We start from the raw sequence: 288,358 nt of genomic DNA, 5'->3' as shown, positions 1-288,358 counted from the left end.
AGTCCACCGGGTCAGTCTGTGCTCCAGGGATGCGTTACCATCCCTGGCCAGCAGTTGGCACCAGTGGGGTTCTGGCAGAGTGAGTTTTTTCTCAGCAGCCAATTAGAGGAGTTTTTCCCTCGCAAGGCATGCTGGGGAGGAGTATATCTGGGACAGGTGTCATGTGTTCTAAAAATCTTTGCGGGGTCCCGATTCCAGTTGCGGCATCCACCTTCAGGGTGCGCGCATCCATGGACCCCGCCAGCGCGGCCCACCTGGCCAAAATTGCAGGCTATGCAAACCCTCATCCGGAGGTAAAAGGGGACCCCAGTGACTTACTGGGTTCCCGGTTCTATTGAGAAGATTCCAGGCTGGGAGCCATTCGATTTGGGGATCTAGTGACCCGAATGCTGACAGGTACGCTTTGCTGTCACCCGGTGACCTATGCTAAAAATCCACTGGGAGGATTCGCTCTGTTCATCCATTTAGCTCACCTAAAGTAATTGGCCTGTGGCAGAGGCCCTAGAGTCAGGTCTGTGGGAGAGACCTGTTCCTCCCAGAAAATCCTAAGTGACACTTCGGCTGCCAGGCTTGTGAGAGGGGTCTGTCCGGGGGCACTTTACCCACTCCAGCTGAGAGTGGCGACAAGTTATAACTTGGTACTCTATTGAGCAAGGGCTGCTCAACTAATATCCAGGCCTGATACTGCAAGGTTCTCTTCTTTCTTCATCAACCTGCTCTTCCCACTTATTGTTGATGTTGGCGTGTTGGCCTGAAAATAAAGCATTGGAAAAAACCTTTATTCACTGTCTGGACATTCGCTCACTGTTTAGGCTCACTGCTATCACCCCTAGACACATTGCAGGGTAGCTTAATACGCCGATCCCAAAACAATCAGCGGCTCCTTCGGGGGTAGCGCTACATGTGAGGGCTCGTCCGGGATTCGGCTGTTACCATTAGCAACCAGAAAAAGTGAGTGGCCATTTACTAAAGAGCGAAAAGTGTTCGGTGTTGTGTACTTGAACTGTCCGGCAACGAGGGAGTTAACCTTGCATCGTTAAGCTTGGGCGTACGTGCGGCCTAGCACACGCCTGCAATGTGTCCGGACAAGTTCTTCCAAGTGGGCTGAGCCACCCTCCCCTGCGTGAGACGTACAGTGTGTTTTCGCGCCAAATGGGGAGGAGAAACGCCCATTTTCGCGCCAAAGCAGCAGTACCACCATTTCCTTTGAACGTGACGGATACGAGCGTCCGCTTGTCCACCAAGAGATAATTTGTGTTGCTGTCCCACGTGGGGAAGGAGATGCTGGGCTTGGCTTGCCATACGTGCCAGGAGTTGGCTGTCCGTCTTCTGCCCTACGTCCGATGCCGGAAGTGCGGAACTTATTTTTTTCGATGTGGTATTGCCCGTGGGTCCCCTGAAGGAGTACCGGGTGTATCGTTGCTAGGGAGAGGTCCCTGCGGAGGTGGAGGCCCAGTGGCCGGAAGTTTTCCCCTCCGAGGAGAACACGGAGCCAGAGGCCCCGGATGATGGAAGTATCGCTGTCCCGTCCACTAAGTTTTCGCTTCCGGCTACCTTGATCTCCTACCCCCAGAAGGTAAGCCCGTTGGACGGGATGGAGGAATTGAGTGATTGCGTGGCCCGCGCGGCATGCATACAGGCCAAGACCACCTAAGAGGCTATCTCGGTTGGCGCGGCCTCCATTCAATGTGTGCCCACCGGAGGAAGGCCTCCCCTGCCAATCGATTGGGAAGCGTGGAGGAAATCTCATCGGCCTGATCTGGCCACTGCCCCAATCAAGGCCTTCAACTATCTCCCCGCTGGAGCGGAGGATTCTTCCGAGTGTGAATTCTGGTCAAGCGATTCCGCCATAGATGGTAATGACCTGCCTGACCATCTCTTCGAGCTGCGGTTCCCCGAACAGCAGGGTTTTGGGGGATTTTGGGCCTCTACAAAGAAGAGGAGGAAGAAGCGCCCTGCCCGGCGGAGTGCGCCTTGTGAGTCCGGCCCGTGTCTACCTTGAGGAGCTGGTGAGTTCGCTGTGTGATTTTTTTTGTTAATTCACCGCTCCTCCAACTCAGGACATGCCGTCCTCTGCGGGGTACCCGATGTTCCCGTTGCCGGGCCCTGTTTGTGTGATCGGGTGAGTTTTGCCTGGCTTGGGCGCTCACCCAAAAAGGGAAGTTACGGACAAGTATGCCCCCACTCTGTTTGAATTTTTCTACCCGGTTTCCCATTTCCCCCCTGCTCCTCCAGACCCACATAGACATTCATGTGAAGGACTCTTGGGAGGGGTTTTGGTTCAGTCAGTTAGAGTGGGGATCTTTGCCAGTCTTTTTTATTGCAGCAAGGAAAAATAACTATTTTTCCATCTCTTTTTTTGTGCCACTTCCCTTTTGCTGCTACTTCTGCACTTTTGAGTTTTGGACTGCCGCAGTACCAGTGCACTGACTGCTAGGGGCAGTGTTCTGCGCTGTTATTTTGCAGAGAAAAAAAAAAGAAATGTTAAAGTTTTATTGCTTTAAAATTTCTTGCATAGGAAAAGAGTATTTCTCTCACATCACTTACACCTTAGGACTCCTTGAGAGGGAAGGAGGTTTTGTGCTCAGGCACGAGTACACAGCCTCAATCCTGACCCTGGAGGTTGTAAATACATAAGGAACTATTTGATATTAGAGTATATATTTTAAATTTTGTATGCTCCTTTGTTTCTATACAGGTTTTTGGACCCACCTACTGTCAAATACTGCGGAGAATGGGCAGCTAGATAGGATTGTGTATGTTGTATGTCTTATGCTTTTTACAGAAATAATACTGTAATACATTGTGTGAACTCTGTCCTTTCTTCTTTTCTTTCTTTTCTGTTTGGTTAGCAGTTATCAGGTCAGCATTCAGGCTCGAATGCTTTAGGACACTGGGGACAGTGTCAATTCAAGTGGGGGGAGTATGTAGCGCCCCCTTACTTTCAGTATGGGCACTACGCTAAAGTTAGTGGGGAATGGGAGAGTTACTTTGCTCCCATTCACAATTTATTTAAATTGTGACTTCTGTCATTCCAGAAAAGTCCACCGGGTCAGTCTGTGCTCCAGGGATGCGTTACCATCCCTGGCCAGCAGTTGGCACCAGTGGGGTTCTGGCACAGTGAGTTTTCCTCAGCAGCCAATTAGAGGAGTTTTTCCCTCGCAAGACATGCTGGGGAGGAGTATATCTGGGACAGGTGTCATGTTTTCCAAAAATCTTCGCGGGGTCCCAGTTCCAGGTGCGGCATCCACCTTCAGGGTGCGCGCATCCATGGACCCCGCCAGCGCGACCCACCTGGCCAAAATTGCAGACTACACAAACCCTCATCCGGAGGTAAAAGGGGACCCCAGTGACTTACTGGGTTCCTGGTTCTATTGAGAAGATTCCAGGCTGGGAGCAATTCGATTCGGGGATCTAGTGACCGGAATGCTGACAGGTACGCTTTGCTGTCACCCGGTGACCTATGCTAAAAATTCACTGGGAGGATTCGCTCTGTTCATCCATTTAGCTCACCTAAAGTAATTGGCCTGTGGCAGAGGCCCTAGAGCCAGGTCTGTGAGAGAGACCTGTTCCTCCCAGAAAATCCTAAGTGACACTTCGGCTTCCAGGCTTGTGAGAGGGGTCTGTCCGGGGGCACTTTACCCACTCCAGCTGAGAGTGGCGACGAGTTATAACTTGCTACTCTATTGAGCAAGGGCTGCTCAACTAATATCCAGGCCTGATACTGCAAGGTTCTCTTCTTTCTTCATCAACCTGCTCTTCCCACTTATTGTTGATGTTGGCGTGTTGGCCTGGAAATAAAGCATTGGAAAAAACCTTTATTCACTGTCTGGACATTCTTTCACTGTTTTGGCTCACTGCTATCACCCCTAGACACACTGCAGGGTAACTTAATACGCCGATCCCAAAACAATCAGCAGCTCCTTCGGGGGTAGCGCTACATGAGTCATTCACTGTGAAAATGGAACCTGTAACGGAACGTCCCACACTCCGCTTGAGTGCTTCCGTCATATACCGCTTCCTATCAGTCTGGATATAGATATCAGATTTTCCAGCTGCGCTCAAGCACATAACGAGACAAGACTTGTTTGTCTGCTGAACATGGAGGGCCAGATTCACATAGGTTAGCGGATCTGTAGATCCGCGTAACCTATGTGATTTTAAAGGAGTTGTAAAGACAAAAATATTTTCCTCTTAAATTAAAGTCTGACAGTAGCTGATAAAGTAAAAAGTAATGTTTTGCATTATAACTAGTTTGATACTTGTTGAAATCGAGTTGTTTTATTCACCTCCAGCACTCCTGAATCGTTATTCTCACTGACTTCCTGGTTTGCGGTGCAGATTCATTCTTGCTACATCACGGCCTAATGGGAACTACAGTTCCCATTAGGCTTAGCCTCCATGCCTGTGAGGGATAAGAGAGCATCTTCACGCAGGGCTGTAGTCATAGGGAGGGGGTGAGCACATTCTGCTTTCCACCATGCAAAACAGCTCAGATGGAAAAATGTGAGGGAGGGGGCGCTATGTCTGATTAAATTGTGAACATATATAAACATGAAAAAACATAATAATAAATGAATAATAGTCCATATATGAAACCATCCAAGTATGTGCTTATGAAAAAATTATAAGTGAAAAAATAAAAAACGAATGATGAAAAATGAAAAATTGTGTAGACAACGAGTGTTTACAAAAGTCCTTTAAATGAAATTTTTCATAAAGTGAAATCTGTGTCTGAAGAAAAACAATTGAAGCCTCCACCAAAGGAATAACGTTCACCCGATGTGAATAAATAGATTGGCTCCTTACCAAATTGAGTGGACCCTTTAGTTAAAAAGAGGTCAAATCAGCTTTGTTACACAACTGTAACCATGGAATGAGCAGGTGAGGACATCTCAATCAGCAATAAGACAGGTGACAGATCTCACATCCCATCGAAAAATGCAAAAGAAAGGTCGCAATAGTATATTATCCTTTATTAAAAGCAATATAAAAAATGACAGGACAGCCAAATGGCCTCTTACTTGATAAAGTGCCAAAGTCCCGGCACTGAGGCTACTGCGCGTGTAATCCAATGCATCGAATGTTGCAAAGAGCGGGTCCGCGTGTATCTCTGTAGGTGGCGTGCGTTCCAGCTCTCCCACCAGGACCCGGAAGTAGCGTGCATCAGCGTGACCAGTGTGCGCCTCGACGTCACCTGAATTTGGGGAGCAGCTGTATATTTGTTTATTTTTATATTTGTAATTCTTTTTGATTTATTCTGGTCCTACCCCTTAGTAGGTCCAGCCGTGGCGCACAGATTTTCCATACCAATTCTTGAGTTATTTGATAGTTATTTTAATTATTTAATAGCTTTTATCTTGCTGACATGGATGTGTTTAATTTTATGCAAGAACGACAAATTAATCTAGAAGAAATCTTCCAAGAAAAATTAAGTCCTAATCTAGATTTAGAAAATAGCTTTAAGCAGCTTCAATATGATCTAGAAAAACAAATACGTTCCTGGTGGGACATTGCATTATTTGAGTTATATATTCAAAAAAATCTCACTCCCAGAAGTCTAAGATGGGATGTCCATCCTAATGATGGGATAGAGGACCTATCATTGCTAGATGATTGGTTCCAATTTTTTAACGCTTGTGAACAAAAGTTGATGCAACTAATGATCAGAAGGCGAAAATCCAAGAATGTGTTATTAGAAGCTAATATAGCAGATTTAAAAGAACTTATGAAGCCGCATATGGGCAGCCAAGAATATTTGGACAAATCCAAAACACTTCAGGTGCATTTGTCCAAATATGATGGTGAAATCAAACAAAAGAAACGAAAAAAATACCAGAGGGACATTTTAGACTATGAAGAACAAAAAGTTTATAAGTGGCAAATTAATTCTGAACAAATCCATCAAAAACCCCCATCCACTGAAAGAGAAAGAGAAGTGCGTAATGTGGTCACTCAAGCTAACAGTAAAATTACCACAAAAAATAATAGTACTCCCAAAAAAAGTAAAACACCATCTAAACCTAAGGCCTCATTTCCACTGGCGTTTTTACAGCCACGTTTCTGAGCGTTTTTTACAGCTTAAAAAAGCCTGTCCATGTTATTCTATGGCTTCATTCCCACATAGGCGTTTTTGAGCTGCAAGTGGCATAGACGTTTTTGAGCTGTAAAAAAAACGCGGGACCAGGGCGTTCTGAAGCTCCAGAGTAGAGCTGTAAAAACGCCAGACGTTAAAAAACGCTCAAAAACGCTCAAAAACTCGCAAAAACGCTCAAAAACGCGACCGCGGCATTTTTAAAGCTGCAGCTCACAAAAAAAATTTTTTTTTTTTTTTTTTTTTTTTTTTTACAAAATAAACATGGACAGGCGTTTTTAAGCTGTAAAAAAGCCTAACAACAGTGGCTGTAAAAACGCCAGTGGAAATGAAGCCTAAGGGTTCACAACAGGGAACTAAAAATCCACCTCCTTATAGTTGTGAGAATGATTATCCACCTTCTCAAAACTACTATTCAGCCCCCTACGGAGTACCTATGTATAACAGATTTGCTCCGCTAGATAATAGACCTATGGATGGCAATTACTATTATCAGAATCCAGGCCCCAATTACTACGCCCCCCGACCCCCAAGGGGACATTTTAGGGGTAACTATAGGGGTCGTTCAGTACAACATCAAAATACTTCCCAACCGGGGGGGGAATGGAGGGGATGGAAAGAACCGTACAAAATTCCCACCCCTATACCATACCTACCTCCAAACAAAGTAGAAAGAGAGGCAAAAGAGGGGGAACTGGAAAGAAAAAGACCACGGGACGACTAGCAGAGGGGATTTTTAACCTTGCTGGCATTGACTTCTCCAAAGAGGAATTAGAAGTCCTTTCCAGAGGTATGAAATATGCCCCGGACAAACATATGGACAAATTTGATTTATTTGTGGATATAGAAAAATATATAAGAAAATTAAATATTAAAAAACACTTCTCACAGCAAACTCCTTATACTCCTTCGGTGGATAATACAGGTTTTGTACATAGCAATCTGAAAAATAATTCTACATTTAATCCGAAAAAAGGAACCCACCACCATGTGGAAGTTTTTAAAAAAAATGGTGCAAGAAGAAGTTAAAACTCTAAAGCCACAATTTAAAAGGGCCAACAAATTGATTAGGGAAGGTATCAAGCAATTAGAAAAAAATAAGGATATAGTAGTCCGTTCTGCGGACAAAGGTGGGGGGGGTAGTCGTATTGACTAAAGATAGCTATTATAATGAAGTCCAACGGCTTCTAAATGATAGTGACACCTATTTACCACTACCTGGGGACCCTTTGTCAAAACTTAAGGAGGAATTATCCACCTGGGTTGAAAAAGGAGTCAGTCTATCTATACTCACCACCAAAGAGGCCCTTTACCTTATACCTTAAGCGCCACGGACACCAGTACTCTATATCCTGCCAAAGATACACAAAAACAGGACCCATCCTCCAGGCCGACCCATTGTAAGTGGGATCGGTGCCCTTTACTCCAGAGTGGGGGAGTATCTCGATTTATTCCTCCAGCCACTAGTAGTGAAGGGCCGATCCTACCTTAAAGATAGCAGAGAGCTTATTAACTCTTTATCTACCATAACAGTGAGTCAAGGAACATGGATGGTGACAGTTGACATTGAGTCACTGTACACCAACATCAAACAATCTGATGCCATTACAGCAGTATCCTTGGCTTTAGAAGGAAGCTCTATATTCCAAACCACCCAGGTACAATACCTGGTGGAAGGTTTACAGCTGGCCATGGGCAATAATTATTTTTTGGCCATGGAGAAATATTATAAGCAAATAAAAGGGGTCTCTATGGGCGCTCGTTATGCCCCCAGTGTGGCAAATTTATGAAATGGGAAGAATAAACCATATACAAGGATAACAACATATCACTATTGTACTATAAAAGATACATAGACAATATTATATTGTTATGGGAGGGTTCCAATGCATCACTTAATGGTTTTTTGCTTGATATGAATGACAATTCTTATGGTCTTAGATTTACAGCAGAGTCAAGCCTAACGAATGTCAACTACCTTGATCTTACACTAGTGAAAAAAGGAAATATTATTAGCACAAAAACGTACTTCAAAACCACCGACCGAGAATCTCATCTGCTTGGCATTCGGAGCGTATACATTAACTAAGGTGAACACAACATTGTTAATGGTACAAACAAGGATTATAAAGCGACCCTCCGGGTCAATGATTGACTGTTTCAGTTGGAATGCAATCGAGTCCTTGATTGCAATCAGCACACCTCTCTTCTTGGAGGTAAACGGTGCGGAGAAAACCTGGTTAAAATGTCTATGATTGCAGACCGGAGCCGCTGTGGATATGAAGTGAGTTTCCTGAACACACACAATATCACACTGTAGGTCCAGGGCCGTCTTCCATAAGGAGTGTCTCTTGGCCGGGTGGTTAAGCCCGTTGGCATTAATGGACAGTATGTTGAGTGGCATTATGAGGTGTGTGTGTCCAGGAGCTGGACTAGTCACTTACGGTTAGATGTGGGCTTCGGATAGCTGTATCTCGGAACTTGGCAGTGGATGACACCCAGCGAGTCCAGATGTGGCCGGGCGCTTGTGGGAAATCGACGCTGGTAGGTTGTATCTGTAAAAAGGCAAAGTTATTCTGAGGAAACGGTGTAAGGTCTAGGTCAATCGGATTCTGAACAGTAACGGAATCAGGTGGGACGTCCACCAACAGAGTCAAACGGTGGGATAGAGGGCAGAAACACCCAGCTAAGCCACTATGAGGGGATCAAAGTCAAATCAGAGTGAAGCAGTAACACTTAAGCAAAAACAGTGAGCAAAACAAATGGAGGAAAGGCTGGTAGCCGAGGGGCAATAACATGGTAGATATAGAGGCCCAATGATCTCAAAAAGCCAAACGGCTTATTAGGTAGCCTGCGTAGCAGGAGAGTGCCGTGGTTGGCGCGGTCCCCTTTGGGCCAGGGGAGCCTCCGGAGGGTGTGGCGGATCAGGAAGTATCCCCCAAGTATGGAGCAGTTGAAGCCCCTTTTCCAGGCTGTGAATCACATGAGTAGCTCCATTTTTGTTGATCAGCAGTGTGGCTGGGTATCGCCATTTGAATTGAATCTTGTGGTTATGTAACCCTTTGGTAACAGGATTGAGTTGCCTCCTCAGTTGCAGAGTGAATTTGGATAAATCAGCGTATAGGGAGATGCCTTCATATGGCCCAGGGAGCTGTGGGTTAAGTCTTGCTGTTATGAGGAGTCTTTCCTTTACGTGGAAAAAATGAACTCTCATGAGCACATCTCTGGGCACAGAGGCAGCAAGGTGCGATGGCTTTGCGATTCTGTGGATGCGGTCCACAATTAGATCTCTAGGTGCCGCATCTGGGAGGATTGCATGCATTAATTCTTTGGCGTATCTAGGTAGATCGATCGGAAGGATCGATTCAGGGATTCCTCTCAGTTTTACGTTGTTTCGTCTGGATCTGTCCTCCAAATCTGCGATTTTGCGTCTCATCCAGGACTGTTCGTCTTTCACTTCATGCATGGAGTCTATGAGGTCATTTACAGTTGAGGTGCATTCCTCCATGCTATCTTCCAGGTGGGTAACTCTATCATCCATTGCATGCATGTCAGCCGACATTTTAGTGAATAAGGAGGACAGATCAGACATTAAGGATCCCTGTAGTGAGAGCAGCATGTCTTTTAGAGTCGTGTCCATGACTGGCTGGCCTGAGGTGGGGAAAGACGCCATGGATGACTGTAAGGCCTGGTTGGATTTTAGGGGACTAAAAGCCTGGGGCTCGATTAGTGATGAGGCCGCCGGCTGGCTTTCCAGCCGCATTCGGGCTTTGGCCGGGCTTCCTGTGAGGGGATTATCGCCCGCTCTGGTAGTAGGGGACAGCGGAGGGCTGTGGGTGACATTTGTCTCCGGGATCTCGTCAGGGAGATCTGTGTAGGCCGCTGGAGCCGCCGCCGCGCCGCCGCCATGTTTGGTCTGACTGACCTTGTGCTGTGGCGTGGAGAAGAACGCCGTCAGCTTCTTGGGCTGCGGATCTGTCATCCGCTTTCTGGACATTGTTCCCCGTGTCCTCCGGTCGATGCTGAGTGAGGATGGCACTCGATGGTGAAGCTGGTAGGGCCTGTGTAGCTTCTCTTTTCCCCTCGGGCTGACGAGCTCTCAGTCTAGGCAGCCATCTCCGGCGCTGGCAGACCACGCCCCCACGACACCCCTCCTACTCTCCAGGAATCACAGATGAATTGCGGGAATACTTTAACGACAATGTCGGCTCTGTGTCGGATCAGGGTGTGGTGTGGAATGCACACAAAGCATTTATCAGGGGAGTGTTGATAAAGACCAGCTCCCAGTATAAGAAAAAACGACTGCAACAGATAGACTCCCTTACCTCCCAGATAGATGACCTAGAGACGCGAAACAAATCTCATACTCTACCATCACAATCGGCGCAAATATTATCCCTGAGGCAGGAACTAAGACTTCTTCTTCTGCACTCCTTTGAGAGCATGCAGAGAAAGCTGAAGGCCGTCTCGTACTCCACGTCCAATAAAGCGGGCAAGGCTCTTGCCCGGAGAATCAAAGGCCGCAGAATAAAAAGTAAAATAGACCATTTATTCCATCCTCACACAAAAGCAGAACTTAGAGACCCCCAAAAGATAGCGGACGCTTTCAGCGACTACTACAGTGACCTTTATAATTTAAACCGCGATTCTAACACACACCAACCTACTTCCGACGATATCAAAAGATTTCTTGACCATGTAGCTCTACCTGAACTGACGATAGAACAACTGTCCCGCTTAAATGATCCCTTCACTACCCAGGAGGTATTAGCCACGATAGCATCACTCCCAAAGGGGAAAGCACCGGGCCCAGATGGCCTCTCAGGGGAATACTACAAAAAATATGGCGACATACTAGCCCCCCATCTGACTTCCCTTTTCAATACTGCAGCCTCCTCCTCTAAATTCCCGAAAGAGTCCTTACAAGCAGTAATAGTCACTTTGCCCAAACCAGGGAAAGACCCCATACACCCGCAAAACTTCCGCCCCATCTCGCTTTTAAACCTTGACTTAAAGATTTATGCTAAGACACTAGCCACAAGACTGATTGACATAATGCCCACGTTAATTCACAGGGACCAATCCGGATTTACAACGGGTAGGCAAACTTCGGACGCCACCAGACGACTTGTTGACATACTTCACTATGCCGAGTCCACCGGAACGCCTTCTCTGCTCCTATCTCTGGACGCAGAGAAGGCGTTCGACCGGATACACTGGGGCTACCTTCAACAAGTCCTCGAAAAATTCGGATTTAAAGGCCAGATCCTGAATGCCCTCTTAGCTCTGTACACCACACCCTCAGCCAGGGTATTCTCAGAGGGCATGCTTTCCAGGCCGTTTGACATATCTAACGGTACGAGACAAGGGTGCCCCCTTTCCCCGTTGATTTTCAACCTACTAATCGAACCCCTGGCAGAGCACATACGATTGAATCCTAAAATAACTGGCTTCAGGATCGGCCCACATCACCACAAAATAAGTCTTTTTGCGGATGATGTTATCCTCATGTTGTCCAATCCCACGTCCTCCCTAGTAGAGACCCACAACACTCTGCAATGGTTTAGTAAAGTCTCTTACTATAAAGTGAATACCACTAAATCTTACGTATTGGACTTGGGCTTGGATGCCACCACAAAAAACCTACTACAAATTAACTGTCCCTTTGCATGGGCCGACAGTGACGTATCATACCTGGGGATCAAACTCACAAGAAAATCGAAAAATCTCTTTACAACCAACTTCAAGCCCTTCCTTGCCAAACTCCAAATCGACGTACAGACCCTTGCCAAACACGAACTGTCCTGGTCAGGAAGGTTAGCAGCTTTTAAAATGATATACCTGCCCCAGGTACTTTACCTATTTCGGGCTCTGCCTATACCCATTCCCAAATCTTATTTTAGATCCCTCCAAACACTACTCAACAGGCTATTGTGGCAGGGGAAAAAACCCCGTTGCGCACAGCACATGCTGACCAAACATAAACTAGCGGGTGGGGCCGGATCTATAGACTTCGAAGACTATTATTGGGCATCAGTTATGACTCAGCTTCGGGACTGGTTTCAGGCGCCTCCAGGTGCCCCCTGGAGCCGTCTGGAATCAGCTTTACTCCAACACCACGACCTAAAAAGTTGGGTACTGGGCATCCCACTAGGAATCCCCATCTCCAGCTCACTCCCACCAACTATGAAAACAGCCGCCATGGCATGGCGTAAACTTACAACCATGGGCAACACTTCTGAACATACCTTCTCCCCACCTCTCCCAATTGACATTTTACAACACTTCACGACAGACCTCTCCCTCACGAACTGGAAGTCTCAGGGAATAGCTCTCCTTGGAGATATCCTCCAAGACAGGTCACTGTTACCGTTTGCTCACTTGCAAGAGAAATTTGGCCTTCGCTGTACTGAACTCTTCAACTACCTTAGAGTAAAACTTTGCCTTGATCATATCGACAATACAAGTTACACCATACCTCTTGGGGTATGGACGTTCCTAATAGCAAAAAAAACACACACTAAGGGAATATCTTTTTTTTACAACCTCTCCCAACAAAAATGCATATTTTCCAAATCAAAACCACATCTCCACTGGGACGCGGATTTGGGTTGCACCTTCTCCGAGTCGCAGTGGCAGACAGCCTTAAGCTCCATATACAAGTCCACCAAGAACTCTGCCTTCTGGGAACTAGCACAAAAAATATCCCTACGGTGGTATTTAACCCCCACGAGGGTAGCGAAATTTAGCCCCTCCACGTCTGAAAACTGCTGGAGATGCGACTCCGGTAGAGGAGACATCCTCCACATCCTCTGGTCATGTCCTCTTATACAACCGTACTGGACAGAGATATTCCGTATTGTTACGGATATCGCTCAGACACAGATAGACCCAAACCCTGCTCTGGCACTGTTGAATTTGACAATTGACGTAGTACCCCCCAAATACTGGGTGGTACTGACCAACGTTCTTCTTGTAGCAAGACTGGCAATCACTAGACTATGGAAAACCACTCAAGTACCATCCATGGAACGTACCATAGACCAGATCAATATACATTACAACTACGAACTGATGTTGGCCTCCAGCGAGGGCCGCCTCCAAAAGATGCAACACAAGTGGGAACCCTGGTCACAATGGACTAGGTCAGAGGATTATCTGTGAATAGGCTATACGGCGCAGTATACCAAAATATCCTCGCCTGTACTATAGGCGGTGATCTGATGTTTGTAATAAGCATACTTACTCCTGAAAAGTAATACCTGTTTTCTTTTGTATCTGAGACGACGTAAATATTTGTTTGCCACATATGCATACTTGATCGGAATACTGACAATGTATACTTACCTTCCTTTTTTTTGTTCATTTTGTGCAAAAACTTTCAATAAAAACTATTGATTAAAAAAAAAAACCACCGACCGAAATGGTTATGTCCCATTATCTAGCTGCCACCATCCAAAGTGGTTGGGAGCCATCCCTAAGGGTCAGTTCATGCGCCTTCGGCGCAATTGTGATCAGCTTTCAGATTTTGAAATCCAGGCAGAACAACTAAGTGAGAAGTTCTCTGAAAAGGGGTATGATAAAAACCAATTATCAGTTGTTAAACACCTGGTATCTGAGATGGATAGAAAATCTTTATTGATTTCTAAACCTAAGAAAGCTTATCAGAGTGATCTTCCATTTATATCAGGGTTCCATCGTGATTATAAAAATGTAGAAAAAGTTTTTAAGAAATATTGGCCTATTTTATTAAAGGACAATGATTTGGCCAAAATGTTACCTGCCAACCCTAGATTTATTTATAGGAGAGCTCCAGGTCTTCGTAACATTATATCTCCCAACGTTCCAGACCCCCCCAAAAAGCCTCTCACTTTTCTTGATAGTCCGGGTTTTTACTACTGCACGAGGTGCAGATCATGTAAAACTACGAACAGACAGGGCAAGAAGAAATTAAAATTCAAGTGCAATGTAAGTCAACAAGAATTCACCATAAAACCTTTGATCACTTGTCACTCGAGATACGTGACATACGTTCTCGAGTGTCCCTGTTCATTACAATATGTTGGTAGAACCACCAGGGAATTAAAAATCAGGATCAATGAACATGTTGCAAATATTATCAAGGGATTTCCGAACCATAGCGTTTCTCGTCATTTTGATGAATACCATGGCAGAGATCCCAGTCTACTTACTTTTTATGGTATTGATAAGATTTCCACACATTGGAGAGGCACTAACCTTACCCAAGAAGTTTCTCAGAATGAGACCAAATGGCTGCATTGTTTACAAACAATGCAACCGTTGGGTCTAAACATTGAATTAGACCTCAATTGCTTTCTCAGTAATGAATAACAGCCATCTATCAGCATTGAGTTTCTATGTGTTTTTTTGTTGTATCATCACATGCGTAGTACCAGTATATACATTTTTAAATATACCATTTATCATTGTGATTGTCCCATTTGGCCTCAATTTGTATATTGAGACAAAATTTTATATTAATTTATTTCTTTTTATGATACACATAGGAAATTATTCCTATTTTTATTGGTTATATCATCGCTACCATTTACCACAGAGTATCCCAGCGATATATAGCTTTGTTCGTTTAATAAAGTTTTGTTGTTTGAGCTTGAGACCGGAACCGAGGCTACGATTGGTCCCATTCCAACCACTAAGATTCGTCACAGGGTTATTTAGACCCATTCGATGGCGCTACTTCCGGGTCCTGGTGGGAGAGCTGGAACGCACGCCACCTACAGAGATACACGCGGACCCGCTCTTTGCAACATTCGATGCATTGGATTACACGCGCAGTAGCGTCAGTGACGGGACTTTGGGACTTTATCAAGTAAGAGGCGATTTGGCTGTCCTGTCATTTTTTATATTGCTTTTAATAAAGGATAATATACTATTGCGACCTTTCTTTTGCATTTTTCGATGGGATGTGAGATCTGTCACCTGTCTTATTGCTGATTGAGATGTCCTCACCTGCTCATTCCATGGTTACAGTTGTATAACAAAGCTGATTTTACCTCTTTTTAACTAAAGGGTCCACTCAAGTTGGTAAGGAGCCAATCTATTTATTCACGTCGGGTGAACGTTATTCCTTTGGTGGAGGCTTCAATTGTTTTTCTTCAGACACAGATTTCACTTTATGAAAAATTTCATTTAAAGGACTTTTGTAAACACTCGTTGTCTACACAATTTTTCATTTTTCATCATTCATTTTTTATTTTTTCACTTATAATTTTTTCATAAGCACATACTTGGATGGTTTCATATATGGACTATTATTAATTTATTATTATGTTTATTCATGTTTATATATGTTCACAATTTAATCAGACATAGCGCCCCCTCCCTCACATTTTTCCATATTGCTTCAGTCACCTGAATTTGGGGAGCAGCTGTATATTTGTTTATTTTTATATTTGTAATTCTTTTTGATTTATTCTGGTCCTACCCCTTAGTAGGTCCAGCCGTGGCGCACAGATTTTCCATACCAAAACAGCTCAGATGCTGGTGGAAAGCAAGAAGAGGAAAGACAGGAAATGGCATTTTCAAACCTGGATTACTGTATTTTGGAGGTCAAAAGGAAAAACGAGGTAAGTGATATTTAAATGCTCTTGCTTACAGCAATCAATTGTTTTAATAAAAAACGAACCTTTAGTGTTCCTTTAAGATCCGCCGCCGCAAGTTTTTGAGGCAAGTGGGTAATTCACAAAACACTTACCTCAAAACTTGCGGTGGCGTATCGTAAATCCCCCGGCGGAATTCAAATTCCGCGGCTAGGGGGAGTGTACTATTCAAATCAGGCGCGTCCCCGCGCCGATCGAATAGCGCATGCGCCGTCCGGAAATTTTCCCAGCGTGCATTGCTCCAAATTACGTCCATCCGTATTAGCGATCGACTTACGCAAACGACGTAAAAAATTCAAATTTCGGCGCGGGAACGACGGCCATACTTGACATTGGCTGCGCCTCATAGAAGCAGGGGTAACTATACGCCGGGAAAACCCTTACGTAAACGGCGTAAAGTGACTGCGTCGGGCCCGCGTACGTTCGTGAATTTGCGTATCTCGCTGATTTACATATTCTCGTCGTAAATCAGCGAGAACGCCCCCAGTGGCCATTTTAAAATTGCAGTTAAGATCCGAAGGTGTAACACAGTTACACCTGTCGGATCTTAGGCATATCTATGCGTAACTGATTCTATGAATCAGTCGCATAGATACGACCGACGCAACTCAGAGATACGACGGTGTATCAGGAGATACACCGTCCTATCTCTATGTGAATCTGGCCCGGAGTGTTTAATAGAACCAAGAATACAACCTTATATACAGTTAAAGAGGAAGTAACCAGAACATAAATTAACATGAGCTAATTAACTAATCATTTACACAGACTAGGTGACTCATATATGTGTCCTTTCAGGGTAGACGTCACATCTCCTCGCTCACCTGCTATACAATACACATTATCATAAGTGTAAACACAGAACATCTTCACACAATAGCAGGGTTAATTAGCACAGAGAACAGACAGATGGCTGGAGGTGTGGGTATTAGCATCTCATTACACTGTATGTCCCAACAGTATGAATCAGTCACTATAATATGGCATATACAGGGTCCCCAGGCATACAGCTCACAAAGAGCACCTTTCCCCCAAATGCCAGGGCCCATGATCGCAAGGCTAGAGGCGAGCCTTCAGTCCCCTCCAAAAGCCTCTGTCCTGGGTGAGTCTGTCACAGAACCTAATAGCATGCAGCTTCCTCAGAAGAACCAGTTACTTCCCAGTTGTACTCCAGAGTACTCCATATTCAGTGGAATGACCTTGTCCTCAGGTCCTGAATCCCTTCAGCTGTTTGCCAATGTTTACAGTTATCCTGGACTTCATGAAAAGGATTTCTGTTCATAAGGGGAACAGCAAATAGCTTTGTATGTTCTGCATTGTTTTACTGAAGTCCTAAAAAATAGGTGTCCTAAAAAATATTTTAAAAATAAAACTGTAAAAAAATAAAAAATAAAAATTCTAAAAAAAAAAACTACTAACACCAGTGGCGGAACTACTAGGGCCGCAAAGGTCGCACTTGTCGGCAGGAAGGTGGCCCACTGCAGGACCGTAATAAAGTATCCCACGATGGGAGAAAAGGACCCCGGGATCAGTGGGGGCCACAGTCGGGGGCCAGGGGAGCCCTTTATGGTTTCTTGCACCAGGGCCCTGAAGATTCTAGTTAAGCCGCTATGCAGCCATATATTACCCATATATTATCCTGATTGAGCCACACAGACACTGCTGAGTTCATGTTTATGCAGCTTTCATTATCAGTTTTGTATTTTTCTGCATAGTATGCATGTTCTTTGCCATCCGGAACTAGTTTTGCATTATTGCTTCTAACTTTTCACCAGTTTTAAAAAAAAATGCAGTTTCTCCCTGTTTAATCATTTGAACCACTACCAATTCTGTAAAAATCTTCACAATCTAGCTGCCAACTGTAGATTTATGCCCCATACACACGATTGAATTTTCCGATGGCCTAAAATCCGATTCAATTTTTCGTCGGAATTCCGTTCAAGCTGTCTTGCATACACACTGTCAGACCAAATTCCGACCGTCCAAAAAGCGGTGACATAAAACACTACGACGAACCGAGAAAAAAAAAGTTCAATGCTTCCAAGCATGCGTCGACTTGATTCTGAGCATGCGTGGGTTTTTTCTCCGTCGGAGTTGCACACAGAAGATAGAAATTTCCTATCAGTTTTTTTCAGCCCTGGTTCACACTGGGTACGATTTGGAACGATTTGAGATGCGATTTGACATGTCAAATCGCATCTCAAATCGGCTGCAATTGTCGGCAATGGCACTGTCCTAATCAGTGCTACGCCGCATCTGCGATTTCAAAAAGTAGTTCCTGTACTACTTTTTGCGATTTCGGGCCGCGATTTACATTAAATTGCGGCCGAAATCGCGGCAAAATCGCGGCAAAATCGCAGCCGCGGAATCGCATTTTACCGCGATTTTGAATTCGCAGCAGTGTGAACCTAGGCTCAATCAGAAAAAAATAAAACATGTTCTATTTCTAAACACAGACGGAAAAAAGTCTGATGGGGCCCACACATGATCGGAATTTCCGATGAAAAAAGTCCATCTGACTTTTTTCATCGGAAATTCTGATCGTGTGTACGCGGCATTAGTCTCTATGGCCCAGTGGAAATTGTTACTTTGTGCAGGAATCGTTATTAAACAAAGCTAACACTTTTGAAGTCAGCTGCAGCAAAAATAGCAACATGGCTCTATCAGTTATCAATGGGAAAAAGAAAAAGATACCATTGATATGTAACTAGAAACAAGTCTGTGGGAATGTCAGACATGATCTCAACTGTGTAAAATCTATTATTTTGTAGGTACCAATTACAGTAAGTATAATGATAAATAATTACTTTAAATTATATGTTAAAGTGTTTTAAATGTAAAAATTAAATAAAAGAACTTTAGCTGCCTGCAAATCATGTCTGTTTGTTACAACATCCTTGTCCTTATACATATCTGGTTGCATTTGATAATATATATTGGGCTTTGTTGCGCAATAACCAGATAAGAATTCACTTGCACTGCGGGCTCATGCTGTATGTTGGGCTGAGCAGTAATTTCCTTCATGGCCCTGCTCCATGGCCCTGCTTTATGATGTAGTGGGTGATCAGGTAGGTAGTAGCAAGGGAAACTTGGCTAATTTTCAGCAAAAGGCCTTTTGTTTTGGACAACTTTAAAGCAGATGTAGTTTGAGGAGTGCCACCTGTGTGTGTCATTGACCCCTATGGGCCATGGCCTCTCTCTTCCATACCCAATGCCATTTACACTTACAACTTTTAGTTGGGGGTGCTTATATTCAGTGAGCTCCCTACAGTTGAGATCAGGTCTAAAATTCCCACAGATTTGTCCCCCATGCAGGGCTGTCTTTATCAAAGGGCAAAGGGGACAGCTGCCCTGGGCCCAGTCATTTTTGTGGGGCCCAAATCAGCTGCCCCTTGAGCCCACAACTAGTTTTTCCGGCCAGGGGCAGACTGCCCGAGGGCCGAGGTCAGTTGGTGGCTCCATGTCCTCCCCATGTGAAGAGCCCAGATAATGCCTGCTGCAGCTGAGCAGATCTCAGATCTCGTCTCCAGGATGGATGGTCTGTGATGGAGGACCTCCCTGAGCTGGCACTTGGCGTTAAGTGAGAATCCAGTCTGCCAGCGGCTCAGGGTACTGCATGACAGTCCTTATCTGCCCAACACTAACAGCATCCCATGACGTCACCCCTGGACCAAGAGCGCTCTGAAAATATCCACTGCTGGCCACCCGTGACCTCACACACACAGCTTTGATGATATGTATGCCACTCCACCGCAGATGATGCCACCTACTGATCCCCTTTCATTATCATTATCCTCATCATCATCATCCCCCTGTTCATGGCATCCCACCACCTTACCTCATGTCACCATACTCCTTATCATCATCCCCCCTGTAGCCCACTGTCAGCTTCCTAAAAACCTACCCCCTGTCATCGTCATCTCCATCCTCACCATAATCCCCCTGTACCTGGAACACTGCTACCCCATCCTCTGTTATCATCATCCCCCTGTACCCCACTGATATCATCCTACCCACTACTGGCATCCTACCACCCAACCACCTGTCATCCTCATATTCATATATCCTGGTACCCAACTACCAGCTTCCTACCACCCCACCCACTGTCATCGTTATCCCCACCTCTGACATCCTACCGTCCTGCCCCCTGTCATCAACATTCCCATCTTCCTACTGTACCCCACCCCTCGCATCCTACCACTCTAACATCCTACCACCCCACCCACTGTCGTCCCCATCATGCCTCTGTACTCCATCTCTGGCATCCTACTTCCTGTCATAATCATTTTCATCATCCTCCCTCCAGTACCCCACTGTTGGCATTCTATCACTCTACCCACTATCATTATTGGGGAGATATGATCTCAGCCTCTCACCCCAACGCTGCCACCATCACCCCAGACTGCATCCTGCCATCCAAAAAACTGTACCCCAACAGTTGCGTCCAGCACCACAATACTGCCCTGCCCCCCAGTGAACAGTAATGATGTGCTGTAACCTCTAGCAACCAATCAGTGAGTGATAATGATAAGCAGTAACCTATAGCAACCAATCAGTCCGCAGTAATAACGTGCAGTAACTTATAGCAACCTATTAGTGAGCGGTAATGATGTGCAGTGAACTCTAGCAGCCAATGAGTGAGCGGTAATGACATGCAGTAACCTCTAGCAACCAATCACTGAGCAGTAATAATTGTGCACTAACCTCTAGCAACAAATCAGTGAGTGGTAAGGTAGTGCAGCAACCTCTAGCAACCAATCAGTGAGCGGTAAGGATGTGCCGTAACCTCTAGAAACCAATCAGTGAGTGTGGACCAATCAGTGAGTGTGGACCAATCAGTGAGTGTGGAGCAGATCTTTATGTTTACATTATTAAAGCTTTTTTTTTTAGATAAGTCTATGTGCATATTTGTTTTTTGTTTTTTTGGATGTTGGGGTGTAGAGTGAAATTGCTTGGGGTGGGGGACCAAGGAAATGTTTGTCCAGGGTCCAATCGATATTAAAGATGGCCCTGCCCCCATGTTATGGAGAAAAGGAGATGGAAAGTGTTCCAAAGTGCAAAAGACTTCCTGTACTTCAGTGACAATGCTGCTTCTTATAGACACAGTACACTCTAGGACAGAAAGGGGTCCATTTATAAAACATTGAACATCATAAACATTTGCACATGCTCAATGAACTTTCTTATCATAAGTACTTGTAGGACCAACAATTTATGCAGTGCTTTACATACACATATATTGTACATTCAACATTAGTCCCTACCCCTCAAGGAGCTTACAATCTAAAGTCCCTAAACTCACATTCATACATACACATGCAAGGGCCAACTTAGAGAGGAGCCAATGAACCTACCAGCATACATGTCTTTGGAGTGTGGGAGGAAACCCCCATTGGCACAGGGAGAACATGAAAACTTCACAGAGGTAGTGCTTGTGGTTAGAATTCAAATAGATGGCCCTAGTGCTGCCAGGGAGAAGTGCCAACACTTAGCCACTGTGCGTGGCTGTCATTTCTGTAAGAGATTAATTCCTATATTTTTAGCTCCATCTAGTGGCCAAAATAGAGAATAGTATCCTGAAATACCTCAATGACAATATACTGTATACAGCATTTTGGCTATGAAACTGAGCTGATAATCATAGGAATTAATCTATTAGAGAAAAAAAAAGAGGGGAAGTTTGAAAAAAGAAAACTATTACAGCTACCACAATGCAATATATTACATATTTGCTCTTCAGTTTAAATACATAGGGGCAGATCCACAAAGAGAGTACGCCGGCGTACTTTCAAATTTCCCGCGTCGTATCTTTGTTTTGAATCCTCAAAACAAGATACGACGGCAACTGGGTTAGATCCGACAGGCGTACGTCTTCGTACGCCTTCGGATCTTAGATGCAATTCTTCGGCGTCCGCTGGGTGGTGTTCCCATCGTATTCCGCGTCGAGTATGCAAATTAGCTATTTCCGACGATCCACGAACGTACGAGCGGCCGTCGCATTCTTTGACGTCGTTTCCGTTTGGCTTTTTTCGGCGTATAGTTAAAGCTTCTATTTGGTGGCGTACGCAATGTTAAGTATGGCCGTCGTTCCCGCGTCGAATTTGAATTTTTTTTATTTTGTTTGCGTAAGTCGTCCGTGAATGGGGCTGGACGTAATTTACGTCCACGTCAAAACAATGACGTCCTTGCGACGTCATTTAGCGCAATGCACATCGGGAAATTGAGGAACGGAGCATGCGCAGTTCGTTCGGCGCGGGGACACGCTTCATTTAAATGAAACACGCCCCCTACTCGCCGATTAGAATTACGCGCCGTTACGCCGCGAGAGATACACTACGCCGCCGTAACTTACGGTGCAAATTATTTCTGGATTCGAAGATAAAAAAAGTAAGTTACAGCGGCGTAGCGTATCTCACATACGCTGCGCCCATGCAATTCTATGTGGATCTGCCCCATACACTCTTATAGACCCTATATCTCTCCTAAAGAGGACCTATTTATATTACAAGGAATGTTTACACGTAGGACTTACGCCGACGTATCTCCAGATACGCCACGTAAGTCTAAATGTGCACCGTCGTATCTCTGCGCCATACCCATATAACTAGATACGCCTGAAAATAGGCTTCTTCCGACCGACGTAACTTTCCTACGCCGTCGTGTCGTGGGCGCATATTTACGCTGGCCGCAAGGGGCGCTTCCATTGATTTACGCGTCGAATATGCAAATGCCCGAGATAAGCAGATTCACGAACGTACTTGCGCCCGTCGCAGTAGTATACGGCGTTTACGTAAGTTATTCCACCTAAAGCAGGGGTAAGTCATGTTAAGGTATGGACGTCGGAAACGTCGGAACAGCCGTCGTATTTTACGTCGTTTACGTAAGTCGTACGTGAATGGGGCTGGGCGTAGGTTATGTTCACGTCGTAGGCATTGAGCCGGCGTATCTTAGGGAGTAAATTCGATGTGATTCTAAGCATGCGTGCGCATGCGCCGTTCGTTCGGCCCTTCATTTACATGGGGTCACGCTTCATTTTAATAGATCACGCCCACTACCTCCCTACTTTGAATTAGGCAGGCTTACGCCGGCCAATTTACGTTACGCTGGCGCAACGTAGGGGGCTTGTGCTTTGTCATTGGACGTGATTGACAGCAGCGCCAGCCAATGGCTGCGCTGCTCTTAATCCATCCGCTCTAGCCAATCAGTGGCCAGGCTGAGCGGCGAAGAGGATCTCAGGACCGAGCGCGGGACTTTCGACGGGTCAGGTAAGTAAAATGGGGGCTTGGGGGGGGCCGCATCATCAGATGTTTTTTCACCTTAATGCATAGATTGCATTAAAGCGGAGGTTCACCCTAAAAAAATTATATACCATCCCATCCAGCATACTTGTGTCAGCTACAGTATGCTGTTTTTTTTTTTTTTTTCTGCTGTTTAATCGTTCATTTTCTTTTCTTCTTCCCGCGGGGAAAAGGCATTCCTAAAAAGGGGCGTAGATGATTGACGTGCAGGTAAAGCGCGTCACGCTTTCAGAAAATAGCCAGACTAGGACTCGGCTCTTCACGGCGCTATACGGCGCCTGCGCACAGAATAGGAGCTGACTGCGCAGGCGCCGTATATAGCCGAGTCCTAGTTTGGCTATTTTCGGAAAGCATGACGCGCCTTAGCCGCACGTCAATCATCTACGTCCCTTCATAGGAACGCCTATTCCCCGCGGGAAGAAGAAAAGAAAATGAACGATTAAACGGTAAGTACAGCGGGAAAAAAATTGCTGGATGGGATGGTATATCATTTTTTTATGGTGAACCTCCGCTTTAAGGTGAACAAAAAAATTGCCTTTACAACTCCTTTAACTAAAATAGGTACATATTTACAATTCACCAGTAGATGGCACCAACATCATATTGGATGTTATGTTATTATAAGTATGACAATAAACAGAGCTTTCTATTGATAAGGTGTGTATATGTAGAAATGTTTTATGAGAAATCATGACAATAAGCTGAAGAAGGCTATTGTGTGTGATGTCTCGGCTTCAGTTAACATTTGGTAAGGCTTATTAGTGCCCCCATTAGATGATTGTCAATTAATCCAGCCAATTGGCTCGGAAATAATTGTATGCCTATGAACGCACTGCCACCTCTACAGACACCTCCTGACCTACTGATCTTTAGGGGGGTGGCGACTATTCCGAATACATTTTGCCAAAAGATTGCTGTTTTCCTAAGAAAAGGTGGGTTTTTGGCACATTTGCCTAAAATAATTGTACATGTAGGCAGCGTTCTTAACAAAGATCTTTTAGTGTTCAGTCTTTTTTAAGTATACAGCTGGCATTAGGGCTTGCTCACACTGGCACTGGGTAACTAAAAGCTGCTTCGGCAACATTCCTCCCACACTCTCTGGATGGTCTCCACTAGGAGAAACAAATGTTGCATACCACATTCTGGCTCAGTTCAGTTTTCGGCACCTGGTATTTGGGATGAGCTCATTTAGGTCCAGAAATGTGAACCAAGTGTTCCCTTTGAAAGAGACCCAGGGATTCAAATAGATGGGAAATAACTATACCAGGGTACACACTATAAAGGAAAGTCAGACTAGGAGATGTGGAGTTGCCTTTTATGTCAAAAATAGCATAAGGCTAACATTAATAAAAATAAAATAAAAAAATCAACTACTTGAAGCCCTCCAAGTCTGCCTTCAAACTGGAGAGGGATTTGTAATGTGAACATGATGGCCCAGATTCAGAAAGCACGTACGCCGACGTATCTTCCGATACGCCGCGTAAGTGCACTGATGCGCTGTCGTATCTATGCGCCTGTTGCTTGAAATAAGATATGAAAATAAAGTGATGAGCGCAAATTGAAAATCTAAAAGTGAACAATAAGATAGTCAAAAACTGATATAATCACAATCTATAAAGTGGAGTGATCAAAGTGTGTAGGATCACTAACAAAAAAAGAAAAAATGTAAAAAGTTCTACAGTGAACTATAAATCAAGTCCAAAATGTGAATTAAGTGCAACTGTTTCAAAATCTCCTGCCCATGGACGACAATGCAACAATCTGGATGGATCTTCAAAGGGATTGAGCTCACAGAGCGCTTACCTCCAACCAGTAGATAATGCGTATAAACGAATTCCTCAAAGGCACTGGAGTAGAGTCTGGGGCGTTCACTGTGTATAGTAGCAATCCAGGTCCATGCACGATAGAGTCAGCTCACCACGATGACCATGAGTGTTACCATGAGTAGGGTAAAGAAATGAAAGCTCTCATCGTGAAATAGGTAAACACTCAAACGGTTTAATGAAGATAAAAACTTGCTTACAGAAAAAAACGAATAAAAAAACGCCAAACACAGGCACTTCCGGTTAGACGGTCAGGGTATCACGTCACTTCCGGTCACGTCTGGAACATCACGTCACGTGACTTCATCAGTTCATTAGAACCTCTGATGAAGTCACGTGACATGACGCAACGCGTAAGCAGGCCCAAAGAAGCTATTTATTTTGCTAATTGCTGTGGATGCTGTCAGTGTTGTATAAATTGTATATAGCATCAGCCATTGTATGTAAATTTCAGCCATTCACAGGAATCCTTGTATTTTTATCAATGAATACAAGGCTTCCTCTAAATGCCTGGCCCACAATTGGCAGGCCCTCTGTTGGAAGAAGTATTTCACACTGAAATCCCCTTTCCAATGGATAGAGTTGCATCACAGTTGTATCTCAACCCCTTTCATACCTATTGTCACAGTGCCAGGTAGTATTGCCTATCGAATGCAACATTCACAATTTTTTTGCTGTTACTGTATGTGATGCACAGCTTTGTTGCTGTGACAATGTATATGGGGCTGTCCGGTGGCCATTGCTTGGCTTGGACTAGCGGCTGAGGTGAGTTAAATATGAGGCTCAACTGAATTCGGATTTATCACACTGTGAAAGGGGCCATAGTAAATGATATATTTAACTCAGAAGCATGATCTGTATCAATATCACCTCTTTAAGCAGGACTGATGTTAAGCCCTGTACACACGATCGGTCAATCCGATGAGAATGGTCTGATGGACCGTTTTCATCGGTTAACCGATGAAGCTGACTGATGGTCAGTCGTGCCTACACACCATCAGTTAAAAAAACGATTGTGTCAGAATGCGGTGACGTAAAACACAACGACGTGCTGAAAAAAACGAAGTTCAATGCTTCCAAGCATGCGTCGACTTGATTCTGAGAATGCGTGGATTTTTAACCGATGGTTGTGCCTACTAACGATCGTTTTTTTTTCTATCGGTTAGGAATCCATCGGTTAAATTTAAAACAAGTTGGCTTTTTTTTAACCGATGGATAAATAACCGATGGCGCCCACACACGATCGGTTTGGACCGATGAAAACGGTCCATCAGACCGTTCTCATCGTTTTAACCGATCGTGTGTACGCGGCCTTAGACTATCTCCACTAATCACTCCTTGCGCTATGGACTTAGGGAGTGTACATCTGCAGCCAGAGTCAGACCATGGCTAGGCAGGACCAGGAGCACCATTGCGGTAGAGGCATTGGAGTGTCCTCTCACCTTCCTACAGACACCTCAAGTAGAGATAGAGCGCGGGGGCGCTCTTCTACAGCAAGAGCGCAGCTGTATTGTAGTGACCAGTTAGAGAGCTCATCGCTCATCATTTGCACTGTTAAGACATTGAGCACATCACATCCCATATTGCATGTATGTCTTACTTATTCTGCACTTATACCTCCCCCTTGAAAATTGCACCAGTGCCATTTCCACTGCACCAGTGCACCAGCAGTTCTTAAAGGGCCCCAACAATAGCCAGCAGAAGAACAATCTAAAGAACTACCCCCCCCCCCCATTAAATTATCCCACGCATCCTTTTGTTCCTCCTTGTTGATACAATTTTTTTCTGGTTCAAACTTATGCTTGTTTATTACCATTTAATTTAGTGACAATATATTAAGTTTGCTTTTAGTGACTTGCATAGTGCCTGTTTCTTTGACAAGGTATTACAGCTGAGTGGCAAGAGCTACTTTCAGTGATTTTCGGTGCCTGTCATGTACCTTGTGGCAGAGCCTGGCATGTAGAGGGAGGCCTCTCATACAGCTCTGGCTCTGAGATCACTGATGTTGCGACAGTGGCCGCTAAAATGCGGCAAGGTATGAGTGCCTGCTGTAAGATGTTCCATAGGACCGCAGCAATAGGTAGAAGGTGTGTCACCAGAGACAGGTGGGATCACTGTAACAGCATGACAGCAGAGACAGCAGATCCAGAACTGGGCAGACAGCAGGCAGTAGGTGCTTGACAGGCAGCTGGCAGGTAGCAGGTGTGGAAGAACAGTTAGCACTCAGCAGATGAAGAACCAGCAAGAACCAGTATGCCAAGTAGAACAGGCAGATAACTGGATGCAAGGTCAGATGAGCCAGGTCAGCAACAGACGGTCAGATACAAGCATGAACGGTAGGCAGAGAATGGTCAGCATACAAGCAAAGATCGGCAACATAGTGTCAGGCAGATAAACAGGAGTCAGAGCAAATCCAGAGACAGGACAAGGTCAAGGCAGGTAGTGTTCAAGCAAGGTCAGGGTATGCTGCAGTTTAAATAGTCCCATTGGCTCCAACATTAGCATTGGATGCGCTTAGGTGCACCTGTACATGATCTGCGCCTGTGAGTGTGTGTACTTCTAGAGGCTTCAGCTGTACTATGACTAGTGCCTTCCTGACAGCCCTCAGATGCTCAGTTGACTTTCTTTCTCTAGTTGGGCATGGAAGAAGGCACGAATAAGCCCCTTAGCATGGACATTCAGTTTGGGCTCCCAGAAATTCTCTTTTAGGACCATACCCTTGACATTTAATCAGGTACTGCAGCAGGTTCCCTCATTTTCTACAGTCCAGAATAGCTTCTACCTCATAGTCAAGTACAGGTTCAGGTGGACCAGACCCTCTGGAAAAGGATCTGGCGCTACAGGCTTTAAAAGTTAAGTGAGACGTGAAATACGGAGTGGATCTTAAATGAGTCTGGTAAAGATAATTCATGCGATACCTCAATACGTTTCTTCTTCACTGGGAACCGACCTACAAACTTAGGTGCAAGTTTCTTTAAAGGGCATACCAACTTGAGGCTTGCCGTAGATATCTATACTCGATCATCCAACTGGAGACCCAGTTTCCCCTTCTCCTTTTTGTCAAATGCTTTCTTGCTATCAGCCTGTGCTTTAGCCACTGCCTCTTGTAGTAATTTATTTTTGTGGTTGAGGAAATCCACTGTGTTCTGAACAGCTAGAACTGTAGATTCTAAAATAAAGTCAGGCAGAAATGACAGATGAAAGCCATAATTGTCAAAGAATTGGGACCTATAGATGAATGACTGGTATTATTGTGGGCAAATTCTGCCAATGGTAACAACAACACCAAGTCATCCTGGGCAAATTATGTAAAACCATGAATGTACTGTTCAAGTGTTTAGTCCTTTCTATTTTCCCATTGGTTTGAGGGTGGTAAGCCAAAAGTGTTATCCTCTCACCACAGCAATCTTTCTTTAGGCACCAATGTTACTCCAGGAAGGCAAGAGACACCCACAAAGGCTAGCTTAACCTAAGAAAGAATATCAGTTTGTAATAACAAAAAGTTACCTGCGGACAGGATGGTGTCCAGCACAGGTGGTTCTTTTGGGTCATCGTATATATGAGATTGTGCATCTGGCTTAATATTCTTTGATCCAGGTCGGTAGGTTATGTGGAATACAAATCTTGAGAAGAGCAAAATGTTTGTGTGAGAAGAAGGTCACTGGATGCATTAAATCCTTGAAACCCTGGTGTTGTGAGACAAATTCCCCTACTGCGATTTTGGATTCATCTACTTCCAATACGTATGGCAAAGTTGGATCAGGATGACAGAGAATAGAGGCTTAAGTGAAAAGTCTCTTTAAAGTTTCAAATGCAGTCTGTCCCTCAAGATTCCAGTGGAACTGAAGGTTCTGTTTAGTTAGTTGCATGATGGGAGTGATAATGGTGGAAAATCCTTTAATAAATCTTAGATAGAAGTTTGCAAACCCCAAAAACGTTGCACCCCCTATTTGTCTGTGGGTGTAGGTCAGTCCAGGATAGCAGAGACCTTTTGGGGGTCCATCTTAATTCCTGCTGTGGAAATCACCAAGCCCAAGAATTGGATGCACTGTTGCTCGAATTCACACTTCTCGTGCTTGGCATACAGTCCATGTTGGCGGACCCCTCACAGAACACAGAACACTTTTGTCATGTCCCTGGTGTAGATCAAGGGACACAAAAAAGGGACAAAAAATTCAGGATATTGCCCATGTAAACAATTATAAAAATATCCAGAAAGTCTCTGAATATATCATAAATAAAGTGCTAGAAGGTAGCAAGAGCTTAGGAGAGGCCGAAGGGCATGACCACATATTTAAAGTGTCCGAATCTGGTACGAAAAGCTGTCATCCCCTTCGCGAAGAAAGACCATGTTATAGGCCCCTCGCATATTCAACTTGGTGAAGACGGTTGCGGACCTCAACCTCTGTAACAGTTCAGGTACAAGAGGAAGGGGATAGCTGTTCTTAACCTTAATCCTATTAAGCTCCTGGTTATCCACACATGGCTGTAGAGAGTGGTCCATTTTCTCTACAAAGAATATTTCTGCCCCTGCTGGAGAAGTAGATGGACAGATGAAATCTTTCTCCAGATTTTCATCAACATATTCTTTTAGAGCTTCCTGCTCCTATTCTGAAACTGGAAAAATTTGCCCGAAGTCGGGCAGTCATATGGCTTATGTGGAGGTAGAGTGTCAGCCCCCGTTTGCTGAAAACATCAAGGTATTCGTGATATTCACTATTTGACACATCTCACGAACAGAGTCCATGCATAACATTGTCACAGAAGAATTAGGTGACTCTGGCAGACAATGTCCCTGACAATAGGTAGATTGGAAACTAACTTCTCCCGTCCAATCAATTCATGGATTGTGAGCCTGGAGCCAGGGTAGGCCCAAGATAACAGGAAACAACCGAGATGTGATAGCATTGAGGCTCTTAAACAATTCTCTATGTTTGGTAAGATAAACAGACAATGGAGGAGTCTCCTGAGTTACCATTCCTGATTTAATCCATGAGCCATCTGCCAGGTAAACTGGGAGTTCTTGAATCTTTGGTTGTAGAGGGATGCATTGCTGGACTGCAAAAGTCAAGTCAATAAAGTAGCTGCATGGCCCAACAATGGTGTTGACTGAAATTGCTCCTTCTGGCAGCTGGAATAAAAGTGAAAGAGCTAGGTGATTTGTACTGGCAGACAGTGGTGACAGGTTAGCCGGGGAAATGGACAGACACATATACATCTTTGCGGGGCACATGCGTACATAATGGCCAGGTTCTCCGCAATATAGACAAAGGTTGTTCTGCCGACAATGTAAACGTTCTTCGGATGACAAGGAAGGACGCATAAACCCAAGTTGCATGGGTTGTGGAGTTTCAGGTGCAGGAAGCGCAGGATTGGAGCTGACTGGAAAAGAATGGGCAGACGTGGAGTGAGCAGTAGGTAAAATCCAGGGCATCAGCCATACAGGATGAGACTGCTAAGTAGACCTCTCCAACCTGCGTTTGCAGAGCCGTCTGTTAATCTGGATGGTCAGAGAAATCAGGGCCTCTAAGATATTTGGTACTCTGACCTGAGCTAGTTAATCTTTCAACCCTTCAGAGAGCCCAAAGTAAAACTCTTGTCGCCTAGATGCGTCATTCCAATGAGTGGCTGAAATCCAGCGTCTGAAGTCTGTAACATAGTACTCGACCACTCTGTGGTCTTGCTGGAGCGCATGAAGAGCAGTGTACAGTCCGCTGCGGGTCGTCATACAACAGGACCATTGCATTAACCTCTTGACCACCGCCCCATGTCAAAAAGACGTCCTCCTTTTTAAAGTTGAATATCTCGATAACGGCAGCAGCTGCTGCCACAACCGAGATATTCATCTTTGCAGGGGGCGGTGGTGTACACGATAACGGCGGTCTCCGCGGCGGATTCGCCGCGAGATCGCCGTTATCGGTGGCGGGAGAGGGGCCCCCCCCCCTCCCGCCGCTCTCCCCGCGCTCTCCGCCGCTTACCGGAGCCGTCGGTAGCGGCGGAGGGGATCGGATGTGTCCGGCAGCTGAGCGGGGACGGGACTGAAGGAGAAATCTCCTTCACCCGTCCTCATAGCTCTGCTGGGCGGAAGTGACGTCAAAACGTCAGTCCCGCCCAGCCTCTTAAAGAAACATTTTTTTTTTTGTCATTTGAAAAAATGACATTTTTTTTTTTTTATTTTTTTTTTTGCATTTAAGTCTAATTATGAGATCTGAGGTCTTTTTGACCCCAGATCTCATATTTAAGAGGACCTGTCATGCTTTTTTCTATTACAAGGGATGTTTACATTCCTTGTAATAGGAATAAAAGTGATCAATTTTTTTTATTTTATTTTTTTCAGTGTAAAAAATTATAAAACTAAATAAAAATAAATAAGAAAACCAAAAAAAAATTTTTTAAAGCGCCCCGTCCCGACGAGCTCGCGCGCAGAAGTAAACGCATACGCGAGTAGCGCCCGCATATGAAAACGGTATTCAAACCACACAAGTGAGGTATCGCCGCGATCGTTAGAGCGAGAGCAATAATTCTAGCCCTAGACCTACTCTGCAACTCAAAAAATGCAACCTGTAGAATTTTTTAAACGTCGCCTATCGAGATTTTTAAGGGTAAAAGTTTGACGCCATGCCACGAGCGGGCGCAATTTTTAAGCGTGACATGTTGGGTATCATTTTACTCGGCGTAACATTATCTTTCACAATATATAAAAAAATTGGGCAAAATGTATTGTTGTCTTATTTTTTAATTCAAAAAAGTGATTTTTATCCAAAAAAAGTGCGCTTGTAAGACCGCTGCGCAAATACGGTGTGACAAAAAGTATTGCAATGACTGCCATTTTATTCCCTAGGATGTCTGCTAAAAAAAAATATATAATGTTTGGGGGTTCTGATAAATTTTCTAGCAAAAAAATTGTGATTTTCACATGAAGGAGAGAAGTGCCAGAATTTACCTGGTGGGCAAGTGGTTAAAGAAGGCAGACATGGTATGCAGCTGGGAGTTTCTTCAAGGAGTCAGTGGGCCCAGGTCTGAGATTCACCTTGAAGCAGTGAGATAATGAACCCCACCTTAGTGGATTCCAGGGAAAAAGTCCATGATTGCAGAGATAAGTATGATTGACATGCGTTATGGGAACACTCAGAATTGATTTATTCCCCTAAGAATCTTCCTGTTAACTGTTCCGTTGTGGGTACTCTGGGCGCGGTTATGTACAGAAAGGCGGGCACTTGCACAGCTGCGCCTATATACGTGAAGCTTCAGCTGTATTATGGCTGGTGCCTTCCTGACAGTGTCAGTGTATTATTATACATTCTATCAGAGGTTCTTGAGAAAGTCAAGACAAAGAACAAGAGACCCATTCTAACCAACGGCTCCAACCAGGGGTGTTGCTTCACCTACATAATTTTAAAAAAATCAGGATAGATTGGGCTTTAATTTGATACCATATTTAAAAAATATATTTATTCTAAATGTTGATAAGCAAAAAGTTTCTCAATTTCCTCTACCCAAGGCAATGGGTATGTATCCCGATGAGTACAAGCATCGAGTTTGCGATAGCCCTCACAGAGCTGCAAGCAACTGTCCTACTTTCACACTAAAATAACAGGGATTCCCCAGGAGCTGCAGCTCTCCTTGAATATCACTTTCTGCAGCATATTGCGAATTAAGTCCTTGATTTTTTTACACAGAGCAGGTGGTATGTGCCAGTATTGCTGCCAAATGGGATGGGTGGTCAATGGTTTTGGTACACTCATAATCCTCAGGACTCGCAGAGAAATGTTTTTCCACCAGCTGATGGAGTAAGTGCTGCTGGGACAGTGGATAGTTCGGAAAGGGGATGGCCAACTGCTTAAACAGCTGTTTGTATTGTTCAACTTCCATGGAATTCATGATGGCTTGTAGAGGGGCACAGAGGGCCTCGACCGCGAGTTGAGACACAGCAATGCAGTGAATGTGTACCACATAGATGTTTGGTCTGATTATCTGGTTGGGTAGCAGAATGGGGATGGTTCCTATGTTAATTAGCTGAACCACCACCCTAACCCAATGGACTTTGGAAAGAGTTCAGGCTGTGAACAATTCTCCTGGCACCTCAAGGTCTGTACGGGGTTCAACCATAACTGAAGCCCTTTGAAACTTCCTGTGGGCCACTATGGGCAGTGATCAGACAACTTCCTGGTGGGGGGCTAAAAGCAACCTTTACTTTGGCGGCATGCAGACGATGCCTACTCACTCTGTCTGGCATTGACTCTTTCTGCGGTAAGTCTCGTAGGCTTGGATCATATTTCCCAGACAGCCCTGAGGTCACACCTTCACCTATAACCACGGAGTCTCTCAATATCTGTCAGTAATAAGGATAAGTACAAGTCTTTCAGACATTCATACCCAGGACCATGGGCACAGAAGAGCCCACAGGACTGCGCCTGACCACAACCTCTACTCACTTCACCACCTGGTCGAGTACCTGCACAATCACCGAGGTGACCCTGATGAGTAAGATGTGGGCCGATTTTGCCAACAGTTATGATGGGATGGGTCTAGCTGGCTCCTCGCTCCGAACCACTGCACATAAAAGTCATACTTCATAGTGGTAAGTTCGGACCCCCGCCAACCCCTCTGGTATTCATCAGAATACCTAATTAAGAGATTCTCAGCTTTGGAAAACTGGGCTAACTCTTGCTGCACCATAGTCATCTCACACGGAGGTCATATTCTTCATCAGCTCCCATATGGCTGTCTGCAGAGTAGACAAGGGGGACAGAGCCAAAACCTCCACTCTGAAGTACATTGGCTGGCTCACTTTACTTTTCACAATAATGGCATCCACGTCCTCCTGTTCCCAGGTCACTGCTTCCACGACCACATAAATAAAGATAAGGGAAGGTTGGGACCTAACTTGTTCTTGCAGGGCCCTCCAGACGGGGCCAGCGTTCACTCCATTAACCCCATAATAGCCTATTCGGAGCACCTACATCAGCACACACCATGTAGAGCTTTTTTTCAGCCATTTGTATATTTTTGTAGGGCTACTGCAAAGTGACCCTAAAGAATCTGCATCTCAGCTCAGTCAGGGTAACGTTCTCCCTAAATAGGCCTTCTAGCCGTGCAACCATTTATTCCAAGCAAGCGTCCTCCAGCAGCACCATGATAGCTTGATAGGCATCATCCGCCAGGAAGTAATTGGCTAATTCTGGAATGCGCTTGGTGGGTGCCTGGTAGAGACATACTGCATTTTACAGTCTCTCTCAATCTCATTGGACCCATCAAACTTTGGGATTAGTGCTAAGACCAATCTCAAGGGTGCCATAGTGGTCCCCAGACCTCCATCTGTGCCGGCCAATGTGTGAGGCATATCCTGCTGAACTATGCCAAGTTGTAGGTGGAGCCAGTTGATTGGTACTGGAGATGGAGTAAAGGTACACAGACACCAAGGAAGGTGACACAATTAATATTTGGTAAAGTAATAATTAACACATGGGAGACAGCGGTAAGCTGCTCACTTACAGTTCCAAACATATTCCCAGAGAATTGGGCTATTAAGGTAACATTCGCAGGCAATTTATTGGCAGGAGGATTGTCATGGACCTTGGAATGCTGAAGGGTATCTCTTTGAAATCTGTTACACAGTGGGGGGTCTCCTGCTCTGTCTTAAGGCCAGACGGCTCCATTGTTCTGTGTCTGGCTATTGTGTACATTGATTGCCCCCTGGGGCTTCCGTCTCAATACACGTAACAGGAGGACCTGAAGGAGAACTCGATGTACTTTACAATTGACCAACAGGAAAGCGATTGTTGGGGGCGGGATGCTCCAAATTCTGTTACAAAAGAGTGTTGTGTACTTCCAATAGAGGTCTTCCTGTTTGAACTTACATACAGCCTGCCTGGTGTTTGTTCTAATGGATCCCGAACGGCACATAGCTGTAGTTCGGATCCCGGAGCCTTGGATGACCGAACCATCAGACGTTGCAGGCAGCGAGACAAGCTAATAGCATGAAGGTCTCAGAAAGGGGAGTTGAGACAGGCGCTGGAAGGCTGGGAAATGATGATCAGCAGCAAGTCCAGAGTATCTCATCAGGTGCCCCAGCAGAAGCACTGGCTACAGGGCAGGGTGCCCCTGGCATTTGCCCAGCATAAGAAAAAGAGCTGGATCCGGAGAGTCTGAGAGAGGATGTGCGTGAGCTGTTGCCCCAACAACAGATATCCCCACCGGGAGTAGAGTAAGCAATTCTCCCTCCCCAGCACTTGGACACTACCCCAATGTTTATCCCCCCAGCAGAAGCGTTGGCTACAGGGCAGAGTTCCGCTGGCCCCTGCCTAGCCCTCAGTATGTTTTTGGAAGGTTTGGGAGACAGCCCCTGTCAGAAGTCACCCCAGTGGCTGGTCACAGAACCGGCAGGGGAGAAAACCCTTCCCCCTCTCCAGCGGCTGTACCCAACTTTTGTATATGTCCCCCTGGCATAAGTGCTGGCTACAGGACAGAGCGCTGTTGGTCTCTGCCCAGCATCGGAAAAAGAGATAGAGAATCCGGAAATGAGTCCCTGCAAGATACCTTCTCAGCGGTTGGAAACTACACCAGGAGAAAAGCAAGTACCTTTTTATCCCCAACAGCATGATGAACTGAGCCCAGTCACCCTGTCTTCTCTCCAGAGGCTGAAAGGACTCCAGGGGGAAGGGCCAGTCCAGGCTTCTCCCCAGCGGCAGGCATGCTCTCTGAGAGAGGCAGAGGTTGGCTGGGTGAGTAATGCTCGGTTTGGGACAATTTATTTGGGGTACTGTGTGGGTACCGGCATTGGGGTCTCCTCCTGTGTTAGTCTCCTGCCAAAGGGGGAGATGTGTGACAGACCTAATCGGGACAGAGGCTTTTGGAGAGGACTGAATGCGAGCCTCTCGCCTTCCAATTATGGGCCAGGGCCTCAAAACAGGAAAGCGGATGGGTTATCCCAGCAGACAGACCTGGAACCTTAAGACTACTTTTCCAACATCCTCAAGTTGATCCGTTCGGGGTCCCACTGTGGCTGTTGGACTGTTTCCCAGGGGAAGTAATGTCATGGACCTTGGAATGCTGAAGGGTATCTCTTTGAAATCTGTTACACAGTGGGGGGTCTTCTGCTCTGTCTTAAGGCCAGACGGCTCCATTGTTCTGTGTCTGGCTATTGTGTACATTGATTGCCCCCTGGGGCATCCGTCTCTTCATCCGTCCCTTCATTCAAGCTATTGGACCAATCCCTGCTGACTCATGTTCAAGTCCTCATTTGCATGCCTAAGAGGACCTGAAGGAGAACTCGATGTACTTTACAATTGACCAATAGGAAAGCGATTGTTGGGGACGGGATGTTCCAAATTCTGTTTAAAAAGAGTGTTGTGTACTTCCAATAGAGGTCTTCCTGTTTGAACTTACATACAGCCTGCCTGGTGTTTGTTCTAATGGATCCCGAACGGCACATAGCTGTAGTTCGGATCCCGGAGCCTTGGATGACCGAACCATCAGACGTTGCAATCTGCAAGCTGACTCACTAGTAGCAGAGGAGTGTCGGGAGAGCGGAAGCGAGCAAGCCAGGGTCTTGTTACAAGGATGATATCACCTCTTTCACTACAGTAAGAGAAAGTCAATTGTCAAATTATCACCCCAAATGGTAATTTTATGCAGGGGAGGGAGGGAACTAAAGTGGAAGGTCTGCTTTAATATAAACACGTTTCTGTTTCAAACAGTTGGCAAATACTCATAAGTATTTCTGTGTGATTTATTTTTAGATAATGATAATGGATATATTTTTAGATAATGATTGGATTCGAAATTTGCTGTACACTCATATACCTAGAAACCACAATATGTGTCAGTGAGTATTCTCTGAAGACATACCACAATGCATCCTGTTTTCAGTGTAACCTTTTTCAAATAAAGGAAAAACTCCTAGCCTGTATGAAAATATAAAGATGTGCATATTAATGAAATCCTAAGAACACTTCTGCTCAAATATTTTTGGAGATTTATTCATTGTTAGGTTTGTGTATCTGTGGTGCTTTAATTATGTTCACATTCCTAGTCACAGTTCTAAATTCTTGGGGGGGGGAGATGACTGAAGAGATAATTTTATAGATATTAATGGATTAAGAGCTAGAAACATAGGGCCAGATCCACAACCAGCGGGCGCAACGTAACTTTTGTGATTTAAGTTACACCGCCGCAAATTGCCCAAGTAAGTGCCCGATCCACAAAGCACTTACCTGGAAATTTGCGGCGGTGTATCCTAAATCAGTCCAGCGCAAGGCGGGCCAATTCAAATGGGGCGAGTCCCATTTAAATTAGGCGCGCTCCCGCGCCGGACGTACTGTCCATGCTCCCGACGCTATTTTTCCGACGTGCTTTGCGTTACGTTACGTTGCGCCGAGTTTTGTGAATCGCGACGGGTAAAAAAGAGATACGACGGGAAAAAAAAAACTTAAAAAAAAATTTGACAGCGACGCGGGAAAGACGGGTATACTTTTACATGGTGTACTAACTTTACACTTTGTAAAAGTAGCCCTATCTTTGCGACGAACTAACACTTACGGCGACTTAACGAAGGGAAAAAGCTTCGTGGATCTCCGTAAGTGCTAATTTGCATACCCGCCGCTGGATTACGACGAGAAATGCCCCCAGCGGCGGCCGCGGTACTGCATCCTAAGATCCGACAGTGTAAGTCCATTACACCTGTCGGATCTTAGGACTAGCTATGCGTAACTGATTCTATGAATCAGCCGTATAGTTAGAAACAGGGATACGACGGCGTATCAGCAGATACGCCGTCTTATCCCTTTTGTGGATCTGGCCCATAGAAACAAGTAAAATATAGGACATTTGGCCCATTATTAGTTGCATGTCTGGCAATGTAAAACTCAAACAAGGATTGGACTGTTTAGAAGAGCACCTAGTAGGTGATAATGAGCAGTTTCTAAAAAAAAATTATATAATTTTTTTCCCTGGCAAAGTCCTCAGTATATATGGCCTCATTCACACTTGTGAATGGGGACATTTGGGATGAGATGCAGGAGACCTTGCAGGGGTTCCCTGCAATTATCTGTGGGCGGAAGCTCCATTGAAAACAATGGGAAGCTGACAGCTCCCACAGTTCTCTGTGGCCACTTACATTTAATCACTCATGGCTACAGACTGTCTGAATGGGGACTAAATATCTTGAGCAGGCCATATGCTGGATGGGGACGGCAGCATGTAGAGGAACCGATCCCCCATGTAGCTGGTGAATGCCCTCTTCTCCACCTCTCCCTTCCGTAGACATTCAGTGGCTGCAGGAGGGAAATGGAGGGCATTGGTTCTTCTACATGCTATCGCTGTCCTGCTGTGCCTGGCACCTGTGTGCTTCTCTGTCTCAAAAGTGAAACATCAGGGATCTATAGAGCCCCTGATATTTCACCAAAGCCCCCCAACAGGGGTCTTAAAAAATATGTAAAAAACATTGGGGGTATACCAGGATGGCAGGAAGGTGGCCCACTGCAGGGCCGTAATAAAGATTCCCACGATTGGAGTAAAGGGCCCCTGGGATCAGTAGGAAGGGTCACAGTCGGGGACCAGGGAGGCCCTTTATGGCTTATTGCACCAGGACCCTGAAGGTTTTAGTTACACCTCTGGGGGGCAAGCTCCTTGCTGAATGGTGGATGTGGCCAAATTGCACTTTAAAGTGCTAGGGGCTTTAAGTCAGAGTCTACAGTAAGTATTGATGTTTGTAAGTGGTGTGGTTTAACAATGACAGTAATATGGCATTATACAAGCCGTCTAGTGACAGATCAGTGATATAAGTTGATTGGTGAGCACAAGCAGATCAGTGTTATATGTGGGCAGTAATGTGTCATATTCAAGCTGATCAGTGGCATATAAGATCATATATGTTCCCAGGAGGTGTACAGGGAAAAATTTGGGAATTGCCCTTATTATATTAAAGCCCTGTACACACATAAAAGTGGACCTTTCCCCTCTTTCATTAGAAAATGGCAACGTAACGCATGCGCGTGAGAGCCATCACTCACGGCACTTGCTCCGTGCCGTTTCTTCATGGCTCGGTGTACAGCAAATATCTCCTAAACGGCACACGTGTAGTTGATATTTCCACTACCTATAAGTAATGCCTAGTACACACGATAGGATTTATCTGCGGATACGGTCCTCCGGACCGTTTCCGCGGATAAATCCTCTGAGGATTTTGATCCGATGGAGTGTACACACCATCGGATCGAAATCCGTGCCGAATTCCCATCGCGATGACGTGTCGCGCCGTCGCCGCGATGATGACGAGGCCCTGTACACACGAGAGGATCGATCCGCTGAAATTGATTCGCGGATCGGTTTCAGCGGATAGATCCGCTGGTGTGTACGATCCAGCGGATATTTATCCGCGGATATATTTCGGGCCGACCGATTTCCAGCGGATAAAAATTTCTTAGCATGCTAAGAAATGTATCCGCTGGAATCGGCTCCAGAGGATCGATCCGGTGGTCTGTACAGACTCACCGGATCGATCCGTCCGAAGCCATCCCTCGCATGCGTCGTAATGATTCGACGCATGCGTGGAATTCCTTATATGACAGCGTCGCGCACGTCGCCGCGTCATCATCGCGGCGACGGCGCGACACGTCATCGCGATGGGAATTCGGCGCGGATTTCGATCCGATGGTGTGTACACTCCATCGGATCAAAATCCTCAGAGGATTTATCCGCGGAAACGGTCCGGAGGACCTTATCCGCGGATAAATCCTATCGTGTGTACTAGGCATTAGCCTTATTCTTACCTATAGGTAAAAGTCACAATCAGAGATTTACAACCACTTTAATTTGCAGCCACAAACTAAAACATATTTACATTTATTGACTAGTTGCATTAATCTATTTGCATGTTGTCAAACCAATTATACTGTAGCAATTGTACTATAGTATGTATTTTGAAACAAAATATCATTTAAACATACTGTACATTGGTGTGTCTTTTACTTTCTCATGCAATTGAGGTGCCATATTAATTACCAGAAAAATCAAAGCTGACTAGTTTTCCATTTCTGGAGTTTCGAAGGTCATTTTTAGGTTTCAGTTGTATGTACCTTGTATTGTTCTGCTTTAAGACGTGGAAAGAAGAAAAGTTGCATGGGTGTAAAACGGCACTCTTCTCTTGATGTTCTTCATAACGACAGGCTGAGGCACGTTACTAAAGCTCTGCCATTACAAGCTTTAGAACAATCCAAGGAATACAAATGTTTTATTACCAAGATTAAAGTGGAACGATGAATGACCTAATCCTAGTATTTATAAATATGTATTTTATTTCTGAAAAGAACAACATAGATAACCATAAAAGTGGTATAAAAACACTTGTTGGCTATGGGCTTTAATATATGTAGCGCACCCTGCAAGTAGAGAGGGATCCCCCACCCTGCACAGCCAGGCACACTGAATTTCCATAGCACTCAGAGTAGAACAGTCCAGTGCTTTGCTTTGTTATTTCATTGAGGGATTAGAACTTGGATAAGGCTTGAGAAATTATGGGATGCCCACTTGAGTTCAAACTTTTCAGGGACAACTTCTCCTATATACGGTCTATATACACTCCTCACTTCCTCCAGCACACTTGCTTGCAGAGCTCTACAGTAGCTGGCACAATGTTTGTGGATCTGACAAAAAGCAGTCAGTCAGATTTAGAGTAGCAGCCTGTTATAAGCAGGAACCCGCGGTCCCTTTAAGTGTGTAGCAAAAAGTCAGTATCTAGCTTTACATCCCTGTGGCTACTGATCCTGGCACCAGCTCTTCAGGCACTGTCAGCCCACCTGGCTGCAGCTGCCCTTTTTACTAGCCCTCCTGGCTAGCTTCTGCACAGTCCTCCTAGACTGATTACTCCCCAGCCCACCCAACTGACTTCTCAGGAGATCTCCTGGACGTGCTGACCTGCTCCTGCTGTCTTCCCACTTGCTCCCTCCAGGAAAGGATTCCTCCATGTGTTGTAGAGGGTCCCTCCAGCACCTGAGCCCCATACCCTAGGTCACCCCCTACAAAGACATGGACAAGTGAGTTTGGGGTGAAGGAACTTGACTGGCCTGCACATAGTCTTGACCTCAACCCGATAGAACACCTTTGGCAGAGACAGTGAACCAGGTCTTCTCATCCAACATCAGTGCCTGACCTCACAAATGCGCTTCTGGAAGAATGGTCAAACATTCCCATAGACACACTTCTAAATCTTGTGGACAGTCTTCCCAGAAGAGTTGAAGCTGCAAAGGGTGGGCCAGCTCAATATTGAGGGCCCCCGGCTGTGACAGCTTGCGGCTTCACAGCCGGCTGTGCACTGCGCATGTATGAGTCACACTGCGTGGCCTAAATGGCCAAGCAATTTTCTGGGACCTGTGACGTGTCCCAGAAGATTGCAGGGAGGGACAAAAAGAGAAGAACTTCCGCTTGAGTTGCCTAGGCAGCGTGAGCAGAAGTGGGAGCTGAGTACCTGTCAAAACTAGGTACCCACTCCCCCCCCCCCCAACAAAAAGGCCTCCTGAACCGTACCAGGCCACATGCCCTCAACATGGGGAGGATGCTTTGGGGGTCTGTGACCCCCCAAAGCACCTTGTCCCCATGTTGATGGGGACAAGGGCCTCATCCCCACAACCCTTGCTCGGTGGTTGTGGGGGTCTGCGGGCGGGGGGCTTATCGTAATCTTGAAGCCCACTTTAACAAAGGGGACCCCCAGATTCCAGCCCCCCCAGGTGAATTGGTAACGGGGTACATTGTACCTCTACCATTTCACCAAAAAAAAAGCATAAAAAAAGGTAAAAAAACACACAGACAGCTTGGGAAAAGTCCTTTAATAAAAAATAAAAAAAATAATTCCAGCGATGTACATCCTTCCACATCCACAAGGTTTCCCGTGACGCGGGGGCAGGGTCAACTGTGACTAGGGATGAGCTTCGTGTTCGAGTCGAACGCACGCTCGATTTAAACCTCGTATCTTCGACCGTTTGTCGAAATACGAACGTTACGGGCCATTTGCGCCAAATTCGAGTGGCGTGCAACGGCCCATAATTCACTGCGGCATTACAGTGCATTGCTGGCTGATGATTGGCCAAGCATGCACTATGACCCGCATGCTTGGCCAATCACAGCTTGCAAAAAACGGAGAGCCATAATTGGCCAAAGCCAGGGTGGCTTTGGCCAATTATGGCTCAGGGGGTTTAGTACACGCCCCACACTATAAAAGGCCGCCTGCAGGTCGGCCTTGTGTAGTGTGTTGCGGCGGTGGTTAGAGACAGAGAGAGAGAGAGAGAGAGTGTCATTTTTTATAGGTAGATAGAGCAGGCAGACTAGTCAGTTAAAGTTACAGTGTGTAGAGGATATATATGCATCCCAGGTGTTGTGTGTATATATATATATATATATATATATATATATATATATATATACACTATAGTGTATAGATAGATCCGCTCTTCCTAATTTAGGGCAGGCAGGTGATTGTGCTAGCTGCAGTATTCTCACGTGGTGTACTGCCCATGTCCTCTGCAGTTTGCACCTAAAGCTATGTGGTGTGTACTGCCCGAGTCCTCTGCAGTTTGCACCTAAAGCTACGTTGTGTGTACTGCCCGTGCCCTCTGCAGTGTGCACCTAAAGCTACGTGGTGTGTACTGCCCGTGTCCTCTGCAGTTTTCACCTAAAGCTACGTGGTGTGTACTGCCCGTGTCCTCTGCAGTTTGCACCTAAAGTCACGTGGTTTGTACTGCCCGTGTCCTCTACAGTTTGCACCTAAAGCTACGTGGTGTGTTCTACCCGTGTCCTCTGCAGTTTGCACCTAAAGCTACGTGGTGTGTACTGCCTGTGTCCTCTGCAGTTTGCACCTAAAGCTACTTGGTGTGTACTGCCTGTGTCCTCTGCAGTTTGCACCTAAAGCTACGTGGTGTGTACTGCCTGTGTCCGCTGCAGTGTGCACCTAAAGATACGTAATGTGTACTGCCCGTGTCCTCTGCAGTTTGCACCTAAAGCTACGTGGTGTGTACTGCCCGTGTCCTCTGCAGTTTGCACCTAAAGCTACTTGGTGTGTACTGCCTGTGTCCTCTGCAGTTTGCACCTAAAGCTATGTGGTGTGTACTGCCTGTGTCTGCTGCAGTGTGCACCTAAAGCTACATGGTGTGGACTGCCCGTGTCCTCTGCAGTTTGCGCCTAAAGCTATGTGATGTGTACTGCCATGTCCTCTGCAGTTTGCACCTAAAGCTACGTGGTGTGTAATGCCCGTGTCCTCTGCAGTTTGCACCTAAAGCTACATGCTGTGTACTGCCTGTGTTCGCTGCAGTGTGCACCTAATGCTATGTGGTGTGTGGTGCCCGTGTCCTCTGTATTTTGCACTTAAAGCTACGTGGTGTGTACTGCCCGTGTCCTCTGCAGTTTGCACCTAAAGCTACGTGGTGTGTACTGCCCGTGTCCTCTGCAGTTTGCACCTAAAGCTATGTGGTGTGTACTGCCTGTGTCCTCTGCAGTTTGCACCTAAAGATACATGGTGTGTACTGCCCGTGTCCTCTGCAGTTTGCACCTAAAGATACGTGGTGTGTACTGCCCGTGTCCTCTGCAGTTTGCACCTAAAGCTACGTGCTGTGTACTGCCTGTGTCCGCTGCAGTGTGCACCTAAAGCTACGTGGTGTGTACTGCCTGTGTCCGCTGCAGTGTGCACCTAAAGCTACGTGGTGTGTACTGCCCGTGTTCTCTGCAGTTTGCACCTAAAGCTACGTGGTGTGTACTGCCCGTGTCCTCTACAGTTTGCACCTAAATCTATGTGGTGTGTATGGCCCGTGTCCTCTGCAGTTTGCACCTAAAGCTACGTGGTGTGTGTACTGCCTGTGTCCTCTGCAGTGAGCACCTAAAGCTACGTGGTGTGTACTGCCCGTGTCCTCTGCAGTTTGCACCTAAAGCTACATGGTGTGTACTGCCCGTGTCCTCTGCAGTTTGCACCTAAAGCTACGTGGTGTGTACTGCCCGTGTCCTCTGCCATGTGCACCTAAAGCTACGTGGTGTGTGGTGCCCGTGTCCTCTGCATTTTGCACTTAAAGCTACGTGGTGTGTACTGCCCGTGTCCTCTGCAGTTTGCACCTAAAGCTACATGGTGTGTACTGCCCGTGTCCTCTGCAGTTTGCACCTAAAGCTATGTGGTGTGTACTGCCTGTGTCCTCTGCAGTTTGCACCTAAAGATACGTGGTGTGTACTGCCCGTGTCCTCTGCAGTTTGCACCTAAAGCTACGTGGTGTGTATTGCCCGTGTCCTCTGCAGTTTGCAGCTAAAGCTACGTGGTGTGTACTGCCTGTGTCCGCTGCAGTGTGCACCTAAAGCTACGTGGTGTGTAATGCCCGTGTCCTCTGCAGTTTGCACCTAAAGCTACGTGGTGTGTGTACTGCCTGTGTCCTCTGCAGTGTGCACCTAAAGCTACGTGGTGTGTACTGCCCGTATCCTCTGCAGTTTGCACCTAAAGCTACGTGGTGTGTGTGCTGCCTGTGTCCTCAGCAGTGTGCACCTAAAGCAGTGTGCAGGCCATTAGTATGACTGGAAGGACAACAAGGAAAGGCAGAGAGTCACAAGCCGATAAAAGAGGGCAAGCAGGCTCTGCGTCTAGAGGCAACAGTGCTGGTCGTGGACACTGTGCATCCTCATCAGCACGTGGCCGTGGGACACGCTCGTCCTTTTTTTTCGGCAGCTGGCCGTGTTGAGCCGCAACATGCCAAAGACTTGGTAGAGTGGATGACCAAGCCGTCGTCATCCTCCTCATCCTCTCTCACCCAGGCTCAGGCTACTTTGTCTGGCAAAGCAGCTGCCAAGGCGGCCTCTTCCCTTTGCTCAATGGCATCAGTCACTCCTTCCCTAGCCCCACCATTTTCTCCTGAGGAGTCCCCCGAACTGTTTGACCACAGTGTTGGGTACATGCTGCATGAGGATGCGTAGCGTTTTGAAGACTCCGATGATGGTACACAGCTAGAGGAAGGCAGTAACGTGAGCCCAGAGAAAGGGGGTGCCCAAGAAGGACAGCAATCTGGCAGTCATGTTCCCCCAGATGCAGCATACTGCCAGGTTTTCTACAGTGATGAGGAGGGAGGGGATGATGAGGTCACTGACTCTATGTGGGTGCCTGATAGGAGAGAGGAGGAGGCACATCTCCAACAAGGCAGGATGCCCTCCAGGGGCCAGCTTAAGGGCAGCACACTGACTGCATTACTAGGCAGAGCTACGCATGTGCAGGGTGCTGCTGTTTCTCAGCATTATTCCAAAAGTTCTTTGGTGTGGGCCTTTTTTGAGATGAGTGCATCAGATCGCACCGCTGCTATTTGCAACATATGTCTCAAGCCTATCTCGCGTGGCCAAAACATCACCCGCTTGGGCACCACATGCTTGACCAGACATATGTCGACCTGCCATGCAGTTCGTTGGCAAGCGTACCTCAAAGACCCACACCAAAGAACAAAGCAGACATCCCCTTGCTCATCATCAGCTGGGATCTCCAACCCCACTATACCCTCAGTCCTCTCTGAAGCCTGCACTGATAGGACTGAAGGTGTAGGATTAGGTGTGTCACAGCCAAGTACTTGCGGGCAATCTACTATCGGTACACCGATGGCAGATTGTACCAGGCAAATTTCCCTGCCCCAGCTGCTGCAGTGCCAAAAGAAGTTCTCTCCCAGCCATCCACATGCCCAGCAGTTGAATGCTAGCTTAGCTAAATTGCTAGCACTTCAACTGCTGCCTTTTCAGTTGGTAGATTCTGCCCCCTTCCGTGAGTTTGTGGAATGTGCGGTACCTCAGTGGCAAGTTCCCAAACGCTACTTTTTCTCATGGAAGGCGATTCCGGCTCTCTACCGGCATGTGGGAAGCAATGTCCATGCCTCGCTGGACAGGGCGGTCAGTGGTAAGATGCATATTACCGCTGACCCATGGTCCAGCAGGCATGGACAGGGATGTTACCTATCTTTCACGGCACATTGGGTGACTCTGCTGGCAGCTGGGAAGGACGCAGGACAAGGTACAGTAGTGTTGGAGGTTGTTGGAGGTTGTTCCGCCACCACGCCTCCAAAATGCTACTACTGGTTGTGACACACCTCTCTCCTCCACCCCCTCCTCTTCTTATTCCTCTGTGGCCTCTTCCTGTGCTGATGTGTCCTCGTAACCAGCGGTGCTCCGTAGGCGTTCAAGGGGCTATGCAGAAATGCAGGCAAAGAGATGCCATGCGGTGCTTGAGCTGGTGTGCTTGGGGGACAGGAGCCACACTGGGCCAGAGGTTCTGTCAGCTCTGCAGGAGCAGGCTCAGAGGTGGTTGACGCCACGCCAGCTTAAGCCAGGAATAGTGGTTTGCGCCAACAATGGCACCAACCTCCTCTCCGATCTGCGACAGGGACAACTGACCCATGTGCCCTGTTTTGCTCATGTCCTTAACTTGGTGGTGCAGCGGTTCTTGGGCAGGTACCCAGGCTTACAGGATGTCCTGAAGCAGGCCAGGAAAGTCTGTGTGCATTTCTGACGGTCATATAATGCCAGTGCTCGGCTGGCAGAACTCCAAAAAGAAAATACAACCTGCCCAAGAACCGCCTAATCTGTGACATGCCCACCAGGTGGAACTCTACGTTGGCCATGCTGCAGCGGCTGCACACGCAGCAGAGGGCCATCAATCTGTGCCAATATGGCAGCAGGACAGGGTCAGGGGAGCTTGGGTTTTTTCCCCCACGCCAGTGGGCCATGATCAGGGATGCATGTACTGTCCTGTCACCATTTGAGGAGGTCACGAGGATGGTGAGCAGTGACAGTGCATGCATCAGTGAGACTGTCCCTCTTATTCACCTGTTGGAGCACACGCTGCGTGGAATAATGGACAGGGCCCCTGAGGCAGAGCAGAGGGAGAAAGAGGAGGACTTCCTTACCTCTCAAGGCCCCCTTTATCCAGACAGTGTTCCTGCTTGCCCGCCTATCACACAGGAAGAGGACGAGGAGGAGGAGGATTGTGTCAGCATGGAGGTGGAGCCTAGCACTCAGCATCAGCAGCAGTCTTCAAGGGATCAATTACAGTCCCAAGGAACCCATGGACTTGTACGTGGCTGGGACGAGGTGGCTGCTGATCATGTCGTCCTCAGTGACCCAGAGGACTCCGCACCGAATGCCTCAGCAAACCTACGTTGTATGGCCTCCCTGATCCTGTAAAGCCTGCGGAAGGATCCTCGTATTCGTGCTATCAAGGAGAGGGATCATTACTGGCTGGCAACCCTCCTTGATCCACGTTACAAGAGTAAGGTTGCAGACCTTATCTTGCCGGCACTGAGGGAGCAGAAGATGAGACATCTTCGGGAGGCTTTGCAGAAAGGTCTGTGCAACGCGTTCCCAGATACTGGGAGGTTACAAAATCCTGGTCCTGGACAACGTGTTGCTGAGGCTTCGGTCAGTCACAGAAGGAGCGGTGGAGAAGGTGGCCGTCTGAGCGATGCGTTCAGACAATTTTTTAGTCCGCAGCCCCATTTTTTTGTTATAGCCCAAAAAAAAAAAACTGCACAGGCGATCAAATACCACCAAAAGAAAGCTCTATTTGTGGGGAAAAAAGGACGTCAATTTTGTTTGGGAGCCACGTCGCACGACTGCGCAATTATCAGTTAAAGCGACGCAGTGCCAAAAGCTAAAATTTTGTCTGGGCAGGAAGGGGGTGTATGTGCACAGTAGGCAAGTGGTTAAAGGAATTTTTTTTCACTTTAAGCATCATTAAAATCACTGCTCCAGAAAAAACGACCGTTTTAAAAACTTTTTTTTCCATTGATACATGTTCCCTGGGGCAAGACCCGGGTTCTCAAACCCGTTTTCCGACAATAACTTGCATATTAGGCTTTAAAATGAGCACTTTTTAATTCGAACGTTCGAGTCCCATAGACGTCGATGGAGTTCTAAATGTTTGCGCGAACGTTCGGTCCGTTCGAAGGTTCTGGTGCGAACCGAACGGGGGGGTGTTCGGCTCATCCCTAACCGTGACACCAGGGGGAAGCCGCCGGAAACCCCCGTTACGTCAGAACGGGGCAGGGTCACTCGTCCACGTCACAGGTGGTTTAAAAGAAATGTCACACGGCTCACGCGTCATTTGAGCCTTCTATGGAGGAGGCTTATCGTTTGTAGTGGGTCCGGGTCATGGAAGGATGTACATCGCTGGAATTTTTTTTTATTAAAGGACTTTTCCCAAGCTGTCTGTGTGTTTTGTACCTTTTTTGATGCTTTTTTTGGTGAAATGGTAGACGTACAATGTACCCTGTTACCAATCATTTTTTTCAATGACAATTCATGAATAGCCACCAACTGTATCACGGGAGCGCACCCGTAATTGAACCCCCTTGGGAGAGCGCTTCCCAGAACGGGGGTTAGCTTTTGCGAGGAGGAGCTGAGACAGCTCCGAGGGACCCCAGAAGACGTGGATCGGGGCCACTCTGTGCAAAACAAGCTGCACAGTGGAGGTAAGTATGACATGTTTGTTATGTTTTATTTATTTTTAAAATTACTTTTACAACCCCTTTAGGATGCATAGGATGCATTAAAGTGAAAAAACATGAGGGTTTACAACTCTTTTAAGCACGTTAAATGTGTTTCTCTCAATCCCATCTCATTACTTTGGGTGATATATACTGTATGTGCTTAGAGTGTGTGCATTGCAAACAGCTTTGCTAATGTACTTTCATTTCTCTTCAGTGGATAAGACGAGCGGATATGTCCGATGAAAACGGTCCGCGGACCGTTTTCATCGGACATGTCTGCTAGCAGATTTTGGTCTGATGGTTGTACACACCATCAAACCAAAATCCCCACGGACAGACAGCGCGGTGACGACGCGGTGACGTGGCGGCGACGATGACGCGGCGACGTGCGCAAACCCGGAAGTTCAATGCTTCCACGCATGCGTCAAATCACTTTGACGCCATGCGCGGGTTCTTGGGCCAGCGGACATGTCCGATGAGTCGTACTGACCGTCGGACATGTCCGACGGACAGGCTTCTAGCGGACATGTTTCTTAGCATGCTAAGAAACATTTGTCCGCAGGAAACCTGTCCGGTCGGCCGGAAAATTGTCCGGTCGGCCCTACACACGATCAAACATGTCTGCGGAAACTGGTCCGCGGACCAGTTTCAGCAGACATGTTTGGTCGTGTGTACGAGGCCTAATAGGAAGTAATGTATATAGTTGCTGAGTTTACCTCAGGCTTTTTTGGAACATAACTTTAGCTGAGTAATTTCTGTGTCTGTTAATTCAGAATACCGTTATTCAGCTAACCTTAGTTTTTTCTGCTACTTCATGTTGATTCTTGTTACTTTATCAACAAAAGAATAACTACCACCCAGTCACAACCCACATGTCTGCAAAAACTGCACTGGATTACATAGTAATGGATTGTTATGCTTGCCGATGAGCTAATAGTCAGATAAAACACATTACAAGCCCACACTCTCTATTTGTAAAGTGTAATGTATGCTTCCCGTTGTCTGTCAGCTGTTATATACATAAGTCTTTTGCAAGCTGTATCATGAGTGTGTGTCCCAAGCTCTTCTTCAGCAGAGGTGGCAGCCTGTGGTATGATGGCACTTCTTAAACCCAACTGTGTGGGAAGATAAATATGAATAGCACCAGACACATTTTTTAGTTATGAAAATGCATATCCAAGTCTCTCCTACATGCTCGAGCAAATGGTCAAGCCATGGTTCTCATTTAATATTTCATATTGTAAATAGCCTGAAACTGGACCACTCTATGAAAGCCATTATGCAGTAATAAATACATAGAGAAAGACTGGTAAAGTATTTCCTTCTCTGTTCAACGCATTTTGATCTGCCCAAAATTTTACTCGGTTTCCCTCTAGTTTAAAAAAGTCTGAACTATGAAAGTTTTATTGTTGAAGCAAAAAAATATTGAGGCGTGTAAAAAGTCACATATTGGTGAAACAGGGGCAAGAGTTTTAGCCTGAGCTCACATCTTTTGGGGTTCCCTCAGTATGTAAAGTCATGAAGTAGACCTTTCAGTGATTCTTTCTGCTTAAAGCGGAGTTCCACCCAAAAATGAAACTTCTGCTTTTCGGAGCCCTCCCCCCCTCTGGTGTCACATTTGGCACCTTTCAGGGGGAGCAATACAGGTAATTTCTCCCACTTCCAGGCATAGATACCAGAGCCACCCGCGGCTATCTACGCTACTTCCGAAGCCTTCTCTGCCCCCCCGCTGTCTTCTGGGAGACACACAGGTCCCATGAGACAGCAGGCACCAGTGGGATAGCACAGTGTAAGTCGCGAATGTGCAATAGGGAACCAGGAAGTGAAGGCTTCACTTCTTGATTCCCTTATCGAAGCAGCACCCGAGAGCCGAGCGATAAATCGGCTTCAGGTGCCAACATCGTGGGCAACTGAGACAGGTAAGTGTCCTTATTTTAAAAGTCAGCAGCTACAGTAATTTTTTTTTTAACTGGCGGACCTCCGCTTAAAACTGATTGTAAACAATCATCTTGTAAAACAACCCATTCAGTTTAAAAGAAATGAAAGGCAAAACATTTTCGTATAGCTAAAAAAACCATTATAAATACCCTTTTTCTCATTTTTATAAGTGATCACAGTCACCCTGATCTTAGCTGCATAAGAGCTGGGGGAAAAGAAGCAGCAGCACACTAAGCTTCCCAGTGAATGGCTGTGCAGCGGGGGCATGTCAGGACAAGTATGGTCATTGGAGAAGAATACATGAGTTCCCAGCTAGAGAACTAACTTCTGTGTGCTCTCCTGCTTAGTGCGGTCAGTTTTTAATAGGAAAGAAGAGGGACTGGAAGGATCATCAGGGATTTCACACAAAGGAAGCAAAAAAAAGAGAACAGGATACTTTCTCATACAAGTACATGGTACAGCAGGCACATATCAGAATTATGAAGTGCTGGGGTTACAAACGCTTTAAGGGTTTCTCGAGTGGTGCAGTATACGAATGTTTAAAATAAACAGATGTGTAACAAACATGCCTAAGGTCGATTTACAACAAGAAAGTCATAATCAGAAACTACCCTAAACCGTTATAATGAGATTATAGAGAACTCTGTTCATGAACAGTCAAACACTTAAGCCTCGTACACACGATAGGTTAAACAGAGGACAATGGTCTGATGGACCGTTTTCATCGGTCAAAACCGATCGTGTGTGGGCCCCATAGGTTATTTAACCATTGGTTAAAAAAAAGCCAACTTGCTTTAAATTTAACCGATGGATTCCTAACTGATGGGAAAAAAACAATCGTTAGTAGGCACAACCATTGGTTAAAAATCCACGCATGCTCAGAATCAAGTCGACGCATGCTTGGAAGCATTGAACTTCGGTTTTTTCAGCACGTCGTGTTTTACGTCACCGCGTTCTGACACGATCGTTTTTTTAACCGATTGTGTGTAGGCACGACTGACCATCAGTCAGCTTCATCGTTTAACCATGTTGAAAACGGTCCATCGGTCCCTTCTCATCGGATGGACTGATCGTGTGTACGCGGCTTTAGGCCCCTTTCACACAGGTCCGCCTGTCAGTTTTTCAGGTGGACCTGATCTGATGCTCCATTCACCCCTATGGAGTGGTGGATGTCAGCAGTGACATGTCCGCTGACATCTGCCGATATTCGAGAATCGGATAGGATTGGATGAAAACAGACAGGTGGTACGTTTTTATCCAATCTCCGTAGAGGACAACAGGGCTTTGACAGGTCCATCTCTGCACAGTGAGCAGAGATGAACCTGTCATCCGTTTGCTCAGTGGGGATCAGCGAATTTATCCCTGCTGAGCAAAGTGTCCGTACATTGACAATTCAATTTATCATTTCAGTCACATCAAAACAGATAAAGTATTCATCCAATGTTCATCAATGTTCATCAGTTTTTCATCAGTTCTCATCACTTTTTCATCTGTACTCCTTTTTTTTACAGCCACTACCAATGCAAAAACTGACCATTTGTCAGTTTAATTTTGTTTTTTTGTCTGATCCGTTTTTTTTTAACGGAAGAAAAATAGGGCTTTGTTCAGTTTAAAAAAACAGATGATGACTGATGCGGATATAAAGGCTGCTTTCACACTGGGGCGGTGGTTCCGTTGGTGGTAAATCGCCACTAGTTTTGGCAGCCCATTACCATTGTTTCAGCGGCCGAAGAAAGGGTTTAAACCGCCTGTGTTGCAGCGCTTCTGAATCACTTTACAGGTGCTTTGGAAGCACTGCTATTCATTTCAATGGGCAGGGGCGGTGTGCGAGCGCTGTATATAGCGCTCCCAAACCGCCCAAAATGATGCTGCTTGCAGGACTTTTTTTTCCATCCCGCAAGCGCACCGCCCCAGTGTGAAAACACTTAGCCTTTCATACTGGGGAGGCATGAGAAGCAGTTTTCAGGCACTTTACGGGAGATATTTTTAGCGCTAAAATGCCTGAAAACTGCCTCAGTGTGAAATGGGCCAAACTAGAAAATACACTGGCAGGGGAAAACTGGGACCTTTTGCTTAAGCCTCGTACACAAGCTTGGTTTACTCTGCAAGAACCAGCAAGAAAACTGCTGGCAGAGCTTTCTTGCCAAGTAAACCGTACGTGTGTACGAGACTTTCAGGTTTCTCATCAAGAAAACTGCCTAAAATCTCAACGAGAAAAATAGAGAACCTGCTCTCTATTTTCTCGTTGTGATTCTCGGCAGTGTTCGAAATGACTTTGACGCATGCACTGTAGCTTCCGAGGCATAGGTAGGTGCAGCAAGATGGCGGCGACGGCATCGAATGTGATGAGCGCATGCTCATCATACGCAATGACGTCACCGCGATCTTGCCATAAAAAAGAACCGCTGTTCTTTTGAATGGAGTGGGCGGCAAGAGATTCTTGCCAAGAATCTCGTCAGGAAAAACATTGTTTTTTTCCTGACGAGATTCTGGCCCGTGTGTACAGGGCTTAAAGCGGAGGTTCACCCTAAAAACATGTATATAACATTACATTCTGCATACTTCCAACATTTACAGTATGCTGTTTGTTTTTTGTTTTTTTGCTGTACATACCGTATTATTGCTATTTTCCACCCGGCTTCCGGGTGCTCACTCCCGCGGGAGTAGGCTTTCCTTTGCAGAGGCGCAATGTCATGTGGGACTTCGCCCAGATAATTGACGTCTTGAGAAAGTAGCCGAACTGCGAGTCGGCTCTATACGGCGCCTGCGCAGTCAGCTCTACACGGCTCCTATTCGGTGCGCAGGCGCCATGTAGAGCCGATTCGCAGTTCGGCTACTTTCGGAAACTCGTGACGTGCCTTATCCGCCGGGGGGGGAGTTTTTCTCAAGACGTCAATCATCTGGGGGAAGTCCCACATGGCACTGCGCCTCTGCATAGGAACGCCTACTCCCGCGGCAGTGAGCACCCGGAAGCCGGGTGGAAAATAGCAATAATACGGTATGTACAGCAAAAAATAAATAAACAAACAGTATACTGTAAATGTTGGAAGTATGCAGAATGTAATGTTATATACATGTTTTTAGGGCGAACTTCCACTTTAAGAAGGAAACACAGCCAACTGACCCTTTAATGATAGGGACATGGTAGGTTTCCTGTGGGCTCAATAAAGTGCCCACTAGGGATGAGGTTCACACGGAGCAAGCTTTTGGGGCAAACCCAAACCATTCACAGTTAAAAGAAATGACAAACGAATGCGCAAATACACACCATGGCATTTATTCCCAGCAGCATTTTGAACACGTGTTTACTTAGCTGTGATAGGGAGAGGTAGAAAGTGTTGTGGATAAAGTGCATGGGGACTTGTTAGTGTAGAGTTTGTAGGTGCTGGTAGAAGTAGACACTTACTGAAAGTCCTTTAGGTAGGAAAATGCTATATATCTTGTATTTGGGGGTGGGGGAAGAAAGGGTTTTTATATCTTAAAGGAGATCTAAAATCACAGCATACACTTCCATTTTCTAACATAAGCATTGTAATAGTAATACAAGCAATAATTTATTTTTAAAATCAAATATAAGATTCATTGAAAATGTTATTTTGATGTTGTTGTGCGTGCTGCTGTCCATCAGATTCAACAAATCCTTGGAATTCCTGCTTGCTTTGTCGCTTCTCCTTCGCTTATTCATTTGGTTTACTTACAATTTCAATGGACTATATATCCCATGGCACCTTGCTGTCTGAAATAACTCTCAAGAACTCTGTAGTTTAGAAGGAAAATTTTGTTAAATACACAAAAAAAATGTGTGGGATTCTTAAATAAATATGTTTCAGCCTTCAAATTTGTTCAGAATATTAGAAGTAGTCTAGAAATAATTGAAATTCAGTGGCCCGGATTCAACTAGCAAATGCGCCTGTGTAACCATAGGTTACACAGCGCAATTGCCTACTTGCCCCGGCGTTACGAATGCTCCTGATTCAGGAACATCGTAACGCCGACTGCAGCCTAAAATCTGCGTGGCATAAGGCTCTTATGCCACGCATATCTTAGGCTGCATTCTAGCGATGACCGCTAGGGGGCGCTCCCATTGTGCTCAGTGTATAATATGCAAATTGCATACTAACACCGATTTACAATGTTGCGCGAGCCCTGCGTACGCAATTTACGTTGTTTCTGTACAGCGTGTTTAGCGTAAGGCTGCCCCTTCTAATAGCAGGGGCAGCCAATGCTAAAGTATACCCGTCGTTCCCGCGTCACGACGTTCGAATTTTACGTAATTTGCGTAAGTGATTCGTGAATGGCGCTGGACGCCATTCACGTTCACTTTGAAGCAAATGACGTCCTTGCGACATCATTTGCCGCAATGCACGTCGGGAAAGTTTCCCGACGGAGCATGCGCTCTACGCTCGGCGCGGGAGCGCGCCTAATTTAAATGATTCCCGCCCCCTACTGGATCATTTACATTAGGCGCCCTTACGCAGGGCAAGTTTACACAGCGCACACGCAATTTACGGAGCTACTGCTCCGTGAATCGCGGGTAGCGCAGTAAATTTGCGGGGGCGCAGGGCAAAAACGCTGCCCTGCGCCTCTGCAAATAAGGGGAAAATCTACCTGAATCCGGGCCCATGTGTATATGCAGTATCTAACAAAAGTGAGTACACCCCTCGCATTTTTGCAAATATTTTATTATATCTTTCATGTAAAGTAGTGAGTGTACAGCTTGTATAACAGTGTAAATTTGCTGTCCCCTCAAAATAACTCAACACGCAGCTATAAATGTCTAAACTGCTGACAACAAAAGTGAGCACACCTCTAAGTGAAAATGTCCAAATTGGACCCAAAGTGTCAATATTTTGTGTGGCCACCATTATTGGTGGATGTTAGAGACCTTGCGCTCCTCCACCTTCCTTTTGAGGATGCCCCACAGATGCTCAATAGGGCTTAGGTCTGGAGACATGCTTGGCCAGTCCATCACCTTTACCCTCAGCTTCTTTAGCAAGGCAGTGGTTGTCTTGGAGGTGTGTTTGGGGTCGTTATCATGTTGGAATACTGCCCTGCGGGCCAGTCTCCGAAGGGAGGGAATCATGCTCTGCTTCAGTATGTCAAAGTACATGTTGCCATTCATGGTTCCCTCAATGAACTGTAGCTCCCCAGTGCCGGCAGCACTCATGCAACCCCAGACCATGACACTCCCACCACCATGCTTGACTGTAGGCAAGACCCTTTGTACTCCTCATCTGGATGCCGCTACACGCTTAACACCATCTGAACCAAAAAAAGTTTATCTTGGTCTCATCAGACCACAGGACACGTTCCAGAAATCCATGTCCTTAGTCTGCTTGTCTTCAGCAAACTGTTTGTAGGCTTTCTTGTGCATCATCTTTAGAAGAGGCTTCCTTCTGCACCAATTCGATGCATTGTGCAGTATATGGTCTGAGCTCTATCAGTCTTACCCCCCTCCCCCCCCCCCACCCCACCCCTTTAACCTCTGCAGCAATGCTGGCAGCACTCATATATCTATTTTCCAAAGACATCCTTTGTATATGAAGCTGAGCACATGTACTCAACTCTTTTGGTCGACCAAGGCGAGGCCTGTTCTGAGTGGAACCTGTCATGTTAAACCCCTGTATGGTCTTAGCCACCGTGCTGCAGCTCATTTTCAGGGTTTTGGCAATCTTCTTATTTGCCATGAGGTGCCATGTTGAACTTCCAGTGACTAGTATGAGAGAGTGAGAGTGACAGAACCAAATTTAACACTCCTGTGTCCCATTCAAACCGGAGACCTTGTAACACTAATGAGTCACATGACACTGGGGAGGGAAATAGCTAATTGGGCCCAATTTGGAAATATTCACTTAGGGGTGTACTTACTTTTGTTGCCAGCGGTTTAGACATTCATGGCTGTGTGTTGAGTTATTTTGAAGGGACAGAAAATGTACACTGTTATACAAGCTGTACACTCACTACTTTACATTGTACCAAAGTGTAAATTCTTTAGTATTGTCACATGAAAAGATATAATAAAATATTTACAATAAAGTGAGGGGTGTACTAACTTTTGTGAGATACTGTATATATGATAAAAGGTTTTGATTATAGATTCACTTTAATGCTATTGATGTCATGCAGCTATTAAAAACTGTCAACTTGCACTACAGTCATAGTAGGCTACATTGTTTTGGTTTTTCACAGTGCATATTTCCTAAATTTTCCTGGGTGCAATTGATTTATTTCACAGGCTGTCCCTATCCATATGCACTACGGTCATAGTGGGCTGCATGTGTTTTTCATAGGACATATTTCCTAATTTTTTTCTGGCTGCAATTGATCTTTTAACCACTTCCATACAGGGCACTTACGCACCTTCCCGCCCAAGCCAATTTTCAGCTTTCAGCACTGTCACACTTTGAATGGCAATTGCGCGGTCATGCTACACTGTACCCAAACAAAATTGGCGTCCTTTTTTCCCCACAAATAGAGCTTTCTTTTGGTGGTATTTGATCACCTCTGCGATTTTTTTTTTTGCGCAACAACTAAAAAAAGACTGAAAATTTTGAAAATCAAATTACGTTTTTATTTTTTTCTGTAATTTTTTTTGTAAATAAGTACGTTTTCTCTTTCAATTACGGGCACTGATATGGTGGCACTGATGGGCACAGATGAGATGGCACTGATGGACATCGATGAGGTAGTACTGACGGGCACAGATGAGGTGGCACTGATTGGCGGCGCTGGTATAGGGCACTGATGGGCACTCATAGGCGGCACTGATGGGCACACATAGGCGGCACTGATGGGCACACATAGGCAGCACTGATGGGCACTCATGGGCGGCACTGATGGGCACTCATGGGCGGCACTGATGGGCACTCATGGGCGGCACTGGGCACTCATAGGCGGCACAGATGGGCACTCATGGGCGGCACTTATGGGTGGCACAGATGGGCACTGTGGGGTGGCACATATGGGCACTGTGGGGTGGCACTGATGGGCACTGTGGGGTGGCACTGATGGACACTGTGGGGTGGCACCGATGGACACTGTGGGGCGGCACTGATTTACTTATGTTGCCAGTCAGTGCCCATTTGTGGGCACTGATTGGCATCTTTTTTTTTTTGCATCTTTTTTTTATTTATTTTTCCAGACTTTTTTTTTTTTTTTTTTTTACTTTTTTTTTTACCCTTTTTTTTGGGGTTTGCCCTTCCCTGGTGGTCCAGGGTGGGCATCCCTGGTGGTCCAGTGTGGCGATCCGAGGGGGGGCTGCGCTGATAAACAATCAGCGCGAACCCCCCCTGTCAGGAGAGCCGCCGATCGGCTCTCCTCTACTCGCGTCTGTCAGACGCGAGTGAGGAAGAGCCATCAACGGCTCTTCCTGTTTACATCGTGATCAGCCGTGGTTGGACACGGCTGATCACGTGTTAAAGAGTCTCCGTGAGAGACTCTTTACCGAGATCGGTGCCGGGGTGTCAGACTGACACCCCCGCAACAACGATCGCCACGATGCGCGCCCCGGGGGCGCGCGGCGGCTCAGAATCCTGAGGACGTCATATGACGTCCAGTCAGGATTCTACAACCACTTTGCCGACGTCAATATGTCATTGGCGGGCGGCAAGTGGTTAAAAAGCCTGTCTCTGTTTACATGCACCTCACTGATAACAAGCTGCATGTGATTTTTTTCACAAGGCATATTTAAAGTGGTTCTAAATGCAAAAGAGTTTTTACCTTAATGCATTATATGCATTAAAGAGGAGTTCCACCCAAAGTTGGAACTTCCTCTTAACCCACTCCTCTCCCCCTTACATGCCACATTTGGCATGTAATTTTTTTGGGGGGGGAGTGGGGGCTTCAGCACGAGTGGGACTTCCTGTCCCACTTCCTCCTTCCTGTAGGCGACCAAGCTTAATCGCCTTCAGGAAGTGGCTGCTGTAGGCGATCGCCTAGGACACATCACAGGTCCTAGGCGATCTCCTGGCCAATTACACGGCGCGGCGCCGGGCCGCGCCGCTCGCGCATGCGCAGTGCCGCTCGCGCATGCGCAGTGGGTGCCCGGCCGTGAAGCCGAAAGCTGTCACGGCCGGGTGCCCACACTGAAAATGAAGACGCCGGCCGGGCAGGGGGGGAGAGGAGCGGAGCCCCGGCCGGCGCGTCGCTGGAGCAGGTAAGTGCCTGTTTATTAAAAGCCAGCAGCTACACTTTTTGTTGCTGCTAACTTTTAATAAACATACAAATGGCTGGAACTCCCCTTTAAGGTAAAAAAACTTTCAATAGCAGCTCCCCCCTAGCCCCTCCTTAAACTTATCTGAGTGCATTCTCAATCGAGCACTGTCCCGTCCAGGGCCGGTGCAAGGATTTTTGCCAACTCAGGCGAAGGTGCATTTTGCCGCCCCCCCCCCCCCCCCCCAAGCACGCACGCATTGCGCCGTAAAAACGTCAGTAAAGTGCCGCTAAAATAGCGGTGCTTTACTATGCTTCCCCGCGGGAGTAGGCGTTCCTAATCACAGGCTGTGATTGACGTGCTTCCGACCGGCGCTTACTGCGCATCACGAGTTGCCGAAAGAAGCCGAACGTCGGTGCGCAGCCGCCGTATAGAGCTGCAATATGTAAATCAGCGAGATACGTCTATTCACGAACGTACGCACGCCCGTCGCAGTAAAGATACGCCGTTTACGTAAGGCGTTTTCAGGCGTAAAGATAAACCACCAAAAAGATGGCGCAGCCAATGTTAAGTATGGACGTCGGAACCGCGTCAAATTTTTCAATTTTTACGTTGTTTGCGTAAGTCGTCCGTGAATGGGGCTGGGCGTAATTTACGTTCACGTCGAAACCAATGAGTCTTTGCGGCGTAATTTAGAGCATGTGCACTGGGATACGTCCACGGACGGCACATGCGCCTTTCGTTCAAAACGTCATTTACGTGGGGTCATGCTTTATTTACATAAAACACGCCCATCTCTTCACAATTTGAATTAGGCGCGCTTACGCCGGCACATTTACGCTACGCCGCCGTAACTTAGGACGCAAGTGCTTTGTGAATACAGCACTTGCCTCTCTATGTATGTAACGTAAATTACATACGCTAAGCCCGCATAACTTTAAGCCGCCGTACGTGAATCTGGCTAATAGACTTCAACAGGGTTTCACTTTAAGTTAGGTACCTCCAGACCCCCCCTCACAAACTGAGGGAGCAAAAATAACTCTCCCATTCCCCACTAACTTTAGCGTAGTGCCCATACTGAAAGTAAGGGGGCGCTACACTTATGTGTCAGCATGCGCCATTATTGTATATATTAGCTAGAGAACTGACCACGTTGTGCTTGCCTGCTTAATGTGGTCAGTTTATAAGAGGAAGGCAGAGGGACGGGCAGGAACACCAGGGATTTCACATAAAGGAAGCAATACAAAGAAAACTGGAGACTTTCCCATACAAGTATATTGTACAGAAGGCACATATTAGGAATATGAAATGTTGGGGTAACACACACTTTAAGACAGAATTCAAACTTTACTTTATGAAATGAATGGCCTGTACCCTTACGTTTAAGATTTACTAAGGTGTGAAGTGAGGTAAAGTGAACCTAAATTCATTTCAAGCATCCAGCCATGTACAGGAAAATGTCTCTGCCTCTAAAATCCCCTACAGGTGATTAAATGTGCGACGTACACAAAGGTTCACTTGACAGCATAACAAGTCAATATGTCCTGCCAAAGAAGATGTAAAACTGTAAGGAAACTGAAACGCATGTCATTCTGTAAATTTGAAGTCTGACCTATGGTTTGTTTAACTCTAAAGCAGGGGTCTCAAACTCAAATTACCTGAGGGCCACAAGACAAGTTTTCATATGCCATGGGGGGCCGCATGCAAACTTTCAAACTTCAAAAACAACAGTACTGGTGTCAGCGAACACATTATTAACCCCCAGCACTGGTGTCAGCGAGCGCATTATTACCACCAGCACTGGTGTAAGTCAGGGTTTGACAAATTTGCTTGGAATCTAGGAGCCATCTAAAAAAGTTGGGAGCCAGAAAACGCACCCCGTCCCGACGAGCTTGCGCGCAGAAGCGAACACATACGTGAGCAGCGCCCGCATATGTAAACGGTATCGCCGCGATTGGTAGAGTGAGAGCAATAATTCTAGCTCCTCTGTAACTTAAAACATGCAACCTGTAGATTTTTTTAAACGTCGCCTATGAAGATTTTAAAGGGTAAAAAAGTTTGTCGGCATTCCACAAGCGGACACAATTTTGAAGCATGACATGTTGGGTATGAATTTACTCGGCGTAACATTATCTTTCATAATATTAAAAAAAATGGGGATAACTTTACTGTTGTCTTATTTTTTAATTTAAAAAAGTGTAATTTTTTCCCAAAAAAGTGCGCTTGTAAGACCGCTGCGCAAATACGGCGTAACAGAAAGTATTGCAACAATCGCTATTTTATTCTCTAGGGTGTTAGGATAAAAAAAATATATAATGTTTGGGGGTTCTAATTAGAGGGAAGAATATGGCAGTGAAAATAGTGTAAAATGACATTAGAATTGCTGTTTAACTTGTAATGCTTAACTTGTAATACCAACGGCCACCACCAGATGGCGCCAGCTCACATCTGGTGGTAATAACTTGTAATACCAACGGCTCACCACCAGATGGCGCCAGCTCCCCTCACTTCCACCCTGCCTGCGGGCCATTTATAACTGGTCCGCGGGCCGCAAATGGCCCGCGGGCCGGTACTTTGAGACCACTGCTCTAAAGCCTTGTACACACGATCAGTTTTCCCGACGGGAAAACTGTGAGGAGAGCTTTTGGCCGGGAATCCTGGCCCTGTGTATGCTCCTCGCAGTTTTTCCGACGGGGAAACTACCCAAAATCCGCCGGACAAAAAAAGAGAACCAAATGGAGCATACACACGGCCGGGATTCCCGGCCAAAGCTCCATCGCAGTTTTCCTGTCGGGAAAACCGGCCGTGTGTAGGGGGAAAGACTGACCTAACCGATAATAAAAGTGTTTCTTCTTTTTGTAGTAAATATGAATATTTAGTAGCTTTTTAGTCTGCCAGCAGATGAGTTGATTTTCACATGTTTTCCTGGTTGTGGTTTACAGAGCTCAATAGTTCAAGCTGAATTTTATACAGAAGTAAATGTTCTGCATCCCTTCCTACAGTTCTGTCTACACATAGGCACACATTGTATTAAGGCTTGGTTCACACTGGAACCAGCTGCAGATCGCACAGGAGTGCTGTGCATCCCTGTTCTCCATTTCAGGGACAAATCAGGGCCGAATCTATGCCTGAATCCGGCCCTGAAACGGAGCCAAAGACGCACAGTGCTCCGCAGCTGCCCTGGAGATATGTGAGAGATATGTGAACCGGCTCCATAGGGAGCCGGGCACATTCTCCTGCTATGCAAACTGGATGCGGGGAAACCCGCATCCCATTTGCATGGGTGTGAACCCGGCCTGAACCCCAAGACCTGGAATGGGGCTTTAAAGTAGAACTAAAGCCTCACAGTTTGTATCCTAATAACACATGCTTTGCCCAGTTGAGTATAGGAAAAAAAAGATTTATTTTAACTGCCCACCGCACATTTACTGCAGCAGGGGGGCCATTCTGCAGCAGATCATGTACCTAGTATATGATCTGACACTTCCAGGCCTGGGGTGTGCATGTGTGCCATCAGCAACCCGCTGTCATTCTACACAGTGGGAGCCCAGCAGTGGGTACTGTGGACACAGTGTCCTCTGGCACTCGCCGATTACACAGGGCACAGGCAGAACGACAATCTGCAAACAATCTGTAAACAAGGCAGATTGTCGTTCTGTCAGAGGGGAGGGTATTGATCCTGTACTTCTGCTAAGCAGGAACACAGATCTTTGCCTTCCCCTAGTCAAAGCACTTCCCCCACAGTGAGTAAGCACAACCTAGGCACCCTTTGATCATCCCTGATGTTAACCCCTTCCCTGCCAGGCTCATTAGTACAGTGACAGTGCATATTTATTTGCACTGATCACTGAATTAGTGTCACTGGTCCCCCAAAAAGTGTCAGTTAGGTATCCGATTTGTCCTGCCGCGATATCGCAGTCCTGCTAATAGTCGCTGATCGCCGCCATTACTAGTAAAAATTAAAAAAAAAAATATCCCATAGTTTTTAGACGCTATAACCTTTGCACAAACCAATGAATATACACTTATTGGGATTTTGTTTACCAAAAATATGTAGCAGAATACATATTGGCCTAAATTGATGAAGAAAATGTGAATTTTTTTATTGGATGTTTTAATAGTACAAAGTAAAAACTTATTTTTTTCAAAATTTTAACTCTTTTTTGTTTATAGCACAAAATATAAAAACCGCAGAGGTGATCAAATACCACCAAAAGAAAGCTCTGTTTGTGGGGGAAAAAAAGGACATACCGGGCCAGATTCAGTAAGGAGATACGACGGCGTATCTCCGGGTTACGCCGTAGTATCTCTGAGTGTGCAGGGTCGTATCTATGCGCCTGATTCATAGAATCAGTTACGCATAGATTTCGCTAAGATTCGACCGGCGTAAGTGTCTTACACCGTCGTATCTTAGGCTGCATATTTACGCTGGCCGTTAGGTGGCGCTTCCGTATATTTACGCAAGGAATATGCTAATTAGGTATATACGCCGATTCAGAAACGTACGTCCGGCCGGCGCATTTTACGTCGTTTACGTTAGGCTTTTTTCGGCGTATAGTTACCCCTGCTATATGAGGCGTATCCTATGTTAAGTATGGCCGTCATTCCCGCGTCGAGTTTTGAAAATTTTACGTTGTTTGCGTAAGTCGTTCGCGAATAGGGATGGACGTAATTTACGTTCACGTCGAAACCAATGACGATTTGCGGCGGAATTTCGAGCATTTTGCACTGGGATTTTTTCACGAACGGCGCATGCGCCATTGGTAAAAAACGTCAAATACGCGGGGTCACAGTTAATATACATAAAACACGCTCACATCATCCACATTTGAATTAGGCGGGCTTACGCCGACACACATACGTTACGCCGCTGTAACTAAGGGCGCAAGTTGTTTCTGAATACAGAACTTGCGCCCTAAATTACGGTGGCGTAACGTATCTGAAAAACGTTACGCCGGGTATTTATCTGCCTATAGCGCGCATCGGCGTATAGCGCGCACCCCTAATCTAGAAGGGAAATTCCTGAAAAAAAAAAAAAATTACTTACAGTTTTGGTGTCTTGCCCGGCGGCCTTGTTCGGTCCGGCGTCTGTTTGCGGCCACGCGCGGGGTCCATCCAGCCTTTCTCGCCGCGTCCGTCCAGGTGTCCGTCTGCGGCTTCCTCGCGGCGTCCGTCCAGGTGTCCGTCTGCGGCTTCCTCGCGGGGTTCGTTCAGGTGTCCGTCTGCGGGGTCTGTCCAGTCCTCCATCCGCACGTTGCCCGGTGGGTTGCGGCGGTGTTCGTTTTTGAATTAGGTGCCGAGCCGAGAGGAGCCGGATTTCATGTTTGTTCGGCTTCTCTTGGCTCCTCTCGCGTGGCTGCGGGCGGAGCCGAGTGTAGCCGAGTACTGGTTAGGAAGTGTGCACCAATAACCCTGTATTTCAAATTAGTGTTGTTTGCTTCCCTCCAGAAAACATATGAAAGAGGTTACATCAGTTTTGACATTGTTCTTTGCTGACATGAACACTGGATGGTCATAATGATCATAGAAAGCCATGAAGATTTATGAGGGACATTCATCCTTGTCATAAAGCCACATATCTCAGGTAAGACAGTCTAGGAAGGGTGTTTGTTGCCAGAGCTCTTATGCCGCGTACACACCATCGTTTTCTGCGATGGAAAAATGCGACGCTTTATGTGCTTTAAAAAAACGTCATTTTTCAAACTTCAATTTGAACAACGACGTAGCATACACACCATCGCTTTTTCACAACGCTCTAGCACAGCGCAGTTCCGTCAATCACGCACGACGTCACTATAAAGGGTCGTTTCCATGCGGAAGACGGCCTCTTTTGCTGATATCGTGTTGCTGCGTGTTAGTAAAAGTTTGGTGAGATACGATTCGTGATTTTCAGTGACTGTGCTTTAAATTTCGTTTTCTTGTCTATAAGTTGAAAAACACCTTAACGAATGTGCTGATTCCATTCTGAACAGTCGTTTTACATGAATGAGCGCTGCCGTCTCCTAACTTGCTTCTGACCATGCGCGGGCTTAAATCGACGTTTTTACGTACACACGGTCAATGTTTAGAACACAGAAAACGACGTCGGCCAAAAACGACACATAAAATTGAAGCATGCTTCAATTTTTTTCTGTCGTTTTTTAGAAGACATAAAACGAAGTTTTTGCCCACACACGGTCAATTAAATTGACGTTTTTGAAAATGACGTTTTTTTCCATCGCAGAAAACGATGGTGTGTACGCGGCATTAGTCCCTCTTCTTTTATTCTTCTTACCTGGACACTGTAGAAACAAAGCAGAGGTACGGAATTTGTTTCCTGCACATTTTCTCCGGCGTGCACCCAATCAGAAATTTGCTCAAATCTGATTGCCTGGAATTAGCAGAGATATTGGGAAAAATAAAAGGAAGATTACCATGCTAATCACAATTATCTGATAATAGTTAAATTCCAACATACCCCAGATTCAGTCTGGATTTACTTTAGATGTGATGGCTGCATTCGTTTTCTTTTTTAGACTTTCTTTCTTCTATTTTCATCTGGTGATCTGGCCAGTAAGTCTGTTCTTTTTCAAAGGAACAAGGGGCCAGATCCTCAAAAACCCGGCGCAACATAATTTTTGGCATTTAAGTTACACCGCCGCAAAATCTCTACCTAAGTGCCCGATCCACAAAGCACTTACCTAGAAATTTTGAGCGGTATAACTTAAATCCGTCCGGCGCAAGGCGTTCCTCTTCAACATGGGGCGATTCCCATTTAAATTAGGCGCGCTCCCGCGCCAGCCGTACTGCGCATGCTCGTGACGTCATTTTCCCAACGTGCATAGCGCGAAATTTGTGGATCGCGACGGGTCAATAAAGTTGCGTCAAAACAAAAAAAAATCGTGTCGCTGGACAGAAGGGTCTGCTTTTACATGGTGTACTAACTTTACACCATGTAAAAGCAGCCCTAATTTTGCGTTTGCAAACTAAAACTTACGGAGAAAAAACGAAGCTGAAAAGCTTTGTGGATCTCCGTAAGTGCTAATTTGCATACCCGAGGCGGCATTTCGACACAAAATGCCCCCATCGGCGGATGCGGTACTGCATCCTAAGATCCGGCAGTGTAAGTCCCTTACACATGTCGGATCTTCTGCCTAACTATGGAAAACTGATTCTGTGGATCAGTTCCATAGTTAGGAACAGGGATACGACGGCGTAACAGCAGTTACGCCGGCGTATCCCTTTTGGGGATCTGGCCCAAGCTCTCTTGTAGATGTATCCGTTACAGCGATGAGACCATTTATCACTGACAGGGGGGGTGCTTGCGATGATCAGCTTTTATTTATTTATGCAAAACAAAACTGTTTGCTGTAATGGCTTAAAAAATGTTAGCTGGAGTTTGGCCTCAATTTGTTAGTACAGAAAAACCTTGGTTTGCGATCATAATTCGTTCCAGAAACATGCTTGTAATCCAAAGCACTTGTATATCAAAGCATTTTTTTTACAGGGTATAAAAGAGAAGCGAGGCGCCTCTAAGTGTAGCAATAAGTTGCTAAATGTTCATTAAATGTAACCATATTGCTACACTTAGAGGCTCCTCTCTTCTTTTTCATACTCGGTTGTGACATGACTCTACTCTTATATCAAGACATCGCTTGTATATCAAGTCAAAATTTATGAAAACATTTTGCTTGTCTTGCAAAACGCTCTCAAACCAAGTCACTCTCAAACCAAGGTTTTACTGTATATCTAAATCTGAAAGTATATCTAACACTCCCCTCCCCCCAAGCTGACAATGCTGCTGTCTGCTGTGCCCAGGGCCGGACTTACCATTGGGCTTGATTGGGCTGAAGCCCATGGGCCCCGGCCAATAGGGGGCCTCGGGAGGAGGAAGCAGGAAGAGCCATGCAGCACGGGAGGAGGAAGCAGGAGGAGTCCCCCCCACTCCCCGCTCAGCAACTTAGATCGTTCCCCCCCCCCCGCCCACTCAACAACTTCAATCCCCCTGGCTTCTCGGCTCCAGGGGGCCCCTTCAATCAACACTCAAGCCCAGGGGCCCCAACCACCCTAAGTCCTGCCCTGGCTGTGCCCCCTAATTCACCCAGAGTGGGGGCCCTCTAATACAGGAGGTGTAATACTGGACAGATTACCAGGGGGAAAAGGCCTAAAAAAAAGAAAATGATAAGCTGCAATAGTATATTTTTGGTTTTGGGTTTAAAGGGTTGTAAACCCTCGTGTTTTTTCACCTTAATGAATGTACGAATGATCAACTTGGGTACAACAAGTCTCTCGAATTCCCTTTGCGATTATCGCAAGTGGCTGCTATAGAAGCTAGCGATAATCACTGTCATCTTCCAGTGGGGATTGCTTCCCATGCAGGGAGAAGACGATTGCTGATTCTCCTGTCAGCACTGCCTGTGTTGATGGGGGAATCGTGCACAATTTTTTCCTGCAACCATGAAATTCGCACCATGTATGGCATGCCTTAGTGCTTTTACTTGAGACAAGTATACACTATAAAAGGATATGCTTTGTTCATACAGGGAGTGCAGAATTATTAGGCAAATTAGTATTTTTACCACATCATCCTCTTTATGCATGTTGTCTTACTCCAAGCTGTATAGGCTCGAAAGCCTACTACCAATTAAGCATATTAGGTGATGTGTGTGACGGTATCGGTATGATATCCCCGTCAACGTTCCCTTCTTCCCATAACGAAAATCACCCCAATATTCCACGAGGAGGGATATCCCTGGAATCGCCCAGAAAGCCACACATGAGACAAGCTTACTGCTTGAACAACACAGACTTTAATGTTATAACACACACAGCTTATATGTCATTTCCAAAACTGTTACAATGACAAATCTCCGCCCCCCTCACACTGGGGCTTCCATACAGATGACTAGGTAGACACGACGGGGCCGATGCTGAAACACATTTTCTTTAGACAATGACATCAATGACGCTGAGCACTAGCTGTACTGAATACATCAACCAGACCGCTCGACCCCGCATATAGAGAGATAATTACCACAATGAAGCAATCAGAATAATTAACACAAGCCACTTAAACCCAGCTCTCCTTCACACAACACAATAGATCAATTAACCTTTAGAAATAGTGAGGGGACATTAGCACGTCAATAACCTGTCAGAGGAATGAATCACATGAAATTCCTTTCTACCTCCTACCCATATGGCAAGCAGGGAGCAGTAAACTGAGACATATAGGCAAATGTATCACAATGGCCCCCCTTTTGCTCCCTGCTCCGGCAAATCCGGTTGGACCTTCCCTGGTCCAGTAGGGTTGACGGGTTCAGAGCTTTTAGTCCGAGGTTAACTCTGTTTGGCATGACTGACCTCCTTTGGCAACTGCTTCAGACTCAGGTATGTCACCGGGTCGTCAGATCACACGCCGGTCAGTCCCCAAGTCTTTGTGCAATCTGCAAAGTCACCAGAAGTCAGTGTGAAGCCAGCGAATGGGTCTGTGCGCCGCCGTCTAGGTGTCCCGCTATGGGAGGGGGCAGGTTATGGCTCTGAAGTGACAATCCCAGGAGATTCATAAAAAGAAAAAGTTATATTTGTTGAAATGCTGTAGCACTGGTGCTCAGAGTCCGGGGGGGGGGGAGGGGAATCAGAGCCCCATAAGGTCAGCCACCCCCTGCTCCCTCCGCAGCCGCCGGTTCTCCTCTTGGAGCTTCTCCAGCTCCATCTCCAGTTCATGGAGCCTGGGGGGGTCAGCCTGCTGTGACCTCAGGTGGTTGTTCTCCTCCTCCATGCGGCTTATGCACTCCTCCAGCTCTATGTACTCACGGATCAGCTCCTGCTTGCTCATGTCCTGCAGGCTCTCCACGTGGTCCTTCATCATCAGGAACTGGGTGGTGGTGTAAGGGGCCACCGGTGGGCCCTTGGCGAACATCTCGGCACGCATCTGGGACGCCCGCTGCGACTCCCTCTCCTCCAGTCGCTTCTTCTCCTCCCAGGTCAGCTTGTTATACGGCTTCCAGGACCTCTTCTTCTTGAAGGGTGGCCGGCGGTGCCTCTTTCTGCCCAGCTCCCTCCAGGGCCCCTCCGGCTCAGGGCTGTCGCCCATGACCAGCTGACAATGGTGTTCCCTGTTGTCCGTAATAACAGATTGTACCATGAGGGCTTTGTAAGGGGTGCCCAATGGTTCTTCCTGACCCAGCTCCTGGGGATCCCAAGCCGAGTCTACACAATGGGCTGCTGCTGGTGGGCGGTACCCAGGTTGAGACCAATTTGACCTGGTGTTATCATTCATGGGGCAATTCTGCTTGAAGTGACCCAGCTGTTTGCACCGGAAGCAGCGTTGTTCGTTGCCCTCCTGGCGTGGATAGCGAGGGCTAGATGTCACCGGTCTGTTAGGAGGTTGGTATCTAGCGGTTGGTGGGTGTGAGGGCACCGTTTGTGGTGGAGGTTGTTCCTGTGGTGTGACCTGGTTCGTCTTGCGAGTATCTGCATATTCATCCGCCAATAGTGTTGAGCAGAATACGCCATATTCGATTTCGCGATATATCTCGAATATATAGTCGAATATTCGAGATATATTCGCTAAATTCGAATATTCGTGATATTTTATCGAAATGAAATGATTGCGAATTTTCGCTATTGCGAATGCGAAAATAATTGCGAATTTTCGATAACTGCGGTAGGAGCACTCTGATTGGCTCAGAATATTCGTGATATTTTACAATACAAAATAATTGCGAATATTCGGCAAATGCGGAAGGAGCACTCTGATTGGCTCAGAATATTCTTGATATTTTACAATACAAAATAATTGCGAATATTCGGCAAATGCGGAAGGAGCACTTTGATTGGCTCAGAATATTCTTGATATTTTACAATACAAAATAATTGCGAATATTCGGCAAATGCGGAAGGAGCACTCTGATTGGCTCAGAATATTCTTGATATTTTACAATACAAAATAATTGCGAATATTCGGCAAATGCGGAAGGAGCACTCTGATTGGCTCAGAATATTCTTGATATTTTACAATACAAAATAATTGCGAATATTCGGCAAATGCGAAAGGAGCACTCTGATTGGCTCAGAATATTCTTGATATTTTACAATACAAAATAATTGCGAATATTCGGCAAATGCGGAAGGAGCACTCTGATTGGCTCAGAATATTCGTGATATTTTACAATAGAAAATAAAAAGTGTTTTGCATTGGTGGTGATTCTTTACTCTATCCATCTGTCACAGCCGTTTGTCAATCAAACACCTTGAAGATTGAACACGTTCATGCTGCATGCTTTGGACTTTTTTCACTTCACATATCAAAGACATTTTTATGAAAGATTATTTTTCTATTATTGGGACTATATTTCTTTATATATTTGTTTCACTGTGTATTTCACAAGTTATTTGCGCTTGCTTATTTTATAATTTGCCCACGTCACTAGACATATTTTTTATTCTTGTAGAGCGACTCCATTTTCTGTCTTGTATTAATTTATGTTGTATAACATTTTTGAGTTGCTGCTGTGTATTCTCCCCTTTTTTTAAGGTATGCGCAATTTTTTCCTTCTTACAAAAAAAAATAATATCAAATTAATTTCAAACATACAAATATTCATAACAGAAACATACACAAAGCCCCCCCTTTTGCATCAGAGACAATCAGAGTTCTCCTACCACAATTCGCAATCATTTTCGCATTCGCATTAGCGAAAATTCGCAATTTTTTTTTTTTTATATTCGGCAACATAAAATGATCGCCTCAGCTTAGCTACTCGGCCCAGGGTCTCTAATCATACCAGCAATGCTTTTAGACGTCGATAGGATGTGATCTGTTTTAAAAATAAAATAGAAAAAATGCGAATATTCGGAATTGCGAATATTCACAGCGAAATTCGAAATATATCGCGAATACTCGAATATGCCATATTCGAGCCGAATATTCGCAATACAAATATTCGTGAGCAACACTATCCGCCAACTTAGCGGCCTCTGGTAGAGTCATGGGCCTGCGATCTCTCACCCAGTCTTTGACGTCCGTCTGGATGTGATTGTAAAATTGCTCCAGGAGCATTAGTTGCAAAATGTCCTCTGCGGTGGTGGCCTGGCTGCTGTTAACCCAGTTAGAGGCCGACCGGGACAATTGGCATGCCCATTCCGCATAAGAGTCTTTCGTGGTTTTGCGTGAGTCCCTGAACTTCTGTCGGTGGGACTCTGGGGTTACTGCATAACGAGCCAGGAGCGCTTCTTTAACCCGGGCGTAGCTATGGATATCCTGATCTGGCACGGTACGGAAAGCATCAGAAGCTTTGCCTGACAGTTTGCCTGACAATATTGCAACCCACTCTCCTCTAGCTATTCGGTGCAGGTTACATTGTCGCTCAAAATCCGCCAGGAAGTTATCAATCTCACAGTCCTTTTCATCAAAAGCTTTAAAAGCGCTAAACGGAATCTTCCTTGCGTCTGCTGTGCTGTACTCACTGTTTGGAGAATGTGCGGCTGCTTGTTGGACTGCTGCCAGTTTTAACTGTAGTTCTGCGTCCCTTATTTGTTTAGCCTCCTCCGCTAACAGGTCCATCACTCTCAGCACCACATCTGCCTTTGGGTTCGGGCTTGGTTTTGTTGCTAGCAATCCTTCCACGAACTTCCAGTAGTTCTTCCAGTGTCTGCTTGGAATCCGGGTGTGAAGGGGAATAGAAGGGAAAAATCCCACTGCTACCAACCAATTGTGACGGTATCGGTATGATATCCCCGTCAACGTTCCCTTCTTCCCATAACGAAAATCACCCCAATATTCCACGAGGAGGGATATCCCTGGAATCGCCCAGAAAGCCACACATGAGACAAGCTTACTGCTTGAACAACACAGACTTTAATGTTATAACACACACAGCTTATATGTCATTTCCAAAACTGTTACAATGACAAATCTCCGCCCCCCTCACACTGGGGCTTCCATACAGATGACTAGGTAGACACGACGGGGCCGATGCTGAAACACATTTTCTTTAGACAATGACATCAATGACGCTGAGCACTAGCTGTACTGAATACATCAACCAGACCGCTCGACCCCGCATATAGAGAGATAATTACCACAATGAAGCAATCAGAATAATTAACACAAGCCACTTAAACCCAGCTCTCCTTCACACAACACAATAGATCAATTAACCTTTAGAAATAGTGAGGGGACATTAGCACGTCAATAACCTGTCAGAGGAATGAATCACATGAAATTCCTTTCTACCTCCTACCCATATGGCAAGCAGGGAGCAGTAAACTGAGACATATAGGCAAATGTATCACAATGTGCATCTCTGTAATGAGAAGGTGTGTGGTCTAATGACATCAACACCCTATATCAGGTGTGCATAATTATTAGTCAACTTCCTTTCCTTTGGCAAAATGGGTCAAAAGAAGGACTTGACAGGCTCAGAAAAGTAAAAAATAGTGAGATATCTTGCAGAGGGATGCAGCACTCTTAAAATTGCAAAGCTTCTGAAGCGTGATCATCGAACAATCAAGCGTTTCATTCAAAATAGTCAACAGGGTCGCAAGAAGCGTGTGGAAAAACCAAGGCGCAAAATAACTGCCCATGAACTGAGAAAAGTCAAGCGTGCAGCTGCCAAGATGCCACTTGCCACCAGTTTGGCCATATTTCAGAGCTGCAACATCACTGGAGTGCCCAAAAGCACAAGGTGTGCAATACTCAGAGACATGGCCAGGGTAAGAAAGGCTGAAAGACGACCACCACTGAACAAGACACACAAGCTGAAACGTCAAGACTGGGCCAAGAAATATCTCAAGACTGATTTTTCTAAGGTTTTATGGACTGATGAAATGAGAGCCTTGATGGGCCAGATGGATGGGCCCGTGGCTGGATTGGTAAAGGGCAGAGAGCTCCAGTCCGACTCAGACGCCAGCAAGGTGGAGGTGGAGTACTGGTTTGGGCTGGTATCATCAAAGATGAGCTTGTGGGGCCTTTTCGGGTTGAGGATGGAGTCAAGCTCAACTCCCAGTCCTACTGGCAGTTTCTGGAAGACACCTTCTTCAAGCAGTGGTACAGGAAGAAGTCTGCATCCTTCAAGAAAAACATGATTTTCATGCAGGACAATGCTCCATCACACGCGTCCAAGTACTCCACAGCGTGGCTGGCAAGAAAGGGTATAAAAGAAGAAAATCTAATGACATGGCCTCCTTGTTCACCTGATCTGAACCCCATTGAGAACCTGTGGTCCATCATCAAATGTGAGATTTACAAGGAGGGAAAACAGGACACCTCTCTGAACAGTGTCTGGGAGGCTGTGGTTGCTGCTGCACGCAATGTTGATGGTGAACAGATCAAAACACTGACAGAATCCATGGATGGCAGGCTTTTGAGTGTCCTTGCAAAGAAAGGTGGCTATATTGGTCACTGATTTGTGTTTGTTTTGTTTTTGAATGTCAGAAATGTATATTTGTGAATGTTGAGATGTTATATTGGTTTCACTGGTAAAAATAAATAATTGAAATGGGTATATATTTTTTTTTTGTTAAGTTGCCTAATAATTATGCACAGTAATAGTCACCTGCACACACAGATATCCCCCTAAAATAGCTAAAACTAAAAAGAAACTAAAAACTACTTCCAAAAATATTCAGCTTTGATATTAATGAGTTTTTTGGGTTCATTGAGAACATGGTTGTTGTTCAATAATAAAATTAATCCTCAAAAATACAACTTGCCTAATAATTCTGCACTCCCTGTATTTCATGTCTGAGGTTTACAACTACATTAAAGCGAAGTTCCGGCCACAATTTCACTTTTTAAATATAAATACCCCTATAATACACAAGTTTAATGTATTCTAGTAAAGTAAGTCTGTAAACTAAGGTCCGTTTTGTTAGGTTGTTACAGCATTTAGACACTTTATAAAATAGAAATTGACTGGGGCCATCTTAAGTGTGGGCATCATGAAGCCAGACTGTATGACTTCCTGGATTTCAGCCTTGCAGATCTCGCACATGCTCAGTGCTGCACAAGCAGTGTAATAGGTTTCAGATCAGGTTTCAGCACCTGTACTATCCAAGTCACATGATTCTTCGAGACTGGGGAGTGCACAGACTCCTGGAAAGTTACACCCACTACATTCCCAGGAGTCTGTGCGGTGTAGGTTAGGAAGCTTAAGCACCTAGGTGCAGGAAGAGGGAAGATTAACTATTCTGCCTAGCAACAACACTTTGAAGACATCTAAAAAAAAAAAAAAATGTTTTCTTAAAGGACTAATGAATTTTTTTTAAAACTACTGATGTAATGTTATATTTATGGGTGGAACTCCACTTTAAGACCCATTTCACACTGGAGGCCTTTTCAGGCGCTTTAGCGCAAAAAATAGCACCTGAAAGAAGCAATCCCAGAGAGTGCTTTCACACTGAGGCGCTGCGCTGGCAGGGCGTCAAAAAAAGTTCTGCAAGCAGCTTCTTTGCAGCGCTTTAGGAGTGATGAATACACCGCTCCTAAAGTGCCCCTACCCATTAAAATCAATGGGCAGTGGCTGCAAAGCGCCTTGGCAGCGGCGCTTTTAACCCTTTATTTAGCCACTAGAAGCGCCCCGCTAGCGCCTGGAAAACGCCGGTAATGGGCCGCTAGTTTTAGTGGCGCTTTACCAGCGTTTTTGAGGCGCTGGCAGTGTGAAAGGGCTCTAGGGAGCATCCAGCTCGCTCGCTTGTTGTTGGCATATCAGTCCCACTGCATATAGCTGCTCACTGGTGTTGGTGCCCAACAGGGGAAGCCAAGCAATTGATTGGCTCAGCCATGCACTGAATGTAGCAGACAAGGGGCTAGATTCAGCAACGATTTACGCTGGTGTATCCATAGATACGCCACGTAAATTCAAAGCTGCGCCGGCGTATCTTCTTTCTGTATTCAGAAAGCTTGATACGCTGACATTAGCCTAAGATACGACTGCCATAAGTCTCTTACGCCGTCGTATCTTAGGGTGCATGCTCACGCTGGCCGCTAGGTGGCGCTCCCGACGTTTTCGGCGGAGAGTATGCAAATTACCTAGATATGCCGATTCACAAACGTACGTGCGCCGGCGTTTGTTTTTTACATCGTTTGCGTAAGGCTTTTTCGGCGTAATGTTGTGCCTGTTTCTATGAGGCGCACTTAATGTTAAGTATGGACGTTGTTCCCACTTCGATTTTTGAACTTTTTACGTTGTTTACGTAAGTCGTTCGCGAATAGGGCTGGACGTAGTTTACGTTCAAGTCGAAACCAATGACGTCCTTGCGACATTATTTGGAGCAATGCACACTGGGATATGTACACGGACGGCGCATGCGTCGTTCGTACAAAACGTCAATCATGTCAGGTCAACACACATTAACATAAAACACGCCCCCCCTTACACATTTGAATTATGCGCGCTTACGCCGGCCCCATTTACGCTACGCCGCCGCAACTTACGGAGCAAGTGCTTTGTGAATACTGCACTTGCTCCTGTAAGTTGCGGCGGCGTATCGTAAATACGATACGCTGCGCCACCGTTAGATTGCGTGCCCCTACCTGAATCTAGCCCAACATGTGGGCAATCACTCCACCTCCCTACCGTTCACACGTATACTGAACTGAATGTAAATTAGCTTGGACATTCAGGAGGTGTCTTGGTTGGGATCAGAACAGTCTGGTGTAGCTTATTTATAATATGTGAATGAGGCTTCATGGACAATTGTGTATGTTGATTTCAATAACATGCGGAAGCTACTTCTGGTTACACAATAACCATAGATTTCCTGTTGATAGTATGCTACGTAAATTGCTTCAAAGGACAAGTGTATCTATGATGTCATTTTTACCTCAGTATGGATACAATTCCTTGTAGACCTGAAGGAAAGTACCTTACATTCCTATCACACATAGTAAACATACTTTGTGTGTTTCTGGAAAGCCCAACATGTGCTATTTTCGCTTCTTATTTTCAGTTTACAAACGCAGTTTTCAAACAATCTTGACTTTCCCACAAGGGTGATCCTACAAGCTGCATTAAACCCAAAAGCAATCATTTATTGTATCACAGCTTATCATTTCTTAGATGTGGTGGCTGCATTCATTTTATTTTTTAAGCTTTATTCCTTCTATTTTCATCTGGTGATCCAGCCAGCAAGTCTGTTGTACAGTATTTCAAAAGAACAAGCTCTCTTACAGATTTATCAGTTACAGGGATGAGATGAACTATTCAGCCCTGACAGAGGTGCGTACAGTGATCCGCATTTATTTAAAAAACTGTTGGCTGTAACTGTTTATAAAGTGCTATCTGGGGCCGGATTCAGATACATTGGAGTATCTTTCGGCGGTGCGTAACGTATCTCAGATACATTACGCCACCGTAAATTAGGGCGCAAGTTCCGTATTCAGAAAGAACTTGCGCCCTAAGTTACGGCGGCGCAATGTATGTGGTCCGGCGTAAGCCCGCCTAATTCAAATGTGGATGATGTGGGCGTGTTTTATTTAAATTCACTGTGACCCCACGTATTTGACGTATTTTACGAACGGCGCATGCTCGAAATTACGCCGCAAATCGTCAATGCTTAAGACGTGAACGTAACTTACGTACAGCCCTATTCGCGAACGACTTACGCAAACGACGTAAAATTTTCAAAATTCGACGCGGAAACGACGTCCACACTTAACATAGGATACGCCTCATATAGCAGGGGTAACTTTACGCCGGAAAAAGCCTAACGTAAACGACGTAAAAAAATGCGCCGGGCGGAAGTACGTTTCTGAATCGGCGTAACAACCTAATTTGCATATTCCTCGCGTAAATATACGGAAGCGCCACCTAGCGGCCAGCATAAATATGCAGCCTAAGATACAACGGTGTAAGACACTTACGCCGGTCGGATCTTAGGGAAATCTATGCGTAACTGATTCTATGAATCAGGCGCATAGATACGACCCCGCAACTCAGAGTTACGACGGCGTATCCGGAGATATGCCCTCGTAACTCCGTTGTGAATCCGGGCCCCGAAGTTTGGTTTCAATTTTTAGAGTATTTAAATCTACTAGAACATCTAAAGGCCCATACACACAATCGAACTTCCCGACGGGAATTGTGTGATGGCAGGATGTTGTAGGATAATCCGACGGTTTGTATGCTCCATCGGACAAATGTTGTCAATTTTCCACCAACAAATGTTGGATAGCATGCTTTAAAATTTTCTGACAACAAATGTGTGTTGTCAGATTATCCGATCGTGTGTACGGAAGTCTTTTGGACAAAACTCCAAAGTACAAACACGCATGCTCAGAAGCAATCATCACCATAACACAACATTAGCAGAAGTTGCCCAAAGGGTGGTGCTAAAGAGCTGAAAAACCACATAGTTTCGTGTTTGTTGGATGACAATTCTTTGCCCTTTGTATTCAAGACAAGTTCACAGCCAACGCCCTTCTGACAAAAGTCCTACGCCTTGTCCATGGAAAATCCAATCGTGTGTACAAGGCTTAACTCTCCCCTCTCCACAAAATAACAATGGTGCTATCCAAATGTGCCCCATGTTCTCCTTCATCCAGAGTAAAGGCACTGTAGGTGTGTTATTGGCCAGATCACCAAGTAAAATGAAAGGGAATAAAAAAAAAAGAAAACAAATCCAGTGACCACATAATGATTAGTAGGGTGCAATATACCGTATTTATCGGTGTATACCACGCACTTTTTTCCCCTTAAAATAAGGGGAAAATCGTGGGTGCGCGATATACGCCGATCCCCGCTTCCTGCGCTGTGTTTGAACGCCGCCGACATATACCGAGCGCAGTACACTCGGCAAGGCTCGGCTCCCCTCACGATCACGCCCTGTGCCGCCTCCTAGCCTTTAATGCGAAAGGAGCCGAGCGTGGCCGAGCGTGCCCGAGTGTACTGCGCTCGGTATATGTCGGCGGTGGCGTTCAAACACAGCGCGGGAAGTAGGGATCGACTCAGAAACAGCGCGGGAGAAGCGGGGAGGACACCACCAGGGCCGCAGACGGACGCCGGACCGGACAAGGCCGCCGATGGATGCCGGGCAAGACACCGATGAGGGGCATTCAAACTGTAAGTATTTTCTTTTTTTCAGGGAATTTCCCTTCCAGGTTGGGGGTGCAGGCTATACGCCGGGGTGCGCTATACAAAGATAAATATGGTAATACGTTTTTGGTTTTGGGTTTAACATAGCTTTAAACCTCAGGCTTATTCACAGGCCCTACCTTCATGGCCCATGCTTGCCATAAGCTATATGTAACATCTGAGGCATATGAAATTTCAATACTTACCTTTGCCTCCTCATGTACGGCCCTGAAATCATTATAAAGTCTGCTTGCTTTTTTAATATTCTTTTTGGTTCCTATGCCAAGGTAAACAATGGCTGACTTTTTAATAAGCTTTGCATATTTTATTTCAAAGAGTACCTGTCATTAAAACCCACATGAATCAGTCAGGCTTTGGAAAGTACCTACCGGTATTTGTGGCCACCAATTTAAAAAAGCTGCTGAGCCAAATAAATGAGAAGAAAAAAATTACGAATGAATGGTAAAAAACAAACAAAAGAAAAACAGCTAAAAGTATTAATTAAGGGGATGAATAAATTAATTAGGGCTAATTAGGCTTAAAGTGGAAGTTTATGTATGCCAATATTTACATAGTTACATTGGTCCAGCGTGAACCAAACTAAATATTTTTAGCTGTTTTTTTTTTTTTACTATTCATTTGTAATTTTTTTCTTTTCATTTAAACCTGTGGGATCCTCGTGGAAGCTGAAAACCGCTGGAGTAGGCACCACTATTACAGGGATCTCCACTTTCTTCCAGGTCCTGTGCCAAATGACTGTGCTGCAGTTTATTGAACACAGGAGCTCAACCGGCTGGTTTCGGCCAGTGTGTTCCCAGCTTTAATGGAAACTGTGCATTATCTCAATGAATGCAAAGAGTTCTCTGAAAAATATGGTTTTTAATGCACAAAGACACAATATAATACCAAATTGTTTGATAAATTATAGAAGATGATGTTATGCTGAGTAAATAGATACTAAACCATGTCACACTTTAAAATTGCGTCTGCCCATGGAACAGGGCTAAATTACGTTACCTAAAAATCTCCATAGGTACGGCTTTTAAAGTCTTTACAAGTTACCAGGAGCTGTGAGCCGATCTGGGGGTGTCGTTAACTTTTTAATGACACCCACAGTGGTTTGCGGAAGGCAGTGTGAACTGCCTGTGGGAGAGATGTGATGTGGGATCCGGCGCTGGAATCGCGCTGGTTACTGCATCGCACAAGTCTGAACCTAGGCTTATTGTGATATATTTAGTACTGGCTGGGTAAGTGCCTTGCCGTGTTTAAAAAAAAATCATATATACACATTGGGCCAGATTCTTGTAGATCGCCGCATCTTTGCGGCGGCGTAACGTATATCATTTATGTTATGCAGCCGCAAGTTTTACGGGCAAGTGCTTGATTCACAAAGCACTTGCCTGAAAAGTTGTGGCGGCGTAGCGTAAATCCTCCGGCGCAAGCCTGCCTAATTCAAATGATCCGGGTAGGGGGCGTGGATCATTTAAATTAGGCGCGTTCCCGCGCCGAACGTACTGCGCATGCGCCGTCCCTAAAATTTCCTGACGTGCATTGCGCTAAATGACGTCGCAAGGATGGTTTTGACGTTAACGTAAATGGCGTCCAGCGCCATTCACGGACGACTTATGCAAACAACGTAAATTTTCAAATTTCGACGCGGAAACGATGGCCATACTTAACATTGACTACGCCTCATATACCCAGGGGCAACTTTACGCGTCGCAAATCTTACGTAAACGTCGTAACTTCACTGCGTCGGTCGGGCGTACGTTCGGGAAATTCGCGTATTTTGCTAATTTGCATACTCGATCGGGAAAACAACGTCGGCGACACCATGCGGCGAAAAAAAAAATTGCATTTAAGATCCGACAGCGTAAGAGCCTTACGCCTGTCGGATCTAATGGTTATCTTTGCGTAACTGATTCTGTGAATCAGGCGCATAGATACGACGGGCAAACTCAGAGATACGACGGCGTATCAGGCGATACACCGGCGTATCTCTTTTGAGAATCTGGCCCATTAAGTCCAGGTTCACACTGATGCGAGTTAGAAATTGGTGCGAGTTCAGCTGAACCCGCATGATTTTAAACCAGCAATGCAGTCTAACTTTGGGGGCGATTTGACAGCAATCTGTGTGGGTTCATGCACAGATGTCTATTCAAATTGCCCCCCAAGTCGCCAAAAGTAGTACATGAACTTCTGTTTGGAATTGGTGCAGCACCGCAAGTCGGTATCGCATAGATTCGGATGGTGCAGCTACCGGCAAAAGCCACCGATTTGGCATGCGATTTAACATACCAACCTAGGCTCAATGCAGCACACCTTTTGGGCCCAAGAACTGTCCCTCTCTCACACAATGTCTGACTGATGCCACCACTTTACCTTCTACCCCTATTCAGCATCACTCACATTGTGTAGCGCCCCCTACTTTCAGTACGGGCGTTACACTAAAATTAGTGTGGAATGGGAGGCTCAATCACTCCCATTCACGAATTATGTGAAATTTAGGCTGCTGCCAATTCCAGAATCTGTCCTGTAGGTCAGTCTGCGTGCCAGGGGTGCGTTGACACCCCTGGGCGGCAGTTGGCGCTAGAGGGGTTCTGGGGGATCCACCTCTTTTCAGCAGCCAATCAGGGGGGTTTTTCCCTCATTGGGCATGCTGGGAGGGGGGATATATCTGTGGCGGCCGCTTTTGGCGGGTTGTTCTTGCGGGGCCCAAGTTCCAGGTGCGGTACCCACCTTCAGGGTACGCGCATCCATGGGCCCCGCCACCGCGTCCTGCCATGTCGAGGTTGTGCACCATGCACGTTAATGTTGCTGAGAGGATCCCAAGCTGGGAGCTGTGCGGTGGGAATTGGCTCGGGAGAACCTAGAACCAGAGGTTGTCCGGAAGTCCTAGACGAACCACCGGGGGTCCAGTCGCCGCACTGTATGACAGGTATGCTCAAGCTGTCAGTGGGTGACATTGATTGAACTAACTGGGAGGATCTACTCAAACTGACGTTACTAAATCCTAAATCGTCCAGCCTGTGGCAGAGGCCCTGAGGCAGCCCTGTGGCAGAGGCCTGTATCCTCCCAGTGATTTTTGCAAGTGGCGCTCCGGCTGCCAGGCCTGAGATAACTGCCTGTCTGGGGGCACTTTACCCACCCTGGTTGGGTGGCGACAAATTGATCTGCATCATTGCTGAGAGCAGGCTTGCTCTCTCCTAACATCCAAAGGCCTGATACTAAAGTTTCTCTACGCTCATCAGCCTTTTTCCTGTCGTGTGCCCTGTTGATGTTGGCCAGTTTGGGCCTTGGAATAAAGCTTTGAAACTGAATTTGTGTCTGGACACTTGGGGCCAGATTCTTAGAGGAGATACGACGGCGTACCTCCAGATACGCCGTCGTATCTCTGCGTCCGGCTGGTCGTATCTATGCGCCTGATTCTGAGAATCAGTTACGCATAGATATCTGTTAGATCCGACAGGCGTAAGTCTCTTAAGCCGTCGGATCGTAACTGCATTTTTAAGCTGACCGCTAGGGGCGTGTATGCTGATTTATGCGTCGAAATATGTAAATCAGCAAGATACGCAAATTCCTGAACGTACGCCCGGCCGACGCAGTAAATTTACGCCGTTTACGTTAGGCTTTTCCCGGCGTATAGATGCCCCTTCTATATGGTGGCATAAGTGCGGCATACCAATGTTAAGTATGGCCATCGTTCCTGCAACGAAATTTGAAAATTTTGCGTCGTTTGCGTAACTCGTCCGTGAATGGGGCTGGACGTAATTTACGTCCACGTCAAAACCAATATGTCCTTGCGGCGTATTAGGAGCAATGCACACTGGGAGATTTCCACGGACGGCGCATGCGCCGTACGTGAAAAACGTCAATCACGTCGTGTCACAGAAGATTAACATAAAACACGCCCCCCTGTCCCACATTTGAATTAGGCAGGCTTACGCCGGCCGATTTACGCTACACCGCCGCAACTTACGGAGCAAGTGCTTTGAGAATACAGCACTTGCCCGTCTAAGTTGCGGCGGCGTAACGTAAATTGGATATGTTACGCTGCCGCAAAGATACGCGCTCCTACGAGAATCTGTCCCTTGTTCTTTATTCACACTCATAGAAGTCACCCCTAGACCAAGTCAAGAAGGTAACCTAGAAAGCCGATCCTGAATCAAACAGCGGCTCCTTCGGGGGTAGCGCTACACGTAAAAGAGACTGACCAAAGCATGCTTTCATCAAAAATCATGTAAAACATGTCATTTTTGACAGGCAGGCTGACAATGGCATACTGTCACTTATTTTTTAGTAGTCCAGGCCCTGTGTCTGCAGCTGCAGAGACACCTTTCCCAACATCAGGCAGAAGGGTACTCCAGCTCCTCCCCCTTCACGGTCACCTGACTTCTACATTTTCGCCCCCTGAGCTGAATAAGAGGCTGGACTGGTGCGGAGCCTTTAGCTTTAACAAACTAAAAAAAAAATGTCATTATAAGTTATTTTTAAATGTAAAAACACAGCAGAAGTATGACAAAAATTTGAGTAATATATTGAAAGCCAGGAGATGGCAGCACTTCACAGATTACAGTTTACTAAACTGAAAAATAATGATCAAGCTACTAAATTGAAAACACTTTGATGAACAATTGTGAATAGCGAGCTAACCAAAAACTAAAACTGATTAGGAGATTTTAATTGAATCTATTGACACGCCACAGACATAATAAGGTTTACATAACTGAGTACTAAGATTTGTAGGTAAAGTTGATCCAGGGTAAATCCGATTGCCTCTCGGGGGATCAGGAAGGAATTATTTCCCCTGCTGTAGCAAATTGGATCATGCTCTGCTGGGGTTTTTTGCCTTCCTCTGGATCAACTGTGGGTATGGAGTTGGGTGTATGGGATTGTACTGTGTTTTTTATTTTGTTTGTTTATTTTTTTTGTGGTTGAACTGGATGGACTTGTGTCTTTTTTCAACCTGACTAACTATGTAACTATGTATGACTGCTGTATCTCAAAGGGAATTCATTGAAGAACAGATACTTCTTAGGGCTACATTGTGTTCTACCTACAGTTAGAACACAATGCAGGGAATACATTTAACCCCTTCCTCACCCCCTAGTGTTAACCCCTTCAATGCCAGTCACATTTATACTGTAAATATTTATAGCACTGATCGCAGTATAAATGTGAATGGCGCCAAAAATGTGTCAAAAGTGTCCGATGTGTCTGCCATAACGCCGCAGTCCCAATAAAAATCGCAGATCGCCGCCATTTCTAGTAAAAAAAAAGAATAATAATTCTGTCCCCTATTTTGTAGGCGCTATAACTTTTGCGCAAACCAGTCGCTTATTACGATTTTTTTTTTTTTACCAAAAATATGTAGAAGAATACGTATCGGCCTAAACTGAGAAAAAAAAATTTTTTGTTTTTTTTTAAATTGGGATATTTATTATAGCAACAAGTAAAAAATATTGTATTTTTTTCAAAATTGTCGCTCTTTTTTGTTTATAGCGTAAAAAATAAAAGCCGCACAGGCAATCAAATACCACCAAAAGAAAGCTCTATTTGTGGGGAAAAAAGGACGTCAATTTTGTTTGGGAGTCACGTCGCACGACCGCGCAATTGTTAGTTAAAGCGACGCAGTGCCGAAAGCTGAAATTTCACCTGGGCAGGAGGGGGGTATATGTGCCCAGTAAGCAAGTGGTTAATGAAGAATCATTTTGTGTCATTTCAACAAAACAAAAAAAAAGAGTAAACAGTGCGATGCATTGTAACAATGCATTGCACCACCCCTTCCTGCCTCTACACAATACATTAAGGTGAAAAACCTCCTTTAGTGTAACCCCCCCCCCCCCCCCAGTGCCCCCATTTTACTTACCTGAAACCTGTCTTCCCAGTGCCGGGAACAAGCACATTCGCTCTCGCCAGTGTCTCGGGTCCTGATTGGATAGATTGATTGCAGCCCAGCCATTGGCTCCTGCTGCTGTCCATTAAATCCAATGACACGGGATCTGGGGGGCACCGCACGGGTGTCCCCAGGGAAGCGCTTCCCCGGAGGGCACTCGATGCAGGTGAGGAGCCATAAACGCCAGAAAGGGACCCCAGAACAGGAGAATTGGGGCCACTCTGTGCAAAACCCTTGCACAGAGGAGGTAAGTTTAACAAACCTTAAGGCTCCATGCACACTGAAGCTGATAAAAGCTATAAAAAAACGCCAGTAGCTTTGCAGGGAGCCTTTCAACGTTTTTTAGCGTTTTTGCAATAGCTTTAATCATCGTTTTTCAGTGTAGCTTTTTTTTTTTTTTTTTTACTTTTTTTTTTTTTTTATTAAAAAACGCTCAAAAACGCTGGCACTGGCGTTTTTAAGCGTTTTTTTCTGCGTTTTTCAGCGTTTTGTGGTTTTGAGAGTTTTTTTCCGCCAAAAACGGCACTTTGAACGCAAATTTCGGGTGTTCAGAAAAAAAGCCAATAAACTCCAAAGCTCAATAACACAAAAAAACGCCCAGCTGTGCATGGGCACATAGGCTAACATAGAGTTCAGTTTATGGGCTTTTAAAAAAAAAAAGCCAAAACGCCAATAAACTGCAGTTTATCAGCTTCAGTGTGCATGGAGCCTTATGCCACGTACACACCATCACTTTATGTGATGAAAAAAAATGACGTTTTTAAAAACGTCACTTTAATTGACTGTGTGTGGGGGAAATCGTCGTTTTATGTCTTGTAAAAAACGACCAAAAAAAATTGAAGCATGCTTCAATTTTATGTGTCGTTTTTCAAAAGTGCACTTTTTACTTCACAGAAATTGACCGTGTGTAGCAAAAAACGTCGTTTTAAACGACGTTTTTACACCACGCATGCCCAGAAGCTACTTATGAAGCAAGCTTCAATGGTAAAACGTGGTGGAACGTAACCTCGCTTTGCAAGAACATTGTGAGAAAAACGATGGTGTGTAGGCAACTTCGTCTTTGAAAATTGAAGTTTCAAAAACGTCGTTTTTTACTTCACAGAAAGTGTCGTTTTTTTTCATCACATAAAGTGATGGTGTGTACGCGGCATTAGTGTCTCTTTAAAGCTTCATTCACATGGGCATAAAAAAAACTTACTGATGTTATGATACATGTGTTTTCTAGGAGAAATTATGCTCCTGCATAATGATTAGTAAAATACTTAAACATATAAAGACGTGAACGTTTATAACTATAATTTAATTCTCCCTTTTGTTCAGGCTTAATTCATGTGCGTATACATTTTTGTTGATTAAAAATCTTACAAACATACAACATAGTAAAAACATATTTACATATACCTGTATACAGAATAAATACAATTATATATAAACAAACAAAAAATTGCTTACTTCAGCATAGAAAACAAACTGGCATTTTTTTCAAGAAAAAAAACATAAACAGGACTAAATATGCAAGCCAATATGTTAATATTATTGTTATTATTATTATAATGCACCACAACAAAGCCCTAACCACATCCTAAACACACAGTCAAGCTAAGAAACGATTACACATTTAACCCATGTATGCAGCCTTTTTTCAAAAATCTGACCTTCTAAAAATCTAGGGGGTGTGAAAGAGCAGAAAGAAAAGCTGCACACCCAGAGACTGAAGCCCCATACACACTATCAGTTTTCCTGCTGGTTTTCTCTTCAGGTTTACCAAAACCATCTAATATGAGGTCAAACCTTAAGCGTTTCAATTTGAATGCAATCAGGCAGGCCCTTGTACTACATAGTGTTGAGCAGAATATGCCATATTCGATTTCGCGATATATCTCGAATATATATTCGAATATTCGAGATATATTCGCTAAATTCGAATATTCGTGATATTTTATCGAAAGTAAATGATTGCGATTTTTCGCTATTGCGAATGCGAAAATAATTGCGATTTTTTGATAACTGCGGTAGGAGCACTCTGATTGGCTCAGAATATTCGTGATATTTTATCGAAATATCGCAACATGCGAATGCGATATTTATTGCGCAATTTCGAGAAATGCTGGAGGAGCGCTCTGATTGGCTCAGAATATTCGTGATATTTTATCGAAATATCGCAACATGCGAATGCGATATTTATTGCGCAATTTCGAGAAATGCTGTAGGAGCACTCTGATTGGCTCAGAATATTCGTGATATTTTACAATACAAAATAATTGCGAATATTCGGCAAATGCAGAAGGAGCACTCTGATTGGCTCAGAATATTCTTGATATTTTACAATACAAAATAATTGCGAATATTCGGCAAATGCAGAAGGAGCACTCTGATTGGCTCAGAATATTCTTGATATTTTACAATACAAAATAATTGCGAATATTCGGCAAATGCAGAAGGAGCACTCTGATTGGCTTAGAATATTCTTGATATTTTACAATACAAAATAATTGTGAATATTCGGCAAATGCAGAAGGAGCACTCTGATTGGCTCAGAATATTCGTGATATTTTACAATAGAAAATAAAAAGTGTTTTGCATTGGTGGTGATTCTTTACTCTATCCATCTGTCACAGCCGTTTGTCAATCAAACACCTTGAAGATTGAACACGTTCATGCTGCATGCTTTGGACTTTTTTTCACTTCACATATCAAAGACATTTTTATGAAAGATTATTTTTCTATTATTGGGACTATATTTCTTTATATATTTGTTTCACTGTGTATTTCACAAGTTATTTGCGCTTGCTTATTTTATAATTTGCCCACATGTCTTGTCACTAGACATATTTTTTATTCTTGTAGAGCGACTCCATTTTCTGTCTTGTATTAATTTATGTTGTATAACATTTTTGAGTTGCTGCTGTATTCTCCCCTTTTTTAAGGTATGCGCAATTTTTTCCTTCTTACAAAAAATAATAATATCAAACATACAAATATTCATAACATACACATACACAAAGCCCCCCCTTTTGCATCAGAGACAATCAGAGTTCTCCTACCACAGTTATCGAAAATTCGCAATCATTTTCGCATTCGCAATAGCGAAAAATCGCAATTTTTTTTTTTTCAATTTGGCAACATAAAAGGATCGCCTCAGCTTAGCTACTCGGCCCAGGGTCTCTAATCATACCAGCAATGCTTTTAGACGTCGATAGGATGTGATCTGTTTTAAAAATCAAATTGAAAAAATGCGAATATTCGGAATTGCGAATATTCACCGCGAAATTCGAAATATAGCGCGATTTCTCGAATATGCTATATTCGAGTCGAATATTCGCAATGCGAATATTCGTGAGCAACACTAGTACTACATGGTTTTGGTAAACCTGAAGAGAAAACCAGCAGGAAAACTGATAGTGTGTATGGGGCTTGACAGACAGCAGCTATGGGGACCTGAAATTCCTCCATGCTTTTGTCCAGACCCCCAGCTGCCACTTGTCGATCTCAAGACCTCTAATCTTTCCAACCCCTTCCAGAATGTTGTGCACCACCACCTCGACAGGAAGGACTTTTTTCAGGGTGGAACACTCTGACATCGTGCATTCCACGTGAAGTAACGGACTACTAAGCTAACTCAAAATTCAAATCCAGATGAGTCTCAAAAGACCCGTACGACCCCTCCGCATAACTCAAGCGGGAAAGAAAACAGATACCTACAGCCCCAAGGGGCACTGAAGCAAGAAATGGTTCATCATCTACTCCAACCTGCCACACTCCACTCTTGGACAAGAACAGTTTTCCGCAGAACCGTTCACATATATCTGCCATAGAATGAGAGCCAGGCCAAATCCCAAAACTTTAAAGGGATTCTCTGCTGATAAATAAAACGCACAGCCTCCCTCATAACAGGGCTTGGGCAAATCCTCAAAGCCAATGGCTTGCTAAAGGCAGATTCAACAACCCTCCTCTCCAGGGCCTTCCTAGGAAGAGACTTAATTTCCTCTGCTGTCACTCACCACTGCCAAAGCATTTTCAAGCATGGGGCAACATAAGCTGGGGAGCTTACCATGTCAGACCCTCAGGCTTTTCACTGGCCCAAACCAGAAAATAAAAATACCAACCCACCCAGGCGGTTCCTCTGCCAGCATGTTACCAAAAGCATCAAAGAAAAGAACACCACTGGGTGGACCATACCTGGGCCACCCATCCTCCAGGGAAGGTAGGTTACAAACCTCTTAATGAGGTTCAGTTTGTTCCCCCATAACAGCTGGAAGAAATGGCTGCGTAGATATTTGCATAGAGACACTGGCAAAACACAAAGCTGACATACAGAAATCGCAGCCATCCCAGACGACGTCCGCTTGTGACAAAACACGTAGGGTGGCCTGCATTCCCGACGTCATTACGCCTCTCCATACGGAGATCCTGTGAAACAGCCGATGAACTTAGCGGAGGAGACTTGGAGGAGATGCCGAGAAACGTTGTATTTGTACCCATATACACCGCGCATTTCCTACTTGTTCTTGTAAGTGCAATACAATCTTTTTCATTAAACCTATTTTATCGCAGTAAACACTATGGATCTTCTTTTTCTTATTTCTTTGAGATACTATTGATCCGAACGTCTGCATACGTCCAGTTTTAACCACGAGTCTTCAGGGAGACGTTAAACACCCCAGGCACATACTGACCGCTGTGATTGTGGTCACAGCTTCTGGTAAGGAGACTGCAATAACATTCCTTTGGTGTCCCCCCTGGTGGAAGGATTGTGTACTTTTTGGTTTTACCACACAGTTCAGATATAGGAAGAATTTTCTTGGCTTATGCACATTGAGTTGTGGATTATTGGGACTTTTGTATCATTTGCAGTGGTTAACCACGTTCACTTATAAATAGTGTATAATTTAGTTTTGATTTCATTGTTATTTCATACAGACAGACCAAAAGTTTGGACACGCCTTCTCATTCAAAGAGTTTTCTTTATTTTCATGACTATGAAAATTGTAGATTCACACTGAAGGCATCACAACTATGAATTAACACATGTGGAATTATACATAACAAAAAAGTGTGAAACAACTGAAAATATATTTCATATTCTAGGTTCTTCAAAGTAGCCACCTTTTGCAGCAGACACATCTCTAGAACTGTTAAGAGAAGACTGTGTGAATCAGGCCTTCATGGTAGAATATCTGCTAGGAAACCACTGCTAAAGAAAGGCAACAAGCAGAAGAGACTTGTTTGGGCTAAAGAACACAAGGAATGGACATTAGACCAGTGGAAATCTGGGCTTTGGTCTGATGAGTCCAAACTTGAGATCTTTGGTTCCAACCCCCGTGTCTTTGTGCGACGCAGAAAAGGTGAACGGATAGTGAATGTGCTTACCAGATAAATCTGACCTCTTTACTTAAAAAGAAAGTCAGAGAACGCTTTAGCAGGATTGTGCCTGAACACATATCAATGAGACAGAAGTGGATTCAAAAGCCTCTTCCCCGGAGTTGCAAGTTGGATATGAACGAAGGAATGAGAATATCCATTGCATAATACTGTTTTATTATTAAAAATTCAGAATATAAAAGTGCGCCAAATGGCCTCTTATATTAAAATGTGCCTACCCGGCACTGGGGCTGCAGGCTCGTCTGAATAACACCTTCCTATTCCACCTCCGTGGTGGCGTGCGTTCCACCCGCCATTGATCAGCAACCAGAGCACCAGAAGTGGCGTCGGACAAACACGTGACCAGGTACAGCCGCCGATGTACGTTTCGTTGTTTATGCCTTTAGGGGGCGTTGTTTACGCCCCCTGTTGAATCCACTCCTGTCTCATTGATATGTGTGCAGGCACAATCTTGCTAAAGCGTTCTCTGACTTTCTTTTTAAGTAAAGAGGTCAGATTTTTCTGGTAAGCACATTCACTATCTGTGCACTTTGGGTGTCGTTACCATTCAGTGTGTGGTAAAGGATTTTTATCACTTAAGCAAGAGTGTCTACAGGAAGAGAATGGGCTTGATTTACTAAAGGCAAATCCACTTTGCACTACAAGTGCACTTGGAAAGTGCAGTCACTGTAGATCTGAGGGGAAGATCTGAAATTAGGGGAAGCTCTGCTGATTTTATCATCCCATCATGTGCAAGCTAACGTTCTATTTTTATTTCCCTTGCATGTCCCCCTCAGATCTACAACGACTGCACTTCCAAGTGCACTTGCAGTGCACTTGTAGTGCAAAGTGGATATTTTTCTTTAGTAAATCAACCCCAATCTGTCATTGGATTTACTGAAATATTGGGGGTTATTTACTAAAGGCAAATCCACTTTGCATTACAAGTGCACTGAACGTGCACTTGGAAGTACAGTCGCTGTAGATCCATGGGGGACATGCAAGTAAAATAAAAAACAACATTTTAGTTTGCACATGATTGGATGATACAATTAACAGAGCTTCCCCTCATTTCAAATCTTCCCCTCAGATTTACAGTGACTGAACTTCCAAGTGCACTCTCAGTGCACTTGTGGTGCAAAGTGGATTTGCCTTTCGTAAATAACCCCCAGTATGTCACTCACCATGTTGGCACTATTTGTTGTTGTGTTTTTTTCTAATTCAAACATTTGGTGATTCATCGCGGATAAGGCCTCGTACACACGACCGAGTTTCTCGGCAAAAACCAGCAAGAAACTTGCTGTTTTTTTTGCAGAGGAAACCGGTCGTGTGTACATTTTTCGACGAAGAAACTGTCGAGGAACTTGTCGAGCCAAAAAGAGAGCATGTTCTCTTTTTCCTCGACGGGAATGGAGAAAATTGGCACGTTGAGTTCCTCGACAGCCTAAAGCCCCATACACACTATCAGTTTTCCTGCAGGTTTTCTCTTCAGGTTTACCAAAACCATGTAGTGCAAGGGCCTACCTGATTGCATACAAATTGAAACTCTTGAGGTTTGACCTCATATTATATGGTTTTGGTAAACCTGAAGAGAAAACCTGCAGGAAAACTGATAGTGTGTATAGGGCTTAACAAGGAACTCGACGAGCAAAACTATGTGTTTCGCCCGTCGAGTTCCTCGGTCATGTGTACGAGGCCTTATGGACTCATCATCTTTTGCACTTATGCACAGCGCCCTCTATCTTTCACTACTATCCAATAGAAATTATACACTTTATTTGCAGGGGAGCAGCTTATATAATATTTATATTATATATTTATCATTTAGGTTATTGCTTTATATTGGCGCGGAATTATTTTCACATTTATTATTTGAGACAAGCCTAGCAAGCTTCATGCACAGACGCTGGTAGGTGACACACTTATCAAGCTGTTTATTCCTTCCTATGGCCTTAAAAAACCCAAAGATCCTTTGTTTTGTAAGCTCCCACCACTCTGACTTACTGCTGAAAAAGTCAATTATCGATACCTGTGCCTGAAAAAATTATCAAAGGATTGACTCACCTTCTAATCGGCCAGGAGTGCCGAATTGCGCTTCCAGGTACCCCTCCCCCTAGGTGGTATACCGGGGCTATTTAGAGTCACAGACAGAATACAGAGATCAGAAAACTCCAACGCCTGACATATTGGTGCAGAGAAGGTGGTGTTTGTCTTTGAAAAAACACTATTTATTTTACTCTGACTACCTTGCTGAAAAGTGAATCCTGTGTCGTCTGGGCAGCAATGAATGTGCACATCAACCAGACCGTCCTCTTTAGCTATTTTGTTAGTCCACACTGACTCTGCATCCATCTCAGACTGCTCTCACCCAGTCCTCTTATGGCCCTTACACACGATCCGAATATCGTACGACGGATCGTACGACTTTTTTCGCTTAATAGTCGCAAGTAAAATTAAATAGGTTATTAAAGTCACGAAAATTCTAGTACGACCGGAAAAAATAATCAGAAGTGATGTATTTGTATTGTATTGTCGGACGACAACTGTACTGACTAAACGAAAATCGTACGATCTGACATCGTACGAGGAAAATTTTCGTGCATGTCTGATCGAAAAATATCGGATGAACGGTCGTGATCGGCTCTCGAAAGTAGTGTACACATGATCCGAAAATCTTACGATTCTTCATCGGACGATCGTTTTCGTCCGATATTCGGATCGTGTGTACAGGCCATTAGGCTGTCTCTCAGTCCACCCCGACTGCAACACTCACCAGCCCACCTGCTTCCGAGCCACTGGAGAGGATTCTTTATGTACCCTGGGCAGCCCAAGCTCTGTAATAAGTGCAGTTCTTATGGTCATTTTGTCTCCTCATGTCCAGAGATGAAGTGCTCTCTGTGTCAGGGCCTGAGGCATCTGGCTAAGGATTGCAATAGATCAAATGCAATCTTTGCGATGAGTTTAGGCATGTGTACAGCCAGTACCCTGAGGCCTTGCAAAACTAGTCAGCCTTGGTGGAGGAATTTTTTTGCCTGAAAATGGAGGAGGCAGAGGAGAGGGGGGCTGCTCCAGGGGTTCCTAATATCTCTTTCCCTGTTGTCTTAGTGCAATCAGTGTCTGATGGTCTATCCAATGTTGTGCCATCCTTGTGTCATGCCCCCAGGTCAGTGTCCATGGATGTTGTCTCTAATCCTCCTGTGTCAGTCTCTCCAGAGGTAGCGAGGGCTGTAAAAGAAGCTGGACTAGTGTATATGGTTGCACCACTCCCCGGTGTCTGAGGACCGGAGGACGTGTGGTACCGGTGGATGGAGTGAATGATGGTAGGGATGCTGGTGTGAAGGGTGGGGGGGACTGCTGTGGTGAGTGTAGTGGATGATGTTGTGGGTGATGGTGGAATGGAAGGGGAGGAGGCTTTGCAGTCAGGATTGTCACATGTTGATATGGAGTGGTTGGAGGCAAAAAGAAGATCTAGGAAGAAGAGAAAGAAGGATGTGCATGTACCTGAACCTGGGAGGATGGAGGTGTCCAACAAGTTTGAAGTATTTTCTGAGGTGGAAGGGTGAGGGTTCTTCAGGGTGATGAGTCAGTAATTTCAATTGAATCACAAGGAACATTGAAGCTTGTAGGGTCTCTGAGTAGGGAGTGGGGTAAGCAGGCTAAGAAACATGTGGTTTCTACTCCTTTGAATGTGGCGACCATTAATGTCACTAGCATAAAATCAATAAGTGCTCAAAACATTATTTATTTTTGCTCAGCAGGTTTGATGCTGATATTATTTTTTTTGCAAGAGACCCAGTTGTTTAGTTTAGTATTCATCTGCCAAAGGAGTGGAGGCGTGGCCCCTCCTTCTGGTCTCTTGTGGCCAAGCCTTACACTGGAGTTGTGGTACTTTTTTCTAGCATGGTAATCTATTAGCGGATTATTGAGGTAGAAATGCATGGTCTTAGATGTCTCCATGGGGCGGGGCAAGACCTACATCTGATCAACATCTACGGGCCGCAGACAAAGTGGGACAGGAAATGCCTCTTCATGAAGATCAAGCCTTTTCTTTTTACAGCCCAGCAAGTTGTCTTCAGTGGTGATTTCAACACCATCAATAGTACTAAGGACAGGAAAGATACCGAAGCCAGGCTAGGAGGACTGTGGAAGATTAGCCAATAGGGCTGGAGAAAGGGGCAGCTGCAGCCATGTGGGCTGACAGTGCCTGAAGAGGTGGTGCTGAGATCAGTAGCCACAGAAGGACAGCTGGGCACAACTAAGAGGCCCGCTGTCCCTGCCTGTAATGGGCATTTGCTACATCTGACTGAGCCCTATTGTCAGATCCCCTAACAGTGTGCCAACTGGTCCTGAGAATTTTGTGCTGCAATCAATTGTTGTGCAGGAGGACTTGAGGAGTGTGTTAATAGACTGTACACAAGAAATTGTCCCTGAAGAGTTTTGCTAAAGTCCAGTGGGTGTCCCATAATACCCCTATTCCCATCCAAGTTCAATACCTCTAATAAAAATACAAAAACAAAGCTGCAAGGACTGTTTCTTGACTCAAGAGTGCTGTGAAAAATTCTGTGTGCTTGGCTGTGCAGGGTGGTTGGATCCCTTATTCACCAGCGGCCCCTGTGGGGCTAGCGCTACACATGCGTTTATATGCGTAAGCGCAGAAATTGAATGTTCTTAGACACAGATTAATGGATTCTGTGCTATAGATCTGAAAGCAGCTCATGTTTACGCACCTGTGTGCATGGCTCCATTGAAAAAAATTGCAGCTACTTTCAGATCCATCGTTTCTTTTACCAGGCTTCAGTAAAACACACTGCTATAGCAGCTGGGACCGTGCTTGAAAGCCTGTGATAGCGGTCACTGTTTATAAACAGTGCAAGTGGTTAAAGTGGAATTGCACTGCATCTGAGCACCACAAACCAACTACTTTAAGGCTCCATGTACACTAGCCTACCTAAAGTGCATAAAAATGCGGAAAAACTGCAAACTGTGATTTTATCGTGATTTGTGTCTCCCCACAGTCAAACTATTCTGAACGTGATTCTTCCGCACGCAGCAGCTCCTAAACTCTGCTAAAAGCCTATGTGTACATGGACATGTAGGGGTTGTTTGCGCCAGAGCTTAATAAATTACCCCCCCCCAAAGGACTGCATAGAATTACCTGCTCATCTGCACTGCAATGACCTGGTGAACTATCCAACCCACCTGACACTCTGGGTTCTGACATCCTTGTAACACTGTAGAGTAATAAATCAGACAACTCTGTGTATTATTTATTTTTGTTCTGATAATATTTACTAGAACCAATTAACCCTCCTAGCGGTATTCCCGAGTCTGGCTCGGGGTGAGATTTTTATACAACAAGCGATAACCCCGAGTCAGACTTGGGCTTGCCTCGCTGCAGCCACAGACAAAGTTACTTACCTTGTCCCTGGATCCAGCGATGCCACCGCACTGTGTGAGCGAGCGGGACCTCGCTCGATTCACACAGTGTCCTCCTGTGCCGCCGTTCTCTGTTCCCTGCGACGTTACGACGCACGGGAGCGGAGAGCGGCGCCAAATTCAAAAAGCGTAAACAAACACATTACATACAGTATACTGTAATCTTATAGATTACAGTACTGTATGTAAAAAATACACACACCCCTTGTCCCTAGTGGTCTGCCCAGTGTCCTACATGTACTTTTATATAATAAAAACTGTTCTTTCTGCCTGCAAACTGTAGATTGTCCATAGCAACCAAAAGTGTCCCTTTATGTCAAAAATGGTTTTAGAGCAGCTAGAAAACAGCGATAATAAATTATAATCACTTGCAGAATTGTGCGGTAGCGATTTGTGGGGAAATTCGTCATAAAAAAATAAAAGTAATGACAGCTACAATTCTGCAACTGAGCAAATTTCAGTGATTTTGAGTTGATTACACTATTGAATAATTTTTATTATAATTATATTATTACTTGTTATAATTATTTATTATATTATAATTTATCATTTTGTTTTTAAAAAAAATGTCATACCCGGGATGCCTACTAGACTCTTGTTTGGTCAGATTTAAGTGAGTTATTCCTAAGAATTACAGGCCTACAGTATAAAACGCCAAATTTCCTTGCAAATAATGGTACCGCTTTCAGCACCTTTTTTCTGAAATAATCATACCGCCAGGGAGGTTAACCACTTAAGCCCCGGACCAATATGCTGCAAAATGCCCAAAGGCGTTTTTACAATTCGACACTGTGTCGCTTTAACAGACAATTGCGCGCTCGTGCGACGTGGCTCCCAAACAAAATTGGCAAACTTTTTTCCCCACAAATAGAGCTTTCTTTTGGTGGTATTTGATCACCTCTGCGGTTTTTATTTTTTGCACTATAAACAAAAATAGAGCGACAATTTAAAAAAAAATTCAATATTTTTTACTTTTTGCTGTAATAAATATCCCCCAAAAACATATATAAAAAAAAATGTTCCCTCAGTTTAGGCCGATACGTATTCTTCTACCTATTTTTGGTAAAAAAAAAACGCAATAAGCGTTTATCGATTGGTTTGCGCAAAATTTATAGCGTTTACAAAATAGGGGATATTTTTATTGTATTTTTATTAATTTTTTTTTTTTTACTACTAATGGCGGCGATCAGCGATTTTTTTCGTGACTGCGACATTACGGCGGACACTTCGGACAATTTTGACACATTTTTGGGACCATTGTCATTTTCACAGCAAAAAATGCATTTAAATTGCATTCTTTATTGTGAAAATGACAGTTGCAGTTTGGGAGTTAACCACAGGGGGCGCTGAACGTGTTAGGCTTCACCTAGTGTGTGTTTACAACAGTAGGGGGGTGTGGCTGTAGGTCTGACGTCATCGATTGTGTCTCCCCTATAAAGGGGATGACACGATCAATGCGCCGCCACAGTGAAGCACGGGGAAGCTCCGGGGAGCGATCGCGACGGAGCAGCTATAAACGAATAGCCGCGCCGTCGTCCCGGATCGCTCCCCGAGGGAATCCGCCCACCGCACGCAGCGGGGGGGGTCCCGATCGGACCCCCCACCCGCTAGAAGGCAAGGACGTATATATACGCCCTTCTGCCTGTCCGTGCCATTTTGCGGACGTAAATAGTCGTGCGGCGGGCGTTAAGTGGTTAAAGAAATATTTTCATAAAGAGGAGGCAAATTGATCTGCTGAGTTTTCGGCAACAGCGCCAACTAAGCAAAGGAATTCCTCCGAATGTCATAAGGCAAGATATTAACAAATAAACAGTAGGTCTTATAAACTTCCCCAAATAAATAATGCTAGCCCCTGCAGGGATTAATACAGTTAACAGATTATACTAAATAGAGGAAGCAGACTGCGCAAAAGAACACACAAAAAACAAAGCAGCTGGACACTGAAGGTCAATAAATCCTTGAGCAGAGTACATAGAAAAAAGCAGTGCAGCGCTACAAACAAAACACACAAAAAATGATAAAATAAAAATGGTAAGTCCAAAAAATGATCAATCAAAGTGACGAAAGGGTTAAACTGACTCCTGGAACCTCACTGAGGTGTTCAGATGCAAAACTCCTTAAAACACAGCAAACAGATATCCTTAAATAGAAGTGCAAGCCGCTCACCTGAACGAATGGACCTGTGTGTGAGCAGCAGGTCAAATGCGCTGTCCCTCAACTGAGGGGGGTATAGATATAATGGTGCCTCCTCGGAAGGTCCCTGAGGATGGATGGTCATCCGATACACTCTCACGTGGGATGGTGTCATGGAAGGGTATAAAGCAGACACATAGTGCTCTCCGTATGATCACAATAACAGTAAAATTTATTAAAAAGATATGGTACTAACAAATAAAGCACTATGTCCTAGTGCATGGAAAATGAGCGTACAACATTTAAAAAGACCAGGTAGGTGGCTGTCCTGACATCAAATGAAAGCCCCCCGCACGTGTATCGTCCCAAGGAACAGGACTTCTTCCGAGGAGGCACCGTTATATCTATACCCCCCTCAGTTGAGGGACAGCGCATTTGACCTGCTGCTCACACACAGGTCCATTCGTTTAGGTGAGCGGCTTGCACTTCTATTTAAGGATATCTGTTTGCTGTGTTTTAAGGAGTTTTGCATCTGAACACCTCAGTGAGGTTCCAGGAGTCAGTTTAACCCTTTCGTCACTTCGATTGATCATTTTTTGGACTTACCATTTTTATTTCATCATTTTTTGTGTGTTTTGTTTGTAACGCTGCACTGCTTTTTTCTATGTAACAGATTATACTGACACACTGTAGAAGATGGAACCTGGCGGGCCTATGACTGTTACCCTAATGAGAGATCAGGCTTTGAAGTAATAGTATAATGGCCCTTGTATCAGTAATAGCAGTAGTGTCCCCGTTGCAGATCTGATGGTCTTCACCGGTACATCGGAGCTTATTAACTGAAATCCAATAAGGGTGTAGCAGGAAGCAATAGGTTTCTTGTAGTGAAGAAGGCTAAAGTTGTCTAAGAAAGGTGTTCAAAATAGGTTCAGCAAAGTATTCCTAAGGTAAAGATGTCTGTGCAAAGTGTCCCAGTGAAAACCGGGACAAAGGGTGGGTAAAGAATATAAAAAAATCTATGTTTGGTGATGCGCTCCTGAATCGTAAGTGCTAGCAGAGTCACACTGACATAAATATTGAATATGTTAAACATCCACGACTAAAATGCGGAAAGTCAAAAAATTATATAAATATAAATAAACTGAACTGATTAAATCAATAGAAAGTCCATATGGTGAAATAAAGTGCAAATGGTGCAAATGATGGAGCAGTAAAAAATTCTTATAGAATAAATAAATAAAATGAACTGATTGATAAAAGTCCATATAGTGCAACAGGTGCTAATAATGGAGCAGTAAACAATTCCTACATAGGACATAAAGTGTATGACAATAAGGTGCTGTGTAGCATCAATAAGTGATGTTGTGACTTCAGTGGAATGGAATCTTGAATCCGCCATCTCCATCTCCTGATGTGAAGCTTTCCTACACCGACTGGCAGGCGACCGGAGTGGTGCTGGATGGACGTAAGATGACAAGCAGCGGAGCTGGGCCCCTCTGGTACGGGTTGGAGTGTGTTATACCGCATGACAGGTGGCGACCCCCTCTTTCCATGCACGGAGGGGTCCGTCTCACATCAGCCCCCGGAGGAAGAGAGCTCCGTGCCGGCTTTTGCTTCTTTTATAGCTACTCCCAGCAATCTTCCTGATGGTAGCAAAGATCCCGGGGATATGTAGTCCAGGCACATCATTTTATGAAGCGATTATCAGTCCGAGAAACGACTCATCCCACAATCCTATTTTTTTGACTCACGAATATGATGTCAACTGATCACTAGAGGGACATGCAATGCATGGAAATATCGGAGGATCACTGTCCTTTATGGTTGTAGTCCACATTGCTACACGTGCAAGCAAAAATGCTGTTTTTTCATTTTCCTTGCATGTGATTGGGTACTCTTTGCAAAGTAAAGCCTTACCTCATTTACTAAGCTATGAAGCAACTGCACTTTGCAAAGCGCACAGTCTATTTGCCTTTAGTAAATCAACCCCAATGCATCTTTTTCTGCTTGTTAGAGGAGAAAAGCGTAAATACAAAAAGTGTGTGTAGGAAAAACAAAAATAAAGATAAAATGGCTAGATCAGGGTTTGATCTAAGAGCCAATGCACACCAGATGCATTTTTTCCCGGAATCAAAAACGTATGGAAAGCAGGTTATATGGTTTCCAATTGCATAGTTCACACCAGTGTGGTCAGTTCCAGTGCATTCCAGTTCCAGAAAAAAATTAGAACATGCTGAATTTTTCCTGCACTGGACTGTGCTGGAATGCAGTAAAACGCATCTAAAATGCACTGGAATGCACTGGAATGCATCAAAAAAGGACTGGACCACAGTATAGTGGAAAAAAAAACAAGAAAAAGGAAAAAAGCATGCATCCGGAAACGCATCAAAAACGTACTGGAACGCATAACAAACGTGTTGTAACCGTGCATGCAGAAACACATCTAGAATGGATTTGGAGTGCATTTTTGTGGTGTGAACCAACCCTAAGTCAGTGTTAGGCCTCTTTAACCACTTAAGGACCCCTTCACGCCAATATACGTTGGCAGAATAGCACGGCTGAGCACAATCACGTACCTGTACTAAGGTGACCACATTTCCAAACTGCCATTCATGGACACCCCCCCCCCCACCCTTCCTAAAAAAAATAACTTTTTATAAAAAAAAATTGTGACCCCCCCATGGTTTTCACCGGTTCATCCTGGGACCTGTAGTTCTTTACTAGTTGGGGGGGGGGGGGTTCATGGGGGGGTTCATGTTGGGACCTGTAGTCCATCACTTTTGGGGGCCACATTCCCCCCAAAAGTGAAGGACTACAAGTCCCAGCATGAACCCCTAATTTCTAAGGATGTGACCCCCCCCCCCAATTTGAAGGACTACAACACCCAGCATGAAACCCCTGAGATCTAAGGGTGTGATCCCATAGATTTCACAGGTTTATGCTGGGACCCGTAGTTCTTCACTATTTGGGGGGCGGGGAGTCTTACATCTTCAGCTCTGTGGGGTGGGGGTCATGCTGGGATCTGTAGTCCTTAACTTTGGGGAGGTCACACACCCCCAAAGTAAAGGACTACAAATCCCAGCATGAACCGATGATATCTAAAGATGTGATCCCCGTCCCCCCCAATTTTGAAACTCCCAGCATGAACCCATGAGATCTAAGGGTGTGACCCCATAGATTTCACAGATCTATGCTGGGACCTGTAGTTCTTCACTAGTTTGGGGGGATGTCACATCTTAAGCTCTGAGGGGCTCACGCTCGGACCTGTGTCAGTTTCATTCCGGGACACTGTATTGTCCCAGAGTAAAGGTGCCCGGGACAGACCTGCAGAATGCAGGACTGTCCCGGGCAATCCGGGACACGTGGTCACCCTAAGCTGTATGTGTCTCCTTTAAGCCCAGCCGTGGGGTCGCGAGCAACCCGGTCCTAAGCTCCATGACCGAGCCCGCGGGACCCGCGGACCCGATTGCCGCCGGTGTCCTGCGGTCGGTCACCAGAGCTAAAGAACGAGTAGAGGTGTTTGTAAACACACCTTCCCTGTTCTTCACTGTGGCAGTGTCATTGATCGTCTGTTCCCTGATATAGGGAAAGACGATCAATGACGTCACACGTCCAGCCCCGCCCCCCTACAGTTAGAAACACATATGAGGTCACACTTAACTCCTACAGTGCCCCCTAGTGGTTAACTCCTAAACTGCAATTGTCATTTTCACAGTAAACAGTGCATTTTTATAGCATTTTTTGCTGTGAAAATGACAATGGTCCCAAAAATGTGTCAAAATTGGCCGATGCGTCGCAGTCACGAGAAAAAACGCTGATCGCCGCCATTATTAATAAAAATGCAATAAAACTATCCCCTATTTTGTAAACGCTATAAATTTTGCGCAAACCAATCAATAAACGCTTATTGCGATTTTTTTTACCAAAAATATGTAGAATGTAGAAGCATACGTATCGGCCTAAACTGAGGTGAAAAAACTTTTTTTTATATATATTTTTGGGGGATATTTATTATAGCAAAAAGTAAAAAATATTGAATTGTTTTCAAAATTGTTGCTTTTTTTTTGTTTATAGCGCAAAAAATAAAAACCGCAGAGGTGATCAAATACCACCAAAAGAAAGATCTATTTGTAGGAAAAAAAAGTACGCCAATTTTGTTTGGGAGCCACTTTGCACGACCGCGCAATTGTCAGTTAAAGCGACGTAGTGCCGAATCGCAAAAAGGGGCAAGGTCCTTTACCTGCATAATGGTCCGGGTCTTAAGTGGTTAAGACAGAGCGGAATCTGTCAAGCAGATCTGCCTGCTCAGCGTGGGATCTCTCTGCTGAGCAGGCGGATGACAGGTCTGTGTCCACTCTGCTATGCAGAGCGGACATGGACAAAGCCTGCTGTCCTCTATGGTGCAGTCGGATGGAAGCGGGCTGCCTGTTCATTTCCATCCGACTGTCATCAGATCTGCCAGACGGATGGGGAACGGATCCCGATCCATCTGTTTTTTTTTTGCCGGCCGTAACGGATGCTGGCGGGTGTCAGTGGACACATGTGTGCTGATATCCGCCGCTCCATAGAGAACAATGGGTGGTCAGATCAAATCTGCCTTAAAAAAAAATAGGCGGATCCGATTGGTCTGCTGAGGTGAAAGGGGTATTAGGATTAGAGTCATGCTCAGAGTTAAAGTCAGGGTCAAAGGTTAGGCTCAAAGGTCAGGGTCAGTGTATTTTAGGTAGGCTAGGTTCACACTAATGTGATACGATTTTGATCCAAGTTCAGTGCAAATGTGTTGTGACTTGGTTACGTCACATATTCTGTTGACCAAATCACAATGTAAATGATACCAAAGTAGCACAGGACTGAGGACCCTCTTTCAAAATTGTGCCACGTGAAGTCGCATTGATATAAACTGACGCCATTGAAAATAATGTGATTTCCATTGTCATGTGATTCTTTGCTACTAAAGGTACATATGAAATCACACTATTGTGAACAAGGCTTAAAAAAAAAAATAACTTTTTTAAAATTTGCGTCAGTGTCAGTGTGTTTTACGTAGAATAAAAAAGGTGAAATGGGCCCTACTTATGGGTACAAACAACAAATAACATACACTATAGTGCCAAAAGTATTGGGGCACCTGCCTTTACATGCACATGAACTTTATTGGCATCCCAGTCTTAGTCCGTATAATTCAATATTGAGTTGATCCACTCTTTGCAGCTATAACAGCTTCAACTCTTCTGGGAAGGCTGTCCACAAGGTTTAGGACTGTGTCTATGGGAATGTTTGACCATTCTTCCAGAAGTGCATTTGTGAGGTCAGGCACTGAGGTTGGACGAGAAGGCCTGGCTCGCAGTCTGCGCTATACTTCATCCCAAAGATGTTCTATCGAGTTGAGGTCAGGACTCTGTGCAGGCCAGTCAAGTTCCTTCACCCCAAACTCACTCATCCATGTCTTTATGGACCTTGCTTTGTGCACTGGTGCGCAGTCACGTTGGACAAAGTTGGGAGCATGAAATTGTCCAAAATGTCTTCAAGCAATGCCTGTGTTATCTTGAGGTCTATGGACCTCAAGTCACATCAAAGTCGGACCAAAGTAGTGCAGGGACTACTTTGAAGTCGCATAGATATGAATGGTACTTGGAAATCATGGGGTACGACTTGTCATGCAACTTTGTAGTCCCAAGTCGCAGGACAAGTTGCACAGGTGTGAAAGGGGCCAAATGGTTCAAGCCGAACCCCTGAAAAATAACCCCACACCATAATCCCCCCCACACCATAATCCCCCCTCCACCAAATGATTTGGACCAGTGCACAAAGCAAGGTCCGTAAAGACATGGATGAGCGAGTTTTGGGTGGAGGAACTTGACTAATTCCATGTTGGTTTTCATGGGTACATTACAAGTCTGGGTTCTCACGGAGCGGATCCACTGGACGGACGATCTGCTGATCCCCGCTGAGCAGGCGGATGACAGGTCCATCTCTGCTCACTGTGCAGGAATATACCTGTCAGAGCCCTGCTGTCCTCTATGGGGAGATTGGAAGAAAATGGACCGCCTGTCCGTTTTCATCCGACCCCATCCACTGAACGGATGGCGAACGTATCGCCATCCATCTGTTTTGAACAGATCTTGTCAGATGGCAGGCGGGTGTCAGCGGACACATCTCTTCTGACATCCGCCTGCTCATAGAAGTCAATGAGTGGCCTGCTCTGATCCGCCTGAAAAATGGACAGGCGGTCCTGAGTTGGCCAATTGTGTGAAAAGGGCCTTATAGTCCATACACACGATCCTATATGCCTTTATAGGAACCTCTATGCGACTAGCATATCGAAAATAAAGAGGTTCCTAAAGTCATGAAAATTCTCGTACGACAGAATAAAAAATCAGAAGTGATGTCATGTGTTGTAGTGTTTTCTATTGTATTTTCGGTCGAAAACTGTACTGATTAAACGACAATAGTACGATCTGGTATAATACGATAAAAATTGTCGTAATCGTCTCTCGATATATATATAAATATTAGGGCTGCGCATCTTCACCGGTCTCACGATTCGATGCGATTACGATTATCAAGTCCACGATTCGATTTGATTCCGCGATGCATCACGATTGCAGCGCAACTGCGTATGGCTCTCCCCCCAAAATACTAAAGGAGATGATCAGAGACTGCAGACGTGGTACAGGAGATGATCAGAGACTGCGGGCATAGTACAGGAGATGATCAGAGACTGCGGACATAGTACAGGAGATGATCAGAGACTGCGGGCATAGTACAGGAGATGATCAGAGACTGCGGGCATAGTACAGGAGATGATCAGAGAATGCGGACATGCTACAGGAGATGATCAGAGACTGCAGATATAGTACACCCCGGTACCTGTAGAGCGGGGAGCCCGGTTGTCAGTGAGGTGTACACAGGCTGCGCTCCTCCCGCCTCCATCCCTCTCCTCTCCTCCTCAGATCATCTGGTACGGCCGCTCCGCTCTCGGGAACTCCATCCAGGGATCACAGGGGGCGGGAACACGCTATAATATCATACTACAGTCCCCACAATGCATTGGGGGGCGGAGCTGTGCGAGTCATCCAATCACTGCCCACTGCAGCCTGTTGGGGGTGGTGCCAGGGCAGGGTGGGGATAGGGAGGATCCTCTGAATCGGGGCTGACGCCAGGAGCCGGGCAGTCACATGAGCGCGGCATAGAAAAAAAAAAGGAAATTAGGTAACTGCTGCACGGAGCGCTCTCCCGGGATGGGGCGGGGCTAGACATCGATTATTACTATCGCATGCATTGGTGCCGCATCAGGGACACCCGAATCGCGATGCACCGATGCAGCAATTAAATTCAGCACCCCTAATAAATATATATATATATATATATTGATGTTTTATTAAGATTTTGCAGAAAATTAGGAACTATAAATACAATTCACAAAATGACCCTTAAAAGGGTGGGAACACTGAAAAACAAAACAACAAAAAAACACCTGCAAGACAAAGCCATAATTAGCTAGTATGACTAGCATACTAGCTCATTATGCATTACTTACCTTAGATCGAAGCCGTCCTCGTATCCCCCTCCGGCCGCAGACATCTCTCGACAGATACCCAGAAGGTTACTTCTGGGTATCGCCGCTCCGGTGCTGTGATTGACCGGAGTGGCGAAGACGTCACTCCGCACATGCGAGTGGGAGCTGGCAAATACGGCATTGCCATTTTTTTCAAAGGGGATTCTCACTGCGCCTGCGCCGTGGTCTACGGCGCGCATGTGCCGCAGACAACGGTGTATACCTATTGGCAAATATCTCCTAAACCGTGTAGGTTTAGGAGATATTGCAAACACCTACAGTTAAGCCTTAATCTAGGCTTACCTGTAGGTGTAACTTCCTGGGGGGGGGGGTTCAAAACCACTTTAAGCATGCGACAAGAAATGTTACGCAGAACCCTCTTGCACAAGTTTGAAACTTTGACGTGTGTTAGACCCCTTTTAGCTGCACTTTAGCGGCGTTTAAGAGCGCTTTTCAGCCGATTTTTGGGCACTTTTAACCTCGCTAGCGGCCGAAGAAGGCATTAAAAGTGCGCGTGTTGCGGCACTTTCGAATCGCTTTTCAGTCGCTTTGGAAGCACTGGCCATTCCTTTCAATGGGCAGGTGCTCCCCAAAGATGCTGCTTGCAGGACTTTTCCTAACGTGCCGCAAGCGCACCGCCTCAGGCCTCGGAAACACTACCGAGTTTCTCTGCAAAAACCAGCAAGAAACGTGCTGGGAGATAATTTTTTGCCGAGGAAACCGGTCGTGTGTACATTTTCGTTGAGGAAACTGTCGAGAAACTCGACGAGCCAAGAGGAGAGCAAGTTCTCTATTTCCTCGACGGGAATGGAGAAACTTGCCTTGTCGAGTTCCTCGACAGCCTAACAAGGAATTGGACGAGGAAAACGGTGTGTTTTGCCCGTCGAGTTCCTCGGTCGTGTGTACGAGGCTTTAGTGTGAAAAGATACACTGAAATGACCGGGAGGGTGTTTTCAGGTGCTATTTCTAGCGCCAAAACGCCTAAAAACCTCCTCAGTGTGAAAGGGGTCTTAAGCAGGCGAGAAGAAATGTTACGCAGAAGCCTCTTGCACAAGTTTGCACATTTGACGTGTGTTAGTAAAACTGTACATATTTGTGTAACCAGGTGGATTATACCGCGTTTTATATCAGGACAAATTGATTTGGTAGGAAATGGTAACAGATATCTCCTACATGAAAAAATACAATAGTCCATCCTAATTATCATTATCTAAGGAAAACTGGCATAAAATAGTAATATATATATATATATTGTGAAAACTTCTATAAATATTTATGATGAAAATTTCAGTAAAAAATAAATAAAAATATATTTTTCCACAAAAAAAAGTTTGAGAAGGGGTTAAAAATGAATAAAGTTCAATGTGTTACATTGTAATGTTTGGGACCCAGTGAAAGGTGAGTGAGGTGAGTCACTGGATGTTTATTGTCCTGACATGCGCAGTATATAATAGGATTGTTATTATTTAGTGAGGGGACGTTTCACAGAAGACTCTTTCTTTCTTGTGAACACCTCAGCATCACTCGGTGCCATCCAAAATCCCCATGACGTGCTGTGAGGTGCCGTGTGATTGGCCAGCCTCCTGCAGTCACTGATATGGGAATTTCCAGTCAGGAAGTGAGAGAAGAGTTTAGTTGCCGCACACACCTCCAGCCTGGGAGGAGGAGGAGGAGGAGGACCTCGGTGCTGTGTAATGAGCTCACCCCAAAACCCGCCCAGGAGCCAGAGAAAACAAGGAAACTGAAAGAGGAACAGGCGACAGCGGGGCTCAACTCAGCCTGCACCGGTCACAATGGAGCCTTAGAGGAAGAAGAAGAGAGGAGTGGTACCAGCACCATCAGCGGGGGAACACACTGCTACAGGTGAGAGAGAGCGCCTCACACTGGCCGGACTGCTATTAGGGACTCCGCTGGGAGAACAGCTTTTATTCTAGAAACTTGTGAAGAATATACTCTTATACACGAGTCAGCTGTACTATAAGACTTCTTCATACACAGAGCACATGTGACAGCCCTGACACACACTGCACAGGAAATGGAGGGACCAGGGGGGCTGAACTACCTACAATCAGCTCACACACTGTCCAATCAGATTGGGGTTCGATCCCACACTCTGTCCAATCAGATTGGGGTTCGAACTCACACTCTGTCCAATCAGATTGGGGTTCGATCCCACACTCTGTCCAATCAGATTGGGGTTCGAACTCACACTCTGTCCAATCAGATTGGGGTTCGAACTCACACTCTGTCCAATCAGATTGGGGTTCGAACTCACACTCTGTCCAATCAGATTGGGGTTCGAACTCACACTCTGTCCAATCAGATTGGGGTTCGAACTCAAACTCTGTCCAATCAGATTGGGGTTCGAACTCACACTCTGTCCAATCAGACTGTACTGCCTCTTCTGTAGTGGTCATACCTACTATAAATCCTCCAATTCTTTCCCCATAGGGAATAATCAGTTTATAGTCAAGAACCCCATCAACCCATGTGCCGCATGCTGCAAGTGTATTTTAATCGATATTTGAAAGAGATGATCATAAGTCCTCAATCGTACCTCCCATTAGGAATAATGAATGCAATTTACAAACTGTTTATTTCGGTAGCTGTATACAAAAGATAGAGTGTAGACAGATCCAATAGGCTGTATATAAAGTGGGGTACGCCACTAAAATAAAATCAAGCGAACGACCGTCCAATTTTCCTCCTTTCACAGCAAGTCGGAACCAAGGAAGAAAATAGTGAAAATTCCAGGGTGGATCTGATTTAGGCTGGGTTCACACCATTGCGAATTAGATGCATCCAAAACAAAATATTACAGGGCACACGTGCAAAATTGACATTTAACTCTGGCAAGGCAAAACACCTGAACATTTTCAAATAATATGGAGATTTAGCCTAGGTTCACACTGCTGCGAATTCAAAATCGCAGTAAAATGCGCGATTTTACCGCGATTTCGCGGCCGCGATTTTGCCGCGATTTGCTGCGATTTCGGCCGCAATTTAATGTAAATCGCGGCCCGAAATCGCAAAAAGTAGTACAGGAACTACTTTTTGAAATCGCAGATGCGGTGTCGCACTGATTAGGACAGTGCCATTGCCGACAATTGCCGCCGATTTGAGATGCGATTTGACATGTCAAATCGCATCTCAAATCGTTCCAAATCGTACCCAGTGTGAACCAGGGCTTAGTCACATTATATTGCTATATGGTGCTTAAAGTGGAGGTTCACCCGGAAATGTTAATTTTTAACATTAGATTGATGCTCGTTTTGGCAAGGGGAATCGGGTATTTTTTTTAAAATCGAAGCAGTACTTACCGTTGTAGAGAGCGATCTTCTCCGCCGCTTCCGGGTATGGGCTGCGGGACTGGGCGTTCCTATTTGATTGACAGGCTTCCGACAGGCTTCCGACGGTCGCATACATCGCGTCACAATTTTCCGAAAGTAGCCGATCGTCGGGGCGCAGGCGCCGTATAGAGCCGCACCGACGTTCGGTTTCTTTCGGCTACTCGTGACGCGATAGATGCGACCGTCGGAAGCCTGTCAATCAAATAGGAACGCCCAGTCCCGAAGACCATATCCGGAAGCGGCGGAGAAGATCGCTCTCTAAAACGGTAAGTACGGCTTCGTTTTTAAAAGAACTACCCGATTCCCCTTGACAAAATGAGCATCAATCTAATGTTAAAAAATTTTTTTCGGGTGAACTCCCGCTTTAAGCCCACTTACTGCGACAAAGTAGCCCATTATCAGTGGGTCCTACGCTATCCATAGAATGGAAGATCACTGCATCCAATTCGCAATAGCAGGAGATTTTGACTGGCTCTCTATGAAGCCGGTTCACATGTCACCGCAGTGGGACCGGTGCGTTTTGCATAAAAATGCTGTGCGTCTTTTCGTCCGTTTCAGGTACAAGTTCAGCCCAAATTTGAGCTGAAATTGGACCTGAAACATGACACACCAGATCCCTGCTGTGAGCCACATGGGGCTCATACGTGAACCCAGCCTTAAGGCTGCATTCACAGCTGAGCATAGGTCGTGCGATAGATTTTTCAGGCGTTTTTTTCCGGCGTTTTGTCGCGCATATTCATGCTTATTTGCGCGTTTGCATACAGCGTCATCCGACGTTTTTGTACTTCGACGTTTTTTATTTAAGCCAATAGGAAAAATTATCATCTTTTCATCACTTGTTGCTATGTTGGTAGATTTTTTTTATCTTCTGCCTGGGTGAAATGTTCTATTGATTAAAGCGACGAAACGCCCGTAGCAAACGCTCGTTGTCGCGCTAGTCGCTTGAATCTAGCGTTTCCATTACTTTCTATGAGAAATGGAAACACTCAAAAAAGCCTAAACCGCCCGATACGCTTCAGGCGTTCGGCGTCGGGCGTTTTGGAGTGGAGATGTAAACCATCTCCATATGGAATAATGAATTTTTCCCCTCTAGCGTTTTTGAGCGTCGCGCTTCAGGCGACAAAACGCTCAGGTGTGAATGCAGTCTAAGCCCCCATTCACACCTAGGCGTTTTGTCGCCTGTAGTGTGACGCCGCAGCAGCCCCGAGACGCTGGAGGGATGAAAACACATTGCCCTCTATGCCCATCGCCGTACGCCTGCCGCCTGAAAAAAAGTCCCGGACCTTTTTTTCAGGCGGCTTTCGGCGTTCGGCATAGGAGATGTGAACCATCTCCATAGAGGGGGTGAGGCTGCATTCACAATCGCGGCGTTTTGTCGCCGCAAATCGCGGTACAAAACGCCTCAATTTGTCGCCGCAATTCGCGGGACAAAACGCCGCGATTTTGTACGCCTAGGTGTGAATGCAGCCTAAATCAAGTCGATTTAAATCACTAGTAAAAAGGCTTGATTAAAATCATAATTTTTAAAGAGCAACTGTCATCTCTGTCCCAACTGTCATCTCTGTCCCACAGCGGCTCCTCCTCTGACTTGCTCCTGACTCACCGATAGTCCCATTCACTTTAATGGGACGGCTGGGGATGCAGCAGTGGCACAACAAGGTGAGGGACGTGGAGGCAGCAGTGGATGCCAACTAACGGGCGCTGCCATGATGGATCTGAAATGACAGGTGCTCTTTAAATGCAAGGACTTATTCTTAGTTAGTTAGCTGGTAGTTAGAATCTTTAATATTTGTAAACAAAATGAAGGTTTCCTATTTAGAATAATAAGCTGTCAGGTTAGTAAAACAGCATAATCGGAACCGATTCAATCATACAGTTTGTATTGTACATAGATATGCAAAACAATGGGATAAAGGAATATTCCTGAACTTTGTTTTATCTCATGGTTACTGCGGAATTGTGTGAATGCATCAATTGTATTGTATTGCACATGTTATCTCAGTTTACAGAGCTTGGATTCATTGAATGAGTTTCCCAAAAATGTAAATATTGCAGAATACACAGCCTCATGCTACATAACCAAGCTCCATTTCATGCTGTATAAACAACATTTTAATGTATCTTAAATAGAAAATTATCTTTTAGGTAGATTTTTACTCCAAAAGCATTTTATTAAAATAAATTTGATAAAAATGCCAAAAATCGGATACAAATCAAAAAAATCCAATTTAAATTAAAAAAAATCTGATTTTTTTTTTTTTTTTTAGATTTTTTGTTTAAAATCGTTGATCTTTATCCAGCCTGGAAAACTCCTGTACGAGAAAGGCATTATTTTTTTTTTGTTTATTTTTTCTGATCATGCGCAGCCTTTTGTATCTGATTTTTCTCATATGAAAAATGTAAGAAAATGATACACATTAAACAGTTCATTCTGTTGCCATAAGAGAAAAAATTTGTAGTTTGTCCGGAAGGTCGGAATCAGCTGTTGTTTACACACCATCAGAAAATCATACGATCGTTCTTTGGATGAAAATGTTTGCTGATTTTCTTAAAGTGAGTACGATCCTTAAAGGGGTTGTAAAGTTTTGTCTTTTATTTTCTAAATTGGTTCCTTTAAGCTAGTGCATTGTTGGTTCACTTACATTTTCTTTCAATTTCCCTTCTAAATGTTTTTTGTTTTTGTTTGAATTTCTCACTTCCTGTTTCTCCTCAGTAAGCTTTCCACCATCATCCGAGCGGTGGAAAGTCATTTAGAACACCTTACTGAGGAGAAACAGGAATTGAGAAATTCAGACAAAGAAAAAAAAACATTTAGAAGGGAAATGGAAGGAAAAGGTAAGTGAACCTACAATGCACTAGCTTAAAGGAACCTATTTAGAAAATAAAAAACAAACCTTTACAACCCCTTTAAGAGTCACCATCAAGAACGTATTTTATTTCTACAGGCTTAGAATGACTGCATATGTCATACAAAAGGCAATACAGGAAGTGGATTTCAATCATTATATGGAAGATACAATCATAGGTCATCAATCGTATCTCCCAATAAGAAAAAACGAGTTTAATCGCCGAAAGTGTATTTCAGTCATTAAACGAAAGAGACGATCATAAGTCATCAATCGTATCTCCCAATAGGAATAATCAATCTATAGTCGCTAGCCTAGTCAATCAATATGCTGCATGTAGGGAAGGGGATTTAAATTGATAATTGGCAGATGCAATCATAAGTCGTTAATCATATCTCCCAATAGGAATAATGAATCTATAGTCGATAACCCTATCGACTGATATGCTGCATGCTGGGAAGTGGATTTCAATCAATATTTGGCAGATGCAATCATAAGTCATCAATCGTATCTCCCAATAGGAATCAATATGTAATTTACAAATTGTTTATTTTGATAGCAGCATGGAAAAGGCAGAGTGTAGCTACATCCAACAGGCTGTATCTAAGAGCCGTCACCAAGAACATATTTGTTTCTACAGGCTTAGAATGACTGCATATGTCACACAAAAACGTAATATTATAATAATAATAGAATATTCAATCTATAGTAGATAAGCCAATTGATCGATATGCCACATGCTGGGAAGTGGATTTCAACCGATAATTGGAAGATTCGATCATAAGTCATTAATCGGATCTCCCAATAGGAATATTCCAGTCTAATAATTCAGTACATAATCAAGTCGATCGATATGCCACTTGCTGGGAAGTGAATTTCATTTGATAGTTTGAGAATAGTATTGTAATTTATGAACTCTATCTTCTGATAGGAATAATCGATCAATAGTTGACAATACAGTTGACTGACAGGCTGCACGCTGGGAAGTATATTTCAATCAATAATGGGAAGTTACAGTCATCAGTTGTATCTCCCAATAGGAATAATCAGTCTGTAGTTAACAACCCAATCAATTGATATGCTGCATGCTTGGAAGTGTATTTCAATCGATAATTAGAAGATATGATCATAAGTCATCAATTTTATCTCCCAATAGGAATTGTCCATCTATAGTCAACAACTCAGGCAATCGATAAGCTATATGCTAGGAAGTGGATTGTAATCAATAGTTGGAAGATACAATTGTAAGTTATCAATCCTATCTTCTGATAGAAATAATCAATCAATAGTTGACAACACAATCGACCAATATGCCGCACGCTGGGAAGTGTATCTCAAGCCTCGTACACACGACCGAAGAACTCGATGGGCGAAACACATCGTTTTCCTCGTCGAGTTCCTTGTTAGGCTGTCGAGGAACTCGACAAGCCAATTTTCTCCATTCCCGTCGAGGAAATAGAGAACTTGCTTTCTTTTTGGCTCGTCGAGTTTCTCGACAGTTTCCTCGACGAAAATGTACACACGACCGGTTTCCTCTGCAAAAAAATATCTCCCAGAAACTCGGTCGTGTGTACGAGGCTTCAGTCAATAATTGGAAGATACAAACATAACTCATCGATCTTATCACCTCTTGTGACAGCACCGTTCTAATTTACACACCGGACAATCTGATTGTACGGTTTCTCAGTTTGATAAATAATCTGTTTCTTTTCCGGTCGATCCCTCCTGATAGGACCAATCAAAAGTCAGCAACACAATCAATTGATATGCCGCACGCTTGGACGTGTATTTCAGTCAATAGTTGGAAGATACAATCATAAGTCATTGATTAAATCTTATGATAGGAACAGTCAATCTATAGTCGACAACACGATCGATCGAGATGCTGAACGCTGAAAAGTGTATTTCAAACAAAGTGATTTGCAATCGTTAGTTGGGAGATACGATCAATGACAATTGATTGTATCTTCCAATAGGAATAACCGTTTTGATAGCCGACAACACGATTGATATGTCACACTCAAAGAAAGGGATTGCAATTGATCATTGGAAAATACACTTGTAAGTTATTGATCGTATCTCTGTTTTCATCAGGTATTCTCAAAATATGATCGGATTCCTGACAAAATCATCTCAGTGCTTCTGATCCATGCCAAACGATCGATAATTTTCTGCCCTGGCTGATCTAAAGAGTCTAAATTAGTATTACTATGCAGGATTTATGTAGCGCCAACAGTTTGCGCAGCGCTTTACACCTTAAATCAATCATATACAGTAGGTGTTTGTGATATTGTGCTTTTAGCACGACAGCGTCGCGCTGATACTCGGCGACAGGGTGCCGAGATCTCGCCGACATCTCACACTCACTGGAATAGTGACAGCACATCCCAGCAAGCGCGTCATAGAAGCGACGGGAGATCCGACTTGGATTCCCGCCAATTCTACACGTGTGCGGCGTTTGTTATGAATCCTGAAGGGGAAATCCCCGCCGGATTTTAAATAAAAATCCGGCATGGGTCCCCCCTCAGGAGCATACCGGGCCCTTAGGTCTGTTATGGGTTGTAAGGAGAGCCCCCCTACGCCGGAAAAAACGGCGTAGGGGGTCCCCCTACAATCCATACCAGACCCGTATCCAAAGCACGCTACCCGGCCAGCCAGGAAGGGAGTGGGGACGAGCGAGCGCCCCCCCCCCCTCCTGAGCCGTACCAGGCTGCATGCCCTCAACATGGGGGGGTTGGGTGCTCTGGGGCAGGGGGGCGCACTGCGCCCCCCCCCACCTCAGAGCACCCTGTCCCCATGTTGATGAGGACAGGGCCCCTTCACGACAACCCTGGCCGTTGGTTGTCGGGGTATGCGGGCGGGAGGCTTATCGGAATCTGGGAGCCCCCTTTAATAAGGGGGCCCCCAGATACCGGCCCCCCACCCTAAGTGAATGAGTATGGGGTACATCGTACCCCTACCCATTCACCTGCAAGAAAAGTGGTAAAAGCACAAATAAACCACACAGTGTATTAAAATATTTTATTTTTCTGCTCCGGAGGCCGCCCCCTGTCTTCTTTATTAGCTCTTTTACCAGGGGGGGCTTCTTCTTTGACGTCTTCGGGTGGGTGGGGGCCGCCGTCTGGTTCTCTTCCACCGCCGGGGGGGGGGTGGCTTTTAAAAAAGCCCCCACCCCCCCGGCGGGTTTCCTCCGGCGTCTTCGGCGGGGCTCTTCTTCTTCCGCTATCCCGACGGGTCTTCTCAACTCTCCGGGGTTCTCCTTCTGTCTTCGCCGCTCTCCGTTGTTGACTCGGCGCACCCCGGTTCTTCGTCTCGCTGTCCGGTGTCTTCTTCCGTGATGTACGTCTTCTCCTTCCGTGCTGTGATGAGTTCTTCTTCCGTGCTGTGACGTCATGTTCTTCACTTCTCTCCTTCTCCCGATGTTGCCACGCCGGTCCTCCTCGCTGAAATGACGGATGCGCGCCTTGCATCGGACCTATATAGGCCTCACAGTCCCATCATGCTCTGTACCTACCCATGTGATACCTACCCACGTGGTAGGTATCACATGGGTAGGTACAGAGCATGATGGGACTGTGAGGCCTATATAGGTCCGATGCAAGGCGCGCATCCGTCATTTCAGCGAGGAGGACCGGCGTGGCAACATCGGGAGAAGGAGAGAAGTGAAGAACATGACGTCACAGCACGGAAGAAGAACTCATCACAGCACGGAAGGAGAAGACGTACATCACGGAAGAAGACACCGGACAGCGAGACGAAGAACCGGGGTGCGCCGAGTCAACAACGGAGAGCGGCGAAGACAGAAGGAGAACCCCGGAGAGTTGAGAAGACCCGTCGGGATAGCGGAAGAAGAAGAGCCCCGCCGAAGACGCCGGAGGAAACCCGCCGGGGGGGTGGGGGCTTTTTTAAAAGCCACCCCCCCCCGGCGGTGGAAGAGAACCAGACGGCGGCCCCCACCCACCCGAAGACGTCAAAGAAGAAGCCCCCCCTGGTAAAAGAGCTAATAAAGAAGACAGGGGGCGGCCTCCGGAGCAGAAAAATAAAATATTTTAATACACTGTGTGGTTTATTTGTGTTTTTACCACTTTTCTTGCAGGTGAATGGGTAGGGGTACGATGTACCCCATACTCATTCACTTAGGGTGGGGGGCCGGTATCTGGGGGCCCCCTTATTAAAGGGGGCTCCCAGATTCCGATAAGCCTCCCGCCCGCATACCCCGACAACCAACGGCCAGGGTTGTCGGGAAGGGGCCCTGTCCTCATCAACATGGGGACAGGGTGCTCTGAGGTGGGGGGGGCGCACTGCGGCCCCCCTGCCCCAGAGCACCCAACCCCCCCATGTTGAGGGCATGCAGCCTGGTACGGCTCAGGAGGGGGGGGGGCGCTCGCTCGTCCCCACTCCCTTCCTGGCTGGCCGGGTAGCGTGCTTTGGATACGGGTCTGGTATGGATTGTAGGGGGACCCCCTATGCCGTTTTTTCCGGCGTAGGGGGGCTCTCCTTACAACCCATAACAGACCTAAGGGCCCGGTATGCTCCTGAGGGGGGACCCATGCCGGATTTTTATTTAAAATCCGGCGGGGACTTCCCCTTCAGGATTCATAACAAACGCCGCACACGTGTAGAATTGGCGGGAATCCAAGTCGGATCTCCCGTCGCTTCTATGACGGCTCTGTATCTATCGCGGCAAGCCAGCTCGGCGCTGGCTCCCGCGATGGGGCTCGTAGGTGCTCAATCTCGCTGAGAAAGAGAGCGAGATTGACACAAAATCGGGTTCACCTACTGTAGGAAGTTGTGCCTATGTGATCAGTTTCTGATTTAAATGTTTTGTTTGAATCACATATCGGACAGATAATACAATCAAAGTGTGTATGGCCACTATTAGAATGATCAAAACCATATAATATGAGGACAATCCTAAACGGCCTAGTCAGCGGGCATCAAATCAGGCAGGCTTGTGAACTAGATAGTTGTTGACAGATCTAAGGGCCACCATACACTTTACAATCCCACTCCCATCTCTGTAAAGTCAACTGTAGGTCTAACAAAACGTTGTAATATAAAAACCTAAAGAATTTAACCAATTTGTATTAAGTGAGGCAGGCCCTTGCACTACATAGTTGTTGCAAGAGCTACAACCAGATTGTAATGTGTGTGGTGAGCGAGGAGATTGTACTCTGAAGTGATATTGTGTATGGCAAATTTTAAGGAGATTGTACAACCAGATGGTATAGTGTATGGCAATACATGTATCAATTTGTGATCAATCTAAGTACCAGTGCTGCAAAAAAAATATTCATTAAGGCAGCAGCTTCAGGTGGGGGGGTTATTACCATGACTGTGGTTCACCCCCTCTCCTCTACTGTCTGACGACATGTGTATTAACCCCTTCACCTCCCTATTCCTGGGATCTTCACCCAATAACTTTCCTCTTCTGGTCTCCCCTTACAGAATTGGAGAATGTTTCAATGTTTTTGGAAAGAATTTTAACTCCCGGGTTACTCACGAGACAAGAACTATATTGGAGCACCGCGCTGCCTCTTGGTATTGCCACGTCATATTCCAAAGGCAGTGATTTAAAATGGGGCCACAAAGTTTACCCAGGCACAGACATGGCAGCGCTCCGCCAAGTGTTTGGGAAATGGCAGCAACCTGCGGCCTGTCTGCGCAGGCGCACAGATGCTGGGAGTCCCTGCAAGCAGCCCTCAAAATTTGCGCTCGCATTTGGCGAGTGAATTTATGAGCAGTGCGAGTATGGACAGGGCTGTGCTGCATAAGGTATGTATCCAGTTCCCCTCCCGCCGCTCACACACTCGCAGTGCAGCCAGTTCAATATTTACCTTCCACACATTGTTGCTTAAGACTGCCCCTCTCCACCTCCCCCCCCCCCCCCCCACTGTACAGGCTAGCAGCAAAGCAGAGCTTTGCAAGGAAGTGTACAAGCCAGCGCCTCCCCTCTCCACCTATCTCCGTCCCACACAGGCTAGCAGCAGATTTGTGAATAGAAATGTATGAGTTGACGCCGCTTGGGACCGCCCCTCTCTACCTCCCTTTGGGACCGCGTTGGAGGTAGAGGCGTACTGAGGGAGATGTACTGGGGGAGACGTTGGAGGTAAAGGCGTACTGGGGGAGGCGTTGGAGGTAGAGGCATACTGGGGGAGGAGTTGGAGGTAAAGGTGGTGAGTAACTCTTAAGGCTTGGCTAGTAGCTCAGGACTTGAAATTTTGAGGCCTGCCTGCAAGGTCCCGGATCTCGGAATCCAGCAGCATCTGTACACGTGTGGGATTCCCCCGTATGTGTGCAGATATGACGCAGATTTTCGCCAGGTCCTAGACACTTGGCAAAGGCCTGCGGCACATCTACACACATTGTATGTTTAAAGATGGTGGCATGGAAGGTGGGGGGGCAAACATTGCAGGGGTGAAATTCCTCTTTAACCTTCATCTCCATTCTCCTTCTCATTCTGTGTATGACCTATACAATAAATGATCTACTGCACCATTACCAAACTCTATGATTGAATCCTTTCAATACCAGCATGTGTCTTCATTTCCAATGATTGTGGCAACAATTTATATCACTTTCCAAAAATGTATAATTTAGAGGGTGTTTGTACTGTCCTGGCTTTTTTATGATATACGAGTTATACCAGAAAGTAGGGAAACAGTTCTTTTTTCTTTTATATCAGGGGTCTGCAAACTGCGGCCCATGGCCCTTTGCTTGCCTTTATCCGGCCCTTTGGGTACTATTTCTTTCACTGATACACGGCACTATTGCTTTCACTGACATCAAAGACGGGGCACTATTCCTTCCACTGACACCGACATAGGGGTACTACTCCTCCCACTGACACCAATATGGGGGTACTACTCCTCCCACTGACACCCACATGGGGTTACTACTCCTCCCACTGACACCAATGTGGGGGTACTATTCCTTCCATTGACACCAGAGATGGGAAACTAATTCTCCCATTGGCACCAATTATGGGGCACTATACCTACCACTGACACCAGATGGTGAACTAATTCTCCCACTGACACCAATTATGGGGCACTCTTCCTCCCACTGACACCAACATGGGGGTACTATTCCTCCCATTGACACCAGAGATGGGGAACTAATTATCCCATTGGCACCAATTATGGGGCACTATACCTTCCACTGACACCAGAGATGGTGAACTAGCTCTCCCACTGACACCAATTATGGGGTACTATTCTTACCACTGACCATAGATGGGGAACTAATTCTCCCACTGACATCAATTATGGGGCACTGTTTTTCTCACTGACACCAGAGATGGGGAACTAATTCTCCCACTGACACTAATTATTTTGGGGCACTCTTCCTCCCACTGCAGCCAGTGATGGGTCACTCTTCCTCCCACTGACACCAAAGATGTAATTGTTTACTCCAATTTACCACCAAGCCTATGGCATTGTTTATTCCCACTGATGCATTCTTTACTCCCACTGGCCGGAGTCTGGCCCCCTAAGGTTTGAGGGGCAGTAAACTCTGCTTTATATAGTTGCCCTCTGCTTTATATAGCTGAAAACACAGTGGTCACCTCACTTGTGCTCCATTGAGAATCAGAGTCCCTCTGCTGTGGTGGCAGATTTTATTGTCATTTACAGGTCACTGTGAATTAATGACCCAGCAGTGGTGTGGCCCCCAAATTCAAATATGATAGGAGCCAGCCGGGAGAACGACCTCCAGATTCTGTATAAAAGAGGGGGTGGTGGTTTGAGGGTGAGGGGACTCTCTAAATATGGTGGCACTGGCACATTGCAAGTCAATAAAACATTGTTTATGGAAGGGAAAACACTGCAAGTAAGGCCCCGTACACATGTCCGAGGAACTCGACGGGCAAAACACATCGTTTTGCCCGTCGAGTTCCTTGTGAAGCCGCCGAGGATCTCGGCGAGCCAAAATTTGCCATTGAACAACGAGGAAATAGAGAACATATTTCCTCGCCGAGGTCCTCGTCGGCTTCCTCGGCCGAAAGTGTACACACGGCCGGGTTTCTCGGCAGAATTCAGCTCTGAACCGAGTTTCTGGCTGAATTCTGCCGAGAAACTCGGTCGTGTGTACGGGGCCTAAGCATTGAAAATGCTTGATTTGTCTGTGCTTTTACCTGCATTTTTTTTAATTGATGTTAAGGTTTCTTTAAGATTTTCAAGCTTCTATTTTTTTGTGCAAAGAAAATTTTTAGTCACTGACAAAAGCAGATTTGCATAATAAAAGTTGCAACAATTTGTAACTTGATTTTGGTACATAGGGCATTTAAATGATGAAGCAGAGCAATGATTAGTAGGAACCTTAGCTAAGATAAACCCCCAGGAAATTTGAAAATGTTTCATTCATTTTGGTTACAGTTGTCACAGAGGAGCTGATTTATGAAATTGTTAACTTAAAGTGGTTGTAAAACCTTACACCCAGTGAAGGGACTGGCCTCAGGTGATACAGAGATGAAACAAATCCTCCTACAAAAGTTGGATCCATTTATGCGCTGTCTTCTCTACTTTCATTCAAAGTGCAGAATTTAAAAAGCTTGTCATTAATGTATAAATAATAAACATGCACTGTTTATTTTGTTACCATCCTTTTGACAAAAAAAAGTTATGTACCGTGACCACCGGCATTGATAACGTTCTTTTGATGGATTCAGTACCTTTTTTTTTTTTATGGTGACAGAATCGAGAGTTGTTTAGTAAGTAGTGGCAATGTTTAGTGAAAGTGGCTACATAAAACAGGATTTCAGAATGAAAAAAATAGCTTGATTGCTGCAGTGTGGTGTAAAATGGGTATTTACACAGGAACTTGTATGATGTGTATTAGGGAAGTCAGACAAACACTGACTAAAATGTGTCATTTAAAGTGAACTGTGGCCAGGATACAGACAGCTCATTATTTACATATTCTTAACAATATAGAAGCTTTCTATATTATAGGCATTGACTGCCGCTGTTCTACATTGATTCCTGACTTCTATAGTTTATACTACCTGATCAGAGTGCATCGTAAAACAAACAGCAGTTCTCTTTTATCATGATTACTCATCCCTATTTGATGAACCTAAGTATATATACCAGAGCCCTGCACGACCACGCTGTTATTTATTTATTACAGACATTTATATAGCATTATATAAAAGGATAGAAAGTCGCGCTAAACATAATGAATGAAAGCCCTGTGATGGCAAACAAAACACAGGGGTGTGTAGCGCAAGATACCCCTTGCTGGTATCAGTGATTATTCTAAAGGCCCATACACACGGTCTGACTTTTTGCCAGCAAACTTCAAAATCAGCAAGTTTTCAAATTAGTCCGGACAAACTTTTTCGGGTTTCATCGGACAAAAAAAACGTTAAACAACAGTCCGATGGTGCCTAGTCTGACCGTGTGTACAGCAAGCAATCGGACTTTTGTACAAAGTACGCCGGCCGGTAATTGAGGCCGCGGCTTTGCGGCCTTCTACAGGCCTAAGCTTCCCCGGGCGCGAGGTCACTATTTCTTGTCGCAATTGAGACCGGGCGCCCGGCTTTTTTCAAGCCCTGGTCTAAGTAAATCATGTGTGATTATTAAACTTGTATAAATGAATCGTGGTATCTGAATAGATCAAATTAAACATATAAACCACACTTAGTGAACATAATGTGAATCCTGAAGGTTCAAAAAACGATCAAAATTGGGAAACAAAAAATAATAATGATATACATAAGTAAGTATGACAACAGTGCAGCATTTATATAGCATTGACAGTTTACACAGCGCTTTACATACATATTGTACATTGAGTCCCCTTACAATCTAAGGTCCTTAACTCATATTCATACATAGACATACTAGGGCCAATTTAGACTGGAGACAATTAACCTGCTAGTCTTTGGGGTGTGGGAGGAAACCAGAGTACCCAGAGGAAACCCATGCAGGAAAAAATCAAGGCAGGTTGTGGCATGGATGGCATTAGAACCAATAAACCCTGTTTTCAAAAAACGGGACAGCGGAGAGAAGATTACCTGCCCGCTGTCACGCTGAGGGGGGGATAGAGGGAACTGGCGGCAGGAGCTGGAACATATTACCCTAAATACGTATTACCCTAACATAATAGCCTAAATATGTAACATGTTCCAGCAGTTGAATTTAGCTTTTTAAACTGACCTTTACTCCATCTGACCTTAATTTCCATCATGTACTTCTCCTTAACCTAAGGTAAAAAAGAACTATCACTCATTTTTGTCATTATTCCCAATTAGACAAAGCACAAGTAGTGCTTTCTCTCATCTTCCTAGGTACCCTAAAACAGTAGCTGTGATGTTGGACACAGCTCCCTTCCTATTGCACGATCACCCAACCAACACCCTAGCTAGCAAGGAGATGGCTGCTTTGATAACACCTGTCCTAAGCTCCCAGCACCAGCATGAGGAATGCTAAGGAAGGTAATGTGTGTTAGTTTCACGTTGTGTTGATTATTGCATCGGGCAACAAGGAAGGTGGAACAAGGTTCTTTGTCCCATCAGGACTTAAAGGAGAAGTATGGCCAAAGCTTAGTTCATTCTGCACTCCCGGGACCCTTTTTCAGCTGACATCACTCAGCTGAGCCAGGCTTGGGAAATATTCCAACCATATGGTTCTGCTGAGAGCCTGGACCGGCACCTCCCACCCCCTCCACAGGCCAGAGCTCCAGTGAGTGCTGAAGGAGAGAGCAGAGAGCTGCTGACTGACAGTCACGGCTCTCTGGAGGGAGAGAACTGAGCGATCAGTGGTGTTTGATCACTCAGTTCTCGCTACAAAGCCAGCGGGGGACAGATGCAGCATTGGAGCGATGCTTCATTCACCTAGGTCAGAATAAATGTTTTATTTTTTTTTAATCCCAAACCTCTTTTTTAATAACGTTAAAAAAACAAATTGTGATAGTTCTTCTTTAACCATTTTATGTACGTGGCTATCAGTTAATGATGCATGTACAGTGAATTGGCACACAATGCATCCATTTCAGGCATCACAGGCATTATATTTAATGAGATTCATAAGCCGCTTGTTTGTTTTCCATTCTACCATTTTGGTTAATGTTCAATGAAAGCTAAATCATGAATGCAAGTCTTACCAAGTTGTGTGCTGGACTCACAAGTGCAGGCAAGATGTTCTTCATAACAACAAAACCTGGGGAATGCCCAGAGAAAAACCAAACCTACTTACCGACCAGCTCGCAGAACAACCAATTAACGTGTCTAACAGTATGCGTTAAAAACAGAGGTTTTGTCCACACGCATTTGCAAACGCATGCGTGAGCCCAGACATGCCCAGGGAAAAACCAAGCCTACTTACCGACCAGCTCGCAGAACAACCAATTAACCTGTCTAACAGTATGCGTTAAATACAGGGGTTTTGTCCGCACGCATTTGCAAACGCATGCGTGAGCCACAGAGCCGCACCAAGTAGATGTTCTTCATGTCTGAGCCAAACATCGGACATTTACAAGGTTGGCAAAACTAAAACAAATGGCAATCTTGCAGAACATTCCCACCCCATGCCCTAGTATTTAGTCACCAATCCCTAGAATCCCTAGAATTTATTATCCCCTAACCATAAAATGTAAATGAACATATACCCTAACACATAGGGGGTTATTTACTAAAGGCAAATCCACCTTTTTTTCTCTGTTTTCAGATAGAGTAGAAAATACCTAAATCATCTGTAATATTGTTTATATTTTTCTCTTTCAGTGGCATTGTCTGTTGTCTCTCCAAACAAAGTGAAGGGAGTTGCTTCTTAGATAGTTGTCCTTAGAACTTAGGGACTCACTCCTAGTCCCTATTAGAATATTTCACCTTATGCCATGTTGTGGTGGAAACTATGGGTTTCATATTACTTTTGGAGTAAAAAAGCAAATACTGCTCCAGGTGGACTCCTGTGCAATTAAGTGCTGGTCTGATCCGTGATTGATACAATCCAAACATTCAACAAATAGCGTTTGACCGCACTACAATGGCCAGAAAAATGTAAACTTTATTGTATAAAATCCATACACAAACACTTTACAGTTCCCAGATTCAGGATGACAGCAGTGGTTGTTAACACGTTTCATGCAAGAAGCGCTTAGTCATAACAACTTAGTCATGTGTGTTGTGTCTAGATTACAGTTGTGTATGGATTTTATGCAATAAAGTTAACATTTTTCTGGCCATTGGAGTGCGGTCAACCTTTCCTTTTACTTTCGTCAAGGTGACAGCAATAAAAACCTGTCAGAGGTTCTAATGCCGCGTACACACGATCATTTTTCGGCATGAAAAAAAAAACGATGTTTTTCGGCATTTAGGAAAAAACAACGTTTTTCCAACTTCATCATTAAAACGACGTTGCCCACATACCATCGTTTTTTAAAAATGCTCTAGTGACGTACGACGGCACTATAAAGGGTAAGTTCCATGCCGATGACGCCACCCTTTGGGCTGCTTTAGCTGATTCCGTGTTAGTAAAAGACGATTCACGCTTTTCTGTCTGTTACAGCGTGATGAGTGTGCTTACTCCATTATGAACGGTAGTTTTACCAGAACGAGCGCTCCCGTCTCATAAGCCGCTAGATGGAGCAGACGATCATAGGAAATAAATATATTAGACAAAATACAGGTATAATTTGTGATGGCTGTGCAAATGCTTGTGACATTTGTCCAGTAATTTTTTTCAAAATATAAATAGACCCTTTACGCTTGGTATACACAATGAGATTATGGGACAAATGATTGTCCTTTTTATTTTTTTTGCATGCTAGTCTCTATATCATTACTAAAGTTAAGAAAATTCTCACACGACAGAATAAAAATTTGGGAAGTGATGTAAGGTATTGTATATATATTGTATTTTCGGCTGATTAAATGAAAATCATACTATCTGGTATCATAAGAGAAACATTTTCGTGTTTGTCCCTTCGGATAATTTCAGATAAACTGTCATGATCGGCTCTCGAAAGCTGTGTACTAATGATCAGATTATCGTACAATTGCTTTGAAAGCAGTGTTTTTCGTCTGAGAAACACATGGTTCATATCCATAGGCTTTAGGCTTTATTTTTGTATGGACAGATTTATAATAAATATAGCTTGTAGATGTTACTTATTTCAGTATTGCCAGAATGACATTCCGCATGTTTGTACCTGCTTTAGCCTTGTGTAGCATAGACCAGTTTGTTAAAGGAAATTATAATGGTTTGGGGGCATAACCTGTGTTACGAAAGCGGGAGTTTTGTCTTTTTGCTTGACTTCCGTGGCTGCAATATGATCTTATGGAATGTACATATGGATCAACAGCTGACTCAGCCTCTCAGCAACCCGCTGAGAGCCAGAGCCAGCCAATCCCATCCCCTCCACAGCCCAGCACTCCAGTGAGCACTAGAGGGGCATAGCAGAGAGCAGGTGACTAACAGAACTGAGTGAATAAAGTGCCTGATCCCCCAGCTCTTTGTGCAGAGACTACCTGGAATAGATCCAGCTTCGGATCAATGCTGTATCCATCTAGGTAAGTATAATGGGTTTTTTTTCCCCATCGCCCATACTTCTCTTTTAATTGATTTATCATGCAGGCAGTATGTATTTCAGGGTGCAGCACCTAGAGAATATCTTTGCCAACCACTTCATCAGTTCATGCTGACTGACAGCACATCTTATTGCAAAGATTTTTATTTTTATAAAAATCTTTGCTGTCTGTGTCCCATCATGGTGTTTTCCCTTTGTTTCCTGTCATAGGCTCCATTCACACCTAGGCGATTTGAATTGCAGGCAGAATTGTAGCGTATTCTGCCTGTGATTCAAACTGCATCAAAACGTGGGAAGCATTTGCGATACGTTTACTTCATAAGGCATCCCAATCGCGGTGCAATTTTACAGTTTTTGACAGCAAAATAGCGCAAACAAAATCGTGGGATGTGTGTTGCCCAAAAAAATAATCTGGAAATTCTTTTGAGCGAAATGCAACCCGCGATTTTGTTTGCGCGATTTTGCATCGATTTGTCGCGGCATCGCAAAAAAGCGTCCCGCATTTTGACGCGATTTAGAATAGCGGGCAAAATCGCAGTGATTCCACCTGTGATTCAAATTCCCTAGGTGTGAATGGAGCCTAATGCCCCGTACACACCATCACTTTATGTGATGAAAAAAAACGACACTTTCTGTGAAGTAAAAAATGACGTTTTTGAAACTTCAATTTTCAAAGACGAAGTTGCCTACACACCATCGTTTTTCTCACAATGTTCTTGCAAAGTGAGGTTACGTTCCACCACGTTTTACCATTGAAGTAGCTTCTGGGCATGCGTGGATGAAAAAACGTCTTACAAAACGACGTTTTTTGCTACACACGGTCAATTTCTGTGAAGTAAAAAGTGCACTTTTGAAAAACGACACATAAAATTGAAGCATGCTTCAATTTTTTTTGGTCGTTTTTTACAAGACATAAAACGACGTTTTCCCCCACACACAGTCAATTAAAGTGACGTTTTTAAAAACGTCATTTTTTTTCATCACATAAAGTGATGGTGTGTACGCGGCATAAGAGACACAGCAGAAAGTAAGAAGAGATCTCTGATGGTTGTTGTGAGGGATAAAGAATTTGGTTTTCAGGTTTTTAAGCAATATCACCCACTTTCAACTACAATAGTGATAACACTTTGTATACTTTTATGCAAGAATGTTACCATATGTATAGTCTGTGTGTGGCCAGTATTAGGCCTCATGCATATGGATATAATTTAGGCATAAACTATTAATAATTATATACAGAATACCCACGCTTATGGGTCTGATTTAAAGGGGTTGTAAAGGTTCGTCTTTTATTCTCTAAATTGGTTCCTTTAAGCTAGTGCATTGTTGGTTCACTTACCTTTTCCTTCGATTTCCCTTCTAAATGTTGTTTTCCTTTGTTTGAATTTCTCACTTCCTGTTTCTCCTCAGTAAGCTTTCCACCATCATCCGAGCGGTGGAAAGTCATTTAGAACAGCTTACTGAGGAGGAACAGGAAGTGAGAAATTCAGACAAAGAAAAAAAACATTTAGAAGGGAAATGGCAGAGGGAAGCTGTAAAAAACGCTCAGAAAAGTGGCTGTAAAAACGTCAGTGCAAATGAAGCCTTAATGTGCATAACGAAGCCAAGGAAAAATGGAAAAATCTCCAAAAGGCATCAAATTACAGATTAAACGATCTTATAATATGTCAAAAAAAGTTAGATTTTATTTCTATCATTTACACTTTCAAAATTACAGAAAACAAAAAAATGGCGTCTGCAAAAGTTTGGGCACCCTGCAGAATTTATAGCATGCACTGCCCCCTTTGCAAATCTGAGACCTGCCAGTGTCATGTATTGTTCTCAATCATCGTCTTGGAAGACCAGGTGATGTCAATCTTAAAGGTTTTAAATGCCCAGACTCATCTGACCTTGCCCCAACAATCAGCACCATGGGTTATTCTAAGCAGTTGTCTAGAAAACTGAAACTGAAAATAGTTGACACTCACAAAGCTGGAGAAGGCTATAAGAAGATAGCAAAGCGTTTTCAGATGTCAATATCCTCTGTTCGGAATGTAATTAAGAAATGGCTGTCATCAGGAACAGTCATCAGGAACAGTGGAAGTTAAAGCAAGATCTGGAAGACCAAGAAAAATATCAGACAGAACAGCTCGCAGGATTGTGAGAAAAGCAATTCAAAACCCACGTTTGACTGCACGATACCTCCAGAAAGATCTGGCAGACACTGGAGTTGTGGTACACTATTCCACTATAAAGAGATACTTGTACAAATATGGTCTTCATGGAAGAGTCATCAGAAAAAAACCTCTTCTACGTCCTCACCACAAAAATCAGCGTTTGAACTTTGCAAATGAACATATAGACAAGCCTGATGCATTTTGGAAACAAGTTCTGTGAACTGATGAGGTTAAAATAGAACTTTTTGGCCGGAATGAGCAAAGGTACTTTTGGAGAAGAAAGGGCACAGGATTTAAAGTGGTTGTATGCCCTCAGAGACAACATTAAAAAATTGGCCCATAACACAGGCAGCTGACCGCTGTCTGTGAAAATGTACTCACCCCTGTAATTAGCTGTAAAATCGTATTTTTATTTTTGATGACGTCACCGCGCTTGCGCATTTATGCTCGTCAAAACCGGCCCATCTAAAGTTTGCCGGTTTTTCATTTTTGTTGCTTCCGACACTGAATGTGAGAGAGCTTCCCCTCTGTCCGACACAGAGGAGAAGTCTCGCGTTGTTATAGCTCTTCCTGATTCTCCCCACGTGTGACTGTACAAGACGTCACAAAGGGGAGTACACTGCAGCCGCAGACACAGCAACTAATGTCATTTCCGCGGTAACGGAGATTGAGATCGAGGCTTGGTTATGGTGATACAGCGCATGCGCGAGATTTACAACAGGGAAACAGTAAGGGCGGAAATGACGTATGAAAAGGAGTCACTAAACAGCAGTCGCAATGGCGCTTTCAATACCTGGAAATGCTGCTAATAAAAACTCCACGAAAAAGGTATTTACAGGACTTGTTTTTAAAAGTGTTATATGTAGAATGCATTGCGCTGAGCTGGTGTACTATATCAATTCAAAAATAGAAAAAATCGGCAGGGGTTTACTTCCTCTTTAATGAAAAGAACCTCTGTCCAACTGTTAAGCATGGGGGTGGATCAATCATGCTTTGGGGTTGTAATACAGCCAGTGGCACAGGGAACATTTCATGAGTAGAAGGAAAAATTTATTCTAGGGCCGAAACAACTAATCGATTAATTGACAACTAATCGATTATGAAATGAATCGATTACAATTTTCATAATCGATTAATCGGCCAGTAACATAATGGGGTTATAAAAAACGAAAATTAGCCCTTTATAGTATAAAAAAGCTACTGTAAATATTACTTTCAATGTCCCACAGTAAAAAAAAATGAACCCCCGATTATTTGCTCTTTTTGCACGTATTTTTATTTTTTTTACCCCCATTATGTTACTAAACATCTCAGGCCTGGGTCACACCGCTGGTTTTTGGTGCTTTTTGCAGAAACGCACTACATTTCATTTACATGTTTTCCTATGAGACACGTTCACATCCATGATTTTTTTTTTTTTAGCTGCTGCGTATTTGGAAAGGGCAAGGACTTTTTAATGCAAAACGGTGCTATTTTGTTTTTTTTGGTTCAATATACTTCAATGGAGAAGCTGCAGAAAAGCATGTAATGTGTTTTTGCGGCAATTTGTGTTTTGTAATCTGCCCAACAACAAATTGGCCCAAAAAAAGGTAAAAATGGAAAAAAAAATTTTTTAAGGCTATTATCCGATTAATCGATTAATCGAAACAGTAATCAGGCAACCAATCGATTATGAAAATAATCGTTAGTTGCAGCCCTAATGGATTCAATAAAATGTCAGCAAATTTTGGATGGTAACTTGATGCCATCTGTGAAAAAGCTGAAGTTAAAGAGAGGATGGCTTCTACAAATGGATAATGATCCTAAACACACCTCAAAATCCACGGGGGATTACATCAAGAGGCGTAAACTGAAGGTTTTGCCATGGCCTTCACAATCTCCTGACCTCAACATCATTAAAAATCTATGGATAGACCTTAAAAGAGCAGTGCGTGACAGACAGCCCAGAAATCTCAAAGAACTGGAAGACTTTTGTAAGGAAGAATGGGCAAAGATACCTCAAACAAGAATTGAAAGACTCTTGGCTGGCTACAAAAAGCGTTTACAAGCTGTGATACTTGCCAAAGGGGGCAGTACAAGATATTATCTCTGCAGGGTGCCCAAACTTTTGCAGACGCCCTTTTTTTGTTTTCTGTAATTTTGAAAGTGTAAATTATGGAAATAAAATCTAAGGGGGTAATCCACAAACACCCGGCGCAACATAACTTTTGTCATTTAAGTTACACCGCCGCAAATTGCACAAGGTAGTGCCCGATCCACAAAGCACTTACCTTGAAATTAGCAGCGGTGTAACTTAAAATCGTCCGGCGCAAGGCGTTCCTAATTTAATGGGGCGATTCCCATTTAAAATAGGCGCGCTTCCGCGCCGGACGTACTGCGCATGCTCCCGATGTCATTTTCCCAACGTGCTTTGCGCGGTTTTACGTCGGGCCGGGTTTTGAGAATCGCGACGGGCGTAAAAAAAAAATACGAGTTGCGGCGGGAAAAAAAAAAAAAATACACCATCGCGGGAAAGAAGGGTATACTTTTACATGGTGTACTAACTTTACACCTTGTAAAAGCAGCCCTAATTTTGCGATAGCAAACTAATACTTACGGAGAAAAAACGAAGCTGAAAAGCTTTGTGGATCTCCGTAAGTGCTAATTTGCATACCCGACGCGGCATTTCGACTCGAAATGCCCCCAGCGGCGGCCGAGGTACTGCATCCTAAGATCCGACAGTGTAAGTCCCTTACACATGTCGGATCTTCTGTCTATCTATGTGAAACTGATTCTGCGGATCAGTTCCATAGATAGAAACAGGGATACGACGGCGTATCAGTAGATACGCCGGCGTATCCCTTTTGTGGATTACCCCCTAACTTTTTTGGACATATTATAAGAATGTCTAATCTGTAATTTGATGCCTTTTGGATTTTTTTCCATCTTTCCTTGGCTTCGTTATGCACATTAATAAAAATTTTTACCTGGGGTGCCCAAACTTTCGATCCCCACTGTATGTGTTTGCTTCTGCGTGTGAGCTTGGTGGGACGGGCGTGTTTTCTGGCTCCTAACTTTTTTAACTGGCTCCTAGATTCCAAGCAAATTTGTCAAACCCTGTCATATGCATATAGTACATAGGAGACACAGACCCATAAAAATATAATTGCTCAAGGCCTTTTATTTAAAATTGACCAAAATCATAAAAATATTATACTCCCAAGGGTGTGGTGCCCATCCATTACCTGGAATGACTGCACAGTACTGTTCAGGAAACCAGCGCTGCTCTGCTCAGCCCGAGCAATGATATTCAGGTCCCCAAACGCATACTGCGTATCATATTGGGACACAGCAGCTGCGTGTTCCATCAGACAATAATGTACACCTGTGCCTTTCCATTTCCATGGGGCACATAGATATTAGTCCTGTGTGAATGGCTCAATCATCTCCAATTTTATTGGTGAATCAATCAATACACCCATAGCAGAAGTGTAACAATTAATATTTTCCATAAAGGATATACAGGTGCAAGAAACAAGTGATTAAAATGGCACAGATTTAATGTACAATATATAATATTATCAATGTATGTCGATGTCTTTACTTTGCAACTGTGTATATATAGTATGTACAGTACAAGGACAGCCATATTTGCTGATTGCACTAAAAACGATTATTTCCTTCTAAGGCCGGGTTCACACTGGTGCGACAAACGCTCCGACATTGAGAGCTCATGTCGCATGACGTGTAAAAATCAATGTTTCCCTATGGGAGCCGTCTTAACTGTTCCGACACAAGTCGAACCGACTTTGAAAATGCTCCCTGTACTACTTTAGTCCAACTTTGATCCTACTGCAGCCCATTGAATATCATTGAAGTCAGATCAAAGTCGGAACGCCGTCTTGCATGCTCCGACGTTGGCATGCGACTTGTACTCTGGTGATCTTGAGGGGAAACTCCAGGCCAAATTTTAAATAAAAAAACGGCATTAGTTCCCCCCTTCAAGAGCATACCAGGCCCTTGGGTCTGGTATAGATTTAAAGGGGAACCCCTACGGCAAAAAAAGGCATGGGGTCCCCCCAAAATCCATACCAGACCCTTATCCAAGCACACAGCCTGGCCGGTCAGGAAAGGGGGTGGGGACAGCGAGCGCCCCCCCTCCTAAACCGTACCAGGCCGCATGCCCTCAACATGGGGGGTGGGTTTGGCCCCCCACCCCAAAGTACCTTGTCCCCATGTTGATGAGGACAAGGGCCTCTTCCCGACAGCCCTGGCCGTTGGTTGTCGGGGTCTGCAGGCGGGGGGCTTATCGGCCCCCAGATCCCGGCCCCCACACCCTATGTGAATGAGTATGGGATACAACGTAGCCCTACCTATTCACCTGGGGGCAAAAGTGTCAAGAAAAAAAAAAACACACTACACAGGTTTTTAAAGTAATTTATTAGGCAGCTCCGGGGGTCTTCTTCCGACTTCGGGGGTCTTCTTCCGACACCAGAGTGAGTGAGAAACTTGTAAAGCGCAACACATGCGAACTGAATCGCTTTTGGGCGCTGTATCCATTTCATGGGTAAGGAACCCCTTGACCTCAGAAGAGATGGGTTTTAATCTTTCTCCTGAAGGCCAAGTGGTCGGACTCCAGTCGGATAGTGCATTCCACAGGCGAGGTCCCTGGACTGCAAATCTTCGATCTCCTTTGGACTTGTATCTGGCTTTGGGTATGTGGAGTAGGTTTTGATTGGTGGATCGCAGAATGCGATTGGGGTTATGGGCTTTTATTTTTTTCGCATAGATATTGGGGGGCGTTGCCTTGAATACACTTATGTATTAGGCAGAGTGCCTTATTTTATTTTATTTTATTTTACTGTCTGATGCCTCATGTTTTCACTCATGGTTCTGCGAGATCATTGGCATGCTAATCTAACTTATCAGGATTTTCACTTACCTGTCTGTAATCTGATGTCAATATCCTGCTGACCTCAGCTGACTACTCTTGGATTTCCAGTTTTTTTTTTTCTAATTGAGCATTATAATGGTCGTTCTATTTCTACTAGTTTATTTATTTTATCCTTATATATATTTTACTTTTTTTTATATGTATATGTATATTTTTTTTGTTTACATCTGTGTTTCCTACTGGCCTATGTCTACAATTGTTTTGTATTACAATGTTGGATGTGACTTTTCAATAAAACCCTTTGTACAAGAAAGTGAATCTGTCTTTTACTGGCAACCAATGAAGGGATCTCAGTGAAGGTGAGATTGATTCCCATGGTTTTTTTCCGGTCACTAGTGGAGCGGCCGTATTTTGAACGACTTGCAGACGAGTGATTTGGTATTTGGGGAGTCCTAGATAGAGGGCATTTGCGTAGTCGAGTATGGAATTGATGATTGTTCCCACCACGACTGCAATGTCCTCTTTCGGGATAAAGGGCGTGAGTCTGCATAGTAAGCGCAGCAGATGGTGGGATCCGCTGACTACTGACCCTATTTGTGCATCCATTGTCATGTAGGTATCGAAAATGACTCAGAGACTTTTGACTTTGGTGCTAGGGGTGATAGTTTTACCCAGAATGGCGAGTCTGGGGAAGTCCATGTTGACGCGGGGTGATTTTTCCAGTTGCCGTGAAACAGGAGAAGTTCTGTTTTCGAACCATTGAGTTTAAGATAACTGTTTGTCATCCAGTTATCTATTAGGCCCCATACACATGGGAGTATTTATCCGCGGATACGGTCCAGCGGACCGTTTCCGCGGATAAATCCTCTCGAGGATTTCAGCAGATTTTAATGCGATGGAGTGTACTCACCATCGCATTGAAATCCGCGCCGAAATCCTCTGGCGATGACGTGTCGCGCCGTCGCCGCGATTATGACGCGGCGACGTGCGCGACGCTGTCATATAAGGAATTCCACGCATGCGTTGAATCATTGCGACGCATGCGGGGGATCCCTTCGGACGGATGGATTCGGTGAGTCTGTACAGACCAGCGGATCCATCCGTTGGGATGGATTCCAGCAGATAGATTTCTTAGCATGCTAAGAAATTTATATCCGCTTGAAATGGATTGGCCCGAGGAATCTCCGCGGATAAATATCCGCTAGGCCGTACAGACGACCGGATTTGTCCGCTGGAACTGATCCGCGGATCAATCCCAGCGGATAGATCCGGTCGTGTGTACGGGGCCTTTGAGTAAGGCATTTCTCTAGTCCAAGAGAATGATCCTTTTTGTTGCAGATGCGGAAATACAGTTGTGTGTCGTCTGCATAGGAGTGGTAAAGTAACTTCTGGTTACTGATGATTTCAAAGAGAGGGCGAAGATAGATATTAAACAATACGGGCGACAAGGGAGATCCCTGAGGGACTCCGCATGATACCGTACCTTTTTCAGAAGTGAAAGACCCCAGTTTCACTATTTGTGATCGGTTTTCCAAGAAGGAGGAGAACCAGGGTAAAACACCTTCAGCGACTCCGGCTACTTCAGCTAGCCTAGCCAGTAGTAGTCCGTGGTCTACAGTGTCAAAAGCCGCACTTAGGTCCAGCAGTATCAGGAGACAAGATTCTCCTTCGTCTGCCGCCTCTAGAGCGTCATTCCATATTTTGAGCAGCGCCGTTTCTGTTCCGTGACCCGGACGGAAGCCTGATTGAGAATATGATTAAACCTTTTTATTTTTTGATTATAAAAGTAAATAGGGGGTGTACCATCGTCCTAGTTCTATGGAAAAGATAGAGGGGTCTCAAGGATTCCCCAGTTAACCCCGAGACTCCAATGAAGTAATGTGGGCAGGGAGGACTATACCGGTACTTGATAATTAGGTTCAAAAGCCTGAATAATTCATATTTACGAAAGTATTTATTAACAAATAAACATTGAAGACAAGAATAAAAATACAATACATGAAAACATTACAAAGAATACAAACTTGACCACAATCAGGTCACCGGTTGTGCAATCCCCATTTAACAGACGGGGTAAATGTCGGTGAAAAAATTGAAATCATGAGACCATTAGTCTCGAGTCTCGACTAGTTTCGCTTTCGCTTCGTCAGGAGACGGTCTAGAGGCACAAAGTCTCTTGTTCCCAGAGAGAGGGTCCCAGTTGAACGATAGGTGCATGTGAACTATGACCAAGTCTAATGAAACAGACCTGTGTGCCCAATAGGGCATTCAAAAGTTAAGGGGATAGTGGGTCCCAGGACATAAAGGTCCTGTAAACCAAGGAATGCTCACAGTAGTGGCCAGGTAAAGGAGGCCAATGCAGGAGGCTGGTAATGTATCAGTTACCAGTCAGTGGGGATAACCAGCAGGTGAGCTTTTAGGTGTTTAAGATATATGTATGTCCTGGGACCTGGCTCCGGTGGGCCTGATTGAAACGGGTCGAGTAATTTATGGGTGTCTAAATGCAGTTGCAGCTGTTTTACCCAGCTTTAGGCCTCATGTACACTGCTGCTGGTAAAGAGACGTTTAGGATCAGTTGGGTATTTTTTTCAACTGCTCCTGAACTCTCCTCTATGTTATCTTATAAGAACATGTACACAGGGATGTTTACAGTTGTTTCTAGGTACAGTGGAACCTCAGTTTAAGAGTAACTTGGCTTGAGAGCGTTTTGATTTTGCGAGAAACTTTTTTGTTTAAATTCTGACTCGGTTTGCGAGTGTTGACTCGCAAAGACGAGCAGAATTCAAGCCAAATAGGCCTGCAGTACCTCATTTGGCCTGAGGTACTGGGGGGCCCAGAAGCCGAGCAGAGCCAAAAATAGGCCTGCAGTAACTCATTTGGCCTGAGGTATGTGGGCGCAGGAGCCTGAGAAAAGCTGAACATTGGACTGCAGTACCTCATTTGGCCTGAGGTACGGGGGCGCAGGAAACGAGCAGGAGTATCCTCGGGCCTTTTCGGCCGTTTTCAGCGCTCTCTGGTGCCCCGCCCACTTCTGGCCGCATTCGGTATTGCATCCCATTGAAGTCAATGTGGAACAAATTATTTTCGTTTCCATTGACTTCAATGGGAAAACTCGCTTTGATATGCGAGTACTTTGGATTACGAGCATACTCCTGGAACGGACTATGCTCATAATCCGAGGTTCAACTGTAGTTGAGTTTAGAGGCTTTTTTGGAATGCAAAAAAATGCGTTCAGGAGCTGAGTTTAGAGGCATTTCAAGCGCCAAATGCTTCTAAACGTGGTAACTCGTATTTTTCATTTGCTATTAAGAAAAAAAAGGCTTCTAAACGCAGCATGTAAACACAGCAAAACAGACATTTTAAACGTGGGTTTCTATCTGTCAAGTTCAGGAGAGGTTGTAAAAACGTCCCGTGTACATGAAGCCTTAGTAGTGATGCAAACTTATTGTGCTTTAACGTTCCGCTATTTTAGTGCAGGTTTATTATTCTTCTAAAACTGACAAGAAGTTCACTATGTGCTTTAGGAGATTTTCTTATTATGAGAGCTTCCAACCTCCACGAGTCACATGAGACTAGAGTGACACATCTTGCATACACAAATAGCCAATTTGAATAAATCCCTGGGCTGTTATGACATGAGGAAGTAACAACACATGTAAATGGTTCCTGTTCTCTAGGATGGTATGTATGCTACTGCTATTAAAACTCAATACTGATGTTTTCTTATCAGTTCTTTATCTGAAATATTACAAAATCTTTCTCAGATATTTATCAAGCCTAATCCAGTAAGACTATATACATGCAGCAGTTTGGCCCATCAGCGTAAATGTTTTCGGGTGCTCGGGTGGTGCAGCATTCATCCCTGCTGCCAGCAGACTATCAAAATGTATGATATACTAAAAATACACCTTTTTTGCAGATTCCTACCTTTTATTAGGGCCCTTTCACACGTGCAGACCGTATGTCCGAATTTTCATCCGTCCGTTGCGGATGAAAACAGTACATACATTGGTCCCTATGTGATTACGGGTGTCAGCGGATGACCATCCGCTGCCACCGGTAATCGTCCGCCTCCGCAAAGATCCGCATTTGTGGACAGAAGAAAATCCTATTTTTCTTCTGTCTGCTGTATCGGATGAACACGGACATATGGTCTGTGTTCATCCGATCCCCCATAGGGGAGAGCGGAGGAAAGACAGAGGATCCCCGCTGAGCTTTTGTGGACACACGGAGCGGATCATTACTGATCCGCCCGTGTGAAAGGGCCCTTATTCTGAAGAAATAGTGAATGTAATGGGAGTGGTTTCATGCTTATCAATCAGCTGCTGCATCTGCAGGGCACCGATGAGGAAAGCTGCTGGGCCTGCATGCTTTTAGACATGATTTCCTATTGGAAGTATCTCACCAAAAATGTAATTTTTGTTGCAGGGGGTTTCTGGGAGGGCGTTCTGTACACATTCTGTGTAAAGAACACCTCCAGGTAGCCTAAAATGCATTGCATTTTACAGAAAATTACAGAGCTGCAGATTGAAAAGGAAAGATCATTTTTAACCACTTAAGGACCGGAAGGGTTTTCCCCCTTAATGACCAGGCCATTTTTTGCGATACAGCACTGTGCCGCTTTAACTGACAATTGCGTGGTCATGCGACGCTGTACCCAAACAAAGTTGATGTCTTTTTTCCCCCACAAATAGAGCTTTCTTTTGTTGGTATTTGATCGCCTCTGCGTTTTTTTTGTTGTTTTTTTTTTCGCTATAAACAAAAAAAGACAGACAATTTCGAAAAAAACAAAAAGCGAATTTCTTTATCAGTTTAGGCCAATTTATATTCTTCCACATATTTTTGGTACCAGTAATGGCGGCGATCTGCCTTTTTTTTTTTGGGGGGGGGGGGGTTGCGGCGGACAGATCGGACACTTTTGACACTTTTTTAGGACCATTGACACTTATAACATTTATACAGCGATCAGTGCTAAATATATCCACTTATTACTTAAATGTCACTGGCAGGGATGGGGTTAACACTAGGGGGTAATCATGTGTTAAGTGTTCCCTAGGTAGGTGTTTCTAACTGTGGGGGGAGTGTAGTGACTGGAGGAGGAGACAAATCGCTGTTCCTAATCACTAGGAACAGCAGATCTGTCTCTCCTCCCCTGACAGAATGTGTCTGTTTACATTGACAGATCCACGTTCCGTCTCTCTTAGGAATGATTGTGGGTGGCCGGCGGAGGTCTTAAAGCAGCTGATGTACAATGACTGCCGTACAAAGACGGCGATTCACCCAGGAGAGCCAACCTACCGCAGTACAACTGCGGCAGCTGGTCTTTAAGTGGTTAATAACATTCAATTACAATATGACTTGTGTCAAAGTTGTATACGCTATATTATTTTTTCTTTATTTGCAATTTTTTCCTCCGCGGAAGTGGAGTTACCTTTTAAGGGAAATATAGGTTTGGGGTATAGGTAGGTCAGGGACTTTACCCGCTCCCCTATTCCTGTCCATCCGTCCTTGATAGGACAGTTTCTGCTAATAGAATGTGATCATAAGTTACATAGTTACATAGTTAGTCAGGTTGAAAAAAGACACAAGTCCATCCAGTTCAACCACAAAAAATAAAAAAACAAAATAAAAAACACAGTACAATCCTATACACCCAACTCCATACCCACAGTTGATCCAGAGGAAGGCAAAAAACCCCAGCAGAGCATGATCCAATTTGCTACAGCAGGGGAAAAAATTCCTTCCTGATCCCCCGAGAGGCAATCGGATTTACCATGGATCAACTTTACCTACAAATCTTAGTACTCAGTTATATTCTGTACATTTAGGAAAGAATCCAGGCCTTTCTTAAAGCAATCTACTGAGCTGGCCAGAACCACCTCTGGAGGGAGTCTGTTCCACATTTTCACAGCTCTTACTGTGAAAAAACCTTTCCGTATTTGGAGGTGAAATCTCTTTTCCTCTAGACGTAAAGAGTGCCCCCTTGTCCTCAGTGTTGACCGTAAAGTGAATAACTCAACACCAAGTTCACTGTATGGACCTCTTATATATTTGTACATGTTGATCATATCCCCCCTTATTCTCCTCTTCTCAAGAGTGAATAAATGTAGTTCTTCTAATCTTTCCTCATAGCTGAGCTCCTCCATTCCTCTTATCAGTTTGGTTGCCCTTCTCTGCACTTTCTCCAGTTCTCCGATATCCTTTTTGAGAACTGGAGCCCAAAACTGAACTGCATATTCCAGATGAGGTCTTACTAATGATTTGTACAGGGGCAAATTATATATCTGTCTCTGGAGTCCATACCTCTCTTAATACAAGAAAGGACTTTGCTCGCTTTGGAAACCGCAGCTTGGCATTGCATGCCATTATTGAGCTTATGAGTGAATCTGAGAATCAGTAGGATTGGAAGTGTTCAGTAGTTTTGAAGTCCAGTAGAGTCCAGCAGAACCATGTATTCATGAATTTTTGTATTTGCTCTTGTGAGATATGAATACGTTTTTCCATCTCCTCTATTTTAGAGAGCCTGGCAAACCATTCTCTAATGGTCGGGATGCGTATAGACCACCAGTGTACAGAAACGCAGAGTCTTATGCATTCACCGTATGCATAGCCAGTGAATTGTGGTAGTCTTTTTTAGACAGGGTCATGTGGTGTAAAAGAAATTGTGCTGGGGTAAAGTCCAGAGTGAACGTGATCACTTGTGCAATGAGATCATGGACCTCTCTCCAGAAGGGTTGGAGTAATTCACAGGAAGACCAAATGTGGAGCATGAAGCCTTCAGCCCTCCCACATCTCCAACAAGTATTCAGTATGGAAGGGGAGAATTTTGGAGGAGAGATGAGTTCTTTACAATCTAGTTTCGATTTTATTGCAGTTTTCCTAAATAAGTACATTCAGGGAGCCTTTATGCGTGGATTCATGAACGATATCCCATTTGTCATTTTCATTGGTTTTCTAACCGGAAACCGTGTCAATGTAGAAAAGGCCACGCAGCTTTGAAAGCTTTGGCAAAGTTGCTTTGTTTTTGCAAGGATGACAAGCAGGGGGACTCCAGTGTCATTGAAATGACTAACTTCCCCCATCAAAACATTCATTGTTGATGGGGGAATGCCTCCCGCAGAGATGTTGTGTTCTGCATACAACCAACCTGTCGGTACAATCAGCCTGTGCCGGCAGCAATAGCTGCTAGCCGTAATAATTGTTTTCTGCCAGTGGGGAGCCTTTGCGGCCTCCCTCTGGCATGACACGATGATTACTGCTAGTGGCTATAGTCGTTGACAGTAATCTCATGCCAAAAATCCGACAGGCTGGTTGTACCCTGGTGAATCAACTTGGGTACAATGGGACTGCCCATTCATGGAGACTCATGAATTCATGAATTTAGTCCTGAAAAGAATTACATCCAGTAGGATTCCAAACCTGTTATGTGTTCCCCTGTTTGAGGGTCTTTGATTCATTTATTTTGCCTCACTTTGGCTTTCCAAAGTGAGATGGAGGAACAGGGCACCCGGTTCTTTCTACAGCTCCTGGTTGCGATAATCAAGGGGAGGAGAACAGATTTGTTTGGTAGGTTTTTCTTGGTTTGGAGTTATGAAGATGGCCCATGTTTTTGAAAAGCAGGCACATGTTCTAAAACTGCAATGATTGGGTCAGTTAAAGGGATATTGCGCTTAATGCAGTATCATGCCGCGTACACACGATCGGTCCATCCGATGAGAACAGACCGATGGACCGTTTTCATCGGTTAACCGATGAAGCTGACTGATGGTCAGTCGCGCCTACACACCATTGGTTAAAAAAAACGATTGTGTCAGAACACAACGACGTGCTGAAAAAAACAAAGTTCAATGCTTCCAAGCATGCGTCGACTTGATTCTGAGCATGCATGGATTTTTAACCGATGGTTGTGCTTACTAACGATAGTTTTTTTCCCATCGGTTAGAAATACATCGGTTAATTTTAAAACAAGTTGGCTGTTTTTTAACCGATGGTTATATAACCGATCACTTTGGACCGATGAAAACGGTCCATAAGACCATTCTTATCGGTTTAACCGATCGTGTACACGCGCCATTAGACCCAAAAGCAAACACTTATTACAATATATTGCAGTTTACCAATTCTTAGATTTGATGGCTGCATGTTTTGAGGCTTTCTTTGCTTGAGATTTCATTTCTGCCGCTTTCAGACAGTACCCGCCTCACACATCATTGTCCCATTCTGTCAGTGTTCGCTATGGGAGAGCAGGAGCAGATATCTTGTGCAATGCAGTCGCCACATTTTCCTACATTCTTTCAATGTAATTATATTAGGTTTTTAAAAATATTAACAGATATCGTTTTTGAATCGTTTTTCATATTTGTCTTTACAGGTGAAACATGGCAAGACAAATGTTTGATTTGGATGAGCCAGTAAGTATTAAGTCTGAATTTTAACCCTTTTGCTGTCAAAGATGTTTTTGTATTTTTTTGCAGACATACTAAAAAATCATTTTAGCCCTTTAGATTAGTTTAAACCCCCAAACAGTATAATGGACCCCTAATGTCCTCCCTGCACTCATATAAAGCTACCCTAGCCCAGATTGCACTCCATTAGCTTCTTCCCCAGCCACATCAGCCACAGAAAATAACAGCAGAAGTGACAAACCCTTGTCGCTTTCATGTTCTTATAAGCTAAGAGAGATCAGCAACCACCATGAGGTGGGATGACTGAGCCCAGGAAACATGGTGTAGGACTTGAATGATGTGTGTGTGTGTGTGTGTGTGAGGGGGGGGGGGGGGGAGAGGTGACTGTATTGGGGTTTTGTGAAAAGCGGACAGTAAGCCTGAAAGAAATTAAATGCATAGCAGCCAGGAGCATATATAACCCCTTCCCCACGACAGCTGCTGGGGAATGGGCTGTATGTTGGTGGCAGTGAAAGGGCTGAAACTGGAGACCAATTTAAAAATTGTTTCTAGGATATAGCTTTAGTAAAAAATACTTTCCCGGGGAAGAGACAGATGAATGACAGGATGCCTCTCTCCATTCACAAGTGTTGCATTCTGTGAAAACTATACCAGCACCTTTCTGAATAAAGATAAGGAAAGAAAGGGGTAGTCAGCTGTCCGGTGGACAAAAATGTAGCGTTGTGAAAGGAACATGTCATAACAGCAGGAAACATTTTTACACTTGGAAAAAAGTTTTAGACCTTAAAGCGGGGGTTCACCCTAAAAAAAAATTCTAACATTACATTGAGCTCACTTCCGACATTGACAGTATGCTGATCTTTTTTTATTTTTTTGCCGTATATACCGTTGTATCTTTATTCCCCCCCCCCGGCTTCCGGGTAGTGAATCCCGCAGGAGTGGGCGTTCTGATGCACAGGCTAAGTGATTGACGTATGACAAAAGCTTCCCACCGGCACATACAGCCGCGTCACGAGTTGCCGAAAGAAGCCGGACTGCGAGTCGGCTCTATACGGCGCCTGCGCACTGACGTTCAGCTTCTTTCGGCAACTCGTGACGCAGCCGTATGCGCCGGGGGAAAGCTTTTGTCTTGCGTCAATCACTTAGCCTGTGCATAGGAACGCCCACTCCCGCGGGATTCACTACCTGGAAGCCGGGGGGAAAATAACAATACAACGGTATGTACGAAAAAAAAAAAAAAAAAAACAGTATGCTGTCAATATCGGAAAGTGAGCTCAATGTAATGTTAAACATTTTTTTTAGGGTGAACCCCCGCTTTAATCATACTTGCCTAGGTGGATGCAGCACCAGTCCAATGCTGATCTGTCCTCCGCTGGCCCTAACAGCGAGAACAGAGCGATTAAACACCACCGATAGATCGGTTCTCACAGCTCCCTGAAGCGACCCGGTCCGAAGCTCCGTGACCGGGACCGTGGGACTCGCGAACCCGATCGCCGCTGGAGTCCAGTGATCGGTTCCCGGAGCTTCCCCGTTCTTCACTGTGGCGGCTGCATCGATCGTGTCATCCCTTTTATAGGGGGACACAATCGATGACATCACACCTACAGTCACACCCCCCTACAGTTGTAAACACACTTTAGGGAACACATAACCCCATCAGCGCCCCCTTGTGGTTAACTCCCAAACTGCTCACATCTGTCTAGGGTACCAGTTATGCCGCGTACACACGATCGGTCCATCCGATGAGAACGGACCGATGGACCGTTTTCATCGGTTAACCGATGAAGCTGACTGATGGTCAGTCGTGCCTACACACCATCGGTTAAAAAAACGATCGTGTCAGAACGTGGTGACGTAAAAAACACAACGACGTGCTGAAAAAAATGAAGTTTAATGCTTCCAAGCATGCGTCGACTTGATTCTGAGAATGCGTGGATTTTTAACCGATGGTCGTGCCTACTAACGATCAGTTTTGTCCTATCGGTTAGGAATCCATCGGTTAAATTTAAAACAAGTTGGCTTTTTTTTAACCGATTGTTAAATAACCTATGGGGCCCACACACGTTGTCCTCTGTTTAACCTATCGTGTGTACGAGGCCTAAGAAGCAGTTTTACTTATCTTATCCCTCATTGTAGCACAAAAAAAAAAAATAATCACCACATCTCTAACTATTCACGCCAAGTAGCAGAAAAACTTGAATGTGCAGCATGGATGAAATAAATTCAGTTATACATTTTGTCAGTTATAAGGTTACTGTATCCTTAGGCTATACATTATATGTTACTATGTAAACAATGTCAGTGAACATGGCACATATTTCTTTCATTCATTTCTAAAGGCAAGACACACATAACATGTTTGAAGGTCAATGAAGCGCAACTTTCAAGATAGTATTTGCTAGTGTTTCAACAAGTTCAATATTCAATATACCGTACTGTATACCAGGGGTCTCCAAACTGCGGCCCAAGGGCCAGATGTGGCCCTTTGCTAGTCTTTATCCAGCCCTTAGGGCACAATTCGTCCCACTGATATAACGCATTTGTCCCACTGACACCAACATTGGGGCACTATATTTTCCACCGATCCCAATGATGGGATACTATTCCTCCTACTAATAGGGGGAATACACCTCCTCCTATTGGCTACCAACCCTAAGGCCATAATTATTCTCACTGATGCTGGGCCCGTGACATTTTCTGCCCCTGCTGGCCACATTCCGGCCCTCCTAAAGTCTGAAGGACAATAAAGTGGCCCTTTGTTTGAAAAGTTTGGAGACCCCTGCTGTATACTATAGTTTGACACTTTTACAGTGCTGTACAGTTTTGTTTTAATGCATTACAATTTTTATAATTAAATCCTTTATTATTGTATAAAATACAGTTGACAATCACCACAATAGCAGTTATACATGTCAAAGAACAGAGAGCATAAACATACACGGTCATAAAATAAAACAACAGAGAAAGAGCACATAGTCCGGCCTTGCACAATGAGAAGGCAAATGGGCAAGGGCTCAGGACCTGGGTAATGACAATGTGCACAGCTGTAGAGGCATCCTGACCATTATATATACGACATAGAGCTAACTGCAGTACGTAAAATACCATGCAAACGATAACAATTTATCAGTTTTATAGTTGCTTGGGAAGCAAAGCGGGCCCAGACATGGAACACATGAAAGAGTAATGCGCAACAGGATATTCTCAGCATCTGACTAAGCTGCCCATGTTTGGGCAGGGGTTGTGGGGAGGGGATAAGAGTAACGGGGTAAAGGAGGGGCAAGGGTCAGGAGGAAAGGAAGAGGAGGGGAGGCATGGAGAAGAGCAATAACAGAGTACAGAATCAAGAAAGTGTGGAGAGCAGGGTAGTACACTCCGACTGGTAAACCGAATACGCCCACCGGGTTCAAAAGGACTGCGCCACTTCTTGGAGATAGGTGTCTGTATATGTAAAGTGCTGCCAAGGTCTCCAGGTCTCCCGAAAGGCCTCCTTCCTATTAGCCTCCTCCCTATTATGCAAGGTGCCAATGAGATCTTCTATATTTCTGAGTTCATTAACTTTTGCAAACTATAGGGACTTTGCCGGGGGATTCTCCGATCTCCAACAGAGGGGAATGCATGCCTTAGCAGCGTTTAGTACAGTGGGGATCGAAAGTTTGGGTACCCCAGGTAAAAATTTCTATTAATGTGCATAACGAAGCCAAGGAAAGATGGAAAAATCTCCAAAAGGCATCAAATTACAGATTAGACATTCTTATAATATGTCAAAAAAAGTTAGATTTAATTTCCATCATTTACACTTTAAAAATTGCAGAAAACAAAAAAATGGCATCTGCAAAAGTTTGGGTACCCTGCAGAATTTATAGCATGCACTGCCCCTTTGCAAAGCTGAGACCTGCCAGTGTCATGGATTGTTCCCAATCATCGTCTGGGAAGACCAGGTGATGTCAATCTCAAAGGTTTTAATTGCCCAGACTCATCTGACCTTGCCCCAACAATCGGCACCATGGGTTCTTTTAAGCAGTTGTCTAGAAAACTAAAACTGAAAATAGTTGACGCTCACAAAAGCTGGAGAAGGCTATAAGAAGATAGCAAAGCGTTTTCAGATGTCAATATCCTCTGTTCAGAATGTAATTAAGAAATGGCAGTCATCAGGAACAGTGGAAGTTAAAGCAAGATCTGGAAGACCAAGAAAAATATCAGACAGAACAGCTCGCAGGATTGTGAGAAAAGCTATTCAAAACCCACGTTTGACTGCACGATCCCTCCAGAATGATCTGGCAGACACTGGCGTTGTGGTACACTATTCCACTATAAAGAGATACTTGTACAAATATGGTCTTCATGGAAGAGTCATCAGAAGAAAACCTCTTCTACGTCCTCACCACAAAAATCAGCGTTTGAACTTGGCAAATGAACATATAGACAAGCCTGATGCATTTTGGAAACAAGTTCTGTGGACCGATGAGGTTAAAATATAACTTTTTGGCCAGAGTGAGCAAAGGTACGTTTGGAGAAGAAAGGGCACATAACTTAACCACTTGGTTTCCAGCCCATAGCCGTCGGTAGCGGCGGAGGGGATCGCGACCATCCGGCAGCTGAGCGGGGACGAGACTGAAGGAAAAATCTCCTTCGCCCGTCCCCCATAGCTCTGCTGGGCGGAAGTGACGTCAAAACGTCAGTCCCGCCCAGCCTCTTAAAGAGACATTTTTTTTTTTGTCATTTGAAAAAATGACATTTCCAAAATTTTTTTTTTTTTTTGCATTTAAGCCCAAATATGAGATCTGAGGTCTTTTTGACCCCAGATCTCATATTTAAGAGGACCTGTCATGCTTTTTTCTATTACAAGGGATGTTTACATTCCTTGTAATAGGAATAAAAGTGATAATTTTTTTATTTTTTTTATTTCAGTGTTAAAAATTGTAAAATAACTAAAAATAAATGCGAAAAGCCCAAAAAAATTTTTTTAAAGCGCCCCGTCCCGACGAGCTCGCGCGTAGAAGCGAACGTTTACGCGAGTAGCGCCGACATATGAAAACGGTATTCAAACCACACAAGTGAGGTATCGCCGCGATCGTTAGAGCGAGAGCAATAATTTTAGCCTTAGGCCTACTCTGTAACTCAAAAAATGCAACCTGTAGAATTTTTTAAACGTCGCCTATCAAGATTTTTAAGGGTAAAAGTTTGACGCCATGCCACGAGCGGGCGCAATTTTTAAGCGTGACATGTTGGGTATCATTTTACTCGGCATAACATTATCTTTCACAATATATAAAAAAATTGGGCCAAATTTATTGTTGTCTTATTTTTTAATTTAAAAAAGTGAATTTTTTCCAAAAAAAGTGCGCTTGTAAGACCGCTGCGCAAATACGGTGTGACAAAAAGTATTGCAATGACTGCCATTTTATTCTCTAGGGTGTTAGAAAAAAATATATATATAATGTTTGGGGGTTTTAAGTAATATTCTAGCAAAAAAAACTGTTTTAGTCTCGTAAACACTGAATCTGAAAAACAGGCTCAGTAACGAAGTGGTTAATGAAAAGAACCTCTGTCCAACTGTTAAGCATGGGGGTGGATCAATCATGCTTTGGGGTTGTATTGCAGCCAGTGGCACAGGGAACATTTCACGAGTAGAAGGAAAAATGGATTCAATAAAATTTCAGCAAATTTTGGATGGTAACTTGATGCTATCTGTGAAAAAGCTGAAGTTAAAGAGAGGGTGGCTTCTACAAATGGATAATGATCCTAAACACACCTCAAAATCCACGGGAGAATTCTATCAAGAGGCGTAAACTGAAGGTTTTGCCATGGCCTTCACAATCTCCTGACCTCAACATAATTGAAAATCTATGGATAGACCTTAAAAGAGCAGTGTGTGACAGACAGCCCAGAAATCTCAAAGAACTTGAAGACTTTTGTAAGGAAGAATGGGCAAAGATACCTCAAACAAGGATTGAAAGACTCTTGGCTGGCTACAAAAAGCGTTTACAAGCTGTAATACTTGCTAAAGGGGGCAGTACACGATATTAACTCTGCAGGGTGCCCAAACTTTTGCAGATGCCATTTTTTTGTTTTCTGTAATTTTGAAAGTGTAAATGATGGAAATAAAATCTAACTTTTTTTGACATATTATAAGAATGTCTAATCTGTAATTTGATGCCTTTTGGAGATTTTTCCATCTTTCCTTGGCTTCGTTATGCACATTAATACAAATTTTTACCTGGGGTGCCCAAACTTTCGATCCCCGCTGTAGCTGGATGATGAGAGAGGCCTTATATTTGTTGACAGGTCGCTCCGACAGATGAAGCAAACAGGCCGCCAGGTTCCCCCCAATGAGACACCAGTCAAGTGTTCGATCGTGCGGGTCACCTCGAACCAGAAAGGGGAGAGCTTAGGACAGGCCCAAAAAACGTGCAGCATCGTCCCCTCCACCTCGCCGCAGCGCCAGCACAGGCTAGAAACCTGTGGGAAAAAACAGTGCAGGGTAGTGGGCACTCTATACCATCGGGTGGTAATTTTGTAACAGGTCTCCTGAACTCTAGTAGCTATGGAGGATTTCTGAGCAAAATGGAGAATCTTCTGTGCATCAGTGACGGTAGTGCCGAGCTCCTCTTCCCATTTGGAGAGAAAGGGGGGAATGAACCCATCCGCTGGTCGGGTCAGGGAGGAGTAAACAACAGAAGGCAGTGTCGCACCAGCTCTCCGCGGTGACAATTGCGTTCCAATTCAGTAAGTGGACGAGAAATACCCTGGTACCGCAGGCATCTGCGCAAAAAGTTGCGGAGCTGTAGGCCGCTCCAGAAGTCCAGTGGTGGCTCTGTGACAGACACCCCAGCCTCAGGGGAGAGTTGTCCTAGAAAATCGCACAGATGGAGCCGACGCCCAGCTACCAGGCGCTTGAAGTGGGGATTCTGGAGGCCAGGCATAAATTCTGGACTTCCCAGAACCATTGGGGAAGGCATCGGGGACACCAAGAAATGCCGAAAGGCCTCTCTGATCACTGAAAGCGTGCTGCCTAGGGTAGGATGGGCCACAAGATCCTTCGGCAAAAAGTAGTGATCCAGGGCCAGCTCCTGGCTGTATCTCTGGAGTCCTCCATCTCCATTGCCACCCAGTGCCTCGCTTCTGCATGGCAGTGCAAATCCACCAACCTAGTGAGATGGGCCGCCCTGTAGTAGGCTCTCATGTCTGGAAGGCCAACCCCCCCCCCCGCCCTTCTCTAGGTGGAGGAGCTGGAGTTTCATGCAGGGCTTACGGAAGGACCAGACAAAGTCCCGAAACATGGAGTCAATATGCTTAAAAAACACTGGGGGGAGGTGGATAGGGAGCGCCTGCAACAGGTACAAAACTCTCAGTAACAGGGTCATCTTGAGGGCACTGCAACAGCCAAACCACGTCAACGTGAGAGAGTGCCAGCGGAGAAGATCCGCCTTTAGACGAAGAAGTAGCGGGGCAAAATTCATTGAATAAAGGTCGGTGGGGCCAGGAGTGATATCGGCTCCCAAGTATCGGATAAAATTAGATGCCCACCTCAGCGAAAAGGCCGAACGCAAGCGCTGAACAATGCCCCTCCCTACTGTTATATTGAGAATGGAATGGAAGAGAGAGAGGGCACCATATTCCTGAAGAGATCAAAGCAGGTTCGGGAGGGAGGTAAGTGATTCCATCAGAAACAAGATCAAGTCGTCCGCAAATGCGGCCACCTTGTGGGTTCCCGAAAATTTTTGGTACCCAAGTATGCTCGCATCCGCCCTTATTCTGCACAAGAGGGGCTCCAACGTGAGTATAAAAATCAGGGGGGGTAGCGGACAAAGAAGAAAGCAGACCTTGTTTCATGACCTTGACCGCTGCAGTGGGGTGGGAGTAAAGGGACAGTATCCACCCCAGCATAGAGGACTGGAGGCCAATATGCTCCAAGGTGGCTCGAAGGAAAGACCAGTCCACGTGTTCGAAGGCCTTCTCTGCGTCCGTAGACAGCAGGAGAAGGGCCCGTTTAGAAGTCACGTGGACCCGGATTGTGTTGTCCCGTGGCTCCCTCAGTGGCACAAAGCCCACCTGATCTCTGTGTATGAGGCTTCGTATATCAGAAAGCAACCTGTTGGCGTAGATTTTGGCAAACAGTTTCAAGTCAGTATTCAGGAGTGCTATCGGGCGATAATTCCCACACCGCGACAGAACTTTCCCCTCTTTCGGGATAAGGGAAATTTAAGCTCTCAGGGTGTCCACCGGAAAATAGTTGCCCGCTGAGATAGAATTGAGAGCAGAGACTAGTGGCTGTGACAACAGGTCAAAAAAGGTTTTGTAGTACATTGGAGTCAGGCCATCAGGGCCTGGAGCCTTCCGAGGTTTTGAATTGGCCAAGGCCACTCCTATCTTGGCCACCGTGATGAGCTCTTCTAGTTCTTCTTGCACTGAACTGCAGAGTACAGGCATGCCACAAGCGGCTACGTACGATTGAGGGCTGGAGCTACCAACAGTCGAGGAGTCGGTACCAGAGGGCCTGTCCAAGTTATAAAGACCCTCAAAGAAGGAACGAAACTCTGCCGCAACATTCGAAGACGTATTCAGCTTTTGCCCAGAAGAGGCAAAGATGTGAGAAATATATGTTTTGCTGCGAGGACCCCGCAAAGCCCTAGCCAACAATGACCTGGGCTTATTATAAATCTCATACATGGTGCGATTCGCCCAGACCAATTTTTGCTTCGTTTTGTGGAAAAGAAGTGAACAAAGTTCCTCACATGCTCTAAAAAAGTCCTGAAAAGTAGCACTCGCCAGACTGGCCTTATGCGAACACTCCAGGCTATGTATCAGTGCAAAGAGTTCCTCCACACGCTGGTTTCTCTCCTGTTTCAGACGGGCCCCTATTCTGTTTAGCGTGCCCCTGACAACCGCCTTGTGGGCCTCCCACACCACCAGAGGGTTGGCAACGGAGACCCCATTGTTAGAGAAATACTCCCGCAGAGTGTTCAGCACCTCCAAACAGGTTTCCTGAGATAGAATTGAGAGCAGAGACTAGTGGCTGTGACAACAGGTCAAAAAAGGTTTTGTAGTACATTGGAGTCAGGCCATCAGGGCCTGGAGCCTTCCGAGGTTTTGAATTGGCCAAGGCCACTCCTATCTTGGCCACCGTGATGAGCTCTTCTAGTTCTTCTTGCACTGAACTGCAGAGTACAGGCATGCCACAAGCGGCTACGTACGATTGAGGGCTGGAGCTACCAACAGTCGAGGAGTCGGTACCAGAGGGCCTGTCCAAGTTATAAAGACCCTCAAAGAAGGAACGAAACTCTGCCGCAACATTCAAAGACGTATTCAGCTTTTGCCCAGAAGAGGCAAAGATGTGAGAAATATATGTTTTGCTGCGAGGACCCCGCAAAGCCCTAGCCAACAATGACCTGGGCTTATTATAAATCTCATACATGGTGCGATTCGCCCAGACCAATTTTTGCTTCGTTTTGTGGAAAAGAAGTGAACAAAGTTCCTCACATGCTCTAAAAAAGTCCTGAAAAGTAGCACTCGCCAGACTGGCCTTATGCGAACACTCCAGGCTATGTATCAGTGCAAAGAGTTCCTCCACACGCTGGTTTCTCTCCTGTTTCAGACGGGCCCCTATTCTGTTTAGCGTGCCCCTGACAACCGCCTTGTGGGCCTCCCACACCACCAGAGGGTTGGCAACGGAGACCCCATTGTTAGAGAAATACTCCCGCAGAGTGTTCAGCACCTCCAAACAGGTTTCCTCCAATTGAAGCAGGGCTTCATTTAGTCTCCAAGATGGGAGGGGTCGAGATACCGGCCCCAATTGAAGGGTCATGTGAACCGAGAAGGACATGACATTAATGGAGGTGGACACTACTCTGGATAGGTCTTTGTGGGATACCAGCAGGTAGTCCAGCCGTGAGTAAGTAAGATGCACCTGGGAAAAGAAGGTATAATCCCGGCCCTGCGTATTGAGCAGCCGCCAGGGATCCACCAGGCGCAGAACCTGTAGGTCCACCTTCAGTCGCGAATAGGAGAGATGGGAGGCACCTCGTGAGGCGTCTAGAGACGGATCCATAGCAAAATTAAGGTCTCCACCGAAAATAAGCACCCCCTCCGCAAATTCCAGAAGCTCAGGGAGAAGTCTCCGCAGAAACTGCGGGTGGTCCGCATTGGGGAAATAAACATTGGCAAAGGTGACCCGCACATCAAACACTGTTCCCTTCACGAGAAGAAAACAACCCTGTTCATCTGACTGTTGTGCCTCAAACGACCAGGGCACCGATTTGGCCAACAGGATGCTGACCCCTTTCGATTTGGAGATCGGAGAAGTGCTGTGGTAGACCGTCGGGAAGGTCCCATTAGTCAGTTTAGGAGTACTATCGCTGCGGAAATGTGTCTCCTGCAAAAAGGCTACGTGAGTTCTGCTCTTGCGCAAGTTAGCTAAAAGCTGTGAGCGCTTTTCCGGAGTATTTAGACCACGAACATTAAGGGAGGTGACCTTGAGGAGACCCATAATGTCGTCTGGCTAGACGGAGATCACCCAGGGGTATAAGGATAAGGCCCGGTCAAGCGATCCCACCCAATTGGAGTGCGATAAAGTAGAAGTAAAGAGAGCAAGAGAGAGGAGGGAAAGAGGAGAGGTAGGGAAAGAAGGAGCCTAGAACAGAGAGAAGAGACGGATGGGGGGGGAGTGAAGGATAGGGAGGGAGAGGGAAGGGGAGAGAGAGGAGGACGGGGAAGGCAAGGGAAGGGGCAAAAAGAGGGGAGAGGATCAATCGATTTCTAACGAAGAAAAGCTGTGGTCACTCGCTAGGCACGGTAAGGTGCCCACGCAGGGGTCCGCCCTAATGGGGGGGTGGTTGGAGCGTAAGGGCCTGCTCAGAGTCGAGCAGCAATCAGGTAATAAAAAAGAAGGTTGGTAATACCAATGGAGATGCATGGGAGGAGAACAAAGAGAACCATAATAAATGTAACTTGCGAACCAATAAAGGACAAAAATAATATAACATTTATTAAGCATAGACTAGTGACCGGAGCAGGAGAGCTGTAAAACGGCTATCATAACCGGTCAGCACTGGAGCGCAGGGAGGGGAGAGAGGGGGCTGCGGCCCTAGCAAGTGGGGCTCCGACCGGGCGGGGAGTAGTAAAGTATTAGGAGGCAACTGGGCACCCCGCACTAATGCATTACATTTTAACATTTATGGCACTTTGTTATGAATTTTAAAGAACATGTTGCAGATAGAGAAACGATTTTGCAATATGATACTTGAATACTGTACTGATCTTTTTGCAGGGTTTAACAAATTTGCCTTGAATCTGTGGGTCAGCTAAAAAAGTTAGGAGCCAGTTTGTATGCATGTGTGGAGATATGTAACATGTGTATCATGTATGTACATGCGTATATATGGGGTGGGCCTCAAGAAAGATTCGATTTTAGTGTCTAGATTTTATGTACTTGGGTGTAACAATTTAAAAAAAAGAGAATGTTTTTTTCCTTAACTTTTCTTTTTCATCACATCGGGGACAAAAAGTCCCCTATGTTATGATTTTTTGGTGACAGGTTATCTTTAATAAGACATGCAGAGTCTAAAAGACCCTGCATGGCTCCCCTGTGCTTCACTGAATGTAATGCAGATCCCACTGCTTTGCATTTTTTCCCTACCTTCATGGCCAGGTAAACTGTCAATGGAGACCCGCAAGTGATGTCATATACGCAACTTCTGAGTCAGGAACAAGATTGGGAGGAGAAGAGACGACGTGTCTCCGCTTTCCTCCCTCCCTTCTTACCTGTGCCATCCGCTTTGCTGGTCCCAGGCCAGCAGATGGGCAAGCGGAGTCTGGGATACATAGCCGAGGACGCGGGCCAGGGGAGGAGGCACTTTACCCACGTGTGTGGAAGCAATCGGCAGCAGTGATAAATGTAGAAAAAAACACCTTACCGGTGCCTAAAACTGCATGTCCCTGGTGTCATGGCGCAACAAATTGTGCATTCCTGCAACAGTGAATGGGATGACAAGAGCCCAGGATGCAATTTCTTGTCGCCATGGCGACCTGGTGCCTGGGATTTGCCAAGCTCTGTCTTATTGTGTGCCCCTAAAGGTGTTGTTAGACTTTACATGATGAAAGACAATCCAATGTCTATGAGACATCAACAGACATTGGTGTCTGAGACTTGTTGTACAGAATAGATACTGAAAATATTGAAAATCTTGTTCTTCCACCTAATAAGTTAGCACAAGGGGCTATTTACGCTGCAGTGTGCCTTAAAGCCTTCCCAGCCTGATAGCTGTGCAATACCGTTATAAAATCACAGCTCACTTACATAATGAAATAATTTTAATAAAACAGAATAAAAAATTATATAATTGAAGATGCAGTTTGTCTTTTGAATGACAACAACTATGCATGTACTTTCTACTGAACTTTAAACTAAGTTGAATTATTTATCTTTTTTTAATAAGCAGACGCTCGAAAATTATTTCAGGACTAATACGATGGGTGTATATGATGAACAAATTTTGATGCCCCATGAACATCATATTCGACCAGGTAAGCTCAAACATTCATAGTTACTTATTCTTCAGATTTTTTTGTATATTTAATTTGAATGTCAATAACTTAATCTAGTTAAAGTGATTGTAAATGCTAAAATGTTTTTTTTGAAAAGAACAAACATTTTATACTTACCTGCTCTATGCAATGATTGTTTACTTTCTTTTCTTGGTTCCCCGCTGGCACTCCTGGCTCCACCCTGCCGAGTGTCCCCAGAGCAAGCTGCCTGCTCTAGGGGCACTCTTGCATGCCTGCTCCACACAGAGTACAGCGGCCCGCTACCCCCCCCCCCGCATTGGCTGTGATTGACAGCCAATGGCTCCTGCTGCTGTCTCTCAACAAATGACGAGGGAGAGAGCCGCTGCTCTTGTGCACAACTATGGATCAAGATTGGGCACAGGTAGATATAAGGTGGGGCTGGTATAAGGGGGGGGGGGGCTGAGGGGAGCTGCATGCAGAAGGTTTATTACCCTAATGTCAAGAATGCAGTAAGGTAAAAAAAAAACTCTGCCATTAGAACCACTATAATGTATTAGAACCACTATAATATAGTGGTTGCAAACCTCAGAAATTAAATATGAACAATGCTCATTTAAATGTATTTGTCCATAGCACGTAGTATGGATACTGGCTACTCTCTCCTTCTTCTGCAGTTTGCATGAATCACTTCTGAGTTTTATTTTGACATCAGTCAATCCATGGGAGGATTTGCGTCATCACTGTGTATTACCTGAGGCTAGTCACTTCCATGGGTTTATTATCACTTTAACATTGTTAATTTATGTTAATATAATTTTTAAATATAGGCATACATGAGATCAGTCAAGTTTGAAAACTGCACTGGCAGTGTGTGCAGTAACCTGTTGTCCAGTGATTGTATCTCTGTCAATGTGGCAAATTTGTTTTCTTAATTGTATATCATAGGACACATAAGACTTGATATTCATGGCTACTTGGGTTATGCTGGCATCTTCAGGCGAAGATGGACACAAAATGAAAAGTGTCCATGTCCAATCATAACCCCTCATGCAAAAGAGGCTTGCTATTGGAGGCGCTCGGCATGGGGAGGGGCCAGGACCACCGTCAGGGGACCCAAAAAGAAGAGGATCAGGGCTGTTTTGTGCAAAACCATTGCATGGCCTGCATCCCCTTAGATGTAATTTCCTATTGGAAGTATCTCTTCAAAAATGAAATTTTTGTTGCAGGGGATGCCTGAAATCTGACTTGTATCTTAGTGTAGACTTCAGGAAAAATCAGTGAGCCAATCACACAAGCAGGAAATTACATATCTGGGGAGCGATCAGTACACATTCTGTGTACAGAACACCTCCAGGTAGCCATATTGCATTGCTTTTCACACAACATTACAGAGCTTCAGATTGAAAAGGAAAAGTCATTTTTAATAACATTCAATCACAATATGACTTATTATTATTTTTTTATTTGCTATTTTTTCTCCCCGCGAAAGTGGAGTTACCCTTTAAAACTGCTAGAGATTAACCTCTTGACCACTGGGCACTTAAACCCCCTTCCTCACCAGACCAATTTTCAGCTTTCGGTGCTCTCACAATTTGAATGACAATTACTCAGTCATACAACATTGTGCCCATCTGAAATTTTTGTCCTTTTTTTCCCACAAATAGGGCTTTCTTTTGGTGGTATTTGATCACCTCTGCGATTTTTATTTTTTGCGCTATAAAAGAAAAAACACTGAAAATTCTGTAAAAAAAAAATCGTTTCTGTCATATTAGCAGGTATTGCAGAGTATTGGGTGGTATTGCGGAGTATTGGGTGGTATTGCGGAGTATGGGGGGGTTATTGCAGAGTATGGGGGGGTTATTGCAGAGTATGGGGGGTTAATTGCAGAGTATGGGGGGTTAAATGCAGAGTATGGGGGGTTAAATGCAGAGTATGGGGGGTTAAATGCAGAGTATGGGGGTTAATTGCAGAGTATGGGGGGTTAATTGCAGAGTATGGGGGGTATGGGGGTATTGCAGAGTATGAGGGGTTAATTGCAGAGTATTGCAGAGTATGAGGGGTTAATTGCAGAGTATGAGGGGTTAATTGCAGAGTATTGCAGAGTATGAGGGGTTAATTGCAGAGTATTGCACAGGGAGGGAGGGATGGATCTGTGTGACTGCATGTGTCACAGATCCATCCCACAGCAGCTGCTGCCGCTCTCCCCCCTCTCCTCTCACACTGTACCGATCGGTACAGAGAGGAGAGGAAGGAACCGGCGTCATGGCATGACGCCGGTTTGTTTACAAGTGATCGCTCCGTCATTTGACGGAGCGATCGATTTACCGCGATCTGTGATGCGCCGGGTCTTCTAGACCCGGCGCTCACAGATGATTCAGCGAGTGCGCCCCAGGGGGCGCGCGAGTGAAGGATTCTGGGAGGACGTCCCAGGGACATCGTCCCGGAATAACTCCACCGCGCTGTAGCAGTATTTTCGCTATGGCGCGGTGGGGAAGAGGTTAATTTCATTAACATTTTATCCTGTTAGTTACTGTGTTGTGGTTTTCTCTTTTTTTTCTAGTAGATGGGCCATACCTTGAAGTAACTGAGCAGCCTAAACAGGTAATAAACTATTGATTTATCCTTTTTACACCATTATTTTCCTAACCATTAATTTATGGATCTGTCACATACCTTGATATTGTGCTGGTGATCTTGTGGTGTGTCTGGGTTATATGTAAAGCTTGACAATCAACTATTCTTGATATTACTTAAAGAGGAACTCCAGTCTGCTCACATAATTTGTAATAAAAACATGTTTGCCATTCTGAAGCTTCTCTCCAACCACTTTGCATATTATTTTATATATGCTGTGATTCTGTACTTGCCAAATATGCTTCAGAAATCTCCCTCCACTAAGTCCGGCTGCAACTATTTTAACTGTGGGCAGCTGAAGCTGCTGTATGTTTACTTCTTGGATTTACACAGATACACAGAGGCACACCTCCAGCTCTGCAGCCCTGCAGCTTTCATTGGCCCTCTAATGACTCATTCTCCCTCTCTCCCTGGCAAACTCTCAGAGAGAGCTGTGCATGATGTCATAAGCCTAGGCTTTTTACCAGACAAGAAACAGGAAGTGGGCTGTATAAGGTATTTACTGACAGAAAAGTTCTGTCCAAAGTTAAAACAACAAGGGCAGAGAATTTAATAGATGGAAAGATGAAAAAATTACTGAAGGTCTGCTTTAAACAGTGGATGCAGAAATATGATTTTTGTAAACTGTCCTAGTATTCTACAGTTATTCATAAATATCAAATCCTACCTTCATACAGATATAGAAATATTTGCTGAAATACTGTTTATCTTTATGAGTTAAAACTGTTTTTTTTAGTTCTTGGTGGACCTTAGTAGGTTTATTCGCTTACTGGCACATAACAGCAAAGAATGCTTGGAAAGAAGAAGTCAGTTCTGTATAAGCTCAAACCTCTGCTCCAGTTGGAGCTTACACAGGGCTAACTATGGCCCAGATTCACAGCGGAGATACGACGGAGTATCTCAGATACTCCGTCGTATCTCTCAGAGTATCTATGCGACTGATTCATAGAATCAGTTACGCATAGATATCCCTAAGATCCGACAGGTGTAATTGTTTTACACTGTCGGATGTTAGGATGCAGTACCGCGGCCGCCGCTGGGGGGAGTTTGCGTCGTAAACCAGCGTCGGGTATGCAAATTAGGAGTTACGGCGATCCACGACGGATTTTCGCGTTCGCTACGTCGCCGCTAGTCTAGTTTTCCGTCGCAAAGTTAGTCGTCGTTTTGGGTGCCTTAACTTTACACAGCACACGTATGTGCTGTATAAAGTATGGCCGTCGTTCCCGCGTCGAAATTTAAAAATGAACGTCGTTTGCGTAAGCCATCCGGGAATATGGAATTATGCTACGCGCGTCGCCGTTCGAAAAAATTACGTCGCGCAAAGCACGGCGGGTAATTCAAAAGGCAGCATGCGCAGTAGGTCCGGCGCGGGAGCGCGCCTAATTTAAATGGCACACGCCCCTTTGAATTACGCGGGCTCACGCCGGAGGCCGCCGGCGTAGTTTTCATCGCAAGTGCTTTGTGAATCAGGCACTTGCGATGAAAAATTGCGGCGGTGTAACGTATCTACGATGCGTTACACTGCCGCGATTCTACCTGAATCTGGCCCTATATCCCTACCCATATGTAACAATGCTGAACCACTTACTAAAACCACTATGACCCTGGTTAACTAAAGATGTAGAGCATATTGACCTTCAACTCCTAAACTAAACTAATAGAAATCACTTTGCAAGGAGAAATTTCACTTATTGTAGCCTAAGTGAATTAGTCGAAATTGTACTGACTTCAGTCACCCAATCATGTGGAAGCAAAAATCATGTGAGATAAATGAAAAATCAACCCCCATCTGTTTATATGTTAATCACGCATGTATCCATTCATATATTTTCAAATTAATCAATTTTTCTGAAAACCTTACAGAGAGGGTTTCGCTTCCGATATGTGTGTGAAGGACCATCCCATGGAGGCCTGCCTGGAGCTTCCAGTGAGAAAAACAAGAAATCCTATCCACAGATTAAGGTATGATTTTCATGATTAAAGTGGATCACATACTCTTTATCTTGGTGACTTTAAATGTAAACGAAACACCTACTGTAAATACACAGTTGCACGTTGTGTATGTGTTGTGTATCTTATGCCGCGTACACACGATCATTTTTCAGTAGGTAAGTATAAGCATCCTCCTTCTATAGGGTAGCTAATTTAGGATTTAGAAGGAGCTTGGGTGCAGGTTTAATCTTAGTTAGATTGATTCTGAAATTATACTTTAACAAGGAACTTCACAGCAGGATTGGCTGGTGGTATTTTCATGATTTAAAAAAAAGAAAATTACTTTTTTTTAATGACTTTTATGTTAAAGCGTTTATGAAATTTTAGTGATTAGGTTCAGGGCCCTTTCACACTTGTACGACCTGAAAGTCACGCGACTTTGATGCAACTTCAAGTAATGCCTGTGTAATCTTGAGGTCTATGGACCTCAAGTCGCATTAAAGTAGTGGGGTACGACTTGTCATGCGACTTTGCAGTCCCAAGTCGCAGGACAATTAGCACAAGTGTGAAAGGGGTTTTACAAAACTTTTTACTTTCTGGCATTAATTAAAGTATTATTTTTTAACAATGAGCAGCAGTGAACTAGACCCTCATGAGAGGTCACTTTTGTCACAAAAACCTCTCTGCCTGGAGTTTCACTTTATTTGATGCTCTTCACATTAGTGTTATAGGAGTGTACCATAAAAATGGTGGTACTATTAAAAAGAATATATACACAAATTATTTTGATATTTACAGGTATAGATAGCAGCTAGTAGTATAGTATTCATTTTGCTTTTCATAGTTATATTTTAACCGTTTTTAGAAAGGGGAAGTCTTAAGTTCTGCAAATGGTGTGCTAACAGAAGGAACTTAGAAATCAAATAAGTCATCTATTTATACTTTGGAGTTATAGTCTGTTACAGAAAATTGCAGTATTTCGTAATGTTTTTGGCAAAAGCATTGAAGGGGGCTGGATGACTGCCATCGGTTAGTAGTTTTACTGAGCTTAAAAATTGTCAGATGTTTGCTCTCAGTATGGGTAGAAATTACCCAGAAAACATGATCATACCTAACAACTGTCTGGGGAACTTTCCGCTGAATTATTGCTGTGCTCAGTAGTTGATATCCAAAAGCTCTGAGAATACACACGTTTTTTCCCTTGTGTAAGTGGTGGTCAGTGTAGGCTGTAGTTTCTGCAGCAGCCCACAAAACAGTTTAACTTTTATTTAAATATTCTCCTTAATAGCCACAAAGTATATAAATCTGCTTTGTATGTACCAAATGTCTTTGATAACCCAGTTATTACTTTATACAAGTAGCACTGACATCATCACTGTGCTGTCCATAACCTGCACAGAGAGCAGAAATGTGGGAGGGGCAAAGCAAACCAACCACCACAGGCTGTTGTGGAAAACTATAGGAGTGGGTGGATACAAGACAAGCTACCTTGCATCAAAAGAGAGAGAGCAAAAGTGACTATTCTTAAAATATAACCAATGGCAAAACTTTTTGGGGGGTTTTGGTTAGAGTAGAGAGGGATTAGACCCCTACGTGTCAGTTTTTATTGCTGTCTGTGCTCCTGATAAGGAGATTCACCCTCTCTATTTGTCCTGTTTACCATTTTCATTGAATTTAAAAGAAAACCCCAAATTTTGGTTGTCCCTAGAAATGCAATGGAGGGGAAATCTTCCAATGGGGACGCTAGGGGGTCCCCAAGGAATTCCCTTAATTTGCAGGGATTTCCTCTTGCTTCCTATTTGGCTATAGGACAGGAAGTGAAGGGAAATCTCCGCAATGGGACACAGATGGCGAAAAAAAATCTGGTTTATAACCTTTCCTTATTCTATCCAAAGTGCCCCTTTTCTGTTTCTTTTGGCATATTTGTCACACTTATGCTCAGAATCAAGTCAACGTATGCTCGGAAGCATTGAACTTCATTTTTCTCTGCACTTCGTTGTGTTTTATGTCACAGCATTGGACACGATCGGATTTTTAACTGATGGTGTGAAGGCAAGACTGATGAAAGTCTGCTTCATCGGATATCTGATGAAAAAATCCATCGGTTCGTTTTCATCAGACGAACCGATCGTGTGTACAGGGCATAAAAGTCTTGGGGATAATCAAGATGTTTGTTGGTAAATGTGAGATGAGCCTTTGTGTTCTTTTTGGTCAGCAGTGGCTTTGTCCTTAAAACTCTCCCATGGATGCCATTTGTGCCCAGTCTCTTTCTTATTGTTGAATCATGAACACCGATCTTTCCTGAGGCAAGTGAGGCCTGCAGTTCTTTAGATGTTGTTCTGGGTTCTTTTATGACCTCCTGGATGAGTCGTCGTCATGCTCTTGGAGTAGTTTTTGTAGGCCGGCCGCTCCTGGGAAGGTTCACTCTGTTCCAAGTTATCTCATTGTGTGGATAATGGCTTTTCCCATGGTTTACTGAAGTTCCAAAGGCTTTGAAACCCTTCCTAGACAGATACATGTACATTACTTTGTTTCTAATCTGTTCTTGAATTATTTAAGATTGTGGCATGATGTGTGACTTTCTGTGATCTGTTAGCGTGCTTCACTTTGTCAGACAGCTTCTATTTATGTGATTTATATGTGTGCTCCTTAATTTGCAGGAACTTGATTTGATAGGTGGAAAGAAGAGGGGTGCAGAGGTCAGAGCTATGGACAGGGCTTAGCTACTTGGACAGGAGTTTAAAGTGGATGTAAACCCTTCACATATACCCTGTGAAGTGAACAGCCTCAGATGATACACAGAGATGAAACAAATCTCCCTACATAAGTTTTACATGTATATCTGCTGTCTTCAGCTTGCTATATTCATTAGAAAAGTACACATTGTGTTAGAATTGTTTTCTTCTTGTTCAGCACTGGGAGTGAAGTCTTGGCATACACTGTGTGACAGCCAATTGGAGGAAAGGCACACACCCCACACCACATAGGCAGAGGAATGAAGGAAGGAATGTGCAGAGCTGTGCTGTGAATAGACCAGCTCTCTGCTTATCTATTTATAGCACCCACCTGACACAAATTTCAGGCTGGTTTTATCTTGCTTGTCAGAGAACTTGTCAGAAGTTATCATGCTGATAACAGAAGAACAGAGCAGCGAAAGACACAGGACTTGGGGCTTTGGAGAGAGATCTAAAAACACTGCAGATATATGTGCTTTGGTCAAATTTCATGAGTCAGGTTTACATCCACTTTAAAGATAAGCTTTGGACAAAGGTGGAGAGGTGAGTTGTTGATGGTGGGCTACAGAGGGGAGCTGTAGATGAGAGGTTCAGGGGTGACCATTGCATGGTGCAGTATAGAGGTAAGCTTTGGACACTGGTTCAAGATAAGGGTGCCAAGGTGAGCTTGGACTGTGCACTTCTGGTTCCACATAAAACCCAATTCTCATACCCAGAGCTGTGCAGTTATGCTGAGACAAGTGTGGTGGCAGCTGTCGAAGGCACTGACATAAACTGGAGTAAGGTGGGGCACATTGCCATGACATAAAAGAAGCCAATACAAGAGGCCGTTATGTTGGATAGACACACAAGACAAGACACTGTCATGTTATAAGAGAAGCCAATACCAAAGACTTTTATGTGTTGGACACACATTACAAGACACTGTCATGTCTTAAGAGAAACCGACACACCAGGCGCTGTTTCTTATAGAGCACTATAAAAACTGTTATGTAAGTGGAATAACAATTTTGAGAAACTATAATGTTAACTCTTTCATGCCTAAGCCTATTTCTGACAGTTGTTTCTTACAAGTTAAAATCTGTATTTTTTTCTTGGAACCCCCAAACATTATATATATATATTTTTTTAGCAGAGACCCTAGAGCAAGGGTGTCAAACTCAATTTCATTGTGGGCATCAGCATTATGATTGCCCTCAAAAGGGCCAGTTGTATCTGTAAGATTAGATGTCCTGCGCATCCCCTCCCCTTACATTAGATGTCAAGAGCCAACCCACCATTAGAAGTTGAGTCTCCCACTCTCCCTTACATCACAGTGCACCCCCCTTTCCTTATGCTGCTGGGAAGAAGCTGGATGCATTGCTTGAAAGCAGAAAATAAGGGTTTGGAGGAGGACCAGAGGAGGGCTGGAGCTCTCCAGCAGCTGCAGAAGAGGTGCGAGGGCCACATGAAATGGCCTGAAGGGCCAGATTTGGCCCGCAGGCCTTGTGTTTGACACCTGTGCCCTAGAGAAAAAAATGTGGATCGTTGCAATTGTTTATGTCACACAGTATTTGCACGGCGGTCTTTCAAACACATTTTTTGGGGAAAACAGCATTTTAATTAATAAAAAAAAAACTAAACAATCAAGTTAGCCCAATGTTTTTGTATAATGCGAAATATGATGTTACGTCTAGTAAATAGACACCTAACATGTCATGCTTTGAAATTGCGCACACTTGTGGAATGGAGACAGACTACAGTACCTAAAAATCTCCATAGAAAAATAAATAAATAACGGTTACCAGGTTAGAGTTACAGAGGAGGTCTTTTGCTAGAATTGCCCTGTCATCTGCCGGCTCAGACGATCGTGGCGATACCTAACGTGTGATTTAAGCACTGTTTACATTTGCGGGCGTGACTTAAGTATGGATTTTCTTTGTTGTGCGGGGACGGGGGCGCTTTAAATCTTTTTTTTTCTTTTTTTTTTTTTCTTCTTATTATTAATTTTATTTATTTTTACATTGTCCCTTTAAAATAAAATAAAAATCTGATCACTTTTATTGCTGTCACAAGGAATATAACAGTAATAGGTGGTGACAGGTACTCTTTATGGAGGGATCGGTGGTCTACAAGATCCCAAATCCCTCCTTTTCACTTAAAAGTATTCAGATAGCAGAAATCAGCGATTCTGAATACTGTAATATTTTTTTAAATCGCCACCATTGGCAGCTGAGTGAACCAGAAGTGACGTTGGGCTTAGCTATCGAGATTTTTCATCAGAGACCCCATCAGAGCCGAATCCAGCTTTGTTCGCGTCTGTGCCTAGCCGGCGGATGCACAGGCTGGTGGCTCGGGTCTCCCGGTGGGACGGGAGGCCTGGGAAGAGCGGCGGATAGTGGAGGGGGAGGTGTCCCCTCCCGCTCCTTTTAGGATAACAGTCGAGCGGCTTTTACCAACATCGGTTGTTATCACTAAAGAACCAAACCGCCCACTCTAAAAAACGCTGCTGCAGGCATCATCCCGGTATAACCCCTTCAAGCAATGAATGCAAATTTGCGCATATTTGCCCCTGAAGAGAAAAAGGGTGGCCATATGCATTAGGTTTATATACGTTGTTGCATTACTTTTGCATCTATTAAAGTACTGTATTTATTGACAAACTTCCCCAGGAGATAATCGGATTCATTATTAGGTAGATTTGGATTAAGTCAGCCTAGGAGGTTCTGAATGTTCTTTAGGCATTTTCCTGGGCATGCTTCCAGCTCCTCCAGTTTCCTCATTCCTTACTGAAGAAAATATTGTGCTGATTTACAAAAGGCAAATAGGGTGTTCACTATGCAAGTAAAGTTGCATTTTACATGGGAATTATCCCCAGAGTTTGGTGAATGTGGCATTTCAATTTGCAATGCATACCCAATCATGTGCAAGGAAAATATAAAACGCAAAACAGTATTTTTGAGTTAAAGTGGAGTTCCGGCCACAATTTCACTTTTTATATATAAATACCCCTGTAATACACAAGCTTAATGTGTTCTAGTAAAGTTAGTCTGTAAACTAAGGTCCGTTTTGTTAGGTTGTTACAGCATTTAGACACTTTATAAAATAGAAATTGACTGGGGCCATCTTAAGTGTGGGCATCAGGAAGCCAGACTGTATGACTTCCTGGATTTCAGCCTTGCAGATCTCGCACATGCTCAGTGCTGCACAAGATCAGGTTTCAGCACCTGTACTGTCCAAGTCACATGATTCTTCGAGACTGGGGAGTGCACAGACTCCTGGAAAGTTACACCCACTACATTCCCAGGAGTCTGTGCGGTGTAGGTTCGGAAGCTTAAGCACCTAGGTGCAGGAAGTGGGAAGATTAACTATTCTGCCTAGCAACAACACTTTTAAGAAAAAAATGTTTTTTTTTAGATGCCTTCAAGGACTAATGACATTTTTGACATATATTTATGGGTGTAACTCCACTTTAACTTCATTAAAAGGTGGCAGAGCTTCACTTCATTTACTAAGCTCTAGAGAAAATTCCCATGCAAAGTGCAACTTCCCTTGCAAAGTTAACAATATATTTGCCTTTAGTAAATCAGCCCCAGAGTATGTATGCTCATCGATTCCACCAGGACACTATATTTTGTACATGTATGTATTTTTCAAATCCTGTGTTCTACTTTGATCTTGGGCATTTACTCAGTAAAAGGCTGTGGAATATGCTGGTGCTATATAAATATGGATAATAAAGCCAAATCAAGCATGCCCGATTGGTTTGTTGAGGTTTTCATGTACCATTTGCAGTTAGCTTCTGGTCATTGTCCACATTCTGGTTAACTAAGCACTTCCCTGTTTTTTTATTTGTGCATACATGTTTAATTCCTCTGAAATAAAGTATGGTTGTGGGTTAGTCTTTTAACTGAAATTTAACTTTGTGGGCACTGATTGGCATCTACTGTGCTTTTTTTTTTTTACATGTGGATGGCCATGGGGGATGTACCTGGCCATCCACATGTTGCCCACTTCCCTGGTGGTCCTGGCGGCTTCCCTGAAGGTTCAGTGTGGGCATCCGAGGGGGGGGCTGCGCTGATAAACAATTCTCTGTCAGGAGAGCCACCGATCGGCTCTCCTCTACTATACGCGAGTGAGGATCAACGGCTCTTCCTGTTTACATCGTGATCAGCCGTGATTGGACACAGCTAATCACGTAGTAAAGAGCCTCCACCGAAATTCTTGTAGCAATGGATTTTTTTCTAGGCATATAGAAAATGGTACCACAAGGTAAATTTATAAAATCATAAAGTTGATTATACAAATAATACAATTTTTTATAGCACCATATCCAGCATTTGCAAAGTGAAGTTTACAAATCTTATTCACATGTTAGTTTAGCGCTTTTCAAATGCTTCGAACATCTTCATCTGGAGAACATGTGAACAGTATCCGTATAGGAAAATCCAGTAGTGTAAAATCCAAAGGGCCAAATTCTCAAAAGAGATACGCGGACTTAACTAAAGTTTTCTAAATTTACAAGGCGCGTATCTTTGCGCCCGATCTTCAAAACGAGTTAAGCCTCGATTTCCGGATTTTCCGTCCTACCTAAAATAGTTACACCTGCGCATCCCCGGGCGAAAATTACGCTAGTCTCGCCGCTGTTTTTGATAGGCAAAGATGCAAATGAGGGAGTTAGGGCGATCCACAAAATTAAGTGTGTGCGGCGTATTTTCCGCCCTGTGCGCACCTGTTAGTTTCCCTGTGTAAATTTCCACATTATAAAAGCAGCCCTAATTTTACACATGCCGTGGAAGGGTTTGCTGAAGGTAGTGACTAGAGCTATACTTGTGAAGGATCTGTCTGGAAAAATACCTGGGACATCAATGATTCTGACGGCACTTGCCACCTTACAGGCACAAAGGAGGAGGAGGGCACAGAGGAGGAGGATGAGGGCACAGGAGAGAGTTTATCGGCCACGGCGTGATCTGTTTCAAATGCCAGATTATGAAGTGTATGGCAACTTCAGGTTTGATAGGGAAGCCATCCTGGAGCTCACCCAACTACTTATGGAGGATCTTATCACCCCAACCAGACGCTCCCATGCCCTGCCACCTCTACATAAAGTTATGGCAACCCTCCATTTTTTATCTACAGGCTCATTCCAGCGTGCATCTGGAGGTCTGGCTGGGATGGTGCAGTCGACAATGAGCCGATGTGTCCATCAGGTGGTCCCTGCCATACTGCGGCGCATGACCAACCAATTTGTCAAGCCCACCCAGGAGGAGCAGCGTCTGCAAGCCATGACTGGCTTTTACAGCATTGCTGGCTTCCCAAGGACCATCGGGGCGATAGATTGCACGCATGTGGCACTACAGCCCCCCCATGAAACTGAACACCTGTTCAGAAACAGAAAAGGGTGGCATTCCATCAATGTCCAGATGATTGTAGATGCCCATGGCCTCATCTGACACGTTTGTGCCAAGTTTCCAGGGTCGTGCCACGACAGTTTTATTCTACGGCAGACCAAGATCTACCAAGACTTGGAGATGAACGTTTATGGAGACAGCTGGCTGATTGGTGAGTGACATTGGTGTCAGGTATGCCCCCCCCATGATGCAGACATCACAAGGGGCACATGCATGACTAATATCCTCCTGTCTTTTCCCTTACAGGTGACTCTGGATATGCGTTGGGACCCCATCTCATGACCCCTTTTAGGAACCCCCAAACACCCGGAGAACGCAAATTCAACGAGGTGCACATCCACACCCGGTCAATAGTAGAGCGGACATTTGGCCTTCTCAAGTCCAGATTCAGATGCCTTGACAAGACTGGGGGTACACTCTTGTATTCCCCAGAATTTGTCTGTCAAATTATTGGGGCATGCTGCATCCTCCATAATTTTGCTCTGAGAAGGGGCCTGCATGTTGAGTTATGTCCTGACCTGACCCCCCACCCAGGCAACCCCCCCCCCCCCAACCACCTCTACCCGGTCTGCTGAGGGCCAGGCAATAAGGAGACAGCTGGCTGAAGGCATCTTTGCCCAGTAAATGGACCTTAATTATCTTTTTTTTTTTGGTTTGACAACAAAAACTCACAGAGATTATGTGACCTTTAAACATTTACTTTGCACATAAAATGCACATTACTTATATGACAATGAGAATGTCTTTTTTTACACAAAACGCACATTAATTATCTCACAATGAGAATGCATGAATGCACGCCACTGTGGTCCCAAGCACAGACACATCACATGCACATCGAATTGGATTAGATCCAAGTACCCCCCCCCCTTTGGTACTTGGGAGCAGTAACGCCCCGCCACGGCTCCAATTATGTCACTGTGCATTCATACACCATTCAGGAACCTGGGATGACTTCTCCCTGGTTCTGGGGATCCCTACTCCACCAAAACTGAGGGTGACACCCTTATGTTATCAGGAATGCCACCCCCCCACATTCACACATCATTCACACACATAAACCAAATCATAAGTACAGTATAATAAAAATAAAAAAATCCAAAAGTACCCCTGCAACTTACTGATGTTGCCGAGTGCTCCTTCTGGGCTGACCACGGGCACGGCCAACTGGGGGATCTTCACGGGGGGGGTCTGTGCAGGGGAGGGAGTATCTTCACGGGGGGGGTCTGTGCAGGGGAAGAAGGAGCCTCCCCTGGTGTCTGTCCTCCTGCTGGCCTGCCCTCCAAGGCCACGGCTATTCTTGTCAGACAGGCAGTGATGTCAGCCGTATTAGCCTGGCCAGCCCGGGTATTGGCCTGCACAGCCTGGGTCAGGGCAGTCACCTCCTGGGCCACGCCTGTTGTGGCGTTCCTCAGGTCCCACAAACAGGTGATGACCCCCACTGAGTTGGTGGCCACGTCACCCAGTGAATCCCTCATTAAACCCAGGCTGTGCTCCACCTTGGTCATTGTTTTTTTAATTTCACCCAGACTGCGGGTCTGCCGGGCATTGTCCCTCAGCAGACTGACCGGCAGACGCTCAAACCCCCCCTGGTTTCCGGGGTCGGCCTCCTACTTGCCCCTGAGGCTTGTGGCCTTGGAGGAGGGGTTGGAGTGACCCATGGGGGCTGCTGCATGTTGGAGGATGGTTGGGAGGGGCCACCCCTGATGGTGGCCTGACTGCTGGGAGCCTCTGGGGTACCCTCAGGGGATGACTCAAAGGTCCTATCTTGGCCCATCAGGATTTGCTGGCCAATAACAATATTCTCATCTTCCTCCCCCTCATCCTCCTCCCACTCAACATCCAAATTAGGGGAGTTGTGGGCACTCCCCTCCCATGGCGAATCCTGCCCTTCTTGGGACTCAGCATCAGCCTGTCTTGGGGGTGGTGCAGCAGCCTGCCCTGATGGGCCAGCAACCTCCTGCCCTGATGGGGCTGCCACCTCCTGCCCTGATGGGGCTGCCACCTCCTGGGCTGATGGGGCTGCCACCTCCTGGGCTGATGACCCAGCAACCTCCTGGGCTGATGGGGCTGCCACCTCCTGGGCTGATGGGGCTGCCACCTCCTGGCCATCTGGGGAGGACACAAAACAATCACAGGTTGGTGGATCCACACACTTGGCACATCTTCCCTTCCCCCACCCACACATGCTAATCACCAGATAGAAAAAAAAAGAAACTTACCTGTCCTCACAGGAGCATCAGAGTCAAAGCCAGGCAGGCCCACCACCTGCTGTGGGTGGAAACACTGGGCCACTGCCCATTCCTCCTCACTCATCCTGACTGGGCAGGGTCCCCCTCCTCCAGTGCCCCTGGTATGGGCATGCAGCGTTGCCAGCTTGTTCCGGGACACGCTCTTCAAATCGTTTATTTTTTTTGGATTCCAGCGATGGTCCTGGTCTCCCCCCCCCCCCGCCGCATTGATCCGATCGGTGATCTTTTTAAGGATCTCCTTCCTCCTGGCCGGGGTGGTGTTGTGGCTCTCAGGGCCATGGAGAAAGCGCCCATATTTTATGATGCCCTGAGCAAGAATATGCTTCTCTGCCACAGAAACATTTAGCTTCCTACGCTTGGTGGCCATCACAGACACCACCCAGCAACAGGAAACTCACCCAAAAAACAATCAGCAATACACACACAACAAACAAAAAAAATCACAGCAAAAAAATAAATAAAACACAAACAGACAGCTACTATAAATTCAAAAACAAACAGGCAAAAAAGGGAAACAAAAAACAATCACACACCAAAAAACAAACACTTATCAAAAACAAACAGGCAAAAAATCAAAACAAATAACAAATTATCAAAAACAAACACCAACTATACTCTCCAACTCCTCAACAACTTTTCTCATAAACAAATCTTACCAACAAACACTGACAAACGTTCAAAGCAGAAGCAACTTGCTTTAGGAAGGGAACACAGGGAAATACTTTTGCAAGGGAAGTGTGTTTGACTGGGGCTATTTAGACACAGGGCGATCCTCAAACTAAGTACGCTTGGCCTTTTACCTATCTCACTGATTGCGATGAGCAAAGTTCTGCACATGCCCAGTGAGGTCCAGATTTGTGCGCGCATGCGCAGTACGGCCGGCCCTTCATTTGCATGGGGTCACGGCTCATTACAATGAAGCACGCCCACTTCCTTCCCACTTGCCATAACCACGCCTTACGCCTCGGAATTTAGGTTAAGGATGGCGCAATTTTGTGCGCAAATTCGCTGTGGATACGGCACTTACGACACCAACTTAGGGCGCCATAACTTAAATGACATAAGTTAGGTAATACTAAATTTGCACTGCTTTTTGAGAATTTGGCCCAAAGTTTCCATACAGTTTGCTAGAGTGGAAATTCTCAAATTCAGAAGGGGACAGCTAAGGGACAGTATTAGTTTAAAAGGTGTAGTACTTCTCCAATATAGTCCTCCACTTTTTTTACATCAAAAGCAACGAGCTTCAAAGATAAAGAGAAAAATATTCATGCAAGAGTCCAAAACCGTTCTGGTCTGGAGTTCAATGCTGCCATCCATAAATGAGATGTAACAGTGCCAGATCCTTCAACCAAAATATTAATATATGTATTCCAGATGATTTAATAATCAAGAATCCAAATCAGTTCTGTTCTGAAGTTCAATACTGCCATCCATAAAGGGGATGCAACAGTGTGCCCAGATAGCAGGTATTTGTAGGTATTGAAATCACTCCTTTGCCACGTCCGTAATTTTTGAGGACAAAAAGAAAACAACGAGAGATTCGAACTTTAAAGGGAATTTAGACCACATAAATTGTATGTATGTACCGTATATATATATATATTATTTGTACATAACAGCATAAAAAAAAAATTGCAAGAGCAAAAACACAAAAGTAAAAAAAAAGGTAATCACATATGCATAAAATTTGGGCCACAACGGGCAAATAATATGTAGAATATTTGTTACATGTTTTTCAAAATGACAGGGGGACACAAGCACTATGGTAGGCAGCCTGACATCAGTTCCAAACATTTCTGACAAAGAGGAGGACATATGTCCCTTCAGACCGAACATGGCCAGTGCATGCTGCCAACAGGTAACCCTCTGGAGATACTGTCCAGCTGCCTCCTATAGTGTTTGTGTCTCCCTGTCATTTTGAAAAGCATTCATATATATTTTGGTCTAGCTCTCTATCTATCTATATATCATCTGGATAGGTGGTGGAAGATTTTCCCCCATATATAAAATTTTAGAATATCAACTTTATGCTTATATAAAAACTTGTGGGGTTTTAGACCATCTGGTTTATCCTGTTGCTCTGATGCACGTCCAGGGAGATCTTTTTTGTATGTATTTGTATTCACATTCAGGTAAGTGAGACCTGTTTTTATTTACATCACCCCCTCTTGTGTCCTGATGAAACAAACCAGCGAAACGTGTTGACACACAGGGGCTCACTCATCTGATATGGTGTAACAAATATTCTTCATAATATTCGGCTGTTGTGGCCCAAATTTTATGCATTCATGATTATGTGTTTTTAAATTTTGTGTTTTTGCTCTTGCAAATTTTTTATGCTGTTATGTACGAATAAAATATATATTTTTATACAATTTTTGTGGTCCAAAATGCCTCTAAAGTCTGAATCTCTAGTTGTTTTCTTTATGTTTTCCAGATAGTTTTAAATTTTGCAGATCAAGATATTTCAATCACCAACCCCCCAGGCAGGTTTGATGGGATCTGCCTGTGGGATGGTGTTTGAAGTATCTTGATCTGCTGATTATCAAACTATATCTTAGTCATCAGCATGGCAGCCAGTCAAGTAAAGCTGGCCCTAGATGGTTTGAATCTTGGCTGGTTCAGCAGGGACCATGTATGGGAAGGCTAAAATGTACTTGAGTTGATCAATTTCTCAACTTGGGTACAACTATCCTGTTAGATTTTACATGCGATTATTGCAGGCGGCTCTTATAGCTGCTAGCAGTAATCACTGGGTAAGGGTGCCAATACTGAACCTTGGGGTACACCACTAATGACCTTAGACCAGGGCTTGACAAATTTGCTTGGAATCTAGGAGCCAGCTAAAAAGGTTAGGAGCCAGGAACGTGCCCCGTCCTGCCGAGCTTGTGTGCAGAAGCAAACGCATACGTGAGTAGCGCCCGCATATGAAAGCGGTGTTCAAACCACACATGTGTGGTATCGCTGCGATTGGTAAAGCGAGAGCAATAATTCTAGCCCTAGATCTCCTCTGTAGCTCAAAACATGCAACCTGTAGAATTTTTTAAACGTCGCCTATGGAGAATTTTAAGGGTAAAAGTTTGTCGCCATTCCACGAGCGGGCACAACTTTGAAGCGTGACATGTTGGGTATTGATTTATGCGGCATAACATTATCTTTCACAATATAAAAAGATGTATTGGCTAACCTGTTGTCTTATTTTGTGATTCAAAAAAGAGTTTATTTTTTCCAAAAAAATGTGCGCTTGTAAGACCGCTGCGCAAATACGGTGTGACAAAAAGTATTGCAATGACTACCATTTTATTCTCTAGGGTGTTTAAAAATATATATATAATGTTTGGGGGTTCCAAGTAATTTTCTAGCAAAAAACATCAGAAAGAGGCTCGGTCCTTAAGTGGTTAAAATATTTTTTCCAGCAAGAACTCATCTATGTGGTATTTTATTAATCTCTTAAGCCCCGGACCATTTTGGTGGTTAAAGAACGGGCCACTTTTTGCAATTCGGCACTGCGTCGCTTTGACTGACAATTGCGCGGCCATGCAACGTGGCTCCCAAACAAAATTGACGTCCTTTTTTCCCGCAATAAGCGTTTATTAATTGGTATGCGCAAAAGTTATAGCTTCTTACAAAATAGGAGACTGTTTTACGGCATTTTTATTAATATTTTTTTTTTACTAGTTATGGCGGGGATCAGCGATTTTTATAGTGACTGCGACATTATGGCAGACACATTGGACACTTTTGACACTGCTTACTGTAAAAATTACACTGGCAGTGAAGGGGTTAACCACTAGGTGGCGCTGCAGGGGTTAAGTGTTCCCTACGATCTGATTCTTACTGTTAGGGGGCGTGGTGACACGTGACTGATGACCGTTCCTGATCACAGGGAACGGTTATCAGTGACAGTGTCACTATGCAGAATAGGGGAATGCCTTGTTTACAAATTGCCGACCGCAATAGCAGGACTCCCAGGAACATCGAGTTCCTGGGACCCGCGGCCACACTTGAGAGGCACGTGGCAGGCACTCGCCCGCTGGGCGGCAGATTCAAATGGACGTACCTGTACGCCAATCTGCCTGCCCGTGCCAATCTGTCGAAGTAAATAGGCGTGCGGCGGTCGGCAAGTGGTTAACCACTTCCATACTAGGCACTTACGCACCTTCCCGCCCAAGCCAATTTTCAGCTTTCAGCACTGTCGCACTTTGAATGGCAATTGCGCGGTCGTGCGACGTGGCTCCCAAACAAAATTGGCGTCCTTTTTTCCCCACAAATAGAGCTTTCTTTTGGTGGTATTTGATCACCTCTGCGATTTTTTTTTTGCGCAACAACTAAAAAAAGACTGAAAATTTGGAAAAAAAAATACGTTTTTATTTTTTTCTGTTAATTTTTTTGTAAATAAGTTTTCTCTTTCAATTACGGGCACTGATATGGCGGCACTGATGGGCACCGATGAGATGGCACTGATGGACATCGATGAGGTAGTACTGACGGGCACAGATGAGGTGGCACTGATTGACGGCGCTGGTAGGCGGAACTGATGGGCACACATAGGTGGCACTGATGGGCACACATAGGCGGCACTGATTGGCACACATAGGCGGCACTGATGGGCACACATAGGCGGCACTGATGGGCACTCATGGGTGGCACTGGGCACTCATAGGCGGCACAGATGGGCACTCATGGGCGGCACTTATGGGTGGCACTGATGGATACTTATGGGTGGCACAGATGGGCACTGATAGGTGGGCACTGGGCATGGATGGGCACTGTGGGGTGGCACTGATGGACACTGTGGGGTGGCACTGATGGACACTGTGGGGTGGCACTGATGGACACTTGGGGTGGCACTGATGGACATTGTGGGGCAGCACTGATCTACCCATGTTGCCAGTCAGTGCCCATTTGTGGGCACTGATTGGCATCTTTTTTTAAAAAAAAAAAGCTTCTTTTTTTTTAAGACTTTTTTATTTTTTTTCCCAATGCTTTTTGTTTTTGTTTGGCCCACCCTGGTAGTCCAGGGTGGGCTTCCCTGGTGGTCCAGTGTGGCGATCCGAGGGGGGGCTGCGCTGATAAACAATCAGCGCGAACCCCCCCTGTCAGGAGAGCCGCCGATCGGCTCTCCTATACTCGTGTCTGTCAGACGCGAGTGAGGAAGAGCCATCAACGGCTCTTCCTGTTTACATCGTGATCAGCCGTGGTAAAGAGTCTCCGCCGGAGGCTCTTTACCGAGATCGGAGATGCAGGGTGTCAGACTGACACCCCGCATCACCGATCGCCGCGATGCGTGCCCCCACGGGCGCGCGCGGTATGAAATCCTGCAGGACGTCCATGGACGTCCTGTCAGGATTTCACAACCACTTCCCGGACGTAAATCGGCTATAGGCCGGGCGGGAAGTGGTTAAACCCTACAGTATCTTCCCAACTATAGAAGGTAAACGAACAGGTCTATAGTCATTTTTAAATATAGGCACCACATTGGCCCTACGCCAATCCAGTGGTACTATTCCAGTCATTGAGTCCCTAAAAATGAGATACAATGGCTTTGAAATTACATAGCTAGATTCAGAGAGAGTTACGGCGGCGTATCAGTAGATACGCCGTCGTAACTCTGAATCTATGCCATCGTAAATTTAAGCGTATTTTGGAAACCAGATACGCTTAAATTAGGCTAAGATAGGAGCGGCGTAAGTCTCCTACGCCGTCGTATCTTAGGGTGCATATTTACGCTGGCCGCTAGGTGCCGTTGTTTTCCGCGTCAAATATGCAAATGAGCAAGATACGCCGATTCACGAACGTACGTGCGCCCGTCGCAATTAGTTACGTCGTTTACGTAAGAGATATTCCGATTGAGTGTACGCGGCATAAGAGTTACATATTCAGTATACTACATGAGGAAAAATGGTCACACTATACTAGATTATTCTTGAGAGAAACACTATTTATGGCCCATAAAGTAGTAGACATAAATTGGATGAACCCATCCCCTCCAACTATAGCCCACTGGATATCATTGATTAACCACCAAACTACCCCTTATAAGAAAGATATGTTTGACAACAGAAATTAAAATCTGAAACATGTAGGACCTGTGGCATAAATCTTAATTTACCCCCAAAGCAGAATGTTTCACCTTTGTTGCATGTGTATACACAGGAATCACTTGAGACTGTCATTGTTTCATATTTATATATTTTTTTCAGTATTTAATATTAAAAAACAAAAAAAGTATAGCAGAATCTGATGTGGTTATCAGCTTAAGAGTAATATTATGCCCTAATATTATGCCCTACTCATTTTCTTTGAATTTTTTTGGGACAGGTTGTCAGGAACATAGACATTTAGGGCCTGATTCCCAAAAGAGATACGCAGACTTAACTGCTGTTCAGTCTCTGCCTAACTTTGGAAACGATTCTCAAAAGGCTTTTTCCAAAGTTAGGCAGAAAATCTGACATGTGTAAGACACTTACACGGTCAGATCTTAGGATGCAGTACCGCATCCGCCGCTGGGGGCATTTCTCATGGAAATGCAGCTTTGAGTATGCAAATGAGGACTTAAGCAGATTCTCAAAGCATTTCAGCATTGTGATTTCTGCGTAAGTTCCGATTTTGCTTGAGCAAAACTAGGGCTGGTTTTACAATGTGTAAAGTTAGTCACACCTTGTAAAGGCCCATTCAAGCGACGGCATTTGGTATGCATTCCTGAGGGAGAACTCCACGGCAATTTTTAAATTCAAAACCGGCATGGGTTCCCCCCCAGGAGCATACCAGGCCCTTAGGTCTGGTATGGGTTGTAAGGAGACCCCCCCTACGCCGAAAAATCGACGTAGGGGGTCCCCCTACAATCCATACCAGACCCGTATCCAAAGCACGCTACCCGGCCGGTCAGGAATGGGAGTGGGGACGAGCGAGCGCCCACCCCCCTCCTGAGCCGTGCCAGGCCGCATGCCCTCAACATGGGGGGGTTGGGTGCTCTGGGGCAGGGGGGCGCACTGCGGGCCCCCCCACCCCAGAGCACCCTGTCCCCATGTTGATGAGGACAGGACCTCTTCCCGACAACCCTTGCCGTTGGTTGTCGGGGTCTGCGGGCGGGGTGCTTATCGGAATCTGGGAGTCCCCTCAAATAAGGGGGCCCCCAGATACCGGCCCCCCACCCTAAGTGAATGGATATGGGGTACATCGTACCCCTACCCATTCACCTGGAGGCAAAAAGTAAAAGTTAGTAAACACACAACACAAGGGTTTTTAAAATAATTTATTATTCTGCTCCGGAGGCCCCCCCTGTCTTCTTTATTAGCTCTATTACCAGGGGGGGCTTCTTCTTCCACTCTCCGGGGGTCTTCTTCCACTCTCCGGGGGTCTTCTTCCACTCTCCGGGGGGGGTTTCTTCTTCCACTCTCCGGGGGGGGCTTCTCCGCTCTCCGGGGGTCTTCTTCTCTCTTCGCCGTTCTCCGCTGTTGACTCGGCGAACCCCGGTTCTTCTCCAGCTGTCCGGTGCCTTCTTCTTCAGCGCTGGCTGCCTGCTATCTTTGTGTGTTAGCTCAATTACTAACAGGCAGCCGGCGCGGTCTTCTGTGACGTCAGGTTCTTCTTCTCCCCTCTTCCGATGTTGCCTCGTCGCCTCTTGTCGCTGTAATGATGGAAGCGCGCCTTGCATCCCATTTATATAGGCATCACCGTCCCACCACGTGGGTACCTGCGCGCTTCCATCATTACAGCGACAAGAGGCGACGAGGCAACATCGGAAGAGGGGAGAAGAACAGAAGAGAAGAAGGTGACGTCACAGAAGACCGCGCTGGCTGCCTGTTACTAATTGAGCTAACACACAAAGATAGCAGGCAGCCAGCGCTGAAGAAGAAGGCACCGGACAGCTGCAGAAGAACCGGGGTTCGCCGAGTCAACAGCGGAGAGCGGCGAAAAGAGAAGAAGACCCCCGGAGAGCGGAGAAGCCCCCCCCCCGGAGAGCGGAAGAAGAAACCCCCCCCGGAGAGTGGAAGAAGACCCCCGGAGAGTGGAAGAAGACCCCCGGAGAGTGGAAGAAGAAGCCCCCCCTGGTAATAGAGCTAATAAAGAAGACAGGGGGGGCCTCCGGAGCAGAATAATAAATTATTTTAAAAACCCTTGTGTTGTGTGTTTACTAACTTTTACTTTTTGCCTCCAGGTGAATGGGTAGGGGTACGATGTACCCCATATCCATTCACTTAGGGTGGGGGGCCGGTATCTGGGGGCCCCCTTATTTGAGGGGACTCCCAGATTCCGATAAGCCCCCGCCCGCAGACCCCGACAACCAACGGCAAGGGTTGTCGGGAAGAGGTCCTGTCCTCATCAACATGGGGACAGGGTGCTCTGGGGTGCGGGGGCCCGCAGTGCGTCCCCCTGCCCCAGAGCACCCAACCCCCCCATGTTGAGGGCATGCGGCCTGGCACGGCTCAGGAGGGGGGGGGGCGCTCGCTCGTCCCCACTCCCTTCCTGACCGGCCGGGTAGCGTGCTTTGGATACGGGTCTGGTATGGATTGTAGGGGGACCCCCTTACGTCGATTTTTCGGCGTGGGGGGGTCTCCTTACAACCCATACCAGACCTAAGGGCCTGGTATGCTCCTGGGGGGGGGAACCCATGCCGGTTTTTTCTTTGAAAATTGGCATGGAGTTCTCCCTCTCAGGAATGCATGCTGAGCGACGCTGTCATTTTTTTTTTATAATTATTTGTTTTCCCGGCGCGTATATTTTTTTTCATCCGTCGCAACTTTAGTGTCCCGTCGCAATCTTCAAAGCCGCCCGGCGTCAATTACGTTCGCGCGCTGCACGTCGGGAAAATTACGTCACACGCATGCGCAGTACGGCCGGCGCGGGAGCGCGCCTCATTTAAATTTTAAACGCCCCCCGGAGAGGAGGACCGCCTTGCGACGGCGGCACTTAAGTTACACGGCCTGAAATTTCTAGGTAAGTGCTTTGAAGATCGGGCACTTAGGTAGAGATTTTAAGTCAGTGTAACTTAACTGCTGAAAGTTAAGTTAGGCAGCTTTTTTGGGAATCAGGCCCTTAAATCTTAGCATAATCCTCTTTCTTCATTACTACATAACTCTGCTTTCATGCTGGGTCTTTCTTTACAAGACTTTGCTTGGTGGACTAACAAGGGCTTTTTGCAAATAGCAGATTTGTGTGATAGTAAATTCCATAGCCTCTTTGAAAGCCCATTCCGATGTTACCACTTCCACGTCTATGGAACACCTTTGCAGGAACTTTGATGTGCTTGCAGGTCATATATCAAAAATATATAACATACTTATCTCTATGTCTACTAAATTGTCCTGTATGGACAAATGGAAATCGGATATGGCAGAGACCTGAAGTAGATGACTGTTAAAAGTTAGCACTGCAGGCCTTGAAAGCACTCAATAATACTTCCATTACAGAAGCTAACTATAAGGTACTTCTGAGGTGGTATATGGTTCCATCAAGAGTGGCCCGGGGGTTTCTTCACTATGTTTCAGACGTTGCGGCTTGGCTGGCACAGCATATCTTTAGGTGGACGTATCCATGGGTGAGGCAATTCTGGATACACTTATATAATTTTATCTATTATCTCACCCACATAAATCTCCTTAAATGCCCCCAGAAAGAATTGCTGGGTTGTCAGGTGGGGGGACTCCGAGACACACCAGGTGCTTGATTGCATTCATTTTTGTGGATGTGAGAATGTCCACCACGAGATCTTGAAAATCACCAGTTATCTCTTTTGAATTAGTAAAAACCTAATTGTCATGGATCATGGTTAATGAACGCCTTTCGGTGATTCTACGCGACGAACTGACTCCTTTTGAGAAAATCTGGGATCCCTGAATCAAGTACTTGACTGGAACCACTTAACACGTTAGTAAAATAATAACCTAGCCCCCCCCCATGATATCGCTTTCCCCTCCATCCCCTACTTTTTTCCACACTTTTTTTTTTTTTTTTCCTGATGTCTGGGGATAGCTCTCTCACAAGCATATATGGTGCAGTCAGGTGATCCAGTTGTTCTTCAACTTCTATGGTTGCTCAGGTAGCTATAATGTTGGCCTTTTTGGTTACAGTCTGCTTGTCCAGTACAAACTGGTTACCTTGGTCTTTAACTTACTATACAAATGCATCTCATAAAATTAGAATATCATCAAAAAGTAAATTTACTTCAGTAATTTAATTCAAAAAGTGAAACTCATATATTTTATATAGATGCGGTACACACAGAGTGATATATTTAAAACATTTCTTTTTTTTAATGTTGATGATTATGGCATACAGCTAGTGAAAACTCAAAATTCAGTATCTCAGAAAAATTGAATTTTACATAAGACCTAGTTAAAACTTTTGTTCTTTTGGTATCTTACTTTGTATTGTATAGAAAGTGAGATATGTTGTTATGCGTTATAACACTGACATTCTTTGTATTACCTTTGTAAACTCCTTAACCTCCCTGGCGGTAATCCCGAGTCTGGCTTGGGGTGAAATTTCAGTACTAATAGCGGTAACCCCGAGCCAGACTCGCGATCGCATTGCAGTATCCAGGGAGGGAGTTACTTACCTTGTCCCCTGGATCCTGCAATGTCTCCCCGCTGTGTGAGCGAGCTGCCTCCTCGCTCGATTCACACAATGCAACATTACGACGCACAGGGGCAGAGATCGGCGCCATAAAAATAAAAACACAGTAAACATACAGTATACTGTAACCTTACAGCTTACAGTACTGTATAAAATAATTACACACCCCCTTTGTCCCTAGTGGTCTGCCCAGTGCCCTACCTGCACTTTTATATTATAAATACTGGCCCGGATTCAGGTACGACTTGCGCATTCTTGCGGAGGCACAGGGCAACGATTTTGCCCTACGCCCCCGCAAATAATTTGCGCTGCCCTCGATTCACGGAGCAGTAGATCCGTAAATTGCGAGGGCGCGCCGGCAAAATTGCCCGGCGTAAGCGCGCGCAATGTAAATGATCCCGCCGGGGGCGGGAATCATTTAAATTAGGCGCGCTCCCGCGCCGAGCGTACAGCGCATGCTCCGTCGGGAAACTTTCCCGACGTGCATTGCGGCAAATGACGTCGCAAGGACGTCATTTGCTTCAAAGTGAACGTGAATGGTGTCCAGCGCCATTCACGATTCACTTACGCAAACGACGTAAAATTCGAACGTCGCAACGCGGGAATGCCGGGTATCCTATAGCATTGGCTGCGCCTGCTATTAGGATGTGTAACGTTACGCGAAACCCGACGTACGCAAACTACGTAATTTGCGTACGCAGGGCTCACGCAACGTTGTGAATCAGTGTTAGTATGCAATTTGCATACTATACACAGATCACAATGGGAGCGCCCCCTAGCGGTCATCGCTAGAATGCAGCCTAAAATCTGCGTGGCATAAGAGCCTTATGCCACGCAGATTTTAGGCTGCAGTCGGCGTAACGAGTTCTCTGAATCAGGAGAACTGGTTACGCCGGCGCAAGTCAGCAATTGCGCTGCGTAACTATGGTTACGCAGGCGCAATTGCTACCTGAATCTGGGCCACTGTTTTTTTTGCCTGCAAACTGTAGATTTTCCATAGCAACCAAAAAGTGTCCGTTTATGTCAAAAGTGGTTTTAGACCAGCTAGAAAACAGCGATAATAAATTAGATTCACTTGCAGAATTGTGCGATTTGTGGGGAAATTCGTCATCAAACACTGAAAGTAATGACAGCGACAATTTTGCAACTGAGCAAATTTCAGTGTTTTTGATTTGATTACATTATTGAATAATTTTTATTATTATTATATTATTATTTGTTATAATTATTTATAGTTATTTATTATATTATATGTAATGATGTCGTGTTTCAAACTTTCTACTAGAGTCTTGGTTGGACAGGTTTAAGTGAGTTATTTCTAAGAATTACAGACCTACAATATAAAACGCCAAATTTCCATGCAAAATAATTGTACCGCTTTCAGCAACAAAAATCTGACATAATCATACCGCCAGGGAGGTTAAAAATTATTGGAAGGGGAATGCTTAGAGGAAATAAAAGTCAAACTAATGTGGGGCATGGCATCACTTTAAGAGAGAGCATGGCAGGAATGAAAAGATATGGGTGGTACATAAATTGGCGTTCAGCATAGAGAATACAAATATGCAATAAGGGTGAATTGTAATGAAAATTGTGATGTGTAAGCCGGCCATACATAGATCGAAATTAAGCCAGTTCAGCAGAGACCATCATATATGTACTGCTTAATATACTGAATCTTTCATCTGTGAGCGTGTAAAGTTTGCTTTCTGTTTGCCTGATACTGTATACCTCTGTAAGCAAAACATTTAGGAATAGTTCTATGCTGAATTGGGAAAGTACAGCGTTTTATGTACTTTCCATTACAAGGAAGCAGATGTTTGTTGGCTGCCTTCCAGATGCATGTATTTATTTAAAAGCTACCTTCAGCATGCTTAAATGTTATTCTGGAACTTTTGGTTTACATTCCTTCTGCTACATCATTTCTGTGTCACTGTGTTGTGTTCTAGTAATCTCTTATAAATAGCATTTATTTTGATTGTAACGGAGAGGTGTAAAGCAAGTAAAAGAAATAGCAATATACAGAGGCGTCAATTGTCCTGAACCATCACAAGCAGGTGAAATAGGAAGTCTCAGGCCTCGTACACACGACAGAGTTTTTCGGCAGAATTCAGCGAGAAACTCGGTCAGAGCCGGATTCTGCCGAGAAACTCTGTCGTGTGTACACTTTCGGCCCGATGGAGCCGCCGAGGAACTCGTCGAGAAAATAGAGAACATGTTCTCTATTTTCTCGTTGTTCTATGGGAGAACTCGGCCCGCCGAGCTCCTCGGCGGCTTCAGGGCTGAACTCGCCGAGGAACTCGACGTGTTTGGCACGTCGAGTTCCTCGGCCGTGTGTACGAGGCCTCAGAGTATTGACATTACGTCTGAATAAACCTGAACTGGGCACAGAGGGCCAGATTCACAGCGGAGATACGACGGAGTATCTCTCAGAGTATCTATGCGACTGATTCATAGAATCAGTTACGCATAGATAGCCCTAAGATCCGACAGGTGTAACTGTTTTACACTGTCGGATCTTAGGATGCAGTACCGCGGCCGCCGCTGGGGGGAGTTTGCGTCGTAAACCAGCCTCGGGTATGCAAATTAGGAGTTACGGCGATCCACGACGGATTTTCGCGTTCGCTACGTCGCCGCTAGTCTAGTTTCCCGTCGCAAAGTTAGTCGTCGTTTTTGGTGCCTTAACTTTACACAGCAAACGTATTGCTGTTTAAAGTATAGCTGTCGTTCCCGCGTCGAAATTTAAAAATTCACGTCGTTTGCGTAAGCTGTCCGGGAATACGGAATTACGCTACACGCGTCGCCGTTCGAAAAAATTACGTCACTGCGCGCAAAGCACGACGGGAATTTAAAAACGGAGCATGCGCAGTAGGTCCGGCGCGGGAGCGCGCCTAATTTAAATGGCACACGCCCATTTAAATTACGCCGGAGGCCGCCGGCGTCGTTGTCATCGCAAGTGCTTTGTGAATCAGGCACTTGCGATACGATACGTTACGCCGCCGCACTTCTACCTGAATCTGGCCCCAAGATCCCCCCTTTATTCCTATACTGGAGGCAACTAAACCTCACTTTTAGTCCCAGTAACAATGCTCACAATGACAAATACAGAGGTTGAAGCTCCCAAACAGTGACATCAATAGACAGCAATAAAACCCTGATTGGAGTTCAGACACCTCACTACTCTGCCTAGGTTCACACAGTGAATCGCACAGGTATCGCACCACATTCCTGTGCAAATCGTATGCTATTCTGTGCGGTGCGATTTGAGCCCATTCATTCTGGATGGCTCAAATCGCCCCACATCAACATCGAAAGGGTGCAGGCAGCTTTTGTTTTTATTTGCACTGGAACCAGATTGCATGGGTGTTTCAGGCAAACACGCTGCATTTGCAACCTGCTTTTGGGGTGTTGTTAACTTTCTATTGACACCCGCAGCAGATCACAGCGATTGCTATGCCGTGCGGAAAATGCACAGGGATCACTGTGTTTACCGCACCACATCAGTGTGAACGAGGGTCTATTCAAAACAATGGCCAAAAATGGCTTTAGATAATGCCCTCAGGCCTGGTTCACACCTATGCAGTTTACTTTTTTGCGGTGCGTTGCAGTTTTTTTAGTTGCCAATTTGTTGTTGGGCAGAATAAAATCCACAAGTGCAAAATGCGGCAAAAACGCACTACATACTTTTCTGCAGCTTCTCCATCGAGGTCTATCGAACCAAAAATGCACCGTTTTGCATTTTAAAAAGTCCCCGACCCTTTCCAAAAACGCAGCGGCTGAAAAAAGCATAGATATGAACATGTCCCATAGGAAACCATGTTAAATGGACTGTAGTGCTTTTCGTCAAAAGGCATTAAAAAAACACATCGGTGTGAACCAGGCCTCAATGTATAATCCAAATTTTGTAATGTCATCTTTTTATCTATCTGTAACTTTTTAACTCAAAAACAAAAGTGGCAGTTGAGCTCGGGTCACATATATGCAGTGCGGAAAACTCAGCGAATCCTGTGCGTTTCCTGCACCGCATTGAAATTGCACAGTTTATGCGAACCCCAGTAGGTGTCATTGTTAGGTTAAGGACACCCCCAAAACAGTTTGCAAAATGCAGTGCCATTGACAGAATTGGATTGCATAGCTGTGAACACCCATGTAATCCAATTCCAGTGGAAAAAAGAGTCCTGCACCTACAAACGAATGGCTCAAATCGCACCACACAGACATCACTTTGAATAGGAATACAGTGCAATACCTATCTGAATCACATGTGGTGTACCGCACCTCATATACTGTATCTAAACCTAACATTAAAGGGTTTTCAAACTGTTTACTACTGACAAGGGTGCTTGCAATGGTAAGCTTTTATTAATTTAAAACCTTTATTCCAAATTGATTATTAATGTATTATGGCTATTAAAGACATGGCACATCCTATATATTCAGTAACTATCAAAAAAAGGTGCAGAAATAGCAGGACATTTGAGGCACTGTAAAACATTGAATTTTACATAAAACTCTCATTTTTATTTATTATATAAATAAAAGCAGAGTTTTATGTAAAATTTTATGTTGTACAGTGCCTCAAATGCCCTGCTATTTCTGCACCTTTTTTGATAGATACTTTATCCCAAATAGAAGAAAAACTGTGGCTGTAACTGCTTATGAGGCATTGGCTGGGATTTAGCTTTAGGCCCCTTTAACCACTTAAGACCCAGGTTAAGGACCTTGCCCCTTTTTGCGATTCGGCACTGCGTCGCTTTAACTGACAATTGCGCGGTCGTGCGACGTGGCTCCCAAACAAAATTGGCGTCCTTTTTTCCCCACAAATAGAGCTTTCTTTTGGTGGTATTTGATCACCTCTGCGGTTTTAATTTTTTGCGCTATAAACAAAAATAGAGCAAAAATTTTGAAAATAAATGCAATATTTTTTACTTTTTGCTATAATAAATATCCCCCAAAATATATATAAAAAATATTTTTTTTCTCAGTTTAGGCCGATACGTATTCTTCTACATATTTTTGGTAAAAAAAAACGCAGTAAGCGTTTATCGGTTAGTTTGCGCAAAATTTATAGCGTTTACAAAATAGGGGATAGTTTTATTGCATTTTTATTAATATTTTTTTTTTTTACTACTAATGGCGGTGATCAGCGTTTTTTTTTCCGTGACTGCGGCATTATGGCGGACACTTCGGACAATTTTGACACATTATTTGGGACCATTGTACTTTTCACAGCAAAAAGTACTATACAAATGCACTGTTTAATGTGAAAATGACAATTGCAGCTTAGGAGTTTACCACTAGGGGGCACTGTAGGGGTTAAGTGTGACCTCATATGTGTTTCTAACTGTAGGGGGGCGGGGCTGGATGTGTGACGTCATTGATCGTCTTTCCCTATATCAGGGAACAGACGATCAATGACACTGCCACAGTGAACAGTCTGTTTTCATCGGATGAACCGATCGTGTGTACAGGGCATTAGGGTCCTATTTAGTGTGTCTGGGAGACCTTCACACTCATTTCACATCAGTCATCTGTACATGGAAACTGGAGAGATGACATATTCAGACTAAAATATTAACCAGCTGTTAGTGTGTCATATTATCACAATGTAACAGACTGTGGTCTAGGAAATATACTATTTAATAATATTTAATAATATAGTATATCAACGGCTCCGTTTGACAAATATCTGAAAGCAGATGTTTATATCTGCCTACTAACGTCGTCATGAAACCGGATGTTTCCATCAAATAGCATGCAGATGCTAATTCTTGGTTTCAAGTGTTTGTCATGCAGAGGTTTTCATGTACTTTTTAAGATTCCTTTTATTGTTTGTTTGATTTGGTATCCAATAGTAACAATAAATTAAATCTAATCTGTAGGCAGAAAAACAATGCAGTTAAAAACAGTTATGTGTTTATTAAAAAATCATAAATGCTGCTTGTGTGTACAGTGCCTGAAATGATCTGGGTGTCAAGTTCCTGTATTCCTCTTCACTTCTATACAGAGAAGAGGGAGGGGCACCACCAGCAGCCAATTAGGTGTGTTGTGTACATTGTGCATTGATTAAGGACTGGAAGGAGAGAACAGGTTGAGCTGAGGGATGAGCTCATTAACGTGCTGCTGCTAATTTTTGTTGTTCAATCGCAGGCTGGAGGGGAGAAAATGTGGTCAAGTTGTATTGTTTAACAGCTTCAGCTACGGAAGTTTTTACCCCCTTCACGACCAGGCCATTTTTTGCGATACGGCACTGCATTACTTTTACTGACAATTGTGCGGTCGTGCGATGATGTACCCAAATAAAATGTATGTCCTTTTTTTCCCCACAAATCGAGCTTTCTTTTGGTGGTAATTTTTTTACCTCTGCGGTTTTTATTTGTTTGCACTTTAAACAAAAAAATGCCGGCAACACATCCAATAAAAAAAAAAAGAAAATGTCTTCATCAGTTTAGGCCAATATGTATTCTGCTATGTGTTTTTGTTAAAAAAAAAAGTTATAGCGTCTACAAACTATGGGATATTTTTGTGGAATTTGTATTTATTGATTTGTTTTTACTAGTATTGGCAGTGATCAGCGACTTATAGCGGGACAGCGACATTGAGGCTGACAAATCAGACATGGGTCCAATTTCAAAATAATTTTCTTCTGAAAATCTTACCTAAGAATTTTCGTTCGTATTTCGCACTATTAATGGGCTGCAGCAACAGCCGATTTTCGTGCGGCCATTGAATTTTAACCACTTGACAACTGGGCACTTAAACACCCTTAATAACCAGACCAATTTTCAGCTTTTGGTGCTCTCACGTTTTGAATGACAATAACTCAGTCATACAACACTGTAACCAAATGAAATTTTTGTCCCTTTTTTCCCACAAATAGAGCTTTCTTTTGGTGGTATTTGATCACCTCTGCGTTTTTTTTTTTTCCCGCTATTAATGAAAAAAGAACGAAAATTTTGTAAAAAAATGAATTTTTCTTCATTTCTATCATATCATTTTGTAAAAAAGTAATTTTCCTCATACATTTGGCCTAAAATGCATACTGCTACATATTTTTGGTAAAAAAAAAAAAAAAATTGGGATATTATTTAGTCTGGGTGAAAGTTATAGGGTCTACAAGCTTTGGTACCAATTTCTGAAAATTGAACAATTTGATCACACCTGAAGTACTGACAGCTTCTCTCATTTCTTGAGACCCTAACAAGCCAATAAAGTACAAATACCCCCCAAATGACCCCTTTTTGGAAAGTAGACATTCCAAGGTAGTTAGTAAGAGTCATAGTTAGTTTTTTGAAGTTGCCATTTTTTCCCACAATTCTTTGCAAAATTAAGATTTTTTTTTTTTTTTTTCATACCAATATTGTCATTATAACAGGTTATTTCTCTCACATGGCATGTATATTCCACAAATGACACCCCAAAATATATTCTGCTGCTCCTCCTGAGTATGGCGATACCACATGTGTGAGACTTTTACACAGCGTGGCCACATACAGAGGCCCAACACCGAAGTAGCAACTTCAAGCATTCTAGGAGCATAAATTACACATCTAATCTCTCAACCACCTATTACACTTTTGAAGGCCCTGGAGCACCAGGACAATGGAAACGCCCACAAAGTGACCCCATTTTGGAAAGCTAACACCCCAACGTATAATCTATGAGGCATAATGAGTCTTTTGAGCAGTTCATTTTTTTGCAGATGTTTTTGGAAAATGTGGAAAAAAAATGAAAACGCATTTTTTTTACACAAAGTTGTCCATTTATAGGATATTTCCAACACATAGCATGTACATAGCAAAAATTACACCCCAAAATATATTCTGCTGCTCCTCCTGAGTATGGCGATACCACATGTGTGAGACTTTTACACAGCGTGGCCACATACAGAGGCCCAACACCGAAGTAGCAACTTCAAGCATTCTAGGAGCATAAATTACACATCTAATCTCTCAACCACCTATTACACTTTTGAAGGCCCTGGAGCACCAGGACAATGGAAACGCCCACAAAGTGACCCCATTTTGGAAAGCTAACACCCCAACGTATAATCTATGAGGCATAATGAGTCTTTTGAACAGTTCATTTTTTTGCAGATGTTTTTGGAAAATGTGGAAAAAAAATGAAAACGCATTTTTTTTACACAAAGTTGTCCATTTATAGGATATTTCCAACACATAGCATGTACATAGCAAAAATTACACCCCAAAATATATTCTGCTGCTCCTCCTGAGTATGGCGATACCACATGTGTGAGACTTTTACACAGCGTGGCCACATACAGAGGCCCAACACCGAAGTAGCAACTTCAAGCATTCTAGGAGCATAAATTACACATCTAATCTCTCAACCACATATTACACTTTTGAAGGCCCTGGAGCACCAGGACAATGGAAACGCCCACAAAGTGACCCCATTTTGGAAAGCTAACACCCCAACGTATAATCTATGAGGCATAATGAGTCTTTTGAACAGTTCATTTTTTTGCAGATGTTTTTGGAAAATGTGGAAAAAAAATGAAAACGCATTTTTTTTACACAAAGTTGTCCATTTATAGGATATTTCCAACACATAGCATGTACATAGCAAAAATTACACCCCAAAATATATTCTGCTGCTCCTCCTGAGTATGGCGATACCACATGTGTGAGACTTTTACACAGCCTGGCCACATAGAGACCCAACATCCAAGAAGCACCATCAGGTGTTGCAGGGACACAAATTACACATCCAATTTCCTTACAATCTATCACATTTTTGAAGGCCCTTCATATTTCTAACACAGCATGTACATACCAAGAATTACACCCTAAAATACATTCTGCTGAGTAATGGGTACAAAAAAAAAGGATTACCTGTGTTTTTAGTAGTGCAATTGTCCACAGGAGGAGAGCCCTGATCCAGGCAGCAGGCAGGGACGTGGTCAGCGACAATGAATGGAATTGTCCAGGCAGCAATATTGTTCATAGTCGGTACATAGCCAGCAGTGCCAAAATATTGGTCCTGGTAGTAAGGCCAGGAAAGAATGGGGACAGGGGTAGAGGCTTCTCCCACCCAAATCTCTTTGAAGCCTCCGGGCAACCAGACCCTAATCTGGGAATGAGAAAACTAAAAAATTAGTTTTTTCATCCAGAAAAACAATTCTGGAGCCCCTCACATGTGTGAGACCCCTGTGTTCCCACTAGCATAGCAGGGTAAAAGATCAATCCAAGGGGCAGGCAAAAAACGTGGTCAAACAGTCCAGGGTCAATTCCAGAGCAGGCAAATGTAGGTACAGTTTAGGGTTAGGCAAAAGAGTGGTCGTATAACAAGCCAGGGTCAGTTCCAGAGAAAGCAGAGGTATTTTTAGCATTAGGCAAAATCGTGGTCGTATAACAGTCCAGGGTCGGTTCCGGAGAAGGCAGAGGTATGTAGAGTGCAGTGGCATAAGGGGTGTGGAGGAAAATGACAGGGAATTTGAATTTTGTTTACCTAATAATTTTCAATAGTGTGGTAACGGCGGAAACATGCACCTAAACAGAGGCCTGGTTGGGAGGGACAATCGGGACAATAAACTGTTGTGTCTCTTCTGACTCCTCCTCTGGCGCACACCCGGCATTTCTTCTGACGGGCTGCACCTGTTCGACGGGGGGGGATTTTGTCAGGAAAGTGCCGTTCGTGAAGTCTGCTCACGCAATCAGTGCGAAGAATGTCTGGTGGCATTTCAGGGAACAAAAGGGCGGTGATAACGTCTTCTTGGTAGAGTAGATATGGAACGGGATTCTGTGTTGCTTTTTTGTAGATAACATAAGAGTTATAGAAGGCCAAACTGAAAAAGTAAATGGACACTTTTTTATACCAGTGACGGGATTTTCGGGAGGGAAGATAGGGTTCAATCATCTGGTCATTGAAGTCTACGCCACCCATAAATAAATTGTAGTCGTAGACACAAGATGGTTTCTGCACTGGGCCGCTTCTTTTGGGGACTTCCACGTAGGTGTCATTGTGGATGGTGGTGAGCATGTGGACATCTCGTCTGTCCCTCCACTTGACAGCCAATAGCTCCTGGTTCCGTAAAGACGTCGTCTCTCCTCGTCTCAGCTTCTGATTCAACAATTTTTGGGGAAGCCCTTTCTGTTTATTCTCACTGTGCCACATGCTGGGGTGTCTCTCCGGTAAAGATTTCTAAACAGGGGCAAGCTGGTATAAAAATTGTCCACGTAAAGGTGGTATCCTTTTCCAAGTAGTGGATAGATGAGCTCCCAGACGACTTTTCCACTTGTTCCGATGTATTCGGGGCATTCGCGGGGATGTAGTTGGGAGTCCTTCCCTTCGTAAACAATGAAGGAGTAGATGTACCCCGTGTCTCGGTCACACAGTTTGTACATCTTCACCCCATATCGGGCCCTTTTGCTTGGGATGAATTGTTTGATGCCCAGCCTGCCGTGGAATTTTACAAGGGACTCATCTATTGATATATTTTGTTGAGGGGTATATAACTGGGGGAATTTTTCAGAATTTTTTTTTAGAAGTGGCCGAATTTTAAATAATTTGTCAAAAGCAGGGTCATTTCGGGGAGGGCACTGGGTGTTGTCATTATAGTGGAGGAACCGTAGAATCATGAAGTATCGGGATCTGGGCATACGGGGAGGGGAGGACGGGCATGTGGTGGATGGCTTTGGTAGACCAATAGGAGTACCCTTTGTTTTTTTTTGAGAGACCCATATTGAAGGTCAGGCCTAAGAATATTTCAAACTCCTCTACGGTCAGGTCTCTCCAATGAAAGGGGCGGGCATAGCTGGAATCGGGGTTGCTTAGAATAAATTGCTGAGCGTAGAGATTGCACTGGGCCACAATAGATGACAATAATTCGTCTGTAAAAACTAAATGAAAAAAATCAATCGTGTCAAAATTATCGGTGTTCACCTGTACACCTGGTTGGGTGGTGAAAGGGGGGATACTTGATGCTCCAGAATTCGAAGGCAGCCACAGGGGGTTTTGAAGGCCATAGGGAAGGCTGGCATGGCCCCTATCCCTTTGGGGCAGAGAGGACACCCTACTGGTGCCTGACCTTTGTTGCACTGCTTGCGGGGTGGACGGCACTGCTTGCGGGGTGGACGGCACTGCTTGCGGGGTGGACGGCACTGCTTGCGGGGTGGACGGCACTGCTTGCGAGGTGGACGGCACTGCTCGCGAGGTGGACGGCACTGCTTGCGAGGTGGACGGCACTGCACTAGTAGTAGGCTGCTCCACGCCAGAACGCCTTCTTTTAACGGGCACAGGTTCCTCCTCTGAATCAGTATCAGACCCGCTTCCTGTTACGGGCTCATAGGCCGAATCGGAATCGGACAGAGACTCCTCGCAGCTGTCATCAGACGCCCATAGTTTCTGGAAGGCCTGCTCGGTGGTAAAAAATTTTTTTGCCATACTGGTGGCTAGTGAGGCTGGACTGCAGAACACTGGTGGGCACTAGTGGCACTGCAGTGGCGCAGGTGTAACTGATGGGCAAATGTGGCACTGGTGTGGCTCTGGTTGCACTGCTGTGGCTCTGGGGTCACTGATTAGCAGGCGGCACTGGTGGGCACAGGCGTCACTGCAGTGGTGCAGGTGGAACTGGTGTGGCACTGGTGGGGCACAGATGGCACTGGTGGGGCACAGATGGCACTGGTGGGGCGCAGATGAGCACTGGTGGGGTGCAGATGAGCACTGGTGGGGCGCAGATGAGCACTGGTGGGGTGCAGATGAGCACTGGTGGGGTGCAGATGAGCACTGATGGGCACAGGTGGCACTGATGGGCACAGGCGGCACTGATGGGCACAGGTGGCACTGATGGGCACAGGCGGCACTGATGTGGCTCAGATGACACTGGTGTGGCACTGGTGTGGCTCAGATGACACTGGTGCGGCACTGGTTTGGTACAGGCGGCACTGGTTTGGTACAGGCGGCACTGGTGTGGCACAGGTGGCACTGATGGGCACAGGCGGCACTGATGGGCACAGGTGGCACTGATGGGAACAGGCGGCACTGATGTGGCAAATATGACACTGGTGTGGCACTGGTGTGGCTCAGATGACACTGGTGCGGCACTGGTTTGGTACAGGTGGCACTGGTTTGGTTCAGGCGGCACTGGTGTGGCACAGGTGGCACTGATGGGCACAGGCGGCACTGATGGGCACAGGTGGCACTGATGGGCACAGGCGGCACTGATGTGGCTCAGATGACACTGGTGTGGCTCAGATGACACTGGTGCGGCACTGGTTTGGTACAGGCGGCACTGGTGTGGCACGGGCGGCACTGGTGTGGCACAGGCGGCACTGGTGTGGCACAGGCGGCACTCGTGGGCACAGGCGGCACTCGTGGGCACAGGCGGCACTTGTGGGCACAGGCGACACTTGTGGGCACTTATGGGCACAGGTGGCACTTATGGGCACAGGTGGCACTTATGGGCACAGGTGGCAGTGTTGTGGCACTGATGTGGCAGTGTTGTGGTACTTTTGTGGCACTGGTGTTCACTGGTGTAGGACAGGTGGCACTGGTGGGGCACTTGTGGGGCACAGGTGGCACAGATGGCACTAGTGGGGCACAGATGGCACTAGTGGGGCACAGATGGCACTGCCTGGGGCACAGATGGCACTGCCTGGGGGACAGATGGCACTTCCTGGGGGACAGATGGCACTGCTGGGGTAAAGATGGGGCACTGCTGGGCACTGCTGGGGATTGCTGGGCACTGCTGGCACTTACTATGGTTGAAAAAATCTCTCTCCTCTCCTCTCACGCTGCAACGGTGTGAGGAGAGGAGAGAGATGACCTGCATGTGACCCAGCCGCAGGGTTTGTTTACCAGCCGCGTCCATTGGCTCCTTACCGCGAGTGCTGTTGCTGCGGGTCCCGTAGACCCGGCGAGCACCGGCGATCGCGTGTGCGCGCCCGCTCGGGCGCGCACAACGCAGTCTCTGGGAGGACGTACATTGACGCCCTCCTAGAGTACAGGAACCGCTCTGTAGCCGTATTTTGGCTATAGGGCGGTTACCAACTGGTTAATAATCGCACATGTTGGAAATTTTTGGAAAAACAAACAATTTTCTAATCAATAATGGGAGAATCGTGCGAGAAATGTAATCGAAAAAGAGATGCGCATGTGCAAGAAATACAGTTTCTGGCAAGTAAAATAGACCCCATTAAAGTATTTCAGCTTTGTGACAGCTGTTTGCCTAGAATTCAGCTTTAAGAGTTATATGTGGCAGATTACTTGTTATAGTATACTATTTGGCTTTACTCTTCTGGTAAACATTTTCCTCTTCTCTCAACAGATCTACAATTACAATGGCCATGCTAAAATCATTGTCCAGCTAGTAACCAATGGCAAAGATGTCCGGCTACATGCCCACAGCCTGGTAGGGAGGCATTGTGAAGATGGAGTTTGTTCAATAAATATGGGTCCTAAAGACATGGTAATTGGGTAAGCATTTGCTGAAGTAACTTATGTAATATAATTTTCTTACGTTTTCTCTAATGGTTAAAGGGTTAAATAAACTAGAGCAGGAAATAACTAGTAAGCCTTGGTACATGAGCTGTTCAAATATTCCAAACCACAGCATGCTTCACACTTGCATGACATTATTTTGAGGTTTATGCACACTAGAATGGCACTTCCCACACTAGATGACTAGCGACACCAATATTCACACCAAATCTTCCTGTGATGCTAGAAAGGCGTTACATATTTTAAAGCTGACATGGGCTGAACATTTTTAGAAATTAAAGTATCAGACCATAAGTTTTTTTTTTTTTTTTTGTTGTTTTTTTATTTTATTTTATTTTGCCTTGGGTATTTTGCTGTTGTCATTTAAAGCGTTTGTTAACCCAAAAAAATTTAAAATTTAAAAGCAAAATCGAAGGATGAGGTAAGTGAAGGAGGACTGCACTAAGGTAAAGGAGGCTATTTAAGGAAAAAAAAAATCTTTTACAACCCCTTTAAAGCAGATTACATAGCACTGCGCTTGTGCTATGTAATCTGCCCCCACTTCCTGTATGCCTTCTCTAATCAGACCACGATAACCAGGGCAGCTCCGCCCTGATCGGACAAGCAGTATGTGGAAGAGAGGGGTGTGGAGGATATTATGGCAGGCAGTATGTGTAGGAGAGTAGTATGGGTAGTATAACAGTAGGCAGTATGTACAGGAGAGGCATACAAAAAAATAAAAACATAGATGTGAATGTGTCCAATAGGAAACCATGGTTAATGAACTGTAGTGCATTTCTGCAAAGAGCACCAAAAAATACATAGGTGTGAGCCAGGCCCGAGACAGTAGGAATTATGTGCAAAGAGAAGTGTGGATGGTGTTACAGCAGGCTGTATGTATGTGCAGGAAAGGAATATGGAGAGTGTGATGGCAAGCAGTCTGTGAAGGAGATGGATAGTATTAGGGCAGGCAGTAAAAACAGTACAGAGAGTATGATAATAGTTGTAAATAAGATAGGTATGGTGTAATTATCAGTTGGGTACACAGGAGTTAGATAAGGTTATTCAGCAGGTAGCTAAGCAGTGTTCATTTTTGCATTTGCATAGAATGAAAAAAATGAGGGTTTACAACACCTTTAAGGTTTGAACAAACTCATAGATACAGATTTATAGCTAGATTCAGAAAGAGTTAAGCCGGCGTATCAGTAGATACGCCGTCGTAACTCTGAATCTAAGCCGTCGTACATTTAAGTGTATTCTCAAAGTGTATTCTCAAATTGAGATACGCTTAAATGTAGCTAAGATACGACTGCCTGCGCCATAGTATCTTAGCTGTCTAGTTCCGCTGGCCGCTAGGGGCGTGAACGCTGATTTACGCCTAGAATGCGTAAATCAGCGAGATACGCCTATTCACGAACGTACGCTTGCCCGTCACAGTAAAGATACGGTGTTTACGTAAGGCGTTTTCAGGCGTAAAGTTAGTCCAACAAAAAGCTGGCCTAGCCAATGTTAAGTATGGACGTTGTTCCCAATGCACACTGGGATATGTCCACGGACGGCGCATACACGTCAATCATGTCGGTTCATGGTTTATTTACATAAAACACGCCCACCTCTTCACAATTTGAATTAGGCGCGCTTACGCCAGCCCATTTACGCTACGCCGCCGTAACTTTTGTGAATACTACACTTGCCTCTCTGACTTACGGCGGCATATCGTAAATACGATACGCTACGCCAGCTCAAAAATACGCCGCCCTACGTGAATCCAGCTAACAGTCATTTTGGATGGTCTGAGTAGGCCTGCACAGTGCTCTGGATGGTGGTCTGAGAAGGCTTGTAATGCTGCGCACAGTGCTGGACAGTGGTCTCAAGTCTGAGGAATGGCCTGTAATGCACAGTGCTCTGGATGACGGTGGTCAGTGGTTACTGGTCAGAGGAGGCCTGTAATACTGCACAGTGCTGGATGGTGGTGTCAGGTCTGAGGGATGGCCTGTAATGCACAGTGTCTTGGATGCTGGTGGTCAGAGGAGGTCTGTTGTAATGTTGCACAGTGCTGGATGGTGGTCTCAGGTTTGAGGGTTGGCCTGTAATGCACAGTACCCTGGACAGATGGTGGTCTGAGGGGAGGCCTCACCTCAGGCCTGCTGTAATTGTAATGTAAACTACACACTCACAGTGGGCTCTCTGCTCTGGACATGGGCCGTCGGGAGTGGGACTCTTGTCAAGACTCAGGAGACCTGGCTGTAATGCATAGTGCTGCTCTGGTCTCTGTCTGTCTGGTCTCTCATACTTGTCACGGTGTGAGACCTGTAATGCTGGATGCACACAGTCGCTGGCTTTCTGGGAGCGGAAGCAGGCGGAGTTCAGTGGAAACTGGAAGTTAGTTCACATGGGTAAACATCCCTGCCTCACATTTTTGTTTAGTTTTAGTTTGTTAACGAAGACGGAATTGATTTTCGTCATAGTTTTCGTCAGTGGATGAAAATGTGGTGTACTTTTCGTTTCGCTTTTGTCACTGTAAAAATGCTGCTGACGTAAATTTTGACGAAATTAACACTGTAGCTAAGTTGATTAATTTATTCTAATTGCAGAGTAGATAGCAGGTATACAGTAGGTAGGTGGTAGTGTAGAGGTAGGTATACCTCATTGAGCAGGTTGGTACTGGCCATAGTGAGCTGCTATCAGTCACAATGTTATCTTTTGTAGTAGTAGCTGTACTGGACCTCAGCGTTCCCCCTCTTCACTAATTGAGCACTGTTCTGTATACAGGACTAGGGGGAGTTGTTAATACAATCCAGATACAGAGCTGATCAAGAAGCTGCAGAGCCACCTAGGAACTGTAGTGTGAGGTGCAGTGACAGCCAAGTCATTTGAGGATACCCAAGGGAACTACAGTAACTAATCCAGGACATCAATGTGCATCACCTGGCACTCAAGTGCTGACCTCCCTGCCACTGCCTAAAAAATTGTGGCTGTATTTCAAGTGCATGCTTTGTCTCCAGCCATTTTAATTTATAGTGATTGTAAGCCTCAGACATGACATACGAACAAACTATATCCTTATACTTGTCTCAATTAAGACATTAAGACTAAGTGCCATTTCTGTCTGCTGCCTTGTTTCTCTGCTATCAGCAGATATCGTGCCACGATTAAGCACTAATGTAGTGCGAAACATGTCGGCTGTCCCATTCTGTGGCTGTGTCTTGCTGTGTATGCCTACTTTTACTGAATAAAGACAACTTTCCGAAGTTCATCTGGAGTGCGGCTGTCCATTCTCTCTCGAATCTTCTTCATTTGTAAAAGAACAGAGGTGGATCGCAGATGTTTTTGGAATCTGTGAGGAGCAGGAAATTTGGTCAAAATTGATGGCAAGATGTATGCAGTATGTTATCAAAAAATACTGGAGGAACATTTGGACTCAGCCAGGAAGCTGCACATGGGATGTACTTGGGACATTCCAACACGACAATGATCCAAAACACAAGGCCAAGTCGACCTGTCATTGACTACAACAGAATAAAGTGAAGGTTCTGGAGTGGCCATCTCAGTCTCCGGACCTCAATATCATTGAGCCACTCTGAGGAGATCTCAAATGTGCAGTTCATCCAAGACAGCCCAAGAATATATAGGAACTGGGCAGCTTTACCATCTGAGAAGATAAAAAAGAGCCTCATCCACAAATACCGCAAAAGACTTCAAGCTGTCATTGATGTTAAAAGGGGGCAATATACGTTTTTAAGCGGAATTCCACCCAAAAGTTGAAATTCTGCTTTGAGCACTCCTCGCCCCCTTACATGCCACATTTGGCATGTAATTTTTTTGGGGGGGAGTGAGACTTCCTATCCCCCTTCCTACTTCCACCTAGGGACTGCCTAGGCGACTCCTCCTCTGCCCCTAGGCGGCCCCTCCCTCTAGGCGATCTCCTGGGAAACGTGACAGGTCCCAGGAGATCGCTTGTCCACTCCTAAAGTGCAGCGCAACTCTCGCAGGAGCAGTGAGTGCCCAGCCGTGAAGCCGAAAGCTGGCACGGCCGTGTACCCACAGTGTGAATGGAGGCGCCGGCAGAGAGGGGGGGAGAGGAGCGGAGCTCCGGGCGGTCGCGTCGCTGGACCATGGAGCAGGTAAGTGTCTGTTTATTAAAAGTCAGCAGCTACACTTTTTGTAGCTGCTGACTATTAATAAACAGTAAAAGGCTGGAACTCCGCTTTAACCACTTGAGACCCGGACCATTATGCAGATAAAGGCCGCTTTTTGCGATTCGGCACTGGGTCGTTTTAACTGACAATTACGCGGTCGTGCGACGTGGCTCCCAAACAAAATTGGCGTCCTTTTTTCCCCACAAATAGAGCTTTCTTTTGGCGGTATTTGATCACCTCTGCAGTTTACTTTTTGCTATAATAAATATCCCCAAAAATATATAAAGAAACATTTTTTTTTCCTCAGTTTAGGCTGATACGTAGTCTTCTACTTATTTTTGGTAAAAAAAATCACAATAAGCATTTATTGGTTTGTGCAAAAGTTATAGCTTTTCCAAAATAGGGGATAGTTTTATGGCATTTTTATTAATATTTTTTTTTTTTACTAGTAATGGCGGGGTTCAATTTTTTTTTTCCGTGACTGCGACATTATGGCGGACACATCTGACACTTTTGACACATTTTTGGGACCATTGTCATTTTCACAGCGAAAAGTGCTATTAACCAGTTCCCGACCCCCGCATGTACATATACGTCCACAATATGGCACGTACAGGCACATGGGCGTACACGTACGTCCTTGCCTATTAGCGGGTGGAGGTCGGGTCCGCTCGGGGAGCGATCCGGGACCACGGCGCGGCTATTTGTTTATAGCCGCTACGTCGCGATCGCTCCCCGGAGCTGAAGAACGGGGAGAGCCGTATGTAAACACGGCTTCCCCGTGCTTCACTATGGCGGCGCATCGATCGTGTCATCCCCTTTATAGGGAGACACAATCGATGACGTCATTTCTACAGCCACACCCCCCTACAGTTGTAAACACACACTAGGTGCACCCTAACTCCTACAGCGCCACCTGTGGTTAACTCCCAAACTGCAACTGTCATTTTCACAATAAAGAATGCAATTTAAATGCATTTTTTGCTGTGAAAATGACAATGGTCCCAAAAATGTGTCAAAATTGTCCGAAGTGTCCGCCATAATGTCGCAGTCACGAAAAAAATTGCTGATCGCCGCCATTAGTAGTAAAAAAAAAAAAAATTTATAAAAATGCAATAAAACTATCCCCTATTTTGTAAACGCTATAAATTTTGCACAAACCAATCGATAAACGCTTATTGCGATTTTTTTTACTAAAAATAGGTAGAAGAATACGTATCGGCCTAAACTGAGGAAAAAAAATGTTTTTATATATGTTTTTGGGGGATATTTATTACAGCAAAAAGTAAAAAATATTGCATTTTTTTCAAAATTGTCGCTCTATTTTTGTTTATAGCGCAAAAACTAAAAACCGCAGATGTGATCAAATACCACCAAAAGAAAGCTCTATTTGTGGGGAAAAAAGGACGCCAATTTTGTTTGGGAGCCACGTCGCACGACCGCGCAATTGTCTGTTAAAGCGACGCAGTCCCCGAACTGTAAAAACACCTTGGGTCTTTAGGCTGCATATTGGTCCGGGGCTTAACTGGTTAAAATACACTGATTACTGTAAAAAGTCAATGACAGTGAAGGGATTAACCACTAGGGGGCGCTAATGGGTTAAGTGTGCCCTATGGGAGTGATTCTTTCTGTAGGGGGGCGTGGCTGGACGTGTGACATCACTGATCGTGGTTCCCTATAACAGGGAACAGACAATCAGTGACACTGCCACAGAGTGAACGGGGAAGGTGTGTTTACACTCGGGTCCAGCGGGTGCGGTCAAGGAGCTTTGGAACGGCGGCGGGCGCGACCCACGGCTGGGCACTTAAAGGGCAACATACCTGTACGTGCCTGTGCCCAGCTGTGCCATTCTGCCGACGTATATCGGCGTTAGGCGGTCCTTAAGTGGTTAAGGACTGGGGTATGTAAACTTTTTTGATCAGGGTCATTTGGGCAGTTTCTGTTGTGATTATGATTTAAAAAGAGTAAAACACACTTAATTGATAATAAATGGCTTCAGCAAAATGTAAACCATGAGTGAAAGAAACGTTTTTGTGTTATCATTCATATTCTCTGAAAAATGGCCAAAAAAACATAAATTCTGCCAGGATAAGTAAACTTATGAGCATAACTGCATCAATTTAAAGTGGTTGTAAACCCTTAGGCCGCGTACACACCATTGGTCCGATGAAAACGGACCGAAGTTCAGTTTCATCGGTCCAAACCGTCCGTGTGTACACCCCATCGTTCTTTTGTCCTTCGGACAAAAATTTGAGGACTTGCTTTAAAATCGAACCGATGGACCTCTGTGCGATAGGTCCAAACCGATGGTTAGTACACAAAAGCATCGGTTCAAAACCCGCGCATGCTCAGAGTCAAGTCGACGCATGCTTGGAAGCATTGAACTTCATTTTTTTCAGCACGTCGTGTGTTTTACGTCACCGCGTTCTGACACGATTGAATTTTGAACTGATGGTGTGTACGCACATCAGACCATCAGGCCGCTTCAGCGGTGAACCGATGAAAACGGTCCGTCGGACCATTCTCATCGGATGGATCGTCCGTGTGTACGCGGCCTTACATATGCCCAGTGAAGTGACTGGCCTCAGGTCAGGCCACAGAGATTAAACAAATCCTCCTACATCAATTATACCTGTTTATCTACATTCTCTTTCCCCCCTACATTCATTCAAAGTGCAGAATTTACACAGGATCTCTCAGCTCTCTGAAAAGAAGGGGGCAGAGAGCTGATGTTACATCAGTGAGGAGAGCGCTGAGAGCTGATTTTATATATATATATATATATCTATATATATATATATATATATGTGTGTGTGTGTGTGTGTGTGTGTGTGTAAAGAATAAGTGATTGACTGCTGCAGATGCAAAATCCACTTTCACTTTCATCCAGTGTTTTTCTTTGGGGCCCTTTGTGTGAAACCATACTTTCAGTATATAAAACATATTTGTAGTACAGAAACTTTTGGTACAGGAAGTAATTATAATTTTGTTCATTGATAAAGCACTGCAAAGTATAAATATGCATGTTTGTGTCCAATTCTCTGTGAACCAACTGATTTACAGCAAAAAAATATTTGACTGTACTTGTTTTTAGCTTATTATGCAAATTTAAAGCGGAGCTCCGGTCAAAAAAAAAAAAAAAATTAAAAGTCAGCAGCTACAGTGTAGCTGCTGACTTTTAATAAGGACACTTACCCGTCCTAGTCGCCAGCGTTGTCGGCCCGAGGCCTTTTTCTCGATACTGGCAGCTCCAGGCGCAGCCATCCATAGTAAGGGAAACATGCAGTGAAGCCGTTACGGCTTCACTGCCCGTTTCCTACTGCGCATGCGCGAGCAGCGCGGCGCTTTGTGAATGGACCGGCTGCTTTCTGGGATACACACAGTTCCCAGAATGCAGCGCGCCCCATTCACAAGAAGAAACAGAGTGTAGGAGGAGGAAGAGAATCGACTGCGGTGGATGAAGAGGCAGATTCAGCACTTCCGCATAGCAACAGCTATTTAGGGTAAGTAAAAAAAAAAAAAAATTTAATTTTTTTTTTTTTTTTTTTTTTTTTAGATTTTTGGCGAAAAGATTTTTTTCAGGGTGGATCTCCGCTTTAAGTGCTGTTTAGCTGGCAACAAAAAAATATTGGCACCTCATATTATTACTGTTTAATTGGGGACACTGAACAGAAGATAGTCAATGTGGTGTACAGTTTATGAGCCTGTTTTCCTGGCTTTCATGCTTATGTTAGGATTTCTATGGATACACACAGCTCAACTCAGTAGCGTTATTAAAAATTGATTTTAGTATCACTTTAAAGAAGGCACTGCAGTCTGCTCACATAGTTTGTAATAAAAACATCTTTGCCATTCTGAAGCTTCCCTCCAACCACTTTGCATATTATTTTATATAAACTGTGATTCTGTACTTGCCAAGTATGCTGCAGAAATCTCCCTCAACCAAGTCTGGCTGCATCCATTTTAACTGTGGGCAGCTGAAGCTGCTGCCTGTTTGCTGCCTGGATTTACACAGATACACACAGAGCCAGACAGCTTTGAAGCCCTGCAGCTCTGATTGGCCCTCTTATGACTCATCCCCCTCCCTTCCTGGCGAACTCTCACGAGAGTTAGAGAGAGAGCTGTGCATGATGTCATAAGTCTAGGCTTTTTAGCAGACAAGAAACAGGAAGTGGGCTGTATAAGGTTTTTCTAAGTTAAAACAACAAGGGCCGAAGATTTAATAAATGGAAAGTTGAAAAAATTACTGAAGGTCTGCTTTAAAAAAAAAAATGAATACAAGCAATACCTAATTTTGAGTTGGTATCAGCCTTTTTCAATCCACTGTAAAGCAGAGCTCGTTTGAGGGAGGGAGCAAATAAAACAACGAGCCAGTCAGCAGTGCTCCAGTTCTCATGTGCTAACAAGAGGCATTAGTCCATCAGTGTGCTACCTCTCCTGTCCTCCAGCCCTATGGGAAGGATAAGACCTGCAAAGATTATTTAAAGAAGAAATCCAGCCTAAGCTTGTTTGGCTGGGCTTCTCCTATGGGTTACAGGATTGCAATTCATTTTGCACTCCTGTGACCCATTTTCAGCTGGTTGAAATCCGCTCTCTGCTGACGTCACAGGAATCCATCCAGGCACTGTATCATCATGACAGTGGAAGTCAGGATCCGCCAGGTGCCTGGACTGACACCCATCTCAGGCTCTCAGCAAGCTGCTGAGAACCTGAGATGCCCACTCCCCGCCCTTCCACAGCTCAGTGCTCCAGTGAGCACGGAGGAGCAGAGAGATGTTGATTGGCAGTGAGCAGCTCTCTGCTCGGGGAGCTGTGAGAACCAAGCCATCGGCGATGTTCGATCGCACGGTTCTCAGTGTAGAGGTGCCGGGGGACAGATGCTGCTTCTACCTAGGTAAGTATGATGGGGGGATAAACCCAAACCCATACTTCTCTTTTAAAGGGGAGTTCCAGCCTTTTTTTTAGGTTTATAAAAAGTCAGCAGCTACAAAAAGTGTAGCTGCTGACTTTTAATAAACAGACACTTACCTGCTCCACGGTCCAGCGACGCAGCCGCCCGGAGCTCCACTCCCCTCCCCCTCTCCGGCCGGCGCCTCCATTCATAGTGTGGCCACCGCTTTAACTGCAGCAAAGAAAAATAGGATTTTTGTACTCACCATAAAATTCTTTAGAGTTCATTGGGGTACACAGGAAGTCTTTAACCTTAAAGGAGAAGTCCAGTCTAAGCTCGATAGGCTGGGCTTTTCCTACGGGTCAATTTGATTTGCACTCCTGTGACCCATTTTCTGCAGAGAGCGGTCTGAAGTCCGCTCTCTGCTGAGGTCACACAGATCCGTCCAGACACTGCGTCATCCCGACTCTGGAAGTCTGGATCCGCCAGGTGCCTGGACTGATGGGCGTCTCAGCCTCTCAGCGAGCCACTGAGAGGCTGAGACAGCCGCTCCTACCCCTCCACAGCTCAGCGCTCCAATGAGCATGGAGAAGCAGAACAGAAGAGATGCTGACTGACAGGCAGCAGCTCTCTGCCCAGGGAGCTGAGAGAACCGAGCCATCGGAGATGTTCGATGGCTCAGTTCTCAGTGCAGAGGTGGTGGGGGACAGATGCTGCATCAGTCCGATGCTGCATCCACCTAGGTAAGTATGAATATGGGGGGGGGGGGAATTCCCATACTTCTCTTTTAATGTTATACTGCCAACAACAAGAGGATTGGACACTGGCAAACAAAACAACTGTAGACCAGCCCAGGATAATCCCTCCTGTCACCAGCATGCACCAGTTTTATAGCAAAGCAGTACCAAGATCATAAGCACAAACAAATGTGTCTCTCAGTGGACTCCAAGAAAAGGATTTTACTGTGAGTAGAACAATTCTGTTTTCTTTCATGTCTGTTGAGGGACACATGAAGTTGCTAACCTTCCGGGCCTCCTAACAGCCCAACTAACGGTGGTCAAAATAGCAAACAATCACAAACAGAAAAGAAAAAAGGAAAACTGAGGACTGTCTGCACCTCAAAGAGCTGCCTGAGGGACCCAACACCCAAAGGTAGCATCAGGTGAGGCCAAAATGTCCACCTGGTAGAACTTAGAGAATGTGTGAACAGAAGACCAGGTGACCGCCTAACATGTTTGGGAAACAGTTGTTTATTAGCAAAAAGCCCAATACAGTGCACCTTATTGGAAAAGGTTAGATGATAGTGTTCCTGAGCCACGTAGAGATGGTGCAACAAGAAGCTGGTGCTCCCTTCTTGGCTCTATGCTGGATGTCAAAAAGAGAATCAATCTTCCTGAAAGAAGCAGTGGGTGAAAGAAAGACTATATCCATAACCACATCCAGAGGGAAATTACCTAATGGTGAACTGCAGCCAACAGAGGGACCGAAGAATGATATGCCCATTAGGGCGAATGGCAGAAACTACCTTAGTCAAGGCAAGGTCCTCGTGATAATTGTAAACAGGGTAAATAGAGAGGGTGAGTCTCCTTAAAGTGGATGTAAACCCCCAAAAAAATATTTATTTTTTTGATGTCACAATGTAGAGAATAAGATTTCCTATCATCTGTGCCCAGTCTTGCCACACAGTTAGTTAATCCAGCTCTGAGCAATCATCTTTTTATTGTTCAGTGAAATAAAACAGATAAAAACCAAAGTCCTTGCTTCGAGTGACAGGTTATTTACATATCTCGTGCACTAGCTTGCAGACATGCACAGCCTGTGTAAAAAGTGCACAATTCACATCCCACTCCTTTCCTCTCCCCTCCAGCTCTCCCAGGATTGGCTGCCTTTCCTGTGTTTTGACTAAATGTTTTCATAAAATGGGGTGTGATCCACAGTTCAGTGTGATGAGGAAATGCTCCAGTGAACAGCCATCAGAATATACATAGACAAGTAATTAGGGGAGATGTATTTAGTCCGAGCTTGAGTGATCTTCTTATTATTATTGTTATATTGCAGTGTGTGTGTGTCTGAGGTCACCTGATCACATATGCAACATTCCTATATTACCAGGATGTGTTATGTGGGGGAGGGGTGGATTTCTCACTTTTTATACTTACACCCAGTAAGGCTGAATGAACTTAGGGCTGGTTCACATTAGTGCGCTGTGCGAGATCGCAAGTGATTCGCACCGCACTGCTGTTCAGATCACATGCGATGTCTGTGCAATGCGATTTCAGCCATACAAACTGTATGGCTGAAATCGCATCTCATTTGGACCAAACACGCACAGGACCCTTTTTTTGGTCCACACCAGAATCGCATAGGTGTTCACACCCATGCGATCCGATTCATGTCCTGTCAGTTCGCAGTGCGATATGCGAGCTGAAATGGGGGTGTCATTACCATTGTATGACACTCCCCAGCGGTTTCGCATATGGCAGTGTGAACTGCTGTACGAGTCAGGTGCGATGTGGGAACCCGCAGTGGATTCGCAGGGTTCCCAAATCGCACCAGTGTGAACCGAGCCTTGGTGGGAGCAGTCAGGTGACATTTGTAGGCTGTATGCTTTGAGGTTTGGTTCACACTGATGCGATTCGGGAACCCTGCGAATCCACTGCGGGTTCCCACATCGCACCTGACTCGTACAGCAGTTCACACTGCCATATGCAAACTGCTGGAGTGTGTCATACAATGGTAATGACACCCCCATTTCAGCTCGCATATCGGGCTGCGAACTGACAGTTTGGACATGAATCGGATCGCATAGGTGTGAACACCCATGCGATTCTGGTGTAGACCAAAAAAAGGATCCTGTGCGTGTTTGGTCCGAATGTGATGCGATTTCAGCCATACAGTTTGTATGGCTGAAATCGCAACGCACAGACATCGCATGTGATCTGAACAGCAATGCGGTGCGAATGACAGGAATGTGGAGTGGACAGTGGTGGGTAGTACGTGCAGGATGGTGTCAGGATAGTGGACATTGTCAGATAATTTTTTTATTTTACAATGTAATATATTTTTTTTCCCAAAAAATTTTTTGGGACCAGTGGATTTGTTTGATTTTTATTCATTTCTACAATTATTTTTTTTTATTTTTTTTTTACTATTTATTTTTGTACTATTGATGGGAAAAAAACGTTGCCTTTAGTTATACACTTCCTGTGTCCCCTCATGGAGGATAAAGAAGGAAAGACTGCTCACATAGTAAACCATGATCATACGGTTTGAAACTGTAGCACACTTCAAAACGTGATATACAATAATATTTTTTTTATGTGCTGCATAAATTACAGGTTCCCCAATCTAGGAATTCTTCATGTCACAAAGAAAAAAGTGATTGAGATACTGGAAAGGCGTATGATTGACGCTTTTAAGAAGGGATACAACGCTGGTCTTTTGGTTCATCCTGAGTTAAATTACCAGTATTTGGGAGATAGGACACTCACTGGTGGGTAATATTTAATTAATATCTTATCATTTCTTTTATCATTTAATTTTTAATGTTGATGGGTGCATTTGTTTTTAATAATAAGTAGCAAAATTGTATTTTTCCTGCCTGTTTGTTTTAAGTGTGCCTGTCCTTTCTTTTCTGTGTCTGCTTTACCAATATTTCTCCCTTAATATGTTCGACTATTTTCCTGCCTTCTCTGTTTGCTTTCAAAATATCTTACCTATTGTAATACATCAATAACTGTACCTTCTATTAAGGAGTTTATGATGCTAGTCATACAACTTATCCTTATGTGCACATATTTTTATAAGCACAGCAACGTATTTTTGGCACTTCATCACATTTTTTATTGAACAAGCCCAGTTATTTTCAGTGGGCTCTCATCTGCACATCACAGGACCATAAAAAGACACTCTATTTATTTGTTCCAGAGCACAACAAAGCTCTGATTATAAGGTGCATTTTTTATTAACTAAATATGCACTTTGGGATACCACTGAAAGCTAAACTTCAGGGAACTAGAAAAACTTCCCTTGCAGTAGGGCTTTCCTCGCATTGCATTCTCACTCACAATGCACAACTGTTGGGCCTGCATTGTAAACAATGACTTCACAGCTGTGGCTGCCAGCCGCAGAGCCAAAGTAGGCTTTAGAGGACTAGTCGCATGGAAGGAGGAGCCTACAGAAGTGAGGGATAAGGTACCTAAAAAGTTTCTAAAAGCTGGCACTTTAGGTAAAAAGGAGCATTGCACCCTTGCAGTGTGGGGGGAGCCCTACTACAAGGGTAATTTTGTTCCTGTTGCCTAGAGTTCACCCTTAAAATGAATAAGCTTGCAACCTATAGTGCATACAAAGCGTATTGTACCATGGGTTTACATGCTTACTACAATGCACATAAAGGGGGTTATTTACTAAAGGCATATTCACTTTGCACTACAAGTGCAAACTACAAGTACAAAGTGGACTTGAAATTGCACTGAAAGCATTTTAGCTTGTACATGATTGGATGATAAAATCAGCAGAGCTTCCCCTCATTTCAGATCTACCCACAGATTTACAGCGACTGCAATTCCAAGTGCACTTTCAGTGCAATTTCAAGTGCACTTTACACTTGTAGTGCAAAGTGGATTTGCCTTTCGTAAATAACCCCCAAAGTGTCAGTTCACCTTATAGGTTATACTAACTGAAAAAGGATGTGTAACTTTTTTAGATATCCTGTTTACAAATGAGTAATTAATGTAGGTTTTGAAATTTTCTTATACAGTGAGGAAAATAAGTATTTGAACACCCTGCTATTTTGCAAGTTCTCCCACTTGGAAATCATGGAGGGGTCTGAAATTGTCATCATAGGTGCATGTCCACTGTGAGAGACATAATCAAAATGTTTTTTTCCAGAAATCACAATTTATGATTTTTTAACTATTTATTTGTATGATACAGCTGCAAATAAGTATTTGAACACCTGTCTATCAGCTAGAATTCTGACCCTCAAAGACCTGTTAGTCTGCCTTTAAAATGTCCACCTCCACTCCATTTATTATCCTAAATTAGATGCACCTGTTTGAGGTCATTAGCTGCATAAAGACACCTGTCCACCCCATACAATCAGTAAGAATCCAACTACTAACATGGCCAAGACCAAAGAGCTGTCCAAAGACACTAGAGACAAAATTGTACACCTCCACAAGGCTAGAAAGGGCTACGGGGAAATTGCCAAGCAGCTTGGTGAAAAAAGGTCCACTGTTGGAGCAATCATTAGAAAATGGAAGAAGCTAAACATGACTGTCAATCTCCCTCGGACTGGGGCTCCATGCAAAATCTCACCTCGTGGGGTCTCAATGATCCTAAGAAAGGTGAGAAACCAGCCCAGGACTACACGGGAGGAGCTGGTCAATGACCTGAAAAGAGCTGGGACCACCGTTTCCAAGGTTACTGTTGGTACTACACTAAGACGTCATGGTTTGAAATCATGCATGGCACGGAAGGTTCCCCTGCTTAAACCAGCACATGTCAAGGCCCGTCTTAAGTTTGCCAATGACCATTTGGATGATCCAGAGGAGTCATGGGAGAAAGTCATGTGGTCAGATGAGACCAAAATAGAACTTTTTGGTCATAATTCCACTAACCGTGTTTGGAGGAAGAAGAATGATGAGTACCATCCCAAGAACACCATCCCTACTGTGAAGCATGGGGGTGGTATCATCATGCTTTGGGGGTGTTTTTCTGCACATGGGACAGGGCGACTGCACTGTATTAAGGAGAGGATGACCGGGGTCATGTATTGCGAGATTTTGGGCAACAACCTCCTTCCCTCAGTTAGAGCTTTGAAGATGGGTTGAGGCTGGGTCTTCCAACATGACAATGACCCGGAGCACACAGCCAGGATAACCAAGGAGTGGCTCTGTAAGAAGCATATCAAGGTTCTGGCGTGGCCTAGCCAGTCTCCAGACCTAAACCCAATAGAGAATCTTTGGAGGGAGCTCAAACTCCGTGTTTCTCAGCGACAGCCCAGAAACCTGACTGATCTAGAGAAGATCTGTGTGGAGGAGTGGGCCAAAATCCCTCCTCCAGTGTGTGCAAACCTGGTGAAAAACTACAAGAAACGTTTGACCTCTGTAATTGCAAACAAAGGCTACTGTACCAAATATTAACATTGATTTTCTCAGGTGTTCAAATACTTATTTGCAGCTGTATCATACAAATAAATAGTTAAAAAAATCATACATTGTGATTTCTGGATTTTTTTTTTTTTGATTATGTCTCTCACAGTGGACATGCACCTACGATAACAATTTCAGACCCCTCCATGATTTCCAAGTGGGAGAACTTGCAAAATAGCAGGGTGTTCAAATACTTATTTTCATCACTGTATATGCATGTACATTATTTGCCAAATATTTCACAGCTGCCCAAAAGGTTTAGAGAGAAATTCTCAGCAAATGAGTGAGTCTGTAGTGTTAAGGCAGCTGTATTTAGCCCTCTTCTAGATCAGGCTCCTCCTCGCCTCCATGATATCTTAAAACTACGGATGAGCAAAATTAGGAGCTATTTCTATAAAATGTTTGTGAAAATCTGTAGTTGTGTGCAAAATCTAATTTTGGAAAACTGCTTTGGAGTCCGTTTGGAAGATAAATAAAGGTTATTGTTAAGTGTAAAATGGGATTTAAATGGTTCCTGAGGGGTTATGGAAGTTTCTCTCAACTACCCTAGACCTTTTCTTGTGCCAAAAAACAGCTTCTTTATGGTGTTTTTTCACAGAAATTTACAAAAGTGAAAATAACTAAATGTGGCAGTACCCAACTAACGATCAAAGAGGAAAAAAAATTCTCTTTGTTTAAGCAAATTTCACAGCAGCTCAGTGAGCAAAATTTAAACTTTGGCAAAATCTTACCAACAGCTGCAAAATTTATGCTGAAAAATCACTTCACACATTGCTGCTTTTTGGCCCCGTTCACACCACCCATAGCAAAAACCTGCGTTTCTGCTTGCAAATTTTTTTTATCAAAGAGAGAGGCGCTGTGGGCCTTTTGTAGTAATTTTAGAATTGCAGTGATTCTAAACGTGATTCCAAATCACCCATATGTGAACGGGTCCTTTTAGAAAGCCACTCCTTTTTCCTACAGTCCCCAAGTTACCTGAACAAGCCTGTAGTCCTACTCAGAAGTACTCTGAAGGCTAACTTTCAGTTGATAAAAGTTGATAAAATTTTAAGCGGAAAATAAACTGTATCTGAATACCACAAACTGAAAGTGTGGTTAAATTAGTTTTTAATATTCAAAGCAAACTCACCCATTCTTACTTGTCTTCATGCTTTATTTTGTTGGGAAATCACTTTGAAAAACACCCTTCTAGCCATGGCAATCTTGAGTAAGTGCTGATGACTCACTTAGCATTTACCTGTTGGAATCCATCTGCCCTTAGGCTAGGTATGCAGGCAGGAGGTTGTGGTTACCTGAGAAGGCTTCTCCTCACCTGCAGTGTAATGGAGCATCATGGGAAATGTAGTTCCAAAACATCTGGGGTGCCGAAGTTCATCATCACTGCTAGGCCAAAAAATAGCGAGAGAAAGGCAAAAAGGTTTAAACAAGTGAATATAGTATAGTTTCCAATCTATTTACTAATGCTAGCAGCTTAAGGATTAAAAATAGTTAATGCTGATTGAGCGATTTTAGTTTCAGTTTAAGTAAATCGAGTAGGCTTTTCTAGCATAGTTGCACCATTTCAAATAGATTTTTCCTTTATCATAAACAGGTAACCCTTCTCCCTCCCCAAAAAGCAGTTTGGCAAAGCGGTATTGTTGCCCATAAGAATTGGGGCATTCTACTGCTATCAGATTGTCTCTAAAAAAAATTGTCTCACGAATGTGTTCTAGAATTTAGCTAGAAATAATGGTACTGTATGACAGTACCAGTCATACAGTAGTAAAGAAAAGGGTTCCATAATCCCATGTCCTGAAATGTGTAATTAGTCTCCAAACACTTCTCTTGTATGCTTTCTCCGGGTCAGTGACTAAGACTAACCTTTCCAAACAAGGCATTGTGAGTTTACAATTTTTTTCTATCCTAACAGGTTTCCTATATCCAGAGTTTGCATGGACAAATCTATTAAAGATTGTACATTTACAAATGTAATTTTTGTGTTGTAGAGCGAGAAAAAGAGATTATTCGTCAAGCAGCTTATCAGCAATCGAAAGACATAGACCTGAGCGTGGTACGACTTATGTTCACTGCTTTCCTACCTGATAGCAATGGAAGCTTCACAAGAAGATTGGAACCTGTTATATCAGTCCCTATCTATGATAGCAGTAAGCATATTCCTAAAATATAACAACATTCTGTGAGCAAACCTAAAGGCCCCAACTACCATCTTTTTTTAAGTGACCTCACGTATTTTACTATGCTAAACATACCCCCATTGACATGATTTAAATTGGTTCTAAAGCCTTAAGGTTTTTTACCTTAAAGGGGTTGTAAAGGTACAATTTTTTTTTCCCTAAATAGCTTCCTTTACCTTAGTGCAATCCTCCTTCACTTACCTCATCCTTCGATTTTGCTTTTAAATGTACTTATTTCTTCTGAGAAGTCCTCACTTCCTGTTCTTCTGTCTGTCACTACACACAGTAATGCAAGACTTTCTCCCTGGTGTGGAGTGTCGTGCTCGCCCCCTCCCTTGGACTACAGGAGAGTCAGGAGGCCCACTAACACAGGAGAGTCAGGACGCCCTCTATCTGCAACGTAGAGAGCGTCCTGACTATCCTGTAGTCCAAGGGAGGGGGCGAGCACGACACTCCACACCAGGGAGAAAGCCTTGCATTACGGTGTGTAGTTACAGACAGAAGAACAGGAAGTGAGGATTTCTCAGAAGAAATAAGGGCATTTAAAAGCAAAATGGAAGGATGAGGTAAGTGAAGGAGGACTGCACTAAAGTAAAGGAAGCTATTTAGGAAAAAAAATTGTACCTTTACAACCCCTTTAATGCAGTCTAAAAAAAAGTTATAAGCTGTTTATTTTGCCAGAATCAATCATGCATTAAAACAAAATCAGTTTAGTGTATTATTGTTCTATATATATATATGTACTTTATTGATGCCATCTGCCTGAATGAGTTGAATGAGTACTTTTTATCTGTAATTTTTTACATGTTGCTCCTTTTTTTGCAGAAGCTCCAAATGCTTCTAATTTGAAAATTGTGAGAATGGATAGGACCTCTGGCTGTGTGACGGGAGGTGAAGAGATTTATCTTCTATGTGACAAAGTTCAAAAGGGTATGTAGAACTTTGTGATTCATATAGTACCCATTCCTCTTGGTTATTTATTACTAAATAATGTAGATATTCAATTGAAATCTTTTTTTTTATATAATTTTTTTATACTTGAGTTTACTGTCCCTGATCTAGAAATTTGAATAAATAGATGCACACTAGCCCAACATAACAGCTTCTTTGAATATAACAACATTTTCCATATCTTATGGTTATAGCTAAAATATGCAGGTTCTCAATAAAATGACCGTTTACACTTTTATGGCAGGCGGTGCATACAGTAAAGTACCGGTAATTATGATTAGCATCCTAATTCTAGATTGTAAGCTCAAACGAGCAGGGCCCTCTGATTCCTCCTGTATTGTAATTGTACTGTCTGCCCCAATGTTGTAAAGCGCTGCGAAAACTGTTGGCACTATATAAATCATGTATAATAGTAATAATACAATCACCAAATATATTAGAGATGGATCATACTTAATTACATGGCAATTCTTAGAATTCAGCTTTTCAATAATCTTGTAGACTAATGCTGCAAAAGCTGTTTTATGCACTCCAACTCTTAGTTATATGGCCTCATATTGTTGTAAAGCTAATGAGATTTATTTTATTTTTTTTGTTTTTACCTGATACATTAGTAGTTTGTCTGTTGTAGATGACATTCAAATACGTTTTTATGAAGAAGATGAGAATGGCCATATTTGGGAAGGATTTGGGGACTTTTCACCTACAGATGTTCACAGGCAGGTATGTACTATTTTAGAGCTAAAGAAAGCAATACATATCAGTTCAGATCTTTGATGGAAATTAATGCTTTAAGCCTCGTACACACGACCGAGTTTCTCGGCAAAAACCAGCAAGAAACTTGCTGGGATTTTTTTTTTGCCCAGGAAACCGGTCGTGTGTACATTTTTCGACGAGGAAACTGTCGAGGATCCCGTCGAGCCAAAAAGAGAGCATGTCTTCTTTTTCCTCGACAGGAATGGAGAAACTTGCCTTGTCGAGTTCCTCGACAGCCTAACAAGGAACTCGACGAGGAAAACGATGTGTTTCGCCCGTCGAGTTCCTCGGTCGTGTGTACGAGGCTTTAGTGGCTTTATAAGTCGCAACACTCTGTTATATAGCATATGATGAAAGTTTTTCAGAGTCTAGTGTATGTACAGCCAAACATTTTTCCTTAGTTTTTAATAAAGTGGTGAAGGGTTTGAACCCCTGTCAGTTTTTTTACCGCAGTTCTGGGCCTGTGATAAGCCATGGTTGTGATTTCACCATCTCTGCCAGAGTGCATTGGCAGATCAGTGTCCTCTCTGCAGAATACAATGCAATTAAGAAATTCAGCTTAGTCCATGATTCAGTCAATAAGTGAATAATAAAGAACCATAAGAATTATGAGGTCACTCCTTTTCCTTTGGGCATGCTTATGTGTTAAATTGAATGCAGTGGGCAAAGCAGTAGATCTCTGCTTGGCTTGTAGCACTGCCCTTCTCTCTCCAGTGTCACTGATGCTATGTGGGGAATGGCAGGAGGCTAAAATAAAGATAGATTCAGGTATTTATGAGAGTTATATATGAAATAAATGTGATCATTTTTAAATGATTATATAACTGGATGAAATTGTGTTGTTTTTTTTTTACATCAGTCAATTATTGTCAATAATTCAGTTGAAGAACATTGACAGATAAAAGCTAAAACCTTACAATAATAATTTTTTTTGTCTCCTTTAGTTTGCCATTGTATTTAAAACTCCTAAATACAGAGATCCCAATATTTTAAAACCTGTTTCTGTGTTTGTTCAACTCCGGAGAAAGTCAGATTTTGAGACCAGTGAGCCCAAACCATTTCTGTATTATCCAGAAATTAAAGGTAAGAAACTGTAAAGACAACATCTACTATCAAGTATTCATTGCTAAACCTGATTGCATATGCCGTCTTGAAATGCTGATATAAAGCAAATGTAGTGGGGGGATAGGTGTCAGAGGCTTTAACTAATCAGTTTTCTCATGTCATTTGTGATCCTATCTCTATATAAAGTGTGACTCAGTCATTAAGCATGCTCAGTAAAACTGCCATTGACCATTTTTCCCTTACTACATTTGTAGACTGTTTGCAGGATTATGTCGGTAACTTAAAGTGGTTCTAAAGGCTTAAGGGGCCAGATTCAGGTAGAATAGCGGCGGCGTAACGTATCGCATTTACGTTACACCGCCGCAAGTTTTACGGGCAAGTGCTTGATTCACAAAGCACTTGCCTGTAAAGTTGCGGCGGCGTAGCGTAAATCCCTCCGGCGCAAGCCCGTCTAATTCAAATGGGTCGTGGATCATTTAAATTAGGCGCGTTCCCACGCCGAACGTACTGCGCATGCTCCGTTTTGAAATTTCCTGCCGTGCTTTGCGCGAAATGACGTCGCACCGACGTAATTTTTTGAACGTCGACATGAGTTACGTCCTTTCCTATTCACGGACGACTTACGCAAAAAAAAAAAAAAAATTTGACGCGGGAACGACGGCCATACTTTAACATGGCAAGTCTAAAGATAGGCCAAGAAATAGCAGCTTTAACTATACGCCGGGAAAAGCCGACTAGCGACGACGTAAGAGAATGCGACGGCCGCGCGTACCTTTGTGAATCCCTGTAAAAAGCTAATTAGCATACCCAGCGCGGAAAACGACGCAAACTCTACCCAGCGGGCGCCGAAGTATTACACCTACGATCCGAAGGCGTACGAAGCCGTACGCCTGTCGGATCGAAGCCAGAAGCCGTCATATCTTGGTTTGAGGATTCAAACTAAAGATATGACGCGGTAAATTTGAAAATACGCCGGAGTATCAGTAGATACTCTGGCGTATTTCTTCTGTGAATCTGGCCCACGGTGTTTTACCTTCATGCAGTTTATGCTAAATATGCTTCATGCACTTTTACTAACACAAAATCAGCAAAAGCAGCCCCAAGGGTGGCGCCATCCGAATGGAACTTCCCCTTTATAGTGGCGACGTACGTTATGTAAGTCACCGCGCTTTTCATGATCGTGCTTGACAAGAATCACGTCGAAAAAAACATTGTTTTTTCTAGACCATTAAAAATGGTCGTGTGTACGCGGCATAAGCCTTTTTCTGACATTTGTTGCTTACAAGTTAAAATCAGTATTTTTTGCTAGAAAATTACTTAGAACCCCCAAACATTATATATATATATATATATATATATATTTTTTTTTTTTTTTTTTTTGCATAGACCCTAGAGAATAAAATGGTGGTTGTTACAATATAATGGGCCTGATTTACTATGCTCTGTGCGCTGCGCTGGTTCATGCATTAATTAGTACTCCGGGTGGAGGCTTAATTGGGCGCATGAACCAGCGTAGCAGCCGGCGCATTGAAAGTAATATGTAAAGCCGCGACAAACTCCCTATAGAAGTCTATGGGAGAAATCAAAAGTGTTCATTTTAAAGGCTAATCTGCTAGTTTTGTCCTAAAAAGTGTTTGGGGACCTCAGTCCTGCCCCAGGGAACATGTATCAATGTTTTTTTTATTTTTTAAAACGGCTGTTTTTTCGGGAGCAGTGAAATTAATAATTCTTAAAGTGAAACAATAAAAGTGAAATATTCCTTTAAATTTCGTACCTGGGGGGGTGTAATGTCAGCATGTGAAATAGCGCATTTTTCCCGCACTTAGAACTGCCCCTGCACAACATGACATTCAGAAGGAAAAAAGTCATTTAAAAATTCACACGCGGCTATAATGAATTGTCGGCTCTGACAATTCTAAAGGGATTCATTCATAAAACAAACAAAAAAATGTGTAGGGGTTCCCCCAAATTAAATTACCAGGCCCTTCAGGTCTGGAATGGATATTAAGGGGAACCCCGCCGTAAAAAAAAAAAAAAAAAAGACGTGCGGTTCCCGGCAAATATCCATTCCAGGCCCTTCAGGTCTGGTGTGGATTTTAAGGGGAACTCCACCCCAAATTGAAAAAAAAAATGGCGTGGAGTCCCCCTAAAAATCCACACCAGACCCTTATCCGAGCACGTTGACCTGGCCGGCCGCAGAAAAGAGGGGGGGACAGAGTGCGGCCCCCCCCTCTCCTGAACCGCACCAGGCCACATGCCCTCAACATGGGGAGGATGTCCCCATGTTGACGGGGACAAGGGCCTCATCCCCACAACCCTTGCCCGGTGGTTGTGGGGGTCTGCGGGCGGGGGGCTTATCAGAATCTGGAAGACCCCTTTAACAAAGGGGACCCCCAGATCCTGGCCCCCCCCTATGTGAAATGGTAATGGGGTACATTGTACCTCTACCATTTCACCCCAAAAAAAATGTCAAAGTGTTAAAAATGACAGTAGCCGGTTTTTGACAAATCTTTTAATAAAATCTTCTTTTCTTCTTTCCTTCGGGTTTCTTCCGCTGCTTCTTTCTTGGGTCTTCTCGTCCACATCTTGCCCGACGTGTTCTTCTATCTTCTCCGTCCGTCCTTCAGCCTTCTGGTCCCGCATCTTGCCCGACGTCTTCTCCTGTCTTCTTCTCCGTCCGTCCGCCAGCCTCCTCGTCCGCATCTTGTGTCTTCTCCGGTCTTCTTCTCGGTCCGCCAGCCTTCTCGTCCACATCTCTTTCTTCCCTGGACCCAGCGTTTGAATTTGATTTGTAAGCCGTGTTGCGCTCCTGGGACCCGCCCCCCTCTGACGCCACAAGTAAACTCCTTAGAAGGTCATGTGCGTCAGAGGGGGGCGGGGTCACAGAGCGTCACACAGCGGGGGAATTCAATTTCAAGCGCGCCGCCCGGAGAAGAAGTTCCCGCCGTGTCACACTCATGTGACCCCGCCCCCCTCTGACGCACATATGCCACACGCGGACTTTCATATGAGTTTACTTGTGGCGTCAGAGGGGGGCGGGTCCCAGGAGCGGGAACACGGCGGCCAAATCAAATTCAAACGCTGGGTCCGGGGAAGAAAAATATGTGGACGAGGAGGCTGGCGGACGGACGGAGAAGAAGACAGGAGAAGACGTCGGGCAAGATGCGGGACCAGAAGGCTGAAGGACGGACGGAGAAGATAGAAGAACACGTCGGGCAAGATGTGGACGAGAAGACCCAAGAAAGAAGCAGCGGAAGAAACCCGAAGGAAAGAAGAAAAGAAGATTTTATTAAAAGATTTGTCAAAAACCGGCTACTGTCATTTTTAACACTTTTGACATTTTTTTGGGGGTGAAATGGTAGAGGTACAATGTACCCCATTACCATTTCACATAGGGGGGGGGCCAGGATCTGGGGGTCCCCTTTGTTAAAGGGGTCTTCCAGATTCTGATAAGCCCCCCACCCGCAGACCCCCACAACCACCGGGCAAGGGTTGTGGGGATGAGGCCCTTGTCCCCATCAACATGGGGACATCCTCCCCATGTTGAGGGCATGTGGCCTGGTGCGGTTCAGGAGAGGGGGGGGGCCGCACTCTGTCCCCCCCTCTTTTCTGCAGCCGGCCAGGTCAACGTGCTCGGATAAGGGTCTGGTGTGGATTTTTAGGGGGACTCCACGCCATTTTTTTTTTCAATTTGGGGTGGAGTTCCCCTTAAAATCCACACCAGACCTGAAGGGTCTGGTATGGATATTTGGGGGGACCCCACGCCATTTTTTGGGGGGGTTTTACGGCGGGGTTCCCCTTAATATCCATTCCAGACCTGAAGGGCCTGGTAATTTAATTTGGAGGGACCCCCATTTTTTTTTTTTTTTTTTTTATTATTTTTAATGAGCAATGACTGTATTCTTTATAGCCATGAGTACTTTAAACTTCCTTTTTTTTGTTTCACTTCAGAAATGACATCTTGTACAGGGACAGTTCTAAGCACGGGAAACATGCGTGTACCCCCCTCCCCCCTGTATGAAATTTAAAGGAATATTTCACTTTTATTATTTCACTTTAACCACTTCCATACCGCGCCTATTCTGGCACTTCTCTCCTTCATGTAAAAATTATATTTTGTTCCTGGGAAATTAATCAGGACCCCCAAACATTATATATAATTTTTTAGCAGACACCCTAGGGAATAAAGTTAGCGGTCATTTTTTATTTGATTTCCAACGGTATTTGCGCAATCATTTTTCTAACACCTTTTTTTTGGCCCAAAAAAAAAACACGGTTCATGAATTAAAAAAAAAAAAAACAGTAAAGTTAGCCCAATTTTTAGGGATAATGTTAAAGATGATGTTACACCGAGTAAATAGATACCTAACTTGTCACGCTTTAATATTGTACACACTCATGGAATGGCGCCAAACTTCGGGACATAAAAATATCCATAGGCGATGGTTGTTTTTTTTTTTTTACAGGTGACCAGTTCAGAGTTACAGAGGAGGTCTAGGGCTAGAATTATTGCTCTCGCTCTAACGCACGCGTCAATACCTCACATGTGTGGTTTGAATGGTGTTTACATATGTGGGCGGGACTTACATGCATATTTGCTTCTGAGTGCGAGCTTCTAGGGACAGGGGCCTTATTTTATTTTTTTGTTTGTTTTTTTTACCTCATATTTTTATTCTTGCACTTTTTTGACACTTTTTTTGATTTGGATCACTTTTCTTCCTATTACAAGGAATGTAAACATCCCTTGTAATAGGACTAGTGTGTGACAGGTCCTCTTTATGGAGAGAGGCGGGGTCAATAAGGCTGGAAAGCATGGTATTGAAAAAAAAAATAAAAGATCTCATGCTTTCAGCTGCAATCATGTTCGTTCAGCACAGTGGTGTAGTGCATAGCACTTTGACCTAGCAGCAAAAGAGTCGTTGGTTCGAATCCCGCCCGTGACAGCATCTGCATGGAGTTTGCATGTTCTCCCTGTGCCTGCGTGGGTTTCCTCCCACAATATAAAAACACGCTGTAAATCGGATCCGGTCTAAATAAGCCCTAATATGCAGTAGTATATTTAGGTTTTGTTCTGCCCTAGGCCTGACTACATATCTGCACCTCCTAATAGAAAAATGACCCACCCCTTCCTGTCAAGGTCACACCCTGTTTTTGTATGACCCGCCCAGGAATTTTCAGGGGACCCACACACTAGTTCTGGGGGGGCACTGGATTCCCTTAACCACTTCCATACCAGGCACTTACGAACCTTCCCGCCCAAGCAAATTTTCAGCTTTCAACACTGTCGCACTTTGAATGGCAATTGCGCGGTCATACAACACTGTACCCAAACAAAATTGGCGTCCTTTTTCCCCCACAAATAGAGCTTTCTTTTGTTGGTATTTGATCACCTCTGCGATGTTTTTTTTTGCGCAACAACTAAAAAAAGACTGCAAATTTTGAAACAAAAAAAGTTTTTATTTTTTTAGGTTAATTTTTTGGTAAACTAGTTTTTCTCTTTCAATTACGGGCACTGATATGGCGGCACTGATGGGCACCGATGAGATGGCACTGATGGACATCGATGAGGTAGTACTGACGGGCACAGATGAGGTGGCATTGATTGGCGGCGCTGGTATGCGGCACTGATGGGCACTCATAGGCGGCACTGATGGGCACTCATGGGCGGCACAGATGGGCACTCATGGGTGGCACTTATGGGTGGCACAGGTGGGCACTGATAGGTGGGCACTGTGCATGGATGGGCACTGTGGGGTGGCACTGATGGACACTGTGGGGTGGCACTGATTTTCCCAGGTTGCCAGTCAGTGCCCATTTGTGGGCACTGATTGGCATCTTTTTTCTTTTTTTTAATGCTTTTTTTTTTTTTTTTTCCATATTTTTTTTTTGGCCTGGCGGTCCAGTGTGGTGATCCGAGGGGGGGCTACGCTGATAAACAATCAGCGCGAACGCCCCCTGTCAGGAGAGCCGCCGATCGGCTCTCCTATACTCGCGTCTGTCAGACGCGAGTGAGGTAGAGCCATCGATGGCTCTTCCTGTTTACATCGTGATCAGCCGTGATTGGACACGGCTGATCACGTGGTAAAGAGTCTCCGTCTCCGTGAGAGACTCTTTACCGAGATCGGAGATGCAGGGTGTCAGACTGACACCCCGCATCACCGATCGCCGCGCTGCGTGCCCCCACAGGCGTGCGCGGCATGAAATCCTGCAGGACGTCCTGTCAGGATTGTGTAACCACTTCCCGGACGTAAATCGGCCATGGGCTGGGCGGGAAGTGGTTAATTTGCATAGTTTTTCTCTCACTTCCTGTTTGGCTATGGGGCAGGAAGTGAAGGCAAATCTCCCCAATTGGACACAGATAATAAAAAATAAACTGACAGGGCCTATAACCCTCCCTCACTCTATCCAAAATTAAAGAAAATAAAACTTGTTGATTATAGTTCTTGTCAGGGGCGGACTGACCATTGAGTCACTCGGGCACTGCCCGAGGGCCCCATGCCACTAGGGGGCCCCATCCGGGTTGCCAGGCTCAGTAAAACCAGGGACAGTATGTAAAAATCTGTGTTTTTTTTAGATCTGTCCCTGATATGTCCGAAAATGACATGCTTTTAATGTGAATATCCCAAGATTTTAGCTGCCCGCCTCTGCACTACCTCCTGGCGTGGTGGCCATCTGTAAGCCAGAGGGGCCCCATAATCTTCTATTGCCCGGGGGCCCCATGAGTTGTCAGTCCGCCCCTGGTTCTAGTTTAAGCACAAATTTCATCGAGTTTTATTGAGAGCCCTAAGAAAATATAACCATGCCAATAGGCCAGGATACAGCTTGGCTAATATGTATGAATGTGTGTGTTAGACCCCACCCAATGTTAACTAAAAAAATTATTAATTTGCAAATAAGTATTATCTGCTCATTTTTTTGGGGATGTCTGCACCCCTGATAGTGACAACATTTGTGAGGTGTCTTCACCCTTTCTAATTCATTCACTTCCTGTCACATAGCCAAACAGGAAGTGAGGGTAAAACCTTACTAATATCTTTTCATGGGGACACAGAGATCTAAATAGTTTCCCATTATGTAAATTGCACTCTAGCATTTTGCTGTGTACACCCCAAATTCTTAGGGATCTTGGACTTTGGGGTCCATTTACTAAAGGCAAATCCACTTTGCACTACAAGTGCAAAGCAAGGAAGAAAACAAAACAACTTTGCTTCTACAGGATTGGATGTTAAAACCATCAGTGCTTCCTCTCTGATTTTCAGCAACTATGCTTGTACTGCAGAGTGGCTTTGCCTTTACTAAACCCCAAACTAAATAATCATTTGGGGCAGGGATCCTCAAACTACGGCCCTCCAGCTGTTGTAGAACTACACATCCCATGAGGCCTTGTAATGCACTGACATTCACAGACATGACTAGGCATGATGGGAATTGTAGTTCCTGAACAACTGGAGGGCCGTAGTTTGAAGACCCATGATTTGGGGTGTACACAGCAGTGCTGGAGTGCAATTTGCTTAATGGGGACACTAGTTAGATTGACCTGTGTCCCCAAGAAATGACACTGGTAGGGTTTTAACCTCACTTCCTGTTCAGCTGTGTGACAGGAAGTGAAGCCAATTTTAAGAAAAGGGACACAAAGCTCAACCCAAAAATAAAAAAACACAAAGCAGGGGTTCTAACACTCACTTGGCTTCCCTCAAACACCCACAATTTGAATAGGATTGCCTTGCGCTAGATTTAAGCACAGTGCTGTAAATCAGCACGTCAAGCCTGTCCACCAATAGCAAAACCCCCCCCCCCCCCCCCCCCCCACACAGGCCATGTTTGCAGGTTTTCCTTCATCTTGCACATGTGCTTTAAAAGACAGTCTGGACAGCAATTCTTGATAAGAGAAATCCACAAAACATGTCCTGTCGGGGGTACTTGAGGGCTGAGGACCACTGCAGAAAAAAGAAAATACTTACCAGTTTTGTCTTTAAAGTCATGGAGAATAAACATGGCAAACATTTCATGATTACACACCAGGAAAGAAGCTTAGACAAAAATCACACATAATTTGTTAGGCCCAAACCGATTTCAGCTGCAGCTGTCAACATATGTAGCATGAAAAAGTAACAAAAGACAAACTTAAAAATGTTAAAGTAATTTTTATTGGTCAACAAAACAAGGAAAGCAAAAAAAGACAAACAAACAAACACAAACAAAAATACATTTAAAAATTCTAAATAACCATAGCTTCACACATTTTTCATAAAATAAGGCCACATAGACAAATACATCAAAGTGAACATCATTTAAAAATAAACCAAAACCATTGGCAAAATAAAACAAAACCCATGCAACAAACCACATTTGTGTTTAGCAACAGCATTTCTGCCAGCCTGCCCCTTCTGAGGGCAGCTGAGGACTGATCGATCCCTGCTTTTTATAACAGTGCTAGTAATGAAGCAATTGAAATCACATGAACAAATTGCAGTCTCTAGTTTGGGTGAGCTTGTAATTGGGCACACCTGCAATTAACCCAAACCACGCTCTATGAGCATCCAAGTGTTTTTCACCTTTTAAAAAGAAAGGATAATTTTTTTCTAAGTGTTTGAGCATGCTCAGTTCATCACACATGTAGGAACCAAGCTGCAATGGAATGAGAGCTTTTTTTTTTTTTTTTTTCCCCTTTCCCTATGATGCTTTCCAGCCTGAAGGGGAGGTGTTAAAGACAGAAGTAAACACGCACATTTAATAATCTATTTGTGGGAAAAAAAAGGTTGCCAATTTTGTTTGGGAGCCACGTCGCACGACTGCGCAATTGTCAGTTAAAGCGACGCCGTGCCGAATCACAAAAACTGGCCCGGTCATTGACCAGAAATATGGTCCGGGCTCAAGTGGTTAAAAATTAACAAAACACAAAAGTTAGCCCAATTTTTGGGGATAATGTGAAAGATGATGTTACACCGAGTAAATAGATACCTTACATGTCACGCTTTACTATTGGAAACACTCCTGCAATGGGGCCAAAATTAATTCCGTGAATATCCCCATAGGCGACCTTTTTCTTTTTTTTCCAGGTTACCAGTTTATAGTTACAAAGAAGGTCTAGTGGTAAAAGTATTGCTCTCGCTCTAACGCACGCGTCAATACCTCACATGTGTGGTTTGAACGATGTTTATATATGTGGGCGGGACTTGCGTAAGTCCCGCCCACATATGTAAAAATTATTTTTACTTTTTGCTATAATAAATATCCCCAAAAATATATATTCTAAAAAATAAAAAAACCCTCAGTTTAGGCCGATACGTATTCTACATCTTTTTGGTTCCAAAAAATCGCAAATAGCGTTTAGTGTTTGGTTTTGGCAAAAGTTATAGCGTCTACAAAATATGGCTTTTTTTTTGTTTTAACTAGTTATTGCGGCGATCAGCGATTTTTATCGGTACTGCGACATTATGGCGTACACATCGAACACTTTTTTGGAACCATTGGCATTTTTCTAGCGATCAGTGCTGTAAAAATGCATTGCTTACTATAAAAATGCCACTGGCAGGGAAGGGGTTAACACTAGGTGCGAGGGAGGGGTTAAATATGTTCCCTGGGTGTGTTCTAACTGTAGGGGGGGTGGGACTGACATGTGTAAATGACAGTTCGCTGTTCATGAAGGGGAACTCCAGACCCCCAAAAAAAAAATAAGGTGGGTTCCCTCCAGGTGCATACCAGGCTCTTAGGCTTGGTCTGGAACATAAGGGGTTAAACCCGCGCAAAAAAAACAGCGTGGGGTCCCCCCCAAGATCCAAACCAAGCCCTTATCCCAGGCACGCAGTCTGGTCAGACAGGAATGGGGGTGGGGTGACGAGCGAGCCCCCCCCCCTCCTGAGCCGTACCAGACCACATGCCCTCAACATGGAGGAGTGTGTGCTGTGGGGGAGGGGGGCACTGCCCCCCCACCCCAAAGCACTCTTGTCCCCGTGTCGATAGGGACAAGAGCCTCTTCCCGACAACCCTGGCCGTTGGTTGTCGGGGTATGCGGGCGGAGGGCTTATCAGAATCTGAGAGGCCCCTTTAATAAAGGGGCCCCCAGATTCCGGCCCCCCACCCTATGTGAATGAGTATGGGGTACATTGTACCCCTACCCATTCACCTGGGGAAAAAAATAATACACCACACACATTTAAAAATTAATTTATTAGTCAGCCGGGGGTCTTCTGCCGGGGCCCCCCACCACCACCCCATTAGGCCCCGGGCTTCGCCATCTTCTGCCGGAACCCCCTTCACCAGTGAGGCTCCTGCCTTTGGGGGAGGGTCCCGGGCTTCTACGACGGTTTCTGCGGGGGGGTGCACTGGCACCCCGTCTTCAGCGCCGTAATTCACCGGGACCCCCTTCACCAGTGAGGCTCCTGCCTTTGGGGGAGGGTCCCGGGCTTTTACGACGGTTTCTGCGGGGGGGGGTGCACTGGCACCCCACCCCCGTCTTCAGCGACGTAATTCACCGGGACCCCCTTCACCAGTGAGGCTCCTGCCTTTGGGGGAGGGTCCCGGGCTTCTACGACGGTTTCTGCGGGGGGGGGGCACCCCACCCCCGTCTTCAGCGACGTAATTCACCGGGACCCCCTTCACCAGTGAGGCTCCTGCCTTTGGGGGAGGGTCCCGGGCTTCTACGACGGTTTCTGCGGGGGGGGGGTGCACTGGCACCCCACCCCCGTCTTCAGCGACGTAATTCACCGGGACCCCCTTCACCAGTGAGGCTCCTGCCTTTGGGGGAGGGTCCCGGGCTTCTACGACGGTTTCTGCGGGGGGGGGTGCACTGGCACCCCACCCCCGTCTTCAGCGACGTAATTCACCGGGACCCCCTTCACCAGTGAGGCTCCTGCCTTTGGGGGAGGGTCCCGGGCTTGTACGGTGTCTTCTGCCGGGGGGGCGACACCCACGGGCTTCTGCGATGCCTTCCGCTTCTGCCTGTCTCCTCCGCGGAGCACAGGGCTTGTCTGCGCTGTCTTCTCCCTTCTCTTCCATTCGATGTTGACACGACGAGGTCTGGCGCTGGAATGCCGTCTGAGCAGCGGGCATGGACTTATATAGGGCAATGCCACCATGTGACCTCAACCCATGTGACATCACATTCCCATCATGCCCAGGGAATGTGATGTCACATGGGTTGAGGTCACATGGTGGCATTACCCTATATAAGTCCATGCCCGCCGCTGACACGGCATGTCAGCGCGGAACCTCGTCGTGTCAACATCCAATGGAAGAGAAGGGAGAGGACAGCGCAGACAAGCCCTGTGCTCCCGGAGGAGACAGGCAGAAGAAGGAAGAGAGAAGAAAGAAGACGGAAGAAAGCCCTGGCTCCGCGGGGGAGCCAGGCAGAAGAGGGAGCAGAGAAGACAGAAGAGAAAAGACCGGAGAGTTGGCGCACCCCCGGCAGAAGACCAGGAAGACCGGAACCCTGGCGGAAGGCACCGGAAAGACCGGGGGATAGGCGCCATCCCCCGGCAGAAGACCCCGAAGTCCGGATGCCCCTCCCTAATGAAAAAGAGCTTAAATGGGGTGGGGGCATCCGGCGGAAGGCTCCGGAGAGGACCGAGGGATGGCGCCCTCCCCCGGCAGAAATCACCGAAGCCCAGGGTCCCGGCAGAAGATCGGGAGAGAAGAAACCCCCCCTTGTAAGAGAGCTAAAGAAGAAAGGGGGGGCTCCGGAGCAGATTAATAAAATATTTTATTCTGTGTGGTGTTTTATTTTACTTTACACTTTTCCCCATGTGAATGGGTAGAGGTACGATGTACCCCATACTCATTCACATAGGGTGGGGGGCCGGCATCTGGGGGCCCCCTTATTAAAGGGAGCTCGCAGATTCCGATTAGCCCCGCCCGCATACCCCGACAACCAATGGCAAGGGTTGTCGGGAAGAGGCTCTTGTCCCTATCGACATGGGGGCAAGAGTGCTGTGGGGGGGGCAGTGCCCCCCTCCCCCACAGCACACACTCCCCCATGTTGAGGGCATGCGGTCTGGTACGGCTCAGGAGGGGGGGGGCGCTCGCTCGTCCCCACCCCCATTCCTGTCCGGGCCAGACTGCGTGCTTGGGATGAGGGCTTGGTTTGGATCTGGGGGGGACCCCCGCGCCGAATCGGCGCGGGTTTAACCCCTCACGTTCCGGACCAAGCCTAAGAGCCTAATGTAGCCCTGTAGGGGGACCCGCGCCGATTTCAAGTTTGAAATTTGGCGCGGAGTTCCCCTTCATGGCTGAAAACAGCTCGGAGATTCCCGTGCGCCGCGTCACGCAGCGCATTCACGGGTACGCCGCTTGGTATTTACCAAGATTTTCACGGCTTACTGACAAGGCCCACCGGAAGCGCCGAAATTTCTCTCTGCGCATGCCCAGTATGCAAATGAACCTCCCGAGGTTCAGGCGCACTGTGCAAGCGTACGGGGATCTGTTTTCAAAAAACACTTTCCCTTTCAATTCGGCCCGCCAAACACTTCAAAACACATGTCACTTCACTTCCCCTGCATCCCCCCACCTCCCCCCCTAATAAACTCCCGCCCGAACCCCCGCAATTTACAGTTCAATGTGCCGTTAGTAACTAGGGAAATACACTGCACTAGCAGCGTATTTCTTTAGTAAATGGCTAAACGGCTGCTACTCCTGCTTTTACTCCATGAGTCATGGAGTAAAGGCTTGGTAAATCAGCCCCAATGTGTCACATTGAATTTGTGCAGCGGTCTTTCAAATGCAATTTGTTGGGGAAAAAAATACACTTCAATTAATAAAAAAATAAAAATAAACATTTTTTGCATAATGTGAAAGATGATGTTACACTGAGAATTGTGAGAGAATCGTTATCTTTATTCTCTGCAAAAAAATTGTGATTATCATTTTAGCCAGAATAGTGCAGCTCTACTTAAAGTCTATGCAAAATGACATGTCCATCTAGGACTACCCTACCCACAGGGTGACACTCCCCTCAGCCCCCTCCCCTAACACTAACCTGAGGTCCCTCTCTGTCCAGCGATGTCCGAGATTCTCCCTTCTGGTTGGCTGAGACACAGCAGCGGTGCCATTGGTTGCCGCTGCTGTCAACCAAAGTCAGCTAGCCAATTAGGGGAGAGAGGGGACAGGGCCAGGTCAGGGCTCCATGTCTGAATGGACAAAGGGAGATTTGACTCGGCTTGGGTGCCCCCATAGCAAGCTGCTTGCTGTGGGGGCACTGAACAGGAGGGAGGAGCCAGGATCACAGAAGAGGGACCCGAGAAGAGGAGGATCCAGGCTGCTCTGTGCAATTCCACTGCAACAGAGCAGGTAAGTATAACATGTTTTTTATTTTTATAGAAAAAAAAACAAGACTTTACATCACTTAAAATGTTAAAAAATATATATATTTTGTGGGCTGCCATAAATAAGAAAACACTGCTCCTGATCTTTGTCTTGTGCCCCAAACCTTAGGCAAGGTCTTTGTGTACCTGACACATTGTGGATGGTTTATATAATTGTTTTCTATCATAGAGACTCTTAGCAATTATAAGCACTGAAATACACATTGTTTTGATGCTGACATTTTCGGTATTAATAAAACTATAATCTATTCTCACTAGACAAAGAGGAAGTTCTTCGAAAGCGTCTAAAACTTATGCCTAACTTTTCTGATGGGTTTGGTGGAAGTGGAGCTGGATCTGGAGGCAGCGGCAGCGGTGGAGGAGGTGGTGGCAGTATGTACGGTGGTGCAGGAGCATCCGGATCTGGTGGTGGTAAATATAACCATATTTTCCACCTTTGTTTTGTTAAACTGCTTTTTGATAATGATCCTATAACCTCTTTTCTATTTCTAGAACTGTTTTGAAAATAATGATTGACCTTTTTCACTGAACAATGATTATTTTGTGTTTAGTTGGAAAGATAAACCACTTAGCTGTTTACTATAGCTTTCAGGGTGGGGTATTTGTCCTTAAAGGATAAGTTCACCTTCGAACAAAAATAATAAATGCACAAAAATGGGCATTTACTATTTTTTGTTTTAGGAACCTGGAATACATTGTGAATGTAATCAGCAGATCGCTGATGACATGCAAGTCTCCTACAGACTGTCAGTGTGAGCTGCCTGCCCGTACATCATATGGGCAGTCAGTTTTTACACTGACAGAAAGAATCGGTAAACTACCAGAGCTCTCAACAGCACCATGGGTAGTTCATTGAGAACTACAGGCCAGTAGCTGCAAAGGCTGCCAGTACTTGTAGTTCATTGATTTCCAGGGATCTGTGAATCAATGATGACTCCGTGTGAGCGAAGCCCCACACAACTGCGACCTTTTGGAATTGTGGGAGCGACTGCGGGCAGAAGATACCCGGCTCGCTGTCACAAGCATGGGGGGAGAGGGGTCTAATGCTCAACATGTTACACCCCCAGTGCCAGCTGAACAATCTGTTTTCCAACAGCATGCTGCAATAAAGACTCCTGCTCTCTGTGTGAAATCGATGCAGTCCAGTAGTAAACCCCTGGCTCAATCTGCTCCGCAATCAGAAATGCTTACACTTTCTGCCCAGGGAATGTGGCTGTTGCTGATTGCAAAGCTGTAGTTCTGACTCAGGCAGAGGCATGTCAGACCACTGCAGGTAGACCGCTGATTTCGCACAGGGTGCAGGGGTCTTTATCTGATTTTACACAATGCACATCAGTCTTTATCTGCAATGGTCTGACACATCTTCTGCCCCAGTCAGAACTTGAGCTTTGTAGTCAGCAATGCCCACGCCTTCTGAGCTGCAAGGATGAGTATTGCTGACTGTAGAGCTCTAGTTCTGACCAAGACAGGAGAGCATGTCAGACTGCCCCAGATAGACTGCTGGGGTCTTTACCTGCCTTGATGTCGAAAATTTAAGAAGTCATTACAGGGGAGTCTCATTCTTCTTTTGGATACTGGAACACCCCAAGGTGGGAGATAACAAAGAAAATTAGTAAGTGGATCACAGCAGATAATTATGGGGAGATATTGTCTCTGGAGTCACCAGGAGGTAGAGTCTGCCCAAAAGGTTCCACTTCTGTGTGCGTAGACTCACTAACTTAATGTCTACTATACATTTTTATTGGTGCCATAGGGTGTTTTAAAGGAAAGGTACCATGTTGTCTTACATTACATTGTGCGGGCGCAGGAGTGCAATTTTTTTTTTTCAAAATCATTAATACAATGAAACCCCCCCACCCCCTTTTCCCCCAGTGCCACTGTAGCCATAGCCAAACCTTGACCTCTTTATGGGTATAAATGTAGTCAGAGTGAGATTTTTCTTTAGTTTACCAAAGGGTTCAATAGAATTTGTCAAACAGTTTGGGTGGTTGGAAAGTACTCACAAACATTAAACATTACCCGTATTGCCCTTCATTTTCTTCTAATGAAGATTCATCTGATTATGTTTTTCTATGATATAGTAGCTTATTACTGCCAGAGTTGCTGATAAACTTGAATGTTAGAATTGAAGGCTGCAGGTAACGTGAATGCTGTTCCTACTACTGAAAGCATTTCTTTAATGATCTTACTATGCACTGCATGCTGTAGCTTGTGCTACTTGAGAATGCACAATAAAAATAACCATTCCACAATGACTTGCACATTACTTGACATGAAAAAGACTTTGTTTTTTGATTGGCTATTACATCTGTACCTAACTTTGGCTCAACAAGCTGTGACATGCAAGTATGTGATGACTGAATATAACTTAGAAATGGACTTGTATGCTATTAATATGGCCTTTGAATCACAAAGCCTGCAATACAAGATACCTTTAAAAGCGTACTCTGCTGTTGCCTTCATATAACAGCACAACTGATCTGTGTTTAGGTGGAAAGGGCTTATATAAATAAATATTGTAGGTTATGCCATTTGCGCTTTTGCTTTTTTTTAGCATTCTAAATTTTTGCAAAAATATCCTAGCAAGCACCATCGAGTCTAGATTGGTTCTGAATGATTACGTGCTGTACAGTTTTTTTTTTAATCTTTTGCCATGGCATTTAATTCACAATGGCAGAATAGTATGGCCAATATCAGTCTAGAAATATATGAACTGCACAAACTATACAATCTATTTCAACTTCTGTTTAGTCTATGATACTATATTTTTGTATAAAAAAAGGAGTTGAAAATAGCCACTTTTGCAGTTTTGACACTGCTCGCAGGCTTGTGTTGGTGTCTCTTTAAAATTTAAAGTTGTTATTCAGACTTTTTTTTTCTTACTATGTAAGATAGCTTTAAATAACTAGGTGCAACAAAAAACTCTAAAGCCCTGTACACCCGATCGGTTTGTCCAATGAAAACGGACCGATGGACTGTTTTCATCGGTCAAACCGATCGTGTGTGGGCCCCATCGGTTTGTTTTCCATCGGTGAAAAAAAATAGAACCTGTTTCAAATTTTTCCTATGGATTAAAAACCGAAAAAAATCGTCTGTGTGGAAGTCTATCGGTCAAAAATCCACGCATGCTCAGAATCAAGTCAACGCATTCTCTGAAGCATTGAACTTTTCACAGCACATCGTAGTGTTTTACATCACCGCGTTGTGACACGATCAGATTTTTGACCGATGGTGTGTAGGCAAGACTGATGAAAGTCAGCTTCATCGGATATCCGACGAAAAAATCCATCGGATTCGATTTAATCAGATATCTGATTGTGTGTACAGGGCTTAAGGGACAGCAACAGTCTGAGGAGGAGATAGCCAGGGAAGTAAATAGACAGTAGTAGCAAACCCAGCAAAGCCCCCAATCTGACAGCATTACTTTTATGGCAGGGTGACATGGGCTGATGTTCTGAAGGCACACCCTTGTGCTCCAGATCTGAAATGGTTGGTTTCTGGTGTTTCTGACATATGGACTCTGATGGATAGTCAGTCTGACTTTCCTTTCTGTATGCTGAGCAACACGCTAAATGGCACCACCCAACAGGCATACAACTGGGTATAAGAAACAGATTACAGCAGGGTGATAATGTACGGGTGCGTTTATAAGGTAAATAGTTCATATTTGGCAACGGTGTCTGTAAACATTGGAAAAATCTAAGGGATTCTTTAGGGACTTACTGCTTTACCTGTTGATTTAGCAGTTACCCTCCTGAACCTAGCTAATTAAAATATAATTGTTCTACATACTGAAGAATAAAGCTTACAGTATACCTTTTATAGTAACTGAACATTCTGAATGTAAGTTGGCAGACGGCTCAGTCAGTGCAGCTCTTTCATGTCAACATTTTAAGGTTTAGAGCACTAAACACATCAAGGAACATCAGACCATTTCTCATTGAAAGGCAATAAATCTAGAGAATTTGGGTACTGTCTTGCATTGCTTTAGAAAAAGTCATACAAATGGATAGAATAGATAAAATGAAGTTAACAAATGTCTTCTTCACCTAGTATCTCCATGTTTCGTTTATTTTCCATATCTGCAAATACAAAAATAAGTTTGATCTTTTATATTGCTTGAAAAAATTGTATAAGCTGAAATGATCCTTTTCCAGAACTATGTAGGCTGCCATTGCTGACTGCTGCTTTTGAAAATGGTAAATGTCTAGCAGTCATGCTGATGCTTTTCATTCAAAACATGTTGGGGCACTTAGTTTAAAGCCAAACTTTTTAAAATATCTTTATTTAAAATTATTATATAGCACCAACAGTTTGCACAGCGCTTTACAATGTTAAAATAACACTGGTCCAGTTTGAGTTGATGTAAGTATCTATATCTGTTATCTGGAGGGTTGCTGGGGTGCTGAAAATCACTGTAGTAGTCCACACTACATAAAGTGATGGCCACGATTTTCTGGGTGCTTCTCCAGAGGCTTCCCCTCTGCATAATGATTATAGTGGGTCACTAGTTTGGCACTGCTGCCATTCAGACAAAATTGGATGAGATGTAGATTGGGATGCCATCCTCCTTCACCACCTTGTCCAATCAAAGGACAAATTGTATTCAATGAACAAAATGTAAGGGGTTCTTTGAGTCACAGTGGTAACCAAGAGAGCAACCCCCTGTGTTATGTGAGCTAAGGGGAAGCTGCTTGAGCAGCACCCAAAAGATCACAGCTATCAGTGTATGTAGCATGGACTCCTGCAGTGATTTTCAGCATTTTTTCCGGCAGCCCTCCTACTATCAGATATTGATATTTCCATTGAGGCAAACTGAACCAATGTATGTTTTCAAAAAATAATTCCTGGAGTTCCGCTTTAAGGAAAGAGATAAGGGATATTGACATTTCTGTGACTTTTATTAGCTGAAATTTTTCCAGTTCAGTGACTCAGAAGTATAGAATCCGGACATAGCCGGCCAACTAGCATTTCAGAAGGAGGCCAGTAATAGTAGCTCTTATATTTATTCTTATGACAGGTATGGATTACAGCCAATTGCAACCAAATTTCTGCTGACATTTTTGGTGACCTGCTGGTATTACATGATTCTTCAAACCTAATCTTTCTTCTAGAAACAAAGTAGTTTAAAATATTTTTTGTTTACTTTAAATGCAATCTTATGATATATTTTCAAAGCTGCAAATATTTCCCATCCCTCTGCAAGGAAAAACATTGTCATGTACGACCACAAATAGATATCATGGCCTGTTTAAAAAGGGAAGTATATGTTATTATAGAATACAGCCATAGGATTTTTTTTGTTAAAATAAAGTATATTTGGTACAGTATGTGGAATAGGAGATTGATTATGCATAATTGTTAGATATATAACACTATACTTGAATATTTTTATTGGTGATGGCTGTTCTGCTCATAAAAATGTCTCGACTGACAGCACTGCTTTTTTTTCCATTTTACATGATTTTATAAGATAAAATTATTATATGTAAAGAAAAGACCCATAAATTAAGGGGGTTGTAAAGGTAATTTTTTCCCCCTAAATAGCTTCCTTTAGCTTAGTGCAGTCCTCCTTCACTTACCTCATCCTTCCATTTTGCTTTTAAATGTCCTTGTTTCTTCTGAGAAATCCTCACTTCCTGTTCTTCTGTCTGTAACTCCACACAGTAATGCAAGGCTTTCTTCCTGGTGTGGAGAAGGCCTCCCTGGGGGGGAGGGGGTGAGCAGGAGGCTCTTGCAGATAGAGAAAGGAGCTGTGTGTTAGTGGGCGTCCTGACACTCCTGCTCTCCCCCTCCCCCCTCAAGAGGCTTTCTTCACACCAGGGAGAAAGCCTTGCATTACTGCATGTAATTACAGACAGAACAGGAATTGAGGATTTCTCAGAATAAATAAGGACATTTAAAAGCAAAATGGAAGGATGAGGTAAGTGAAGGAGGACTGCACTAAGGTAAAGGAAGCTATTTAGGATTTTTTTTTTACCTTTATAACCCCTTTAAGGGTGGAAAATTGTCCATGTACCATAAAGCGCAGTGTAAGCAGATAAAGAATTTAATTTTTCAGTGATTTATTTCCATTGTACTTGTTTTTATACTGTTTTTTACTGGATGTTCAGATAGAGACATTTCAATAAAATAGTGACGCACAGGGCTGGTGCAAGGATTTTTGACACCCTAGGCGAAAACTAATTTTGACGCCCCCCTTGGCTCCACCCCAGACCCCACCTCCTTTGCCCTGCCCATGTATACCCCACCTTTCTAACAAAGCGCCCATCAAATGCAGCCTCACCAGTGCCCATCAAATGCAGTGTCACCAGCGCCCATCAAATGCAGCCTCACCAGCGCCCATCAAATACAGTGTCTCCAGCGCCCATCAAATACGGTGTCACCAGAGCCCATCAAATGAAGCCTCACCAGCGCCCATCAAATACAGCGTCACCAGCGCCCATCAAATACAGCGTCACCAGCGCCCATCAAATACAGCGTCACCAGCGCCAATCAATGCAGTGTGTGTGTGGGGGGGGGGGGGGATTTGGCAGATATTGTAATCTACATACACATTTTAAAATTCCATGTCAACGATCATGAGAGCGGTTCAGGGATCAGGATACTCCAAAACGACACTAGCAATCAACAGGAGGACAATCTTCAACCTAAATCCTCATAAATGCCGTTACACAAGAAACTGTCATTACATATACAATATACAACAGTTTTTATTCAACACACCAGTGTTACCTGCTGTACTCTGTACCTGCCTGCTTCCTTTGTGTTGGTGCCTCTTCCAGGCTCCACCTGTCCCCAAGCCCAGAAGCCGGTGACTTGTCCTCAATGTTCCCCTAACGGGGAAGTTCCTTCCCTGACTGCGCAGGCGCAAACCTTCCGACGGAAATCTCCGAATCTCGCCCGGCATCCAGGCTCATTCTTTAACATCCCCGTGGATTGGAGGATGTTAAAAAAAAAGCTAGGAGGCCGAGCGAGCGGACCGAGCCGTCCGAGCGAAGCCACTTACCTCAGAATCCATGTCGCCCTGAATGCCGGCCGAGGTTCGGAGATTTCCGTCAGCAAGTTTGCGCAGTCCTTGTAGGAACTTTCCTGTTAGCTGGAACCGTCTCAGCACATCAGATTGCTCATGCGCTGGAACTTCCAAGATAGCTGGAACAAGCACGGCAGATCACCGGTGCCAGTGCCACAGAGAGGGGGAGGGGGGGCGGCTGCCTGATTCTGAACGGAGAGCATAGAGGGAGATTGCTGGACACATGTGACACAGTGTCAGAGGCTCAGAGCGGGGAGCTCAAGCTGCGCGCGCGTGCGGGGGGGGGGGGTTTGGCTATGGGCGCTGCTGCTGCTGCTGCTTCACATGTCAGGGCGGCTGCCTGGTGTATAGTGAGAGCTCTGTGGAGGACAGTGCGGGACTCACAGTATAATAACCAGCGGCCGGGCACCCTAGGCGGTCGCCTATTCCGCCGAGTGGTAGCGCCGGCCCTGGTGATGCATGACAAAGGGTCTACAAAATAAGGGTCTAAAATTGTCTAGGTACCATAACAGACACTGTAAGCACATACACTATTTAACCTCCCATTGTTTTTTTTTCCAGGTTATAATTATTCCACATTCAACTACACCAATAATTATGGAGGACTGAATTTTCAAGTCGGCACAATGAACTCCAACACAGGTATGGCACACCCTAACTATAGCTGGTAACATTTTGTTGGACATTATTTTCTGCAAGTTGGTAATGTACATTCAGAATGTTTTTTAAGTGGTTTCAACAGAATAAACATTTTGGAAAGATATTCAGGCTAGTACAGTAACAGTAATTAAATCATGCCAGTTTCAAGGATGTGCATGGAAGCGTTATTGCACATGCACTGGTACTGCCAGCTGGGAGAATAATGCACATAAAAAGAGGAATAGGTGCTGGGATGTTACATAACCTACTGTACTTTGGGTATTGAGTGCTGAGGAGATTAACCTAAATGAATTGGATACTGAATGCTAGGAGCTTAACATACATATTTGGGGACTGGGCACTGAGCAGCTAATGCATATGAGGTGAGGATTGGGCGTTGAGAGGTTATCATATATACTCAGAAAAATAGGTACTGAGGGATGAACACACCTTAGCTGGGGCTGGACACTAAAGGGTTAAAGTGGGATTTTATAGGAAAAATAAAAAAAGGGCAAATAGGCAGGATTTTTATTTCAGAAGCGACATGTATTAAAGTTACCTACCTGCATGTCTGCCCCTGTACAATGAGCTGTGCACTCACCAGTCATTGTACAAATTCAGTAATGCAGAGCTGACTGACTGACATCATCTCAGCCGAACCGGTGAAAGCGTCTGCAGATCGATACCCAGAAGCCAGCTGCCTGAAGGTGTTAGCGGCCAGCGGGGAGCTTCTTCAAGCTGCATTGTTGGACTGAAGGTGAGTATAGTTTTGTTTAATGGACTATACTCTGGGAACGGGTCACTGAGGGGTTGAGGCATGCACACTGAATATTCACCGCTGAGGGGTTGAGGTAGTATCTTGAATGGAGCATGGGTAGAAAAGGGGCTGAGAGAACAGGTCATTCGCTTTTCTCCAGATAAGTAGCATGGCTTTCTAGTTTTACAGGCTATTAGGATTGTATCAGTATTTAGGTAACCAGGTTACATGATATGGGTTGTGTCATCCATCATTGTCATATTTTAGGAACTGTTTTTTGCCATCCTTTATGAATATGTTAACCTTAATCTTAGAGATCCAAGACTCTTTTGTTAGGGACAATGCAGAAATCCAATTTCTAATTAAAGGTTTACAAGCTATAAGGGTTTCTTGTATAACTATAGTATCATATTGTATCATATCGTATAATATAATATATTGGGTCCCTGTAAGACCTGCAGATATAACCTTGGGTTTAGAGTCATTGGGATTCCATGTCATTATTCTTTTAATCATTTATCAAGGTCTCAGATGTATAATCGTACATCTTTTTTTGCTTGTAGGGTACTACAATAGCATAGAGTAGCATGTTATGGGCAGTACTGTACTTTTCTATTGGAATAGAAATACAAATACCACAGATGTGCATTATTACGTATGTAAACTGAGACCATCTTTAACACCATCTTTAAGACACTATTAATAAAATCTACTTCCTTGTTAGGGATATCTTAGCTTCTTTGCCATCTAAGAGATGACAGCTGTTAAATACATAAAAACTATGGGTGGCATTATATAGTATGCAAGTCTTTTGTGTACTTTCAGTTTTACAGCCCCAGTGCGAAGGAGTCCAGGAAGAGACTGAAGCCTTGTGCTCCAAGCATAAACAGAAATGCTTGGAGGCTTTGATCACAGAAGGTGATGTGCAAACAGAACTTACACTAGAAGAAATCTGCAAAGTACCAGGTAAATGCAAATAAAAGCACAGGTTGTTTAGTGATTGCACAACACAGTTTTCTATGTGCCAAAGCTTTTTGTGTTGTTTTTGAATACAGTGGTCAAGGCTTAGAACTGCTTTCGTGTTTTTGTCTCATTTGGAGGAATTTATGCCCACCTCCTGTCCTGGTGACTTTTTCATACAGCCATTATACTGCCATAAAAGCTATATATTGCCATATATGTACAGTATCTCACAAAAGTGAGTACACCCCTCACATTTTTGTAAATGTTTTACTATATCTTTTCATGTAATATTACTGAAGAAATTACACTTTGCTACAATGTAAAGTAGTGAGTGTACAGCTTGTATAAAATTGAATACACCCCTAAGTGAAAATGTCCAAATTGGGCCCAAAGTGTTAATATTTTGTGTGGCCACTTTTATTTTCCAGCACTGCCTTAACCCTCTTGGGCATGGAGTTCACCAGAGCTTCACAGGTTGCCACTGGAGTCCTCTTCCACTCCTCCATGATGACATCACAGAGCTGGTGGATGTTAGAGACCTTGCGCTCCTCCACCTTCCGTTTTGATGATGCCCCACAGATGCTCAATAGGGTTTAGGTCTGGAGACATGCTTGGCCAGTCCATCACCTTTACCCTTAGCTTCTTTAGCAAGGCAGTGGTCATCTTTGAGGTGTGTTTGGGGTCGTTATCATGTTGGAATACTGCCCTGCATCCCAGTCTCTGAAGGGAGAGGATCATGCTCTGCTTTAGTATGTCACAGTACATGTCGGCATTCATGTTTCCCTCAATAAACTGTAGCTCCCCAGTGCCGGCAGCACTCATGCAGCCCCAGACCATGCACTCATGCAGCCCCACAACCATGCTTGACCGTAGGCAAGACACGCTTGTCTTTGTACTCCTCACCTGGTTGCCGCCACACAAGCTTGACACCATCTGAACCAAATAAGTTTATCTTGGCCTCATCAGACCACAGAACATGGTTCCAGTAATCCATGTCCTTAGTCTACTTGTCTTCAGAAAACTGTTTGCAGGCTTTCATTTGCATCATCTTTAGAAGAGGATTCCTTCTGGGACGACAGCCATGCAGACCAATTCAATGCAGTGTGCAGCATATGGTCTAAGCACTGACAGGCTGACCCCCCACCCCTTCAACCTCTGCAGCAATGCTGGCAGCACTCATACATCTATTTCCCAAAGATAACCTCTGGATATGACAATGAGCATGTGCACTCAACTTCTTTGGTCGACTATGTCAAGGCCTGTTCTGAGTGGAATCTGTCCTGTTAAACCGCTGTATGGTCTTGGCCACCGTGCTGCAGCTCAGTTTCAGGGTATTGGCAATCTTCTTATAGCCTAGGCCAGTGGTGGCGAACCTTGGCACCCCAGATGTTTTGGAACTACATTTCCCATGATGCTTATTCACTCTGCAGTGTATGGAAGAAAATTTATAAATAGGGGGCGCTGATATTGATAAAAAATCAAAATAGAAAGTGGCAGTAAAGTGCCTGTGCAAACAATACAAGAGGTCTTTTGAAAAACCTGTGAAAAATAAATTAATGATAAATCAGGGTATGAATACCTATAATATATGTGCCAAAATGCAAGTAAATAAAGTGCGTGTGCAATTCATAAACAAGTAAAAAATGTGTGCATGAACCTTAAATATAAATCACACAAAACAATTTAAACATATGTGAACTACACAATAAATATATGATAAATTGACATATATATGTGCTGAGTACCCCCAAACAAAGAAGGGGGAGGAGAAACCTCAGTAAAAATGAATAACAAAAATAAAAAATACTAAATAAAAATAAAAATACCAAACAATGTGAGTGATTGTGGAAAGTTTCACAAAAATGTGAACCAGTGAATAATCACAAAGAAAAGTCCAAAATCAAAAATAGTATGCGTCCATAAATTTCTTATTCTTTACTACTTGTGTGGTAAGTTGAAGAGAAGTAGGAATTACACCTTCACCAATCCTATCACCCAAATGTGCATAAAGGATGGCCCCTTACCGCATGGAGTTGACCTTTTTAACTAAAAAAAGATCAAATAAGCTTTGCTGTCACCCAGGACAGATTGTGGATGGTCTGAGATTCCTAAGGGTCAACTTAGTGGAACATCATAAAAATAAAGCAGAGAGATGCCGCCATAGCATATTACCATTTATTAAAATAATTTAAAAACAAAGCAAGTGACGAGTGGAGGCTTACTTTAGAAGTGCCCACATCCCAGCACTGAGGCTTTAGGCTAGATCAGAAAAGTAACGATCCTGAGGACCTTTTCCGTGGAGAGGGATGTCCGCGCTGGGAAGTTCTACGGCGTGCGTTCCACCTTGCAGAAGCCGAGAACCAGCTGGACAGGAAGCTGTGCGTGGTCTGCGTGTCGCCTCGACGTACGTTTCAGTAATCCGTCATCAGGAAGCGCGCAAGACCACGTACAAGACCAGATTAAATAGGTCTGTCAATCAGCGATAGATAATAACGTGCCGTTGAAAGCCTCAGTCTCGGTTGCTTGGCAACCGAAAACATCATACAAAAACATGCACTGGCAATCGATATTCAGACAATTCATACAATACCAGGACTAAATAGTCCGTAAGTGCTGCGATAATAACAAATTAAATATATCTTTGAATACAATGGCAGTGAAAGTTGCATAGTAAACAACAGGCAATAATAAAAAATATATATATATAATACCTGTCACAGGGAAAGGTATTAAAACTAAGCCAAGGGGTGATCCATAATACATACAAGAATTATACACAAAGAAAAACCATGTATAAAAAATCAATAAAGATCTATATATAAAAACCATACCCATAAAAAATTTTGTTTCTTTGCAATAGATGCAAAAAACGCACCAAAATGCAAAAAATACAAGAAATATAGTGCAAAAAACTACAAAAAATATATATAATGTCTAAAATTAAAAGATTAAAAATATAAAGAATGAAAAATAAATGGGTTACAGAAAAATAATTATAATAAAATATTTATAATAAAAGGACTCCTACTTGATCAATCGTTATTCAAAAAACAATTGAGATCAAGTTCAATATTGAGACCCAGTGGCCGCATGGTCCTCAGACGGTGCAGCCACTGGGTCTCATTTTGGGACACTGCTCGAGTGAGGTGCGTACCCCTCCAGTGACCACTAATTCTATCTATACCATAGAATGTCATTTTGCTAGGGTCTCTATTGTGGAATAGGTCGAAATGTTTTGATACACTGTGATTAGGGTAGCCCTTCACAATGTTGGCTACATGCTCATTTATCCTTATTTTGAGCTCTCTGGTGGTTCTGCCCACATATTGGAAAGTGCACGGGCACTCCAAAACGTATGTTACGTACCTAGAATGGCACGTTATAAAGGGTTTTATAGTGTACTCTAGCTTCGTCACACTAGAGCTAAATTTGGTGACCTTACGACCTTTTCTAGTAGTTGTCCTACATGATCTGCACCGAGTGCAGTAGTGAAACCCTGTGGTGTCCAAGAAGGTGAGAGGTCTTTCCGGAGGGTCGGGAACATTACCTGCTATTTGATTTCTAAGGCCGGGGGCCTTGCGGTAAATAAAATTAGGTTTAGAGGGTAACAGTTTAGACAAATCATTGTCTTTCAGAAGGATGGGCCAAAATTGTTTGAATATCTTTTCCACATGCTTATATTGTCTGTGAAAGCCGGATAAAAAAGAGATTTGTCCCTGATAGGGGGGTTTGGGTTTAGATTCAAGCAACATATTTCTGTCCATATTCTTGACCTCTTGTTTGGTGCCAAGCAATGTTGCTTGAGAATAACCTTTGGCGACAAATCTAGTGGTAAGAATATCTGCCTGTTGTTCAAAATCAGCAATGTCGTCGCAGTTGCGACGTAACCGCATGAATTGCCCCTTAGGGACTGCTCCTAGCCATTTCGGGTGGTGACAGCTGGTGATTGGAACATAGCCATTCCTGTCGGTAGGCTTAAAAAACGTTTTAGTACAGATTTTGTTATTTTTCTTCATTAGGGTCAAGTCAAGATAATTAACCGTGACCAAACTAAATTCCGCTGTGAAGCTCAAACCATACTGGTTGGTATTCATTTGTGATATGAACACCAACAGTGATTGTTCGGACCCCTCCCATAACATAAAAATGTCATCTATATAACGTTTATAGTATGTTAATGATTTATCAGGTTCTTTAAATATGGTCTCCTCTTCCCATTTATCCAGAACTAAGTTTGCAACGCTAGGGGCATAACGGGCCCCCATCGCAACTCCTCTTATTTGTTGGTAGAACTGGTTTTGTGCCCAAAAATAGTTATTACTCATTGCCAAAAGGAGGCCTTGTACCAGAAATGAGATCTGAGGCTCTTTTAATGTAGATTTACTAAGAAAGGCCTGTCTGACAGCAACAATAGCATCAGACTGCACAATGTTGGTGTATAAAGATTCTACATCAATTGTTACCAACAAAGTATTGTTAGTAACTGAGATATCTAACAGGGACTTAATGAGTTCCCTGCTATCTTTCAGATAGGCTTTACCTGTTAATACCATAGGCTGCAAAAAGATATCTAAATATTCTCCAGTGCGTGCGAATAGCGAATCAATTCCGCTTAATATTGGTCGCCCTGGAGGTTTAGTCCTGTGTTTGTGAATTTTAGGGATGATATACAGCACCGGAGTGCGCGGGACCTTTGGAACCAAATAAGATGCTTCTTGCTGAGTCAATATGGTTTCAGATACACCACTATCGACCCAGCAGGTAAGTTTCTCCTTCAGTTTAGACATAGGATCTCCTGGTAGGAGCAAGTAAGTGGTGGTGTCACTTAAAAGGCGTTGGAGTTCTGTGTAGTAGTCCTCTTTTTTGAGAAGCACTACTCCTCCACCTTTGTCCGCCGGTCGGACTACCACATCTTTGTTATGTTCCAATCTTTTTATCCCTTCTGTCACCATTTGGTTATTTTGTTTAGCTTTGTTTACCTCTATTTCTCTAACTTTGTCCTGAACCATATTCTTGAACACCTCTATATGATGGTGTGTGCCCTTGTTTGGGTTAAAAATAGAGTTGTTTTTCAACCCACTATGTTGATATACTGTAGAAGAAGGTTGGGCTGGGTTATTAATCTGTTGAGCAAAATGTTTTTTGATATTAAGTTTTCTGATAAACTTTTCAATATCTAAAAAAACATTGAATTTGTCAATATTTTTGTTGGGGGCAAACTTAAGACCTTTCGAAAGGACCACCAGTTCAGCTTGAGAAAGTTCGACCTCTGCTAGATTGAAGATCCCTTCATCTAGTTGTCCCGGGGGCGTTTTCTTTCTGGTTCCCCCTCTTTTACCTCTTGGTCTAATTTTTCTATGGTATTTTTGGTAATGGCCGGGGGAATTTTGTAAGGTTCTTTCCATCCCCTCCATTCCCCCGCTTGCTGGTTTTGCTGTTGTTGTGCAGGTCTACCTCTATGTCCACCTCTATAGTGACCTTGTGGAGGTCTGGGGGCATGGTATTGTTGATTCTGCTGATAGTAAGCATTAGAAGGGTCCATAGGTCTATAGTCCAAGGGGGCAAATTTGTTATGAGTTGGAATCATATAAGGGGGGGGTGGGGGATAAAGATAATTGTTAGGAGTGGGATAATGATTCATTTGTGAAACATTCTCTCCTCCAGTGGGGTAAAAATGATTGGATTGGGATGGAGTCCTAGGTTTTTTAGGGGTATGGGTTTTGGGGGTATGTATTTTAGGCTTAGGTTTAAAAGTGGCCTGAGTAACCATGTTGAGTGTTCTATCGCTCCTCTCTGTGGAAATGTCTGGTGTTTCAGTGGAACTAGAAACAGCCTGCCATTTGTATACTTTCTGATCACTATAGTCTGTGATATCTCTCTGATATTTTTTGAGTTTTTTGTTTTTGGTATCACTGTCATATTTAGATAGATGTATCTGGAGAGCCTGAGCCCTTTCAGAAAACGCCTGTGTGTTCATAAAAGGTTCCATTAGTTTTTTAAGATCTGCAATGTTAGCCTCGATCAAAATGTTTTTGGATTTTCGTCTCCTGACCATAAGCTGAAGTAATTTTTGCTCGCAAGCATTAAAAAATTGGAACCACTCGTCTTGCAACGAAAGATCTTCAGTGCTATCATTGGGATAAACATCCCACCTCAGACTACGAGGAGTGATGTTTTTACTAATATAAATTTCAAAAGAAGCTATGTCCCACCACAACCTAATCTGCTTCTCCATGTTGAGTTGGAGTTGTTTAAACCCTCTTTCGAGGTCTAGATTAGGGGTGGGTTTTTCTTGAAAAATTTCTTCTAGATTGGTCTGACGACCTTGCATAAAATTAAAGACGTCCATGGCTGCGTAGAGAAACTAAGAAATTTTAGCTGGAAAATGGAATAAAAAATCTCGCGCCAGAAAAATATATTAAAACAAGATATATGTATATAGAGTAGCTGCTCCCCAAACAATTCAAATAAGAATAAATTCAAATAAGAATGGACATATGGAAGAAAATTTATAAATAGGGGGCGCTGATATTGATAAAAAATCAAAATAGAAAGTGGCAGTAAAGTGCCTGTGCAAACAATACAAGAGGTCTTTTGAAAAACCTGTGAAAAATAAATTAATGATAAATCAGGGTATGAATACCTATAATATATGTGCCAAAATGCAAGTAAATAAAGTGCGTGTGCAATTCATAAACAAGTAAAAAATGTGTGCATGAACCTTAAATATAAATCACACAAAACAATTTAAACATATGTGAACTACACAATAAATATATGATAAATTGACATATATATGTGCTGAGTACCCCCAAACAAAGAAGGGGGAGGAGAAACCTCAGTAAAAATGAATAACAAAAATAAAAAATACTAAATAAAAATAAAAATACCAAACAATGTGAGTGATTGTGGAAAGTTTCACAAAAATGTGAACCAGTGAATAATCACAAAGAAAAGTCCAAAATCAAAAATAGTATGCGTCCATAAATTTCTTATTCTTTACTACTTGTGTGGTAAGTTGAAGAGAAGTAGGAATTACACCTTCACCAATCCTATCACCCAAATGTGCATAAAGGATGGCCCCTTACCGCATGGAGTTGACCTTTTTAACTAAAAAAAGATCAAATAAGCTTTGCTGTCACCCAGGACAGATTGTGGATGGTCTGAGATTCCTAAGGGTCAGCTTAGTGGAACATCATAAAAATAAAGCAGAGAGATGCCGCCATAGCATATTACCATTTATTAAAATAATTTAAAAACAAAGCAAGTGACGAGTGGAGGCTTACTTTAGAAGTGCCCACATCCCGGCACTGAGGCTTTAGGCTAGATCAGAAAAGTAACGATCCTGAGGACCTTTTCCGTGGAGAGGGATGTCCGCGCTGGGAAGTTCTACGGCGTGCGTTCCACCTTGCAGAAGCCGAGAACCAGCTGGACAGGAAGCTGTGCGTGGTCTGCGTGTCGCCTCGACGTACGTTTCAGTAATCCGTCATCAGGAAGCGCGCAAGACCACGTACAAGACCAGATTAAATAGGTCTGTCAATCAGCGATAGATAATAACGTGCCGTTGAAAGCCTCAGTCTCGGTTGCTTGGCAACCGAAAACATCATACAAAAACATGCACTGGCAATCGATATTCAGACAATTCATACAATACCAGGACTAAATAGTCCGTAAGTGCTGCGATAATAACAAATTAAATATATCTTTGAATACAATGGCAGTGAAAGTTGCATAGTAAACAACAGGCAATAATAAAAAATATATATATATAATACCTGTCACAGGGAAAGGTATTAAAACTAAGCCAAGGGGTGATCCATAATACATACAAGAATTATACACAAAGAAAAACCATGTATAAAAAATCAATAAAGATCTATATATAAAAACCATACCCATAAAAAATTTTGTTTCTTTGCAATAGATGCAAAAAACGCACCAAACTGCAGTGTAGTTGAGCATCATGGGAAATGTAGTACCAAAACATCTGGGGTGCCAAGGTTCGCCATCACTGGCCTAGGCCATCTTCATGTAGAGCAACAATTCTTTTTTTTTCAGATCCTCAGAGAGTTCTTTGCCATGAGGTGCCATGTTGAACTTCCAGTGACCAGTATGAGAGAGTGAGAGCAATAACACCAAATTTAACACACCTGTTTACCATTCACACCTGAGACCTTGTAACACTAACAAGTCACATGACACAGGAGGGAAAATTTCTAATTGTGCCCAATTTTGACATGTTCACTTAGGGGTGTACTCACTTTTGTTGCCAGCAGTTTAGACATTAATTATTAATTGTGTTGAGTTATTTTGAGGGGACAGCAAATTTACACCGTTATACAAGCTGTACATGTACTACTTTACATTGTAGCAAAGAGATTGTAAACCCCCACCTTGTAAAACAACCCATTCAGTTTAAAAAATAGAAATTAAAGGCAAATCATTTGTGTATAGATTCCCAAAAAATATACATTAATGATAATAATATAATAATATTTTTTATTCAAATTTTTTTATAAGTGATCATATTTCCTTTATTCTTAGCTGCATAAGAGTTGGGGGAGGAGAAACTGCAGAACACTGATCTTCCCAGTGAAAGGCTGTGTGTGTGGTCATTGCAGGAGAGCAGGCTTCCCAGCACAGCTAGAGAACTGACCACGGTGTGTTCTCCTGCCTAGCGTGGTCTATTTTTAATAGGAAAGCAGAGGGACTGTTGGCAACAGCATTGATTTCACACAAAGGAAGCAATACAAAGAGAACAGGATACTTTTTCATACAAGTACATGGTAGAGCAGGCACATATCAGGAATATGAAATGTTGGGTTTACATATTCTTGAAGAAACCGCTCCTGATATTTTATTTTTTATGCCATTCCTGCACTTCTCTTTTAAAGAATTGGTGCAAAAGCTGAAGGTTTTGGGTATGTTAGTCGTGATGCTAGCAAGTGGTCTGATATTGAGCTGTGCAAAAGAGGTGGTCTGCATCTCGGACCCAAGGGATCTGAGCTTCTTAATATGGAATTCAGGAGTTTTTTGGACATGCATTTAAACTGAGAACTGGGGGCAGAGATTTAATTGTGGAGGAGCACTTCTGCCCCAGCAGGTTAAACAAATGTGAGGGTTTGTATTGGTAAGGAGAGGGCTGGTGGGATAGTTACTTCAGTTAAAGTTTTTGGTGATAAGTATAAAGCAGTACATAGCAGTGTTTGTCACATGATGTGTAATAATGCTTGTAGTTTAGGCAGCAAGCTTTGTGAGCTGACAGCTCTTATGTCTAGGAACAATGTGGCCCATGTTGCAATTATAGAGACATGGTTCAAGGATTCAAATGACTGGGAAATAACTATATTAGGGTACACAGTATACAGGAATGATGGGGAGGGGGAGTTGCCATGTATGCCAAAATCAGCAAAAGTGGTTAACTTATATGCCTTGCAGCACAGGGGTCATATTTTGGCCAGGACACTATCTGCTTTGAGTTTGTACATTCTCTCTGTGTTTGTATGGGTTTCCTCTGGATGCTTTGGCTTCCTCTCACACTTCAGAGACATGCTGGTAGATCAATTGGCTCCTTTCTAAATTAATAAAATACATATTCAATCATATTTTGCTTGTCAGCCCCAAGCAGAGCAATTGAAGAGGGTTGAGGAAATACCTGGTGACCTACCTTGTGAAGAATATTGCTAAGAAATTTTTACAGAAAAATCAAAAAAATTAAGTGTGACAGTCATGGTGACAAGAGAGTTGGTCTAAGGAATTGCAGAGAGTCCGATATGATTGAATGAATGAATGTATACATGCATAAATGTAAAACTTAAAGTGTATGTCAACTCTAACAATGAAAGTCTCGCCTTTACCTGCTTTTGTCTGTTAGTGTCATCATTTAAGGCATTCTATTATATCTGTGCAATAAGTGCAAAAAATTAAAATACCCCTGATGGCACTGATGCCAACAATGGGGCCTTCCGTTATAACCAATGAAGGTGCATTGTTTATGCCCACTAATGCTCCTACTGACCACAGTCCGCCCTCCCCTAAGGACAGTAAACTGGCCCTTTGCTTAGAAAGTTTAAAGACCCTGTCATTGAGACTAAAAAAGCGATAGAGTCACTGTGATGTGAAAAGGCAGCTACACCTCCAGAACAAACTACTAGAATTTTTTTTAAAAGAAATCATTTAAATTTCAAACTGCAGTAATTAGTATTTTTTAATTTTTACTAATTTCCCACCATTCACAAAGGTCTTATCCTTGTCAGTTTTAGGTTGGGTTCACACTAGAGATCGCGGCGGCTCGCAGCAGGAGTCCGGCGCGTCTCCATTCACGTTTCAGGTCATATTTCAGCCCATATTCTGGGCTGAATTCGTACCCGAAATGGACCAAAAGACACACAGGGTTCCTGTGCAATTTGCACCGGAGATATGTGAACTGGCTCCATAGAGAGCCAGTCACAATCTCATGCTATACGAATTGGATGCAGGGAAACCTGCATCCAATTTGCAATAGTGTGAACCCAACCTCACATAACGTAATTAAATATTGTGTGACCAAGACAAACACGAGGTTGTAGCAGCTGACATTATTATTATCATTGTTATACAGGATTTATATTGCAGTTTGTGCAGCACTTTACAACATAAGGGCAGACAGTACAAATACAATACAATTTAATACAGTAGGAATCAAAGGGCCTGCTCATTATCATAATTACAATCTAAGAGATATTGTATACACATCACAGCATAGATAGTACAGCAAATGTTGTCTATTATGTCACTTTCACAATCTTTACTGCGTTACAGGTATGTTACTTTCATTAATTGCAGGTTGTCACTTCCTGGAGAAGGCCATGCAAGTTGCTAAGTACCATGCTGACTCCCTTTTCGACTATGCTGTGACAGGAGATGTAAAAATGCTACTGGCAGTACAGCGCCACCTAGCTGCAGCTCAAGATGAAAATGGGGATAAGTAAGAATTTAATAAAAAAAATTGCCTGTTTTTTTTCCTTCTTTTTGTGTTTGTTTTTATTCTCTTTTAGTCTTACGTATTACTTTATGTTAAATAACTTTTATAAGTAAAATAGCTTTACAGACCTTAGTTTTCCTCGATATCCAGTGTGTTACTGGCTTGATTCAAGAAAGGTTGACCGCACTCCCAGGTATGAAGCAGTGATAATTACTTTATTGAAGATAAAAATCCATCAAGATACATCATGAGACCTCTGTGCAGACATGGCAAGATTACCCTGTTTCACAAATCAAGGTTTGCATATTCATAATCACAGATAGCCAAAGATTATGACCAAGCTAACCTTGATTTTTGAAAATTCTGTTTTTATGTAGATTTTACACAGCTTCCCAACTTTTTGGAATTGGGTTTGTAACAAGCAAATCAGTGTGATAACAAAGCAATTGGCATCTTCAAGAGAACTCAACAAGGCACCTTCTTTGTTTCCAAAACAATCGTTTTTTTAATCTCTATAATGTTTTTTCTGTTTGCAGTGTCCTTCATCTTTCTATTATTCACCTTCATGCTGCACTGGTTAAGATCTTTCTGGAAATAACGTCTGGGGTCATATGTGAAGAGATTATCAATGTGCGAAATGATCTTCATCAGGTATGCAACTTTCCTGTCTACTAAGAGAAAGATTCTTGAAGCAGTGCTCCTTTTCTAAAGCCCCCCACTTGTTGCTTTTTAACTCTGTCCATCGATACCTTATTTCCTGGTCTTTTTCCCAGTCAGTCTCATGACTGGGGACAGCCTGTGCTTACAGGAATTTGCTTGAATGACACTGGCTGTAGCTTGGGGTTGCAATCTGTCCGGTTTTGTCCCGGACAGGCCAGGATTTTAATGCTGTGCCCTCTGCCTCAGACCTGGACTCCAGGGCTGCTGACAGGGGGTACCACCGGGGCTCCTGTCGGGGGCCCCAGCACAGAGGGACCCAGACAGTAGGGGGATTGGAGCGGAGGTTCAGGGGACAATAACACAGGAAACAAACTGGAAGGGAGAGAGCGGCGCCAGGTAGCTGCTGGTGGAGTCGTTTTCCTCTAATTAAATGTTTAAAAACAAACAAACTGTATTGCACTCACACATGTAAGAGCAATCGGCATATCGCAGTCTTTGTGAAGTTCACTGTCAGCCTTTTCCCAATCCACACTGCTCTGATCACTGAATCACTGGAGGAAGCTGGTACAAGGATAGAGAGAGCCGCGGGGAACCTGTGATCTGTGACCAGTGACCTGTCAGATAGCCTGGGACACTATGATCAATCAGAGCGTTTTTTGAGGCTTAACCGCGCCTCCATCATCAGAGACTGACAGGTCACTGGAGTTCCCCGTGGCTCTCTCTCTATCCTTGTACCAGTTTCCTCCAGTGATCCAGTGATCATAGCAGCGTGGATCAGGAGAATGCTGATAGTGGACTTCTCTCTCTCTCCCAGTTTGTCTCCTCTGTAATTGTCAAAGTGAAAAAATACAAATATAATACCACGCTACCCCTTTAAGACTAGCAGCTGACACAGCAAACAGACAGTAGCGGAAAAATAAGGTAAAAATAAATAAATACAATCAATATGAAAAACTAATCACATAAATCCACAATACTTTGCATTGAACAAAATATTCGTGTTTTAAACATAAAACTAGAAATAAAAACATGAAATCCATGAGTGAAAGATACATATCTAATATATGGTGAGTCCAAAAGACCCTTTATAACCACTTCAACCCCAGAGGATTTGGCTGCCCAATGATCGGATCATTTTTTGTGATTTGGTACTGCGTCGCTTTAACTGATAGTTGTGTGGTCGTGCGGCGTTCCATCCAAACAAAATTGACGTAGTTTTTTTTCCCACAAATAGAGCTTTCTTTTGGTGGTATTTGATCACCTTTGCAGTTTTTATTTTTTGCACTATAAACAAAAAAAGAGCGACAAGTTTGAAAAAAAAAAGGCAATATTTTTTACTTTATGCTATAATAAATATCCCCCAAAAAATATACAAAAAAAAAAAATGTCCACAGTTTAGGCCGATATGTATCCTTCTACACACTTTTAGTAAAAAAAAACGCAAAAAGCGTATATTGATTGGTTTGCGCAAAAGTTATAGCGTCTACAAAATAGGGGATAGTTTTATGCCATTTTTATTATTATTTTTTTTTTTTTTTATTAGTAATGGTGGCGATCAGCAATTTTTATAGTGACTGTGACATTATGGCGGACACATCGGACACTTTTGATGCTATTTTTCGACCATTGTCATTTATATAGCAATCAGTGCTATAAAAATGCACTGATTACTGTGTAAATGACACTGGCAGGGAAGGGGTTAACCACTAGGGGGCGAGGAAGGGGTTAAGTGTGTCCTAGAGAGTGATTCTAATTGTGAGGGGGCTGGGCTACATGTGACACGACACTGATCGCTGCTCCAATTACAGGGAGCAGTTGATTAGTGTCCTGTCACAAGGCAGAACAGAGAAATGCCTTGTTTACACAGGCACCCCCCTGTTCTGTAGCTCCGTGACATGATCGCGGGCACGGTCACTGGAGGCTTGCGGCAGGGGCACGTGCGCCCACATGGTGCAAAATTCAAAGCGACGTATATATATATATATATATATATATACACGTTGCTTTGCACAGCCGTTTCATTCTGCCAACGTATACGTGCGTGAGCCAGTCAGCAAGCGTGTTCATAACATCATTGTGACATCCAGGTAGTATATATAGATGATAAACAAATTGTAAAAGTGAATAATCCGCCACCAATAGGATGAAGGCTTACCAAATAGTTTGAACTCAAAAGAACATACATTCTATGAGTCAAACAGACTTGTATTGGCAGGCGCCAAAATTGGAGACATCAGATCCGAAGGCCAATGATGAGTGAACCAAATACTCAAACGGTCCTTTCGGGTGAAAGTCCCCATGGAGGGTTATTTCATAGAAGAAAGTAAATTAATTCTCCCATATGATCACATATAACACATTGCTTTAATTTAAAGTGGGGACACCAAACATAGTGTACCTAGACACTATAGAGAGTACCATAATCAAGACCCTAAAGCAGGGGTGCCCAACCTTTTGAAGAGTGAGGGCCACTTATGCAACTTGGTAACTGGTCGCGGGCCACAAGTGGAGCGGAAGGATGACAGATTTGTGTCCACTCTGTATATGCAGAGTGGATACGGATACAGCCAACTCTACTCTATGGGCCCTCCCATCCGATCCAGCCAGATGGAAGGGGACAGTTGGAGGTAGGTGGGTGCAAATGGACACAAGTCCGTTTATTTCTGCCGCTCCATAGAGGTGAATGGAGTGTCTGTGTGGGTTGAACCAATCATGTGAAAGGGGCCTAAGGCTGCTTTCACATTGATGTGCTGCAGTTTACCTGCACTGCGGGTGCAGCACAGTGGACCTGTGGCTTTTCTGGGTTAGCTGCACATATACTGCAGGTGTGGCGCAATTTCTGAAAGCGCACCAAACCCGCAGGTAATAGCAGAGGTGTATGACTCAGTGCAGGTAACCCAAAGGTGCACTGCGCTGCACCTGCGGATAAGTTTGAAAGCAGCCCAGTAATCACTGCAGAACAGATATGCCCATATATACACTTTTTAGTAATAAACTGACCTTTAATAACAATCTTCTATTCAGGTATCGCCTGCTGTTGCTGTCCCAGGCAGAGTGCATTTGGTATCACTCCGCTTGTGACAGGAGCCAGCGCTATACCGGAAGCTTGCTTGCTTCATCTACCGCTGGCTTCATTCAGAACACTGATGCTCTGGGATGGCGGGTCGGCAACCCGCGATCTGGACTTGCAAACCTGCTATACCAAGGCAGGAGGTCGTGGGCCACATCAGAGGGCTCCGCGGGCCACTGGTTGGGAACCTCTGCCCTAAAGGAACTGAATTTTTAGTTATTGATTGGTTCATTCCCCCTTGAAGGGGAGGCGTCATGACCAGAGGAGTCTCACGTCTTGAGAACTTCTGGATCTATGAGCTACAGTCCCACTTCCTGTTCGGAATGAACTTGGAGTGGGACATTAACGCTTTTATCAATAAGGCTTAATATTGGTATTCCGTTGGGCCAATCTGGGCTTTCTTTCCTTCTTTCTTCCCATCCCATTTTTATATTGTACTTATTTATATTTTTTATTTTATGTAATCACTCTTCTGAAATACTTGATGAAAATTATGAAATGTTCACAGTTTTTGCCCCCAGATGAGTATCAGTGTCATTAATATTCAACACATTTTTACGTTACAATTTAAAAAGATTTTTGTTTCTTGTTTTGCGTTTAAAAGGCTGAGAGATTAGTCTTTTTTTTTACCATACAAGGCCATGTTCCACCCTTTACAATTTTCCCACGAGGTTTGTAGATGTGTCAATGTGGTTTACTAGCCACTTGCTATACCTCTTGGGTTTTTTATCTACATAACACCGAGGGTAACACAGTTTCCAGGTTTTCTATTGTCTCTAAGATGAGGCTTGGTTCGTCCACCAATGAGGGCGTTGCAGTTAATACGCTGGACAGCGTGTTGTGCACGCTTTTATCTCTATTCATTGATGGTGTGGGCATCTACGTGTATCCCTCTCCCCGAAGCGGAGGCATAAGCACCTTGACATAAGCACCTTGCTTTTCAGAGCGAGGCGTGGTAGGCATGCCCTTTAGCATTTCATTTAAGTTCACTCCATGTATATCGATGTGTGGAACACACGTTTCCACGCACATACACTTTACACAGGAAGAAGCACATTTTCCATAGTGAGTCGTGGAGCGCACGCCATTCCTCTGTAATTGTCCCCTGCACCGCCACTCCGATCCCCCTGCTGTCTGGGTCCCCCTGTGTGCTTGGGCCCCCTACAAGAGGCCCAGTGGTACCCCCTGTAGGTAGCCTTGGGGGTATTGGGGGGAAGGAGGATTTGTGCTGGCAGGGGAAGAAGATTTGTATTAGGAGAAGGTGAGGATAAGTGCTGGAATGAGGAAGAAAGGGGGATTTTGCTAGGGCTGGGGATTTAGGGGAAAGGGGGAGTGGGCTGCTGTGCAAGGTGGAAAAAGATTTGTTTTTGGGGAGGGGTTATTCTGGGAGGAGGGGAAGCCAATCTTTCAGATAAACTAATGCTTGAAAAGCACCCTTATACTTCAAAGGTATGGAATCTTTCTGTTGTTTACACTAGATATATTGGAGGGGGTCAAAGAGAAGAGGGACACTTGAAGGAGAGGCAGGAGTCGGGGTTTGATGCATTATTTTATGATAAAGAGATACACTATATTGTCAAAAGTATTGGGACACCTGCCTTTACATGAACATTGACTTTAATGGCATCCCAGTCTTAGTCCATGGGGTTCAATATTGAGTTGGCCCACCATTTGCAGCTATAACAGCTTCAACTCTTCTTGGTAGGCTGTCCACAAGGTTAAGAAGTGTGTCTATGGGAATTTTTGATCATTCTTCCAGAAGCGCATTTGTGAGGTTAGGCACTGATGTGGACAAGAGTTTCTGCTCTAATTCATCCCAAATATGTTCTATTGGGTTGAGGTCAGGCAAGACAAGTTCCTCCACACCCAAACTCGCTCATCCACACTATATTGCCGAAAGTATTGTCTACCCCTTCAAATTATTTGGTGAAGTAGTGGAATTTGGTGCAGGTTCTTTTTTTCAGGGGTTGGGCTGGGCCCCTTCATTCCAGTGAAGGTAACGCTTAAGGCATCAGTATACCAAGGCATTTTGGACAATTTCATGCTCCCAACTTTGCGGGAACAGTTTGGGGACGGCCCCTTCCTGTTCCAACGAGACTGCACACCAGTGCACAAAGCAAGGTCCATAAAGACATGGATGAGCGAGTTTGACCTCAACCCGATAAAACACCTTTGGGATGAATTAGAACAGAGACTATGAGCCAGGCCTTCTCATCCAACATCAGTGCCTGACCTCATAAATGCATTTCTGGAAGAATGGTCAAACATTCCCATAGACACACTCCTAAACCTTGTGGACAGTCTTCCCAGAAGAGTTGGGGGGGTGGGATGCCATTAAAGTTCATGTGCATTTAAAGGAAGGTGATCTAATACTTTTGACAATATAGTGTATGTGTCATTTCACACAATCTAAATGTTTAAGTGTTCTTGATCAATTGTTTTATGGCAGAGAGCACTATGTCTGTTTTGAGGAGAGAGCTGCATTCGATATTGACCCATCTTTAGTGCGCTTTGTGTGGCACTGAGTGTTCAAGTGGTATACAGCACTGGTTAAGGAGAAGGTTGCACAAGATTTGCATAAGATTTGGATCTCACTGTGTATGGGAACACAAGTACAAATTGAAGATTTAAGTGTGTTTTGCACTTAAGCAATTGGTATTTTTTATGTGTGAATGTCATATAGTATACTATACCATTAAAAACATCTCTGTGTGCTTATATAGTATTTTGGTATAATTTGTGAGATGATTTATGTTTTTTGAGAAAATATTATTTTTATTATTGGAATTAGTCTGTATTTTGTATGGAAAAATTTGCCACATTTTTTCCACGTATAATTGTTATATATGGTTTTGCGTTTCATTTTTAGTAGATAAGCGCTGAACATTATTTGAGTTTAAAAAAAAATATTTGTGTGAAGTAAATCACAAGAGTGCTAGCAGCTAGGAGTGAGAGGGAATGTTGGCATCAGCAGAGCGGACACTACATCGTTTTTTATATTTTTGCTGATTGACAAGCTGTAGGCTTGTGAACCTGTATCATCAATGCTGATTGCCATGCCCCCTGCAACTTTTTTTCATTCCATCATAGTGCAAGCAGGCATAGGCTACATATGAGTGGCAACTCTTCTCTGAATTCAGGAGCAGTTCAGCATTGTTGTCACATCATCACAGAAGTTACATTTGGTGATTTTACTGGCAGGCTCAACAGGTTTTTGTTGGACTTTGTCCGCAGATATATTTTTATTTAAGCACTGCAGCAGTTTTTTTTTTTTTAATGGGAGGATGTCATCTGGAAAACTCCTTAAAGCGGGGGTTCACCCTATCAACGAAAAAAAAAATATATTTTTTTCTTTTACCATAAAATCAGGCATTGTAGCGCGAGCTACAGTATGCCTGTCCCGAATTTTTTACCCCCGTACTCACCTTGTAATCGTACATCGAAGATACCGGGGAATGGGCGTGCCTATGGAGACGGAGGATGATTGACGGCCGGCTCTGGCGCGTCACGCTTCTCCGCAAATAGCCGAAATAGGCTTGGCTCTTCACGGCGCCTGCGCATAGCCTGTGCGCAGGCGCCGTGAAGAGCCGAGACCTACTCCGGCTGTCTTCGGGGAGAGTGACGTGCCAGGGCCGGCCGTCAATCATCCTCCCTCTCCATAGGCACGCCCATTCCCCGCGGGAGCCGAAATCTACAATGTACGATTACAAGGTGAGTCCGGGGTTAAAAAAATCGGGACAGGCATACTGTAGCTCGCGCTACAATGCCTGTCTCGATGGTAAAATCAAGTCAGTGAGGGTGAACTACCGCTTTAAGGAAAATACCAGTTTAAAAGTTACAAATAAACCTACATAATTACCAGTACACCTAGATAATGTGTACACGTTATATTTATTTTTCTGATTTTGGGTTGCTATGATAGATAGAATATAAATTCCAACTTATAGTGTTACTAAACCTAAAACAGTTTTTACCTTAATTGTTTGCATTAAGGTAAAAAAAACGTTTTCAGTTTCTCTGTGCCCCCCATCCCTGTGTGAAGGGCAAGAGAGGGGAGAAGAGATCAACGCTGTGTGTGGCTGCATATTTCCCCCCCTTCCTCTTTACATAGCATTCAAGCAGCAGCAGGGGCCATTTGCTCTTGCTGCTGTCAATCAGATGCAGTGAGGTTGAGGTGGGGTGCTGGCTTAAGTCCCGCTGTGTAAATCTATGGAGCACGGCTCCATAGACACACAGGTTGGGAGCGTGGGGATTACGTTCTCCCCATAGTCAGCGGCTAACTATGGTGGTCCCTCTAAAGAAGAGGAGGAGCCAAGATCGCTGCCGGGGACCCCAGAAGAGGAGGATCGGGGCCCCTCTGTGCAATACCACTGCACAGAGCAGGTAAGTATAACATGTTTGTTATTTTAATAAATAAAAAATAAGGGTAGTTTTGTAACACTTTAATCTAGCCACAATATGTAATTGGAATATCCCTGGGTTTCCCTGAGTTTTATAGACAAGTTGTCAACTTAAATACTAGAAAGAAAAACACAGTGCAGTAGCCTGTAAGAGGAGTCCAAATTACACATTCACTGGTAATGCTAAACTGATAACGGATGTAGGTTGCTATGGATTCCTGCACTTTGTACCTCATGATTTCTCTTTCATTAAATACTTACTGAATGTGGCTTATCATTTTGTGAACTTCACTTTGGCTTATGCATTTTATAAATAATAAACATTAGTATACAGAAGCATGAAATCGGCTTTCATGTTCCACTTTCTATTGTTAGGTGAGAGTTGAGGAAGATCCCTGTTTATAAACTGTTCTTGCTGAGTATAGAACATGGCTTATGCTAATAATCTCTTTCTACATTTGTAGACTCCTTTGCATTTGGCTGTCATCACTTGTCAATCTGATGTAGTTGAAGTTATTCTGAAAGCAGGAGGAGATCCATTAATGTTAGATCGTAATGGGAATTCTGTCCTGCACCTTGCATGTAAGGAAGGGGATGCAACCACTCTTAGCATTCTTCTTAAACACCCCAAATTAACTGAGATTATCAATCTTCCCAACAACGACGGTAAGATAGTAAGAATTAATACTGAAGTGAAGCAGTACATTGTTTATTTTAGACATATTACCACAGGACCACTTGTAAAGCAAACAGACCTGTAAAAGAAGATCATGTATATGCATCTTTCCAGTAGCTTGTGTCTTTAAATACCATTGGTTTGTCCTGTTGTGACATACGAGCCAGCCAAAGGAAATATTGCCTGCTGCAGGAGGAGCAGCCTGGTATTCACATGTATAGAAGCATGGAATAGCTGCATCAGCCAGGGAGCAGCAAAGTGGCTGTATTTGAAGCCCCGGGCAGCCAGAAAGTTAAGTATGCAGGATCTTCATTTACAGCCCAGGTTTCAATTTTTCATGTTTTTTACAAGTGCCTATGTAGTTACAGGTTCACATTAATATTTATATGGAAATGCTGTTCTTTTTATAGTATTCTATATTGTTTTAAAATCCTTGTTTCCTGGTGTAGTAATATGTAATTACTTAAAAGAGAGGACGATTTACTTAAAAGAGAAGTATGAGATTAATGAAAAAGAAAAAGAAAAATTATACCCACCTAGGTGGATGCAGCATCAGCCCGATATTGCATCTGTCCCCTGTTGGCTCCAGACCGAGAACTGAGCGATCAAATACCACTGATCACTTAGCTCTCGATCTGCCTACCACTGGAGCGCTGGGCTGTGGAGGGGGCAGGGGCGGCTGGCTCAGGCTCTCTGTCGCTCACTGAGAGGCTGAGCTAGCTGCCGGCCCAGGCATCTGGGTGGACCCCGATTATATAATCGTGTTCTTTTCCGGCTCTGTGACGTCAGCCAACAGCAGGCTTTAGAACAAACTGCACTTTTGTGATCTATAGGAGAAGTATAGTCAAAAAAGCTTCTCTTCTTTATCTAGTACACACATTCAGGTTTTTTCTTTTTCGTTCAACCCAGTAGGCTGAATGAAAAAGAACATGAGAGACCAACTGCCTTTGTGTTCTGACAGGGGGACTCCCCCCCCCCAGCATGTCCCTTCAACAAAAGCCACTCTCTGGACCAGCTTCTGTCTGAAAGACAACTGTACACTTGGTCCAAATGTCAGCTGGACTGGGCTATATTCGGACCTGTATCCAGCTTAAAAGTGGCTTCTAGGTTTTATTTGCAAAGCTTAATTGAACAAGCTGTAGTTAGAAGATGATTGGATACTATGCACAGCTGCACCAGATTATTTGAGCACCAGTTTTAGTAAATCTCCCGCACAGTCTTTTTTCAAAACAAAATGATTCTACACAGTCTCTAAAGCTGGCCATAGATCACCCATCTCAGCAGGCTGGGGTTGGAGGGGCCACACATAAATTGCTGAATCAGACAAATTTTAATTCATCTATGGCCAGCTTAAAGATTGGTAGCTGGCAACCATGTGACCTAGTTTACCTAGGCTTGGAGGTCAAAGGTGACATTTTTCTTTTGTCTTTTGTTTTTAAAGAAAGACAGAAAGCAGTGTTTATACTCCTAATCAACAACATCAACCATGCTGTTTAGTGATACATGCTGAGGATTCATATGGAGAATACATTTAATTTATACATGTCATTTTATTGCATTTATAAATTGTAATGTTGGGGGTTGTTAACTCTCGTGGTATGCGTTTTTTTCAGTGATTCACACCAGTCAGGAACTGTATTTAAGGGCATAGTAGTCCATTTTTATTAAAAAGGCAAACATAAAAGTCCAATTAAAGGTTTCCCACGCAGGGGGTTCTTCTCCATCAAATGCTAAACATAAAATACTAGCCCACCTGGCTCTCTGTAGCAGTACTTCTGCACGTTATCCTGGTCGCCCAGACCAGCGGACTCCTCAACATAGACGGCTTCCCCTCAGCGTCTACAGCTCTGCCTCTTGCAGTTACCAATGTTCTGGATGTCTCCTACAGCCTCTCTGATTTCTGGAGACCCCCTGTCTCTTACTGTGGAGCTGTCTCCAACTGGGAGCCATGAGATCTTCCTACACTCTCATTATAAAGGGCTGTGCTCACCTGAGCACACACCCTGCTGATCATCCACAAAACCTGTATACAGGGTTGGAGATTCCGTCCCACCCCAAACATTGTGGAATCTCCAAACTACAGAGCCCCATGTCAAAGTACCAAAACCTGGAGAAAGCTGCAAAAGCAGTCTTCTCCAGTCCACATCTACGCTCTGTAGAGTTGCACCCAGCAAATGTGCATACCCTGTGTCCATTTTACCGTGACAGTAGCTCCTACTTTTACAATATGTTTTGAAATATGTAAGATAATGCTGTGGTGCCCATCAATACTTTGTGGATGATTCTTTTGGGTTTCATTATTAGTATGTATCCTGGTTGTGTATGCTAGAATTACAGTAATCAGTAGTGCTAATTTTTGTTCTGCATGGACTAATAAAGTATGAGAATTTCTAAAAAATTATAAATGAAATGGTTATGTTTGTCAGTGTATCTAAAACAAATGAAAATGCTGCTCAAACCATAACAGCTCGTTGTTCTCCACCAGGCTTAAGCGCAGTGCACACTGCAGTGATTGCAAACAGCATGGGCTGTCTTCGACAATTAATATTAGTGAGGGCAGATGTGGATGCCCAGGAGCGGAAGTCAGGGAGAACCCCTTTGCATTTTGCTGTTGAACAGGACAACATCTCTCTGGCGGGCTGTATTATTCTTGAGGTGAGAATATACAGATGTTATATATATACAGTCATGGGCAAAAATATTGTCACCCCTCTATTTCTGTTAGATAATGCACCACTTCGCCCAGAAAATTGTTACAATTACAAATGTTTAGGCATTCTCATGTTTATTTCTTTTGTATTGTATTGTATTGGTATAACACAAAAAAGTGGAGAAACAAAAAAACTAATTTGACACGTGTGTCTGTCTGTATGTATGTATGTATGTATGTATAAAATAAAATAAGTATTGAACACGTCACCATTTTTCTAGGTAAATATATTTCTAAAGGTGCTGTTGACATGAAATTTTCACCACATGTCAATAACAACCCATGCAATCCATACATACAAAGAAACCAAAACAAATACGTTCAGAAATCAGGTTATGTGAAATGAAATGGAATGACACAGGGAAAAAGTATTGAACACAGAGAGAGAGAGAGAAGTGAAAAAAAGGCATGGAAAGCCAAAACACCAGCTGAAATCTATCAGTAATTAGAAAGCAACCCTGCCCCTTGTCAGTGCAAATTAAAATCAGCCGGTTCAGTCTCAACTGCTGGTCTATAAAAAGGTGTGTCATTACCAAGGTGTCACACAAGAAACACCCCATGATGGGTAAAAGCAAAGAGCTGTCTCAAGACCTTTGCAACCTTATTGTTGCAAAACATACTTGTGGTTACAGAAGGATTTCTAAACTTCTGAATGTTCCAGTGAGCACTGTTGGGGCCATAATCCGGAAATTAAAAGAACATTTCACCATAAACCAGCCACGACCTGGCGCAAGATTTCTGACAGAGGAGTGAAAAGAATGATCATAGTTGTCCAAGACTCAAGGACCACTTGTGGAGAGGCTTCAGAAAGACCTGGAATTAGCAGGTACAATTGTTTCAGAGAAAACAATAAGTAATGCACTGAACAGCCATGGCCTGTATGTACGCTTACCAGGCAAGATTCCATTACTGAAGAAAAAGTATGTTGAACCTTGTTTAAAGTTTGCTGCACAACATTTAGACAAGCCTGTGAAATATTGGTGGAATATAGTCTGGTCAGAGGAGACCAAAATGGAACTCTTTGAATGCCATAATACACACCATGTTTGGAGGTCCAATGGCACTGCACATCACCCTTAAAACACCATAACAGTGAAGTTTGGAGGTGGGAACATCATGGTGTGGGGCTGCATATGGTACTGGCAAACTTCATGCCATTGAAGGAAGGATGAATGGAAAAATGTACCAAGACATTGATAAAAATCTGCTGCCATCTACCAGGGTGATGAAGATGAAACAAGGGTGGACATATTAGCAAGACAATGATCCCAAACACAAAGCCAAGGAAACTCTCAAATGGTTTCAAATAAAGAATGCTAGAATGGCCCAGTTAATCACCTGACTTTAATCCAATCGAAAATCTATGGAAAGAACTAAAGATCAAAGTTTATAGAATAGGCCCACGGAACCTTCAAGATTTGAAGACTGTTTTGAAGAATGGGCCAAAATCACACCTGATCGACGCATGTGACTAGTGTCTCCATACAGGAGGCGTCTTGCAGCTGTCATTACCAACAAAGGATTTTGTACCAAGTATTAAATACATTAAGTTAGCGTGTTCAATACATTGTAAGGGGTCCGAGCTCTATGCTTCTGTATGAGTGTGAGTCAGCAGTTGCTGCTGCTCTGTGTCATTGAGCTCACGTCGGGCTCTTTGCTGCCACCTCTGGCAACTTCCTGCATGTGCACACCTCATGTGTGCTGCCTTTACTGTATCCTGGACTGCAGCTCTTATCTGTGTGTCAGCTTCATGTGGAAACAAGAGCTGGGGCTAGGAAGACCACCTTACAAGTGAAGGGGGGCTGTATATGTGTGTGTGTGTGTGTGTGTGTGTGTATACATGTCTGTGTGTGTGTGTACATGTCTATGTGTGTGTGTACGTGTGTCATATATACACATGTGAGGGGGGCTGAGAGCGTACAGGTGTTGGGGGGGGCTAAGAGCGTACAGGTGTGAGGGGGGCTAAGAGCATACAGGTGTGAGGGGCCCCACAATTAAATTTCTGATGGCTGCCCTGCCTGTGTCATTCCATTTGATTACTAATACAGTGCCTTAAAAAAATATTCATACCCCTTGAAATTTTCCACATTTTGTCATGTTACAACCAAAAACGTAAATGTACTTTATTTGGATTTTATATAATAGACCAACATAAAGTGGCACATGTACGTGTGTGTGTGTGTGTGTGTGTGTGTGTACATGTCTGTGTGTGTGTCATATATATACACATGTGAGGGGGCCTGAGAGCGTACAGGTGTGGGGGGGCTGAGAGCGTACAGGTGGGGGGGGCTGAGAGCATACAGGTGTGGAGGGGGGCTAAGGGTGTACAGGCGTGAAGGACAAATAAACAGGTATTTCTTCAGGATAACAAAAGGTAGAAATCTGCAACAACGTTTTTTACAATCCCTGCAATGTACATTGATCACCCAGAGGGGAGTGTTTTTTTTCTAAACAAAAGTGGAGTAAGTACTTTATAAGTACACTGTTGGACATTCAGACTGCTGATCAACAGTTTGGTCTTTCTGATGATGTCCAGATTCAGGGCTGTCTAACTTTGAACTGCATTTGTCATCACCCCACAACCGCTTTATCAGTCTGTGCTCTGCCTTCATTTCTGAAAACTAATCTCTTTTAGGCTGACACTGGCATTAAAAGCAGACATTTGATGGGCGTTTTTGACTCGTCTTTAACGCTTGTGAAATGCCTGTCTAACGCCCATAATAAAGTTTGACTTCAGTCTAACTCCCCCTACTAAAGCTTATTAATGCGACTCTAACGCCCATACTAACACTTTTAACGCATTTAAGAGAGCGATATTTAGTCGAGTTTGAACAAGTCCTTAAGGTATGGTTTGTTGTGCCTGATCTGGCCACCGGTGTATTAACTCTTCTACTGTCTATTGATTGGTCCGACCATCTGTTTTGGAATTTACACCCCTCTAGCTGTCCTGGGTGTATGGTGCTGTCAGAGTGGGTCCACTGAGCTCTTTAGCATTATCAATTAGTGGCTCTAATATGCTGCAGATTAATAATCTTAAAGCCTCCAATATTCACTGTTAAACAGATGGCCTGTGCAGTATTTATCAAGCCCGTACTTGCAGCCACCACCATAAAGGCTCCAGGGCTGGCAGCTACAGCTAGTGTGAAGAAGACACGTGGGTCTTGTCCATATTACCAGTTTATTTTATTATTTGGATACAAACTAATACTTTTGTATTTGGATGTTGAATTTTTTTAACCTTTAGATACAATAAAGAGATTTTTTTGAACACATGTGGGAGTTGCAGGTCAACCTATCACACTCCAGTGTAAAAGTAGGTTTCCTTTTTGGGCCATACACAACATAAATGCTGTGTTATAAAAAAAAAAGGAGTAACTCCTTTTGCTGTTGCTGTCACTGGCACGTGGTTGGTCTGTATTCTTCTTTTCCCTCAATATTTGCTTCCTTCCCACAGGGAGATGCCTGTGTAGATAGTACAACGTATGATGGGAGCACCCCGCTTCATATAGCTGCTGGCAGAGGTTCTACAAAACTCACAGCTCTCTTGAAAGCAGCAGGTATGCTAATATCTAGATTTTTCCCAAGGTTGTAATATCATGTTGCTGTTTGAGGAGTGGATGATGTTTTCTATCGTATTTTCCAGCGTATTATACGACCTTTTACACGTAAAAAAAATTGCCAAAAAGCAGTGGTCGTCTTATACGCCGGGTCAGCTGCTCAAATGCCTGCTGGATGTGTGGTAATACTGTATGTAGCTTTGGCTACATACAGTATATACCGCTAAGCCAATCCCGGTGAGCGATGTATTCAAATGAATACAGAGCCTGCTTGGATTGGAGTGACAACCTCTGGCAATCTGAGCAGACTACATACAGTAGCCTGCTCGGATTGGCTTTGAGAGTCAGAGAGGCGCGGGCTGATGATGTTACAGCCTCTGTCAAACCAAGCAGGCTTTGTATTCATTAATAGAATACATTGCTTGTTGTGATTGGCTCCAGCAAGAAGGAAGAAGGATATGGCTCCAGCAAGAACGAAGAAGGATATGAAGTGTCGGAAGCCTCGGAAGTGGGGGTTGTCTTATACAGTGAGTACAGGCAAAGAATCTTAAAGACCTGTAGAATTAGGGGGTCGTCTTATATGCCCGGTCGCCTTATACACTGTGAAATACAGTATGTATGGATATTAGGGCTTCATTTATTAGAGTGCTAGAGATAAGACTCATACTACTTTGTAGCAACCATTCAAATTTTCATTCTCCACCATTTTCTACACAGCATTGAATATGATCAATGACTGATTAAAATTTCAAACACTTTGATTAATTTTTCACATATGGAAAAGTAAATAATCCAGAGAGATCTCAGTGAGTTAGTACATCTGCAATATACTGTATCTACTCTGGTTTTATTATGGTCCATCAGTAAGACATGGGGGATGAGGTGTTTTGTTTTTGTAAAGGTTTTAAAAAGTTTTACTAGAGAAAAACCTGAATAAAGACCTTTATTAGAATAAATTTTAGATAAAAGTAATTGTATGAAGAAAGTTTACATGCACATGGCTAAATTCCTGTCATATACAACTATACTATATGTACAACAACCCTTTAAATTCCACAAAAATATAACAAATTAAAAAGTGATAAATGTATATATTGTGCTTTATCTACTCATCTTTCAGTTGATTATTAAAGGTACCAAATACTCTGGTGGGAAAATGTGCCACGAATACTGAATATATAAAAGAGGGGGAACCAATGCGCAAAACCACAACTAACCTAGGGTAACCTAACTAATAAACAAAGTGTATAAATAAATAAACAAATATATGCAGCAGCCACTACATGAAAGTGCTCACGCACCAATCAGCATATAAGAAAGAGGGGGTGTAGTGGCGCTTGCAGTAAATAAATAAATCAAATAGACAAGAAACGCACAGCAACGTGTGATAATGTCCAAAAAAATGTGTTCCACTCCAAATTCCTCTTTACAGTTAAAATCTTTGAACACCAGCAGCAACAGCAAACGGTTCACAGACAAACGAAATGACAGACAGCTAATCTCCGCTCTCGGCCGCAAGCGGAAATGACGTCACCGACGGCACTTCTCCAAAAGTGCCGTCGGTGACGTCATTTCCGCTCGCGGCCGAGAGCGGAGATTAGCTGTCTGTCATTTCGTTTGTCTGTGAACCGTTTGCTGTTGCTGCTGGTGTTCAAAGATTTAAACTGTAAGTGATACTATGTGTTATTAAATGTTATTCCTACCTACTACACTATGGAGTTTTGCTTTATGCTTTATTGAGAGCGGCTGGGACCTTATGTGATGAAAATTACCTGGGACCTTATGTGATGAAAATTACCTGGGCTGCCCTGGATCCAGAGCTATCCCCTGCTGACCTTCATATTACCTAAAGGCTCTAATTAGCCTTTCATGAGGTGAGAGGCTAGTATTTACCTTCTGATTCTGCACTACTACACGGAATGGATCGTGCATTGGATTGCAGCATCATCCTCTAACCTAGCATTATTGCACTTTTTGGGAATTTTTACATCAAGCACTTTATTATTTATTCCACGTTCACTGTGATACAATTATCCTGTTTTTTGCATGGGAATTTTTTTGGGACACTTTGATTACTGGAACATTATTTATTTATTTGGCACATTTAATTAGTGCACCTAACTGGAACATTATTTATTTATTATATATTTATATTTTTTAGGCACAGACTTTATAGTGCACGTACTGTCATTTGGGTTCACCCTTTTACTACGTTTATTTGTGGTTACATGGATTCACTCTTACAAATGCAATTATCCACATTTTGCTTCATTATATATGATTGTGTATGAACTCTAGACATGGAGTCATAAATATTGTTTGGATCTCATTATCTTCACACATCCCCTCCTTCACATCATAAGTCATTGATGTGAGAGGATTATAAAGAGGAATTTGGAGTGGAACACATTTTTTTGGACATTATCACACGTTGCTGTGCGTTTCTTGTCTATTTTATTTATTTATTTACTGCAAGCGCCACTACACCCCCTCTTTCTTATATGCCACTAATACTGTTGTGGATATTGGGGCCCATATACATATCTTCTCCATCAACAAAATCTTAGCGACCTTACTTGTTTAGCATTATGCTGAGTAATACCAGTTGGATATACAGTATCTCACAAAAGTGAGTACACCCCTAAGAGCTGGTTCACACAGGGGCGACCTGTGAGGCGACTCAGCCGCCTGACAAGTCGTGGTCCGCAGTAGTCAATGGAACCGTTGTAATAGGAGCGATGCAAGTCGCTCCAACTTAGATAAAGGTTCCTGTACGACTTTGGGGACGACTCGGGACGACTTGCATTGACTTCAATACAGAAGTCATTTTGCAAGTTGCCTCTCAAGTCGCCTTGCCGAGTCGCCACCAAAGTCGCGCCGCCTGTGTGTGAACCGGCTCTCACATTTTTGTAAATATTTTATTATATATTTTTATGTGACAACTATGAAAAAAATAAACTTTGCTGCAATTAAGAGTAGTGAGTGTGCAGTATAAATGTGTTGTCCCCTCAAAATAACTCAACACACAGCCATTAATGTCTAAACCGCTGGCAACAAAAATGAGTACATCCCTACTTGAAAATGTCCAAATTGGTCCCAATTAGCAATTTTTTCTCCTCAGGGTCATGTGACTTGTTAGTGTTACACGGTCTCAGGTGTGAATGGGGAGCAGGTGTGTTAAATTTGGTGTTATCGCTCTCAAGCCCTGTACACACAGGCAAGAATCCCATCGGAAAAAAACTGTTGTTTTTCTCTACGAGATTCTTGTCAAGCTTGACAGGATTCTTGTCTAGCTTTCCTTGCATACACACTGTCAAGCCAAAATCTCCTTGTTCTAAAACGTGGTGACGTACAACACGTACGACTTCAGTATAAAGGGGAAGTTCGATTCCAATGGCGCCACCCCTTGAGACGATTTGCGCTTTTCAGTCTTCGTGCTTTTCAGTCCATTACAGCGTGATGAATGTGCTATCTCCATTACGAACGCTAGTTTTACCAGAAGAAGTGCTCCCGTCTCATACTTGATTCTGAGCATGCGTGTTTTTTTAAGCATACACACAACACACGGTTTTCTCATCGTAAAACAGTCCAACAAGAATCACGACAAGAAATTTTGAGAATCCCGACGAGAAAATAGAGAGCAGGTTCTCTATTTTTCTCGTCGAGATTCCAGGTAGTTTTCTTGACAAAAAAACATACACACGAACGGTTTTCTCGGCAAAAAGCTCTTACAGCAGTTTTCTTGCTGTTTCTGGCCAAGAAAACCATGCGTGTGCGTGCTTCACTCTCTCTTACTGGACACTGGAAGTTCAACATGGCACCTCATGGCAAAGAACTCTCTGAAGATCTAAAAAAAAGAATTGTTACTCTACATAAAGATGGCATAGGCCAGTGATGGCGAACCTTGGCACCCCAGATGTTTTGGAACTACATTTCCCATGATGCTCAACTACACTGCAGAGTGCATGAGCATCATGGGAAATGTAGTTTCAAAACATCTGGGGTGCCAAGGTTCGCCATCACTGGCATAGGCTATAAGAAGATTGCCAAGACCCTAAAACTGAGCTGCAGCAAAGTGGCAAAGACCATACAGCGGTATAACAGGACAGGTTCCACTCAGAATAGGCCTCACCATGGTCAACCAAAGAAGTTGAGTGCACGTGCTCAGCGTCATATACAGAGGTGTCTTTGGGGAAATATAAGTATGAGTGCTACCAGCATTGCTGCAGAAGTTAAAGGGGTGGGGGGGGTTAGCCTGTCGGTGCTCAAACCATATACTGCACACTGCATCAAATTGGTCTGCATGGCTGTTGTCCCAGAAGGAAGCCTCTTCTAAAGATGATGCACAAGAAAGCCCACAGACAATTTTCCTGAAAACAAGCAGACTAAGGACATGGATTACTGTAACCATGTCCTGTGGTCTGATTAGACCAAGATTAACTTATTTGGTTCAGATGGTGTCAAGCGTGTGGGGCGGCAACCAGGTGGGGAGCACAAGTTTGTCTTGCCTACTGTCAAGCATGGTGGTGGGAGTGTCATGGTCTTGGACTGCATGAGTGCTGCCGACACTGGGGAGCTACAGTTCATTGAGGGAACCATGAATGCCAACATGTGCTGTGACAAACTGAAGCAACCTGTGAAGCTCTGGTGAACTCCATACCCAAGAGGGTTAAGGCAGTGCTGGAAAATAATGGTGGCCACACAGAATATTGACACTTTGGACCCAATTTGGACATTTTCACTTAGGGGTGTATTAAATTTTGTTGCCAGTGGTTTACACATTAATGGCTGTGTGTTGAGTTATTTTGAGGAGACAGCAATTTTAAGCTGTACACTCACTACTTTACATTGTAGCAAAGTGTAATTTCTTCATTGTTGTCACATGAAAAGATATAATAAAAAATATTTATAAAAATGGGAGGGGTGTACTAACTTTTGTGAGATACTGTATACGTGTCGGATTCTCCATATGTACTGTATTAATGGAAGATCCAGCAAAAGGATAAGATAGGTGTCACTGCTACTGAAAAGAAAGCCAGCCAAGTATAGTCGCTACAGCAAACAGAAAGCCTCCTAAAGGAAATTTAGGCTAGTGAGATAACCCAACAAACACTTTAATGACTTTTGGGTAAATTTACACTTGGGACCCTTACACACGGGGCGGATCAGTAATGATCCGCCCCGTGAACCTTCGCTTGCTCAGCGGGGATCGCTCCGTTGATCCCCGCTGAGCCGGCAGATGACAGGGCGGTCCCCGCACACTGTGCAGGGACCGCCCTGTCTTTTCTCCGCTCTCCCCTATGGGGGGATCGGATGAACACGGACCGTCTGTCTGTGTTCACCCGATCCGATCCGCCAGACGGATGGAAAAGTAGGTTTTTCCTCCGTCACACTTTGGCGGATCGGAGCGGGTCGGATGTCAGCGGGCATGTCACCGCTGACATCCGCGGCTCCATAGAGGAGCACGGATCGCCCATTCAGGTCTGCCCAAAAAACTGGCAGGCGGACTTGAACGGCCCACCGTGTGAAAGAGCCTGTTAAACATACATGTTTGTGAGATATTTTATGAAGATTTAGTATTTTTTTTATTTATATTTATGCTTGTTATCTAAATGTGATCTAGTTTTTATGTTAAATTAGTAATGATAGCCTTGTTTTTTTACCAAATAGTACATATACTATATATTGCCATATCTTTATTGAACAAATGGTCAGGGTGTTCCAGGAAGTTTATATAAGGATGTAAACTGCCCTCCTAACATATTTTGGTTACAAGCTCTTTTTAAACAGATTTCTGTTTGTGCCTTGTGACTAGTAGGGAGTTGTAAAGGAATTCATAAAGACTCATCATCAGAGTCATCGTCAGTTAACAGTCAGGCAGATTGTTTACAAATGAAAGGAATTCAGCACCATTGCCACTCTCTCTAGACGTAGGTATGAAACAATAATCAGAGTACACTATACAGTCTTCAGACAGATGACTCTGATTGCAAGAATTTGATGCGTTTGATAACATTTATTTCAACCATAAGAAAAATACTAAACCAGTTCAACCATCCTTTCAAGAAAAAAAATGATGGAACTATCAAATGTTACCAGCATTATTTGTTAAATAAGATTGTCTTTGTATTATCTTAGATGATCAGATCACATTTTTGTAGGTATTAATGTTATTGTATATCTTATTTTATTGCTAAAAGGTGCGGACTCATTCATTGAAAACTGTGAACCACTATATAACCCTGAGGACATGGATGAGAATGATATAGATGAAGGCATTGTTCCTGGAACAAAACCAACAGACATGGCAATCAATGACGAGGTTAATTGCTGCAGTGATTTGCATTAGATATTTCTCTATTATCATTTGACATTTCTTTTAACACACCTGGCTAAACTTTTATTTTGCAATATCTGATTTGTGGCCACATAAACCACAGTGGATTTAATTAAAGGTGCTGAATTGTCCTTGGACAGCACATCACAAGACCACCCTGGTGTTTACTAAAATACCAAAATAATGCACTTTGCAGGCCACTAATTTGACAATTGAGGTGCAGTCTGGTGTAAATTCTTCTCTACATTTAACTGATTATTGTAGCAGGGATTCATTATTCATATGTATTTTGTAGTGTATTAAACGAAACAAGCGCGTGTGGTTTGCAAAAAACAATAGATTTAGGGCACTCATTGACTGTTGGTCTGTGTTTGTGCTTGGGTGTGCATGTGTCAGGTTTAACATAAACCATTCGGCCTGTGTATACAGCAGCCTGTCTAACAGAAGCCATTCGAACGACCAGCTTTTAGCGAATCGGGAAGTTGGAAAACCAGCATTCGATCAGTGCTTGCAGCCAATGGCTGTGAGCGCTCATCAGTGTTTTATGGCAGGGGCAGTTCCCCTGTCAGAACACAATTGCTCAGCGGGGAAGATCGCCGCACTAACATCTCTTAGTACATCGACCTGTCTCTTTTTTTTTTCCGGTCAGCCGGCTGGGTTGAACGAAAAAAAACTCCCTGTGTGTACCTAGCAATACTTTCAGAATACCTTTTATTGTGAATACTATTAGGTTCACTTTTCAACCAAATGAAACATGCAGAGCTTTGGTGCATGTTGAACAATATACTGTAAAATTTGTAGTAATTACTGCAGCTGCATTCATTATAGAGATGTTTCCCTAGTAACTTGTGCATTGAATTGACATGAATGGGAGAATTTAGGTTAACACATGCAAACCATTTGGTTTATTATTTTCAAAGTGTACTGCACGGAATTGGTGAGAATCGGCACCTACACCTTTCATATAATACACTTGGCCAACTGTTTTTAATTTTATTTTTATTTTTTTACTACATGAAACACTGTCTAAATAGCTTACAGGATGCTTATGTATTCTGAGAGGAAGACTCATGCCTTGTACACGCGACCAGTTTTCCTGATCTTGTGCACAAGGCATCAATGTTATTATCCCTGGCTCAGATACATTAGCAGGTGAAGCTATGTACTCTTTATTTGGTTATGTTTCACTAGAGGTCCTGAAAGTGCACTCATGTATTGTCTGGCTTTATTTATACTGCTTTACATGTAAACAGACAGTTCAATAAGCTCTAGTGATGTGCTACTCATGTCTTTTTTTTTTTAAATGTCATTATTATATGTTACAGGTGCTGGAAATACTGAATGGAAAGCCATACACAACAGAGTTTTCGTCCGCTTGCCCACAAGGTATATTATCTGTATTTTATCCAGCATTAATAATTTCCAGTGTTACATAATAAAGTTGATCATCAACTAATAGTAAAAAGTCCAGCAAACTAAATACACAAATGTACAGTAACTTAAAGGAAAACAAACTCTAAGGCCTCGTACACACGACTGTTTTCCTCGACAAAATCCTTCAAGAAACTTGATGGCAGAGCTTTTTTGCCGAGGAAAATGGTCGTGTGTATGTTTTTCGTCGAAAAGTTCTCTTTTTTCTCCTCTGGAGTCTCAATTTCGTGTTTCTCGTCGGGCTGGTTTACAACGAGAAACACGTTTGTGTGTATGCTTAGAACCCCGTGCATGCTCAGAATAAAGTATAAGACGGGAGCTCACAGGAGCTGCGGTGGCTCAACGCGATTGGCACTGCACTGATAAGCCATTCACCTCTGCAGTTAGGGGTTCGGATCCCGGTCTCGGCTACATGTAAATTGAGTTTGGTGGTCTCAGCCCGGCTCCCGGTGGGTGTGCTGTGCGAGGTAAGCGTGCGCTTAGTACGCCCACCCCCCTCCCACAAAAACCACCACACTTACACGCACTCGAAATTGGGTTAACATGCACGCACTTTGACCACGCGGTCTCTAAAAAAGAGAGGCGAAGGACTAACGGGGCTGGTTGAGCGGGCAAATCCTCTCACTCCCTTATAGGGAGTCCCTCTGCCCCGTTGGGCTTCAAAGCGGAGCAGGTAGGGCGGGCTGTGTGGGAGGACCCCCTCACACACCTGCCATTGCCACCCGGGGCATGGAGAAAGGTGGCAGATTGCCTCTGGGGGTGGCCTGCCTACTCCCAACTCCTGCAGTCCGGCTCCTCTCTCAAGTACACGTACAAAAATACACTTAAAAAAAAAAAAAAAGATGGGAGCTCACCTTCGGTAAAAGTAGCATTCGTAATGGAGATAGCACATTTGTCACACTGTAACAGACTGAAAAGCACGAATCGTCTCTCACCAAACTTTTACTTAACACGCAGTAACATGAGATTAGTAAAAGCAGGCCCAAGGGTGGTGCCAGTGGAATCGAACTTCCCCTTTATAGTGCCGTCGTACGTGTTGTACGTCACCGCGTTTGAGAACAATGAGATTTTGTCTTGACAGTGTGTACGCAAAGAAAGCTTGACAAGATTTTCGACAAGCCTGACAGGAACTTGTCAAGGAAAACGATGTTTCTTTTACGACGAGTTTCTCGGTCGTGTGTACAAGGCCTCATGGTATTCATAGATATTTACATAAAGTTTTCCATATATTTATGCAACCTAAAGTGGTTCAAAAGCCTTAGTTTTTTTTTCCTCTATGCATTCTGTGCATTATGGTAAAAAACCTTCTGTGCTGCAGAATCCCCCCAGCCCCCCTTATATTAACCTGAATCTGATCTCGATCCTGCACTGTGCACAAGAGCAGCGGCACCCTCCCTCCTCGCAGGGCCATTGGCTCCTGCTGCTGTCAATCAAATCTCATGGCTGACGCAGGCAGTGCCCACACGAGTACCCATCTTAGCAGGCGGCTTGCAGGGGGCTACTTGGAAGGGGGAGGAGCCAGGAGCACCAGTGGGGAACCCAAGAAGATGAGGATTGGGCAGCTCTGTTTAAAACCATGGCAGTTTTGGAGTGGCATTGACCCGATTATCTAGCTATTACAATTTGGCCCTTGTAAAAGTCACTCAAATCCTTACACTTTCCAGCCTTTTCTGCTTTCAATACAGCAACTTCAGAGGCAACATGTTGCTGATCAATATATCTTGCCATTGTCAGGAGTTGATCAATGTTATTCTTTTTACCTGTCAGTGTTCATAATGTTATAGCTGATCAGTGTACCGTACCAAGTTAAAGAGGCATTTACTGCTTCAGCCAGGGTGAAAATACTAAATATCTTAGCAGATTTATTATGATTGAGTCGTTTGCAACGTTACAGAACTGAATTACACCAGTTAGGGGCAAAGTGCTAATCCCATATGTTTATGTAGGAGACTTGAAAGACCTCAGTGAGGAGACGAAACAGAAGCTGTATACCTTGTTACAAAGTGAAGACACGGACAAGAACTGGTCCACTTTGGCACAAAACCTTGGCCTGGGAATACTGAACAATGCTTTCAGGTTAAGTCCTCAGCCTCCCAAAACCTTACTGGACAATTTTGAGGTAAGCAACATTTAGTTTAGAGTAATTTATTTATTTCTAGACCAGCATATCTTGAAATGTTTGTAGAGCTGAGCTGTTACCTTATTCAGCAGGATATGGGTACATGATTTCATGCCTAAAATGTAGCCGGCTGCCACAGTTTAAGAAAGTTTAGCGATTGGACAGGATGAACAGTGTCCTAGTGTCCTAGCACCGTCCTAATTTCCCTTTTAAGTTGCATGGAAAGGAAGAAAGCAAGAAAGAAACTCCCTGTATGCAACCAGTAACAACCACATGATTATATTTCAGTTTCTTTGTTTAAAAAAATAGATAAACATAAAACACAAAGGTATGTATCATAAAACAGTCCTAATAAAGCACTATGATAGCCGCCCATGCTCCCGATAAAGTTGGCATTGGACCACATACTTTGTTGACACTAAACTCTGGTTGACATTTTTTTTTTATCTCAAGTATGTATTCATAACTCGAAAAAAGTACCTCCTATCGCTCTCCTATTTTTTTTTTCTCTCTCTCTCTCTCTCTCTCTCTCTCATCGAGTTTCACCCTTTTGTGTCAAAACGCACTAGCTCTGTGAGTACTTCTTGGACTTTTTGTCATCTGCATCTGGCAACTGTTTCTCAGATTGTCATGGCTGCAACCTGGTCTTCTGTTCACAGTTACTCCAAGTGGATGTTAAGTCGTCATCTAATGCCAGGTTTAGGCATAAGGTCATTCAGGAATAAGGAAGATACACAGTTTTTTATTTGTTTTTTTGCGGGGTTGTTATTGTTTTTTTCTGTTGCCCACCCCTGAGTTGGACTGTTTATGGACAACAAAACAGTCTTTAAATTCATGTGCCCCTCAATTAATGTAAAAAATTGATCTTTTGCATTAATTGTAAATATCATTTCTTGGAGTTTATTGAAGTACAGAGGGCCCACCCCTCTGTACATAATCATGTTTTTGTTACTGCATTTCCATCAAACTCAAGCATGCTGGGAGTAGGAGGGATTATATAAGGCTGGCCACTGCTTTTTTGTTTGCCTGTATCCAAACCCTCCTGTAGGCCACAGTTTACCCCAACATTCTCCGAATTCCTGTGTCCTAAGAACGATAAGGAATGGACTTCATGGCAAGTACAACATATATATATTGCTACTTTAAGCGCATTTGTTATGTTGTAAGACATAACACATTATGACTGATATTTTGGTTGCATGTACTGATACCTAAATACTTGTTCACGTGTTTCTTCCAAAAACTTTTTTTTATCACTGTGTAACCCAAACCTGTACATTTCCGTTTACTGAAAGCAGGAGCACAAGTGGCAATAAAAGCTGAGATTTATTTATGTGACAGGTATGTTTTTCTTTTCTGGTAGGTATCTGGAGGAACGATCTCCGAACTTTTAGCTGCCTTAAAAGTGATGTCATTCACAGAAGCTATTGAAATCATTGAAGAGTCACAGCCAAGCCATTCTGATGTATCCCAAGAGGATGATCCTTCTGCTGAAATCTCTCAGGAACAAGGTGATTGTGGTATGTATATACAGAGGGCAGCTTTTTGGTTGTTGTAAAGTATTTAGTATGACAGCTAAACAGAAAAAGGGTACGGTAAGGTACATACAGTCTTGATTAATCACCTCTAAACATCCATAATGTGGAAAAAAAAGGGGGGGGGGATTTGGATGTATATTTCCTTTAGTGCCCATTATAAATGTCACTCTGGAAAACACCCTCTTGTGCCTGCCAGTATGCCCATCAGTAACTGATCTGAGTGCAACAGTGTGAACCTAGCCTAAAACTAAACAATTTGAAGGTCTCAAGAAATGGGATATATCAGTTTTTTTCAAAATACAGTACAATATACAAAAAACTATGCTAATTAAGTACCACCAAAAGAAAGCTTTGTACATAAAAAAATTATATAAATTTATTTTCGGTATGGTGTTGTATGACCCAATAATCCAAACTGAAACCACTGAAAATTGGCCTGTCAATGGAGTGGTATATACAGGCTAGTACACAAGTGGTTAGGGAACATGTATTTGTGGCAGTTATTAAACCAAAACTATACAGCTATTCATTGGTTATCCTTACTTCTCAACAATGAAGTCTCTTGGCCTAACCATAGGTTTTGACCTACAAAGTAAAGACATAATGTGCTAGTATGAATCGCATACTAGCACATTATGTGAAACGTACCTGAAAACGAAGCCCTCCACCGATATGTTGTCACTGCTAGAGACCGTATCCATCTTCACTCGTCTTCGTTTCCAGGGTCTGCGGACTCCGGCTGTGTGAGCCGCCGGTCACGGCACAGGGCTCTGAAGGAATGGCACGGGCAGCCGTTCCTTCAGAGCACATATGCCAATGACCTCATGGGCTGCATATACAGTAAATATCTCCTAAGCGGTGATGTTTAGGAGATATTTACAGTACCTATTAGGTAAGCCTCACCTATAGGTACAATTAATCTATGGGATTTTACAACCACTGTGTCAAATGCTCACGTAAGAAAATGCAATGTCATTCCGAATTTTAGAAATCACAAACCTTTTACAAAACAAATCTCACTATCGCGCTTATTTGGGTCTTCATTAAAGGTCTGATCGTATATCTGAATGTTATGCTAACATAACATTTATAGAGTAACAAAGCTGTTCTAAATTAAAAAGCAAGCCTTCTCTTTGAGCGTTACTTTTTTTTATATACTACCGTATTTGCCGGCGTATAAGACGACCCCCTAATTTTCCAGCTAAAATGTTGGTTTTGGGATATACTCGCCGTATAAGACGACCCCCTTTTTATACTAGTCTGTCTGGAAGCTGAGGGGTAGCCAGAACAACCGCTGACAGAAACAGGCTTTTTTCCCGATCTCACTGTGCCATTACATTACATTACATGCCTCACGGTGCCATTGCCTATCTCATTGTGCCATTATACATGTCTCACTGTGCCGTTATACATGCCTCACTGTGCAATTATTACATGCCTCACTGTGCAATTATTACATGCCTCACTGTGCCATTGCCGACCTCACTGTACCATTCCATTCCGATCTCCCTACCTTCTCCTGTTTGCAGAGTATGTCAGACGGCAGGCATCCATTATTCAAAAGCCGCGCCTCCTCCTCAGGCTGTTCCATGATAGGCGGAACACTCATTTTCCCAGCAGAGCCTCTGTTCAGTGTTCTGCCTATCACGGATGCCCTCTGGTCTGAGGCCGAGGATGAGAAGGCATCCGTGATAGGCAGAACACTAAACAGAGGCTCTGCTGGGAAAATGAGTGTTCTGCCTATCAAGGAACAGTCTGAGGAGGAGGCGCGGCTTTTGAATAATGGATGACCGCCGTCTGACAGACAGGTACCGGCGTATAAGACGACCCCCGACTTTTGGGGCATTATTTTACATGCAAAAGGTCATCTTATACGCCGGAAAATACGGTATATATATATAAAAAAACACACTTATGTTAAATCTTTTTAAAGCCTCTGTGCAGAGCTGCTGTGAGATGTGTGTGCATCCACTTCGGAGCTGCATACAGGCAGCCTATAGAAGTGGATGCACACACAGCACTGGTACAAACACAAAGACATGCCAAAGTTTGACATGCAGGCAGAAGCAGGTGCACGGATCTAAATGCAGAGCCTCTGGCTCATCTGCTTTTATGGGCTGCCTGTACGCATGTTGGAGGTAGATGCACACACATGTGCCAATGGCTCTACACAAAGGATTGTTTCAATTGCCCATCTGAATGAGCTCTTAGCAGCAGATTTTGATTTTGTTAGATTTTAGGGGACATATGCCATCATGCCCTGTCTATCCCATGAAAAATGATGTATGACATGTTGTGGTGGACAACAAAACCTAGATATCACTGAAAACGAAAACTAAAAAGGATCTTGGACTCAATGATCTCATATTGAAACTGTTGCCGTGGCTTAGCAATAAGCAGTTATTTTTCTTTGCACAAAATAAGCAACGAGACATCTGTACATCCTCAAACTTGTCACTATGCTGCCTAGACCTGTCACTACCTTCTCCACACACTAGATTGTGTTAGTGCACATGTGGTCAGCTGCTTTTTGTAGTAAACAGCAGCACTCACACAGAGCAGCAGTGGCGGCCCATCCATAGGGGGCACCCAGGCGCCACCCCCCCCCCCCCCCCCCCTCCTGTAGGCACAAAAAAAAATGTCCTTTAACAAAATCATATTAGGCGCCGGACACCAGTACCCTAGGAAGCGCTACGTCAATGCAATCACAAGATTGCAGACGTGGCGCTTTATTTGCTGGCTTTTATCCCGTCTTGCGGCGCATTGCAAAATGCCGATTAGCTTCCCGTGCGTCCCTGGATCCACTATGGGCCCCCGAGAGCATTGCTATTGCTGTTACTTCCGGGTTTCGTCTTACAGATGAAAACCGGAAGTGGTGTCATGTGACAGCTCCGTTCTTTACACTGCCCGAGCGGAGCTGCCAAGGTAAGCAGAGCTGGCCACCATGCCTCGTGTAGTGTACTATGCAGTATCTGTCTGATCGACCCCAAATAACTTGTCAGTCATCAGCAGTGCACTGGAGTTAACCTGATCCCCACCCATCCACCTCGGAGCCTGTTATTGTAGTTACACTGCTGGGACTTGTAGTTCTCCATCTTCTCCTGGGGCTCAGGTGCATGCAATCCACCATCTTTTTCCAGTTTTTCTCTCACTGCTGGGACTTGTAGTCCCATAGATGGTGGATTGCATGCACCTGAGCCCCAGGAGAAGATGGAGAACTACAAGTCCCAGCAGGTTATACATACAATAAGGCTCTGAGGTGGATGGGTGTGGATTGCATGCACCTGAGCCCCAGGAGAAGATGGGGAACTACAAGTCCCAGCAGGTTATAATATAAGGCTCCGAGGTGGATGGGTGTCCGGACATCCATCCACCTCGGAGCCTTATATTATGTTATATTATAACCTGCTGGGGCTTGTCATTCTCCATCTTCTCCTGGGGCTCAGGTGCATGCAATCCACCATCTATGGGACTACAAGTTTTTAGCTGTTGCAGGGGATAGGCTTTTCTACTCAATAGTTGCTTTAGAAAGAGAAATGCAATTTTCTTTGATGCACTTTGAATGTCTGTGGGCGATTTAAACTGAGGGTTTATTTGTGCATTAAAGCGGAGTTCCACCCTCTTTTTTAAGTCCTGTGCATCGCCTGCTCCTGTGTCACCTGAAACACATTTGGCACATTATTTTTTTTTTGGTTTTAAAACTCACTGTGTTGTTGATCATTGAAAATCGCCCCGCCGCGGCGGGAGGCTGAGCTACCCCCCCCCCCCCCCCCGCCGCCGCTATACCTCCTGGGAGATCAATTCCAGCATTAGGATTCTCGTCCGTCGAATCGCGGGGCTCTACCGCGCATGCGCGAGTGCAAGCCGCACTTGAAAACCTCTCTCGAGCAGGCAGAGGGGGGCGGGGGAGGAGGCAGAGGGGGGGGGGCGAAGGCGGAGGGATGTTAATAACACAACGGCCCCGCCCACCCCCACGCCCAGAATGCACGCTTGTGCTGTATTATAGATTTGAGGGGGCGGGCAGAGGTGGAGAGTTGCTGGGAGGGACAGATACAGCAGAGCTTGGCGAGGGGGGAGGGGGGGCGTGCAATAGCAAGTCACCTGTGCAATGTCATGTACCCCATACAAATAATTGTTCTGCCAGCAAACGCAGCCACTGTACCAAACACTGTGCCCATCAAATGCATCCACTGTGCCAAACACTGTGCCCGTCAAATGCATCCACTGTGCCAAACACTGTGCCCATCAAATGCATCCACTGTGCCAAACACTGTGCCCATAAAACGCATCCACTCTGCCCGTCAAGTGCATCCGCTGCGCCCATCAAGCGCATCCGCTGCGCCCATCAAGCGCATCTGCTGTGCCCATCAAATGCATCCACTGTGCCAAACACTGTGCCCGTCAAATGCATCCACTGTGCCAAACACTGTGCCCGTCAAATGCATCCACTGTGCCAAACACTGTGCCCATCAAATGCATCCACTGTGCCAAACGCTGTGCCCGTCAAACTCATCCACTGTGCCCGTCAAGTGCATCCGCTGTGCCCATCAAGCGCATCCGCTGTGCCCATCAAGCGCATCTGCTGTGCCCGTCAAATGCATCCATGTAGCGGGGATCGATGCGGTGTGCTGCAGTGTGCAGGGACCGATGCGATGTGCCGGGGCCGATGCGGGGTGCCGGGGGCCGATGCGGGGTGCTTTGCCAGGGCCGATGCGGGGTGCCGGGGTCGATGCGGGGTGCCAGGGCCGATGCGGTTCCCACCATCCCTGTGCTGTGCTGAGTTCCTGGGTATGTACTTCTGCTGTGCTCATTATGAGGGGTTCTCACCATCCATGTGCTGTGCTCATGAGGGGTTCCCATCATCCCTGTGCTGTGCTCATGAGGGGTTCCCATCATCCCTGTGCTGTGCTGAGTTCCTGGGTATGTACTTCTGCTGTGCTCATTATGAGGGCTTCCCACCATCCCTGTGCTGTGCTGAGTTCCTGGGTATGTACTTCTGCTGTGCTCATTATGAGGGGTTCCCACCATCCCTGTGGCTGTACTCCTGCTCTGCTCATTATGAGGGGTTTCCACCATCCCTACAGCCCCGGGAAGTCAGCACAGCACAGGGATGGTGAGAACCCCTCATAATGAGCAGAGCAGAAGTACAAACCCAGGAAGTCAGCACAGGGATGGTGGGAACCCCTCATAATGAGCACAGCACAGGGATGGTGGGAGCCCCTCATAATGAGCACAGCACAAGGATGGTGGGAACCCCTCATAATGAGCACAGCACAAGGATGGTGGGAACCCCTCATAATGAGCACAGCACAAGGATGGTGGGAGCCCCTCATAATGAGCACAGCACAAGGATGGTGGGAACCCCTCATAATGAGCACAGCACAAGGATGGTGGGAACCCCTCATAATGAGCACAGCAGAAGTACAGACCCGGGAACTCAGCACAGCACAGGGATGATGGGAACCACCCCCTCATGAGCACAGCACAGGGATGGTGGGAACCCCTCATAATGAGCACAGCAGATACTATTAGTCCTCTTTAAGCGTCCAGATTTTTAAATTCATCATAACGAATGTTGGTAATTGTTATGAAAAGTGAACGAATCTAACGAAAATTCGTATTTCGTACGAATCCGAATTGAGTTTCGGGCACGAAATAACGGCTAATGCGAAACGGAACTAAACAAAATGGATTTATTGACAGTGCATATGTCTGGTATATGTATACACACCACATATATAACAAGAGATATATATCATCTTGTCATGTAGATATATCTGCACAGGAACAAATTATTTATTATATTTACTGGTTCCTGGAAGGAGGAGGGGAGGAGAGGTTTGCATAGATAAGGGGCGGTAACTTCCTCTGACACTCCCGTTGCTATTGAAACCTGATCTGAAACCATTACATTGCTTGTGTAGCACTGAGCATGTGCGAGTTTTGCGAGGCTGAAATCCAGGAAGTCATACAGTCTGGCTTCATGATGCCCACACTTAAGATGGCCCCAGTCAATTTCTGTTTTATAAAGTGTCTAAATGCTGTAACAACCTAACAAAACGGACCTTAGTTTACAGACTAACTGTAGTAGAATACATTAAGCTTGTGTATTACAGGGGTTTTCATATTTAAAAAGTTTTATATTTAAAATTGTGGCCGGAACTCCGCTTTAATGCAGCACTGCAGCATTGATTTTATGAGCACAATAACGTACAGTATATTCCCTGCAGTTATAAGCTGCAGTATTTAATCACCTGAGAAGTGAGGCTGTTATCTGAAACATGAACTAAACAGCAGATTAGGCCGTTTCTCTGGAGAATGAACTTAAATTATACATTTTTATAGCAGCTTTGGCTGAAATGATCTGATACAGCATTAAATGGGATCATACAGGAGATTTCTTTGACACTTTTAAATTTTGTAATGCTTCCACATGTGTGGGCAACAGGTACATGAATTTGGGGCAAGCACCACCTTCACAGGCACAGTGAGGCCAGAGTGTCTATATGGACAAACCGACAGCGAAGCAGCTGAGGATTTTTGAAGTTGGGTGGGCCGAGTCAGATGGGGATTAAGACACTAGTTCCCCATCAGCAAACAGTGAGTGTATCAATAGCTAATAGACAGTGTTTCTGGCTATAGAATCTGCCTGCTGTCAATCACAAGAAAAGGGTGGACCTGATATAAAAAGCTAGTGTCTCAGCTTCCCCAACTGTCAGTGTTAATGTCTGCTGGGAGGCTGTCGTCTGTAAAGCCAACATCAACAACCAGTGACAGTTTAGGAAGGGAGGGGGTAGCAGCAGCAAACATACCACCTGCTACACAGCCTACAGAGATAGGCATTCTTCTTGTCTCTGTATGTCAAGTTACTCTTGGTCCTAATTACCTCCCATTTTGTTATCTACTAATTTACTAAATTATTTTTGAGCTTTGTGCAGTAATAGCACCACTCTGCACCCCCCCCTACCTTTGTTCCCCTTAAACCCCACCACACACACACACACATCAGTTCCCCCTCTGAACCCCCCCCCCACACACCAGTTCCCCCTCTGTACCCCCGTACATCTGCCCCCCCACACACACACCAGTTCCCCCTCTGTACCCCCGCCCCCCCCCCCCACACACACACCAGATCCCCCTCTGTACCCCCCACACACACCAGTTCCCTCTCTGTACCCCCGCACATCTGCCCCCCCCCCACACACACACACCAGTTCCCCCCCCCCCCCACACACACCAGTTCCCCCTCTGAACCCCCCCCCACACACACACACACATACACACACACCAGTTTCCCCTCTGAACCCCCCCCCACACACACACCAGTTCCCCCTCTGAACCCACACACACACACCAGTTCCCCCTCTGTACCCCCCACACACACCAGTTCCCTCTCTGTACCCTCGCACATCTGCCCCCCACACACACACACCAGTTCCCCCTCTGAACCGCCCCCCCCTCCACACACACCAGTTCCCCCTCTGAACCCCCCCCCACACACACACCAGTTTTCCCTGTGAACCCCCCCCCACACACACACACACACACCAGTTTCCCCTCTGAACCCACACACACACACCAGTTCCCCCTCTGAACCCCCACACACACCAGTTCCCCCTCTGAACCCCCCCCCCCCACACACACACACCAGTTTTCCCTGTGAACCCCCCCCCCCCCACACACCAGTTCCCCCTCTGAACCCACACACACACACCAGTTCCCCCTCTGAACCCCCCCACACACACACACCAATTCCCCCTCTGAACCCCCCCCCCACACACCAGTTTCCCCTCTGAACCCCCCCCCCCCACACACACACACCAGTTCCCCCTCTGAACCCCCCACACACACACACACCAGTTTTCCCTGTGACCCCCCCCCCCCACACACACACACCCACACACCAGTTCCCCCTCTGAACCCACACACACCAGTTCCCCCTCTGAACCGCCAACCCCACACACCAATTCCCCCTCTGAACCCACACACACACACCAGTTCCCCCTCTGAACCCCCCCCCCACACACACCAGTTCCCCCCTCTGAACCCCCTCCCCCCTACACACATATCTTTTCGCCCTCTGTAGCCCCCCCCCCCCCACACACACATATATCTTTTCCCCCTCTGTACACAATGCACTATAAACTTGACAGCAAAGTCCATTTTTTTATTTCATGTGACCGGGTGCAGCACACAGCGTGCTACCTGTGCTTACACTATATACCTGAGCCAGCGTCCGTGAAGGCTTTACTCAAGGAGAGTGGCGCTGCTGCCTGTCCTCTCCTCTCCTGTCTGCCTGTCCTCCGCTCCTCTCAACAGATCCCCGAGCGACCAGGAGGAGGGGGGGATCGAATATCACGGCAAGCCCGGACTGCAACACTTCCGGCCGGCTGCTCCTTGTCGTCCCGGCCGGCTCTCTCCCCTCATCTTCTTACTGCCGCTGCTACAGTGGAACTGCAGGCTTGGGATAGAGTGGTGAAAGTGATGTCTTAACCGGCGCAACCGCCCCCTAGACTGGCGCCATAAAGCATGTTTTTAAAAAATGCAGATTCTGGAGGTATTTTAATACTCCTAATCCCCAGCGAGTGGCTTGGGATCCGGATTTTGCCGCCCCCCTACCCTGGCGCCCTAGGCAGCCGCCTGACTTGCCTATGCCTAGCGCCGGCCCTGCTGACACTGGCACTCAAAGTCAGGACTGGCTGTGGGGTAAACAAACCAAAGGAAGGGTCTACTTGACCTTTTCCTAATATAGGTGTCACTGTGCACGGGAGTTAGGTGTCCTCAATATACCTCCAACAGGAGATGTGGATGTGCTTACATGTCCATCCCTTACACCCCCATACCCTCACTATGGTATGATCTACTTCCTGTCTAATGGTTCTTGCTAATATCAAATCTGTTTTCTGAATGTACATGATGGCATTTAATAAAACTTGTAATCATTTTAACAACCTTAGCCTTTAAAACAGTGGTTCTCAACCTGGGGGTCAACTGATGATTTGCCAGGGGTCACCAGATCCTGGGCTGTTCCTGAAGCCCGCACCACTCTCCCAGCCTTCTTGCGGCTGCCCAGCAGCGCTGTCTCTGGAGCCGGTGGCCACCCAGCTAGGCTGTTCCCGGAGCACATAGCCGCCCACTCAGCCTCTTCGCAGCCACCCATTCAGTTCACAGCATGGCTGGGGGGCAGAGACTAGAGATCCGCTGATTGGTGAGGATTGTGAGGTGGGAGGGGCTGGAGGAGACCCTATCTCCTGATTTCAGCATAGATGTCACTGCTACGAGACACCACAAAGTCAGACACAGTGGGTAACACTACCTGTGATTATAGTTGCCATTAAAAGTCCCCACTACAGTTCTCAGATCAGCAGATGACCTTAATCAAGAGCACCTAAGTTGGTTGATCAGAACTCCCCCCAGCATTGCCACTCATCCCATTCCCCCTCCACCAAAGAGTTAGAGAAGGAATTAAAATAGAGAATATATGGAAGTGAGAGGAAAAGAGTGGGAGGAAGAAAGAAAAAGGGAGAGAAAAAATAAGAGAAAAAACAAGAAAGACAGCTAGAAAGAGGGATGGGGGAAAAACAAGAAATTAGGATAGCGAGAGATGAAAGGGAAAAGAGGAGAACAAAGAGAAAGAGTGCTACATCCTAAAATGTACCATATGAGGTTTTAATACTGTATGATTGGAGGGGACTCAGGGAGCACTAAATTTCCATGGGTTAGGGGCGCAAATTACTTGTCTTGCCTTGGGTGCTGACAACCCATGCTACAAAAATAATTTTACTGTTAGGGGTCCCCACAACTTGGGAAATGTTATCAAGGGGTCACGGCTCTAAAAGGTTGAGGAGCACCGCTTTAGAAGAAAGACATCATATTGTTATTTTGTCTAATGTGTACAGTACTATAATTAAACCTTACCATATTTTTGTTTGCATAGATCATCATAGAGGACCATCTGATGAGTACACGCAACAGTATAATGACAGTTTGTGTGACAGCGGAGTAGAGACATCCTTCAAAAAGCTGAGCCTTTCATATTGTGAACTGCAGAAAGCAGAGAATGAACACTTGGCCCCTCTTTCTGAACTCATCTGCAACAACTGATGTTCACACAGAAAAGACTAAACTTTTAGGCATATTTATAGTATGGTAAAACACTGGTCTCACAAGGAATGTCAATGTTACACAAAAAATGCCAGCAACAGTGAGAAAAGGCTGGTGTGAATGAAACGTAACGACTAAAGGTGTTAAATCCGCATCCTGATGCAGGTGCTGAAGTAGCCCATAGCCCACTGCTATGGGGACCCATACTGTCTGACTCCTTATCCTTAATAACTTATCTAAGCAACAAAAGCACTTAAATATGAATGTATATGTACTCCAAGCTTTAAGCTGCAGGTGGGAATGTCTGCTAACACTGTAGTGACATTGCATCTTTTCCACACCTTGGTAAATAGTGTAGAAACCGCAGCCAAAGACATTGGTGTCTCACACCCACATCCTCCTTGCACTTACTAATTTAACAGGCCAATCGATTTTCTAGCCTGCTTAATTGGAGATTTGTTGAATCTTACTGGGTGTTGCACATAATGTACAAGTAAAAATATACAGACTTGTCTGCATATTATTTTTTACACTCGAGTAGAAAATATTGAACTTTAAATATATTTACATATTGCTGTGGGTTAAATGTCATGTCTAGTAATCAGGTCTTATTTTAATACAGTATAAATATTATATATTTTAAGTAATGTCTTTTTTTATTGTGCCTTTTGTAATAAAAAAGATAAAGGCAAAAAATGGTTGTCCATTTATTTTAACATGTTCTTTTCTTATTATCCAAGATTGCATGTTTTATATTTATAACTCGAAACATTAATGAGCTTGAGGCACAGATCAAGTAATATCCTAGTATGCTTATTATAGGGTAGACAATGTATAGCTCTTGAGTTATCAATGTTCTTTCTTAGTAGTACCCAGTTGTGTTGGACCCTAAAAAGACCTCAGAAATATATTCTGACCTCCTACTGTAGTGCTCAGGCACAGATATTATTACATGGATTATTGGCCCTTAAAAGCTCTTTTGGCCATCTTTCCCCTGTGGGTCACAGGAGGGCCTTAGTTCTGCACTCCTGTGAGCCAGATTCAGCTGACAGCGGGCTAAAGCCTGCTGTCAACTGATGTCACAGAGCTGGTCCAGGCTCTACAGGGATCCCGACAATGTCGGGATCAGCTCTGATGCCTCAATGGCAGCTGACTCAGCCGCTCAGCACGCCGTTGAGAGACTGAAGCAGCCACTCCCGCCCCCTTCACAACCTGTCACTCTAGTGAATGCTGAAGGGGCAGAGCTCAGAGTGAACCCAGGAAATTAGTGATCAGCTGTCTTTGATTTGGGGGATGGATGCTGCAGCTATCTAGGTGCGTATAAATGTTTTTAAAGGAGTTGTAAAGGAAAAAAAATTGGCCTAAAATTAATGTCTGCAAGGTAGACAGACAGAATAGTGTAATGATTCTGTTAAAAAACGAGTAACTACCTATTAAATTCCTTCATCTATATCACCTCCGCCGTACTAGTTTCTGTTCTCTCATCCACTTCCTGGTTTGCGGCGCTCGTTCATGTAAGAGCTACATTTCCCAGTATGCATTGCGGCACGCCCAGTAATTCACACCTCCTTGAAGTCTCTAACACGTAGAGAGCGTCCTGCCACACAGATGTAGTTCCCAGGAGGGGGTGAGCACGTTATTGACCACCGCAGTAAATCCTCCCTTCACTGTGATGAGTAACAATCAGACAAGCAGGAAGTGAACAGAACAGAGAAGAAATAGAGCAACTTCTGAGCAAAAACGAACAATGAGGAAGTGAAAAGAAGAATGTCTGCAGGTAAAGGATGCTTATTATGAAAAAAAAAAAAAAAAATTCCTTTACAACCCCTTTAACTTTTCTGTTTGAATCTATGGAGATGAGCTTGGATGCATGATAATTTATAATCAACGCTATAAGGTCATTAATCTTTTTGTTTAGAATATCTTATTTAAAATTTGAGCCACTGCAAAATGGCAATCATGGCCAAGTTTGGATATTCACTAAAATCTGCATTATTCGTTAACCACTGGCCGACCAGCCACCGCAGTTTTACGGCGGCAGGTCGGCTCGGCTGTGCGAAATCACATAATATTACGTAATTTCGCATTTCAGCCACTAGGGGAGCGCACCCCTGCTCGCCCCTGGTGCCGCGCGCGGGCACGATCACCGCCGGGCACCCGCGAATGCTCGTTACAAACACACAGCTCCCGGTCCTGTCAGGGGGAGAAATTACTTATCGTCTGTTCATACAATGTATGAACAGCGATCTGTCATTTCCCCATGTCAGTCCCACCCCCCCTTCAGTTAAAACACACCTAAGAAACATAATTAACCCCTTCCTCGCCCCCTAGTGTTAACCCCTTCCCTGCCAGTGACATTTTTATAGTAATCAATGCATTTTTATAGCACTGATCACTATAAAAATGCCAATGGTCCCAAAAATGTGTCTGCCATAAGGTCGCAGTACCAATAAAAAATAAATAAAAAAAAATCGCAGATCGCCGCCATTACTAGTAAAAAAATAAATAATATTAATAAAAAATGGCATAAAACTACCCCTTATTTTGTAGACGCTATAACTTTTGCGCAAACCAATCAAACGCTTATTGCGATTTTTTTATGAAAAATATGTAGAAGAATACTTATCGGCCTAAACTGTTTATAGCGTAAAAAATAAAAACCGCAGAGGTGATCAAATACCACCAAAAGAAAGCTCTATTTGTGGGAAAAAAAGGACGCCAATTTTGTTTGGAAGCCACGGCGCACAACCGCGTAATTGTCAGTTAAAGCAACGCAGTGCCGAATCACAATAAGTGGTCTGGTCATTGACCAGCAGAATGGTCCGGGGCTGAAGTGGTTAATCTCATTTTGTCGTGAAAATCCTAATATGACTTGCTTCAGGTTAACTTGTTCACCTAAAAAAAATGTAGGCGTTACACAAGAAATAACATAAAAAAACTGTATAGAAATAGAAATCACACTTCAGAAAATATGTGACCAGCTTTGTAACCAACTGATAAAACCTCAAAAATCTATTAAAAATACAGTTGTGCTCATAAGTTTACATACCCCGGCAGAATTTGATTTCTTAGCCATTTTTCAGAGAACATGAATGATGACAAAAAACTTTTTTTTCACTCATGGTTAGCGTTTGCCTGAAGCCATTTATTATTAATCAACTGTGTTTACTCTTTTTAAATCGTGTTTCTCTCTCCCTTCGTGCTCCTCTTCCACCCCCTGGAACTGTCAGGATGGAGAGTGGGGTAGGAGCCGGTAAATCCGGATCCTTACTGCTCCGAATGGACAGAGTCAGTGATCACTGACTCTGTCTATTCACATAACTGAAACATTGTAAACTGTGATTACAATGTTTCAGTTTATGAATGAAGAGAAGACGCTGTTTTCACTCCATTCATTTTCAGCGCAGCTGATGCTGCTGAAAAAGGGACTGGGGAACATGTGTCCCTAGTCCCTTTCCCTGTCTCAAAGGTAAGATGTCAGAGGTAGGTTAAGACCCTTGATATCTCACCAAAGCCCCCCCAACAGGGCTGAAAAAATAAAAATTATTGTAGAAAATGACAAAAAAATAAAAGAAAAAAAAAAACACACTGACACGGTCCAACCCCCCCCCCCCCCCTTAAAAAAAAAAAACTGACATGTGCCATGAGATTTTAAAAAAAGTATCGGTATTCGGTATCGGCGAGGACTTGAAAAAAAAGTATCGGTACTTGTACTCGGTCTTAAAAAAGTGGTATCGGGACAACCCTAGAAACTACCCAAATGACCCTGATCAAAAGTTTACATACCCCGGTGATTTGGGCCTGATAACATGCACACATGTTGACACAAAGGGCCAGATTCTCAAAAGAGATACGCCGGCGTATCGCCTGACACGCCGTCGTATCTCTGAGGCCCCATTCACACCTCCGCGACAAAACGCCTGACGCCGGACGCTCGTGCCGCTGGAGGGGAGAATTCCCATTGCTGTCTATGAGATGGTTCACATCTCATAGACACCGTACGCCTGCCGCCTGAAAAAAAGTCCCGGACCCTTTTTTTTCAGGCCATTCGGCCATACAAAGCAATGGGAAGGATTTGTAAAAAAAAAAAAAAATATTACACTATTCGCGGCAAAATACGCCGCGTACGCGGCGTTACTTGTCGCGGAGGTGTGAATGCAGTGTGAGTCCGCCCGTCGTATCTATGCGCCTGATTCATAGAATCAGTTACGCATAGATAACCATTAGATCCGACAGGCGTAAGGCTCTTACGCTGTCGGATCTTAAATGCATTTTTTTTTTCGACGTCGTTTTCCCGATCGAGTATGCAAATTGGCAAAATACGCAAATTCCCAAACGTACGCCCGATCGACGCAGTGAAGTTACGAAGTTTACGTAAGATTTGCGACGCGCAACGTTGCCCCTGGGTATATGAGGCGCAATCAATGTTAAGTATGGGCGTCGTTCCCGCGTCGAAATTTGAAAATTTACGTTGTTTGCGTAAGTCGTCGGTGATATGCGCTGGACGCCATTTACGTTAACGTTGAAACCAATGACGTCCTTGCGACGTAATTTAGCGCAATGCACGTCGGGAAATTTTAGGGACGGCGCATGCGCAGTACGTTCGGCGCTGGAACGCGCCTAATTTAAATGATCCACGCCCCCTAGCCGGATCATTTGAATTAGGCGGGCTTGCGCCAGAGGATTTACGCTACGCCGCCGCAACTTTACAGGCAAGTTCTTTGTGAATCAAGCACTTGCCCGTAAAACTTGCGGCGGCGTAACGTAAATGAGATACGTTACGCCGCCGCAAAGATGCGGCGATCTACCAGAATCTGGCCCAAAGGGTTTTGAATGGCTATTAAAAAGGTAACCATCCTCACCTGTGATCTGTTTACTTGCAATTAACATAGGTGTATAAAAAGCCAGGGTGGCTTTGACCAATTATGGCTCAGGGGGTTTAGTATACGCCCCACACTATAAAAGGCCGCCTGCAGGTCGGCCTTGTGTAGGGTGTTGCAGAGGTTAAGAGAGAGAGAGAGTCATTTTTTGTAGGTAGATAGAGCAGGCAGGCAGGCAGGCTAGTCAGTTAAAGTTACAGTGTGTAGAGGATATATATGCATCCCAGGTGTTGTATATATATTTATACACTGTATAGTATAGCTAGATCAGCTCTTCCTAATTTACTGGAAGGCAGGTGATTGTGCTAGCTGCAGTATTCTCGCGTGGTGTATTGCCTGTGTCCTCTGCAGTGTGCACCATAAAGCTACGTAGTGTGTACTGCCCATGTCCTCTGCAGTTTGCACCTAAAGCTACGTGGTGTGTGTACTGTCTGTGTCTGTGCTATATTTCTCAATGATTTCCATCCATATTGCAGGAACCAGACATTACATTAAAGCCGCAAGCAGTTTTAAATTACTTTTTTCTTATAGTAATCTCATTTTGTGCAGGGGCAGTTCTAAACACGTGCCACTTCACAGGCATACTATAGACATCCAGCAAGTACGATATTTAAAGGAATTTTTAATTTGTATTTTTTTTCACTTTAACCATTTAAGGACCGGACCAATATGCAGCTAAATGACCCAAGGGGTTTTTACAATTCGGCACTGCGTCGCTTTAACAGACAATTGCGCGGTCGTGCGACATGGCTCCCAAACAAAATTTGGCGTCCTTTTTTCCCCACAAATAGAGCTTTCTTTTGGTGGTATTTGATCACCTCTGCGGTTTTTATTTTTTGCGCTATAAACAAAAATAGAGCGACAATTTTGAAAAAAATGCAATATTTTTTACTTTTTGCTATAATAAATATCCCCCAAAAACATATCTAAAAAAAATTATTTTCCTCAGTTTAGGCCGATACGTATTCGTTTACCTATTTTTGGTAAAAAAAAAAAAAAAATCGCAATAAGCGTTTATCGATTGGTTTGCGCAAAATTTATAGCGTTTACAAAATAGGGGATAGTTTTATTGCATTTTTATTAATTTTTTTTTTTACTACTAATGGCGGCGATCAGCGTTTTTTTCGTGACTGCGACATTATGCGGACACTTCGGACAATTTTGACACATTTGTGGGACCATTGTCATTTTCACAGCAAAAAATGCATTTAAATTGCATTGTTTATTGTGAAAATAACAGTTGCAGTTTGGGAGTTAACCACAGGGGGCGCTGTAGGAGTTAGTGTTCACTTTGTGTGTGTTTACAACTTTAGGGGGGTGTGGCTGTAGGACTGACGTCATCGATCTAGTCTCCCTTATATAAGGGATCACTTGATCGATACGCCGCCACAGTGAAGCACGGGGAAGCCGCGTTTTCATACGGCTCTCCCCGTTCTTCAGCTCCGGGGAGCGATCGTGACGGAGCGGCTCTAAACGAATAGCCGCGCCGTCGTCCCGGATCGCTCCCCGAGGGGGTCCGACCACCGCATGTAGCGGGGGGGGTCCCGATCGGACCCCCGACCCACGTCTAGGCAGGCACGTACAGGTACGTTGATGTGCCTGTCCGTGCCATTCTGCCGACGTATATCTACATGAGGCGGTCGGGAAGTGGTTAAGCATCATTAAAATCACTGCTCCAGAAAAAACGTTTTTTCCATTGATACATGTTCCCTGGGGCAAGACCCGGGTTCTCAAACCCGTTTTACGACAATAACTTGCATATTAGGCTTTAAAATGAGCACTTTTGAATTCGAACGTTCGAGTCCCATAGACGTCAATGGGGTTCTAAATGTTCGCGCGAACGGTCGGTCCGTTCGAAGGTTCTGGTGCAAACCAAACGGGGGGGTGTGCGGCTCATCCCTATTGCTGATATACATTTCACATCCTGGCTTGTAGACACCATTGAGGTTGTAATGCTGCAATGTAAGCATCATGCTCTGCAAACGTTTGGGAGCACACAAAAGGGGCTTTTTGAATATGGCTATCAGAGGTTTACAAACCATTTTACAAATGGTAACAAAACTTGCCTTATTTAAATTTACATTAATGGATAAGCGTCTATAGAGTGATGAACTCAGTATTACTAATTAATATCCTTAAGAGCCCATGGTTAGCCCTTCTCCACAGACCAATAAAAGATATCCCTTGGCTGAGCAGCATTCTTATTACTCATATTTTTAAAGCTACTAAGCAAACCATTGCTCATGTGTGGAAGTCTCCATCTCTTAATCTTGAGGAGGTCAAATCCAGAACCCGGGGTAGATTTATAAATGAAAAATTGCCATCCTAGAAAACAACCAAGACAAATTTCTATCGATCTAGCAACTCTGGCTTGATTACTTTCTTTCCTCGCAGCCAACCTTGCGTTTGCTCTAACTGGTCTGGTTAAACGCTCCTATTTGAATGCTTTGTCAGTGTTATATGCATGGCCTCTGTAGTCATTCCCCCTACTTTCTCACCCTTTTTCTTTATTATTCTTTGATAGTTTTTTTTACTTCTTTAGTTCCCCTTTTTATTTTTATCTAGCTTTTTTCTG

General features: G+C 44.3%; 1 protein-coding gene across 5 annotated transcripts; it reads left to right on the top strand.

Moving 5' to 3' along the window:
- The first annotated feature begins 105,492 nt into the window (after positions 1 to 105,492).
- NFKB1 (nuclear factor kappa B subunit 1) lies at positions 105,493 to 281,019 on the top strand. 5 transcript variants are annotated; one of them, XM_040329914.1, is made up of 24 exons: positions 105,493 to 105,731; positions 138,995 to 139,034; positions 151,466 to 151,553; positions 154,096 to 154,136; positions 156,033 to 156,131; positions 190,345 to 190,493; positions 202,865 to 203,019; positions 207,667 to 207,825; positions 208,681 to 208,785; positions 209,438 to 209,529; positions 210,507 to 210,645; positions 224,205 to 224,357; positions 231,541 to 231,621; positions 233,201 to 233,341; positions 244,163 to 244,304; positions 244,838 to 244,952; positions 252,896 to 253,097; positions 255,593 to 255,762; positions 259,272 to 259,374; positions 265,575 to 265,696; positions 267,037 to 267,097; positions 269,089 to 269,261; positions 270,625 to 270,772; positions 280,737 to 281,019. In XM_040329914.1, the coding sequence occupies exons 2-24, from the start codon at positions 139,002 to 139,004 to the stop codon at positions 280,901 to 280,903; spliced, it is 2,838 nt and encodes a 945-aa protein (XP_040185848.1). In that variant the 5' UTR covers positions 105,493 to 105,731; positions 138,995 to 139,001; the 3' UTR covers positions 280,904 to 281,019. The 5 variants fall into 5 exon arrangements, with proteins under 5 accessions (XP_040185848.1, XP_040185853.1, XP_040185839.1 ...); XM_040329919.1 differs by having other exon boundaries at positions 105,494 to 105,731; positions 151,489 to 151,553; positions 270,625 to 270,781; XM_040329905.1 differs by having other exon boundaries at positions 105,494 to 105,731; positions 151,469 to 151,553; positions 270,625 to 270,781.
- The last annotated feature ends 7,339 nt before the right edge of the window (positions 281,020 to 288,358 follow it).

Source organism: Rana temporaria, chromosome 1 (assembly GCF_905171775.1).
Source record: "Rana temporaria chromosome 1, aRanTem1.1, whole genome shotgun sequence".
In the NCBI taxonomy this organism is placed as follows: domain Eukaryota; kingdom Metazoa; phylum Chordata; class Amphibia; order Anura; family Ranidae; genus Rana; species Rana temporaria.
The sequence above is the reverse complement of the archived record's forward strand: the minus strand, read 5'-3'. Positions and strand labels throughout refer to the sequence as shown.

Excerpts from the sequence above, each read along its gene's own strand:
- NFKB1 (XM_040329904.1), top strand. The coding sequence starts at position 139,002 with ATGGCAAGACAAATGTTTGATTTGGATGAGCCA. Across the intron at positions 154,137-156,032 it reads TAACTGAGCAGCCTAAACAG|AGAGGGTTTCGCTTCCGATA; the intron begins GTAATAAACTAT and ends AAAACCTTACAG. Across the intron at positions 259,375-265,574 it reads AGCTCTCTTGAAAGCAGCAG|GTGCGGACTCATTCATTGAA; the intron begins GTATGCTAATAT and ends TATTGCTAAAAG.